Raw genomic sequence first — 288,358 nt, 5'->3', positions numbered from 1 at the left:
ATGGATCTTTCACAAATGGCAGTGCTACCGAAGACAGACCTACCCACTCTGGAACTGCTAGTTCTGAGGAAGGGTTATTGGAACTGAAACATTAACTTTGATTTCTCTCCACAGATGCTGCTAGGCCTGCTGAGTTTTTCCAGTAAATTCTGTTTTTGTTATTGAATTCCAGTATCCGAAGCTCTTTGGTTTTTCTACTCTGTAGAAGTTCATTTTAATGTAGATCGTAAATTGAGACCGGTTGAATTGGAAACATTCACTCTTAGAAAAGACATGCCACTTACAGACATCTAGTGTTCTCAATTGAGGTCAACTTTCCTTTTTTTCATTCATTCTTGGCAGATCCACATCACTGGCAAGACAGCGTTTATTGTCCCTGCCTGCCAGCCATTGAGTCATACAGAACATTGGTAGGCCACTTTTGGAATATTGCATGCAATATTGGAAGGATCTTGTGAAACTTGAAAGGGTTCAGGAAAGATTTACAAGGATGTTGCCAGGGTTGGAGGATTTGAGGTATAGGGAGAGTCTGAATAGGTTGGGGCTGTTTTCCCTGAGGCGTCAGAGGCTGAGGGGTGATCTTATAGAGGTTTATAAAATCATGAGGGGCATGGATAGGATAAATAGACAAGTTCTTTTCCCTGTGGTGGGGGACTCCAGAACTAGAGTGCATAGGTTTAGGGTGACAGAGGAAAGATATAAAAGAGACCTAAGAGACAACATTTTCACACAGAGGCTGGTGCGTGTATGGAATGAGCTGCCAGAGAAAGCGGTAGAGGCTGGTACAATTGCAACATTTAAAGGCATCTGGATGGGTTTATGAATAGGAAGGGTTTGGAGGGATTTGGGCCAGGTGCTGGCAGGTGCGACTAGATTAGGTTGAGCTATCTGGTCTGCATGGGCAAGTTGGGACCAATGTTCTGTACAGCCGCAACATAACCTCCCAACTCCTGTACTCAATACTCTGACCAATAAAGGAAAGAAATAACAAACAACTTCTTCACTATCCTATCTATCTGTGACTCCACTTTCAAGGAACGATGAACCTGCGCTCCAAGGTCTCTTTCTTCAGCAACACTCCCTAGGACTTTAACATTACGTGTATAGGTCCTTCCCAAAATGCGGCACCTTGTATTTATGGCTCGATGACTGATCCCATCTGGTTGCACCATACCAAGTCTAGCCTATTCATTCAAGGGGATGCGATAGCCATTGGTATCATCGCTGGATTGTTCATCCCAAGATCCCAATAATGTTCTAATAATCACTGGGCAGACTTGTTTGTCAATGATCATCATACTGGAAAACACAGGTTTTAGCTTTATTTTAAGAGGAAAGCTTCCTACAGACGATATAATTTCTGGATTAACAATAAACAATTGAAATGTGGGCATTTAGTAGAAATGTTGAAGATGCTCACTTTCACCTTGGCAAAGTATAGAATTGTTATTTGCTGTCCTTAATGTTTGACTGCTCCCTCATTCTGTCTTCACAATAATCAAGGTTTTCAAAAAAAAGCTCAGACAACATACCTCAAAGAGTTCCCATCAATTCTCATTTTATGCAATAACATTGAAGAAGGACTTATGCCCGAAGCGTCGATTCTCCTGTTCCCTGGATGCTGCCTGACCTGCTGCGCTTTTCCAGCAACACATTTCCAGCTCTGATCTCCAGCATCTGCAGACTTCACTTTCTCCTCAATTATTTATGTATCATTGTTGGACTGTTAATCCCAAGATCCCAGTAATGATCTGGGGACCCAGGTTCAAATCCTGTCACAGCATGTGGTGGAATTTGAATTCAATAAAAATATGAAATTATGGATCCATTGAGAATTTTTTTGGAAAAATCCATCTGGTGTCCTTTAGAGAAGAAACTGCTGTTCTTACCTGACTTACATGTGACTCCAGGCCCACAGTAATGTGGCTGACTCTTAACCACGTTCCAGGATCGGCAATAAATGCTGGCCTAACCAGCGGTGTCCTCATCCAGTGAATGAAGAAAAGAAAATCCTGCTCTCCATTTGTGCTGTCTAAGAAACTAGTCTGAATTGTCCTCTCGGCTATCTCTGCAAATATGATTTTTCCAATCGATAAATAGATTAGCATTTCCATGACCTTCAGACAAACTCTCATTACTTCTTCCTTCACACTCCATCCCACTGTCTGATTACACTTAAGGGGCCTATACACCACTTCCACAAGTGACTTGTCAGATACATTAAGGACATTTAAGAGACTCTTAAATGGGTACATGGAAGATAGTTCAATGAAGGATATGTAGGTTAGTCTGATCTTAGAGTAGGATAAAAGGCTGGCACAACATCGAGGGCCGAAGGGCCTGTACTGTGCTGTATTGTTCTATGTTCTATGACTTCTTGCTTTTATCATTTCTCATTTTCACACAAGCCACTTCTTACTTCCTGGCTTCCTTAACATGTGTCATCCCTCTCTATCGTACTAATACTAGCATCACTGAATAGAATCACCCCTCAACATTTTGCAAGCTTCCTGTCCTATATCTTTCAAAATTCATATCTTCACAAATACCATCCTGCAGCCATGTCTTTGCAGTGGTTTTCAGATTGTATTAATTTATTTGCACTATCAATTCAACCGTTTTGTTCCAAACGCTCTGTGGAATCAGGTACAGAGCCTTTTGTTTTGTCATTTTATTATTTTTGTGACCTTTAGCCCGAGCAGTTGATTTAGTATTGGGTATGTATCCTTTCTGTCGTGGTCAGTTTATCATTTCTAATATTTATATCTTTCTCTCTTGCCTTGTATCCACCTTCTGTTTTACCTCATCTTCCCAAATTTGATTTCTTGCCCCCCCCCCACCCGACCCCAGACTAGCTCTCTCTACTTCTGTAGTTATGCAGCTCACTAGAACACCAGCCCAAGTATAGTTCAGGTAAAGATTATTACAATGCTAAAGAGTATCTGCATATATATAAATCAAACTGAAATATTGTAGAGGAAACTCAGATGGCTGACCATTAGGTTTAGGTATATCTTTCTCAATAAATAAGATGTAAGTCAATCATGATATCATTCTTTAGTTATTATAGTTAAGATGAATTAAATGCTCACTTTTATAAGAAGATGGTTGTCCCTTTTATCAGTATATTGCAAAAAATCTTTGACTTAGAAAATAAATTGTGAAATTGTTTTGATGCAAATGACCAGTTATGTAGAAGATATTGCTAACATCACAATCAGATAAATCATTCCATCAAACAAACGTCCCTGCCACTTACTTATAATTCCTGCAGTTCATGAGCTTTTTAATCTCATATTTTCTGGTTCACAGAATACCCAATGGGATCTGATTTAAAGATTTAGAGAAAACCAAGAAAATCTATTAGGATTTGGAATGAATTCTGGGAATTTGAGGTTTTCCCATCCATAAGCTGCTAAACACTCTCAGACTTTTTCTTTTGTCTAAATAGCATGGACTTGTAAGAGAAACTGAGAGCTGTGTGTGAGAGAGAGAGAGAGAGAGAGAGAGAGAGAGAAAGAGATGGAGAGAGAAATCCCTAGGATTTTTTGCCACGGCTCTCAGTTTCTCTCACAAGTTCGTGCTTACAGAGAGAAAAGCAGGAATCTTTATACTTAAATCTTATCAATATTTATCAATAACTATCACTAGAGGTTCACCATCCATCAGACCAGTTCGTTGAATTACTTCTGTGTTATTACTTCTGATGTTCATCATATTGACTTCCTAAACCTTATGTCACTTAAGTCATCCATTACCTAGTCCTTGTTGGGGGCTCAGATGATTTTGTGGAATGTCCTTATTTAGGCTTAGTTAATATTCCAGAAGTTATGTGGAGCCAACCAAATAAGCTCTGACGAGGTTTACCAAGGTTAAAGAATTTATGTGGACTTAGCCTGCGTCATGTCCTGCTGAGATTAGTAATGCTTTGACCTTTGCTGTAGTCTTAACTTGTATTTTGTTACAACCAGAGTTTTCCCATCATGTAATTTTGTGTTTCACACAATTCCAGGTTGGGGCATTTTTGCTTGGAGGCTAAGTGGTGACCTTAAAGAGGTTTATAGAGTCATGAGGCACATGGATAGGGTGAATAGCCAAGGTCTTTTTCCGAGAGTGGCAGAGTATGAAACTCGAGGGCATAGTTTTAAGGTGAGAGGGGAAAGATTTAAAAGGATCTGAGGTGAAACTTTTTCATGCAGAGGCTGGAAGAACTGTCAGAGGAAGTGATGTGCGTAGCAACATTTAAAAGGCAACTGGACAGGTATACGAATAGGAAGGGTTTAGTGGGATATGGGCCAAATGCTGGCAAACAGGAGTGGATCAAATTAGGATGGCCAAGTTAGATTGAAGGATCTTTTTTCTGTGCTGTATAACTCTATGACTCTAAGGGAGGAAGAAGAACTGGATGCAGACATTGAGATGGATGGATGAAGTGACAAGAAAGGACAAGATCATGAACCAACAAATCAAAAGGTCATTGAGAATTGTGGCAGCATTGAAGAAAGTCGCTGGGAAAGATTGAAATAATATGGTTATCTGCTGTGTAGAGAGAGAGGAAATTTGAGGTGAATGGTGGAGATTGCCAGGAAGGTAGAGAAGAGAGGATTAAGAACAGAAAGAAAAAGGTCACAGTGAAAGACTTAAATGCAGAAGAATTGGATGAGGAATAGATGACTGTTAGGAGGAGATGGAAAAGGATGATCATCCAGCATCCCATTTCCCCCCCACCCCCCCCAAACTCCAAGTAAAATGGGAAAAACCGAAAGAAGGTTAATTTTCTGGGTGAGATCAAAAATAACCAGATCTCTTAAATTTTGTTAAGAGATCCTTTGACAGTGGATTTGATGGCATGGAGATGTCAATGTATTATTGACTGAAGTGTCAATTAAATGTTATTTTTATTACATGCATCTTAAAACTCACTGATGGAGCAGCGAATGGCTAGTTCATACTGACCAAGCAAGTTAAATTCTGAGTCTCTGCTGAGTTCATTCCTCTCAGAGAGTCCTAAATTGGTCTGAACATAGGGAGAGAGAAATCGGTTAGCACAATGTTTCTGATATGAATATTCACCAGCCTCTTCTGGAATACGTGGGTATTGGACTGCATTCAGCTGTAATTATCCAGTGATGAGCTATGGTGTTGGGTTTCCTTCTCAAGCTCCAATATGATTAATGCCTCAATGGGAAATGTTCCAGGAGGAAGTTGATACTTACAGAACTGTATCTTATTTGGAAAGAAGAACAGGGAAGAAAATAAAGAAGGAAAGTAGAAACACATTAATATTTAACAGCCTATCTGTGGAGAACAATGCCTCATGAATGTGGGAGTATAGAATCACCGGTGAATAAGCAGCTTGCAAACCTCAGAAATCTGTCAAAACTACAAAGACTTCTCTGTGCCAGATTTCTGATGCTAACCTTGGGAGCCGTAATCACAGGATGTTTGGACCCACCTAATGAAGGGAATATAAGGATATGTTTTCGAATATAAAATATGGTTATCTGGGTTTTACAGTAATTTAACTGGAGGTCACTGAGCCAAAGACTACTACAGCACAGAAAGAGATGCTTCAGGCCATTGTATCTATATCCATCATTGTCTACTTTCATCCCAGCACTTGGAATGTAGCCTTGAATATTAAAGTAATTCAAGAGTTCATCTAAATAATTGTTAAATGTTGGAATAGTTCCCACCATGACTACCTTTCATGCAATGAGTTTCAGATATTCACTATCCTCCAGGTGAAAAGAATTCTCATTAAATCCTCAAAACTTCCTGTCCCTTACCTTAAATCCATGCTCGCTGGTGCTGACCCTTCTACGAGGAGAAAATGTCTTAGAAATAAATAGGAACCTATCTATGCTCTTCATAATCTTATATACCTCAATCAATTTCTCCTCTCAGCTAAATTTCCCATAGTGTTAGATGTAGGGGAATGGATCTGGGTGGGTTGCTCTTCGGAGGGTCGGTGTCGACTTGTTGGGCTAAAGGGCCTGTTCCACACTGTAGGGAGTCTAACCTAATCTAGTTTACCTTCATAGCTGAAATGCTCCAGCTCAGGTTCCTGTCCTGACAGATGAATCAGCAAATGGCTATCACATACTTTGATGAGTTGAAATGGGCACACACTGTATGCACTTGCTCCTTCTGCCTGAAAAGAACCAGACATGTATTAATATATGTAATTTCTAGTAGACACAAGTGCACCACACTGCAAGCCCAAATGACATTCCTAAATTGGCTGTCAAATAATGTGTGCATTTTTCCTTCACACTCAGGATTATCCAGCAAATGTTGCCAAATTGCAGAATCATATTCAATGATGGACACTGCGTTGTGAATCTTTCAAGCATAGGCTGGTTGGTATAATCAATACATTGTTTGTTGCAAACAATTGAAGGGATATGTTTCTTGTTACAATCTTCGAGGAGAAAGTGAGGTCTGCAGACGCTGGAGATCAAAGCTGAAACTTTATTGCTGGAACAGCACAGCAGGTCAGGCAGCATCTAGGGAACAGAAGATTCGACGTTTCGGGCACATGCCCTTCTTCAGGAATGAGCAGAGAGTGTTCAGCAGGAGAAGATAAAAGGTAGGGAGGAGGGACTTGGAGGAGGGGCGTTGGAAATGTGATAGGTGGAAAGAGGTCAAGGTGAGGGTGATAGGTCGGAGTAGGGTGGAGGCGGAGAGGTCAAGAAGAAGACTGCAGGTCAGGAAGGCGGTGCCGGGCTGGAGGGATTCGGCTGAGACAAGGTGGGGGGAGGGGGGATGAAGAAACTGGTGAAGTCCAAGTTCATCCCCTGTGGTTGGAGGGTTCCCAGTCGGAAGATAAGACGCTCCTCCTCCGACCGTCGCGTTGTTGTGGTTTGGCGGTGGATGAGTCCAATGACCTGCATATCCTCGGTGGAGTGGGAGGGGGAGTTGAAATGCTGTGCTACAGGGTGATTGGGTTGGTTCGTCCGGGTGGCCCAGAGGTGCTCTCTGAATCGCTCCGCAAGTAGGCGGCCTGTCTCCCCAATATAGAGGAGGCCACACCGGCTGCAGCGGATGCAGTAGATAATGTGGGTGGAGGTGCAGGTGAATCTGTGGCGGATATGGAAGTTTCCTTTGGGGCCTTGGAGAGAAGTGAGGGGGGAGGTGTGGGCGCAAGTGTTGCACCTCCTGCGGTTGCAAGGGAAGGTGCCGGGAGTGGAGGTTGGGTTGGTGGGGGGTATGGATCTGACAAGGGAGTCGCGGAGGGAGTGGTCTCTACGGAAAGCTGATAGAGGAGGGGAGGGAAATATATCCTTGGTGGTGGGGTCCGTTTGGAGGTGGCGGAAGTGACGGCGGATGATGCGCTGTACATGGAGATTGGTGGGGTGGTAGGTGAGGACCAGTGGGGTTCTGTCCTGGTGGCGGTTGGAGGGGCGGGGCTCAAGGGCGGAGGAGCGGGAAGTGGAGGAGATGCGGTGGAGGGCATTGTCGATCACGTCGGGGGGGAAATTGCGGTCCTTGAAGAAGGAGGCCGTCTGTGTTGTGCGTATTTTGAACTGGTCCTCCTGGGAGCAGATGCGGCGGAGACGAAGGAATTGGGAGAATGGGATGGCGTTTTTACAGGGGGCGGGGTGGGAGGAGGTGTAGTCCAGGTAGCTGTGGGAGTCGGTCGGTTTGTAGTAGATGTCCGTGTTGATTCGGTCGTCTGAGATAGAAACAGAAAGGTCTAGGAAGGGGAGGGAGGAGTCCGAGACTGTCCAGGTGAATTTGAGGTCGGGTTGGAAGGTGTTAGTGTAGTGGATGAACTGTTCAACCTCCTCGTGGGAGCACGAGGTAGCGCCGATACAGTCATCAATGTAGCGGAGGAAAAGATGGGGGGTGGGGCCAGTGTAGTTGCGGAAGATGGATTGTTCCACATACCCCCCGGCCGAGTCCCGTCACCACGCCTACCCCCGCCCCCCCGCCGACCTCTGTCCCCGCCTCCAGGCCTAACCCCGCCCCCACATCCAGCTCCAGTCCCACACCAGGTCCTAGCTCCCTGCCCTGCCGTGTGTTCACCATCCCTCCGGACCTGCCCCTCTCTGAGGATGAAAGATCAGTCCTCAGGAGGGGTCTCACCTTCGTTCCCACACGTTCTCGGGTCAATGAATTCAATACACGGAGTGACATTGAACAATTCTTCCGCCGCCTTCGCCTCCGTGCCTTCTTTTTCAATCAAGACCCTCACCCACCCTCTGACGACCCCTTCTCCAACCTCCAACACACCCCATCCACCTGGACACCCCGTGCTGGCCTCCTACCTGCCCTCGACCTCTTTATTGCATAACCGCTACCTGAACTCCCACACCCCTCCCACCCACTCCAACCTCTCACCCTCGGAACGCACAGCCCTCCACTCCCTCCGTTCCAACCCCAACCTCACTATCAAACCAGCAGACAAGGGAGGCACGGTAGTAGTTTGGCGCACCGACCTCTACACCGCTGAGGCCAAACGCCAGCTCGCAGATACCTCCTCCTACTGCCCCCTTGACCATGACCCCACCCCCCACCACCAAACCATCATCTCCCAGACCGTCCATAACCTCATCACCTCAAGGGACCTCCCATCCACCGCCTCCAACCTCATAGTACCACAACCCCGCACCGCCCGCTTCTACCTCCTGCCCAAAATCCACAAACCTGACTGCCCCGGACGACCCATCGTCTCAGCCTGCTCCTGCCCCACCGAACTCATCTCCTCCTACCTCGACACGGTCCTGTCCCCATTAGTCCAAGAACTCCCCACCTACGTCCTTGACACCACCCACGCCCTCCACCTCCTCCAGGATTTCCGCTTCCCCGGTCCCCAGCGCCTCATCTTCACCATGGACATCCAGTCCCTGTACACCTCCATCCCCCATCACGAAGGACTCAAAGCACTCCGCTTCTTCCTTTCCCGCCATACCACCCAGTACCCTTCCACCGACACCCTCCTTCGACTGACTGAACTGGTCCTCACCCTGAACAACTTTTCTTTCCAATCCTCCCACTTTCTCCAAACAAAAGGAGTAGCCATGGGCACCCGCATGGGCCCCAGCTATGCCTGCCTCTTCGTAGGGTATGTGGAACAATCCATCTTCCGCAACTACACTGGCCCCACCCCCCATCTTTTCCTCCGCTACATTGATGACTGTATCGGCGCTACCTCGTGCTCCCACGAGGAGGTTGAACAGTTCATCCACTACACTAACACCTTCCACCCCGACCTCAAATTCACCTGGACAGTCTCGGACTCCTCCCTCCCCTTCCTAGACCTTTCTGTTTCTATCTCAGACGACCGAATCAACACGGACATCTACTACAAACCGACCGACTCCCACAGCTACCTGGACTACACCTCCTCCCACCCCGCCCCCTGTAAAAACGCCATCCCATTCTCCCAATTCCTTCGTCTCCGCCGCATCTGCTCCCAGGAGGACCAGTTCAAAATACGCACAACACAGACGGCCTCCTTCTTCAAGGACCGCAATTTCCCCCCCGACGTGATCGACAATGCCCTCCACCGCATCTCCTCCACTTCCCGCTCCTCCGCCCTTGAGCCCCGCCCCTCCAACCGCCACCAGGACAGAACCCCACTGGTCCTCACCTACCACCCCACCAATCTCCATGTACAGCGCATCATCCGCCGTCACTTCCGCCACCTCCAAACGGACCCCACCACCAAGGATATATTTCCCTCCCCTCCTCTATCAGCTTTCCGTAGAGACCACTCCCTGCGCGACTCCCTTGTCAGATCCATACCCCCCACCAACCCAACCTCCACTCCCGGCACCTTCCCTTGCAACCGCAGGAGGTGCAACACTTGCGCCCACACCTCCCCCCTCACTTCTCTCCAAGGCCCCAAAGGAAACTTCCATATCCGCCACAGATTCACCTGCACCTCCACCCACATTATCTACTGCATCCGCTGCAGCCGGTGTGGCCTCCTCTATATTGGGGAGACAGGCCGCCTACTTGCGGAGCGATTCAGAGAGCACCTCTGGGCCACCCGGACGAACCAACCCAATCACCCTGTAGCACAGCATTTCAACTCCCCCTCCCACTCCACCGAGGATATGCAGGTCATTGGACTCATCCACCGCCAAACCACAACAACGCGACGGTCGGAGGAGGAGCGTCTTATCTTCCGACTGGGAACCCTCCAACCACAGGGGATGAACTTGGACTTCACCAGTTTCTTCATCCCCCCTCCCCCCACCTTGTCTCAGCCGAATCCCTCCAGCCCGGCACCGCCTTCCTGACCTGCAGTCTTCTTCTTGACCTCTCCGCCTCCACCCTACTCCGACCTATCACCCTCACCTTGACCTCTTTCCACCTATCACATTTCCAACGCCCCTCCTCCAAGTCCCTCCTCCCTACCTTTTATCTTCTCCTGCTGAACACTCTCTGCTCATTCCTGAAGAAGGGCATGTGCCCGAAACGTCGAATCTTCTGTTCCCTAGATGCTGCCTGACCTGCTGTGCTGTTCCAGCAATAAAGTTTCAGTCTTGTTACAATCTGCCAATCTTTGGATCTGCATATCTGGCATCACATGAGTACTGAAATTCATATACCATATTACACATTTGTGTGGTCAGCTAAACATTTTTTTGACTTTGGGGCAACATTCTGTTTATGGTGAACACCACTTATGTTGCTCCTGCATTCTAACAGTGTGAACTATCTGTTCACAAAATACTTCAAGCATATGTATGCAAATTGTAGCTATGTGAATAATGTCACCTCCCATTTGCAATACATAAACAATGAACATTTAGGGTTGAAATGCTGGTCAAAGACATTTTGCACCATGCCACTGGTGCTTGCAAATCTCTATGATACAGAGGTTATCAGCAAAAGACTTAAAAAGAGGGATAACTAGACAAAAATTACCCACAACTTGTGAAACTTCTAAGAGTGTTGTGGGAGGCAGAGTCCCTCATTTCACTATCTGTCACGTATGTTTAACAATTAGTTATTAATGAGCAGATACAGCAGCTCTCTGCATAAAGAATTCCTCAGATTCACGACCTTCTGATAGACAAAATTCCTCCTCATCTCTGTCTTAAATGTGAGACCCCTTATTGTGAGATTATGCCCCATAGCCCTAGAGTCTCCCACAACCTTTCCATATCTGCCCTGTCAAGTCCCATGAATCCCATGTCTCAATAAGGTCACCTCTCATTCTTCTATACTTCAATGAGGGGGTCGAGTTGTGTGGGTGAACTTCAGCCTCAATTGGTTTTACAAAGTTAAACATCACACAACACCAGGTATTAGTCCAACAGGTTTATTTGGAAGCACTAGCTTTCAGGCGCTGCCCCTTCATCAGGTGGTTGTGGAGAATAAGATTGTAAGACACAGAATTTATAGCAAAAGTTTAATGTGATGTAACTGAAATTACATTGAAAAAGCCCCCCCCCCCACAAAAAACACACACACAGACATATGCATATAAGTTTGCGCTGTGAATTTGTACTTGCAGAATTACACTTTACTTTGCTCAAAAACTGCATGAATCCATGCAAGATTCTGTAAACCTATTCTTTAGATTAGAATCAGTCTGAACATTGGGGCACAGACAGTCTCACACAGGGCACCTCACACCTTCAGTACATTATCTGGGCTGACATGACACCAGTTGTTAAAGTTCACTTGAGAATGTAACTTTTAAAAAAAGTTTTGCGATTTACATATTTAAGAACCAAAACCAACAAGGTCATTCTTCAAGATGAGAGACTTAACAAATAATATATAATTTCAATTTTCAATACATAATTTCACTGACATCACACTGTAAACATTTGCTATAAATTCTGTGTCTTACGATCTCATACTCCACAACCACCTGATGGAGGAGCAGCGCTCTGAAAGCTAGTGCTTCCAAATAAACCTATTGGACTATAACCTAGTGTTGTGTGATTTCTAATTTTGTACACCCCAGTCCAGCACCAGCATCTCCAAATCAATTGGTTTTGTTTGTGTTCCTTTTTGCTGGCTGTAAATGAAAGCCCATGTTTGTAGTTGTCCGATTGCCTCCTGTCAGTGATGTTCCCCAAATGATCAATAGCAAACTGCAAGTCAGCAATGGGCACTAGGGACAGAGGAGCGTAGACTTAGAGACAGTGTTTCAGAGGGAAGTTGCTAAGGAAATCTGTGTGGCCTGATAGTTAGACAGTGGCTGGGGTGTAAGGGAGTGTCAGCCTTGCTCTAATGGCAATGAACAGTGTGTCTTTGTGGCTGCTGTACCAGTACGTTCCTGGTGAGAGGCAACACTGGGCTACCAACACTTGTCTGGGTGCACAGTTACCTTTTAAAGCTGGCAGAGTGGCAGGGATGTCAGCCTTTGGTAGATATCCACTGAATAATGAGCTGTTCTACACACAGCATGTGGTAAGAAAGGGTAGGTCTCAATCTGGTGAGTTTGACATATGGCTGTGAGATCTCACTGGGCCGCATGTGAGCAATCCTTTAAACATCACAATGAAACTGATACAACCCAAAGAAAGTAAGATGCAGCTGAGCTGTTCAGAACGACCATTGTCACTCAGGGTGGCTTTGATATGCCCTAGTTCAGCATCAGACTTGGAAGATTAACCAATTTGTAGGAAGTACAATGAAGCCCAAACCTTTGAATCAATCTGGAATACAAGGTTGTTCTCAGCAACAATGTCTATTAAACTATCATTGATTGTCATAAAAAGCCATCTGATAATGTCCCTTTGGAAAGCAAATCTACCATCCTTACTTAGCATAGCCTAACGGTGACTCCAGATCAACCACGGTGTGAACAAAGAACAAAGAAAATTTACAGCCCAGGAACAGGCCCTTCGGCCTTCCAAGCCTGTGCAGATTGAAATCCACTGTCTAAACCTATTGTCTAATTCCTAAGCATCTATATCCCTCTGCTCCCACCTACTCATGCTTCTGTCCAGACGCACCTTAAATGAATCTACCGTGCCTGCTTCTACTACCTCTGCTGGCAAAGCGTTCCAGGCGCCTCTCATCCTCTGTGTAAAGTACTTGCGCGTGTATCCCCCTTAAACTTTTCTCCTTCTTCACTACCTGCTGTACCTGCAACATCAGTTGCAGGATCAGTTCATTCCTAAAAGGAAGAAAGATCCCAGGAGGAGGCATGGGCGGCGTGGCTGACGAGGGAAGTTAAGAAACATATAAAGTCAAAAGAGAAAAAGTATAACATAGCAAAGATAAGTGGGAAAACTGAGGACTGGGAAGCTTTTAAAGAGCAACAGAGGATTACTAAGAAGGAAATACGCAGAGAAAAAATGAGGTACGAAGGTAAACTGGCCGATAATATAAAGGAGGATAGTAAAAGCTTTTTTAAGTATGTGCAAGGAAAAAAAATGGTTAGGGCTAAAATTGGGCCCTTGAAGACAGAAACAAGGGAATATATTACGGGGAACAAAGAAATGGCAGAAGAATTAAATGGGTACTTCAGATCTGTGTTCACTGGGGAAGACACAAGCAATCTCTCTGAGGTAACAGTGGCTGAAGGACCTGAACTTAAGGGAATTTATATTTGCCAGGATTTGGTGCTGGAGAGACTGTTAGGTCTGAAGGTTGAGAAGTCCCCGGGGCCTGATGGTCTACATCCCAGGGTACTGAAGGAGGTGGCTCGGGAAATCGTGGATGCGTTGGTGATTATTTTCCAGAGTTCGATACATTCGGGGTCGGTTCCTGATGATTGGAGGGTGGCTAATGTTATACCACTTTTTAAGAAAGGTGAGAGAGAGAAAGCAGAAAATTATAGACCAGTTAGTCTGACCTCAGTGGTGGGAAAGATGCTGGAGTCTATTATAAAGGATGAAATTACGGCACATCTGGATAGTAGTAACAGGATAGGACAGAGTCAGCATGGATTTATGAAGGGGAAATCATGCTTGACTAATCTTCTTGAATTTTTTGAGGATGTAACTCTGAAGATGGACGAGGGAGATCCAGTAGATGTAGTGTACATGGACTTTCAGAAAGCTTTTGATAAAGTCCCACATGGAGGTTAGTGAGTAAAATTAGGGTGCATGGTATTGGGGGCAAAGTACTAGATTGGATTGAAAATTGGTTGGCTGATAGGAAACAAAGGGTAGTGATAAACGGCTCCATTTCGGAATGGCAGGCAGTGACCAGTGGGGTACCGCAGGGATCCGTGCTGGGACCGCAGCTTTTTACAATATATGTTAATGATATAGAAGATGGTATCAGCAATAACATTAGCAAATTTGCTGATGATACAAAGCTGGGTGGCAGGGTGAAATGTGATGAGGATGTTAGGAGATTACAGGGTGACCTGGACAAGTTAGGTGACTGGGCAGATGCATGGCAGATGCAGTTTAATGTGGATAAATGTATGGTTATCCACTTTGGTGGCAAGAACAGGAAGGCAGATTACTACCTCAATGGAATCAATTTAGGTAAAGGGGCAGTACAAAGAGATCTGGGTGTTCTTGTACACAGTCAATGAAGGCAAGCATGCAGGTACAGCAGGTAGTGAAGAAGGCTAATAGCATGCTGGCCTTCATAACAAGAGGAATTGAGTATAGAAGCAAAGAGGTGCTTCTGCAGCTGGTGAGACCACACCTGGAGTACTGTGTGCAGTTCTGGTCTCCAAATTTGAGGAAAGACATTCTGGCTATTGAGGGAGTGCAGCGTAGGTTCACGAGGTCAATTCCTGGAATGGCGGGATTACCTTACACTGAAAGACTGAAGCGACTGGGCTTGTATACCCTTGAGTTTAGAAGACTGAGAGGGGATCTGATTGAGACATATAAGATTATGAAAGGATTGGACACTCTGGCAGCAGGAAACATGTTTCCGCTGATGGGTGAGTGCCGAACCAGAGGACACAGCTTAAAAATGCAGGGTAGACCATTTAGGACAGAGATGAGGAGAAACTTCTTCACCCAGAGAGTGGTGGCTGTGTGGAATGCTCTGCCCCAGAGGGCAGTGGAGGCCCAGTCTCTGGATTCATTTAAGAAAGAGTTGGATAGAGCTCTCAAGGATCGTGGAATCAAGGGTTATGGAGATAAGGCAGGAAGAGGATACTGATTAGGAATGATCAGCCATGATCATATTGAATGGCGGTGCAGGTTCGAAGGGCAGAATGGCCTACTCCTGCACCTATTGTCTATTGTCTATTGTCTATTGTCCTCTCACCTTGAAAGCATGACCTCTCGTTATTGAATCCTTCACCCTGGGAAAAAGCTTGTCTCTATCCATCCTGACTATACCCTTCACGATTTTGTAAACCTCAATCAGGTCCCTCCTCAATCTCCTTTTTTTGCCTAATGAAAACAATCTTAACCTACTCAACCTCTCTTCATAGCTAGCACCTTCCATACCAGGCAACATCCTTGTAATCCTTCACTGCACCATCTCCAAAACATCCACATCCTTTTGGTAATATGGCGACCAGAACTGTGCGCAGTATTCTAAATGCGGCTGAACCAAAGTCATGTACAATTTTAACATGGCCTGCCAACTCTTATACTCAATACCCCATCTGATGAAGGCAAGCATACCATATGCCTTCTTGACCACTCTACCCACTTGTGCAGCAACTTTCAGGATACAATGGACCTGCACTTCCAGATGTCTCTGCTCATCAATTTTTCCCAAGGCCCTTCCATTTACAGTATAGTTTGCTCTGGAATTAGACCTTCCAAAATGCATCACCTCACATTTGCCCTGATTGAAATCCGTCTACCACTTTCCACCCAACTCTCCAGTCTATCTACATTCTCCTGTATTCTCTGACAGTCCTTTATGCTTTCTGCACCAATCTTCGTGTCATCTGCAAACTTACTGATCAGACCACCAATGTCCTCTTCCAGATCATTTATGTATATCACAAACAACAGCACCCCTAGCACTGATCCCTGTGGAACACCAATGGTCACCTTTCTCCATTTCAAGAAACTCCATTCAACTAATACTCTGTCTCCTCTTGCTCAACCAATTCTTTATCCACCATGTGACTTCACTTTCTCCATTAGTTTACCATGGGGAACCTTATCGAATGCCTTACTAAAGTCCATGTATATGACATCTGTAGCCCTTCCTTCATCTATCAACTTGGTCAGTTCCTCAAAGAACTCTATTAAGTAGGTAAAGCATGATCTTCCACACAAATCCATGTTGCCTATCACTGATAAGCCCATTGTCTTCCAAATAAAAATAGATTTTATCCCTCAGTACCTTCTCCAGCAACTTTCCCACCACTGGCTCATTGGTCTGTAGTTACCTGAAATATCCCTACTACTCTTCTTGAACAAGGGCACAACATTAGCAACTCTCCAGGCCTCCAGCACTTCACCTGTGTTTAAGGATGCTACAAATATATCTGTCAGGGCCCCAGTTATTTCCTCTCTCTCCTCCCTCAGCAACCTGGGATAGATCCCATTCAGTCCTGTGGATTTGTCCATCTTGATATCCTTTAGCCTACCCAACACATCCTCCCTCCTTGTGTCAACATGATCCAGAGTAAACAAACCTCTATCTCTAACCTCAATATTCATCATGTCCCTCTCCTCAGTGAATAATGATGCAAAGAAATCATTGAGAATCTCACCCATTTTCTCAGATTCGACATACAATCTTCCTTCTTTATCCTTTTAGTGGACCAACCCTTTTTCTAGTTACCCTCTTGCTTCTTATATAAGAATAAAAGGCCTTGGGATTCTCCTTAATTCTGCTTGCTAAAGTTATTTCATGATCCCTTTTAGCCCGCTTCATTCTCATTTAAGATTGGTCCTTCTCTCCTGATATTTCTCCAAAGCCTGTTCTGTTCTTCACTACCTGGAGCTTCTGTACGCTTCCCTTTTCCTCTTGGCTAGTCACACAATTTCTTGGCTAGTCATCCACATTTCATGAATCTTGCCTTTCTTATTCCTTGTTTTCACAGGAACATGCCTATCCTGCACTAACTTTAACCCATCTTTGAAAGCCTCCCACATATCTAATGTGGACTTCCCTTCAAATAGCTGACCCCAATCCACATTTCCAAGCTCCTACCTAGTTTTGATATAATTGGCCTTGGCCCAGTTTGGTACTCTTCCCTTAGGACACTCTCACCTTTGTCTACAAGTATTCTAAAACTTACAGAATTGTGATCACTATTCCCAAAGAAATCCCCCACTGCAACTTCCACCACTCGGCCTGGCTCATTTCCCAATGCCAAGTCCAATATGGCCCCTTCCCTAGTTGGACTATTGACGCACTGCTCTTGAAAACTTTCCTGGATGCACCTTACAAATTCTGTCCTATCCAGACCTTTGACAGTAAGTGTATCCCAGTCAATGTTAAGAAAATTAAAATCTCCCATCACCACCACCCTGTTGTCTCTACATCTTTCCATAATCTGTTTACCTATTTGTTCTTCTACCTCACACTTTCTGTTTGGAGGCCTGTAGTACAACCCCAACAATGTAACTGCACTCTTCTTATTTCTCAGCTCTACCTTTGATGCCTCACTGCTCAAGCCTCCATAGTGTCCTCCTTTGGCACAGCTGTGATATCATCCCTGACCAGCAATGCAACTCCTCTCCACCCCACCCCCCCACCTTTTTCCCCCTGTCCTGTCTGAAGCTACAGAAGCATTCAGTTGCCAATCATGCCCTTCCTTCAACCAAGTCTCTGTGATCGCAATACCATCATACTCCCAGACACCAGTCCAAGCCCTAAATTCACCTGCCTTAACCACTATACTCCTTGCATTCAAGCATATGCCCTTCAGCCCACCAGTTCCTTTGCATTCACCTGCTCTCTGCCTATTCTTCTCCTTGGTAATGCTAGCTTCATGGTCCTGTTCCTTACAGTCTCTAATTTCCACCGCACTGTCTGCTACTCTTGTCTTCTGGTTCCTAGCCCCCTGTGGTTGACGCTTAATTGACCTCTGAAGTGGTCTCGCATGCCACTCAGTTCCAGGCTGATTAAGGGTAAGCAATAAATGCCAGCTTTGATGATGTTGGTGAGACAGATGTGCAAAATCACAGCATCAAAATGCTAGAATTCCTTTCCTAGCAGCACTGGAGGTGTCCTTCCATTACATCGACTGCAGCAGATCAAGTTTCATGAAGACAGCCCTTAATTACCAAAATGGGCTTAACAGCCAGTGAATCCCAGATTCCTACAGTCCAATGTACAGGGTCCTTAGGACCAAGGAAAAACACTTACTTTAATATGTCAGCATCACCTCCATTATTTTGAGTTAGTATCCAAGATGATTAAAAGTAACATGGTCCAGATGAGAACAGGTGCAGGAAACTGATTTATAAATAATATTTAATTTTATTATTTGTCTCTACTCTCCAGTTATTTCCCATAATTTGCAAGAGATTTTAATTACTCCTTCTTTCAATGAGCCTGACACCACTACATACATTAGACGACAGTCTTCCTTCTATGTTGCTCTCAACTGTCTACTGGGAAATACATGAGATAATAGTTGTGCAGAGGACTCCTCTAATCATTACGTCTGTCTGCCTCTCTCTTGCTCTCTCTCCCCCGCCCCCCACCTCATTGTGAAGCAGTCACTATTTTCCATTCATTAAGTATAATAATCTGTGAACCAAATGCAGTCAAATAAGATTAGAGTAGCTTGATGTTTCTTTTCGCATAGACACAGTGGGCTGAAGGGCCTGTTTCTATGCTGTATGACTCTGACTCTGACTGTTCTTTTCCATTCATCTTCAACCCTTTAATGACCTTGGTGATGAGCCACAATGGACCAACATATTGCACCGGCAGAACCTTCAGCATTGTCAGTTTGCAAGGCCAAGTGAGTCCACCAAACATATTAACAGCACAAAGTAGCAATTTCATTTAAGTGTGCTGTTCATATTTTACCAATCTCTAAAGTGTGCCACATGACCAGATGTCCTTTGACTTTTAACCACAAGATAGTTGTTAACAGAATGTTGATCCTCTTTATATGTTAAAAGCTCTAAGAAAGAAGAAAAAAAATCACCTTTGATGTAATTTATGTCAGCACAGGCTGAGAACCATGAGCTTTTAATGGAGTTTAAAGCTGGCAGCTTGAATATGAACACACACAATATTCTGCAGTTGGGAATCAGTGTTCATTCTTAATGGAGAGATTAGAGTCCATGGTTAAAACTATAGTGAAGGCAATGGTGGGGAATTTAAGAGGTTACAACTATTTTTCTAATGAATTTTTAATATGCTTGTTTCATTATTAATAGGTCAGTGTCTGCTCATTAGGTGCCAATGGGGTAATTTCAAGTCTTCCAATCCTGGAAGACCCCACGTTTGATTTGTATGAGTTCCTGTGCCAATAAGCATCCATGATTGGTTCAAGTACTACATGGTAGCAAGGTGTGAAAAGATCCCGACTCCAGAGAGTAACTAATACTGAAAAAAGACAAGGACCAACATGAAGCACTAATAAAAGAGTAGAATAGATTACCTACAGTGTAGAAACAAGCCCTTCAGCCCACGCCAACGCCCCAAAGAGTAACCCACCCAGACCCATTTCCTTCTGACTACTATGGGCAATTTAGCATGGCCAATTCACCTGACCGGCACATCTTTGGATTGTGGGAGGAAACCCACACAGACAGAGGGAGAATGTGCAAACTCCACACACAGTCACGCGATGTGGGAATCAACCCCAGGTCCCTGGCACTGTGAGGCAACAGTGCTAACCACTGACCCACTATGCCACCCCAAGTAAACAATAAAAGCAGAACATTCTGGAAATATTCAGCAGGTCAGGCAACATCTGTGAACAGAATGAAAGCTTCAGAAAGATGAAAAGCACATCAAGCACATTGGAAAAGTCACCTGGTCCCCACACAGTGGTGAAAAAGCCTGTTGCTATAGACTAGGCTCCACCATAAAATTATACCATCCACAGAACAATGTCCTGGCATGCACTGGGGTCTTCAGAAAAGAAAGGGAAGTTCAATTATAGGAAGGATGTTGTCAAACTTGAAACGATTCAGAAAAGATTTACAAGGTTGCCAGGATTAGAGGATTTGAGCTATAGGGAGAGGCTGAACAGGCTGGGGCTGTTTTCCCTGGAGCGTTGGAGGCTGAGGGGTGACCACATAGAAGTTTATAAAATCATGACAGGCATGGTTAGGGTAAATAAGCAAGGTCTCCTCCCTAGGATAGGAGAGCCCATAGCTAGAGGGCATAGGTTTAAGGTGAGAGAGGAAAGATTTAAAAGGCACCTAAAGGAGAACTTTTTCACGCAGATGATGATGTGTGTATGTAATGAGCTGCCAGAGGAAGTGGTGGAGGCTGGAACAATTAATGTATTTAAAAAGCATCTAGATGGGTATATGAATAAGAAGGGTTTAGAGAGATATGGGCCAAATAGCAGCTGGCAAATGGAGCTAGATTAATTTAGGATATCTGGTCGGCGTGGGTGAATTGGACTGCAGAGTCTGTTGCCATTCTGTACAACTCTATGACTCAATGACTCTAGGAGTGATAAAACAAAATCCAATCCAGTCCTCTTTTCACTAGTGACTGTGAGAAGATGAAAGGAAGAATGATTTGTGGTGAGCATATCATCAATAAGTACATCAGATTACTCAGTTCATTTATTAATATTTCATAAGGCCCAGGCTTTGTATGTCATTCGCCAGCTGGAAGTACTGACGCCTGGCAAAGTGAATACAACCTGATCTTTATCTGAATTGAAAACATTGACAAAGACAACACATTACACAGCGGCAAAGTACAATGTGCACATACTATGAAAAGTCATGATGAAATAATCTCCCAATCACAGTCACACATTCCATATAATTCCATGTAATTAATCAGCCTTCAGCTATGCTTTTTGTAATATACATTTGGATATCCAGAAGGTGTTTCATAAGGTACTAGACGTTAAGCCACTTAATAAGATAAGACCCCCAAGGTGTGGGATAAAGGGTTGGCTAACTAATAGAAGAGCGAGTATGGACGAACGGTGGGGGGGAGGGGGGGTGGCACTTTCAGAATGGCAACCCATAGCAGGGATCATCGTTATTTATTAAATGTATTGATGACTTATTTGAGGAAAGTGAATGCATTGTACCCAAGTTGCAAATGGCACAAAATAGGTGGAAAGGCAAATGGTGAGGATGACACAAAGCATTTGTAGAGAAATATAGACTGGTTAGGCAAGTGGGCAGAAACTTGCCAGATGGAAAAGAATGTGTGATTACGTGAAACCAAAAGAGAAAATGCTGGAAAATCTCAGCAGGTCTGGTAGCATCTGTAAGGAGAGAAAAGAGCTGACATTTCGAGTCTAACTGACCCTTTGTCAAAGCTAAAAAAAGGGAGAAATAGGGAGGTATTTATACGAGGCTGAGAGAAGGTGAGTCATGGCTCCAGAAGCAAAGGTAGCAACAAAGAGACAATGCATAGATAATGACAGTGCATAGAGAGATTATAGGGAGATTAGGAGCTGGGAATGACCAAGGCTGAAGCCAGTGCTATGTGACAAAATATGTGGGGGAAATGGGTGAAGCAGAGGCAAAATGGAAAACAGGGGAGAAGGATAGCAAAGGGGGAAGAGGAGAGGAAAAAGTTGATGAGAGAGTGGAGAGTGAGAGAAAGAAAGACCATAAAAAAATAAGAGGTACAGAACAGTGAAAAAAAATTAAAAAAAAAATAAAATGAAATTACGGAGCGGAATGAAAACAGAGGGATCGAGATGGGATAATCATCTGAAGATGATTACGTGCCTTAGCAGGAAGAATAGAGGAGCTGAATATGACTGAAATAGAGTAAGACTGCAGAAAACTACAGAACAGAGGGATCATGGAGGAATCACAAAAAGCTAGCACTCAAATTACCAGGTAATAGGATAGGCAAATGGAATGTTAACCTTTAGTTCAAAGGGAATGGAATATAATAGTGGAGAGGCTTTGCTTAAAACTATACAAGACAATAGTCAGACCATAGCTGGAATCCTGGGAACAGTTCTGAGGCCCCTTCTCTAAGAAAGAATATATTAGCATTGGAGCCATCCAGACAAGCTTCACTCAGCTCATACCATGGGGGGGACTGTCTTGTGAGGAGAGATTGAGTTAGTTGGGCCTGTACTTAGTACATTCTGGATCAGTGGTGCTGGAAGAGCACAGCAATTCAGGCAGCATCCGAAGACAGGCAAAATCGACGTTTCGGGCAAAAGCCCTTCATCAGGAATAAAGGCAGAGAGCCTGAAGCGTGGAGAGATAAGCTAGAGGAGGGTGGGGGTGGGGGGAGAGTGGCATAGAGTACAATAGGTCAGTGGGGAAGGAGATGAAGGTGATAGGTCAGGGAGGAGAGGGTGGAGTGGATAGGTGGAAAAGGAGCTGGGCAGGTCAGACAAGTCCGGACAGGTCAGGGGATCGAGTTGCTGGAGGTTAGAAGCTAGGATGAGGTGGGGGAAGGGGAAATGAGGAAACTGTTGAAATCCACATTGATGCCCTGGGGTTGAAGTGTTCCGAGGCGGAAGATGAGGCGTTCTTCCTCCAGGCGTCTGGTGGTGAGGGAGCGGCGGTGGACGAGGCCCAGCACCTCCATATCCTCGGCAGAGTGGGAGGGGGAGTTGAAATGTTGAGCCACTGGACGATTTGGTTGATTGGTGCAGGTGTCTCGGAGATGTTCCCTAAAGCGCTCTGCTAGGAGGCGCCCAGTCTCCCCAATGTAGAGGAGACCACATCGGGAGCAACGGATACAATAGATGATATTAGTGGATGTGCAGGTAAAACTTTGATGGATGTGGAAAGCTCCTTTGGGGCCTTGGATAGAGGTGAGGGAGGAGGTGTGGGAGCAGGTTTTACAGTTCCTGCAGTGGCAGGGGAAAGTACCAGGATGGGAGGGTGGGTCGCAGGGGGGCGTGGACCTGACCAGGTAGTCACGGAGGGAACGGTCTTTGCGGAAGGCGGAGAGGGGTGGGGAGGGAAATATATCCCTGGTGGTGGGGTCTGTTTGGAGGTGGCGGAAATGTCGGCGGATGATTTGGTTTATGCGAAGGTTGGTAGGGTGGAAGGTGAGCACCAGGGGCGTTCTGTCCTTGTTGCGGTTGGAGGGGTTGGGTCTGAGGGCGGAGGTGCGGGATGTGGATGAGATGCGTTGGAGGGCATCTTTAACCACGTGGGAAGGGAAATTGCGGTCTCTAAAGAAGGAGGCCATCTGGTGTGTTCTATGGTGGAACCGCTCCTCCTGGGAGCAGATACGGCGGAGGCGGAGGAATTGGGAATACGGGATGGCATTTTTGCAAGAGGTAGGGTGGGAAGAGGTGTAATCCAGGTAGCTGTGGGAGTCGGTGGGTTTGTAGAAGATGTCAGTGTCAAGTCGGTCATCACTGATGGAGATGGAGAGGTCCAGGAAGGGGAGGGAGGTGTCAGAGATGGTCCAGGTAAATTTAAGGTCAGGGTGGAATGTGTTGGTGAAGTTGATGAATTGCTCAACCTCCTCGCGGGAGCACGAGGTGGCGCCAATGCAGTCATCAATGTAGCGGAGGAAGAGGTGGGGAGTGGTGCCGGTGTAATTACGGAAGATCAACTGCTCTACGTAGCCAACAAAGAGACAGGCATAGCTGGGGCCCATACGTGTGCCCATGGCTACCCCTTTGGTCTGGAGGAAGTGGGAGGATTCAAAGGAGAAATTGTTAAGGGTGAGGACCAGTTCGGCCAAACGAATGAGAGTGTCGGTGGAGGGGTACTGTTGGGAACGTCTGGAGAGGACAAAACGGAGGGCTTGGAGGCCCTGGTCATGGCGGATGGAGGTGTAGAGGGATTGGATATCATGGTGAAGATGAGGCGTTGGGGGCCGGGGAAACGGAAGTCTTGGAGGAGGTGGAGGGCGTGGGTGGTGTCTCGAACGTATGTGGGGAGTTCCTGGACTAGGGGGGATAGGACAGTGTCGAGGTAGGTAGAGATGAGTTCAGTGGGGCAGGAGCATGCTGAGACAATGGGTCGGCCAGGGTGGTCAGGCTTGTGGATCTTGGGAAGGAGGTAGAACCGGGCAGTGCGGGGTTCCCGGACTATGAGGTTGGAAGCTGTGGGTGGGAGATCTCCTGAGGTGATGAGGTTCTCTATGGTCTGGGAGATGATGGTTTGGTGATGGGGGGTGGGGTCATGGTCAAGGGGGCGGTAGGAAGAGGTGTCCTCGAGTTGGCGTTTGGCTTCAGCGATGTAGAGGTCAGTGCACCAGACTACCACTGCGCCCCCTTTGTCCGCTGGCTTGATGGTGAGGTCAGGATTGGAGCAGAGGGATTGGAGGGCTGCGCGTTGTGAGGGTGAGAGGTTGGAGTGGGGGAGGGGGGTCGACAGGTTGAGGCGGTTAATGTCCCGGCGGCAGTTGGAAATGAAGAGGTCGAGGGCAGGTAATAGGCCAGCGCGGGGTGTCCAGGTGGATGCAGTGTGTTGGAGGTGGGCGAAGGGGTCCTCGGAAGGTGGGCGGGAGTCCTGATTATGAAAGTAAGCTCGGAGGCGATGGAAGAATTGTTCAATGTCACAGCGTGTATTAAATTCATTGATGCGTGGACGGAGAGGGACGAAGGTGAGTCCTTTGCTGAGGACTGATCGTTCGTCCTCAGTGAGGGGGAGGTCTGGGGGAATGGTGAAAACTCGGCAGGGCTGGGAGCTGGGAGCTGGTGTGGGTGTGGAGCTGGGAGTGGGGTCAGAGCCAGTACCTGGAGTGGGTGTGATGGTGGGGGGAATGGGGGTGGAGGCATGAGCTGGGGTAGTGTTCCCCTCGGGGTTCTGGGGGGTGGGGATAGTGACAGTGGGGTCTGTGGGGGGCGTGTCAGCAGAATGCAGGTGAGTGGCGCTGGTGGGGTCAGAAGTGGTGGCAGACACGGCAGTAGGGGTGGCGGAAGTCACTGAGCGTGTGGCATCGGCGATGATGTGAGGGCCGGAAGTGGCTGTGGGAGTGGCCATGATGGGGGCAGAAGTGACATCATCAATCAGCGTGGGGGTGGCAGCTGCATCAGCCGCATGGCTAATGGCGTTTCTGAGGCCAGGGGAATCTTCTGGAATGTTTGAGGAGCGCTGGTTATGGAGGTGGGTGGATAAAAGTTTGTTGTACTTACAGTTTTTGATGTTTGAGATGGAATTGAAATACTATTTGTTGAGAGTATGGATTCTCCTGAGGATGTAGTACAGAGTGGGTCCTTTGCAATTCTGAGAGTGTGTGGCCCTCAGCTGAGGCAGGGCAGACTGTAGAGAGGTTAGGTACCGGCGCATTGCTGCAAGCGTGGAGCGGAGGATCTTGATGGAGAACCGTTGCTGGTGTTTTTGAATCTGTAATCTGTACTGTTTGTCCTGTTCGGGTCCGAACTCTGCTGGTTTAAAGGTGGTCCGGAGTCCGTGTGGGGTGAGTTGGTTACGGAGACAGGCACTGAGGAAGCAAATGTGGCTGTGATAGCAAGTTTGTTTCAGGACATGGTTGAAGAGCTTCAGGGCTGAGGAAATGACCTGGGAGTTGCAGTGAGAGAGAGACTCCCTGAGATTCTTGTAGGGAGAGGAGGAAAACTTCTTCAAGGCAGGCATCCTTGCAAGAGGATTCGCAGTAGGGTTAAAATCAACGAGGTAAAAACAATGACTGCAGATGCTGGAAACCAGATTCTGGATCAGTGGTGCTGGAAGAGCACAGCAATTCAGGCAGCATCCGAAGACAGGCAAAATCGACGTTTCGGGCAAAAGCCCTTCATCAGGAATAAAGGCAGAGAGCCTGAAGCGTGGAGAGATAAGCTAGAGGAGGGTGGGGGTGGGGAGAGAGTGGCATAGAGTACAATAGGTCAGTGGGGAAGGAGATGAAGGTGATAGGTCAGGGAGGAGAGGGTGGAGTGGATAGGTGGAAAAGGAGCTGGGCAGGTCGGACAAGTCCGGACAGGTCAGGAGATCGAGTTGCTGGAGGTTAGAAGCTAGGATGAGGTGGGGGAAGGGGAAATGAGGAAACTGTTGAAATCCACATTGATGCCCTGGGGTTGAAGTGTTCCGAGGCGGAAGATGAGGCGTTCTTCCTCCAGGCGTCTGGTGGTGAGGAAGCGGCGGTGGAGGAGGCCCAGCACCTCCATATCCTCGGCAGAGTGGGAGGGGGAGTTGAAATGTTGAGCCACTGGGCGATTTGGTTGATTGGTGCGGGTGTCTCGGAGATGTTCCCTAAAGCGCTCTGCTAGGAGGCGCCCAGTCTCCCCAATGTAGAGGAGACCGCATCGGGAGCAACGGATACAATAGATGATATTAGTGGATGTGCAGGTAAAACTTTGATGGATGTGGAAAGCTCCTTTGGGGCCTTGGATAGAGGTGAGGGAGGAGGTGTGGGCGCAGGTTTTACAGTTCCTGCGGTGGCAGGGAAAAGTGCCAGGATGGGAGGGTGGGTCGTAGGGGGGCGTGGACCTGACCAGGTAGTCACGGAGGGAACGGTCTTTGCGGAAGGCGGAGAGGGGTGGGGAGGGAAATATATCCCTGGTGGTGGGGTCTGTTTGGAGGTGGCAGAAATGTCGGCGGATGATTTGGTTTATGCGAAGGTTGGTAGGGTGGAAGGTGAGCACCAGGGGCGTTCTGTCCTTGTTGCGGTTGGAGGGGTTGGGTCTGAGGGCGGAGGTGCGGGATGTGGATAGTACAGATTGGTATGAGAAGGGACTTGATTGAAACACACAAGATTTATAAGGGACTTGACCGGGTAGATACGGAAAGGTTGTTTCCCCTTATGAGAGAGTCCAGGACTAAAACACATAATCTCAGAATAAGAGAACATACATTTAAGAGAGAGATGTGGAGGAATTTCTTCTCTGAGGGCAGTGAATCTGTGGAATTCTTTAGCGTAGAGGTCTCTTGAGGCTGGGGTATTCATTATATTCAAGGCTGAGACTTTTAATCAGAAAGGAATCAAGGAAGAAGGGATTGAATGACAGAACAGACTTGATGGGCCAAATGGGCAAAAGTGAGGACTGCAGATGCTGGAGATCAGAGCCAAGATTAGAGTGGTGCTGGAAAAGCACAGGAGGTCAGGCAGTATCCAAGGAGCAGGAAAATCGATGTTTCGAGCAGGAGCCCTTCATCAGGATCCTAATGAAGGGCTGCTGCTCGAAACATCGATCTTCCTGCTCCTCGGATGCTGCCTGACCTGCTATGCTTTTCTAGCACCACACTAATCTTGATGGGCCAAATGGCCTACTTCTGCTCCTATGTCTTATGGGCTTTAATCACTGAGCCAGAATGATGTAAGAATGAAGATATTGATACATACTCATACATGAAATCAGTTTCTTGCTTCTCATTAGCAGGAATCCTAATCTTATCATGGTTGGAAAATTCGACACTTTGCTCCTGACAACAGGAAATTCCTCTGATCTCACACAAATCCCCCAACTTTCTCGCTAATGCCATAGCCATTCAGGGGCTGAGAAGGTTCCAGCAACTGAAATTTAGAACCAATTTATTCCTATTTTTCTTCTTTCTTTTTTGGTAAGAAACAAACAAACCTTTTGGCATTTATTGGCTGAGGAATAAATCCAAGAATTATTTTTCCAACTAATTAAAGGTCCAAAATCTAAACAGTGATCAATTTACCTCAAAATCACAACCAGGTGAATTTTTAATACATAAAGAATTCCAAATCGAACAAGAAGATGGATAAAAAAAATCATTGCCCTCCATACATGAGGTCAATAGTTGCACCTTTTCAGGTCTCTGGTTAGTCTGTTAGTGGAGTGTGGTTAATTTTATTAAAGATGATTTCTTGGGTCATGATAAGTGGTATATTTCCACCAATTGTCTCTCACATCTTCGCATGCTTTTACATATATTTATTGTGTAGATTATTACAATAACAAGTTTTGCAGTTTGGACCTTGCAATGTTTCCTTCAACTTTAGACCTATGCTTAAGTTTATTCATTGTTCCTCTTGTTTGTGATACTGAACGTCACCACAGAAAATCCTATCAGTAGACAGCTTCCTGACTTGGGTTGCACAGTGGTTAGCACTACTGCCTCACAGCGCCAGGGTCCCAGGTATAATTCTAACCTTGGGTGATTGAATGTGTGGAGTTTGCATGTTCTCCCTGTGTCCATGTTAGTTTCTGCGGAGCGCTTTTGCTCTCCACTCACGATCCAATGATTTGCAGGTTTGGTGGGTTGGCCATACTAAATTGCTCCATAGTGTCCAAAGATGTACAGGCCAGGTGGATTAGCCATGGGAAATGCAGGGGTAGGGTGGAATACATTTTGCAGAGTCAGTGCAGTCTTAATGGGCGGACTATAAATTCTGTGTTACGATCGAGCCCTCCACAATCACCTGATGAAGGAGCGTCGCTCCGAAAGCTAGTGTGCTTCCAATTAAACCTGTTGGACTATAACCTGGTGTTGTGTGATTTTTAACTTTGTACACCCCAGTCCAACACCGGCATCTCCGAATCAAGACAAAGATAGCTTTGGGATGAACACACACCATTTAATGCTTTACTGTTTTTCATCAACTATAGCTCTTTGACAACACTAAATCACCTTTAATTCAAAGCCTTTTAGCCTCTAACTTCCCAAATACGGCACCACACATGGACAATCGCAGGTCTGGGGATAGACATTGCTTTCTCTCTGTCAATGAGATGCATGGTGTTCATGTAGCCACGCTGCTTTTCTCCTTCTGCAGGAGAAGAATGGGTACCACAAGCATATGCATTTACAAACAGGGAGGAGGAAGGATGACCTAAGATTCCTAGAGCCCCTCAAAGAGCTGGTCACTGTGTGTGCAGGTCAACAGGAGGAACATGATTGTGCTAAAGGAGAGATCAAATATCTATTGCTGTTTACTGAGAAAGATTCCAATCTGCTAATCCCAGCTGCACATTAAACAAGTCTGAATAAAATCTTGGCTAAGGGTGGTTGCTCATAACACTAACAAACCATTGGAGACTATGCACCCCCCGCCCAGGGCCTGTCACTCCCAGCCCTTCAAACTACACATTTTTTCAAAAATGTATTCATTCACAAGATGAGGGCATTGCTGGCTAGGCCAGCATTTAATGCCCATCCCTAATTACCCAGAGGGCAGTTTAGATCAACCATATTGCTGTGGGTCTAGAGTCACATGTAGGCCAGACCAGGTAAGGATGGCACTTTCCTTCCCTGAAGGACATTATCGAATCTGATGGGCTTTTCCACCAATCAGCAGTGGATCCATGGTCATCATTCAAATTCCATTCTTGTTTGTAGCAGGATTTGAACTTGGGTCCCCAGAACATTATCGAGGTCTCTGGATTAATAGTCCTGCAATAATACTACTAGGCCATCACCTTCCCCAGTGAGTGTTTCTCCTCAGAAGGTGATGGCCTAATAGTATTATTGCAGGACTATTAATCCGGAGACCTCGATAATGTTCTGGGGACCCAGGTTCAAATCCTGCTAGAGACAATAATGAAATTTGAATGATGACCATGAATCCACTGCTGATTGGTGGAAAAGCCCATCTGATTCGATAATGTCCTTCAGGGAAGGAAAGTGCCATCCTTACCTGGTCTGGCCTACATGTGACTCTAGACCCACAGCAATATGGTTAATCTAAACTGCCCTCTGGGTAATTAGGGATAGGCATTAAATGCTGGCCGAGCCAGCAATGCCCTCATTTTGTGAATGAATATATTTTTGAAAAAATGTGTAGTCTGAGGAGGAACACTCACGAGTCTCAGAAGAAGCATCATCAAGGCATCTACCTCACTGTCTACCAACACAGAGACAGTCTCCTCAGTGGGTATGCCATCTAGCGTAGCCTCAGGGTCACAATCTGGTGAGCACTGCACTGTAGTTGGAAGTGGAAAAAAACAGATGAGGTCTTTAATATGGAACTCCATTCATTGGCAAGTTATTTAGGAATATTAAGAGTTCCTTCAAAAGATTTTAGTGTCTGGCACTGGTTGGAGGAGAGGGAACACCCTTGACTCCTGCTCCTGACCACTGGCCAATGACCTGTAATTCAATATACAGTCGAGTATTCGCCTCTTGGGTGAATAGCCAATGCTTTCAAGAGAGGCAAAAAAAAAGTAAAGACAATTATTTTTTAAAAAGAAACAAAAACAATTATCCCGTGGCAGTGCTGGGGTTAAGCTCTACCTGAAATACTCAAATAATGCGGGGTGAAATCCGAGGATTAATATAGAACAGCAGCAATGCAGGAAAGTGATTTATTTCTCTGGCCTACATGAAATACAATTGACAGACAAAAAAAACAGAAGACATGTCTGTGTTCTCATGGAAAGAGTTGGGTCGCTGGCCGTCGGGACAGGAGGAAGTTGTGAAAGATCGGTGATTCTCTAATGATGTGAGTTATGTGGAAATGCCCATGAGCTATCGACAGTGTCCTCTGCAGCAGAGGAACACAGCATCCATCCAGCAGGGAAGTGAGTGTGTTATTGATGCTTTAGCCTCGGGGAGGGCAGCAGATAATGGATGTGGGATGTGGGCCGTGCTTTGTCATCAAACTGGAGGCCTGAAAGATGAGCAGCAAAATATTATCAGTCATTTGTTGATCGAGATGTAATACTATCGGTGCTCTCTCTACCACATCAAGGCCCTTTATTGTTGGTAGGCCACAGAAGTCAGTAACCTTTCTTGATAGCACCAGAGCAACAGAAACAAGCTGACTGAGTTTCAGCTCCAGTATATCAAGCAGAAAACTGCATTTATATCATCAAACACAAGTGGCTGATACTTTTTTTCTTATATTGTGAGTTGTATCATCGGCACCCCTACACAAATCAAATCAAAGTCAAGAATATAACTTATTTGAAAGGCTTTCAATTATTTAAAGCTTTTGTTCTTTGCTCAGGTTTATGGTGGAAGGATTGGAAAATTATCAACAACTTGGGCTCAACCTAATTATTCCAAACACATTTGGTCACGTCAGGACTGAGTCCCTCACTTGCCTTTGACAAGTGGCATAGAAGGATATCAATGAAAGTATTTCTATAATCTTGGTCACACACAAGGTGAAGTTACCTTTAAACCATTAGCTTTATATGGGGTTAGGGAACACCATGAGGTGCAGGTTAAGACATGGAATATTAAGATGAAATTAAAAAGAAAAGTATGAAAATCAGTAGCATACCAGCACAACAAGCACCCAAGACATGTTCAGTTAGACACTTTTCTGGATTAAGTAACCTTACACCATGTACTTCACTAACAAAATGATGGAAGGTCATCCAACCAGTGCTGTCAAGCAGCACCTGCTCAGCAATAACCTGCTCAGTGATGGCCAGTTTAGGTGGTGCTAGGGCCATTCAGCTCCAGACCTCATTATAGCTTTGGTTCAAACATGGATAAAAGAGCTGAATTCCAGAGGGGAGGTGAGAGTGACAGCCCTTAATATCAAGGTCACAAAGTGAGGCATCAATGAGCCAAGGCAGATTTGAAGTCAATGGGGATCATGGTGAAAACTCTCCAATGCTTGGTGTCATGCCTAGTACAAGGAAAATAATGATGGTTGCTGGAGGTCATTGATCTGTACTTCAGGACATCTCTGTAGGAGTTCCTCAGGAGAGTCTCTTAGCCGCTTCATCAATGACCTTCCCTCCATCATAAGGTGAGAAGTGGGGAGGTTCGCTGATGATTGCATCATGTTCAGAACCATTCACACTCCTCAAAGGTCCATGTCCAAATACACAAAGACCTGGAGAAAAATAAGACTTCAGCTAATAACATTCATACCATACAAGTACCAGCCAATGACCACAGAACATAGAACAGACAGCATAGGAACAGGTCCACCATGTCTGTGCTAACCATGATGCTATTCTAAACTAATCCCATCTGTAAGCACATGGTCCATATCCCTTTATTCTCTGTCTGTCTAAATGTCTCTTAAACGTTGCTATTTGCATCTATCATCTCCTCTGGCTGTGCATAATGGGCATTATTACCATGTGTGTAAAACATTTGCCTCGTGCATCTCCTTTGAATTTTCCACCTTTCATTTTAAACCCATGCCCTCTAGTATTTGACATTTCTATCCTCGGAAAGAGACTCCAACTACCCACCCTATCCATTCCCATCATAATTTTATATACTTCTGTCAGATCACCCCTCAGCCTCCAACACTAGCAAAATCAATCTGTTTGTCCAAACTCTCTTCATAGCTCATACACTATGATCTAAGCAACATCTCCAACAAATGCGAATCTAACCATTGCCTCTTTGACATTCAATGGTGTTGCTGTTACTGAATCACCCACTATTATTATCCTGGGCTTATCATGAACCAGAAACTGAACTGTAATAGCCAATATAATACTGAGGCTGCATGAGAAGGTCAGAGGTTGCAGTAAGCAATTGACTCCTGAAAGCTCATCCAACATCTACAAAGCACAAGTTAGGAGTGTGATGGAATAATCCTGACTTGTCAGGATGGGTGAAGCTCCAAGAACACTGAATAGCACCCAGGACAAGGAAGCTGGCTTGATTGGCATCCTACTTGACATCTCTGCTATTCACTCCCTCCACCATCAATACACAGTGACAGCAGTGTGTACCAGCTATAAGAAGCACTGCAGTATCTCACCAGTTTGGAGATGCCGGTGTTGGACTGGGGTGTACAAAGTTAAAAATCACACAACACCAGGTTATAATCCAACAGGTTTAATTGGAAGTCACCCTGATGAAGAAGCGTCGCTCCGAAAGCTAGTGTACTTCCAATTAAACCTGTTGGACTATAACCTGGTGTTGTGTGATTTTTAACTTTGTATCTCACCAGGGCTTCTTTGACCTCTGCTACTGTGACCTCTACCACCTAGAAGAACAAAAACAGCAAAACATGGGAACACCACCACCTACAAATCTGTTCAAACAAACGCCAGCCTGACTTGAAGAACAATATCACTACGCATTCACTTTTTCCTGGGTCAAAATCCTAGAACTCCCTCCCTCCCTCCCTCCCTAACACCACTGTGGTTGTGCATACAACCCAAGAACTGCAGCAAATCAACAAGGCAGCTTCTCAAGTGGCATTAAGGATTGACAATAAATGCTGGCCCAGCTAACAATCCTTTCATCCCACAAACGGATATGTTCAAAAAATTCATGAAGATATTTTATTCCATGCAGTTTAAAAGGGCAGCTTTTGGTTCTCCTGGTAGGTCAGTCACTAAGTTTCCTGCTATAAAATTATGTAACACTGCTCTGAAGGGGTCCAGAGCTGAATCCCAATCTGTTCTGAGTTTAAGTGACTCAGTTGAGTTGGTAATAATCAAAGGATCTTAATCTCACTGAGGAACTAGAAAAAAAACGATCCATTGCAAATTCCAATTCAATAACACTTACTGGAATGGCTCGGTATGCAGAAATTAGATCAGGAGATAAATAGACTCAACTTTGATAACCCTCCATGGACAAATACTAACTGACAACAGAAGAACAATTACCATCGCAAGATACTGGAGTTTCCAGTTGCATCACTGAAGCCATATTTATAATTTCACAGGAAAAAGGGAACCAAATTGGACCATCAATAGTTAATGATGATGAAATCCTGAAGTCTACTCACAATGAGTCTACTCATAAAGAGTTGAGTCTGATAACATTTGAGATGCACAGATGATGCTGAAAATGGCTACAATATAATTAGTATTAATTTAGCCCACTAATATTGACAGGCTTCAAGTTAGTCCCTCCAATGATCGGGATTCTCTCTCTATTGTTGTTTTGAGATGAGAACCAGAAATGTCGGCCTCATTCCTTCTTAATGATGATCATAAGTGTTATAATGATGCATTGTGACGATTTGTGTAAGCAAATGGCAGTGAAGGCAGAGTTCAATTAGAAGAACTCATTTGCTGTATAATGATGTTTGCTATGTTTAGTACTAATGTGAAATAATTTGGTATTGAACTTCAACCCATGAAACAAAGTGTTGTCTTTGATTACAGAGCACTGTAATCTCCCATTGTCCCTGTCTTCCAGTGAAAGTTGTGACACTCTTTCTCCAAGATTGGCTATTCCACACTTGCACTTCCTTTACCCTGTATGTAGTCAGAAGATTCTAGGAGTTCCTAGGAGTAAAGATCACCAATAATCTGTCCTGGTCCATCCACATTGATGCTATGGTCAAGAAAACACACCAGCACCTCTACTTCCTCAGAAGGCTAAGGAAATTCCCTATGTCTACAGTGACTCTGGCCAATTTTTATGATGCTCCATGAAAAGCATCCTATCCAGATGCATCACAAGGCAACTGCTCTGCCCAAGACTGCAAGAAATTACACCGAGTTGTAAATGCAGCCCATCCCATCACAAAAACCAGCCTCTCTTCCACTGACTCTGTCCACACTTCCTGCTGCTTCAGGAAAGCAGCCAACATAATCAAAGACCCCTCCCACCCTGGTTATACTCCCTTCCACTCTCTACCAGCGGACAGAAGATACAAAAGTTTGAAAACTCAAACCAAAAGATTTAAAAACAGCTTCTTCCTTACAGTTAACGGACCTCTCATATATTAAAGTTAATCTCTGTCTGCACCTTATCTGTAGCTGTAACATTTATATTCTGCATTCTGTTCTATTACTCTGATGTACTTAAGTAGGGTATGATTTGCCTGATTAGCATACAAAACAATACTTTTCACTGTATCTCAGTACAGGTAGCATTAATCAAATCATATCATATCATATCAAATCAAATCAAATAAAATCAAATAAAATCAAATTCTGTTCGTTGAAAGCAGGAATATTTGCAGGTTAAGCCAAGAGTAAGGCATTCACCAATTGGTTGAATCAAAATTCTGACAGAGAGCAGAAGGAGTAGCTGGCGTATGCTGACATTGGGACATTGCTGAAATGAAAACAATCTATAGCCAAAGGAAATCGTTTTTCTGTCAGTTTTTGGTTTCACTTTCAATTCAGTCCACATCGGCTAAACATGGTTTACCCAGGACTGCTAAGGAACAACAGCTCTGTCCAATTCCTTCCTTTAGCTAGGTGCATGGAAAGCATTGTGCAACTAGAATGCAAACTTTTTCTCTCGTCTTCAGCTGCATGTTCTGAAAGTGGATTAAAATTATCTGAATGAAACATCCATGTGCTGGACACAATGCATTGTGGTGGCTTAATGACAATATCACACAGCCAGGGCCCCACATTGATTGTTATGACCAAGTCTGGAAGGATAAGTAAATCCTTTTATTTTCATTCCTGAGATTATTTTTAAAGATGCACTTTTTCAATGCAATATTTACTTGAATCGCATGTAGATCCCTATGAAGAAATAAATCAGACAGATTCCTTGAGTTAGCTGCACTGTAAACTCACTCAAATAAAATATAAAAGCTATTCAAAAGATTTAAAAAATCCTGGGCACACACATACACACAGGCAAGAGAAACAGAACAAGTTAAAGAGCAGAAGGAGAAGTTTAAAAAGCTACAGATTATAAACCCATAAAATAGAGGATCAGAATTGGGCCATTCAGCCCATCAAGCCTGCTCCACCTTTCAATCATGGCTGGTATGTTTCTCAACCCAATTGTCCTGCCTTCCCCCTGTAACTTTTTAATCCCTTACCAAACAAGAACCTATCTATCTCTGCCTTAAATAAAATCAATGATTTGGCCTCCACAGCCTTCTGCAGCAATAGGTTCCACAGATGCACCACCCTCTGGCTGCAGAAGTTCCTTTCCACCTCAGTTCTAAAGGGTTGTCCCTTCACTCTGAGGCTGTGCCCTCGGATCCTGGTCTCTCTTACTATTGGAACCATCTTCTCCACATCCACTCTGTCCACTTTATTCTTTCTACCAATGTGCGTAATCTCACACTTTCCTACATTGTATTCCATCTGCCGTTCTTTGCCCACTCTCCCAGTCCTTCTGCAGACTTTGACTTCCTCAACCCTACCTGTCTCTCCACCTAGCTTTATGACATCTACAAACTTACTAACAATGCCCCTCTGTTCCTATGTCCACATTGTTAATGTGCACCCACAGTACTGTTACTAAGGGAATTCCAGGATTTTGACACAGCAGCAGTTGTGGAATAGCAACAATATATTTCCAAGTCAGGACAGTGTGGACTTGGAGGAGAATTTGCTGATGATACCTTTGTTCTTCTGGGTGGTACAGTTTGGGGGTTTGGAATGTGCTGTTGATTGAGTCTTGTTGAGTCTATGCCTGTGCAGCTAGTAATTGGTACACACGCTGCTGCAACTGTGCGTTGGTGATGGACAGAATGAATATTTAAGGTAGTAGATGGGGTGCCAGTCAAACAGGATGCTTTCTCCTGGATGGTTTTGAGACTCCCGAGTGTTGCTGGATCTGCACTCATGCAGGTCAGGAGGAGAGTTACCTGGGATTACCGGTCTGTTATAGCTACAGGAGTTATGTAGATGGTCCAGTTCAATTTCTGATCAATGGTTACCTGAAAAATGCATATAGTGGGGTATTCAGCATTGTAAAGCAATGGAACATCATGGGGAGATAGTTAGATTCTCTGTTATTACAAATGGTCATTGTCTGCTCCTTGTGAGGCATGAGTATTACTTGTCTCTTTTAGACTAAGCCTGGATATTGTACAGGGTCGGCTGCAATTGAACATGGACTGCTTCAGTATCTGAGGAGTGGTGCTGAACATTGTGCAATCATTGGCGAACATCCCCACTTCAATGACCTTCAGTGTCAGTGGGCAAGTTACTCCATTGCAAGTACTATTTGACAGCACTGTCAACAACCCCTTCCATTACATGCCTGATGATCGAAGGGACTGAAGGGGCAACAGTTGGCTGAGTTGGATTGATCTTCCTTTTTGTGTACTGCTATAAAATAACAGTTGTGTTCCTCTGCAACCCTGTGTTATAGAAAACTACTACAGAAAATCGCATTGTACAAGATTGCTACAGAAAATCATTATAGCCCTTCAGTAAAAAAGTTTGCATTATCCAAACAGCATCTACAATTCATTAATTGCGATATAGCCATGTTAATGAAACACGCGTTATACAAGAATGACCTGTGTAGGTCATACCTGGGAGATTTTCCACATGGTTGGATAGATATTGTAGTGGGACAGGAACAGCTTGGCTAGGGCCACAACTGCTTGTGGAGCACAAGTCTACAGCACTATTTCTGGAATGCTGTCAGGACTCATAGCCTTTGCACGTCTAGTGTCTCCAACAGTTTCTTGATATCATGTGGAGTGAATTGAATTGGCTGAAGACTGGTGTCTGTGATGCTGGGGACCAATGAAGGAGGCTGAGTTGGATCATCCACTCATCACTTCTAGCTGAAGATTGCTGAGAATGCTTCAGCTTTATGTTTTGAGCTCATGTGCTGGGGTCTTCCATCATTTAGTTTGAGGATATTTTACAGCCTCCACATTTTCCTATTAGTCGTTTACTTTTTCACAGCTGGGTGCAGCAGGCCTATTTAGCTTAGATCTGATTGTGGAATTGTTTAGCTCTAACACTTGCTGTATCTGCTGTTTGGCATGTAAGGTGTCCTCCTTTATAGCATCATCAGGTTGACATTGCATTTTCAGATATGCCTGATGCTGCTCCTGGCATGTCCTCCTGCATTCTCCATTGAATCAGGGTAATGGTAGAGTAGGGGACAGACTGGGACATGAGGTTACAGATTGTGTTGGAGTATAACTGTGCTGCTGGATTGGCAGAAGGTCGAATGGCCAATTCCTGCTTCTATTTTCTATGTTTTATCCCTCTTCAACCTGGGAGTTTAACTGTTTGGGGTACCCACTGTGGAACTGTAATTAATTGACAAACCTCAGCCAGGCTCTGGTTATGACACAATTGAAATGATTGTTAGTTTTAGTTTTTTCACTAATACTTTTGTTGTTGTCCAATAACAAGCAATACCTGGACCCAAGATGCTCATTCCAAATGGGGAAACGACGTAAGATTAACATAGGAGATTAATTAGATTAGCCATGAGCTCACTGAATGGAGGAGGAGACTCAATGAGCCCAAAGGCCTACTTCTAGTCCTACATGTTATAGTCTAAGTACACAACTCAGTCTGGTGGGCAGAAAGTGAATGCAGTGTACTGCGGGTGCTGGAGATCTGAAATCAAAACAGAGCTTTGGAGATACTCAGCAGGTCTGGTGGTGTCTGCAGAGAGGGAATGAGAGTTCACATTTCGAGTTCAGGCTGACTTGTGTTTGGGATCAAAGAGCGCTACTGGACTTGAAACTAACTGTACAAAGAGTGTGTAGCAGATTCATTAGAGCAGCTCTAATGACCAGCAACTCCAGAAGCATCATCCCGCCTTTCTCGTTTTCAAGCCGCAGCTAGAGTCTACCTTTCTATTTCAGAACGATTCCAACTTTAAACCATCTCCCAGGAGCTCAGCATCAAGGAGGGTTTGGGAGAGTTAACTCATTTTACAAACTTTCCCTCCTCCTCTGATAGAAGTGGTGTCACTCCAACTCTGGGGCTATCCCATCTGATCGCTTGGTCAAAGGCAGTAGGAACTGAACCACATTAAACCGTCCCTCCTTCTCCCGGACTGAGTGTGTTCCATGGACCCAGGCAGTAGGAACTGAGCCATATTAAACCCTCCCTCATCTCTTTGGGACTGACTCTAGATTAGAGTGGTGCTGGAAAAGCACAGAGGGTCAGGCAGCATCCAAGGAGCAGGAAAATCGACGTTTCAAGCAAAAGCCCTTCATCAAGAATGGGCTTTGGGACTGAGTGTGTTCCATGGATCCAGGCAGTAGGAACTGAGCCATATTAAAATCTGTCAACTACTGACCACTCAACAGCAATAGTCACTCAGTCACAGCAGGGAGTTATGGCAGTCGTGAGACAAACTCCTTCAACTTGTTACACTACAAAATGTTAATTTAGTGAATCAACTTAATATTGCAGTCAATTATTAATTGAACAGATGAATAGTGATTGGCTCTCTGGAGAAAAATAATGGTTAGTCACTATACACTGCTTGCGGTCATGTGATCCTTAAGAATGAGAAACAAAAAAAGGACAATGAACTTCTTGTAGTTGGTAAATTACAACTGGGAATCCTTTGAAACCTTTAATTAGCCCGGCTCTTTTCTAACATTGATTGAATTGCAGCACATGAATTATTAAGTGTAAGGGCTTTTTTTTGCTTCTAGTTGCTCAGACGGTTTGAAAAGCGCACTTAACTCAGTGACAACAAACAGCTTGCTCTAAATGATTTGAATGGATCGTAATTTCCTGAGAAAAACACTAATTAGCAAAGCCATAATAATTCCTGTAATTGCTCTAAATTGCCCTTCTAACAGAGTGCAGTGACATTGAAACGCATTAACTGGAGCTAGGACTGATTGAGAGGTCTCTCTCTGCTGCCACCTAGTGGTAGGATAGTTATACTCCACATTGGTTCAGGCAACATGTGGGAAACAAGTCATGATTTGGAGATGCCGGTGTTGGACTGGGGTGTACAAAGTTAAAAATCACACAACACCAGGTTACAATCCAACAGGTTTAATTGGAAGCACACTAGCTTTCGGAGCGTCACTCCTTCATCAGATGGTAGTGGAGGGTTCAATCCTAACACAGAATTTATAGCAACAATTTACAGTGTGATGTAACTGAAATTTTACATTGAAAAGTTGATTGTTAAGCCTTTCATCTGTTAGAATACCATGACAGTTTCACTTCTTTCGTGTGTAAATCACAAAACCTTTTTTTAAAAAGGTTGCATTCTCAGGTTAGCTGTTAACAATGGTGATAGCTAGACAATATGTTGAAGGTGTTAGCCCCCTGTGTTCTCTGTCTATGCATGATGTTTAGATTGATTCTAATCTAAAAAGTGAGATAACGGAGTTTTACATGAATTAATGTACATTGAGCAAAGTACAAAGTACAATGTAACCCTGCAAGTACAAATTCACCCCACAAAATATGTGTGTGCATGTGCATCTTTGTCTGTCTGTGTGTGTGTGTCTGGGTTGGGGGTTGTGAGTGTGAGAAAGTGTATGTGTATGTGTGTAGTGAGTGCAGAGTGTCTTAAGTCTGTGAGGGGGTGCATGTGAGAGTATGGAAGTGTGTGTCTATAAGGGTGTGTGTGGGTGTCTTCAGTGGTCCAGGACATTCGACCTCGGACCTTTGGGTGACCATCCTCCAAGGTGGACTTCGGGACAGGCAGCAGCGAAAAGTGGCCGAGCAGAGGCTGATAGCTAAGTTCGGTACCCATAGGGAGGGCCTCAACCGGGATCTTGGGTTCATGTCACATTACAGGTGACCACCATTGCACTATACACACACACAGATACTCCTACATACACACACACAGACACTCCTATACAAACAGACACACATATACACAGACGCGTACACAGACACCCACCCACACCCTTACAGACACACTCACACTCACACATGCACCCCCTCACAGATTTAAGACACTCTGCACTCACTACACACACACATGCACTTTCTCACACTCACAACCCCTAACCCAGACAGACAGACACACACGGACAGACAGAGACCCACATGCACACATCTATTTTGTGGGGTGAATTTGTACTTGCAGGGTTACATTGTACTTTGCTCAATGTACGTGAATACAGGTAAAACTACATTATCTCACTTTTTAGATTAGAATCAATCCAAACATCATGGCATAGACAGAGAACACAGAGGGCCAACACCTTCAACATATTGTCTAGCTATCACCCATTGTTAACAGCTAACCCGAGAATGCAACTTTTTAAAAAAAGGGTTTTGTGATTTACACTTGAAAGAAGTGAAACTGTCATGGTATTCTAACAGATGAAAGGCTTAACAGACAATCAATTTTTCAACGTATAATTTCAGTTACATCACACTGTAAATTTTTGCTATAAATTCTGTGTTAGGATTGAGCCCTCCACCACCATCTGATGAAGGAGCGACGCTCCGAAAGCTAGCGTGCTTCCAATTAAATCTGTTGGACTATAACCTGGTGTTGTGTGATTTTTAACTTTGTGGGAAACAAAGTTGTGTCTTTGTAGTTTTTTATGTGTTCGGCTGTCGACCTCTTCCCTGTGTGGTTTATGTGAACTTTTCTTCTAACTGCCTCTAATGTTCCTTGCATGTCTATTTATGTTTACATTCGTCTTCCTGGTAAAATACAAAACTGTTCTGTCTTCAAGTGAACATAGAAGATTCCATGGCACTATTTTAAAGAAATGTAGAGGAACTCATTTATGTCTTTGTTCAAAGCCCAGAATATACAGGAAGATGCCAGCCAGCATACTATAAGCCAAAATTGGCTACTAAGTCAATTGTTAGCAGGTTTCCTTGTATTTTAAATAAATAAAACAGTTGATGAAATTAAATAGAATTAAAATTGACAGGCCCTAAAGAGGAACTGAAACAAAAATCAAAATTATTAAATGAAACTTACAAAATTAAATCAATATCTCATGGGACATGACCAATACTGGCTAGGCCATCATTCTTAGGAATCTTAGGGACATGATTTTCTAACATTGGGAACAATATGGACTTATTAGTGTTAGGCAGCATTGTGTGTGGGGATGTCTTGTCTCACTAACTTGATTGAGGTTTTTGAGGAAGTGACAAAGATGGTTAAGGACAGGGTAGCGGATGTTGTCTACATGGACTTTAGCAAGGCCTTTGACAAGTTCCTTATGGCAGGCTGATACAGAAGGTGAAGGCGCATGGTGAACTAATAAGATGGATACCAAATTGACTTCTTCATAGAAGACAGAGATGAAAGGGTGTTTTTCTGACTGGAGATCAGTGACCAGTGCAATACTGTGCAAGAACTGTAACAAACACTACATTGGACAAACAGGCAGAAAACTAGCTACCAGGATAGATGAATATCAACTAGCCACTAAACGACGTGACCCTCTCTCACTAGTATCCTTACATACAGATAAGGAAGGATACCATTTCGATTGGGACAACACGTCCATCCTAGGTCAAGCCAAGCAGAGACATGCACGAGAATTCTTAGAAGCATGGCATTCCAACCGGAACTCTATCAACAAACATATCTACCACACCCTGAGGAAAAGAACAGGAAATGACATCACCACAGAAAATGACATCATCAATCCAAAGAAAACCAAACATATAAATAGAAAGCGGGAATTATCAGCAGTGCTTTGCTCGGAGGCCCATGAAGATGTTACCATTAGGGTGACAAAAGATCTGGAAATGAACCTTCCAGCTCAGCGAGAAAACCTACATCCAGATCAGTGACCAGCGGTGTTCCACAGGTATCAGTGCTGGGACCTCTATTGTTTGTAATATACATAAATGGTTTGGAAGAGAATAAAGTTGGTCTGATTAGTAAGTTTTGTGGATGACTCAAAGATTGGGGGTGCTGCGAGGAGGATTGCCATAGGATACAGCAGGATATAGATAGGCTGGAGACTTAGGTGATAATGGCACATGGAAATTAATCCAGACAAATATAAGATGATGCATTTTGGAAGGTCTAATGCAGGAGGGAAGTATACAGTAAATGGCAGAATGGCAGAACCATCAACACACAAATGATTCTAGACATAAAGATCCACAATTCCCTGAGACTAGCAACACAAGTGTTAAGGTGGTCCAGAAAGCATATGACATGCTTGCCTTCAACAGGCAGGGAATAAAGTATAAAAATTGACAAGATATATTGCAGCTGTATAGAACTTTAGTTTGGACACATTTGGAATACTGAGTGCATTCTTATTGCCAGTCTACCAGGATGTTGCCTGATTTGAAGGGTATTAGCTACGAAGAGAAATTAGAAAAACTTGGTTTGTTTTCAATTGAACATCAGAGGCCAAGGGGGTGACCTAAAATGGGTGACCTAAAAGGGGTAGACAAAATTATAATAGATAGTCAGTGTCATAGTCTTTTTCCTAGGAAAGAAATGTCACTTACTAGAGGACAGAGGTTTAAAGTAAAATGTGTAAGTTTAAAAGAGACATGAGGCAAGTTTTTTACACAGAGGATGTTAAGTGCCTGGAATGCGCAGATAGAACGTTAAAAATCACACAACACCAGGTTAGAGTCCAACAGGTTTATTTGGAAGCACTAGCTTTCAGAGCATTGCTCCTTCATCAGGTGGTTGTGGAGAATAAGAATGTAAGACATAGAGTTTATAGCAAAAGTTTACAATGTGATGTAACTGAAATTATATATTGAAAAACACCTGGATTGTTTGTTAAATCGACCTCATTTTTTAGAACGACCATGTTGGTTTCAGTTCTTTCATATGTAAATCGCAAACATTTTTAAAGTTACATTCTCAAGTGAACTTTAACAATTGGTGTCATGTCAGCCCAGATAATGTATTAAAGGTGTGAGCTCCCCTGTGTGGGGCTGTCTGTGCCACAATGGCCAGACTGATTCTAATCTAAAAAACGGACTTACAGCATCTTGCATGGATTCATGCAGTTTTTGAGCAAAATAAAATGTTATTCTGCAAGTACGAATTCACCCCACAAACTTATATGTGTATGTGTACATGCGGGTATGTGTGTGTGTGTGTGGGGGGGGGTGGTGGGGGTGGGAGGGGGGGTGGCGGTGCTTATGAGTGTCTGTGAAAAAGTGTTTGTATGTGTGTGAGTATGAGTGTAAAGGGGTATAGGTCTGTGAGAGTGTGTGTATGGGAGTGTATGTGTGAGCGTATGAGAGAGGGTCTGAGTGTATGTGTCTGTAGGAGTGTGTGTGTGTGTGTGTCTGTCCGTGTGTATCCGCCTGTCTGTGTGTGCATGTGTACAGTGCAATGGGGTCACCTGCAGTGCGACATGAACCCAAGGTCCCAGTTGAGGCCATCCCCATGGGTACCAAACTTGGCTATCAGCCTCAGTTCGGCCACTTTTTGTTGTTACTCGTCCCAAAGTCCGCCTTGGAGGATGGTTACCCAAAGGTCTGAGGTCGAATGTCCCAGACCGCTGAAGTGTTCCCCGACTGGGAGGGAACACTCCTGTCTGTTGATTGTTGTGCGGTGCCCATTCATCTGTTGCTGTAAATAGAATAGCAATGTTGAAGATACCTGAATAGAGGGATATGGACTGCATAGAGGCAAAAGATTTTTAGATTAGAAATACATCATTTGTTGGCTCAGGCTTGGTGGGCCAAAGGGTCTGTTCCTGTGCTGTACTGTTCTTTGTTGGCTCCAACACAGTTACGATCACTGTGTGTAAAATGCTCCCCCACTGATACTTCAACCACTTGTTCAGGTCATTACCTATTTATTAAGTACAGGATCGCCCCCTCTCCTGTAGGGCCTTCTACATTCTAGCTTCAGAGCCCTCCTGGAAACTGCACTCACTGTGAACCTTTCTCACTGTGACTACCCCAGCTAATGCTGGGAAGTTGCAAGCCTAATACTTTTACACTTCTCTGAAATTTGCCTTCTTTCCTGCTCTTCTATGTCTCTTGGAGCCTATGTTACACTTCCAGAAATGTGATTCCTCCTCTTTGGTTTTTAAATTCTATCCAAATGGCTTCATTTGAGGAACGTTCTAGGATGTCTTCCCTCTTATTGCTGTCATTGATTCCCTGATCAATTTTGCAATACTCTCTCCTCTTTTACCTCCTCCCCTGTCTCGCTTGAAGACCCTCTATCCTGGACTGCTGAGCTGCCACTCCTGTCCCCCTCTCAACCATGCCTCAGTGAGAGCAATGACATCATACACCCATGTTTTAATTTGTGCCCTCGACTCATGTGCCTTGTTGGAACCTCTTAGGGTGAACCTTGAACATGGCAGTTCTAAACATCGTCTGAATGCATTCCTTCTTTATTACAGACGGATTGAACTAGGTGAGTATTCACAATCCACACAATGGATGATACCATTCTATTCACTAGTGCCACTAGGTAGGGTTTAAACTAGAGTGGCATGGGGCTGGAAATCAGAGCAACAGGACAGCAAATGGAGGGATTGAGGGGAAGGTAGATGTTTGAGCCAGTAATTTACAAACACATGCAGGTACAGATAAATGAGCATTATGGTACTAATGGGCTAAGATGTGTTTATTTCAACTCAAGAAGTATTATAGGTAAGGCAGATGAGCTTATACCTGGATCAGTACATAGGACTATGATGTTGTGGACATTACAGAGACTTGGTTGAGAGAGGGTCAGGATTGGCTGCTCAACGTTCCAGGTTTTGTTGTTTTGGATGAGATAGAGAGGAAGGTAGAAGAGGTAGAGAATTTGCATTACTAATCAGGAAGAATGTTACATCTGCACTCAGAGAGACATCCACTGAGGCAACATGGGAAGACCTCAAAAATAAGATGGGTGCAATCACTCCAAAAGGATTATACCATAAGCTCCCCCACCAGTCACCAAGACAAATATGCCAGCAGATTATGGAAAGATGCAATAACAACAGGGTTGTCATAGTGGATGACTTTAACTTCCTTAACATTGACTGGGATTCCCTTAGAGCAAGAGGCACAGATGGGGCAGAATTTGTTAAGTGATCCAAGAGGTTTCTTGAAACAGTATGAGGATAGTCTAACTAGAGAAGAGGCCATATTGGACCTTGTTTTGACTAATGAGTCTGGCCAGGTGACTGACCTTTCAGTGAGACAGCATTTTTGTAACAGTGATCACAACTCCTTATGTTTTAAGAAAGTGATGAATAAGGACACGTCATATTTGGTACTAAACTGGGGGAGAGAAAATTACGTCAGTATTAGGCAGGAGCTAGGGAGTATTAATTGGAAGGAGCTGTTATCAGGCAAGTCCACATTTGACATGTTGGAGTTGTTTAAAGTCCAACTGATGAGAGATCAGGATCAGCATGTTCCAGTAAGGAGGAAGGACAGGGATGCCAAGGTACAGGATCCTTAGATAATGAGGGAGGTTGTGAATTTAATAAAAAGTAAAAAAGAAACATATTTAAAGTTTAGCAAGGTAAAATTGGGCAGTGTCTGTGAGGAATATAAAAGAATAGGAGGAAAGAACTCAAGCAGGGAATTGAGAGAGCAAGAAGCGGCCATGAAATGACCTTAGCAAGTAGGGTTAAAGAGAATCCTATGGCATTCTATAGATTCATTAAAAACCAAAAGGATAACTAGGGAGAAGGTAGGACTACTCAAGGATAAAAAAGGGAGCTTGTACTTGGAGGCAGAGGATGTGGGTGAGATCCTAAATGAGTAGTATTCACCCAGGAGAAGGATATGGAGGATAGTGAGAGTTTTGTGGAGCATGCTAATATGCTCAGACATTTGGAGATCACGAGAGAAGTGGTGTTGGGTCTCTTGAAGAGCATTAAGGTCGTTACGTCCCCAGGCCCTGATGGTATCTATCCCACACTATTGAGAGAGACAAGAGATTGCTAGGGCTTTGACCAAGATCTTTGTATCCTCGCTAGCCACCAGAGAGGTGGCAGAGGACTGGCGAGTAGCTAATGCTGTTCCTCTGTTTGAGGAAAGAAATAGGAATAATCCAGGAAATTATAGACTGATGAGTCTCAAATCAGTGGTTGGGAAGCTATTGGAGTGAATTCTAAGGGATAGGATTTCCAGGTAGGTCTTCTATAACTCAATGGTTGTGTTCTTGTGCAACCCCAAATTATAGAAATATTGCGCTTTAGAAATAGCACTGAAAGTATCAGCGGTGTAATTGTGTTACAGCCAACATACATTTTAACAGTTTGCTCTTTAGAAACAGTGTCTCCAATTCATCAATCGTAATACAGTGAGTCCATGTTAATGAAACGTGCGTTATAGGAGAACGTCCTGTATGCGCATTTGGAAAAGTATGGCCTAACTCGGGATAGTCAGCATGGATTTATACAGGGCAGGTCATGTCTTACTAACTTGTTTGAATGTTTCAATGAGATGACAAAGGCGATCGGTGAAGGTAGAGCAGTGGATGTTTCCATGGATTGTAGTAAGGCTTTCAACAAGGTCTCTTGTTGGTGCAGATTAAGATGCATAGGATCCACGGGACCTGGTCATATGGGTTCAGATTTAGCTTGCCCTTAGATGCAGAGGGTAGTGGTGGAAGGTATTTCTCAGGCTGGGGATGTGTGAGGAGTGGTGTTCCACAGGGTTCCACACTGAAACCTCTTCTGTTTATGATCCCTACAAATGACTTGGATGAAAATGTAGATGGGCGGGTTTGTAGACAACACAAAAATCGGTGAAGTTGTAGATAATATAGAAAGTTGTCAAAGGATACAGCAGGATATTGATCAGTTGTAGATATGGGCGGAGAAATGGCAGGTGGAGTTTAATCCAGCTAAGTTTGAGGTGCTGCACTTTGGGAGATCAGATGTTAAGGAAACGTATAAGGAAAATGGTAGGACCCTGAACAGCATTAAAGTACAGAGGGATCTTGAAGTTCAAGTCTATAACTCCCTGCAAGTGTTGACCCAAGAGACTGGGTGGTAAAGAATGTTTTATTTATTGGTCAGAGAATTTAGTACAAGAGTCAGGAATCCGTGCTGCAGCTTTATAAGACTTTGGTTAGGCCACACTTAGACAATTGCATTCAATTCTGGTCACCACATTACAGGATGTCGAGACTTTGGAGAGGGTGCAGAAGAGGTTTACCAGGATGCTGCCAGGATTAGAGGGCATGATAAGGGGGAGACTAGAAAAACTCAAGTTGTTTTCTCTGGAACGGCAGAGGCTGAGGGGAGACTTAACAGAAGGCTGTAAAATTATAAGATGGATAAATCGATTTGATGGTCAGAAACTTTTTCCCAGAATTGAAATGTCAAATACTAGGGGGGATGCACTTAAGGGGAGAGTGGGAAAGTTCAAAAGATACCTGAGGGGCAAGTTTTTTATACAAAGAATGGCAGGATTCTGGAACGCAGATATGACAGAGGTGTTTAAGGGATTTTTAGCTAAGCACATGAGTATGCAAGGAATGGAGGGATATGGACCAAAGGCAGGCAGAAGGGATTAGTTGAATGTAGCAACATGTTCAGCACAACATCATGGGCTGAAGGGCCCTTTCTGTGCTGTACTGTTCTATGTTCTGTGTTCTATTCCCTGACATCCAGCTCATATTTAAACCTTTCTTGGATGTGAATGCTGTACTTTCAGGGAGCATTGAATAATGGAATTACATCTTTTATGTGGTGCAATATTGCATTGCCTTTAAAATTTCCGAAGGCATCAAACCTGTCCAAGTACAATTATTATAAATCCTGGACTGACTCTCTTCTGCCAGCAGGAGTACTTTGGTGATCTTATGGACTCTCTCAATGTTGAGCGACATACACTGATAGTTCTGTCAGTGCTGGTCCACTCATGTCTTGCTGGTTTAATATTTATGATTTCTATACTGAATTGTCAAAGCTGCATCGCATTGTTTGTGTACCAATGCATGGGATTGATGACCCATTGAATGCAACTAGTTAGGCTGTTGTTGGTGTACCTTTTGAGTTCCAAGAATTTCCAGTACATTTCTTTTTGAATTTGGACTGGTAGGCTACTTGCATTGGCTGCAGTGTCAATCTTCATTTTGAGTGACTTTTTCCAGTTTCTTTCCGAAGAAATGTGCTGTATTGTTCTCTGGTTGGAAATTGTTCCACACTGGTTCTTGGGTCCATCTTTCTGTGAATGTCATGGATCAGCTTTTGTTTACATATAGGCAAAAGTGAGGACTGCAGATGCTGGAAATCAGAGTCCAGATTAGAGTGGTGCTGGAAAAGCACAGCAGGTCAGGCAGCATCCGAGGAGCTGGAAAATAGATGTTTCGGGCAAAAGCCCCTCATCAGGAATGATGTTGTTTACATATATCTCTGGAATACGCCTTGCTGCTCCTGCTATACGACTGCACTGTGTAGTTCTGCAGTATTGTCCCCTTTGGCTGCAATTTTAGAGCCAGATTTCTTGCATGGGGAAGCCCAGAGTCCAGCAGTACCATATGCCTTGCACAGATCTTGGAACACAGTGCAGCTTTGCAGTGAGTGCGATAGATTGCAATTGCCACATCACTTGCTTGCTTTGTGCGTCCTGCCTACATATCTATACTGTTTACTGCTTGCACTGATCATTGTCCAGCCATGATACTGTCACATTTTTCTACCATCTACTAACAGTAAGTCAATACTGTGATTTTTCTTTGTTTGATGTTGTCCTATTGGAAATATTAGATAGGTATCAAAGCAATCACATACTCTATTATCTGCTTCAAATTTTGTGCAACTGAAAAATCATATTTGTTGCCATTGTTACAGCATCTTTTGATCTATTTATTCCTATAGCTTCTTAGAATTGATGACCTAAGTGATGTATTCTAAGGTTGACTCTTGAATGCAGTTGGTTTTCCAGGACTTCCTGTGTCTTTGTGGGATCTTCTTTGTCTTCTTTAGACAAGCCTGAGATTTTGATTCAGTGAAATCCCTTGTCACACACCACGATCAGTATCTTGATAGCTTCTTTAATCGATTCTGCTAATGCTTGGTCTATGAGAAACAATGAAAAATTTTACTGCCTTCTAGTTTAGGATGAGGGAGTTTCAGCACTGGCCTTGATTTCAGGCTGCCATCTCCATGTTTGAATTTAGATGCACGTTTTTTTAGTTCAGCACAAGGCTGACAGCCAATGGTTGTTCAAATTTGAACAGAGCACATTTGACTCTACTAGCTGCCTACATGGAGCTGGCCAGCTTGGCTGTACTCACAGCTTGCGAAACATAAAGCTTATTTTCTTCTATTTCCTGGAGTGTAGGATTCTCAATTGTTATTTCTACTCAGAGTCATAGAGATGTACTCTTGGCCTTTGGGCTTGTAAAGCTAGTTTCTTCTTTGTTTCTGTTCTTTTAAGGAAAAGGAGAAAAAAAAATAGATACCAGGTTCATCCCAATGCTAACAAGGCTAACAAGTCTGTAGTTCCCCAATTTCCTGCTCTCTACTTTCTTAAATAGTTGGGGTAAGATTCCAATAGGCAGGAATCATTCCAGAATCAGAAAATTTTAGAAGGTGATCACCAATGCACTCACTATCTCCACAGGTGCCTCTTTCAACACCCTGGGATATAAAATATCAGATAAAGAATATAAAACTGTAATAGACAGATTTTTGGTCTATCAGGGAATCAAAGGATATGAGAAGTTGACGGAAAGGAGAAAGGGGTCAGAAAAGGGAGAGAGTGTCTGCAAAGGGAATCAGCTCAACACCATCCATGATTGCACTGAGTGGTAAACAGGTTTGAAAGGTCACATGGTCTATTCCTCCTCCTATTTCTTGTGATCTTGTTCTTAAAATAATTCATAGGTACAAACATTACAGGGAGGTTGCATAAACATCCAAACATTCTTATTTACTCTAGTATTGGAGTGCAAAGTTTGGGCATCAAGTCATGACACCTGTGCTGTTCATCTATATTGGTTCCTGGTCCAAAACATTACTTTTAAGAGTCTCTGTTGGCAGTCAATCAACTTCTACCCTCTGATACTCCACCTTCAAAGCTTTCTGGCTCTCCATTTACTTTCTTTCTCCCTTAAGGCATTCCTTAAACTATCTTTTTTTTTCACACAGCCTTTAACCCAAACTCCTAAATGCCTACTGTGTTGGCTCAGTCCATCTTGTCTTATTATTCCCTCATGAAACAATTTGGAAAAGTTTCTTACATTAGAAACATTTCATTAGTATTGATGCATTGCTTAAGGTAGATGTATTGACCAAGCCATAAGCTCATTCAACCCAACTTAATTTCAAATATCACCATGTGATCGATAATGTGATCTTTAATACCCATCTTTAATGACCAAAGCCATCACCGCAATACTCTCTCCGCAGACTCAGTTCAAAGCTAAATGGCATGTTTTGTCTCCAGCACAGTCATTGTGCCTCAGGTAAGTCACTGCATGGAAGAATCTTTGAGATGATAATGCAGAATTGCAACATTTTATGGAATAAAAGTGTTCAATATTGAATTATAAATTTGACGTGTTCATTACAACTGCCTCCATTTCATTTCTCCATATATAGTAGTTTCTGAAGTTCTGCAGCTTTAATCTAGAGACTCCACATTAATTTTCAAGTATTCCTTGAGAATAACCTTATTTTTCCTGTTCTCATTCAGGTGAACATTTTTGCCTTATTCTCTTTGCAGACACTCTCTCTCCCTTTTCTGACCCTTTCCTCTTTAGCATGTCCTGACCCCCACCTTTGAAGCTCCTCTTGTGGTATTTGCCATGATTGCCACAGCTTGCACCTCATAGTATTTGCCACTTCTGTCAGTGCGTGGCACAGGGTAAGGCTGTTTTTTTTAGATTAGTTTAGATTACTTACAGTGTGGAAACAGGCCCTTCGGCCCAACAAGTCCACACCGACCCTCCGAAGAGCAGCCCACCTAGACCCATTCCCCCACATTTAACTCTTCACCTAACACTATGGCCAATTTGGCATGGCCAATTCACCTAACCTGCACATCTTTGGACTGTGGGAGGAAACTGGAGCACCCGAAGGAAACTCACGCAGACACGGGGGAGAATGTGCAAACTCCACACAGACAGTTGCCTGAGGCGGGAATTGAACCCAGGTCTCTGGCGCTGTGAGGCAGCTGACATAGTTTGCTGTCACTAATGCTTCTTTGTCTATACTTTGTCTAGGGCCCCATCTAATTTTCAGTGACAGAGGATAAACCACTGGTGAGTCTACCCAGAAATGTCTAAATTTATTGTAATCAACAAGTTGGTTTATTGCTTGATTGCAATAAGTACACACTTTATATTACTAGTCAGGCATAATTACTAATAACACTTGGGAGCTGTACAGAGTTTAACTGCTTCATACAAAGGCCAACGTAGATTGTGTGCAACATCATCAGATTGAGTGGACCTGAAGCAACTTCAATATTAATTCTTTCAGAATAATTAACTTATACAACATCCATTTGCATCTTTACCCGCTTTGAATCTCCTCTTCCCACTTCGCTTCTCTGCACTTTGCAGTCTTACTTTCCATCCAACCTCACTTCCTGGGCCTGAGTGATGCTAATCTCACTCTGCTAGCCTCAGCCACCAGCCTCACCAATCTCTATCCTCAGCCTCACTACATCAACCTCATCCTCAGTCCCCATCCAGTCCTCACTGCCCTCACTGGCACACCAGTATCCCGTCCACTCCTCTGTGCCCCCTCTCGGCATGCCTGGCTACATCTGACCTTGCTGATTGCAGCTCCAATTGTAGGCTGACTTTCATGTACAGAGCCAACAACAAACTGGGAGTTAACCTGTGATTGGTGAGAGGTGCATTAACATTTCCTTTCAATCTACTTACAGGAGCAATTGTTACCCACTCAGTCACCTCATGAATATTTGACAATTCCTGGACAACTTATGGACTTCTGTGAATGAATTTGCCCACTGCAGCCAGGATTCTTGAGAATTGCTGCAAAATGGAGGAGAGTCAGATGAAAATTCAGAAGGACCTCATCCCAGGGTCTTAAGACCTAGCATGTGCTTTTGTTTTCACTTTCCAGAATTCCCTCAATTCAGGAATGATTCCAATAGATTAGAAAATAGCAAATATAACCTGTCAATTCAAGGAGGTTGGAAGCAGAAAACTATAGACCAGTTAGCTTGACATCCATCACCGGGAGGATGTTATAATTAATTACAGAGATTATGGTTGAACACTTAGAAAAACTGAAGATAATCAGGAAGAGTCATCAAAGGGAAATCACGTTTATTGGAATTCTTTGAAGGAGTAATTTCACTGTGGATAATGGGAGATAATATATTGATGTCCTACTCTTGGATTTCCTGAAGCATTTGATAAGGTGCCACATCTAACGTCTGGAAAATAAAAGCTTATGAAGAAGGTAGTGTATTATCAGTAATAGATTAGCTGGCTGACAGAAAACAGAGTATGCACAAATGGTCTTTGTCCGCTTGGTGGGATCTGGGCTGGGGCTTCAATCTTTTACAACTTAGCAAGACGTTGAAGAAGGCAGCAAAGGCACAGTAGCTGTGTTCACAGCTGACACAAAGATGGGATAGGAACATATGTTGTGAAGACTTAAGGAGGTTGCAGATTGATGTAGATACGTTGAGTGAGTGTGCAAACATCTGGCAAATACAGTCTAATATGGGCAAATGAAAGATTTGTTAAGCAGGAAGAATAAAAAAAGCAAAGTGATACTTCACAGGAGATCTACTGAATAATTCTAAGGAATACTTCTAGATGTTCTTGAGCATAAGACCATAAGACATAGAAGCATACTTAATGGGCTGAATGGTCTACTTATGCTCCATCATTCAAATCATGGCTGATGTTTCACAACCCCATTCTCTTGCCTTCTTTCAGTAACCCTCGATTCCCTTACCATTTAAGAACCTGTTTATCTCAGTCTTAGAAACAGACCCTTCAGTCTAACCCATCCATGCCGACCAGGTATCCCAACCTAATCGAGTCCCATTTGCCAGCACTTGGCCCATATCCCTCCAAACCCTTCCTATTCGTATACCCATTCAGATGCCTCTTAAATGTTGCAATTGTACCAGCCTCCAACACTTCCTCTGGCAGCTCATTCCATACACATACCACCCTCTGTTGCCCCTTAGGTTCTTTTAAATCTTTTCCCTCTCACCCTAAACCTATGCCCTCTAGTTCTAGACTCCCCCAACCCAGGGAAAAGACTTTGTCTATTTATCCTATCCATGCCCCTCATAATTTTATAAACCTCTATGAGGTCACCCTTCAGCTTTCGAAACTTCAGGGAAAACAGCCCCAGCCTATTCAGCCTCTCCCAGTAGCTCAAATCCTCCAACCCTGGCAACATCCCTGTAAACCTTTTCTGAACCCTTTCAGGTTTCACAACATCCTTCCGATAGGAAGGAGACCAGAATTGCACACAATATTCCAAAAGCGGCCTAACCAACGTCCTGCACAGCCGAGAAAATGACTTCCCAACTCCTATACTCAGTGCTCTGACCAATAAAGGAAAGCATATCAAACACCTTCTTCACATCCTATCTACCTGCGACTCCACTTTCAAGGAGCTATGAACTCCAACGTCTCTTTGTTCAACAACACTCTCCAGGACCTTACCATTAAGTGTATAAGTCTTGCTAAGATTTGCTTTCCCAAAATGCAGCACCTCGCATTTATCTAAATTAAACTCTATCTGCCACTCCTCAGCCTATTGGCCCACCTGGTCAAGATCACATTGTAATCTGAGGTAACCTTCTTTACTGTCCACTACACCGCCAGTTTTAGTGTTGTCTGCAAACTTACTAACTATACCTCTTACATTTATATCCAAATCATTTATATAAATGATAAAAGGTAGAAGACCCAGCACCGATCCTTATGGCACTCCATTGGTCACAGGCCTCCAGTCTGAAAAACCACCCTCCACCACCACTCTCTGTCTTCTACCTTTGAGCCAGTTCTGTATCCAAATCGTAGTTCTCCCTGTATTCCATGAGATCTAACCTTGCTAACCAGTCCCCCATGAGGAGCCTGGTCAAACGCCTTGTTGAAATCCATATAGATCATGCCCACCGCTCTGCCCTCATCAATCCTCTTTGATATTTTTTCAAAAAACTCAATCAAGTTTTGAGTATAGGAGTTGGGAGGTCCTGTTGCGGCTGGACAGGACATTGGTTAGGCCACTGTTGGAATATTGCGTGCAATTCTGGTCTCCTTCCTATCGGAAGGATGTTGTGAAACTTGAAAGGGTTCAAAAAAGATTTACAAGGATGTTGTCAGGGTTGGAGGATTTGAGCTATTGGGAGAGGTTGAATAGGCTAGGGCTGTTTTCCCTGCAGTGAAGGATGAGGGGTGATCTTACAGAGATTTATAAAATCATAAGGGGCATGGATAAGATAAGGTGTAGGCAAAATCTTTTCCCTGGGGTCAGGGAGTCCAGAACTAGAGTGCATAGGTTTATGGTGAGAGGGGAAAGATATATAAGAGACCTAAGGGGCAACTTTTTCACGTGGAGGGTGGTAAATGTATGGAATGAGTTGCCAGAGGAAGTGGTAGAAGCTGGTACAATTGCAACACTTAAAAGGCATCTGGATAGGTTTATGAATAGGAAGGGTTTGGAGGGAAATGGGCCGGGTGCTGGAAGGTGGGACTAGATTGTGTTGGGATATCTGGTTGGCATGGACAAGTTAGACCGAAGGGTCTGTTTCTGTGCTGTACATCTCTATGACACTCAAACTAAGCTTGTGAGACATGATTTCCCACACAAAAAAGCCATGTTGACTATCCCTAATCAGTCCTTGCCTTTCCAAATATGTGTAAATCTTGTCCCTCAGGATTCCCTCCAACAACTTGTTCACCACCAGTGTCAGACTCACCGGTCTATAGTTACCTGTCTTGTCCTTACTACCTTACTTAAATGATGGCACCACGTTAGCCAACCTCCAGTCTTCTGGCACCTCAACTGTGACTATCAATGATACACATATCTCAGCAAGAGGCCCGGCAATCACTTCCCTAGCTTCCCACAGACTTCTAAGGTACACTTTATCAGGTCCTGGAGATTTATCCACCTTTATGCATTTCAAGACATCCAGCACTCCCTCCTCTGTAACATGGACATTTTTCAAGATACTACCAACTATTTCCCCACATTCTATATCTTCCAGTCATTCTCCACAGTAAGCACTGATGCAAAATACTCGTTTAGTATCTCCCCCATCTCCTGCGGCTCCACACATAGGCTGCCTTGCTGATCTTTGAGGGGCTCTATTCGCTCTCTAGTTACCCTTTTGTCCTGAATGTATTTGTAAAAACCCTTGAATACATGAGTCACAAAAGTTGCCATGTGGATACAGCATACCATCAAGGCAGCCAATAGGATGCTATCCTTTATTGTAAACATGGCTACATTGGGTAGCCATGTTTAAGTGCTACCCAAGGACTGCCAAAATTGGCAAAACATAAGGTAAAAGAAATTCACCTAAAAATAAGGATGTTATACAATGTCATTGGTAAGACCACATCTCAAAGCAATGTTCAGTTTTGGTCTCCTTATTTAAGGAAGCATATAAATACAATGGAAATGGTTCAGACTATGGTTTACTCAGTTGTTATCTGGAATAAGTGGATTGCCTTACGAAGCTAGGTTGGATAGGCTAGTCTTGTTTCCACTGGAGTTTAGAGAGTAAGGGGTGACTTGATTAAAGTATGATAAATCTAGGTGGTCTTAACAAGTTGGACTAAGAAAGGATATTCTCTCTTGTGGTAGATCCAGAACTAGGGGCACTGTTTTAAAATGAGGGCTTCCTTAATTATACAGAGATGAGAATAATATATTTCTCTTGGATAGTTGTATGACTTTGGGAGGCCGTGAACTGTGGCTACTTACTGATGAGCAGCATGGCGACTCACTGGTTAGTACTGCTGCCTTACAGCACTAGGGACCCGGGTTTGATTCCACCTTCAGGTGACTGTCAGTGTGGAGTTTGCACATTCGCCCTGTGTCTGAGTGGGTTTCCTCTGGGTGCTCCAGTTTCCTCCCACAGTCCAAAGATGCGCAGGTTAGGTGGATTGGCTATGCTGGATTACCCATTGTGTCCAAGGATGTGCAGACTAAGTGGGTTAGCCATGGGAAATACAGGCTTATAAGGATAGGGTAGAGAATACTGAGTTTTCTGTGTGGAATGCTCTTCAGAGGGTTATTGTGAACTCGATAGACAGAATGGCCTGCTTCCAAACAGTAGGGATTCTATGATTCTAAAAACCTGATTTCACTGAAATTGCAGGGAAGGTGGCATTTACGGCTTCTACAGAGCATTGCTATGATGGAGCCAGCAAAGACCGCGGCACATGTGTGGGCTTGATAACTGCTCCCTTATTTGGTTCTGACAAAGTTTACCAGGAATAGGAATGGGAGTGAGAAATGCAATTTCAGGTCTGTCTAGCCATGTTTAAGTGCTACCCAAGGATTGCCAAAATTGGCAAAACATAAAAGCATGTATAATAGGAGCAGGAATAGGCTAATCAGCTCTTTGAGCATGCTCCTCATGGCTGATCATCCAACTCAGTATCTTGTTCCCATTTTCTTCCCATACTCTGATCTGCATATTAATTAAATGGAGAAAAACTGCAGAATGCTGCAACACTAAATGATTGAGGGATAGTTGTGTATGGAGCACAGAAAGCTAGCACACAGATGCAGCAGGTACACAGGAAGGCTAATGGAAGGTTGGCTCGTATTTCAAGGGAGTACAAGAGTAGGGAAGTCTTATTGCAACTGTACAAGGTGCTGGTGGGACCATACTTGGAGCACTGTGAGCAATTTTGGTCCCCTTATTTAAGGAAACATATTATTTCATGGGAGGCAGTTCAGAGAAGGTTCACGATGATCCTCAGTATGAAGGGGATATCTTATGGGAAAACTTTGAACAGATTGGGATTCTATTCACTGGGGTTTAGAAGAATAACTGGTGATCTCATTAGAATGTATAGGAATTCTTAAGGGTTTTGACAGGATAATTATTGAGAGGATGTTTCACCTCAAGGGACAGTCTAGAACCTAAGGGATTAGTCTCAGAATAAAGGGGGACTAATTTAAGACTGAAGTTGAGTGTCTTTGGAACTTGTTGCCACAGAGAGCTGTGACAAAAGAGTCCTTGTGTATAATTACAAAACTAGTACAAAATAGTGTAACCACTTCACAATGTTATAGCAACAACATAAATAAAGAAAACAAGCTACTAATCTACTCTACAAACTACCAACATGGAGAAAGTGAGGTCTGCAGATGCTGGAGATCAAAGTTGAAACTTTATTGCTGGAACAGCACAGCAGGTCAGGCAGCATCCTGGCATTCCTGAAGAAGGGACTGTGCCCGAAACGTCGAAACTCATTCCTGAAGAAGGGCCTGTGCCCGAAACGTCGAATCTCCTGTTCCCTGGATGCTGCCTGACCTGCTGTGCTGTTCCAGCATAAAAGTTCAAACTACCAACATGCAAAAGAGGATATATTAAAAAAAGAAAGCTCTATATATTAAAAAGCTACTGTACAGTAAATAGCTAAGAAAAAAGAGAAAAACATAAATAAATAAATAAACATTCAAAATAGAATTATACCAAGTCATAACAAGATAACTTAATTTACATTCAATGCAGTTACTACACTCAACACACTTTCATTGCAGCTCCCCATCAGTGGGAGCAATAGTGAGTAGACCTGGATTTATATGGGATCCTTCCGCCCAGGGGTCCCCGAACCGACAGACATCATCCTCACGGCTAGATAAAGTCCCTAGATAATATGGCCGACTATATAAAAACAGAACTCAAGAATTAGGGTTGAAAATCTCCTCAGAGATGTGGGAGGACATCTGGGAAAATGCTAGGAAGATCTCTCTTTGTAATAGGACTCGAGCTATTCAATTGAGTCATAGGGCCCACATGGTGCCAGAACGGCTTGCTAAGTTTAAGACAGAAGCATCCCCAATGTGTCCTAACTGCAAAATAAAAGTCGGTACTCTCACTCATTGTTTGTGGACATGTCACATGATCCACAGGTACTGGGATGGTGTAGCAAATGTCTTAGCAAAGATCTTGGGAATTGAGATTGGGTTGGATCCGGTGTCTTTCCTTTTGGGTTTTTCAAATTTTCCTTCTCTAGATGTACTTGCTAACTGTCCTCTCTTTTTGTGTGAGGAAAAATATTTTAGTGAGCTGGATATCGGAAAGTCCCCCAGGATTCTCAAACTGGCATAGGATAGTTATGGCTGAAAATGTGTTGCTGGAAAAGCGCAGCAGGTCAGGCAGCATCCAAGGAGCAGGAGAATCGACGTTTCGGGCATGAGCCTTTCTTCAGGAATCTGCTCATGCCCAAAACATCGATTCTCCTGCTCCTTGGATGCTGCCTGACCTGCTGCGCTTTTCCAGCTCTGATCTCCAGCGTCTGCAGTCCTCACTTTCGCCCCATAGGATAGTTATGGAACATATTCCCCTGGACTTCCTTACGAATGTGGTGCACCAGAAAATGGAATTGTTTTATAGAACATGGCAGCCCTTCTTGAGCTACATTGATGTAGATGTATCAGTCCTTGTGTATATTTAAGACTGGGAGAGTTTTGACAGTAGGGGAATCAAGGGTTACAGGGAAAGGGCAGGAAAGTAGACGTGAAGAATATTAGATGAACCATGATCCTATTGAATGGTGGAGCAGTCTCCTACTCCTGCCCCTATTTCTTAAGGACTTATCCCTTTGCCCCTAAGAACTATATCTAACTCCTTTTTGAAACCATTCAATGTTTTGCCTCAATCACTTTCTATGGCAGAGAATTCCACAGGCTCATCACTCTGAGTGAAGACATTTCTCTTCATCTCAGTCCTAAATGGGCCAATCCTGTCCTTAATCAGTCAAGTTATGAGCAAACAAAACAAGGGGGATGTGAGAAAAAAAACTTGTTCACACAGCGATTAGTTTGGGTATGCCTGAAAAACACAGGTCCGATTGAAGCATTCAAGATGGTAATGATGATTATTTCATTAGTAATGATATAGCAGAGATGTAGGGAAAAGGCAGGAGATTGACACTGGCTAATGGAACTGGTATAGGCATGTTGTGCTGAATGGCCATCTTCTGTGTAATAATAATTGTGAATTCTGTAACCCCTGGTTCTGGATTTCCTGGTCATTGAGAAATTCAAGCCCATTGCCTGAAGTATGAACTCTTAACATCCCTATTCACGTGTGAATGGACCCCAATGGAGACAAGGCAATAATAATGGGAAAATTACATTGATGTTCTTTTATGACTGAAATTGTAATCTAATATAGTAAGGTTATTTGTGATGTTCTGTTAATGATTCATTAATGCATAGGAACATAGATGCAGGAGTAGGCCATTCAGCCCATCAAGCATGACCTACTATTCAATATGATCATGGCAGATCATCCACCTCTACACCCTTTTCTCACATTATGCCTGTACTTTATTAGTATTTAGAAATTTATCAATCTCAAAAACATTGTATTCCGGTGCCAATCTTTAGCCAGTAACAGAGTAAGGCTAGACAATTCTATGAAATTACTCTTAAAAATTTCCATGATAAACAGACACCAACTCCTTCAATATTTTATGATGGTTAGAGCATAGGGGACACTGAACATAAGAGAGAGAACTGCACACTGCAGTAGCCTTGTTGATTGTCTTAAAGGACAACGTCAATAATGTGGAGTTGAATATTCCTCCCTGAAGGTCATTGCTTTTGTAGCTGCTCATGTCGACTGGAACACATTCTTCAAACTAATTAAATTCTGGTGTAGTCATATCATCAAGTTACAGGGTTCACCTTTGCCAAAGAGCATTGGAATGTAAAACAACTGCATCCAACACTCGACACTGCACAAAACTGAGGAATCGAACCATCAAACCCACAAAAGCCTATTGTCTGCTCTCTAGGTCAACAGCAGTTTAACAGGCAGCAGCTGGAACCTTCTCGTGCACATACAATATATCAAAACCAATTTACTTGCATGTGTTATTTGGGTAATTCAAATCTCCTTTTGTTTTCCTTCCTTTCCCTTAATTTTTTTCACTCTAATACCTTTCTCCCACTTCTCCCCATCCCATCCTACGATGAGGTGGTGAGGGAATGGAACCTCATTCCAGATATTCAGCAACTAACCAGGCCAAAGTTTTCAAGATTGGCCCAGGGTGACTCTTCTTCTATCCATCTTCTTCAGTCCTTTACAACTTCATCATCCTGTACAGGACTTGGATTGAAAGGCTATCTCAAGGTGCTACTCTGGATTTTTGATGCACACTTCTATAATAGTTGTTTGAACTACTTCTCACTCAGGTTTTGAGCTCACGGTGCTTGAGTCTGTACTTCAGTGATTAAGCAGATCCATTCATTATATACCTACACTGGATCTCAAGACTGACCCTGCCTGGGTCCTCATTGGAGTTTCCATTTCCCCCGGTTCTCAGATTCTATGATAAAATTTCTATGTTGACAATCGCTTCCTTCAGAATATAAACAACAAATACAGCAAGTGTTCTGTAAGTCTGAAGTAGCTGCGGAAAGAGTGTACAAGTTAAATTTTCCTTAGGTCTGAATGTTTCATCGGATCTCATTTTGACAAAGCGTCTACACTTGAAATCTTACTCAGCAACATTCCCTGCAGATATGACCTGACCAAGCTGCTGAATGTTTCCATGATTTTATCATGTGAAAATGGAAATTTCCCACGAGGGGCTAAATAGATTTCTAATGTTTCTAAGATATGCACTAAATTAGTTTGGAATTTTTACAGGAGCTGAAAACAATGACAAGTTCTAGAAAGGAATTCTGATTTATTCAGTCAATCCAATCTTGATTTATCCCAATCAAGTGGAAAGTATTCTATAATTATCCTGACTTGTGCCTTGCTGATGGTGGACAGGCTTTGAGGAGTCAGGTGGTGAGACACCACACAATTCCCAGCCTCTGCCCTGCCTATCTAGCTATTGGATGTATATAGCATGTCCAGTTCAATTTTTAGTCAATAGTAACCTACAGCATGTTCGGGAAATGATTAGATTCTCTTTTCAGAGATGATTCTTGCCTTGTGTGGATGAATTTTATGAATCACTTATCATCCCAAGCCTAGATGTTGCCCAAGTCTTGCTGCATTTGGACATGGACAACTAAAAATAGCTAAATCACAAAATGGTACTGAAATTGAGAGTTGGCAGTGAACATCCCCACCTATGATAGAGGGAAGGTCATGGATGAAGCGACTGAAGATGATTGGACTCTCAGACTTGGGCCAGGATGCCTGGGTTCAAATCCCACCTGCTCAGAGGTATGTAATTGAAACTCTGAACAAGTTGATAGGAAATATCTGTCCCGAGGAACCCCTGCAGTGACACCTTGTGGTGGTTAACCTCCAAAGGTTACCAGGGATATGGATCAATATCACAGATTTTGGAGACTCCAATCAGGAGCTAGCAGGGTCAGACCTGATTTCCAGTAGGTGTGTAATGATTGGACCTGGTTAACCACCCCCAAAACAGTAGCTCCAACCCCAGCTCAAGCATGGCAAGTCATTTAGAGCACCAGTTATTGAGACCTGATGTAATCACATCTGACCTGGGCCCGAAACCATAACCACCTTCTTATGTGTTAGCAGTGATGCCAATCATCAAAGACTCCATTCTCATTAGGGCTCCTTGATGCTGCACTCTGTCAAATGCAGCCTTGATGTCAAAAGCAATCACTTTCTCCTCACTGCTAGTCTTTTTGTCTATATTTGGACCAAGGCTGGAACCAAAAGCTGAGTAACCCTGGCAGAAAAACACAAACTGACAGTCAACAAGCCGTTATTGCTCTGTGCGTACCAATTTGATAGCACCTAGTGAAGTGTCAAAAATGAAGAAAACTAAATTGATGGGGTGATAGTTGGCTGAAATCACCCTACTTTTTATAAATGGACTTACCTGAGTAATATCTACACTGTCAGTAGATGCCAGTGTTGTAGCTATGCTAGGATAGTTTGGATAGGAATATAGCTAGCTCTAGAGAAAAATGTCTTCAATACTACTGCAGAACATTGTCAGGACCCATAACATTGACCGCACCCAGTGCTTTCAAATGTTTGTTTATATCACTTGAGTGAATTGAGCTAAAAACTGTCATCTGTGATGCTGGGTACTTCAGAGTAAGTGGAGATGGATAGTGAAGTTGCTAAATAAGTTACAAGCCTATGGTGTTGGGGACAAGGTATGGCATGGATAGAGGATTGGCTGACTGGCAGAAAGTAGGGATAACAGGGTCTTTTTCAGGATGGCAGTCTGTGACTAGTGGAGCTCCACGGGGGTCAGTTTTGGGACAACTATTCACATTATACCTTAGTGATCTGGGTGAAGAAATAGAGGGAATCGTTGCTACGTTTGCTGATGATACAAAGACAGATGAAGGGACAGGTAGTGTTGGGGAAGCGGGAAGACTGTAAAAGGACTCGGACAGGCTAGGAGAGTGGGCAAAGAAGTAACAATTGAAATACAATGTGGGAAAGTGAGAGGTTATGCATTTTGATAGGAATTATAGAGATTAGACTATTTTCTAAATGGGGAAAAACTTCAGAAATTTAAAGCACAAAAGCACTTGAGAGTCCCCAGTTCAGGATTCTCTTAAAGATACAGTTGCAGTTGGTTAGGAACGCAAATGCAATATTAGTATTCATTGCAAGAGGGCAAAAATATAAGAACAGAGATATACTGCTGAGGCTGTATAAGGTTCTGGTTTGACCATATTTGGAATATTGTGAGCAGTTTGGGAACCTATATCCAAAGGAAGGATGTGCTAGCATTGGAGGGGTGGAGAAGAGAAACATCCAGGGTATGAAGGGCTTGTGGTATAAGGAGTGGTCAAGGACTCTGGGTCTGAAGTTTAGAAGAATGAGGGAGGATCTGATTGAAACTTACTGAATATGGAGAGATCTGGAGTGAGAGTGGACACGGAGATGATGTTTCCAAAGAACCATAGAAATGATATAGCACAGAAGGGGCCGTACACCTCATCTTGTTCATGCAGACCCAAAGACACCCAGATGCCCTTTCTAATCCCATCTTCTTGCACACAGACCTTGGCCCTGCAACTTACTGAATTTAAGGTGCAGATCCATGTACTTTTAAGAAGAGTTTAGGGTCTTTGTTTCCACTACCAACTCAGATAGTGAATTCCAGGCAGCCACCACCCTCTGAAAACAGATTTTTCCCTTGTGTCCCTTTTAATCCTTCTGCCACTTAGCTTAAATCTATAACCCCCTGCTTTTTGAATTCTTTGCCATGGGAAACAGGTTCCGCCTGTCTACTCTATCTCTACCCCTCATATTTTTAAAAAAATCTCAATCATGTCACCACCCAAGCCTTAGGAAACTCTCCAATCTCACCTCCATAGCCACAATTCTCCATCCCCATGACAATATTCTAATAGATCTTCTCCTCACACTCTCCAGAGCAATTATGTTCTTTCTGTAATGTGGTGACCAGAACTGTACGCAATACTCCAATTGCAACCTCACCAAATGTATTATACAGTTCATTATATCCCCACTTTTATATTCTACCACTCTGCCAATAAAGGATAACATTCTATATCCCTTCTTTACAACCTTACCTACATGTACAACTACCTTTAGGGACCTGTGCACTTGCACCCCAGATCTCTTAATTCATCTGCCCCTATCAGTATATTCCTGTTCATTGTGCGTTCATTTTACTGTTGACTTCCCTAATGCATTACCTCACACTCATCAGAGTTGAACTCCAACTGCCGCTTTCCTGCCACACCACCAATCCAATTATATCATCTGGAGCAATCCTCTACACAATCCAATACATGGCTAAATTTTGTGTCATCTGCAAATTTCCCAATTGTGCCTCTCACATTCAAGTCCAAATCATTAATATATGAAACAAACAGCAGGGGTCCCAATACCTGCTAGCATGAGAGATTAGGACTCACGGGCACAGCCTCAGAGTGAAGGGATGACCCTTTAGAACTGAGGTGAGGAGGAATTTCTTCAGCCGGAGGATGGTTAATCTGTGACTTATTGTGACAGAGGGCAAGTCATTGAGTGTATTTAAAAACAAAGATAGATAGGTTTTTAAACTGGTGAGGAGAATGAGTTTGAGCAACATACCAAACATGATTGGAGCAGATTTGATTGGCCAAATGGCCTCATTATGCTCCTATATCTTATGCATTACTGCGTCTGGTTGAAGATGGTTGTAAATGCTTCAGCCTTATCTTGGCCACAATGTTCAGGGCTCCTCCATTAATGAGGATCAGGATATTTGTGGAACTTCTTCCTGTTGTTTTTGTTCACTATCGTCATTGTAGCAGAAGTGTACAGCTTTGATCTATCCTGTTGGTAATGAGATAGCTCAGGGTCTCACCTGCTGTTTACACTGTTTGATGTACAGGTAGTCCTGTACAGCACGCTGACACTTCATTTTCAGGTATGCCCGATTCCCTGCTCCTGGTCCTGTTCTCCTGCACTGCAGCCTATATCCATTGATTTGATGGTATTAGTTCAGTGAATGATATGCTGGATCTTGAAGCTGAAACGAATTAATTTATTTTGCAGAAAAAGTACATTTAAACAGACAAGTTGGACACTTCTTTTGCATAAAAATCTGCTCGTTGTCATACTTGAAAGAAACAAAGTACTCCAGAAAAATAAGTAAACTTTGCAAACTGATTTTAAGCTTTCTTCGAAACAAAGTCGAGAGTGTGGTGCTGGGAAAGCACAGCAGGTCAGGCAGCGTCCAATGAGTAGGAGAACCGACGTTTCGGGCATAAGCCCTTCATCAGGAAGGAAACAAAGGAGACTAAAACAGTTATAAGGTGCGTGTGTAAGACGGGGTGACAAAGCATTGGTTCAAAAAGTATCATGTACAGTTTAAATTGTTCTTCATAGTTAAAAATCACACAACACCAGGTTATAGTCCAACAGGTTTAATTGGAAGCACACTAGCTTTCGGAGCGACGCTCCTTCATCAGGTGGTAGTGGAGTTCTTCACAGATAGTGTTCAGCGCCCTCTACCAATCATCACCATACAATTGCAACTTGAAAGGGAAATAAACTAAAAATAGATCAAACATTTTTTGAAACATTCAGCAGGTTCTGTGGAGAAACAAAAACAGAGCTAATCGTTCAAGTCATGAACTGGTCATCAGAAATACTGCACTAACTCAAAATGTTATGCTCACATCGAGGTAACAGACTTTCTTAGTAACTGATTTTTGTGTGTTTCTTGCTTGCTGTCAGGCAGCAGAAAGAAGCTCTTATTAGGTAGCAATATGAGGTACCGTGTTATCATGAGAAATCAGTGAGGGCATGTTATTGTGGGGGTTGCGTTTTGAGAGGATATGTTAAATTCTTTCACGAGCAACAACTCCACTTAAAACAGAATAACGCTGTTTTGCTGCCGCCTAGTGTCACAGTAGAAGCTGACAGCCAGTATATTCCACGAAGGTGATAAATCGCCAAGACGAATAATGACATTATGAAATAGATGATATATGCACTATCATGCGTTCGAATGCTTAATTGTTATAGGTTTCTTTTCCAGTTGGCACCCCCTGCCCAATCTCTCGGGTTTATAAATCAAGTGATTTATTAAAATTACATTGGCTCTTGTGATGTGGGCAACACCACAAAATTAATGTCATCATGGAGATTAACAATGAGAAATAGAGTCAACCGTACAGTGCAGGGAGCGTTAAATGGGCATACCAGGAAAAGATATCCCTGAAGGATAGTAATGAATTAGTTGATTTTTTAAAAAAGACAATCCACAATGGTCACCATTAGGCACATTTTATTCCAGATTTTACGGAATTCAAATTTCATAACTTGCCATGATGAGATTCGAACCCATGCCCCAAGATCATTTGCCCGGAGATCTGAATGGTTGGTTTAGTGACATTACCAGTAGTACCTCACCACCTCCCCATAAGTGTTATCCCATGTGCAGGGAGAGAACTTTTGCGAAAAAATAAACTAGCTGTAACTTTTGAAGGGCAGTGGCCCTCAGTCAGTTGGAGCAGGCTAATTTGCTGCAACTAAACTAGAATGCTTTAGAGATGGTGCAGAGAAGGTTTACCAGGATGCTGCCAGGATTGGAGGGCATGTCTTATGAGGAGAGGTTGAGTGAGCAAGGGATTTTCACACTGGAGAGGAGGAGGAAGTGTGGTGACTTGATAAAGGTATACAAAGCAATGAGAGGCATAGATAGAGTAGATAGCCAGAGACATTTCCCCTAGGCAGAAATGGCTGTCACGAGGGGTCATATTTTATGCTGATTGGAGGAAGGTATAGGGGAGATGTCAGAGGTAGGTTCTTTACACAGAAAGTGGTGGGTGTGTGGAATGCACTGCCAGCAGTGGTAATAGAGTCAGATAGATTAGGGATATTTAAGTGACTGCTGGATAAACGTATGGATGGCAGTAAATTGAAGGTTGTGTAGGTTAGGATAAATGCTCGACACAACACTGTGGGCCAAAGGGCCTGTACTGTGCTGTTCTATATTCTATTAAAATAGCACACTCAATATAGGAAAAACGTTCCAAGGCATTTCACAGCATTGTGAAACAAAATTTGCAAATAGACTGTGATACTAGAATCTGAATGGAGGAAAGAGAGGTAGGCCCAAAGAAATTCTACAGCTTGGGCTATAAGTCATGGTATGGCCCCACTAATGGTAATGTTAAGGAGTTACTAGTAAGTGGCATGTCTCTGGTTGACATAATTCCAGCATAAGTCAATGCTCCAAATAATGAGTTAGTTAAAAAATTGTTACACACAATAATAACTAAAAGAAAAGCAGATGAGTTTGAATGCTTGTCAAGTGTGGATATTATCTTGAAAGCATTGAATCTCAGAAATCACGTGATAAGTTCTTGGCTACTGCTGAAGTGTTAGAATGGCTTCAACATTGAATTGACTGGAAGATAATTTTAATGTGACAGAACAACAATCCAAACTGACAAATTTTCCATTGCTGCCATTGAAAACCAAGATGGGAAACATTACCACATTGTAATTTGCTTCTATAAATCACATTCCATCTCAGTTCAAACAAACACACATAGGACAGGTTTATGAAGAGGGTGATTACAGAAAAGTGAGATTTGTTGGTCGACAGAAGGAAGTAATTTTTCCAAGGTTGCAGAGATATTTGGAATGCTCTGGAAATTTCTGTCTTCCTAACTGTGTATGTTTTCAGCTCTTAAGCTACAACATTGAAATTGGTAATCAGAGCACTTAAATAGTTAGACTAAAAAAGTCACCATCATCTGAATAAACCATAGGGCCACTCTCTCATTAGAGAAAGATGATTGGTGGTGGTTTAACCAGAGGCTCACCACATCTCAGCTGAGGAGTGAGGTTGAGCAAGACTCGTTCAAGGCAACCTCAACCAGCGTGGGAAATGAACCCTTGCTGTTGGTGTCACTTTGCATCACAAACCAGCCATTCCAGCTAACTGGCCCCCAGTATTCACATGCGATTAAATAACAGGTTGGCAAAGGTACGAAATGTACTCTGGGTGGGGGATTTCAAATCTGCCAAACCACACCAAAGTGGCTCAGCAGCAGCACTACTGACTGAGCTGGCGATGTCCTAAAGGCGATAGCTGCCACGCTGGGTCTGCAGCAGATGGATTGGGAGAAACATACTTGACCTCATCCTTACCAATCTGCTGGCTGCAAATGCATCTGTCCAAGTCAGTTTTAGCAAGAGGAACCACCTTACAGTCCTCTTGAAAACAAAGTGCCACCTTCACATTGAGAATACCCTCCACCATGTTGTGTGGTACTATCATTGTGATAAATGGAACAGACATCAAACAACCTAGTAACTCAAGACTAGGTATCTATGAGGCGCTACAGGCCATCAACAGCAGCAGAATTGTACTACAACACAATCTGCAACCTCATGACCCAACATATTCCCACTCAACCATTACCATCATGCCAAGGGATTAACCCTGATTCAATGGAGAGAACATGCATGCCAGGAGCAGCACCAGGCATGTATAAAAATGAAGTTTTAACCTGGTAAAGTTATCAAACAGGACAATTTGCACACCAAGCAGCAAAAGCAGGAATTAATAGAGCTAAGTGATTCCACAACCAACAGATCTGATCTAAGCTCTGCAGTCCTGCCACCTCACTGGAGGAGGCTTCACAAACACCCCCATCCTCAGTGATGGAAGAGCCCAACATATGGGTGCAAAAGGTAAGGCTGAAGTGTTAGTGGATCCATCTTGACTTCCTCCAGTGGAGTCCCTAGCATCACAGAAATCAGTGTTCAGTCAATTTAATTCATTCCATGAAGTGTTTGGAGGCACTGGATACTGCTAAGTCTGAGTTCTGATAATGTTCTGGTAATAGTATTGAAAACCTGTGTTTCAGAACTTGCTGCTCTCTTAGCCAAACTTTTCCAGTACAGTTGCAACACTGGCCTCTACCCAACAATGTGAAAAATTGTACAAATCCTGTACAAAAAGCAGGACAAATCCAACCTGGCCAATTACCACCAAATCTACACTTGATCCTCAGTAAAGTGACAAAGGTGACATCAGCAGTGCTATCAAGCAGCACCTGCTCAACAATAACCTGTTCATTGAAGCCCAGGTTCCACCAGGGTCATAGAGAGGTACAGCATGGAAATAGACCGTTGTGGTTCTGTTCGCCGAGCTGGGAATTTGTGTTGCAGACATTTCGTCCCCTGCCTAGGTGACATCCTCAGTGCTTGGGAGCCTCCTGTGAAGCACTTCTGTGATCTTTCCTCCGGCATTTGTAGTGGTTTGAATCTGTCGCTTCTGGTTGTCAGTTCCAGCTGTCCGCTGCAGTGGTCGGTATATTGGGTCCAGATCAATGTGCTTGTTGATTGAATCTGTGGATGAGTGCCATGCCTCTAGGAATTCCCTGGCTGTTCTCTGTTTGGCTTGTCCTATAATAGTAGTGTTGTCCCAGTCGAATTCATGTTGCTTGTCATCTGCGTGTGTCACATGCAAAAGGCCCAGCAATCACTTCTCTAGCTTCCCACAGAGTTCTCGGGTACACCTGATCAGATCCTGGGGGTTTATCCACCTTTAACCGTTTCAAGATATCCAGCACTTCCTCCTCTGTAATCTGGACATTTTGCAAGATGACACCATCTATTTCCCTACAGTCTATATCTTCCATATCCTTTTCCACAGTAAATATTGATGCAAAATATTCATTTAGTATCTCCCCCATTTTCTGTGGCTCCACACAAAGACTGCCTGGCTGATCTTTGAGGGGCCCTATTCTCTCCCTAGTTACCCTTTTGTCCTTAATATATTTGTTAAAAACCCTTTGGATTCTCCTTAATTCTATTTGCCAAAGCTATCTCATGTCTCTTTTTTGCCCTCCTGATTTCCCTCTTAAGTATACTCCTACTTTCTTTGTACTCTAAGGCTTCACTCGATCTATCCTGTCTAGACCTGACATATGCTTCCTTCTTTTTCTTAACCAAACCCTCAATTTCTTTAGTCATCCAGCATTCCCTATACCTTCCAGCCTTCCCTTTCACCCCGACAGGAATATACTTTCTCTGGATTCTTTTTATCTCATTTCTGAAGGCTTCCCATTTTCCAGCTGTCCCTTTACCTGCAAACATCTGCCTCCAATCAGCTTTCGAAAGTTCTTGCCTAATACAGTCAAAATTGGCCTTTCTCCAATTTAGAACTTCAACTTTTAGATCTGATCTATTTTAAAACAAATAGAATTATGGTCGTTGGCCCCAAAGTGCTCCCCCACTGACACCTCAGTCACCTGCCCTGCCTTATTTCCCAACAGTAGGTCAAGTTTTGCACCTTCTCTAGTAGGTACATCCACATACTGAATCAGAAAATTGTCTTATACACACTTAACAAATTCTTCTCCATCTAAACCTTCAACACTATGGCAGTCCCAGTCGATGTTTGGAAAGTTAAAATCCCCTACCATAACTACCCTATTATTCTTACAGATAGCGGAGATCTCCTTACAAGTTTGTTTCTCAATTTCCCTCTGACTATTGGGAGGTTTATAATACAATCCCAATAATATGATCATTCATTTCTTATTTCTCAGTTCCACCCAAATAACTTCCCTGGATGTATTTCTGGGAATATCCTCCCTCAGCACAGCTGTAATGCTATCCCTTATCAAAAATGCCACTCCCCCTCCTCTCTTGCCTCCCTTTCAATCCTTCCTGTAGCATTTGTATCCTGGAACATTCAGCTGCCAGTCCTGCCCTGAGCCATGTTTCCATAATTGCTATATATCCTAGTCCCATGTTCCTAACCATGCCCTGAGTTCATCTGCCTTCCCTGTTAAGCCCCTTGCAGTTAAATAAATGCAGTTTAATTTATTAGTCCTACCTTGTCCCTGCCTGCCCTGACTGTTTGATTCACTTCTGTTCTCAGCTGTAGCCGTCTCACTTCGATCTCTTTCCTCGCTTTCTCCCTGGGTCCCACCCCCCCCCCCCCCCCCCCCCACCTTACTAGTTTAAATCCTCCCAAGCAGTTCTAGCAAATTTCCCTGCCAGTATATTAGTCCCCTTCCAATTACGTCCTTCTTGTACGGGTCACTTCTACCCCAAAAGAGATTCCAATGATTCAAAAATGCGAATCCTTCTCCCATACACCAGCTCCTTAGCCATGCATTCATCTGCTCTATCCTCCTATTCCTGCCCTCACTAGCACATAGCACTGGGAGTAATCCAGGTATTACTACCCTTGAGAACCTCCTTTTTAAATTTCTGCCTAACTCTCTGTAATCTCCCTTCAGAGTCTCAACCTTTTCCCTTCCAATGTCGTTGGTTCCAATGTGGACAATGACCTCCTGCTGGCCCCTCTCCCCCGTGAGAAATTCTGCACCCTCTCGGAGACATCCTTGATCCTGGCAAAGGGAAACAATACACCATTCTGATTTTTCTCTACTGACCACAGAAATGTCTGTCTGTACCTCGGACTACAGAATCCCCTAAATCAATTGATCTCTTGGAAGCCAACGTACCCTTCGTTGCATTAGAGCCAGTCTCAATACCAGAAACTTGGCCGTTTGTGCTACATTCCCCTGAGAATCCATCACCCCCTACATTTTCCAAAACAGCACACCTGTTTGAAATGGGGGTATATCCACAAAAGACTCCTGTACTAGGTGCCTACCTCTCTTACCTATCCTGGAGTTAACCCATCTATGTGACTGTATCTGAGACTTTCCCCCCTTCCTATAACTGCCATCCATCACATACTAGGAGAAAGTGAGGACTGCAGACGCTGGAGATCAGAGCTGAAAATGTGTTGCTGGAAAAGCGCAGCAGGTCAGGCAGCATCCAAGGAGCAGGAGAATCGACGTTTCGGGCATAAGCCTTTCCTGAAGAAGGGCTTATGCCCGAAACATCGATTCTCCTTCTCCTTGGATGCTGCCTGACCTGCTGCGCTTTTCCAGCAAAACATTTTTAAGATCCATCACATACTGTTGCAAATTCCTCATCGCTTCTATCTGTCTCTCCAACCGATCCACTCAATCTGATAAGATTTGTATCCAACAGCACTTATGGCAGATATAATCCACAGTAATTCTTAAACTCTCTTTAAACTCCCACATCTGGCAAGAAGTACATATCACTGCAAAGGCCATTTTTGCTCCTTCACAATCTACAGATCTAGAAAGTAACACAGTCTTATTCCTCTACAAACACTGCCCCAGGTTAAAATATAAGTCATAGCTATTAATTTAAGTTTAATCAAGAGACTTATCTCCAAAAACATATAATCAAGAAAGAATCCACTATACTGACTACTGCAGCCTTTCTCTTGGACAGACTTAAAACAACGATTAACTCATCTGATTCTGTGCTGTGAACTTCGCCCAACAGTTCCTCCAAGATTAGTTGTGAATTTCACTGTTTGTTAATTTTCCCAGACGCACTCAGATGTCCAGCGATACACGAATTCAAACAGCAAAGGCAGTAACTGTGCAGGTTCTCTCTCTCTCTCCTGCATTGTCCTCGCCACGTGCTACCTTTGCATTCAGCTCCTGACCTTATTGTACCTTTAGACCAAACATGGACAAAAGAGATGTGAGAGTTTTCACCCTTGACATCAAGACTTGCATTCGACAACATACCCAGTGGGAGACTGGTTAGCCAATGCAGGGAGAACTAGCTATTTGGATACAGAACTGGCTCGAAGGTAGAAGACAGAGGGTGGTGGTGGAGGGTTGCTTTTCAGACTGGAGGCCAGTGACCAGTGGTGTGCCATAAGGATCGCTGGTGGGTCCACTACTTTTCGTCATTTACATAAATGATTTGGATGTGAGCATAATAAGTATAGTTAGTAAGTTTGCCGATGACTCCAAAATTGGAGGTGTAGTGGACAGCAAGGTAGGTTACCTCAGAGTGCAATAGGATCTTGATCAGATGGGCCAATGGAGTGGCAGATGGAGTTTAATTTAGATGAATGTGAGATGCTGCATTTGGGACAGGCAAATCAGGATAGGGCTTATCCACTTAATGGTAAGATCCTGGGGAGTGTTGTTGAACAGAGACCTCAGAGTGTGGGATCATAGCTCTTTGAAAGTAAAGTCACAGGTCGATAGGATAGTGAAGGCTGCATTTGGTATGCTTGCCATTTTTGGTCAGAGCATTAAGTATAGGAGTTGGGAGGTCATGTTGCAGCTGTACAGGACATTGGTTCGGCCACTTTTTGCGTATTGTATACAATTCTGAATATTCTTCCGATAGGAAAGAGACGTGAAACTTAAAAGGGTTCAAAAAAGTTTTACAAGGATGTTGCCAGGGTAGGAGGATTTGAGCATTGGTGGCTGTGGGGTGACCTTACAGAGGTTTATAAAATCATGAGGAGCATAGTTAGGGTGGATAGACAAGGTCTTTTCCTGGGTGGAGGTGTCCAGAACTAGTTTGATAATTTCATAGTAATAGGAGGAGGAGTAGGCCAAATGCAGCCTTCACTATCCTATCGACCTGTGACTTTACTTTCAAAGACCTATGATCCCACACTCTGAAGTCTCATCGAGCCTGCTCCACTATTCATCAAGATCATGGCGGATCTATCCATCCTCTCAGCTCCTCCCACCTGTATTATCTCCATAACCCTTAATTCCCCTACCATGCACAAATCCATCCAACTGTGTCTTGATTATATTTAATGAAGTTGCCTCTACTGCTTCCTTGGACAGAGAATTCCATAGATTCATTATTATCGAGGAAAAACAGTTCCTCTTCATCTCTGTCCTAAATCTACTCCCTCTAAATCTTGATGCCATTTCCCCTATTCCAGTCTCACCCACCAGCAGAAATTGCCTGCCTCTCTCTTACAAAATTCTGAAAGGGATAGATATGTTTCTGTAAGATCCCCTCTCATTGTTCTAAATTCTAGCGAGTACAGTCCCAGGCAGCTCAACCTCTCCTCATGGGGTAATCCCCTAATCTCCAGAATCAATCTGATGAACCTCCTCTGCACCACCTCCAAAGCCTCCCAAAATTGGAGATGTAGTGGACAGCGAAGAGGGTTACCTCAGATTACAACAAGATCTGGACCAGATGGGCCAATGGGCTGAGAAGTGGCAGATGGAGTTTAATTCAGATAAATGCGAGGTGCTGCATTTTGGGAAAGCAAGTCTTAGCAAGACTTATACACTTAATGGTAAGGTCCTAGGGAGTGTTGCTGAACAAAGAGACCTTGGAGTGCAGGTTCATAGCTCCTTGAAAGTGGAGTCATAGGTAAATAGGATAGTGAAGGTGGTGTTTGGTCTGCTTTCCTTCATTGGTCAGAGTATTGAGTACAGGAGTTGGGAGGTCATGTTGCGGGGCTGTACAGGACATTAGTTAGGCCATTGTTGGAATATTGCATGCAATTCTGGTCTCCTTCCTGTCGGAAAGATGTTGTGAAACTTGAAAGGGTTCAGAAAAGATTTACAAGGATGTTCCCAGGGTTGGAGAATTTGAGCTATGGGGAGATGCTGAACAGGCTGGGGCTGTTTTCCCTGGAGCTTCAGAGGCTGAGGGGTGACCTTGTAGAGGTTTACAAAATTTTGAGGCACATGGATAGGGTAAATAAGCAAAATCTTTTCCTTGGGTTGGGGGAGTCCAGAACTAGAGAACTTAGGTTTAGGGTGAGAGGGGAAAGATATAAAAGAGACCTACAGAGCAACATTTTCACACAGAGAGTGGTACGTGTATGGAATGAGCTGCAGAGGAAGTGGTGGAGGCTGGTACAATTGCAACATTTAAGAGGCATTTGGGTGGGAATATGAATAGGAAGGGTTTGGAGGGATATGGGCTGGGTGCTGGCAGGTGGGACTAGGTTGGGTTGGGATATCTGGTCGACATGGACGAGTTGGACTGAAGGGTCCGTTTCCATGCTGTAGATCTCAATGACTCTATGAACAAGACCAGATCTGTGCACAATACACTTGGTGCAGCCTCACCAACACCTTGCATAATTGCAGCTGAACTTCCCTTCTCTTAAATCCAATCCCTCTCACAATGAAAACCAATATTCCGTTTGTCTGTTGCACCTGCAAATCAACTTTTTGCGATTCATGTACGAGCACTCCCAAATCCCTCTGCACAACAGCATGCTGCAATCTTTCACCATATAAATAATACTCTGACCTACTATTTTTACTTCCAAAGTGGATAACCTCACATTTACCAACACTGTACTCCATCTGCCAGACCCTTGCCCACTCACTTAACCCATCTACATCTCTCTGCAGACCCTCCACATTCTCTGCAGTTTGTCTTTCTACTCCATTTAGTGAGGGCATAGGTTTAGGATGAGGAGGGAAAAAATTAAAAAGGGACCTAAGAGGCAACTCTTTCATGCAGAGGATGGTGTGTGTATGCAATGAACTGCAAGAGGAACTGGTGAAGGCTGGTACAATTACAACATTTAAAAGGCATGGGTATATGAATAAAAGGGTCGAGAATGATATGGGACAAGTGCTGGCAAATGGGACTAGATTGACTTAGGATATCTGGTTGGCATGAACAAATTGGATTGAAGGGTCTGTTTCCATGCTCTACATCTCTACTACTTTATGACTCTAATTGAAAGATCATGTCTCTCTTTTTCTTTATGACAGCAACATTCTTGATAAAGGGCTTATACCTGAAACGTCAACTCTCCTGCTCCTCGGATGCTGCCCGATTGGCTGTGCTATTCCAGCAGCACACTCTTCAACTCTCATCTCTAGTATCGACAGTCCTCACTTTCTCTTCTTTTGCTTTGTTTCCACTTTGACAATTTCCACATATCCAGAAACTTAAAACTTGAGTTTTATAAGGCACATTTGGAATTTTTCCACATGGGTGATATTTCTGAATTTTTAAAAAAATATTTATTTTGCTTAAGTAACAAACATTCCATAGCAAGATCACTTGAGAAAGCATATTGTTCAAAAGGCTGGTCAACTAGCCTGTAGATTAGCAGTGTCAATTATCTGACTGCTGCTATCAGTTTTCTGCTTCATAAACACATGGATATAAACCTAGCCATTGCGTTTGGCTTGGAATACTGACTGCCAGACTTTCTACTTAGAATAATTCTTTCATGGTCATTCTTACAACTCTTAGAACCTGGCATGGGATTGTGAGGTGGATGTTCATTGAACTTAGCACTTTTTGTAATACCATTGGGATACTCCTTCATGCTATCCCTGAAGCTCTCTCTGAAGAGATTACACAGAGTCTTAATACCAACTATCCATATCAGTATGGGAAGATTTTCATCCAGTTTCCAGCCAATTGAGGTGCTGGATTGTGGAATACAGAAGTAATTTGTTTTCTCAGTTCAAGAAACTGCATTTCAATAGACAGAATCTTTTCCAGCGAAGGTTCAGAAAATGCTCATACAACCATTTTTAATGAAGTATACATTAACAATAGTTGAGAATTATGGCTACATTTCCATTACTTATCAAGAAGGGACAGTATTGGTTAAACTTAACAACTGAAAAGGTCACGCACCAACCAATGACAACTCTCTGACATAGCATTGTCAGTTCACCACAAAGAAAATATCAGTATCTTTCCACAGATTGTCAGGGTTTAATCACATATCTCAAATAATCATGAAAAATGTTCATTATCTGTTTAAATTGAATACATATGATGGACGAGTGGATGCTACCAAATTAAATTTTTTTTAAAAATCCTGGAAATATTTAACAAGGCAAGCACCATTTGTGGAACGAGAACCAGAACTAATGTTTCAGGCCAATAACTTTTTATCACAATGTTCATTGTGTTTTTCAAAAAGAAAAAGAAGAGTTAGATCACCACCGATAAAGGAAGTGCATAATGGGTTTATTGAGGTCAATATATCTGCACTACCTGCTTGGGGTTAGGAATACAGTGTGGAGTTGTTATAAAGAGAACAAGGTATTTACAATTTGAGTCTCTTAACTCTAGAAAGGCTTAAAACAATATCTCTTCTTCTAGAGCATAAGCTCAGATCAGTGTTTGGCCCATAAAGTTTGCTGTGAAAATGGTATATTTTAAGCATGGTCTTAGTTTGTGGCAATGAGATGATTTTTATTTTTACTATTTCCACAAAGCCTCATTTCAGATACCCCATATCCAAAGACCTTTTATCAAACATTTCTTCCCAAGTGGAGATGAGCAGCTACTTAGGAAGAAAATGAATGGGGACCTTTTAGACAGTGGAATGGTCTAAAAAAACCCATTATTTTGAATGAAACATAGAAGATAGGAACAGGACTAGATGTTTCGAGCCCTCAAGCCTATTCCACTATTCATTATGATCCTGGCTGATCATACAGCTCAATACCCTAATCCCACCTCCTCAACCCCCATATCTCCTGATCCCTTTAGCCATGTGGAGCTGTATCTACCTCCTTGAAAACATCAAATGTTTTGGCCTCAAACCACTTTCTGTGGTAGTGAACACCCACAGGCTTATCACTCTCCTCCTTAGTTCTAAAAAGGCTTACGTCATCTTTAAACTATAGCTTCAGGTTCTGGAGTACCCCCTGCTTCCAACCCAACCCCAACCCCTCTCCGGACCCCAAAAACAGATGATAAAAGGATGTCCATCAGTAAAAAAGTGAGACATGATTTCAGGAAGATGGTAACAGAAACTTTGGAAGTTGAGTAAAATACCAAGATGTATCTACCTTAGAGTTTTAAAAATGTATTCATGAAATGTAGGCATCACTGGCTAGGCCAGCATTTACTGTGCATCACCAATTGCCTAGAGGGCAGTTATGAGTCGACCACATTGCTAAGGATCTGAAGTCACACGAAGGTCAGATCAGGTAAGGTTGGCAATTTCCTTCCCCAACGGATATTAGTGGACCAGATGGATTTATCCGACAATTGACATTCTTAATTCCAGATTGTTTTCTTTTGAATGGAAATCAAATTCTACCATCTACCATCTGGAGGTCCCCCAGAACATTAGCTGGGTCTGAACTCTGATTTCTCCAGTTTCCTCATTTCCCCTCCCCCCACCTTGTCTCAGTCCCAACCCTCGCACTCAGCACCACCTTCCTAACCTGCAATCTTCTTCCTGACCTCTCCGCCCCCACCCCCACTCCGGCCTATCACCCTCACCTTAACCTCCTTCCACCTATCGCATTTCCAACGCCCCTCCCCCAAGTCCCTCCTCCCTACCTTTTATCTTAGCCTGCTGGGCACACTTTCCTCATTCCTGAAGAGGGGCTCATGCCCGAAACGTCAATTCTCCTGCTCCTTGGATGCTGCCTGACCTGCTGCGCTTTTCCAGCAACACATTTTCATCCCTAGATTAACAGCCCAGTAATAATAGCACTAGGCTGTTAGCGCCTGATGCTCCTGCCGACTTCACCTGCAGGAAGTGCAGCCAGCTCCAGCTCCTCACAGACCACGTTAGGGAACTGGAGCTGGAGTTGGATGAACTGAGGATTATTTGAGAGGCTGAGAGGGTGATAGATAGAAGCTACAGCGACATAGTTACACCAGAGAACAGAGGTAGCTGGGTAACAGTTAGAGGTGGGAAGGGGAGGAAGCAGGCAGTGCAGGGATCCCCTGTGGTTGTTCCCCTCAACAATAAGTATACCTCTTTGGATACTGTTGGGGGGGGACGGCCGAGCAGAGGTAAGCTGCAGTGACCGGGTCTCTGGCACGAGGTCCGGCTCGGAGGCCCAGAAGGGAAAGGGGGAGAGGAGGAGAGCGCTAGTTATAGGGGACTCTTTAGTTAGAGGGACAGACAGGCGGTTCTGTGGACATGGGCGAGACTCTCGGATGGTTTGTTGCCTCCCGGGTGCCAGGTTCCGAGACCTCTCGGACCGTGTCTTCAGAATCCTTATGGGGGAGGGTGTGCAGCCAGAAGTCGTGCACATTAGCGAATGTTGTGCCCCTGTTCAAAAAAGGGAATAGGGATAACCCCGGGAATTACAGGCCAGTTAGTCTTACTTCTGTGGTAGGCAAAGTAATGGAAAGGGTACTGAGGGATAGGATTTATGAGTATCTGGAAAGACACTGCTTGATTAGGGACAGCCAGCACGGATTTGAGAGGGGTAGGTCTTGCCTTACAAGTCTTATTGAATTCTTTGAGGAGGTGACCAAGCACGTGGATGAGGGTAGAGCAGTGGATGTAGTATACATGGATTTTAGTAAGGCATTTGATAAGGATCCCCATGGTAGGCTTATGCGGAAAGTCAGGAGGCATGGGAAGTTTGGCCAGTTGGATAGAGAACTGGCTAACCGGTCGAAGTCAGAGAGTGGTGGTAGATGGTAAATATTCAGCCTGGAGCCCAGTTACAAGTGGAGTTCCGTAGGGATCAGTTCTGGGTCCTCTGCTGTTTATAATTTTTATTAATGACATGGAAGAGGGAGTCGAAGGGTGGGTCAGTAAATTTGCATACGATACGAAGATTGGTGGAGTTGTGGATAGTGAGGAGGGCTGTTGTCGGCTGCAAAGAGACTTAGATATGATGCAGAGCTGGGCTGAGGAGTGGCAGATGGAGTTCAACCCTGTCAAGTGTGAGGTTGTCCATTTTGGCAGGACAAATAAGAATGTGGAATACAGGGTTAACTGTAGGGTTCTTCGTAAGGTGGAGGAGCAGAGGGATCTTGGGATCTATGTACATAGATCTTTGGAAGTTGCCACTCAGGTGGATAGAGCTTGTAAGAAGGCCTATGGTGTATTAGCGTTCATTAGCAAAGGGATTGAATTCAAGAGTCGTGAGTTGATGTTGCAGCTGTACAGGACCTTGGTAAGGCCACATTTGGAGTACTGTGTGCAGTTCTGGTCGCCTCACTTTAGGAAAGATGTGGAAGCTTTGGAGAGGGTGCAGAGGAGATTTACCAGGATGTTGCCTGGAATGGAGAATAGGTCATACGAGGATAGGTTGAGAGTGCTAGGCCTTTTCTCATTGGAACGGCGAAGGATAAGGGGTGACTTGATAGAGGTTTATAAGATGATCAGGGGAATAGATAGAGTAAACAGTCAGAGACTTTTTCCCCGGGTACAACAGAGTGTTACAAGGGGGCATAAATTTAAAGTGAAGGGTGGAAAGTATGGGGGGGGGGGGGGAGAGAGATGTCAGGGATAGGTTCTTTACCCAGAGAGTGGTGTGGGCATGGAATGCGCTGCCTCCTTCACCGCCGCTCCCTCACCACCAGATGCCTGGAGGAAGAACGCCTCATCTTCCGCCTCGGAACACTTCAATCCCAGGGCATCAATGTGGACTTCAACAGCTTCCTCATTTCCCCTTCCCCCACCTCATCCTAGTTTCAAACTTCCAGTCCCCTTGACTTGTCCGGACTTGTCCGACCTGCCTAGCTCCTTTTCCACCTATCCACTCCACCCCCTCCTCCCTGACCTATCACCTTCATCTCCACCCCCACTCACCCATTGTACTCTATGCTACTCTCTCCCCACCCCCACCCTCCCCTAGTTTATCTCTCCACGCTTCAGGCTCTTTGATGAAGGGCTTTTGCCCAAAACATCGATTTTGCTGAAGCTCCTTGATGCTGCCTGAACTGCTGTGCTCTTCCAGCACCATTGATCCAGAATCTTGTTTCCAGCATCTGCAGTCATTGTTTTTAGCCTGTGGGAGTGGCAGAGTCAGAATTATTGGTGACCTTTAAGCGGCATTTGGATAGGTACATGTCTAGGTGCTTAAGCTAGGACAAATGTTCGGCACAACATCATGGGCCGAAGGGCCTGTTCTGTGCTGTATTGTTCTATGTTCTATGTACACAACAGATACATGTAAAAATGGTTCACTTTAATTTTGTATTTAGAATACTACCTGAATTTGGTATCTGCAATTAAGTATTGTACTGGAGAGGGGATTAAATCCTGAAGCAAATTTTGTTATGAGGCTGTAAGAATTGGACTAATTTTAATTAAAGGCTGAGAGGGAACTAATCCAAATCTGTGAAGTACTGAGATAGTTAGGTATTGTCAATGTAAGCAGACTATTTAATTTGGACTTTAACTCAGACCTTCTAGTTCTGTGATCAATGAAACAGTAATACCTTTAAAGGGAGGGATGGAAAAAATACTCGACCACAGTATTTTGGCTTAGAGTTTCAGGAAAATAGTCATTCATCTACAGCATCAATAGGGTGGGGCGGGGGGGGGGAAGAGAATTGTGTTGTAGGGAGGGAGGGAGGGAGAGGTCAACCTGTGCAAAGTGTTGAGTGGGCATCCTCCTAACATTCCATTCCACCTGCTCAAGGACCACGCCGCCCCCACGTCGATCTCCGCCCCCATGACCAACTCCACCCCCACGACCAACTCTAACCCACACCAGGTCCTAGCTCCCAGCCCTGCCGTATTTTCACTATCCCTCCAGACCTCCCCCTCTCTGATAATGAACGATCAGTCCTCAGCAGAGGCCTCACCTTCATCCCCCTATGCTCCCGGATCAATGAGTTCGACACACGGCTAGATATCGGGCATTTCTTCCGCCGCCTTCGCCTCCGCGCCTATCTCTTCAACCAGGATTCTCGCCCACCCTCTGATGACCCCTTCTCCCACCTCCAACACACCCCATCCACCTGGACACCCCGTGCTGGCCTCTTACCTGCCCTCTAGCTCTTCATATCCAACTGCCACGGTGACATTGGCCACCTCAACCTGTCCACCCTTCTCACCCACTCAACACGCAGTCCTCCAATCCCTCCGCTCCAACCCCAACATCACCATCAAACCGGCAGACAAGGGAGGCACAGTGGTATTTGGCACACCGATCTTTACACCGCTGAAACTAGACGCCAACTCGCAGACACCTCCTCCTACTGCCCCCTTGACCATGACCCCACCTCACACCACCAAACCATCATCTCCCAGACCATCCATAACCTCATCACCTCAGGAGATCTCCCATCCACTGCCTCCAACCTCAGTCCCACAACCCCGCACCGCCTGTTTCTACCTCCTACCCAAAATCCACAAACCCAACTGCCCCAGCCGACCCATTGTTTCAGCCTGCTCCTGCCCCACCGAACTCATCTCTGCATACCTCGACACTGTCCTGTCCCCCTTAGTCCAAGAACTCCCCACCTACGTTCGGGACACCACCCACACCTTCCACGATTTTCACTTCCCTGGCCACCGCCTTATCTTCACGATGGACAACAAGTCCCTATATACTTCCATCCCCCATCACGAAGGCCTACAAGCCCTCTGCTTCTTCCTCTCCCGCCGACCCAACCAGTACCCTTCCACTGACACCCTCCTTCGACTGACTGAACTGGTCCTCACTCTTAACAACTTCTCCTTCCAATCCTCCCACTTCCTCCAAACCAAAGGAGTAGCCATGGGCATCCATATGGGCCCCAGCTATGCCTGCCTCTTCGTCGGATTTGTGGAACAGTCCATCTTCTGCAGCTACACTGGCACCACCCCCCACCTTTTCCTCCACTACATCGATTATTGTATTGGCGCTACCTCGTGCTCCCACGAGGTTGAACAGTTCATCCACTTTACTAACACCTTCCACTCCGACCTCAAATTTACCTGGACCGTCTCAGACTCCTCCCTCCCCTTCCTAGACCTCTCCATTTCTATCTCGGGCGAAAGACTCAACACAGACATTTACTACAAACCAACCGACTCCCACAGCTAGCTAGATTATACCTCCTCCCACCCTGCCCCCTGTAAAAACGCCATCTCATATTCCCAATTCCTCCACCTCTGCCGCATCTGCTCCCAGGAGGACCAATGCCACTAAGGAACAACTCAAATGGCCTCCTTCTTCAAAGACCGCAATTTCCCCTCAGACGACACTCTCCACCACATCTCCTCCACTTCCCGCACCTCCGCCCTTGAACCCCACCCCTCCAATCGCCACCAGGACAGAACCCCACTGGTCCTCACCTTCCACCCCACCAACCTCCAGATACATCGTATCATCCTCCATCATTTCCGCCACCTCCAGACAGACCCCACCACCAGGGATATATTTCCCTCTCCACCCCTATCAGCGTTCAGGAGAAACCACTCCCTCCGCGACTCCCTCGTCAGGTCCATACACCCCCACCAACCCAACCTCCACTCCCGGCACCTTCCCCTGCAACCGCAAGAAGTGCAAAACTTGCACACGCACCTCCCCCCTCACCTCCCTCCAAGGCCCCAAGGGATCCTTCCATATCCACCACAAATCCACCTGCACCTCCACACACATCATTTACTGCATCCGCTGCACTTGATGTGGTATCCTCTACATTGGGGAGACAGGCAGCCTACTTGCAGAATGTTTCAGAGAACACCTCTGGGACACACGCACCAACCAACCCAACCGCCCCGTGGCTGAACACTTTAGTTCCCCCTCCCACTCCGCCAATGACATGCAGGTCCTTGGCCTCCTCCATCGCCAGACCCTGGCCACATGATGCCTGGAGAAAGAGCGCCTCATCTTCCTCCTAGGAACCCTCCAACCACACGGGATGAATGTAGATTTCTCCAGCTTCCTCATTTCCCCTCCCCCCACCTTATCTCAGTCCCAACCCCCAGATTCAGCACCGCCCTCTTGACCTGCAATCTTCATCCTGACCTCTCCGGCCCCACCCCCTCTCTGGACTATCACTCTCACCCTCACCTCCTTCCACCTGTCGTATTCCCAGCGCACCTCCCCCAAATTCCCTCCCACCTACCTTTTATCTCAGCCCGCTTGGCACACCAGCCTCATTCCTGAAGAAGGGCTTATGCCTGAAACATTGATTCTCCTGCTCCTCGGATGCTGCCTGGCGTGCTGAGTTTTTCCAGCACCATATTTTTCAACTCTGGTACTCCAGCATCTGCAGTCCTCACTTTCTCCTAACATTCCATTGACCCCCCACAATACGCAAGTTGGGTGGATGCCAAAATCGATTCACAGTCCATCATCATTAATAAGAAAAACAGAAATTGTTCGATAAGCTCAGCAAGTCTGGCATAATCTGTATAGAGAAATCAGTTTACATGTTGTGTGAGTGATGCTTCCTCGAAACGCTGAGATTCTAGGGATACGGCTATGTCGGATCTGGTGTTGTGTGTTGAGAAAGGCCTTTGTGGAAATGGTAATCATAATATGATAAAATTTTACATGAAGTTTGAACGCAATATACCCTTATATACTTTAATAATAGTCAAATTATTTTGACTACTTTTTAAAAAAGGTTAAATTTGTGGGGTCAACTATTACATGGATACTACTTTTGAGGGGGTGAAAGTCATGCCTGTCAAAGTTCACATCATATCATTAGCAAAAACCCAACTGATCTCTAAATAAATAAAGAGCAAAAATGCAATAAATTACAGGAATTCTGTAAACCTGGAGTGGAGTGCGAAGGCAGGCAGACAGAAATGTCGGAGTGGAGCACAACAGCCAGCACACTAATTCACAAATGTTGATCTGTTCTCTGTGAAGAACAAAGGTCGACTTTTGCACAAGATATGGAAAATCCCAGATTTTCTTTTGGCCAAAAACAGGAGGTTGACTATTACTTGAATACATATGGTATTTCTTTCTAACAGTAAAAGGTCTTAAAAACAGAGCAAAGGAAATTGAGGGTATGAAGGTCAAGCTGGGCGGGAGAATTGGGAAAATCTTTTGTAAAAAAAAAATTTCATGGGAGACAGATAATGGCTGGTACTCAAGGAAATATTGTACTAAATAATGAAGTTAAACAATGAATTAGATCAAAAGGAAATGGTGTTTGTGAAACTGGAAATAGTGATGAGCTTGAGGATTGAAAGCAATTTAGGACCAGTAAAGATGAGCCATGAAACTAATAAGGAAAGAGAAAAAAAGAATGTGAATACAAGCTAGTGAGAAACATAAAGGAAGACCAAAAGATTCTAGCAATGAAAAAGGAAACAGATTTGCAAAGATAAATATGAACCCATTAAAAGGTGAGGACAGGAGAATTTATAATGCAGGGTAGGGAATTGACAGATAAACCAGACAGTTACTTTGCATCTGTTTTTACCACAGAAATGAAAAAGAAAACTCCCAGAAATACAAGGTAACTGAGTGATTGAGTACCTGAAGAACTTAGAGAATTTATGAAGAGGCAGTCCTTGAAAAATGAGCTGGATTGAGGTTTGTTGAATCTCCAGGACCAGATGAAATTTCATCCCAGATTATTTAAGGAAAGTAGCAATCAAGATAACCATCAATGCACATATTATCTTTCATATTTCTGCCAGATTCTGGAAAGGTTTCTGCTGACTGAAAGGTAACACTTGTAACCCTATTATTTCATAAGGGATGAAGAGAGAGAGTGGAGAACTGCAGACCAGTTAACTCCAAGTCCACAGTTGAGAAAATGTTCGAATCCATTATAAAAGGATGTGATCCTTATCAGCCTTGATAGGGTAAATGCTGACAGGAGGTTTTCCCGCATAGGAGGATCTCAGACCAGAGGCCATCGTCTCAGAATAAAAGGGTACCAATTTAAAACTGAGATGCAGTGGAATTTCTTCTGAGGATTAAGTTGTTGGAAGTCCTTGCCAGAGAGAGTTGTGGAGATAGAGTCCTTGTGGATATTTAAGATTGATAAATTCATGATCAATAGAGGAATCAAGGGTTACAGGGAAAGGGCAAGGAAGTGGATGGGAGGAATGTTAGATTAGCCATGATTCTGTTGAACGGTGGAGCAAGTCCAAGGGGCTGGATGGCCTACTGCAGTTCCTATTCCGCATGGCTTCGTGATCAATGAATGTGTGGGGGAGAAAAAGGCAACATTTTGCAGATTTAACGTGAATTAATGAAAGAAAAATCCTGTTTGACAAATGCTTGATGATGTTACTTGTAACATGAACAACAGATATTGTGTATTTGAATTTTCAGAAGGTGGAAGAGAGGAGCAAGGAAGCTATATATAGTTGCACTGGGCCTACACATTGGTGTCAGGAGAAAAAACGGCAATTATTTTGAAAAATTAGACTGAGAAGACTTGATAGGGTAGATCCAACAGTGTGTTTCCAATCACCAAAGAATTTAACCTTGGGGAAACTAAAACAAGAAACCATTTTAAAAGAGGTGCCCCATTTAAAAATGAGAGGAGGATTACATTTATTTTTCTCAGAGGGAAGTTAACCTTTGGAATTTTCTTCTATAGCAAGCAGTGGAAACTGGGTTATGGAATATATTTAAGGCTGAGACAGATAAGATTTTTGACCAAATGAGTCAGGGTTCCATGTCTCTTTTATAGATCACGGAACCACTGGTGTGGAAACAGGCCCTTCAGCCTAACAAATTCATACTGACCCTCTGAAGACTTACCCAACCAGATCCATTCCCCTACCCTATATTTACCCGACTAACGCACCTAACCTACGCATCCCTGAACACTACGGGCAATTTAGCATGGCCAATTCACCTAACCTGCACATCTTTAGATTTTGGGAGGAAACCCACCCAGACACTGGGAGAATGTGCAAGCTCCACAGTCGCCTGAGGCTGAAATCGAACCCAGGTCTCTGGCGCTATGAGGCAGGAATGCTAACTGCTGAGCCACTGTGCTGCTCTTTGTGGGTAGGTTTTAGGTTGGGGGAGTGGAAGAGAAAGCATGGAGAAGGTGGTTATTATAATCAGGAAGATGGACTTAAGGCAACAATTACATCAATCATGACCTTTCTTGGCAGTGTGGAGGAACAGAGGGATCTGGGTGTGCAAGTACATAGATCCCTCAAACTTGCCATCCAAGTGGATAGGGTTGTTAAGAAAGCATATGGTGTTTTGGCTTTCTTTAACAGGAGAACCGAGTTTAAGAGCCACGAAGTTTTGCGACAGCTCTACAAGTCCCTGGTGAGGCCACACTTGAATATTGTGTCCAGTTCTGGTCACCCTACTATAGGAAAGATAGAGGCTTTGGAGAGGGTGCAAAGAAGGTTTACCAGGATGCTGCCTGGACTGGAGGGCTTGGCTTATGAAGAAAGGGTGAATATGCTTGGACTTTTCTCTCTGGAGAGAAGGAGGAAGAGAGGAGATCTGATTGAGGTATACAAGATAATGAGTGGTATAGATAGAATCAATAGCCAGAGACTTTTCCCCAGGGCAGGATTGACTGGTACGAGGGGTCATAGTTTTTAAGATATTAGGAGAAAGGTATGAAGGAGATGTCAGAGGTAGGTTCTTTTCGCAGAGTTGTGAATGCTGTGTAGGTCAAAGCAGAGTCATTGGAGACATTTAAGCTGCTGCTGGACATGCACATGGATAGCAGAGAGTTGAGGGGTGCGTAGGTTGTTATTATATTTTACATTAGGATTAAATCTCGGCACAACATCGTGGGCCAAAAGGGCCTCTCCTGTGCTGTAATTTTCTATGTTCTATGAATGGTGGAGCAGGATCAAGCAACTGAACGGTGTGTTTCTGCTCCTATTTCTTACATTATTCTTATTGAGCAGGTTTAGTGATGTAAATGTGGGAGGACATTTCCTCTCGCTGGAGTGCCTAAAGCTTTTAATTAAATGTCATGGGGATGACGCAGGAAGATTGAGCTGAGGTGGAACTACAGTCATAATTCAACTGAATGGAGCAGCAATTTTTTTTAACCTTATTTTCCTTCTAAACATTGTCATAACCTCAGTTTTTCAAAACAGCTCTGGGAAGTCGCTAACCCAAAAAAACTGTGGAAGTTCAATCTTTGGATTTCAAAAAAAAGCTTGGAAATCTCAAATTCCATCATACACATCCATGAAGATGCTGATTCTTGTTCAGTGTACCAAAGAATAAAGAAAATATATCCAGTGAGAAATGTACAAATGAAATACAAATTATGACAGGCTAGGTCAGATAGTACACCACTAACTCAATAGAGGAATCAGAAACATAGCATCATAGTACAGTGGAGAAAAAGATGCCATTCAGTTTATCCTGTGTTGACTGATTAAACTAGCTGCTCACTAATCCCATTTTTGAGCATCTGGGCAATAGCCTTATTGTATTTCAGGTGCAGTGCCAGGTTCCACTTACTTAAACTGTTTAAGGATTTCTACCTTAACCAAACAAGGTAGTGAATTCCACCCACCCCCTCTCAGTGAAAGCTTTTCCTCATGTCCTCTAATCTATTAATCACCTTAAATCGGTGCCTGTGGTTGGTGACTGCTACTTAGGGAAAGGAAGGCATTCCCCCAACCATTTTATTCAAGCCCCTCATTACTCTGTACACCTCAAGTTACTCTTCTGTATAAAAGTGAGCAACCCTAGCCGAACTCAACTTCCCAAAGCTGCAATTTTCAAGTCCAGGCAACATTCGTACAACTCTCTTCTGTATTTCAAGCACAATTGTGACTGTATTGTAACAGGATAACAAGAAGTGTACACAACTCCAGCTATGGCCTAACTCGTATAGTTTATAATTCCAGCATTGCATTCCTGCTTTTATATTCAATAGCTCATCCAGTGAGGTGTGTATACTATAAGTTGACCACTTGGTCACTACTAAATACAGAAGATTTAATTTGAAGATGATTCTACCAAGCAGTGAGTTAGCATCATTTTGGTCAGTTCAGTATTTAAGGCAATTATGAATACATTTTGAAGAAATGTAATAAGTTGATTATGATTGCAACAGTCTCTCTCATTCTATGTGGCTAAAAATATAGGTCCCTTGCAATCAGAAATACACTAAGTTATAAATCAGGAACAAAGATGGCAGACCAATTTAATACATATTTAGTTGTGTCTTCTCGGGGGAGGGCAAAACTTGTTGGATAACTGTTTAGAGAGGGGCAGGAACTAAAGGAAATTAGTAGAGTGGGATAATGCTAGAGTGCATTATAAAATATTTAATAGCAGGGTACTTGGAATACAGTGACAGGATTGGTCAGAGTCAGTACAGATTTATGAAAGAGAAATCATGCTCGACAGACTTACTGGAATTTTGCAAAAATGCAACAGTAGATTTAAGTGTAGTCAATGAATGTGGTTTACTTGGACTTTCAGAAGGCATTTGATAAGATCCCACATAAGAGATCACCTTACTAGAAGATTCAAGCATATGGTATTGAGGCAGTGTACGGACACAAGCTAGTACAGAACTGGTTAGCGGATGTAGATGTGGGGCATCTTAACCACATCTTATGGCCTGGTGATCATTGAACATTTGGAAAAAAAGGCAACATTTTGCAGATTTAACATGAATTAATGAAAGGAAAATGTTTGACAATATTACTTGTAACATGAACCAGCAGATATTGTGTATTTGAGTTTTCCTAAATGATAGGCTATGACACTTGAATTATTGCACAGGTCTGCACTTGAACCCAGCAATTAACAATGTATATTAATGATTTAGAGGAGGGAATTGAATAGAATATATCCAAGTTTACAGACGACACAAAGTTGGGTGGGAGGGGAATCTTGAAGAAGGATGCAAAATGCTTCAGTAAGATTTTGACAAAGTGAATGAGTGGGCAAAATGCATGACAGATGCAGTATAATGCAGATACATGAGGTCATCTACTTTGGTAGAAACAAAAACATGTTGGCATATTATCTGAATGGTGATAGATTGAGAAAGGGGGAGGCAGCGCAATAGGACTTGGGTGCCCTCCTATACCAGTCACAAAGTAAGCATGCAGGTGCAGCAGTCAGTGAAGGCAGCAAATGGTATGTTGTCCTTCATAGTGACAAGATTTGAATATTGCAGCAAGGATGTCTCGTTGCAATTGTATAGGGCCTTTATGAGATCACACCTGAAGTAGCATTTGGTTTTAGTCTTTTTATCAGAGGGAGACTGGCTATGGAGGAAATACAACAAAAAGTTTAGCAGACTAATTCCTGGAATAGTAGGACTGTTGAATGAAGAGACAGGTTCAGTTAGGACCATATTCACTGGAATTTAGAAGGAGTATGATCATATATAAACCTGTGAAATTCAGAGTCCAAAATTAATGTATCATCTGGGCTCTGCAATGTAGAGCTTTGAAGAGCTAGGTAGATAGGTTGCTTGAAAATTAGTGTACTTGCTTTAATGCCTAGAGTTCACCTCTATGTTCCCATTAGTTTGATGCCTTTCCAAATGAAGCTTTCTCACCATGGCAAGCCAGGTCTCCAAGAAATGTTTGACCTCATGAAAAATGCTTGGAGGGCCTCACGATAATTTGTTATCCATCTAAGAGTCTTATTCTGAGATTGAGTTCGATGGAGAGCAGTTAGAGAGTCTGGTTTTCATTATATGCATGACATGGCCTGCAGTGGAATAAAAACAAAATGCTGGGGAAACTGAGCAGATCTAGCATTATCTATGGACAGACGAGTTAATGTTTTGAGTGAAATATGATGATTAGAGGAATTCTTTCTCCACTAGGTGTGCTAAGTTTCTCCAGCTCTACTTTTAGTTGCAGATTTCCCAGCATCTGCAGTATTTTGCTTTTACTTGTCCAATGAAGTTAGTCAAAACATTAGAGTCTTGTTGCAACTTTAAGATGTTGTCGTTGATCACATTTCTTGCCATTGGATTGAAGGATCTTACAAAGACACTGTTAGTGGTATTTCTCTCCAAAGCTTCGAGGTACATGGTACAGGTGTGTAATTCCCAAAGCATACGATTTCAGGTGTTACTGCTTCCCAGTAAAGTTTAAGAACTTTAAGAAACTCAAGGTATAGAAAATTATCCATATTGTCCAGAATCTTGTCAATGATCTTAATTTTGCTGTGGGATCTAGTTGGAAGACCTTATTAAATGAGAGGAGGTGGAAGTACTTCAGACATAGGATGGTGAATTTGTGGAACCTATTGCTGCAGATGGCTGTGGAGACCAAATCATTGGGGATATTTAAGATAGATAGGTTCTTGATTAATAAGGGGATCAATGGTTATGGGAAGAAGGCAAGAGAATGGGCCAGAGAAACCTATCAGCCATGATCAAATGGAGCAGCAAACTTGATATGGTAAAGGGCCTAATTCTGCTCCTCAGTCTTATGGTCAAGTAGATAACCTCTAATGAATGTACAAAATAGTTTTATTTATAAACATGCTTTATGCAGATGGAGAGACTGAACCAGAAATCAGGCTCAGAAAGTTAAAAGGATTGGCTTGGAGAATAAATTTGAATCCTGAAAGAAAGAAAACATTTTCCTATGGCCCTTCTTATGCCTGGCTATCAAGTATCAGTACCCCTTTAAGTGCACTCTGTCCATGATGGCCTGAGTCTACTTCTTTCCGGTTCACATCCTTTATTAGTTCACTCATTCAGCCAAGATCAGTCTCTCGTTAAGGCTTCACACCCAATGAAAGGTGGGAAAACAGCAACTGCCAGAACCAAGATACAGCTACTAGTGTCAACAGTATGCCTGCATGCTACACAAAATGACCATTTTTTTTTTGTCAGTCTCTGACAAAGTAAATGTAGATAAAAGGGCCAGAATTATAGATGTTCACCATTTTTCCTGCACTTTGCATCCAAGTGTAATCTAGGCACAAAACAAATGAAAAAAAACCAAGTTATTTCCTTGCCAGATTGTCAAGGATAATGTGAAAAATTATACATTCACCATGCCTACTACCACTCCTCACCTCCTCCTTTTCATTTTACAAACTTCTGTGGAGATAAATACCTTCCGATTGAATTTTGCAGAAGAATTTCTTCTTTAAAATTTCACATTGGTGTGGGTGGTTGGAGACAGAGCCCATTTATGGTGGCAGCGCCCTTTTCCAGCTGCATGACATGGTGACTCACTTCTGTTTCTTGCTATCTTTCACAGCTGAAAGATTTAAACACACCTCACAATTCACCACCAATTCCAAGTGGCACAAATTAGGAAAATAATCTCCTTATAATGGAAAGATAAGTTGACTTTAATGACGATTGGTGGGAAGAATGCACTTGAAATGGAGCTCCATAACACTTTTTGTACAACTGGTGGAGTTAATTCAATCAGCAAAAACAAACATTGGTTCTCTTCATTATTGCTCACTGGAACAAAATATTTTCACCAGACTTTTCAACGAACTCAAAATAACATGTTTATTCTGGCAAACTTATTCTTTAAATAAGTGGCAAACTGGTTATCAACTAAGCTACACAGAAATTAAACAATATCCCCTTAATCTCAAGCATACATTTGTGCACAACAGGACAAAAAGACATGCGTGACTCTGCAGAGATGTTATGGTTGGGGGAATTTAGGCACACAGTAAAAACAAAACAACATCCATCTAGGCTAAGGGACAAAGTCAAATGACAAAAAAAATGCTGACTTCAGTTCCTTTGAGTTTCTGTCAATGAGATCAGATTTCTGACAGTTACAAAATAATGAAGAATCTTCAGACCAGACTTCAGATTCACCCGAGAAAGTGTCCTGATTTTTGAAACCTTACCAGGCTGTTTCTATACCTCCCTTTTGGTGAAACAGTTTGAGAGTTTCAGCTGCAATGGTCAGACACATGGCGAGAAACAGCACTGCTTGTCCTTGTAAACTTCAACTGTCCGCAACTCTTGACATATAGTGAATAAGAAACAGTAATTACCTCAGTTCAAAAATTGTTACTACTCAATAACAGCACAGATTTATTCAGATTTTATGGGTCTGCTTTTTTAATCATTAAAAGATATAGAACTCTAGTCTTATCTCATGAAACACTTAGCTTTCCAAAGCGACTTTTATATTAATAAAAGCAAATACAGCATAGTTTTCTTCAACGTTGACTTAATAGTTCTAAGCAATCGCATAATAACTTTTACAAGTCAGTAAGGTCCAAAACTGCTTAAATTCTAATTCTCATAATCCACATAATTCTCATAATCCACAAATGTATGCATCCACAATTTTAAGTCTAGCATTACTGATTACTTTTCTTCACATCGCCTCTAAGCTTTGTTCAGAGAAAAAAGCGGTGTCATGTTGATAACCACAACAATCTCCCAGACAGAGTGGTTAGCATCTGGATGGTTAGCTAGTTTTTGTCCTCTGTAGATGTGAGCTACTCAAGACTGAAGGAACAGTCAACCACTGGACCCGACATCAAAACCAAAAGGTAGGCATTCAATCCTCTGAATGCAGTTCAACATTTAAATTCCATTAGTATAATTATAACACTGTCCTAATCCCTCAGATTACGAAATATATTGAAGGTTAAAATGAGGCAGCGATTGCATAACATTTCCATAAATTATATTAACCAAAGGGAGAAAAACATCTTTTTAAAATGGTTTCTTTTTAGTACCACATTGCCTCTCAACATATGTCCACTTCGACTGCGAAGATATTTCCTATCGTTTAGCATTGGTATTATGCAATTATGGAAAGAGAACTCCAAATACCTCAAAAGCAGAAACAGTATTATCAAAAAAAGTCTAATCATTTCTGGGTAATAAGTGTTGACATTTTGTACTGTATTCAGACAGAATTCAGGTCTCATTCCACTTATTAAATTTATAGCTTGCAATACAGCCCCACATTCGAAATAAAAACAAAAGGACATCAGAATTAAAATTTTTATTAGTGTATTCACTTTGTCTGCATATGCAACAAACCTGAAATATTTTCCCCCTCAAGTTCATCAGTTCTACCAATACAGAATTCTACTGGTAAAACAAGCTCACAAGTAGAATGGTAAAGGCTCTGCTAGTTTCCTTTCAAAGGTCTGGCCCATCTTCTATTATTTGGTACTACGTTCATTCATTCCAAGACTTTATGGCAAGCAGATGGCCTACAAACAGCCATCGCCGTACACCTTTTGGAAGCATTAACCACTTGCCATGTCGGTTCTCAAAAAATAAGCTATCACCAGTTGCACTTACAAAGTACAGCACTAGTGTAATGTAGAGGATAAAACAACAAAAAGAAATTTAAAAAGCAATTCTGTAGCTGCCACAAAAGTGATATATGACAGACAGCTAGATCACAGAATTATTAGCAAGTTGTACGTGTTCTATTTTACAAGTTACATAGCCCCTCAAAAAGATCCCACCTGTAGCCACCCTGCCAAACAATCAGAACACATTAAAATATGTATTCTTTATGATTTTTGGGTGCATGAATTTTGAGTGTGAGGATCATGAAGAACATGTACAGCTATTATCCAATCATTATATTAAAATTGCAAGGTGGATTGTGCCTTTTTGTGGCTATTTCTCAAATATAATTCAAAAGTGAGTCAAATCACTGCTTCAGAGAAGCAATGTTTAAATAAAAAAATTGCAATTCTAAAATGATTAAGATGCGTCATTTATAATTTTACACTACATCTCACAGCTTTTTACAGCTTGGGGGAGGAAGGAGTAGGAAGTAAAGGAGGTTTGTGGTTAACTTCTACCTTCCGAAAAAGGGAGTATTTAGCCTAAGCGGATATTCTGCAAGTATGAGAAGTCCAATGTAAGACTGAACGACAATTTAAATCAGTAATAGATATTTACAAGATGTAACCAACGTCCATTATATTTAACATGACACTGCACTGACAAAATGACTAAATGCAAAATTGACTAAAAACACTGAAGCTGCAATTTTCTCAATTGTACTCTTTCAGCCTATACCTAAAATTGGCTTAATAATATGGTTCATATAAACTTGTTACCCTCACCCTCCACCCCACTTTACAGAAATGATCCAAAAAAAAAAAATCAGGCTTCAACTAAAATGAAAATGGCACAGACCTCATGGTTTTGCATTGATTATTTCTGAACCAGAGGTAACAACTCAATGAAGAGCAGTGATTGGCATCAATAAATAAAAAATCCAAATATTTTCAATGCCATGAGTAACATACTAGTATTAAAAAAGGGCCCTTTCAAACAAAGCCCCAGTCCCCAATACTGTTAATTTCAGAAACAAATTGCTCAACAATTTGCAGAAAAGATCCTTTTACTGGCTGTTACTATCCAGTTTCACAAATTTTCAGTGCTGGGAGAAGGAACATAACTTTCGGTCAATATTAAAACTTACAATTATCAGGCAAAGGTAAGTACAATATGGCATTTATCTCTTACGTGTGAAGGGTCTTCTAGTTTACCATTAAGACATTGTCAATTTCAAGTTTTAAAAGCCTTGATAAATGTGAACCTTTGTTCCAAGAATTTCCCCAAATAGTGACACAAAAGAAATCATAAGCAAAAGGAGTTCAGCAAAAGTTATTGTCACAGCATGCATAAGAACAGCTACAACCTCTACATAATGCCAGGAATAGAGAGAACAGCATTTATCAGTACCATATACATTCTAAAACAAATTTAAATGAAATAGAGGCTAAAATAGCTTACAAGCTTCTCAATTTTACATCATTTTGAATCAATACGATCAGAATTAGGCTGAACAGGTACCAAAGGTAAATAAACTGCATTATGCTGTTTAATGCAAGGTCCAACTATTTAACGATTTGATAAAATGCTGTGAAATAATAAAGTATTCCCATTTTTCATGAAGTTCACTTATTTTCAGATGAGCTACATTTAGGAGAAATTTATTATAATTTGACATTTTTCCTAAACTAAAATCAACAACATGCCGGATCTGACTACAATTCTGTCCATTTCCCTTTATAGCTGAAAATGTGTTGCTGGAAAAGCGCAGCAGGTCAGGCAGCATCCAAGAAACAGGAGAATCGACGTTTCGGGCATAAGCCCTTCTTCAGGAATGAGGAAAGTGTCCAGCAGGCTAAGATAAAAGGTAGGGAGGAGGGACTTGGGGGAGGGGCACTGGAATCCCTCAAGTCCCTCCTCCCTACCTTTTATCTTAGCCTGCTGGACACTTTCCTCATTCCTGAAGAAGGGCTTATGCCTGAAACGTCGATTCTCCTGTTCCTTTGATGCTGCCTGACCTGCTGCGCTTTTCCAGCAACACATTTTCAGCTCTGATCTCCAGCATCTTCAGTCCTCACTTTCTCCATGTCCCTTTATAGGCCATCACTGAAAATGTATGGATAGTGAAATGCCAGTTTCAGCTACATTCATTCCTTTTAGTGGTGAGTCCAAATTTACCTAACTTTGGCTGTCACAACTCAGTGTTTCTCCAGCAATAAGGGTATCACCTCAATCTTTGGAAAAAAAATTCTTACCAAAATGCCAGTGATATTTTGTTAATAAATGAGTGTTTATGGTAATTATAATCCAACGTGGAAAATTAAAATTCATGTTATGCTTCCCACTACCAGCTACTTTTCAGTTTCTAATTTTAAATTCATTAACTGTGCTTTTTATTTGCAATGTGTATCAATTATATTACTCATCAAATTTTAATTAATTAAAGGCAGGGAAGGGGCTGGTGGGGGATGAGACAAAGAAAGCGATAGAGATTTCATTTAATGAAGAATCCATTCTAACTAATGTGCTAGGAATCACAACTGAATTACTGTACATGTCATTGATGGACCTCAGACACTCGACACGTGCATTAACGCAAAATGTCTTTTTACACAGCTTTCCCTTCACCCTCAACCATAAGCTATATTCATGTGTTTAATACACTAATACTAATAAATTTTTGTCATAATCTGGGTGTGGGGTAATAAAACTCAACAAGGTGCTTAAGTTGATGAGATCAAGTGCCATTCTTTTTGATTTTGTTTTGTATTAACAAACAGATAGTCTCTGGGAATAACACAAATACTAAAACAGAAAAGCTGTTTAAGTCTGTTGATTTGACTCCATCTTATGTTTAGTCCCATCTTGATACTGAAATAGGGACATAGTTATTTAGGACATGCTTGAGCAACGGACAGAGGGAGACCCCATTTGGGTTAAAACTTTGTCAAGCCATTGCAACGGTCCATTCAGGTGAAGTTCAATCCAACAAGGAGTGCTCGTCACAGTCTGCCGTCTAAATGAACAAAGAAAAGTTTAAACAATTAGTACCATGTAATGAAGGTACAATAAATAAGTTAGACTAAAATACAATAGATTTTGAAATTGTGTGGATTTGAAATGGGTGAGTTTGTCAAAAATAAACTTTTGCCCCAAAATGGCTATTGCATTTGCTCTTTTAATTCAAATAAAAATATTTTGAATCAATTGGCAATATAATTATCAGTCAGGTGGGTACAAGCTAGTGGCTACATGCCACTCTATGAACTTTATCCAGGTTTTTCACCTGACCGAAATATTAAGGAAGCTTTGTATTGTTACAGATGCCCACTTGGATAAAAGATTAAAGCTGGGATTGTATAACAGATCTCCAAGTACTATTAAAAGGAGCGCAATATTCCAGTCCATTAGTCAACATTCTTTCCTTGCTTTCCTTAACCATTATCACTGTTGCAATTATTTGGTCCTATTTTATAGACTTCAAAGTTTCATTACAAACAGGTGCTTCTTTGCTTTAGTACTCTTCTATTATAAAGGAATTAGGCTATGGCTCCTGACTTAATTACTTTTTAAAAGACTGCAACAAGTATGTCTTAAAAAGTGGTGTTTGTCCCATTTAAAGTAGTTCACGAACTTTAACTATCACAAGACAATTCATTTTCAAGAGTATCCTGAGGAGGTGTGAACGACGAAATCCAATATTGACTCCAATGTGCCATTGCAGCTTTTGATGCCCGAGGCACAGAACGTTCCAAGTCAGAGACCTCAAACCAGCACTAAGCGCACAATTTACAGAAGACTATGATTCCTGTCCTTCAACCGACATCCGAAACATGGATCATGCACAGCAGATACCTGAAATCCCAGTACTGGCTTTGCAAAATCTTGCAAATCCACTGGCAGGATAGGTGCATCAATAGCCCCAGTATCAAAGCACTAGTCATGCGTGACCAGCTGCGATGGGCAGGCCACATTGCTCACGTGCCCAACATTGGACTTCCTCAACAAGCTCTACTCAGAGCTCCACAAAGGCAAGCAATCGCCAGGAAGGTATAGGAAACACTACAATGACATCCTGAAAGCCTGCAAAAACAAATGCAACGTCCTGACTGATTTGCAGAATAACCTGCCCTAGAGCACAAACTGGAGGAGCATCCACGAAAGCACCAAACAGAACGCAGAGGCTCAGTGCAAACAGCAGAAAGAGCAAACAGAATTCAAAGCACAGCTGACTCATCAACACTATCTATGGCAGAGTCTGCAGCTCCAGGATTACACAATTCAGGATCCCCATCACTATCCCAGACAGGCACTAGCAAAGATGCTGACAGTGATATTTATTTGAAACAATGGTCATTGAAGCCTCCTGATTAACCTGTACTACCCTCCCGCAGATGAATTAGTATTCAGTACCTCGAACACTACTTGGGGGAAGCACAGAGGGTGATAAGGGTACAGAATTTACTGACTGATGACTTCAAAATCCATCAAGTGGCTAAACAGCACAACTATCATTGAGCTTGTCAAGTTCTAAAGAGCACAGCTGTTAAGAGCAGGTCTGCAGCAGGCAGTGAGGAAGCCAGAAGATGTAGGTGAGATTTTAATTGGGCACTTTGCACCTCTAATTACTGGTATAGAAATTAGAGAGGAGTGACAGTTGAACAAATCAGTTTGGCATTAGATTTTTTTAAAAATAGGTTTAAAATTGGATAATTCCCTGGGTCCTTATGGGAGGCAAGGGAGGGGATGGCAGGCGTGAACCAGGGAACCAAAGGCCAGAGTCTAACATCAATGATTGGGCAACTTTCAGAAAAATTATGGGGGACAGATTTTTAAAAATTCACTCAAAGGACATGGGCCAGCATTTGTTGCTTGTCCATAGTTTCCTTTGAGAAGATGCTAGTTACCTGTCTTCTTGAACTGCTGCAGTCCATTGGACAGGCAGGATTAATCAAGGATAGTCAGCATAGCTTTGTCAGGGAAGATCAGGCCCGACAGGTTTGACTGAGTTCTTCAAGATGCCTAGATATATTGATGAGGGTGAAGTTGATTTGTCTACTTGGACTTCAGAGAAGCTTTTGACAATGTCTCGCAAAGAAGACTGGTCAAGGTAGTCAGAACGCATGGGGTGCAGGGTAATTCAAAAACTGGGTTCAAAATGTGGCATGAGGCAGAGGGTGATGATTGAAGGCTGTCATTATGACAGAAAACCCAAAGACTTATTGCAAGGTTCCATGCTGGGACCTTTGTTGTTTGTACCATACATTAAACGGTCGATATGCAGATTTGGGAGATTTGTTGAGTAGGATGACAAATGACAAAAATTAGTGTAGTAAACTGCATGAGGGGAAGCCTTAGACTATGGGACAGTCTGGATGGACTAGTTCAATAGGCAGAATTTAAATCAGGAAAAATGATGCAATGCATTTTGGGAGGATTAACAAGGCAAGGGAGTATTCAATGACTGGTAGGACCAATGAAACACACAGAAGCAGAGAGATTCTGGTGTGCATGGCCACAGATCCTTAAACACAATATGTCTGGTGGATAAGACAGTTAAGGCGGCATTTGAGATGCTTGCTTTTATTAGGTAAGGCAATGAATGCAACAGCAGGAATGTTCGGAGACAAGATATAGGAGAAGTACACCATACAGCTCATCGAGGCAGTAGCACCTTTTAATGAGATTATGGCCAATCTGCGAGTTATCAAGAAGAATATAGTATACTGTTAGTGTAGAAAGATGGATTGCAGAAAGGTACAGCATTGAGGGCATTGGGAGTCCTTTCGTATGTTAGCTTCTGTAATCACATGCAAATTCAGCAGGTAATACGGAAGGCAAAAAGAATGTTGGCTTTTATTTAAAAAGGAATGAAGTATAAAAGTAGGGAGGGATAGGTTTGTTTTAGTCGCCTTATCTAAGGAATGATGTATTGGCATTACAGGCAGTCTGAACACTGTTCACTAGATTGCTACTGGGTATGGAGGGACTGTGTTACGAGGAGAGGTTGAGTACACTCAACTTGTACTCAAGCACAGTTTCAAAGAATGAGAAGCAACCATATTGAAGCATGCAAGATTCCTAGGGAACTTGACAGGGTAGATGCAGGTAAGTTAGACAATACTGCAGAATGAGGTCTTACCAAGGCTCTGTACAAGTGAAGCATGATTTCTACCATTTTAAACTTCAAACTTCTAAAGATAAAATTCCATTTGTCATTTAATTAGTTTTTGCAACAATGCACTAGTTACATGCAATTAACAATGCTCAAACACATGTCTACAATTTTAAGTCTGAAATCAATAACCCACTACTGCAGTTTTTTGGATTGAATTATGTCTAGTCAATGTTAGTTTGAGCAACATTTAGATTAACAGCTCCAGGTTTCAGAATCTACTACAAAGTTATATTCACAATGACACCAATTCATACAATATATTATTAGAGCTGAAAATGTGTTGCTGGAACAGCGCAGCAGGTCAGGCAGCATCCAGGGAACAGGCGAATCGACGTTTCGGGCATAAGCCCTTCTTCAGGAATCCTGAAGAAGGACTTATGCCTGAAACGTCGATTCTCTTGTTCCCTGGATGCTGCCTGACCTGCTGCGTTGTTCCAGCAACACATTTTCAGCTCTGATCTCCAGCATCTGCAGACCTCACTTACTCCCCAATATATTATTAGAGTATGGTGACCACAGAGCTTTTAAATTTCAAAATATAAGTACTCAGGCTTCTTGTGTTTTTCTACATTTAGCACATGCAACTGTTTTTCAGTTTTGCTTGCAGTAACCTTTATCACAGATCTTCCATTTAACAGCAATACAAACCAAAGGACAATTTGATATACAATTCAAAGGACTTCAAAATTCCAAATCCATTCAGATACTTCTTGCTTTGCTCAATTTCCTACCAGATATTGTAAGAAGTGAAAACTCATTTTACAGCAATATTTTTCTTTGAATATTCTTGACAGTGCCTCACAGTTCAGTCAAATAAAAATCATGAACGTTTTACTTTCTAAAAAATGTGCAGCTATTGTAACCAAGGAGAATCAGTGTATATGATAGATTTGCATTTTTTTCAAAGGAGCTTTTCAATAATGTGCCATGCAAATGGTTATTTGTGGGACTGGAGGAGATCATAACATAGACTGAGGATTGGTTAGTGGACTAAGAATAAACATATATACAAAAGGATGTAGATGCGGAATATGATTGGAAAAGGAAGCGTTGGATTGTGAAAGTGGTAAAATGTGAAGTTATCCAATTTGGAGGGAAGAATGGATAAACAGCTTGCTTATTGAAGACATTAGATATTAGCAAATGTTTGGTATGCAGAGGATTCTTGTATGCAAAACACAGATTTAATATAGTTAACAATAAAGCAAGTGATCATACCCTTTATTGTAAGGACATCAGTGTGCAAGGAGATCAGAATGCAAAAGAAAAGCAGTTTTGTCAATATAGCACAATTATAGTAAGGGGCCAGATCTGTTGCATGGTATACACTGTCAGATCTCCTTATCCAGGATCAACCCAGATATATTTAATATGGTTCAACAAGTTTGCCTGATGATTCTCGTGATCAAAAATAATCATGTGCTCCCAACTTTGCATTGTGCTGTGGATCCAGGGATATCAATGAGTGCAGTCTCAAGATACAAAGTTTTATGGGACCCAGGTAATCATAAATGGTTTCATAATACTAGCTGGTTAAAGGGTTGTGAAGTCACAGCTATTGCGCAAGTGAGTTTTGGAAAAAATTGAATATTTAAGACTCCTGATCAATGTCACTGTTAGTAAAATATAATAATTCATTTCACCAAGTTAGATGCAATAGCTCAGAATTACTGTTCAGCAGTGAATATCCCCCATCACATTGAGAAAGCAGGAAACAAAAGCTACATAAGTGTCACTAATTTCTTACCTGTATTCAGCACCCCAACCTTTCACAAAACTCATCCTAATTGTGCACATTCTCGTTAACTGGTAAACAGCTTCAAAGCCTTGGTTTACAGACTGAGCTAGAAGCGCTGCAAACTCCTGGTTGTTGAATATCTTTAGGTTACAACCTGAGAAACAGAATTATAAAATAGCAAATTACAATATACTTGGCACTCAGTAAATTTAGAGATAAATTTAAAGAGCAAGTAGCATTCACAGAGCATCTCTAATTATTACTTAATATAGTTCTGATGGTGCATACAAATCAAAGACAGGACATGGGTATTTTCAAATGTCAAAAACACTTGTATAGCTCTATTCAATATAATTCATGATCATTTATTTATAAAGAGGATGAAAACTGTATCCCACCATAGGAGAAATTTGAATTTGATAAAAATCTGAAATATAAATAAATCCAGCCTACTGGAAACCATATAATTACAGTCAAATATCAAAAACCCCATATGTCTACTATTGCCCTTTAAGGAAGAAAACTGCCAGTCTTTCCTGGTTTGGTCTACATGAGACCTCAGGCCAATAGCAGGCTGTAATGAGTGGGATGCCTTTGGTTCTTGGGTCCAACTATTTATAATCCATATTAATGACATGAATGCTGGCATAGAAGGTATGACAGACAAATTTGCAGAGGACACTATAATATGTGGGTAAGTAAGTTACAATGAAAAAATTTCCATCTGGATAGGTTGGGTGAATGGGCTAAGATTTAGCATGTGGAGTTTAATGTGGATTAGTATGAGGTTATCCATTTTGATTGACAGAAAAGGAAGACAATTTACTATCTAAATGGAGAGAACTTAAGAATACATTGATGCAGAGGGATCTGGATGCCCATGGCTGACCTGGATGGCAGAAACTACCATTACATACAGAAGGTAATATGGAAGATAAATTCCATTTTGGCATTTGTTACCCGAGTATAAAAGTAGGGAAAGTGATGCTATAACATTCAAAACATTAGCGAGACCACATGTGAAGTATTGTTTACATTTTGGTCCTTTTGAGGAAGCAGTTTAGAACAGATGCATTACATTGATTTCTTGGCTAGCTTATTTCGGGCGGCACGGTGGCACAGTGGTTAGCACTGCTGCCTCACAGCGCCAGAGACCCGGGTTCAATTCCCGACTCAGGCGACTGACTGTGTGGAGTTTGCACATTCTCCCAGTGTCTGCGTGGGTTTCCTCCGGGTGCTCCGGTTTCCTCCCACAGTCCAAAGATATGCGGGTCAGGTGAATTGGCCATGCTAAATTGCCCATAGTGTTAGGTAAAAGGGGTAAACGTAGGGGTATGGGTGGGTTTCGCTTCGGCGGGTCGGTGTGGACTTGTTGGGCCGAAGGGCCTGTTTCTACACTGTAAGTAATCTAATCTTATGCTTATATTCTCTAAAGGGGGTAGGTTGTTGGAGGGAGGAGTGGAGAATGCATCTTACACTCATCAGGACAAATGCAAGAATGCCAAATTTCCAAACTAATCACTTGCTGATTATCAAGTTAACTCCAATTGGCAAAACATTGTCATCAAGAAGGCATCAAAAAGCTACAAGACCCCCTCCCCAGTTATTGTTTTTTTCTTCTTAAAAACTGAATTTCTGTAGCTTGGCTAGGTCATCCACACAGCAAACATCTCTCAGCACTGCTGCTTCATGAATAGGTTTTGAATTGTGATTATTAAAGTATTCAAAAGCAGAACTTGAGGTACATAACTATTAGCAAATAATTCATTTTTAAATACATGAGCTGTACGTTTCTTAGACTGACCAGTTTCTTTTGACCAGACAGCAAGAGTTCATGATTTTAGGCACTTAAAGCTTTCTTACCAGGTGGAATTTTGCATACTGTTGCAGGATGCCAGCTGTATCTTTGGTTACAGTTTGGACTTTGAACAAAGATGGCACTGTCACTCAGACACTCTGCAAAAACTTCCCCACCAATGTAATATAACCTTACTCCTCTGCCTGAAAAGGGAAAAAAGGTTATCTGAGGAATGTTTCTCCATTATAAAGATGCGCATTTTCAGCAAAATATTGAGACATGAGCTAATAAGTCAGATATTTGGTTTTTCAAAATAAAGATTACATTGAGGGACTATTTAGAACAGTTAAGATAAACTAATACAGGTAGTTCTCCTATAACACCGTAGTTGCTTTCTGGCAAAACCGTACTTAATAGAAAATCGCTTAATAGAAATAATGGGGCCTATGGGGAAACAAAAGTGAGGTTAGGGGCAGACTAGCAAAGAAAAGAAGAAATCACTCATGATTGCTCAAAAATCACCCCAAAAATCTAACAAAGTGTAGCACAGCCTGAAAGCTGAAATCATGTTTATTAATGAAATCAAAGTAAATTAACATCGTAAATTTTTTTTTTAAAAAAAAGCTGCTCTGTTGGCAGTTGACATCGGTGTAAGCGCAGAACGGCATGAAGACCAGCGCTGACATCGAGCATGCACAGATCAGCGCAGAGACTTCGGCACTGACATCGCACTATTGCTAACGGAGGTGAGCGCTCTCCAAAATGTTTCCTAATTCTTCAGCGATAATACAGCCAAATTGCAATGTCTAAGCTCACATTATCCCAGAATTGCCTGTAGATGGTATATAGAGTTTAAACCTATACAACTGATTAAGAAACAAAGCATGCAAGCATAAATCAATGGATGCTACTTTACACTTGATCATGTAGAAAAGTCTGAATTATCACAATTTGGTGTTTTGAATAATTACAAAGACTCATCAGTAGGATAACTTCAAATCAGGCCCTGTTTTTCTAAATAAAAACAAGTTGAGGAAGAGTCATCGGACCAGAAATGCTAACTCTGGTTTCTCTACACAGATGCTGCCAGACCTGCTGAGCTTTTCCAGCAATTGTTTTTCTAAGCAGAGTCTCAGTCTTGGTTCACTGGTCACATTCTCAATTCAAAGTCACATCTCTCTCATCCCACTCCAGAAACTTCATTGTTGGAAGTCCCATGTAAGATTTAATAACAGCATTTTTAAAAATACCAGAAGAGTTCTCGCCAGTGCTCTGGTCAATTAAACAAATTAAATCAACCATATCACATAACTGTTAGTATGACCTTTGCACAAGTCAGCTATCACATCTCTTACATTACTATAAAGCATTTTATGACATCCTGAGGTCACAAAACAATTTCAATTGTGGGAGCAAGTAATTAAATGTTGCCTTAAATAAAGGAAAGAATGATCTAAGGTTTTTTTTTAAAAAAAAAGTGCCAACAAATTGTTTTATGTAAGCAGACATTAGTACAGATGTGTAAAATGTTGGTGTTTTGGTGCAACTTAAAAAAGGTGGAAAGAATTGTCTATTGTGACATCCCTACCTCTTGGCCAGAAAAGGAACTTAAACCTGGACTCACCTACCAAAGAAAACAGAGACTGCTGTGTGATATGTTTTACAAAGACATGGCTCACTCCTGCTTCACCCGACTGTGCCTTACAACCAGAGGGCTTCTCAATCTATTGCGCAGCATGTTCAGGCAAGGCAAAGGGTACACTGGTTTGCATCCTGATCAACGCCTTTTAATGCTCACTGTGATGACACTGCAGTTATTGCTTCCACATGTAGAATATCTAACAGTGAAGTGCCATCTCTATTATCTGCCATCCAGACAGCAGTTTACATCCCACCCTGCGTGGAAGTGAACAGTGTAGTTGATGAAATATACATCATCACAAATAACCTTCAGGTGAAATATCCTGATGCCTTGTTCATCATTGCCAGTGACTTTAACCAGGCTAACCTCAAGTGTGCCACCAACATGGCTCCTGTCCCACAAGAGGCACAAACACCCTGGATCATTATCACACAACTAAAAAGGCCGATCGTTCCAACCTCCCTCGTGCATTTTGGCAAATCAGACCATAAGACCATGGATGAACTGGAAGTACACTACCTTCTGGAATCCGGGTCTGAGGCGTTCAAGTCAGGCAACCCTGACCTATACAGAAAATCTAGGTACAGTCTTCACAAAGCTATTAGAAATGCCAAGAGACAATATCAGACTAGAGTCCCAGACTAAATCACACCAACACATGCAGACTGTGGCAAGGCTCACACAATATAAATAGACTACAAAGCAAAGAGAATAGGGCACCTAAGCACCAATGTGGACATGTGTAGAACTGCAGGAGATGGGTGAGGTTCTCTGAAAATTTCTCCTATGTTTGACATCACGACTTGGGAAAGTTAGCGGCGATATCTTGGGGACAGTCCATATCACAGTGGTGGTGTTGGATGTATTAGAAGGTGGATAAATCTCCTAGCCCTGACCAGATATAGCCAACGACACTGCAAGAGGAAAGAAATTGCGGGGGGCGCTGGCTGATATTTCTGCATCATTAGCCATGGGCGAGGTTCCAAAAGACTGTAGGGTAGCAAATGTTGTGCCCTTATTCAAAAAGGGCTGCAAAGGAAAGCTGGGTACTGTAGACCAGTAAGCTTAACATCTGAGGTAGCTAAGTTACTTGAGAAGATTGAGGGATAAGATATTCATGCATTTGGAAAGACAGTTTTATTAGAAGTAGCTGAAAATGTGTTGCCGGAAAAGCGCAGCAGGTCAGGCAGCATCCAAGGAACAGGAGAATCGACGTTTGGGCATAAGCCCTTCTTCAGGATTCCTGTTCCTTGGATGCTGCCTGACCTGCTGCGCTTTTCCAGCAACACATTTTCAGCTCTGATCTCCAGCATCTGCAGCCCTCACTTTCTCCTTTTATTAGAAGTAGCCAGCTTGGCTTTGTGAGTGAGAGATCATGCCTCACAAATTTGAGAGAGTTCTTGTTAGAAGTTACCAGGAAGGTTGATGAGGACGGGGTGGTAGACGTAGTCCATGGATTTCAGTTCAGGCCTTTGATAAGCTTCCACATGGTATGCTGCTCTGGAAGGTTAGATCGCATGAAATCCAGGGGGAGCTGGCAAATTGGATACACAATTGGCTTGATTGTAGGAAACAGAGGGTAATAGTAGAAGGATGCTTGTTGGACTGGAGGCCTGTAACTGGTGGAGTGCCTCAGGGGTCAGTGCTGAGCTCATTACTGTTTGTTATCTATATCAAATGATTTGGATGAGAATGTATTAGGCATGATGAGTAAGTTTGCTGATGACACTAAAATAGGCGGTATTGTGGACAGTGAGGAAGGTTATCAGAAATTGCAGCAGGACCTTAGTCAGCTGAGGAAGTTGACCAAGAAATGGCAAATGGAGTTTAATATAGATATGTGTAAGGTGTTGCATTTTGGAAAGTCAAACCAAGGTAGGAGTTTCATGGTGATTGGTTGGGCCTTAAAGACGTATAGTGGAACAGAAGGATTTTGGAATTCAGGTTCACAGTTCTCTGAAAGTAGAGCCACAGGCAGACAGGGCAGTGAAGGAGACTTTTGGCACAGTGGCCTTCATCAGTCAGGGCATCAAGTATAGAAGTTGGGGAGTTATGTTGAGGCTACACAGGATGTTGGGGAAGCCGTACTTGGAGTATTATGTTCAATTTTGGTCATCTTATTATGGGAAGGATATTAAACTGGGAAGACTGCAAAAGAAATTTACAAAAATGTTGTCTGGTCTGGAAGAGGTTGGACAAGCTCTGACTTTTTTTCTTTCGAGCACAGGAGACTGACGGAGGAACCTTGGAGGTATATAAAGATCATGAGAGGCATGAATAGGGTGAATACATTCACTCAGTCTTTACTAGGGTTGGTGAATAGAGGACTCGAGGGTGTCAGTTTAAGGTTAGAGGGGAAAGAATGAAAGGGAATCTGACAGACAACATGTTAACATGACCATACTGGGTCAGATGACAGTACACATTACAGAAAGAGACCAACAGCTTAGTCACATTGTTGTCTTTACACAATCTCTCCCTCAATGTCATTTAGACAAAAAGCTGGCCATCAACCTCAGGAAGTGGTATAGAGGACACACCAGTCTGTATCAACTGTGGAGGTGGAGGTGGTTGAGAGCATTAAGTTCCTTGGAGTAAAGATTAGATTAGATTAGAGTGTGGAAACAGGCCCTTCGGCCCAACAAGTCCACACCGACCCGCCGAAGCGCAACCCACCCATACCCCTACATTTACCCCTTACCTAACACTACGGGCAATTTAGCATGGCCAATTCACCTGACCTGCACATCTTTGGATTGTGGGAGGAAACCGGAGCACCCAGAGGAAATCCACGCAGACACGGGGAGAATGTGCAAACTCCACACAGTCAGTCGCCTGAGGCGGGAAATGAACCCGGGTCTCCGGCGCTGTGAGGCAGCAGTGCTAACCACTGTGCCACCCACAAAATACCACTTGGTCCATCCAGTTCAACACTACTATCACAAATGCACACCTTTGCCTCTACTTCCTCAGCAGGCAAAGGAAATTCAGCATGTCCACAATGACTCTTACTAACTTTTATAGATGCATTACCAATCTGGATGTACCACAACTTGGTATGTTCTGCCCAAAACCAGAAGTAGTTATAGAGTGGTGAATGTAGCCCAGTCCATCATGCAAACCAGCCTTCCATCCATTGACTCCACTGATACTTCCTGCTGCCTCAAAAGCAGCCAACATAACCAAAGACCACTTCCCACACAGGTTATATTCTCTTTCAGCCTCTTCCATTGGGCAGAAAATACAAAAGTTTATCAACACTACCGAAAAGATCTAAGAACAGCTTTTCCCCCCCGCTTATGAACTTTCATATAAAATTGATCTTTGTCTGTACCTTCTCTGTAGCTGTAACATGATATTCAGTATTCTGTCCCATTTCCCTGAAGCACTTACGTAAGGTATGATTTGCCTGGTTAGCACTATATCTCAGTACATGTGACAATAATAAATTAAATCAAATCTTCCCTATGTGTGTCAAAACATGTCAATAAATGGTAGATTAAAATAACAACAATGTGGAAAAAGAGATGTGCATGTTTCATTGCATCATGAAAGTGTTACAGCAGAGGCAGCTATTCAGCCCCGGATAAGGGATTCCAGAGATGGGGTCTTGGGCTTGGAGGTACTGTTACCAAAAATGAAGTAATTAAAACTAAAATTGGGTAAGTTTAGAGGCAGAATTAGCAAAGTACAGATAGTTTACCTTCAGAATCTCAAAATGTCTTTCTTGACTTTGAAAAGAGCTGCGGCAGCAGGGCAATGAAGAATAACGGGGTGGGAGTGGGTTAAGGCAGTTTACTTCGAATGGTCAAAGATGACAAAATGGCATTTTTAAAAAAAAGTGAGGGCTGATGTTGACAAATTTCAAAGATACATGAATAAGCAGAGAATAAAGCAAGATGGACCTCACAGATGCAAAAGGTTTTGAGTTCAGAAAGGCTTGCATTGGCACAGGCTTGGAGGGCCAAAAGGCTTGTTCCTGAGCTGTACGGTTCTTGTTCAGAACACAGCCATTAAGCAACAAGACAGGCCTGATCAAAGATGACAGGCTCAGGTCAGTTATAGAAAAGAACAAGGAGCAGTCAGGAGTAAGAATACCTAATTAGCAAGTGTAGACCTCTGGGGAATAGAATGGATCTTGCCCAGGCAAACTGGAAATAAAGACTTCCAGGCAATACTTCAAGTGAACAGACTATCTTTAAACAAGAGTGTGTTTGGTTACACATTCCACCAATAGTATGAGATTTGTGCTCCAAAATATGATGCATACCTAGCTAAGCTATTCCAATACAGCTACTGGCATCTACCCAACAATGTGGAAAATTGTCCAGGTATATCCTGCACATAAAGAGCAGAACAAATTCATGCCAGCTTATTTTCACTCCATCAGTCTACTTTTGATCATTAGTAAGTGACAGAAGATGTTGCCATGCAGTGCTATCAAACAGCACCTACTTAGGAACAACTTGTTCACTTATGCCAGTTGGGTTCCGCCAAGGCCACTCAGCTTCCTGACCCTCATTATAACTTTAGTTCACACATGGATGCAAAAAGTTGAAGTTCTAAATTACAGAAAGGCCAATTTTGATGGTATTAGGTAAGATCTTTCAAAAGCTGATTGGGGGGGGGGGGGAAGGGGGATGTTCGCAGGTAAAGGGACAGCTGGAAAGTGGGAAGCCTTCAGAAATGAGGTCACAAGAGTCCAGAGAGAGTATATTCCTGTCAGGGTGAAAGGAAAGGCTGGTAGGTGTAGGGAAGGCTGGATGACTAAAGAAATTGAGGGTTTGGTTAAGAAAAAGAAGGAAGTATATGCCAGCTATAGACAGGATAGGTCGAGTGAATCCTTAGAAGAATATAAAGGAAGTAGGATTATACTGAAGAGGGAAATCAGGATAGCTTTGGCAAATAGAATTAAGAGGAATCCAAAGGGTTTTTACAAATACATTAAAAGGACAAAAAGGTAACTAGGGAGAGAATAGGGCCCCTCAGAGATCAGCATGGCAGCCTTTGTGTACAGCTGCAGGAGATGGGGGAAGATAATAAATGAGTCTTTTGCATCAGTGTTTACTGTGGAGAAGGACATGTAATATATAGAATGTCCGGAAACAGATGGTGGCATCTTGAAAAATGCCCATATTTCAGTGGAGGTGGTGCTGAATGCCTTGAAATGCAAAAAAGTGGATAAATCCCCAGGACCTGATCAGGTGTACCCCAGATCTCTGTGGGAAGCTGGGGAAGTGATTGCTGGGCGTCTTGCTGAGATATTTGTATCTTCGATAGTCACAGGTGAGGTGTCGGAAGACTGGAGGTTGGCAAACTTGGTGCCACTATTTAAGAAAGGTGGTAAGGGCAAGCCAGGGAACTACAGACCTGTGAGCCTGACTGTGGTGGGCAAGTTGTTGGAGGGAATCCTGAGGGACAGGATGTACATGTATTTGGAAAGGCAAGGACTGATTCGGGATAGTCAACATGTCTTTGAGATGTGCTTTCCCACGCACAAAGCCTTGATTGAGTTTTTTTGAAGAAGTAACAAACAAGATTGATGAGGGCAGAGCAGTAGATGTGATCTATATGGACTTCAGTAAGGCGTTTGACAAGGTTCCCTATGGGAGATTGGTTAACAAGGTTAGATCTCATGGAAAACAGGGAGAACTAGCCATTTGGATACAGAGCTGGCTCAAAGATAGAAGACAGGGTGGTGGTGGAGGGTTGTTTTTCAGACTGGGCGCCGTGACCAGCGGAGTGCAAGAAGTAACAGTGCTACTACTTTTCATCATTTATATAAATGGCTTGGATGTGAGCATAAGAGGTACAGTTAGTAAGTTTGCAGATGACACCAAAATTGAGGTTTTGTAGTGGACAGCGAAGGTTACCTCAGATTACAACGGATCTTGATCAGATGGGCCAATATGCTGAGAAATAGCAAATAGATAAATGCGAAATGCTGCATTTTTGGGAAAGCAAATTCTAGCTGGACGTATACACTTAATAGTAAGGTCTAGGGAGTGTTGCTAAACAAAGGGTGGAGCGCATGTTCATAGCTCCTTGAAAGTGGAGTCGCAGGTATATAGGATAGTGAAGGCGCCATTTGATATGCTTTTCTTTACTGGTCAGAGTATGGAGTACAGGAGTTGGGAGGTCATGTTGCAGCTGTACAGGACATTGGTTAGGCCACTTTTGGAATACTGCATGCAATTCTGATCTCCTTCCTATCGGAAAGAAGTTGTGAAACTTAAAGGGTTCAGAAAAGATTTACAAGGATGCTGCCAAGTTTGGAGGAGTTGAGCTATAGGGGGAGGTTGAATAGGCTGGGGCTGTTTTCTCTGGAGCGTCAGAGGCTGATGGGTGACCTTAGAGGTTTATAAAATCATGAGGAGCATGGATAGGATAAATAGACAAAGACTTTTCCCTGGGGTGGGGGAGTCCAGAACTAGAGGGCATAGGTTTAGAGTGAGAGGGGAAAGATATAAAAAAAGACCCAAAGGGCAACTTTTTCACACAGAGGGTGGTACGTGTATGGAATGAGCGGCCAGAGGAAGTGGTAGACGCTGGTACAATTACAACATTTAAGAGGCATTTGGATGGGTAAATGAATAGGTAGTGTTTGGAGGGATATGGACCAGGTGCTGGCAGTTGGGACTAGATTGGGTTGGGATATCTGATCGGCATGGACAAGTTGGACCAAAGGGTCTGTTTCCATGCTGTACATCTCTATAACTCTAAGACCTGAATTTCACGTGTGAGGCGAGGGTGACAACCCTTGATATCAAAGCCACATTTGATCAAGTGTAACATCAAGGAACCGAATTGCTGCCACTTTCTCGAATCCTGTCACGGCAGATGGTAGAATATGAATTCAATAAATATCTGAAACCAAGAGTCTAATGATGACCATTAATGCATTTTTAATTGTTGGAAAAACCCATTTGCTTCGCTAATGCCCATTCAGGAAGGAAACAACCATCCTTATCTGGCCTGGCCTAAATGTGACTCCAAACCTACAGCAATGTGGTTGACTTAACTGCCCTCTGGGCATTTAGGGATGGCCAATAAATGCTGCCTAGTCAGCAATGCCCTCATTCTGTGAATGAATCAAGAAAAAACTACAGTGGCAATCAGGTGAAGAATATGCGCTGGTTGGAGTCTATCAGCTTATTGATCACTGATGTTTAACAACATTCACCACTCCTCAAGAATCTGAAACAGTCCATGCTCAAGTGTAACAAGATCTGGGCAATATCCAAGCTTGGCTGATTAGTGGTAAATCAGTTGCACAAATGACAGGTAATGACCATCTCCAATAAGAAACAATCTAACCACCAACTCTTGACATTCAATAGTGTTGCCATCACCGAATCTTGCACTCTCCGTATCCTGAGGGGTTACCATTGTCCAGAAATACCATATAAACAGTGGCTACAAAAGCAGGTCAGAGGCTAGGAATACTGAGGCGAGAAACTCCCCTACGGAGTCCCTAAAGCCTGCCCACCAAACTACAAGGCACAAGACAGGAGTGTGATGGAATACTTGCCACTGGTCTGGATGAGTGCATCTCCAATAATACAAGCAGCTTGACACCAACCAGGACAAAGCACCCTGCTTGATTGGCACCATATCCACAAGCATCCACTCCCTCCACCACCACAGGAGTACTAAGCAAGATAATGAAAATAGCAGCAGCTTGGGCTTGCAAAATGTTGGACTGTGTCAACACGAAATGTGCTTCCACAATTGGACAACGTGTGTTACATGGAGTGTGCTAAGAATTATGCTGACCACCAATTTAGGATCATTAGCTGAGTATGCATTTACCAGAAGCTACATATTTATACACTGGAATCTGCTCTTTGCAGGCAGAAAGCATAAATACACATTGCACCTGTTTCAACACAACAAAACATTTGTTGGTTCTTTTCTCAGGGCAATGCCTTGACCAGTTGGAGTCATCATGCCTTGTTTAAAATTTAACAAAACTTGGCAGTAATTAACTAGTGGGTTCTCTATGGTAATGCCTGTACCAGGAAATATTTACCAACTAATCAGCACCCTGCTCTAAGAGAATAACCAATGGTATATCATTACATTGTTATTTCTTGCAAGTTTTACTGGCAAGGGCAAGATGAAAAACTTTTGACAATCATATCTTTCTCAAAATACTTAAGTTATCTACTACCAAATAACACAAGTTGGGTATATTTGATACATCACCAGGACAGATGAGATAGACAAACATATGGAAGACAGCAAGGTTGAAGTTGCTTAGATTCAGGTCATAACATTCCAATCCTGTTTTGATACAGGGTGGTGCCCAACAACTGGAGATATGCAAATGTTACATACGTGTGGTTTTATAGCAGTTCAGAGACAGTAATTCTTTTGACTGGTGGAAGGTTTACAACAGGATCCAAACTCAGGATGATCATAACTTTGATCTTCCTAACAATATATTAATGGCTTTAGACTTTGATGTGCATAGCACAACTTCACAATTTGTTGATGGTAAAAAACTTCATAAACTAAGAATGGGTTGCTTTAACTTTAAAACGTCAGACAAGTTGGTGGAATGGGTGGGCAAGTGGCAGATGAAATTAAAACGCAGAGAAATGCAAAGAGATTCATACTGGGAGGAAGAAAGGGGAGCAGCAATATAAAACAGAGGCTACAATACTATAAAGGTGATAGCAGCAGAGGGACCAATGGTAAATATGCATAAATCATTACAGATAGCAAGATAGTTAGGAGAGTAGGCCATATTTAAAATGTCAAGGAGCTCACATGCACAATGACATGAAGTTCAAAAACAACAAGTCACAATAAATCTGCTTAAGTTGTTGGTCTGACCACAAATGAAGCTTTGCATCCATTTTCTGAATGCTACACATTTGAATGGATAAGTGCAACTACAATCACAAACAAGGAGAATAACAATTTTTAACAAAAATAAAAATAGATGAAATAGAATATATTGGAGCTCCCAGACAGAAGACACCATACAAATCAAAGACCACAAAATTTATTTTTAATTCTTGCAATTTCTAAGACAGGGTGCTGAGTGGCTTGGACAGAAACTTGTAGATGGTGATGCTCCCATAGATCTGTGCCGCAGTGGGCGGCACGGTGGCACAGTGGTTAGCACTGCTGCCTCACAGCGCCTGAGACCCGGGTTCAATTCCCGCCTCAGGCGACTGACTGTGTGGAGTTTGCACGTTCTCCCCGTGTCTGCGTGGGTTTCCTCCAGGTGCTCCGGTTTCCTCCCACAGTTCAAAAGATGTGCAGGGTCAGGTGAATTGGCCATGCTAAATTGCCCGTAGTGTTAGGTAAGGGGTAAATGTAGGGGTATGGGTGGGTTTCGCTTCGGCGGGTCGGTGTGGACTTGTTGGGCCGAAGGGCCTGTTTCTACACTGTAATGTAATGTAATGTAATCTAATCTGTTGCCCTGTTCTAGATGGGAGTGGTAATGGGTTTGGAAAGTGCTCTCAAAGGAGCCTTAGTGAATTTCTTGTACAAGAGCATCTTGTAAATAGTATGCTTAGCTGCAACTGGCAGAGGCAGTGGTTGCAGTAGTTATCAAGTGGACTGCTTTATCCTGAATGGTGTCAAGTTTCTTGAATATTGGAGCTACACTCATCCAGGCAATTTTTTTTTAGGGGAATGTTCGAGTACATTCCTTATGTCTCTTGCAGATGATGGACGGGCTTTGGGGAACCTGCTACAGGATTCCTTGGGTGCAATATACTATTGAAGCCACTGTATTTATATGGCCAGTCCAGTTCCGTTTTTGGACAATGGCAATCCTCCACAAGCACAGTCGCAACACTCCCCTGAGGAAATAAGTTTCATTCTTGCCCATGTGTAATCCATCTAGTTTTTACTGGTTCCACCACCCCTAGAACCAGTTTCAATGACAGAGGAATCTGAAACTCTCTTCCTCTCACACTCTCACAACATATGCATCCAATATATCCTGCATTTTCACTCTTACTTGCAAACAGCCCTGATAACACACCTGAGACCACTACGTTGAAGCCCTTTTTTTGAACTTGCTTCCTATGTTGTTATGCTTTTAGGACCTCATCATAGTTTCTATCAACTTAGTTTGTATGTGTATCAAAACCACTGATTATTCATCCTCAAACTCGAGAATGTTTTGGAGTGCTAGCAAGACATTCTTGACACTAGCACCCAAGAAGCATCATACTATCCTGCAATCTTGTTTGCAACCACAAGTGTGCCCATTCTCTTTGACTGAAAGCCCTATTAAATGTAGCCTTCCTGCACTTATTCCCCTTCTCACGCTCAGTAGAGCTATACCACAGCATGGCAGATTTGGCTATTAGTAATTTCCTCCTGAATGCTATTCCCCCAAGAATATCCAAAACAACATATCAGCTTTTTGGCCGAATGACAAGAGATCCCTTCACTGTCGGCCTAGTCCTTGCAGTCTGCCTGGTAGTCATTCATTCCCACTGTTTGTAGAATCTTAGACTCTGAAGAGACCATCTGTTTGCACATGGTGCCCACAATACACTCAACCTTGCAGATACTCCTGTGTCCTACATCTGAGACACAGGCTTCCAGAGAATGCAGCTAGAGACACCTCCTGCAAATGGTCTGGTCCCAGACAATGGACCTGACCACCCACATTGAGCAGGAACACACCACCTTCTTGCTTTGTCCCCCGTGCAACCCCTCAGCCCTAGATGATTTACACGTTTTGGACCTCTGTATTAAATGTCCTTACTAACTATAAATCCAAACTAAAGATACTACAAACTAAAGCAGCAATAAAAATATGACCTTACTCATTCAATCAACTGCTTTCTTTTGCCCCACATCACTTTTTGACATGCTTCCCAGACAGTTTCACTATGATGCTGGCTGAAGGACACAATTTCCAGTCATTGTCATTGAAGAAACAGCTGAAAGCAAGCAGGGCTAAGGACTCTTTCCGAGGAACTCCAGCAGAGGTGCCCTAGAGTTGAGGTGACTTAGTTCCAACAACCACAACCATTTTTCTTTGGGCTTTGCACGGCTTCAAACAGTAGAGGAAATTACTAATAGCCAAATCCGCCATGCTCTTGTATAGCTCTACTGAGCGCGACAGCGAGAATAAGTGTAGGAAGGCTGCATTTAATAGAGTTTTCAGTCAAAGAGAATGGGCACACTTGTGGATGCAAACAAGACTGCAGGATAGTATGATGTCTCTTGGGTGCTAGTGTCAAGAACGTCTTGCTAGCACTCCAAAACATTCTCGAGTTTGAGGATGAAAAATCAGTGGTTTTGATACACATACAAACTAATTCTGGGACACCATGAGACCATATACGTTCAAACATGGCCTTTATGTCAAGGGTAGCCACACTCAACTCACTTCGAGTTCAGCTCTTTTCTCCATGTTTGAAATATGGTTGCATTGAGGTCAGGACCAGCGTGGCTCTGGCAGAACCCATATTGAGCATCAGTGAGCAGGTTATTGCTAACCACGTGCTTCTTAATAGCACAGTGGATGAAACCCTTGCATCAATTTACTGATAGAGAGTAAACTGATGTGGCTGTAACTGATTGGGTTGTATTTGTCCTGGTTTGACTATAAGACATACTTGAATTCATCTTTCACATTGTAGGGTAGATGTCAGCATTGTAGCTGTCTGGAACAGCTTGATTCACAGCACAGCAAGTTCTGGAACACAAGACTTCAATACTATTGGAGTGTTGTCAAGAGTCCACTGCCTTTGTAATATCCGATGCCTTTTACCATTTTTCGAAGTCACATGGCATGAAGAGATTTGGGTGAACACTGGCATCAGTGATACGGAGGACCATTGGAGGAGGCTGAGATGAATCATCTATGTGACATTTCTGACTGAAGATTGTTACAAGTGCTTCAGCTCATCTTTTTCACTGATGTGCTGAGCTGCAGGATGGTGGTATTGTGAAGCCTTCACCCACTGGACTGTTTAATTATCTAGTACCATTCATGATTAGAGGTGACAGGACTGCAGAACTTATATCTGATTCATTGGTTGTGGAATCAGTTAACTCTTTCACTTGCCGCTTATGCTGTTTGGCAAGCAATGCGTCCTGTTTTTATTATTTCATCACCTCATTTTTAGATATGCCTGGTGCAACTCTTGATATTCCCTGCTGCACTTCCCACTGAACCAAGGTGGACTCCCTATTTTGACAGCAACATGTGAAGTGGGAGATATGCCAAGCCACAAAGTTGCAGATTTGTTGGGAATATGATTCAGTTGCTGATAGTCCACAGCATTCTATGGATGCCCAGTCTTGAGTTGCAGACCTATTCATAATCTATTCTACCGAGCAAAGCAAAAGGACTGCATAACACAATGGAGGTTATTCTCAATGCGAAGATGGCATCTTGTCGCCAAAGGACAGCACAATGGCCACTCTTACAGGTTCTATCATGGAAGGATATATCTGTGGCAGGCAAATTGATGAGGCACCCTCTCCAGGGAGGATGACGATTATTGTTGCATGTATTGATATTAGTGTGACAGATGGCTTGATCAGTTCAGACAAGCGACCAAATCACATTCTGTGCAGTCTAGACATCAAGAATTGTTTTTCACCTTTTGATTCCCTGACTATTTGCCATAGTCTAAAAACAGTTCAGTCATCAGTAGTGGTGTTGCTAAGGCACTCTTGGTGGTAGACATTTAAGTCACCCACCCAACATATATTCTGCACGTTTACTTCGTCTAAGTGTTGTTCAATATGGAGGAATACTGATTCATCAGCCAAGGGGCTGGCAGTACATGGTAATTAGTACAAGTATCTTTGTCCATGTTTGACCTAATGCCATGAGACTTTATGGGGTCTGAAGTCAATGTTGAGTACTCCTATAGCAACTGCCTGACTGTATATTACAATTCCCGAATCTCTGCTCAGTCTGTCTTTCTAGCAGCACATGACATACCTAACCCAAGGATGGTGATGTAGTTTAAGAGTCTGTGGAGAACAACTATGTTAGGCTTTTGCTCAGCTAGTTTGAGACACAGCTCATCCAATTTTGACACTAGCTCCCAATATGCCTTTGCAGAGTTGACTAATCTGTGTTTGGCAGTTGTTTTTGGTGCCTTTGCAAATGCCAGGTTGTCCATCCGATTGCACTCCTTTTTCCCTCTTTCTCACAGCTGAAGAACCTCAAAGCACTAGCATCCAAGTTCAGTGCACAACAGAGGGGGGAAATGGAATGCCAGTCTTTATTTCAAAAAGGAATGGAGTACTAAAGTAGTGAGGTTTTGCCTAAACTATACAAAGCACCAAATCAGACCATAGCTGGAATTCTGAACAGTTTCAAGGAAACTCTCATGGCATTGGTGGCAGTCCAGAAACATTTCATTTGGCTATTTCCAGGTATGGAAGGAGAGGTTGACTTTTTGGAATAAAGAAAAAGAGGCTGACTTATTGATTTTTGGAGACAGGATAGATGCAAAAAGGTCATTTCCTGTTGTGGGAGAGTCTAGCAGCAGAGGGCACAATCTTAAAATAAGGATTGCACATTTAAGACAGTAAGAGCTTTTTTTCTTTTCTGTAGGTAGTGATTCTGTGCAACTCCTTTACCAGAGGGAAGCTGAAGTTGGGTCATTAAGCATTTTCAAGGCTGAGACTGAAGATGTACAATCAGTAAGGTGATCAAGGATTATAGGGAAAAGAAAAGACAGCAAAGTAGTGTTGAGGATTCTTAGATCAGCTAGCAAAGTAGAGTTGAGGATTCTTAGATCAGCTATGATCTAATTGAATGGCAGAACAGACTCAAAAGCCTACTTCTGTTCCTACGTCTTGGGTGTTATACAACAGAATGGCTTGCTCAGCTGTTTCAGAAGGCCGTTAAGCAATATTATTGTGGGTCTGCCAGCAGAGTAGTAAGCACAATAAAACGTTACCTACGTTAAAACAAAGTCCTAGACTGGCTATTCAAGATTAGCCTAACTTATCTTATTGCCATTCAACTACAGTGGCCATACAGAACAGAGTTACAGCACACATCAGCAGAAGCATCGAGGAAGCCGGCATTTGACATCAAGATCTCAAGGATGTACAAAGCCTTGATTATGGCTAAGTCCATAAGTAACTCAAAAACAAAGTTTGTCAACTGGAGAAAAAGAGTAAGTTGATACAAGTGGAAAACTGTAGTGGAAAATTAATATTAAAAGGGTGGGGCATTCCAATATTATGAAACACAGACTGAATATCTTGGAACATTGTTCAAGAGATAGGCATTTTCTACAGAAATGACGAGGAAAATAGCTGGACATCCTGATGTTGAAGCAGCTCTGATAATGTGGTGTATGGCAGTGAATCTCATGTTCAATTCTGCAGTAAAGTGATGGATAGCTAGATCTATTCAGATAGGGGACCAAATCACATTCCATGCAGTAAACATTGAAAGTGAAGCAACAAAGGCAGACGTAACTGACGACTGGTTCCCAGATGATGTTACTCTTTCAACATTTTTAAAACTGCTAAAACAGACTGTACCCATGTATTTTGCTAGGCCACTCCTGGATGTTCAAAGGTGAAACATGTAATGGAAAGTGCAGCAAGGAGAAAGTAACGACTGCAGATTCCGGAGATCAGGGTCAAGAATGTGGTGCCTGAAAACCACAGCAGGTCAGGCAGCATCCGAGGAGCAGGAGAATCGACGTTTTGGGCACAAGGTCTTCAGCTTATCGATTCTTCAGCTCCTTGGATACTGCCTGACCTGCTGTGCTTTTCCAGCACCACACTCTTGAGCAAGGAATATGCCAATGCTATGATCTGTGCTAACATGATGGCACTGAAAAGCTGCTGGATCTTATAACAGGGAAGTTCAAGAACCCATGTAAGTTCAAATGGAGAGGTGACAGAACATCAAGCCTAGAAAGACTATTCTTTGCTGTTTTCAGCAATAATACATGAATGGGTATAGCACAACTACACAGTTACACCCTGTGCTGCATGAACTCAGCTTATCTAAGTGCTGAAGAAGGCATTAAAAAGGTATGCAGACAGAATTCACAGGAATAGTTTGAGAAATTAGGAGCTTCAATTATGCCTGTAGAGAAACTGAGGTTGCTCTCCTTGGAGAAAGTTGAACAGATATTTGATACATGTATCCTAAAATTAAGATAGGCTGATGAAAACGTACCCAGAAAGAAACGGTTTCCACTGGCAAATCAAAGCGCATCACTTTAACATGGTCGGCAAAAGAAGCAAGATTACGGGAAGAATAAATGTGATAGTACAGAACCTGAAGGAAAAAAGGTATTTTGCCATGGTATTTTGTCGAGTCCTCAGAAGAAATCTAAGAATATGAAATTTCGAATGATCATAAAGATACATATTCTGGATCAGTGGTGCTGGAAGAGCACAGCAGTTCAGGCAGCATCCAAGGTGCTTCGAAATCAACATTTCAGGCAAAAGCCCTTCATCAGGATGAAGGGCTTTTGCCCAAAATGTCGATTTCGAAGCTCCTTAGATGCTGCCTGAACTGCTGTGCTCTTCCAGCACCACTAATCCAGAATCTGGTTTCCAGCATCTGCAGTCATTGTTTTTACCTCAAAGATGCATATTACAGGAGAAGAAAAAGTACACTGACTGTTTCACAAATCAACTTTAATTGACCGACAAATTGCTATACAGAAAGCAAAAGGGAACTATGGGCTCATGAAGCTCCTCGGTAAGTCAAAAATAAACAAGTCTTGGATACGTAATTTTTATTTTCTCAGAGAACAGATCCCTATGTATGAATGAATGTTGTTCTCAGAATGTAAATGAGCCATGTTAAAAAGGTGCTGTTTGTGTAGTTTTTAGAATATTCAGGATTACTCAACAAATGCTGCATAATTATGGAATCACATCTAACAGGTTTTGGCTCCAACAAACTTAAATGCAGCTGTTTCACACTGCAACTACACAATAGCAATGAGTACTATTGTTAAAAATAGGATGCTGCCGAGTCCAAAACGGCATGCTATTTACTATGCAATTGAGAAATATTATGCATGAATTTCAGTGTCATAATGACGGCAGTACATAGGTTAGGTGTCTGAGTATTTGACTGATCAAAGTCAATCAAGTTGGTTGGTTGTTACAAGCAGACTATAAGTACTATGCTATTCAAAATGATCATGGTTGATCTCAGGTTTCAACTTCACTTTTCCACTTGCTTCCCATATCCCTTTAATTAGGACAAACTAAAAATCTCCATTTCAACCTTAATTACATCAATGATGGAGTATCTGCAACCTTCTTACTAAGCGGTGACAATAATAGATTCCAAAGAGCAGGAAATGTGTCTGGAAATCGCTGATAGCTGCAAGGAAAATAGGGGCGTAATAGTAAGGGATTTTAAATTTTCTAACATCGACTGGGACTTGCCAAAGTGTTAAGGGCTCAGATGGAGAGAAACTCGTTAAGTGCATGCAGGAAGAATTTTTCAACCGTATGTTGATGGTCCTACTAGATAAGGGGCAAAACACAACCTCTTCTTGGGAAATAAAGCAGGGCAAGTGTCAAGTGTTAGTGGTGCAGCACTTTGGGACCAGTGACTATAATTCTGGTAGTTTCAAAATAGCTATGGAAAAGGATAGGTCTGGTCCACAAGTTAAAGTTCTAAATTAGGGCAAGGCCAATTTTGATGGCATTGGACAGAAGCTTTCAAAAGTTGACTGGGAGACACTTTTGCAGGTAAAGGGACATTTGGTAAGTAAATTAATGAGGTTAAAGCTGGCAAGAGTAGGGAACCCTGGATTTCTAGAGTTATTGAGACCCAGGTCAAGAAAAAGCTGCCAGATAACACGTATAGGCAGCTTGGATCATGTGAATTTCTTGAGGAGTACAGAGGGTGTTGGAGTACACTTGAGAAAAATTAGGAGGGCTAAAAAGGGTACATGCGATGGCTTGGGCAGATAAGGTAAAGGAGAATCCAAAGAGATTCTACAAGAACAAGGGCAAAAGAGTAACTAGGAAGAGAATAGGGCTTCTTTTAAAAAAAAAAAAATCAACAAGGTCATCCATGCACAGAGCCACAAGAGATGGGTGAAATCCAAAATAAATAGGTTGCATCAGTATTTACCATCAAGACAGGCATGAATGCTAGGAAAAACGAGGAAATAAATAGCCATGTCTTGAAGAGAATCTCAAAATGCATTAAGGTAGATAAATCCCCAAGATCTGATGAGGTGGTGCATCCTTGGACTTTGAGGGAGGCTAGGGAGGCAAGTGCATGGCTCCTAGCAGAGGTATTGGTAAAAATCAACAGTCACAGGAGAAGTGCCCAAATTGGACAGTTGCTAATGCTGCGCCATTATTTAAGAAAGGCTGTAGGGAAATGCCTGAGAACGACAAACTGGTGAGCCTAATGTCCGAGGTGGGCAAATTGTTAGAGGAGATTCAGAGACAGGATCTATAGACATTTGGTGAGGCAATGAATCATTTGGGATAGTCAGCATGGCTTTGTGCATGGGAAATAGCGTCCCATGTATTTGATTGGGTTTTTTTTTGAAGGGGTGACCATGAAAGTAGACAAGTGCAGTGCAACAGACGTTGCCTAAATACACTTTAACAAAACCTTGGACAAGGTACCACAGATTATAGATTGTTGAGTACGGCTAAATCTCATAGGATCCAGGGAGAACTAGCCAATTGGATTCAAAATTGTCTTTACATAGAAGACAGAGGTAATAGTAGAATTTTTCAGAATGGAGGTCTGTGACTGGCAGTGTGCCACAGGGATCAGTGTTGAGTCCACAGTTATTTATACAAGTAATTTGGATGAGAATTTAGGAGGTATGGTTAGTATATTTGCTGATGACATCAAGATTGGGTGGTATAGTGGACAGCGAAGGTGGTTATCTAGAAATGCAGTGAGATCTTGATCAACTGGGCCAGTGGGCTGAGGAACAGCAGATGGAGTTTAATTCAGATAAATACAAGGTGTTGTATTTTGGTAGGTCAGACCAGGGCAGGACTTAGAGTCAATGGTACGGTCTTCAGAAGTGCTATAGAACAAAGATAGAGGAGTACAGGGTCATAGCTCCTTAAAGATGGAGTCACAGGTGGACAGGATAATGAATGCAGCTTTCATTAGTTAGAGCATTGAGTGTAGAAGTTAGGATTCAGTGAGGTCTGCAGATGTTGGAGATCAGAGTCGAGAATGTGTTGCTGGAAAAGCACAGGTCAGGCAGCATCAGAGAAGCAGGAAAATCAACCTTTTGGGCCAGAGCCCTTCAACAGGAATCAGTTAAGATGCCTTGTTTGCAGCTGTACAAGATGTTGGTGAGGCCACATTTAAAGTACTGCAGATGCTGGAAAAGTCAGTCAAAAAGGATGGTGCTGGAAAAATACAGGTCAAGCAGCAGCCAAACAGCAGGTCAAGCAGCAGCCAAACAGCAAGAGAGTCGACTTTTTGGGCAAAAGCCCTTCAAGCACTATTAACCGAGGAGTGCAGAAAAGACTTACTGGGATGCTACCTGGACTTGAAAGTTTGAGTTATAAGGAGAGGTTTGATAGGCTGGGACTTTTTTTTTCCCTGGAGCATAGGAGACCAAGAGTAGCCTTATAGAGATCTATAAAATCATGAGAGTCATAGATAAGGTTCATAGCCAACAGCTTTTCCCTATGGTAGGGGAGTCTAAAACTAGAGGTCATAGGTTTAAGAGGTGAGAGGGAAGAGGTATAAAAGAGAGACAATGTTTTTCCCACAGAAGGTGGTGAATGATTGGAACAGGCTGCCAGACATAGTGGTGGAAGTACAATTATGTCATTCAAGAAACATTTAGACAATTAATGGATGTGATAGGTCTGGAGAGATATAGACCAAATGCAGGCAAATGGGATTAGTTTAATTTTGAAAACTGGGCAGATGGGCAAGTTGGGCCAAAAGGGCCTATTTCCATGTTGTAGACCTCTATGACTGACTTAGTGAAATAATTTCTCATTTCAACCCAAGTGATCTGTCTGTGTTTGTACTTTAAAATTCCCTTACATTTATAAACAAAATATCTTAGCATCTGCACTATCACACCCCTTTAAAATAGTTTAATGTTTCAATGAGATTGCCTCTCATTCTAAGCTTCAGAAAATTTAAGTCCAATTTACTAAAGGTAAGGACTGCCTTCGTCAAAAGGGTGTTCTTGAACTATATGGATTTTCATAACAATTGGTGATTCTGGACAAGTCAGCATTTCTGACTACCTTTGTTTTCCAGACTGGAGTTTAAAATTTCACTAGCCACTGTAGTGGAATTTGAATCAGTGCCCTCAGTATTAGTCAGAGCCTCAAGATTGCTAGGCCAATGGCATTGCACCACAATCTCCTTAGTTTCCCTGAGAGAAAGGGAAACTAGGATCAAGGATAACCCAAAGGCATTTTATGCATATGTGAGAAACATGAGAATGACGAAAACGAGGGTAGGTCCAATCAAGGACAGTAGTGGGAGACTGTGTATTGAGTCGGAAGAGATAGGAGAGGTCTTGAATGAGTACTTTTCTTCAGTATTTACGAATGAGAGGGACCGTATTGTTGAAGAGGAGAGTGTGAAACGGACTGGTAAGCTAGAGGAGATACATGTTAGGAAGGAAGATGTGTTGGGCATTTTGAACAACTTGAGGATAGACAAGTCCCCCGGGCCTGATGGGATATACCCTAGGATTATGTGGGAAGCAAGAGAGGAAATTGCAGTACCGTTGGCAATGATCTTTTCATCTTCACTGTCGATGGGGGTGGTACCAGGGGACTGGAGAGTGCGAATGTTGTGCCCCTGTTCAAAAAAGGGAATAGGGATAACCCCGGGAATTACAGGCCAGTTAGTCTTACTTCGGTGGTAGGTAAAGTAATGGAAAGGGTACTGAGGGATAGGATTTATGAGTATCTGGAAAGACACTGCTTGATTAGGGACAGCCAGCACGGATTTGTGAAGGGTAGGTCTTGCCTTACAAGTCTGATTGAATTCTTTGAGGAGGTGACCAAGCATGTGGATGAGGGTAGAGCAGTGGATGTAGTATACATGGATTTTAGTAAGGCATTTGATAAGGTTCCCCATGGTAGGCTTATGCGGAAAGTCAGGAGGCATGGGACAGAGGGAAATTTGGCCAATTGGATAGAAAACTGGCTAACCGGTCGAAGTCAGAGAGTGGTGGTAGATGGTAAATATTCAGCCTGGAGCCTAGTTACAAATGGAGTTCCGCAGGAATCAGTTCTGGGTCCTCTGCTGTTCGTAATTTTTATTAATGACTTGGATGAGGGAGCCAAAGGGTGGGTCAGTAAATTTGCAGACGATACGAAGATTGGTGGAGTTGTGGATAGTGAGGACGGCTGTTGTCGGCTGCAAAGAGACTTAGATATGATGCAGAGCTGGGCTGAGGAGTGGCAGATGGAGTTCAACCCTGCCAAGTGTGAGGTTGTCCATTTTGGAAAGACAAATAAGTATGCGGAATACAGGGTTAACGGTAGGGTTCTTAGTGAGGTGGAGGAACAGAGGGATCTTGGGGTCTATGTTCATAGATCTTTGAAAGTTGCCACTCAGGTGGATAGAGCTTGTAAGAAGGCCTATGGTGTATTAGCATTCATTAGCAGAGGGATTGAATTCAAGAGTCGTGAAGTGATGTTGCAACTGTACAGGACTTTGGTTAGGCCACATTTGGAGTACTGTGTGCAGTTCTGGTCACCTCACTTTAGGAAAGATGTGGAAGCTTTGGAGAGGGTGCAGAGAAGATTTACCAGGATGTTGCCTGGAATGGAGAATAGGTCGTACGAGGATAGGCTGAGTGTGCTAGGCCTTTTCTCGTTGGAACGGCGAAGGATGAGGGGTGACTTGATAGAGGTTTATAAAACGATCAGAGGAATAGATAGAGTAGACAGTCAGAAACTTTTTCCCCGGGTACAACAGAGTGTTACAAGTGGACATAAATTTAAGGTGAAGGGTGGAAGGTATAGGGGAGATGACAGGGGTGGGTTCTTTACCCAGAGAGTGGTGGGGGCATGGAATGCGCTGCCTGTGGGAGTGGTAGAGTCAGAATCTTTGGTGACCTTTAAGCGGCAATTGGATAGGTACATGGATGGGTGCTTAAGCTCGGACAAATGTTCGGCACAACATTGTGGGCCGAAGAGCCTGTTCTGTGCTGTATTGTTCTATGTTCTAAAGCTTTTCTGATACTTGGTCAGATACCAGCAACAACATGAGCCAAATGAAAGCTACTAATTCTCTTTAAATTTACATGCCCAGTTGATGATCTATTCTAAAAATCATTTAACTTGCTCTTAACCAATAGTTGGAGTGAAAACAAATTAGTGGGACAAAAAAAAAGGAATTCATGTTGTGAAGTAGACTGCCAATGTTGTCATATTTTACTTCATTATTAATTAATGATATCAATGTTAAAATTCATATTACAATTTTTATGGCTTAGTATCTGTTGTTTTCAAAAAGGTTTCTGGTGTTCATTTGTTCAAGATGTTTTTGAGTTAGTTTTGGTCTGTTGATGGGAACTGAATTTTCTCAAGCTGAGCAGTCCTAGATGTAAAGTCCAGTAAAGAAAGCTAATATGAGTATCACAGAATCCCTACAATGTGGAAACAGGCCCTTTGGCCCAACAAGTCGACACCGACCCTCAAACGAGTAAACCACCCTAACTCATTCCCCTACTGTTCTATATTTAACTAATGCACCTAACCTACACATCCATGAACACCACAGACAATTTAGAACAAAGAAAGTGAACAAAGAAAATTTACATCCCAAGAACAGGTCCTTTGACCCTCCAAGCCCCAGCCGATCCAAATGTACTGTCTAAACCGGTCAGTCAATTCCTAAGCACCGGTATCCCTCTGCTTCCCACTTACTCATGCATCTGTCCAGACTCATCTTAAATGAACCTACCGTGCCTGCCTCTACCACCTCTGCTGGCAACGCGTTACAGACGCCCACCACCTGTGTGAAGTACGTGCCACGTGTATCCCCCTTAAACTTTCCACCTCTCACCTTAAAAGCGTGACCTCTCATTATGGAATCCTTCACCCTGGGGGAAAAAGCTAATCTCTATCCGCCTTGTCTATACCCTTCATGATTTTGTAAACCTCAATCATGTGTCTCCGCCCCCCCCCCCCTCCCCCAACCCATCTCCTTTTTTCTAACGAAAATAAACCTAACCTACTCAACCTCTCTTCATAGCTAGCACCTTCTATACCTGGCAACATCTTCGTAAACCTTCTCTGCACCCTCTTCAAAGAGTCCACATCCTTTTGATAATGTGGCGACCAGAACTGTACACAGTATTCCAAATGCGGCCAAACCAACGTCCTGTACAATTTTAACATGACTTGCCAGGTAAGGGTGGAATGGGCCTACCGGGTCGCAATACGCGGGCCCGGCTCGAAACAGCGCCCATGCCCGGTCCTGTTCCGGCTGCAGAGCTACAAGGAGAGGCAGATACTTCTAGAAGCCTCTAGAAATCTTATACTCAATATCCCGCCCAATGAAGGCAAGCATACTATATGCCTTCATGACCATACTATCCACCTGTGCAGCAAACTTCAGGGTACAATGGACTTGCACTCCCAAATCTCTTTGCCCATCAACTTTTCCCAGGGTTCTTCCATTCATTGTATAATTTGCTCTAGAATTAGTCTTGCCTAAATGCATCACCTCACATTTGTCTGGATTGAAACCCATCTGCCAATTTTCCGCCCAACTCTCCAGTCTATCTATCTCCTCCTGTATTCTCTGACAGTCCCTTATGCTTTCTGCTACTCCACCAATCTTTGTGTCATCTGCAAACTTGCTGATCATTTATGTATATTACAAACAACAGTGGCCCCAGCACTGACCCCTGTGGAACACCACTGGTCACCTTTCTCCATTTTGAGAAACTCCCTTCAACTACTACCGTCTCCTGTTGCTCAACCAGTTCTTTATCCACCTAGCTAGAACACCCTGCACACCATGTGACTTCACTTTCTCCATTAGTCTACCATGGGAAACATTATCAAACGCCTTGCTACAGTCCTTGTACTTGGTCACTTCCTCGAAGAACTGTACTAAGTTGGTAAGGCACAAACTCCCCAGCACAAAACCATGTTGCCTATTACTGATAAACCCATTCTTTTCTAAATATAAATAGATCCTATCCCTCAGTACCCTCTCCAGCAACTTCCGCCCGTCTTGCACAGGGGACAACACAAGCAACCTTCCAGTCCTCTGGCACCTCACCTGTATTTAAGGATGCCACGGGGGATCCAAAATGGCGGCGACCCAGCAAGTCTGAGTCTACAGTGCTCCTCCCAAGACTTGGGTAAAGTGGGTCACCCACCCCCCCACCACACTCACCAAATCATTTATAATAGCTGTTTAATTTAATTAGTTGTTTAATATTAAACTTAAACAATCTAATCTTTAGTTAAAATGACTAGAGGGAAGGGAGCCCACAGCTCTCAACAAGCAGGACCCCCTCCCCCACCCTCTCCAGCTGCAGCAGAGGCGTCCACAGCCGCCCCGGGGGACTTACCTACAGTAACAAGCCTTGTGGAGATGATCTCCAAGCTGGATACGAAGATCGACGCTTTTATCGAGGAGTCCCGAAATCGATGGGACTCACTCTCGGCCGCGCTGCAGAAGCACGACCGAGACATTAAAGAAATCGAGCGCCGAGTCGGAGGGACAGAGCTAAAGGCCGCGACCTCCGAAACTACAGCGCAATCGGCCGTGGATCAGGTCCGGACTCTCGAACAGCGAGTCCAGACCTTACAGAACCACTTTGATGACCTCGATAATCGAGGTCGCCAAAAAAATATTCGTTTGCTGGGCCTTCCCGAACGGGAAGAGGAAGGCCAGCTTACAGCATTCCTCCAGCAGTGGCTGCCACAGCTTTTAAACCTGGAGGCTGGATCAGGCCAGGTAAGGGTGGAATGGGCCTACCGGGTCGCAATACGCGGGCCCGGCTCGAAACAGCGCCCATGCCCGGTCCTGTTCCGGCTGCAGAGCTACAAGGAGAGGCAGATACTTCTAGAAGCCTCTAGAAATCTCGGAAAAGACCCCCAAGCTATGATCTATAAAGGATCCAAGATAATGTTATTCCAGGACTTTTCCCCGGCTCTGGTTCGAAAGAGGAAGGCATTCGACGAGGCGAAGAAGCGTTTAAGGGACTTAAATATTCAGTACTCCTTACGCTACCCAGCGACGTTATGCTTTAACCATGAAGGATCCGTATATAACTTCGGATCGCCAGAAAAGGCTAAGGAATTCTTGGACTCTTAGATAAACTGTAAGACATAATGGATGTTGGTTTGCCTTTCCCCCCACTTTGGTTTATATCCCCCCTTTTCTTTTCTCTTACCTTACTGTTTAATATTATCATGGGGGGTGGGGAGAGGGATTTGATTTTCTCCCCCCCCCCCCCGGGGTTGTTTTCTTTTATTATTTTATGTATATATGAGGGATGTCCGTATATGTGTGTGTATGTATATATGTGGGGGGAGGTGGTTACCTTATTCAATTTTACCTCTGTCTCTAGGAGCGGGGTTGTTTTCCCTTGTTATTTTGTATTATTATATTTAATTATTATTTGTTGAGGTGGTAATTTTATAGTTATATGTTTATATATGGTATTAACATTACCAAATATATCCAGGTGTTGGTGTGGGTGGGGGTGGGTGCTCACTGTTAACTCGAGCTTTCTATTATATTTGAATTCTCCTCATTTTATTGAGGAGTGCCTGGGTCAAGGGTGGGGCATTGGTTGGGAGAGGATATGATGGACGTTTGGAGAGGAAGTGACACCCCCTGGGAACAAGGGGGAAAATCTCCACTTAGATACATTTTTTTTTATTTAGAAATAGTTTTTTATTGTATTGGTGTGGGTGTATTAGAGAGGCTTTATTTTTGTAAATTTTATATGCTCTATGCTCGGGATGTTCTGGATGGGGTTCCCCCTCCCGAGGGATCTCGATTGGCCCAGATGATTATGGCTGATCAGTCGGTTAAGTGATGCACCTGGAATGTCAAGGGGAGTAATTCACCAGTCAAAAGGAAGAAAATATTATCAAATCTTAAGAAGGAAAGAGTTGATTATAGCTCTCCTACAGGAGACACATCTGTCGGATAAAGAACACTTGAAATTACGACAGGGTGGATTTGATCAGGCCTTTTTTTCTTCTTTTAGCTCAAAAAGCAGGGGAGTTGTTATTCTTGTTCGAAAGAATTTCCCTTTCAAAATCCTAAAGCAGATAAAAGACGAATCTGGACGATATATCTTGATTAAAGCCCTCATAAATGGAGAGGAATATGGGATTTTAAATTTGTACTGCCCCCCGGCACACCCCTTTAAATTTATAACAGAAGCCTTTTCAAAATTGATGGCTTTTGGTGCCCGTCATATAATTATAGGGGGAGACTTTAATTGTATTATGGATCCGGAAATAGACAGGATTCCCAAGAGTACTGCAGGGGTATCTCCCAGATCTAGACAATTGATGGATCTGAACAAAGAATTAGGATTAGTAGATGTATGGAGATGTCTTCATCCACAGGGCAGAGATTTTTCTTTCTACTCTAATCCACATAAATGTCATACCAGAATTGATATGTTTTTTGCCCCCTCGATTTTTTAAAATTCCATATCATCCTGTAAAATAGGTAGTATAGCAATTTCCGACCACGCTGCGGTATATATGGAAACTAAGGCGAGGAACAATGGGACATCCCCTCGGCATTGGCGTATGGACCCCTTCCTAATGAAAGATAGTAAATTTGTAAAGTACTTTTCTCAAGAATTTAAAACTTTTTTAGAAATTAATTCAGGTACAGCTAGCAACCCATCAATGAGGGTTGATCATCTCCTATTCAGCGACCCAGAAGAAACTGAAGAGAGAACAACAGCGTCTGCTTGAAGCTCACTTAAAAGCAGCTGAAACAGCATACACTGATAGACCTTCTATTATTAAATTGCAAAGGATTACAGCTCTTAGGACAGCTCTAAACACTACGCTTACTCAAACGGCTAAGAGGGAAATATTATTTGCAAAACAAAGGTTATATGAATATGGCGACAAACCGGGTAGATACTTAGCATTTCTTGCAAAGAAAACAAAAGGCCCCTCAGACTATTACGTCTATCAAGGAAAGTACAGGTATTTTGACTCATGATCATAAAAAGATTAATGCAATCTTAAGAGAATTTTATTCTGAGTTATATAAATCGCAGGATTGTGAAGATAGGACGAGGAGGATGCAGTCATTTTTAAAAAATTTGATCTTTCCAGGCCTAACTCCGGAACAAGTATCGGTCCTAAATGCTCCTCTTACAGTCCAAGAAATACTTGATGCAAGTAGGCAACTTCAGAGTGGTAAGGCACCGGGCCCAGATGGTTTTCAAGCTGAATTCTATAAAGAATTTACAGAAATATTGGCTGGTCCACTTATGGACATGTATAACTATGCATATAGTCAGGGCTGTCTCCCGCCTTCGCTGAAAGAGGCAAATATCTCTCATCCTTAAAAAAGGAAAGGACCCAGAAGATTGTACATCATATAGACCAATATCCTTGCTAAATGTAGATTTTAAAATCCTTTCTAAAACGTTAGCACCGAGACTAGAAAGGATACTGCCACATATTAGAAAGGAGGATCAGACTGGGTTTATTAAGGGCCGTAGATCATCCAATAATATTAGAAGGGTTTTGAATATGATTCAAGCCTGCCATCAGGGAAAGATACCGGGAGTAGTGGTTTCATTAGACGCGGAAAAGGCACTTGATAGGGTTGAATGGTCATATTTGTTTTACACATTGGAAAGGTTTGGCGTTGGACAGGTGTTTACCAAATGGGTCTCAACATTGTATAGTGATCCCAAAGCAGTTGTGGTTACCAATGGATTAGGTTCGGATAGCTTCAGTGTGGGTAGGGGCTGCCATCAGGGATGTCCCCTCTCGCCATTGTTATTTACGCTAATAATTGAACCACTAGCAGAAGCTATACGAGCTGATTCTAATAGAACGGCCCCGAGGATTGGTACAGGTAAACATAAAATTACCCTTTATGCAGATGATGTTCTTCTATTCCTCAGTAACCCTCTGTTGTTAGTACCTCACCAAATCCAAGTTAATAATACATTTAGCGCATTCTCAGGCTATAAAATTAATTTTTCAAAATCAGAGGCTATGCCAATGGGTGGCCTTGCTATCATACCCCACTTAGTGGACAGATCCCTTTTTCCCTTTCATTGGTCCCTGGAGGGCTTCTTATATTTAGGCATTTTTATTACTCCAGTATTTGGTCAGTTGTATAAGGCTAATTTTGTGCATTTACTGGAAAGGATAAGGCAGGACATCCAGCGATGGGGAGACCTTCCAATTCCTGGTTGGGTAGAATAGCACTAATCAAAATTAATGTCCTGCCCAGTCTCCTATATCCTTTGAGAATGCTTCCGGTGATGCTGCCGAGGACGGCTTTATGTAAATTATACGGCTGGCTGGGTTCCTTTATCTGGAATCATAGGCGGCCCCTCATTAAGCTGATGAAGCTACAGCTTCCACAGACAAGGGGAGGATTGGACTTCCCAGACTTTAGGAAATATCAGTTAAGTTCCCTATTAAATTACATAGCTGATTGGGTCTTGTCTGATACAATCAATCTGGTTGGATACCCAATTATTAACCTTTTATTTTCAGACAAGAGGAAAATCATTACAGATCACTGTAAAAACCCAATAATACTAAATACAATTAAGGCTTGGAATATAATGCGGCAAAATGAGGGCAACTCACATAAAACATCCCCCTATGCACCGAAAGTGGGAGCATGGGGATTCCAACCGGGCTTTACAGATGCCACTTTTAAACTCTGGAGATCCAGGGGTATCTCATGTTTAGGGGATCTATTTAAAGATGGGGTCCTGATGTCTTTTGAACAGCTGCGTCAGAAATTCGGATTACCTAATGGAGACCTCTTTCGATACTTCCAAATTCGAGATTATATACAGAAGACGACTACGTTATTAGATAGTCTTTATAAATCAGATAGAGAATGTAGTGTCCTACGACGAGTGGGGGTATCTTCTGTCAGTACTATTTATCATTTACTACATGATGAAGTATCGGGAGATATGGATAATCTGCTTAAAACATGGGATCAGGATTTGGGACTAGAAATCTCTATAGAAACGTGGAATGATATTTGGGAAAATGCTAGAAGAATTACTATCTGTAACAGAACCCAGGCTATCCAGCTGAAGATACTTTATAGGGCCCATATAGCACCGGTTCGACTGGCAAAATTTAAGGCAGGAGCATCTCCAATGTGTCCTAAATGCAAAATAGAGGTGGGCACTCTTGTACATTGCTTATGGACCGGTCATAAGATCCGTAGATATTGGACTAAAGTAGCAAGTACCCTGACAGAAATTTTAGGAACGGAAATTAAAGTGGACCCTCCTTTTGGGCTTTTCGAACTTTCCCTCCCTGGACACGTACGGGAAGAGACTATTTTCTATTCTTTCTTTCTGTGCAAGGAAAAATATTTTGGTGAACTGGGTGGCTGAGGGCCCCCCTGGACTTTCAAATTGGCACAGATTAATTATAGAATGTATTCCCCTTGACTTCCTCACAAATATGGTGCACCGAAAGACCGAATTATTTTATAAAATATGGCAGCCCTTCTTGAATTACATAAATACAGATATTTCGGCTATCCTAACAAGGGCTTTTATTTAATTGAGATTACAAACCTGGCTGGTCCGGGGTCCCTCGGGAGAGGAATCCCGCACGAATACGGGTTTTATTACATCTGATGTTAACACATTCCGAGCATTAAGAGACTTAAATATACACTCTGGTTAGTTGTAGGTTAGATTAGTAGATAGTGGAGTTTTGTTTCTTTTTCTTCTTTTTCGTTTTTTTTTCTTTTCTGTCTCTTGTTAAATTTTGGCTATTGTATATTTGAGTTAATTGTATATCAATGTTTATATCTGAGAGTTTTGTTTATTTTTGTAAACTTGTAAAAATGTTAAATTTCTAATAAAAATATCTATATAAAAAAAAAGGATGCCACAAATATATCTGTCAGGGCCCAAGCTATTTCCTCTCTCCCGTCCCTCAGCAACCTGGGATAGATCCCATGTGGTCCTGAGGATTCGTCCACTTTAATAACCTCTACCCTACCCAACACGTCTTCCCTACGTATGCCAACCTGATCCAGACTAATCAACTTCTATCTCTAAACTCAACATTCATGTTCCTCTCCTCAGTGAGCACAGATACAAAGTAATCATTCAGAATCTCACCATTCTCTCAGATTCGACACACAACCTTCCTTCATTATCCTTTAGTGGACCAATCCTCTCTAGTTACCCGTTTGCTTCTTATATAATAAAAGGCTTTGGGATTCTTAATCCTGCTCACGAAAGCTATTTTAAGACCCTTTTTAGCCCGTTTGATTCATTTAAGACTTGTCCTACTCTTCCGATATTCCTCCAGGGCCTGTCTGTTCTTAGCTGCCTCGACCTTATGTATGCTTCCCTTTTCCTCTTGGCTAGTCATACAATTTCTCCCGTCATCCATGATTCACAAATCTTGCCTTTCCTATCCTTTGCCTTCAACAGGACATGCCTATCCTGCACTAATCTTTGAAAGCCTCCCCATATCAAACGTGGACTTCATTTCAAATAGCTGTGTCCAATCAACATTTCCAAGCTCCTGCCTAATTTTTATATATTTGGCCTTGGCCCAGTTTAGTACTCTTCCCTTAGGACCACTCTCATCTTTATCTACGAGCATTCTAAAACTTAGAGAATTGTGGTCACTGTTCCCAAAGACATCCCCCACGGCAACCTCTACCACCTGTCCTGGCTCGTTCCAGAGTACCAGGTCCAATATAGCCCAATGAGGCAAATGGCCATTGACATACTGCTCTAGAAAACTCTCCTGGACACTTCTTACAAATTCTGCCCCATCCAGACCTGTGACGCTAAGTGTATCCCAGTCAATGTTGGGAAAATTAAAATCTTCCATCACCACTACCCTATAGCCTCTACATCTTTCCATAATCCGTTTACCTATTTGTTCTTCTACCTCACGCCCACTGTTGGGAGGCCTGCAATACAGCCCCAACAATGTAACTGCACCCTTCTTATTTCTCAGCTCCACCCATAATGCCTCACTACCCACAACTTCCATAGTGTCCTCCTTTAGCACAGCCGTGATATCATCCCTGACCAGCAGTGCAACTCTACCCCCTTTCTCCCCCACCCCTCCAGGAGAAAGTGAGGTCTGCAGATGCTGGAGATCAAAGTTGAAACTTTATTGCTGGAACAGCACAGCAGGTCAGGCAGCATCCAGGGAACAGGAGATTTGACGTTTCGGGCACAGGCCCTTCTTCAGGAATGAGCAGAGAATGTTCAGCAGGAGAAGATAAAAGGTAGGGAAGAGTCTAAATTAGTGTGCCCAATTTACTGAATCCGCACATCTTTGGATTATGGGACGAAATCAGAGCACGCAGAGGAAATTCACGGGAAGAATGTGCAAACTCCACACAAAGTTGCCAGAGGTTGGATTCGAACCTGGATCCCTGGTGCTGTGAGGTAGCAGTGTAAATCACTGAACCACTGTGTATGAAACTGGATTACCCTGAAATGGATATCTAGTTCACTAAAAGTCCTTCAGGGAAGGGAATGTGCTGTCTTTGCCAGACCTGTATGACAGCAAGACCATAGCCATAACCTCTGAAATTATCTAACAAGTCACCAATTTACTGAGAAGGCAGCTCTCACTTCTTCTACTTACTATCAATACTTGAGGTGTGGGTGCCATTGGCAAGTGAATTCGAAACCATATGCAAACTTACCAATATGCCGTCTCGTCATCTCAACTGTTGCGTTTCTATTGACATTAGACAGCAAACCCAGACAGAATCTTTCAGAATTTGATGGGTCTGTAAATCCATCCACAGTTAATGAAGGCTGAGATGCATGAAATGTTTCACCCACTCTCTGGTTTAGTTCATAGTATGCTATTGAACACCAGAACGCTGGCTCTGAATAGGTTACAGGTTGTAGATCTGAAACAGACAAGACAAAGAATTATACAATGCAGATAAATTCTCAATTATACCTGGCACTTTCATAGTTTTTTTCCCCAAACATTTGTTCATGAAAACGTACACACCATTGGAAGGCCAACTTTTATTAGCTATCCCTAGTTATCCTCAAGGTGGTGGTGGTTAGTTGCCTTCTTGAAAATCTGAAATATTTTGAATGTAGGTACACCAGAGTTATGTCAGAAAAGGGGTGCAAACAGAAGAATTTGCAGTGGTGGTGCTTCTAAGTACCAGCTACCCTTGTCCTTCAAGGAGTAAAAGCCCAAATCTGGAAGGAACTATTAAGTCTAGGCGAGCAGCTGTAGTGCAGTTTGTAAATGGCACATGTTGTTGCCACTCCATCAGTGGTGAAAAGTGTGATCATCATCATAATTCAAGGTCCCTTGCAAATGAGAGTAATTCTCTTTCACTCTCAGGATGGGTCCACAGGTGGCTGAAGATAGTGATGCAGTTTTCACAGACTCTTACACTTGGGGCAGGTAGCGGTCACGTGAAGGAGTGGGTGAGGCGTTGATGCAGCAGCACACAAGCTGTTTTTGCTTGGTTTCTGCTTTTTCCCCAGCAGCAGGTCTTGAAGTGCTCAATGCCTTCCCGGATGCTGCTCCTCCGCTTTGGACAGTTTTGGGCCAGTGATTCTCAGTGCACACTTCACCTGTGAGGCCTAGAGAGGATCACTGAGGTGCTTCTTCTGTCCACCGAAGGCTTGCCTGTCATTTTAGCGCTGGCAGTAGAGTACTTGCTTGGAGGAGATGTGCCCAGCCGATCAAGTTCCTTGAAGCTGGGAATGTTGGCCTGGTCGAGGATGCTGGTGTTGACACAGAAAGACATTAAAAATCACCTGTGCCATGACAGGGTGGACCACTGCTGATCTGAGCCAGGATCAACATAAATACAGCCCCGCTGCAGTGAAGACAACAGAAAAGAATAAACATTGAAGCAGAGGATGGGGGTGCCAATCGTTTGGGCTAATTTATCCTGGGTGGTGTTCAGTGTGAGAGTGGTATCAGAGCTACTTTCAAAAGAAAGGGAGAATACTCCACACTCTTGACTTGTACCTGCAGATGGTGAACAAGTATCGCGACAGGAAGTGAGCTACTTGCCAATGAATTCCTAGCCTCCGACGTGTAGTAGCCACAGTATATATATATGGCTGGTCTAGGTCAATTGCTGGTAATTGACCTGCAGAAAACTGATAGCAGGGAATTTAGCATTGGCAATGCCATGAGATAAATAAAAAGGGGAAAGCAATGGCCTAGTGGTATTATTACCTGGCTGGCTGACAGATGGCAGAGAGTGGTTGCAGATGGAGAGTATTCTGCCTGGAGGACAGTGTTGAGTGCGATCCCACAGGGCTCTGTTCTTGGGCCTCTGCTCTTTGTAATGTTTACAAGTGACTTGGATGAGGAGGTTGAGGGGTGGGTTAATAAATTTGCAGATGACACAAAGGTTGGAGGTGTTGTCGATAGTATAGAGGGCTACTGCAGGTTGCAGTGCGACATAGACAGGATGCAGAGCTGGGCTAAGAAAAGGCAGATGGAGTTCAACCTGGATAAATGCGAAGAGATGCATTTTGGAAGGTTGAACTCAAATGCTGAACATAGGAGCAAAGACAGGATTCTTGGCAGAGTGGAGGAACAGAGGGATCTGGGTGTGCAAGCACATAGATCCCTCCAAGTTGCCACCTAAGTGGATAGCGTTGTTAGGAAAGCAGGGGGATCAAGTCGAAGAGCCATGAGGTTTTGCTGCAGCTCTGCTAGTCCCTGGTGAGACCACACTTGGAAGATTGTGTTCAGTTCTGGTCACCCTACTGGTGGAAAGACACAGAGGCTTTGGAGGGGGTGCAAAGAAGGTTTACCAGGATGCTGCCTGGACTTGAGGGCTTAGCTTATGAAGAAAGGTTGAATAAGCTTGGACTTTTCTCTCTGAAGAGAAGGAGGAAGAGAGGAGATCTGATCAAAATGTACAAAATAGTGACAGGAATAGATAGAGTCAATAGCCAGAGACTTTTCCCCAGGGCAGGATTGACTGGTACAAGAAGTCATAGTTCGAAGATATTAGGAGGAAGGTATGAAGGAGACGTCAGAGGTAGGTTCTTTACGCAGAGAGTTGTGAATGCATGGAATGCGTCGCCAGCTGTGATGATGGAAACAGTCATTAGGGACATTTAAGCGACTGCTGGACATGCACATGGATAGCAGCGAGTTGAGGGGTGTGTAGGTGAAATTACTATATTTTACATTATGTTTAAATCTCGGCACAATATCGTGGGCCAAAGGGCCTGTTCTGTGCTGTACCTTTCTATGTTCTATTACTGGACCGTTAATCCAGAGACCCTGGTAATATTTTGGGGACACTGGTTTGAATTCTGTCACAGTAGTTGGAATCTGGAATTAACACAGTTTAATGATGACCACAAATCTATTGCCAACTGTCAGAAAAACCCAGTTGGTTCACTAATGTCTTTTAGGGAAGGAAACTTGCATTGTTAATTGGTCTGGCCTACATGTGACTCCAGATCCACAGTAATGCGGGTGACTCTTAACTGTTCTCTGTGGAATTTGGAGTGGACAATAAATGCTGCCTAACTAGTGATTCCCATAGCTCATTAATGAAAAAGAAAACAAAGTAATGGAAATGACCAGATTCTCTCTCTGGCTTGAAGTGATCATGCCTGGCACTTGTGTGGAATGAATATTCCATCAAATAGATCAATCATAGATCCTTAAACTACATCTGACGAGTCTGTTTTAAGAGGCAATTTAAAGCCCATTATTCTCTCATGTAAACAGTACTAATAAATTCTAGTTCTAAATGGATAAAAATATTGAGGATTCAAATGCTGTTTAAATGATAAACCTTGCCATTCTCAAATGCCACAAGTTATATGAAAGTGTAGTCAATATTATATAACATCACAGCTCACTAAGGCAGTATGCTGAAAATAAAGCCCTAATATTTCAAGAATAGCCACAAAATGTTAAAAGTTAATGAAATTATTAAAAATTCAAATTTGCCTACAACGTACTGCTACCCAGGATAAAAACAAAATCTTACTAGATTACGCCCATCACAAAAACTATTCACTGTAATACTTAGCTTTAAAAAGAACAGTAAAACAATTCCTAATCTCTTTTATACTTTACCACATTTTAAAACTTGCATATACAAAGCATAACGTATGAGTGGCAGGAAAAACAATAATCAAGAAATCTGCATCACAAGTCCAAAATCTCAAAATTAAATGGGTTTGTCTCAATTTTCAATTCTCTGAAAATGTCATGAGCACAGCAATGACAGATCAATGGCCCATAGACCATTGGTTGGTTGACCGGGGCCAGTCTTCAGAATTATTTCTCTCAGTATTTCTGAATGTAGTTTATTTATTCTTTTGAAGAAAATTGGAGAGTGGGTAATTTTACATTAAAAAAAAAGGAATAATGCTGCTAGCTTATAGCAGCAAGTCTTTGTTTCTGTTTCACTCCCCTCTCAAAAAATCTGTATTAAATTGCAATCTAACCACAGATTTATTGCTATGCTGAGCTCCTTCGCAACAGAAGTTACTACCTTGGGTGGATTCAATGTCATCAAAAAAGCAACAGGATTGAACTTTACCAGAAATCAGTCAAGTGAAAATGTTGTCATATTTCATGGAGAGCTTCTCTCTGAAACCCAGCAAGATTTCTCACTCTTCAAAACTTGCCTCATTACCCACATATCATGCCTCTATGGCACCCTGCCCATCCTATCTTCCCTTACTTCCAAGAATCTGAGCGTCCACAACACATCTAAAGACAGTCAAGTGCCACGAGTCCAGAAATATCTCTCTGCTTCCAACAGAAGAGTTCCAAAGATGAATCATACTGGACTCAAAACATTAACTGTTTCGCTCTCCACAAATTCTGCCAGAGTTGAGTTTCTCCAGCACTCTGAATTTGTTTCAAATTTCCAGCATCCATAATATTTTGCTTTCACATCTTTTTGCTATCGCACTCATTGCTCATCAAAACTCATGGTCCACCATTCTCACTATTGCATATAACATCTTCCCTTACTCACCTCCATCCTCTAATCTCCTAGCCTAATATGACCTCTGCAGTGCTGGCACACTCATTGGGGACACCTCACCATCTTTGTCCCTGACTTGCACAAGCACTAACAGCTGTGCCAGCCACACTCAACCTCTTCCTCCCAGGAGGAAACATGGAGTACTTCCTTGTTGTCTCCAACTCTCTTCATTTAGAGAATTTCATTTCTGGCTATCTTACCATGTTTTCCCAACTAGCTCCCCAATGCTAATGCCATTCAGGGACTAAAATTCCGGTCTCATGTTGCATATGTACAAGTTAACTTAATATACTTTCCAAAACTTTAAACAATTCCCCATTCTTTTAAAAATGGTATCCATCTCTCATGTTCAGTTGATTAAAAAAAACAAAAAGGGTGTGGTTTGTGGAACTATTATTGTTGTACTTGCCTTCACAGTTACACCTCACAAACAGCAACAAGTGAATGACTTTTCAACTATTTTGCTGTTGTCAGAATTTCAAAATTTGTATCAAATCTAATATGAAATTTTAACAGTTTTGAACTATCCAAAAGAGGAAGATACAGCCCGATTAATGTTTCACCCAAAATACAGCACCATTAACAATTGCAACTCCCTCAATATTATATCTAGATTTAGCTCATTGATTCAAGATAAAATATGCGCTTTGACTAAAAACAGTCTTTTCAAGAGTTGGGATTGCTAACAATTGAAATAAATGTATGCATAAGTATTAGAGAGCAGAGACAAATGTACTCCATTTAGCTTTGTTTCCTCTGTGCAAACGTCGAGTGCACGTGTCAATAGTAACTTGAATGTACACTTTCACTGTATGCAGAAAAGTAGCTCCAGGATAAGTAAAGAATGTGGACTGCATCATGATTCACTTAAAAAGAATCACTACTTGAATCATAAGCTTTAGTGCTTGTATCCCAATGGATGTTCACTGTGTCATGAAGTAATCTATCTTCCACTGCACAGATTTCAGTGGCTTAACTGGCAAGAAAAGGGCCTTGATCTGAAATGCCATACAATATAGAAAGAGATCCTTCAATCCAACTAGTCCATGTCGAGCATGTTCTCAAATTTGTCTCACTTGCCTGTGTTTGGCACATATTCCTTCAAACCTAGAGGTGAAAGTGAGGACTGCAGATGCTGGAGATTAGAGTCAAGATTACAGTGGTGCTGGAAAAGCACAGCAGGTCAGGCAGCATCCGAGGAGCAGGAAAAAGGGCTCCTGCCCAAAGCGTCGATTTCCCTGTTCTTCGGATGCTGCCTGACCTGCTGTGCTTTTCCAGGACCATTCTCATCTAGACTCCTTTCAAACCTACCCTGCTGATGTACTTACCCAAATGTCATTTAAATGTAACTATACCTACATCCACCACTTCCTGCAAAAGTTCATTTCACATATGAATCACTGCGTTAAAAAAAATCATTGCCCCTAGTTTCCTTTTTAAAACGGTTATCTTCTCATCTTCAAAATATGCACCCTGGTTTTGAGCTTCCCCACCCTAGGGAAAAGACCCTTGCTATTCTGCAAGGGGCCTAACAGGGAAGGCAGATGAACTCAGGGCATGGTTAGGAACATGGGACTGGGATATCATAGCAATTACAGAAACATGGCTCAGGGATGGGCAGGACTAGCAGCTTAATGTTCCAGGATACAAATGCTACAGGAAGGATAGAAAGGAAGGGAGGCAAGAGAGGAGGGGGGAGTGGCATTTTGGATAAGGGATAGCATTACAACTGTGCTGAGGGAAGATATTCCCGGAAATATATCCAGGGAAGTTATTTGGGTGGAACTGAGAAATAAGAAAGGGATAATCACCTTATTGGGATTGTATTTATACACCCCCTAATAGTCAGAGGAAAATTGAGAGACAAACTTGTAAGGAGATCTCAGCTATTTGTAAGAATAATAGGGTGGCTATGGTAGGGGATTTTAAACTTTTCAAACATCAACTGGGACTGCCATAGTGTTAAAGGTTTAGATGGAGGGGAATTTAAGTGCGTACAAGACAATTTTCTTATTCAGTATGTAGATGTACCTACTAGAGAAGGTGCAAAACTTGACCTACTCTTGGGAAATAAGGCAGGGCAGGTGACAGGTGTCAGTGGGAGAGCGACCATAATTCTATTCATTCTAAAATAATGAAGAAAAAGGATAGACCAGATGTAAAAGTTGAATTTCTAAGTTAGAGAAAGGCCAATTTTGACGGGATTAGGTAAGAACTTTCGAAAGCTGATTGGAGGCAGATGTTTGCAGGTAAAGGGAAACCTGGAAAATGGAAGCCTTCCTCAGAAATGAGATAACGAGAATCCAGAGAAAGTATATTCCTGTCGGGGTGAAAGGGAAGGCTGGAAGGTATAGGGAATGCTGGATGACTAAAGAAATTGAGGGTTTGGTTAAGAAAAAGGAAACATAGATCGAGTGAATCTTTAGAAAAGTATACTTGAGGGAAATCTGGAGGGCAAAACGGGGACATGAGATAGCTTTGGCAAATAGAATTAAGCAGAATCCAAAGGGTTTTTATAAATATATTAAGGACAAAAGGATAACTAGGGAGAGAATAGGGCCCCTCAAAGATCAGCAAGGTGGCCTTTGTATGGAGCCACAGAAAATGGGGGAGATACTAAATGAATATATTGCATCAGTATTTACTGTGGGAAAGGATATGGAAGATATAGACGGTTGGGAAATAGATGGTGACATCCTGCAAAATGTCCAGATTACAGAGGAGGAAGTGCTGGATGTCTTGAAACGGTTAAAGGTGGATAAATCCCCAGGACCTGAGTGAGAAATTTCATGCAAGAAGAAATTTAATTGTCCAGAGCATCATCCATTCAAGTTTGTTTATGTAGGAAACAATTATCAGGACAAAATACCCTATACAGAGTCAGAGAGATATACAGCAAGGAAACAGACCCTTTGGTCCAACTCGCCCACGCCAACCAGATATCCCAGCTAATCTCATTCCATTTGCCAGCAGTTGGCCTATATCCCTCTAAACCCTTCCTATTCATATACCCATCCAGATGCCTTTTAAGTAATGCAATTGTACCAGCCTCCACCACATTCTCTGCCAGCTCATTCCACACACGCACCACCCTCTGCATGAAAACGTTGCCCCTTAGAAACATATAAAATTGCTTTCATATCTTTCCCCTATCACCCTAAACCTATGCCCTCGAGTTCTGGACTCCCACACCCCAGGGAAAAGACTTTGTCTATTTACCCTATCCATGGCCCTCATGATTTTATAAACCTCTATAAAGATCACCCCTCAACCTCCAACACTCCAGGGAAAACAGCCTAGCCTATTCAACCTCTCACGATAGCACAAGTCCTCCAACCCTGGCAATATCCTTGTAAACTTCTAAAAGCCTTCCAAGTTTCACAATATTTTCAATACTACAGAAATTGCTCCTTCAATAATTGCTATATTAAGTCACAATGAATACTTCAGAAGACAAGATATCAGACAATTGATTGTGTTAAGATTATAATGCAAGGAAACCTTGTAAATTGTTGGGAGTGGGTATAACCTGCAGTTGTCATAAGCAATCTTGCAAAGAAATTTAATAATTGCATGAACATCAATGTCTTGGGAAAATATTCAATGTTACAAAGTATTGTCAATCCAACAGCTGTTGCTCCAAGTCACTTGGATAGCTATGTCCTGATTATCAAATTTCATTGATCCTGGCAACCTCAATGCATTGGTGGATAAAAGAAAAATACCAAGGATATTGGAAATCTACAATAAAAACAAAAAATGCTAGATGTGCAGCAACTGTGGAGAGAAATAAGAGCTCCTTCGGAAGCGACAAAAACCAGAAAATGGGTTTTATTTTTGAACAAAAAAGAAAAACAAAAGGTAGCGTAGAACAAAAAAAAGGGATAGGTTAGAAGGTGGGAAAGATTAAATAACAGAGATATCATGAATCAAGCGGCAATAGTAGTAGTAAACATAGTCCGAAGCCCATGAACTGAAAAGCTGCATCCAGAAGTGCCTAATCGGAAGATAAGGTGTTCGCCCTGGCACAGTGAATGTCACCGAATTCATCTCCTCTGGAGATCTTTCCTCCATAGTTTTCCATGATTCCCAATCCAACAGAACCTGGTTCTATTATCGGCCCCAAAGTGACAAACAGAATTGCCATGCCAGATCCATTATCTCAGCCTGTTCTTGTCTCACTGAACTTATTTCTTCCAATCTTGACCTATTTTTTCATTCAATCTCTTCTCACTGGCATTCATTATTCTTCAGAGTACACCCTAGGCAGACTTCAGAGCACTACTAAACAAGCATTGCTTGTACTGTCCAAGGCACGGTCACTTAACTGAGATTTAAAAGTGAAGCATTATTTATGCTCTGGAGATGGCTGTGAAAGATTTTGCAGCATTAGCAGATGGTGGCATGGTGATAATGTCACTCAGCAAATAATACAGCAATTCAGGGTAATATTCTGGGGGCATGGGTTCAAGTAGAAAAAAAACCCCAGAAATTGCTGGAAAAATTTAGTTCCGAAGGAGGATCACTGGAATAGAGACATTAACTCTGATTTCTCTCCACAGATGTTACCAGACCTGAGTTTTTCCAGCAATTTCAATTTCAGCAATCACAGTTTTTAAGTATTTTTATTGGATCCAAATAAAAGCTGGTGGAATTAAAATTCAATTAATAATTCTGGATAGAAATAATGAGCATTATTTAAGGGTCTGAGGGAGGCAATGCTCTCGTGGCATTATTGCTACACTATTAATCCAGGTAAGGACACTGTTTAAATTCTTACCTTCGAAGCCCGCAACTTCCTGTCCAGGAGTAGCGGGAGACAGAGCGGAGATGATGTGGAGACCAGGAGGGTGCCGGGAAGGTAAGGACTTGGTATATATTTTGGGCAGCAGCTAAACCAGAGATACCACGTGTAGTATGTCCCTACCATCCACCTCTCCCCCAAACCAGAAGAAAAACACTCCAAGGTTTTTTATTTTGTCTTTCTTTCCTTTCATATATTTAAGTGCACACTTTGTTTTTAATTAGTTGAAAGAAAGCTAAGGCTTACAATGGCAGACCCATGGCATGTGCCTCTTGCTTGATGTGGGAGCTCAGGAATGTGTCTGACGTTCCTGACTCTTACACTTGCAAGAAGTGTGGCCAGCTGCAGCTCTTGTTTGACCATATGACGGCTCTGGAGCTGTGGATGGACTCACTGTTGAGCGTCTGCGATGCTGAGGTGGTCGTGGATAGCACGTTTAGTGAACTGGTCACACTGCAGGTTAGAATTGCTGAGGGAGACAGGGAATGGGTGACCAAAGGCAGAAAAAGAGTAGGAAGGCAGTGCAGGTGTCCCCTGCAGTCACCTCCCTCCAAAACAGGTATTCTGTTTTGGATACTTTTGGGGGAGATGACTCACCAGGGGAGGGCAGCAGTTGCCAAGATCATGGCACTGTGGCGGGCACTGCTGTTCAGAAGGGCAGGGATAAAAAAGGGAATTCCATTGTAAGAGGAGTAGATAGGCAGTTCTGTGGACAAAAATAGGACTCCTGAATGGTATGCTGCCTCCCAGGTGCTCGGGTCAGGGATGTCACAGATCGGCTGCAGAGCTTTCTGAAAGGGGAGGGTGAACAGCCAGTTGTTTTGGTGCATACAGGCATCAACTACATAAGTAAGAAACGAGAGGAGGTCCTGAAAGCAGAATTCAGGGAGCTTGGAGAGACGTTAAAAAGGAGGACCTCAAAGGGTAGCGATCTTGGGATTACTACCAGTGCCACATGCTAGCCAGTGTAGAAATGAAAACTAGGCAGGATGAACACGTGGCTTGAGGGATGGTGGAGAAGGGAGGGGTTCAAATTTGTTGGACATTGGGACCAGTTGTGGGGAAGGTGGGATTATTACAAATTGGACAGTCTACATCTGAACCACACTGGAAGTGATGACCTTGGGGGAAGTTTTTGCTACTGCTGTTGGGGAGATTTTAAACTAATGAGGCAGGAGGCTGGAAACCAGAAGAAAAAGAAAGTTGACAGCGAGGTAGCAACTGGAGACTCTAATAATCATGGAGATAGCATTAATAAGGGGGAGAGTAGGCAGAAAGCAGATGAACGCAAAAGAACTGGTGGCCTGAAGTGCATATACTTTAATACTAGGAGTATAGTGGATAAGGCAGATGAACTTAGGGCACGGATTGGTACCTGGGAGTATGATGTTATTGCGATCACAGAGACTTGATCGACAATAAATGTTCCAGGATATAAACGCTTCAGACAGGACAAGGAGGGAAGTAAAAGGGGAGCAGAAGTTGCACTGGTCAGGGATGATCTCACGGCTGTGCTAAAGGAGGACACTATGGAAGTTGTGGGTAGTGAGGCATAATGGGTGGAACTGAAAAATAATAAGGGTGCAGTTACATTGCTGGGGCTGTATTACAGGCCTCCCAACAGTGAGCATGAGGTAGAAGAACAAATAGGTAAACAGATTATAGAATGATGTAGAGGCAATAGGGTGGTGATGATGGGAGATTTCAATTTTCCCAACAATGACTGGGATACACTTTGTGTCAGAGGTCAGGATGGGGCAAAATTTGTAAGAAGCGTCCAGGAGAGTTTTCTAGAGCAGTATGTCAATACCGACGAGGGAAGGGACCATGTTGGACCTGGTGTTGGGGAGTGAGCCAGGCCAGGTGGTGAAGTTGCGGTGGGGGATTTCTTTAGGAATAGTGACCACAATTCTGTAAGTTTTAGAATAGTCAGACAAAGATGAGAGTAGAGCTAATGAAAGAGTACTAAACTGTGTCAAGGCCAATTATATCATAATTAGGCAGGAACTGGGAAATGTGGATTGCACACAGCTACTTGAAGGAAAGTCCACATTTGATATGGGGAGGCTTTCAAAGATAGGTTAAAGAGTGCAGGACAGGCATGTCCTGTTGAAAGCAAAAGGATAGGCAAGGCAAGATGCGTGAACTGTGGATGACAGGAGAAATCGCACGACTAGCCAAGAGGAAAAAGGGAGTATACATAAGGTCCAGGCAGCTAAGAACAGAAAGGGCCCTGGAGGAATATCGGAAGAGTAGGACCAGTCTTAAACGAGGAATCAAGTGGGCTAAAAGGGGTCATGAAATAGCTTTAGCGAGCAGAATGAAGGAGGATCCCAAAGCCTTTTATTCTTACAAGAAGCAAAAAGGATAACCAGAGAAAGGGTTGGTGCACTAAAGGATAATGAAGGAAGGTTGTGTGTCGAACCTGAGAGAATGGGTGAGATTCTCAATGATTACTTTGCCATCAGTGTTCACTGAGGAGAGGGGCATGATGAATGTTGAGATTGAGATAGAAGTTTGATTACTCTGGATCATGTTGACATAAGGAAGATGTGTTGGATAGGCTAGAGGTCATCAAGGTGGAAAAATCCCCAGGACCGGGTGGAATCTATCCCAGGTTGCTGAGGGAGGCGAGAAAGGAAAGAGCTGGGGCCCTGACGGATAGCTTTGTAGCATCGTTATACAGGTGTAGGGGACTGGAGGGCTGCGTATTTTGTTCCCCTGTACAAGGAGGGTAATAGGAATATTCCAGGTAACTACAGACCAGTGAGCCTGATGTCAGTGGTGGGAAAGTTGCTGGAGAAGGTACTGAGGGATAAAATCTATTTATATTTGGAGAAGAATGGGCTTATCAGTGATAGGCAACATGGTTTTGTGTGGGGTAGATCGTGCCTGACCAACTTTATAGAGCTCTTTGAGGAAGTGACCAAGTTGATAGATGAAGGGCTATAGATGTCATATACATTGACTTTAGTAAAGCATTTGATAAGGTTCCCCATGGTAAACTAATACAGAAAGTGAAGTCACATGGTGTGTAGGGTGTTCTAGCTGGGCGGATGTGGACACTTTGGAGAGGGTGCAGAGAAGGTTTACAAGGATGTTGCCTGGTATGGAAGGTGCTAGCTATGAAGACAGGTTGAGTAGGTTATGATTGTTTTCATTAGAAAAAAGGAGATTGAGGGGGGACCTGATTGAGATCTACAAAATCATGAAGAGTATAGACATGGTAGATAGAGATAAGCTTTTTCCAAGGGTGAAGGATTCAATAACAAGAGGTCATGCTCTCAAGGAGAGAGGTGAGAAGTTTAAAGGGGAAATCACACGGCAAGTACTTTACACAGAGGGTGGGTAGGTGTCTGGAATGCGTTGCCAGCAGAGGTGGTAGAGGCAGGCACGGTAGATTGGATTTAAGATGAGTCTGGGCAGATGCATGAGTAGGTGGGGAGCAAAGGGATACAAATGCTTAGGAATTGGGCGACAGGTTTAGACAGTGGATTTGCATCGGCTCAGGCTTGGAGGGCTGAAGGACTTGTTCCTGGGCTGTAAACTTTTTAGTTTTTTTTGTTTAACTCAGCTAATGTTCTGGGAACTCTGGTTCAAATCCTGCCATGGCAGATGGTGGAAACTAAATTCACTACAAATCAAAATCTGGAATTAAGAATCTGCTGGTGACCATAAAATTATGGTCAATAGTCAAAATAACCCATCTAGCCCAATGTCCTTCAGGGAAGGAAATCTTCCATTCTCTAACCTCCATGTGACTCCAAACCCACAGCAATGCAGTCAACTCTCAACTGACCTCCGGAATAACCTAGCAAACCGTGACGTTGCTTAGACATTTCAAAGGAATGAAACCAGAGGGATCACTTGGCATTGACCAAGGCACCCGAAAAGACAATGGTAGAAACAACAGTCCTTTAACCCTGCAAAGGCCTCCTTACTCCCATCTGACGGCTAGTGCCAAAATTCGGAGAATTCTCTCAGACTGGGTGAAGCAACAGTCATACTCTCAGAATTATACCTTACAGATCTTATACTAGATACCATCACCATCCCTAGATCTGTTATGTCCCACCATCAGGACAGACCAAGCAGAGGTGGCAGCACAATAGTATACAGTTGTGAGGGAGTTACCCTAGGAATCCTCAACACTGACTCTATGCCGCATGAAGTCTCATGTTTAACCTGAAACCATGGGAAGGAAACCTCCTGATTACCACATACTCAGCTGATGAATCGGTACTTAACAATACTTGAAGGAAGCATTCAGGGTAGCAAGACCTCAAAAATGTACTCTAGGTGGGGAATTTCAATAGTGCAGCAGAACTACTAATCAAGCTGGTTGGGCCCTGAAGGACATAACTACAGACTGGGTCTGCGGCAGGTTGTGAGGGAATCAACAAGAGGGAAAAACATACTTGACCTCATACCAATCTACCAACTGCTAATATACTGTACAGTCCTTGTGGAGACAAAGTCCCACCTTCACATTGAGAATAACCTCCTATGTGCTGTGTAGCATGATCGCTGTGCTAATAGGACAGACTTCAAACAATCTAGAAACTGAAGACTGGGTATCCATGAGGCACTGTGGGCCATCAACAGCAGAATTGTACTCCTGCACAATCTGCAAGCTCATGGTCTCGCATTTCCCCACTCAATCACCACCATCAAATCAGGGATCAACCCTGGTTTAATGCAGAGTGCAGGAAGGGGTACCTGGATCAGCAATAGGCATACCTGAAAATGAGGAGTGAACCTAGTGAATCTACCAAACAGGGCTACTTGTAAGAAAAAAGTAAGAGACAAAGCTCAGCGATACCACAACCAACAGATCAGATCTAAATGGTGGCGAACAATCAAACAGTTCTCTGGAGGCGGCAGCTCCACAAACATCCCCATTCTCAATGATTAGAGTGCAAAGGATAGGGCTGAAGTACTCTCAGAAATATTCACCCAGAAGTGCTGAATGGATGATCCATCTCAGCCATTGAGTTTTACAGCACAGTAACAGACCCTTTGGTCCAACTCCAGGTCAACCAGTTTTCCTAAACTGAACTAGTGCCATTTGTCTTGCATTTGGACCATATCCCTCTTAACCTTTCCTAACTATGTATCTGTCCAAATGCCTTTTAAATATTGTAATTGTATGGGCCCTGGCAATAGTACTGAAGAGACAAAAATAGAAATTGCTGGTAAAGCTCAGTCGGTCTGGCAGCATCTGTGGAGAGAAATCGGAGTTAATGTTTCAGGTCAAATAACCTTTCCTCAGAACTGATAGTGCTGAAGACTTGTACTCCAGAACTTGCAGCTCCCCTATTCAAGCTGTTGCAGTAGAGGTTCAACACAGGTATCTACCCAACAATGTGTAAAATTGCCCAGGTATGTCCTATACATAAAAAGCAGGACAAATCCAACCCTGCCAGTTATTGTCCCTTTACTCTACTCTCAATCAGTAAAGTGACGGAAAGTATCAACAATGGTCAGTAGCACCTGCTCAGTAATGCCTAGTTTGGGTTCTGCCAGGGCCACTTGGGTCCTAATCTTATTAGTCTTGGTTCAAACATGGAGGAAGGAGCTAAATTCCAAAAGGTGAGGTGAAGACTGTATTCCACTGAGCATGGCAAATTGTCTGTTAGGTGGAACCATATGAAGATGGCCATGGTTGCTGGTCAGTCAGCTTCAGGTCATCTCCGCAGGAGCTCCTTAGGTTAGTTTCCTAGGCCCACCCATCTTTAGTTGCTTCAATGACCTTCCCTACATCAGGTCAGAAGTGGAGATATTTGCCACTGATTGCACAATGTTCATTACTATTTGCAACTCCTCAGATTCTGAAGTAGCCCATGTTCAAATGCAATAAGATCTGCACAATATTCACATCATTGTATGCAAGGCTATGACCATCCACAATAAGAGAAACTAACTACTACTCCTTGACATTCAATGATGTTACCACTTCCCACAATCAATATCCAGGGTTTGCAAGAGGCCAGAAACTCAACACAAACAAATAGTGACTGCAAGTACAGCTCAGAGGCTGGGAATATTGCAGCAAGAAACTCACCTCCTGTCCATCATCTCAAGGCACAGGCCATGGGTATGATAGATTACTCCCCACTTGTCTGGGGAGTAATCTATCACACCAACACTCGAAGTTTGATAACATCCAGGACAAAGCAGCCTAATTGACTGACACCACACACACTCAGTAGCAGCAGTGAAAGCACCTACAAGATACATTACAGAAATTCAAAGATCCTCAACAGCACCTCCCAAACCCATGACCACTTCCCTCTTGAAAGATCAAGGACAGCAAATACATGGGAACACCACCGTCTTCAAATTTCCCTCCAAGCTACTCACTACCCTGATTTGGAAATATATTGCCTTTTCTTCACTGTCACTGCATATTTCCCACCCTAACAGCATTGGGTATCAATCTACTGCAGGTGGACTGCAGCAGTTCAAGGAGGCAGCGCACTAGCATCTTCTCCAGGGCAAATGGGGCAGGAAAGAAATGCTGGCCAGCCAACAACGCCCACATTCCACAAGTGAGTTAAAATAAAAATCATTGTTGCAAAAACTATTTAGTTCACCAGAAACTGTGACGATATCTGCCTTTAAAGAGACATTTGTTCTGTTTTTCTTGAAAACAGATATTGTAAACCTGGTACAAAGGTGCCTGCTCCATGGAAAACAGGGTCAATGGTTTGCGTTTTTTTTAAAACTTACACAAAAGATGCACGAGTGGGTGGAGTCAGGCTCACATACCCAGGGATTTACTTTTGCTTTCAGTTGTTGAAGTTGGGGCTTTGGAATTGAACATGCTAGATACACCTCACTCTGTACTGCTGCAAAAGCTCGAGTTCTCTCTCTGCTGCTTGGTCAGTCAATGTTCCTTCATCTGGACTGGAGCAGACGGCAAGTGAGGGAAATCTGTTTTGCTCAATTTGCCTTTGCCAAAAGGCATGTTATGGAGTGCTGTTATACTGGAACAGTTGATGTAACAATAGTTACTACCACACAACTACTTCACAGTTGCTGGGTCAAAATCTTTGAACACCCTCCTTAACATTGGAAGGACTACACCAGACTAATGCAGCAGCTCACACCAGTCTCTCAACATCAATTAGGGATGAACAATAACTGGAAGTCAAGCTAGTAAAACTGGAGTACCTGAGCAACAATAAAACACTGGACAGGCTGGGACTGTTTTCACTGGAATAGTGAAGGTTGAGAGGGAACCTATTAGAGATGTACAAGATGAAGAGCATTGTTAGGGTGAATAGAAGGCATTTTTTTGCCCAGTAGTAGAAGAGTTAACAACAAGGGGACATTGGTTTAAAGATAATATTTTTTAAAGAAAGGTTATGAGCCATGAGCTTGAAAACAGAATTAGTGTAGTCAGATCTTAATTGTCTGGCATAGGCGCGATGGAGTGACAGACGTCCTGTTTAGATTGGATTAGATTAGATTCTCTACAGTGTGGAAACAGGCCCTTCGGCCCAACGAGTCCACACCGCCCCTTCAAAGAGAAACCCCACCCTATATTTATCCTTGACTAACACTGGGCAATTTAGCATGGCCAATTCACCTGACTTGCACAGGTTTGGATTGTGGGAGGAAACCGGAGCACCCAGAAGAAACTCACACAGACACAGGGAGAATGTGCAAACTTCACACAGAAAGGCGGGAATCGAACCCAGGACTCTGGTGCGGTGAGGCAGCAGTGCTAACCACTGAACCACCATGCCGCTGTTCTGCAAGCTTCTAAGATAAGGCAAAGTGCTTGATCAACAGCCCATACACCACTTTTAGTAATCAGTTCTCCAGCAACAGAAATGGTACAAAATCTTGCCAAAAGGTCCTTTCAAACCACCTTCTACCACTAAGAACTAAAGACAGTAGATGCAATCACCAGTTGTAAATCCTCTCCAAGTTACATAGAATTGAGTTGCATTTGGAGTGACTGCGCTATTACTTTGCTGTCATTCAAACTCCCTGCCTTATTAGCACTGTGGATGTACCTCCATCCCATGGTTAAATTGGTGTTAAAAAAGGAAATACATCCACCTTAAAGGGGAATGGTGAATGGACAATAAATGCTGACATTGTCAGCAATGTTTCCATCTCAAGAACAAAAAAAATCATGCATGCTTTTATATTTAAAAGCTTCATAAATATTTCATCTTACCCAAGCTATGATTGACTGGTGACAAGGTACTTGGTGACATTTCTGCAGGAGACCCTAAAAGTGAAGGAAATAAACAAGTTATTTTAAAAACTACATCAACTCATTTATCTTATTATTCATTGTAGATTGTATTTTGTTAATGTTAAGCTCAATTTCCCTTGTCATTTGCCTTTACTCTTAAACTTTAAAAAACTCAATCTAATAAATCACTATTTATAGACATATATTGAAGTTCATTCACTTTCAGTTGTACAACTCCTCCCATCCATTTTGAATTTAGTTTAAAAAAAATCAGTATTATTTTATGTTACAGAAAACTAATCTCATTTTCAGAGGCAGGTTACTGAAACAGTCAAACTTTTTTAAATTTCCCTTTTAAATTAAAAAAACAAAACACCACAAACTCGATCTTTAATGCAAAACACAGCTCAACAGTCTAAAATCTTTGCTGAGCAAACCAATAAACATATAATGGTTGACTCTAAATTAACTAATATATCATTAAACCTGCAAGAGAAAGCAAACTCACCTGTATCCATACTTTGGTTCATTTGCTGATCACTCGTCTCTCCATCTTCACTGATGTAGCCAGGTGGTGGTGTTTCTATTAAAGTGAGATAGACGTCATCATAGCCATAAAGCCAAGTTATTGCTCAATGCCATAATAATCAACTTTTATTTGTACATCTGATATTTACATTTTCAATCTGTTTTACATATGAACTGGATTAAAACAGAAGAGATTTTTAAAAAGTGAAGGAACTGGTACTAAATTTTCATGGATCAGAATGAGTGCCTGCATATGGTGTAAGTGCATTAAATCCTGGTTTTCAAAGAAAATTAGATAAGCAACTGAAGAAAAAAAAAAGATTGCAGTGCTAAGAGGAAAGGGTTGTTCAGCAGAACTAGCAAGTTGCTGTTGGAGAGAATGGACCTGATGGATCAAATAATTTCCTTTTGAGTTGTTACCATTTTACAACGACAAGTTTGGAATATTATTTTAGATGACATAAGCCACATTGCATGTAAGGAACACAAGGCAAGCTTGTTGTTGAAAGTCAGATCTGCCTCCAATGTCTCAACACTAATGCCCAAATTGTCCTATTTTCTCACAGCAACAAACCATTCCTTCTGTACAAAATCTAATTTGCATTTCTTCCCATTTCCCATTCCTTGACACATCATCTCCACATTTTAATATGCAAAGCTATAAGCTCCTTACCACCTCCTTCCTATTATTTAATCATATTATTTAAAATCAATGTATAGCCATCTAAATACTTCAATATTTTACTTGTGATTTTTTAACCACATTTATCTCGTAAAAGTTTGAATGGCAAGATCTAAAATCACACCAACTTGCTCTTATGACTAATACACTGCATATAAATATCCATGTAAGTATTTAAAAACAAAATGATCAATGACTAAAATTCTGATGCAACACATCATGCTACATGCCTTTTTTCACATTTTATATTGAAGTAGAAAGGCCAGAAATAAAATAATCAATTATATTGCCGTTACAGATGTTGTTCTAAAATACCTGGGATATAGTTGGTCTGTGGCTCTATTCCAGCTGGAAAATTAGTGTTTTCAGGAATGGAATGTGTGTAGTCATCAAGTGGGGGCAACTCTGCTGGAATTTCTGTATGTCGTGGCACCAATACAGGAGGCAAAACTGAAATGAAAAGATAGATCATTAATTTCTCTAATGTCAACTTTTCCCCCAGTCTTACACCTGCCATAGTTACAGAATATTATAGTGTGAAAATAGTATAAATGCACCAGATATTCTAATTATTAAGAAACAGACCCCTAGAAACTTTTCACCAAACGTTCTTACAACTCAGCACTAACAGGGCATACCACCTTTCTTGTGAAAATCCAAAGAGTTGGCCTTAGAAACGTTCAATGATTCCCACTCAACGTCCACTGAAGGCTTTAAAGAATTTCATATTTGAAGTGTAAAAGCTTAATTAAACCAAGTCGATATTGCACCCAATCTTCCAAAACTGACAATACTGATCCCTTCTCTTGACCAGCAGAGTAAAGCAAAAAAACAAAAAGACAACACAATTAATATTCTTCATTCAAATACCTAAAAAAATTCTTCAAATTACGTGGGCCGTTTCTTCTGATGCTTTCCTTCTCAGTAAAAAAATCTCCTCAGCAGAAAGAATCTGAAGGAATAGTATTATGAAGCAAAGTGGAAGATTTAAGTCTAAACTAAACAGAACTTTGATGTGAAACACATCTAACTTGGCAGAGACCATTAGTCTGGAGGGTGTCAACAGCATCAGACTGTCACTAGCCTTTGAATAATTCAGATGGCTTATACACAGACTTATCACCTGCCTTCTTCAATCAACGTTACAGAATAAGCTGCAACAGGGCAAGCATATGTCAATTCTCCAGTTGGACAAAGTGAGCACTGCAAGCAATTCACATGACTGCACAAGGGTGCTGAGGTGGAGATGGTTGATAGCATCAAGTTCCTGGGAGTGATGAACACCAATAATCTGTCCTGATCCATCCACATTGTTATGCTTTCTTGACCAATGCGTCAATGTCTCTACTTCCCCAGGAGGGAAATTTCCCAAAGGAAATTTGACATGTCCACAAGAACTCTTACCAATTTTTATAGATGCATGACAGAAAGCTTCTTTTCTGGATTCACCAGAGTGTGGTATGGCAACTGCTCTTCCCAAGACCAAAAGAAACTAGAGAGTAGTGAACACAGCCCAATCCAGCATGCAAACCAGTCTTTCATCTACTGACTCCATTTATACTTCCCACTGTCTCAGGAAAGCAGCCAGCAGTGAGCAGACTGATTCCTCGAATGTCAAGACTGATATATGAGGAAAACTGGATCGACTGGGCTTGTATTCGCTGGAATTTAGAAAAATGTGGTGTGCAGGAGGATCTCAGAAACATATCAAACCCTGACGGGACTGGACAGTCTAAATACAGGAAGAATGTTCCTGATGTTGGGGCAAGTCCAGAACTAGGAATGAGGGTAAGCCATTCAGGAATGAGATGAGAAAGAATTTCTTCACTCTAGAGTTGTGAACCTTGGAATTCTCTCCCACAGGGAGCTGTTGGGGCCAGTTGATTAGATATATTCAAGAGGGAGCTGGATGTGGCCCTTGCAGCTAAATGGATCAAGGAGTATGGGGACAGGGGGGAATGGGATACTGAGATTATATAGGTAAAAACAATGACTGCAGATGGTGGAAACCAGATTCTGGATTAGTGGTGCTGCAAGAGCACAGCTCTCTGCACCAACCACAGAGCAAGCTATCAGACTTAATATTGAGTAATTAAGGGAGGCAACAGCCTAGTGGTATTACCATTGGACTGTTAATCCAGAGACCTAGCTAATGTTCTGGGGATATGGGTTCAAATCCCGCATGGCCGATAGTAGCTTTTGAATTTAATAAAAATCTGGATTCAAGGGTCTAATGATGACCATGAATTTATTGCCAATTTACAGAAAAACCCATCTGGTTCACTAAAGTCCATAAGAAGGAATCTGCCATCTTTATCTGGTCTGGTCTACATGGGGCTCCAGGTCCACAGCAATGTGGTTGACTCTTAATTGCCCTCTGGACAATTGGGAATGTACAATAAAATGCTGGTCTAGCCAGTGATGCCTACATTCCATGAATGATTTTTTTTTAAAAATTCATCTACAAAACCACAAGTCAGGAATGTGATGGAAAACTCTCCAAAAGTAGAATTGAGCACACTCCAACAACACTCAAGCAAGACATTATCCAAGAAAAGGCAGGTCATTCGATTGCGCCACCTTCACTATTTACTCCCTCCAACCGATATATAGTGCAGCAGTGTGCAAAGAAGATACACTGCAGAAACTTGTCAAGAATACTTTGAAATCAACCTTCCCCAACCACAACTTCTACTACCCAGAAAGACAAAGACCAAGATATATGGCAAAGCACCACCTGTAAATTCCCTAAGATACTTGGAAATATTTCACCTTTGATGTCACTAATTCTAAATCCTGGATCTCCCTAACAGCACGGCAAATTGTACATATACCAGATAAATTACCTTGCATCAGGGAAGCTTGTCAGGGGTAATCAAGGAAGGGCAACAAGTGCTAGCCTTGCTAACAATCATCCCACAAAAAGATTTAAAGTGCAAATGAACAAAAATTTAAGTTTTAAAAACTAATTTGTATATCCTAGCATTAGCTTGCACTCACCTGGTGTCTCCACCCTCTGATAGTGGTATGGATTAACACACACTTCATCCTTTTTAAGATTGAAAGCATATTCACAAGTTTCAATAGCTCGAAGCTCATGGTGACTGTGAAGATCAGGCCACCGCCACAAGCGACAGTAAATAACATGAGGCAAACCTTTGCGATGTGAAACTTGCAGCCGACCATCAAGTGATCTGTACAAAAAAAAAGATGATAATGTAGAATTCTGAGGAAATAAAATTATAAATTCTATTATTATAAAGTTATTCTGAAATAAGTCACACTTAATACATAATTTACTAAAGAAAATCAACTGACCAGTTATTACCACCTTGTGGTTGATAAAGTTACGGTGTGAGTGAAGCAGCAAGGAGGCGGGCAATTAACTTTCTCAACTTCCACAATACTTTGTTGCAATCACAGAACATTCTCAGAACCGTATACACTAAAGATACCAATTCAATTGTTTCAGGTAAAATGAGCCTCTTATTCATTCACGACAGGAGGGCATCACTGGCTGAGCCAGCATTTATTACTCATCCCCGATTGCCCAGAGGGTAGTTAAAAATCAACCACTTTGCTGTGGGTTTGGAGTCATATGTAGACCAGACCAGGTAAGGATAGTAGTTTCCTTCCTTCAAAAAAGGACATCAGTGAACTAGATGGGGTTTTCCTGACAATTGACAATGGTTCCATGGTCAAGAGATTCTTAATTCCAGATTTTTATTGCTTTCAAATTCCGCCTCCTGCCATGGCGAGTTTCGAACCAGTGTCCCCAGAACATGACCTGGGTATCTGGATTAACCACCTAGCAATAACCCAATTAAGCAGTCACCTCCACTAGGATATAATTATACTAGTACGTGTGGTATTCAAATCTCAATTTGGCTTTAGTGGACTGTATATTTCTTCGTACTTCATGCTTCCTAAAAGGTATACCTTCACCTATAATCCTATTACTCGACTTGCTATAGCAAATTTAATCTTACCGAAGACTATATAAATTTTTGCAAACATTCAGTTAGACCTAGCTTATCGAAGATTCATTTCTTATAATATATCTAAGAAAAAACTGCTACCACAAATGGTTTATTTGATCACCAAATCATTTTTAAATTTTAAAAGTTATCCATTTTTGCCTTCTTGTAAAAAAAAGTTAAAAATGTGTAAGATTAGAATGAACATGTTGTCTGTGAGAAGAGGTATACAACTAGGGCTTGCATCTACTGAAATTTAGGACAGCTAGAGGCTACTTGGTTGAAACATTCAAGATCCTGAGGGGGCTTGACAGGGTGGATATGGAGAGAATGTTCCCTCCTAGAAGATCAGCAACAAGGGGTTGTTGTTTAACAATAAGGGATTGACGGTCATCGTTCTTTGACACTACCTTTTTCAATTGGCAGAGTCTTTGAATAGTTTTAAGGCAGAGGTGGACAGATTCTTAAGATTGAAAAGTTATTGAGCATAGACAGGAACAAAGTTGAGGTTACAATCAGATTTGCCAAGTGAGGGGCTCGATGGGCCAAACAGTCTACACTCCTGCTGCTTTTAACTCTCCGTGTTCATATTAAATAAACATTCTTCCCTGCACAGAAAAGAGGCTGTAAAAAAATCAAGAGGTAAACTATTCAAGCCATAAAATCTAAGTAAAAGTCAATATTTCTGAAGGTACAGTACTGTTGCCAGATTGAAGCCATACATGGGGCAAAAAGCAAGCAAACTAATTTTACTGAAGAAATTTATAAATCAATAAACCCAAGTTAGCTCTCTCATATCATTGATATGATTTGATATCAACCTCTTCAATGGCCTAGTGACAGCTTGAATAGACCAATATTATTCTCATTTCAAATTACAAGTTTAGAAATTCAAGCTCCATACTGAGACTTCAGCACTTAAAGACTGACATGCCAGTGCTACAATTAGTTGCACTGTTTAAGGGAATAAAAGCTTTCAATAAGATGTTAAAAGAAACCAATTTGCAAGGTTCAAGCGCGTTCGTCATGTGCCATTCAACCAAGACGACCAAAGAAAAATCAAATGTCGTTCAACTCTCTACTGTTTGCAAATTCTTATGTCCAAAATAGCTGCCATGTTTGATAACCTAATTGTCAACATTGCTCAATTTTGAAAGCTTATAAATAAAAAAAGATCTAAATTAGATTTTTGTTCATACATGAATTATTTGATCTAAAAGAAAACAAACATCTGACAGGATTTTAGCTCACGGCAATGAGGAAGTATCCTCATGTGGATATGAACAGAGGATAATAAGATTCAGTAGAACTGCCCTTTATAATCAAAATCCTGCCAAAGCAATATCAATAATCATACATGTTGAATGGCAACTTGAGTGAGGTATGAGGGAGTAACCAGCATACAAGATCATCACCAGAAAGGGTTCGTGTCACCAATGAAAAGATAAAACTACACAATTGGATTACCATCAAAATATTAATATTCCAATTTTGTGCTCAAGACAGAAGTAAAGTAAAGTAAAAAAGAACATAAATGTGAATGTTTTGGTTCACACGGGGGTTTGTTCACGCAGATCAAACAATTACGCACCATCAAGTTGTGTTACAATTACATTCGTGTATAAGCAGCATTGAAGATTTCAGATGTGCTCATTTATTGCTTGCTTTAGACAATTGCAATATTAAGAAACCAATTTTAACCCATAAAAGACGACAAAACCACCAAATAATGTGCAAACAGTTTTTAAACTGCAAACTTGTAAAGTACTTCTATTTTTCTTTTGCCCTAGTTATAAATGCTATTTTTGCATGCATAATCAAGAGGCCAAGGATAGCAGGTTTCTTTGTGATGACTAAATGCAGGATGAAAAGGGAATTGTTTTGTCTTGCTGGAGAGAGTTAAAGGTAAAACAGTTTTACATTTGACTATAATAATGGCTTAAGCCAAATACTGTGGGTTTTGGAAATCTGAATATATTCAGGAAATACTGAAATATCCAGTTAGGTAGCATCTATGGAAATCAAATGATTATAAAGTTTTAGGTTGACAAGCTATCATAGAAAAATGTCACAAAACTTTTAACATATTTTAAACAGGAACAAACAACAGTTCAGAAGTACAATAGTAAAGTTCAATGATCGTGTGAAAAGCACAAGTGATTAAATGATATAAGAGATGATGGTGCAAGGCAAAAGAGGGCATGAATGGAACATATCAAAATAAGAGAAGCTTATCTTGAGAAGCTGGAAATGGCAACAGCAGATTCTGCTGCTTACAAGCAGTGATTATAATCTGAAATTGATGAACATAATTTTGAATCTGTAAGGCTCAGATGTGTCTGTCTTCTCTGCAGAAGATCAGTAAACTGCCCAAAGATAGTTAAAAAAGTGAGGTGGAATGAAATGGAAGAACTTTCAAATATTATGGAGAAGATGGTGCTGGGAAAACAATTAGAAAGACTGATAATTCTCAACAATATGGCTTGCTTCCCAGGTTCTTAAAGGAAATGGCTTAAGTACAGTTAATGCTCAGGTTATAATATTTCAAAATACCTTTTGTTGAAAGGATTCTAGTGGATTCAAAATTACTAATGTAACATATTTATTCAAGAAAGGATGAAGCTAGAAAGCAGAAAACACGAGCTAGTTAACCTAACATGGGTTCTTGCTGTTTGCCTAAAACGCATTATTAAAGAGGATATGGCAGAACACTTGAGGCATTTCAGCAGAGTCAACACAACTTTGTTAAAAGGGAAACTGTGCTTAAAATACATTGATTAGCTTTGGGTTTGGGGAAGATAAAGAGCAACTCAGATTATAGCGTCGTTGGATTTTCAAAAGACATTTATTTGGCAAGGACAGAACAACATAGTATAGGAACACGCCCTTCAGACCACTATTTCTGTTTTGACCAGGATGCAGTTCAAAATTGACCCCATCTGCCTACACATTGGTCCATATCACTCTATTCCTTGCCTGTTCACATAGCAAAGTTTCAGAAACATTTAGACATCACATCTGCTTCTACCACTTTCCTGGCAGCACTTTCTAAAGGACCTACTAGCCTCTATGTAAAGCAAAAAAAAAATTCCCGCCTTATCCTAAACCTCTGCCCCCTAATATTTTGACATTTCCATCATGGGAAAGAAACTTTGACTATACATCCTACCCATGGACCTCAATTTTACATACTTCTATCAGGTCACCACATCAAAAGGTTGTTGGACAAAATAAGAATATGTAGTAAAATGAAGTGACTAATTTGCATGGATAAGAATTATTTAGCCAATAGAAAGCAAACAGGGGATAAGTGGATTTTTTGGCAGTTTGGCAGGCTGTAGCTTGTGAGGGGTGCAACAGGGAACAGTCTTGGGGTCTCAAAAATGCAAAATTTTACATGAAAGAACTGGATGCAAGAGCTGAATGTAAATCAGCTAAGGTAGGTAGGAAAGTAAAGGGGGGGGGTGGGGATCAGGAAGAAAGGTAGGGGAGCATGAGCATGACCCAAGTACAGCACAGAAACAGACAGTTTGGTCCAACTCATCCATGCCGACTAGATATCCTAAATTAAACTAGTCCCATTTGCCATCATTTGGCTCATAGCCCTCTAACCGCCTCCGATTCATATAACCAACCAGATGCCTTTTAAAGTACGTTGTAACTGTATCAGCCTTCACCACTTCCTCCGGCAGCTCATTCCATACAAGCACCGACTTCTGCGTGAAGTTGCCCTTAGGTCCCTTTTATATCTTTCCCCTCACCCTAAACCTAGGCCCTCTCGTTCTGGACTCTCCCATCCCAGAAAAAAAATTTGTTTGTTATTTACCCTATCTACATTCCTCAAGATTTTACAATCCTTTACGGTCATTCCTAAGCCTTTGATGCTCCAGGAAAATAGCCCCAGCCTATTCAGCCTCTATCTGTCGTTCAAACCCTTCAACCCTGGCAACATCCTTTTCTGAACTCAAATTTCACATCATTCTTCTTACAGCAGGGAGAGTAGAAGTGAACTCTGTATTCCAAAAGTGATCCAATCAACATCCTGTACAGACGCAACAGGACCTCCCAACTCCGATCCTCAATGCACTGACTGATAAAGGAAAGCATAACAAATGCCTTCTTCACTATCCTGTCTTCCTCCACTCCACTTTCAAGGAACTATGAACCTGCACACCAAGGACCACTAGTGTACAAGTCCCACCCTGATTTGCCTTTCCAAAATATAACACCTCACATACAGAGGAACCTCGATTATCCGAACAAGATGGGCAAGCAATATTTCGTTCAGATAACCGATTACTCGGATAACCGATTCAATACCTCTCCTCTAGGACTCAGTTTTCTGAAGTTTCCTTTTTCCTTGCTCTGCCTGACTTGCTCCCTCTCACTGTCTCAGGGTTGGTTTCTGAGGAAGACGCATATTTGTGTGTAAGGGACCTGCAGCATTGCTGAAGCCTCTCCTTGCCACTGCTTCACTTCAATGGGATTGATAAAGCGAGCACTTGATAATTGTGCTCCCTGTTCAGGAGACTAAGCAGAAACAAACATTGCGTACCCTGCCTCCCCATTGGTACTTTTGACTCACCACGTTTCGAGCCAGCGGATGGAGTGAAGCGGCCAGATGCCTCTTATCTCTTCTTCAGAACAAAATGAAGTAATGGAATGGAGATGGCAGCCGGACTGGACACCAAGACAAAGGCTGCTGGTTTTTTTTGGGGTGGGGGGGAAAGAGAGGAGTCTCAAAATAGCAGACACAACCTTTTGACAAGTTTCCACTCTTCCCTGTATAGGGCAATGTTGGAGAGATTATCCAGGGAATGAGGGTTCAGTGTACACTACTGTGCAGAACTCTAGCAAGAGCGAGAGAGCGAGGGACACAGCACGCGAGGTCAGTCATTTGCAGACGGTGCCTGGGCTCCCATTCATGTCCAGGACTGTTCTTGGCAGCATTTTAGTAAGCCAAATTCACTTTTAAACATAATAAACAAAGACGTGATCAGTGTTGGTAACACCTCTTTGATGTAATGTTTTTATCAGGACTTTGAGATCTTGTTTGGATCCAAAATTCAGATAATTGATAAGCAAGATTCTTCTATCTATCAAAATTCAATTCAATTAGCTTCTCCTCAGTCAACTGGCCCATTGTTGAGAAGGTGGGACCTCATGGTATCCTCCGCTAGTACAGGAATTGCCCTATCTGCCTTACAAAACATGAATAGCTACCATTTATCACAACTTTCAAAAAATGTAGCCTTCGCATTTAACAGACACTCTTATACTATTTCCACACCCCTGCAGCACAACTGTAGTAAACGCCATCTGTTCTCCTCTTTCTGATTTGCAACACCAGTGTCCTCTTAGAGTTATAGAGTCATAGGGATGTACAGCTAATGTGGGAGGGGACTGGGAACCAGAAGAGAAGACTACTAGACAGTGAGGTGGAAACTGAAGACTGTAAGGATCACAAAGTTAGCATTACCAATGGCAAATAGTAGGCAGAGAGCAGATGAATGCAAAAGAACTGGAAGGGTGCAGTTACATCGTTTGGGCTGTATTACAGGCCTCCCAACAGTGTGCATGAGGTAGAAGAACAAATAGGTAAACAGATTATGCAAAGATGTAGAGGCAACACGGTGGTGGTGATGGGAGATTTCAATTTTCCCAACAATGACTGGGATACACACTTCGTGTTAGAGGTCAGGATGGGGCAGAATTTGTAAGGAGCATCCACGAAAATTTTCTAGAGCAGTGTGTCAATAAGCCGACAAGGGAAAGGGCCATATTGGATCTGGCGGAATGAGCCAGGATAGGTGACAGACGTTGCACTGGGGATTTCTTTGGGAATAGTGACAATTCTGCAAGTTTTAGAATACTCATAGACAAAGATGAGAGTGGTCGTAAGGGACGAGTATTAAACTGGGCCAGGGCCAACTGTATCAAAATTAGGCAGGAGCTGGGAAATGTGGATTGGACACAGCTACTTGAAGGAAAGTCCACATTTGATATGTGGAAGGCTTTCAAAGATGGGTTGAAGTATAGGCATGTCCTGTTGAAAACAAAGGATAGGAAAGGCAAGATTTGGGAACCGTGGATGACCAGATAAATCGTGCGACTAGCCAAGAGGAAAAGGGAAGCGTACATAAGGTCCAGGCAGCTAAGAAGAGAACGGGCCCTGGAGGAATATCGGGAAAGTAGGACCAGTCTTAAACGAAGTATCAAGCAGGCTGAAAGGGGTCATGAAATAGCTTTGGCGAGCAGAATTAAGGAGAATTCCAAGGCCTTTTTATTGTTATATAAGCAAGAGGGTAAACAGAAAAAGGGTTGGTCCACTATAGGATAAAGGAAGGCAGGTTGCATGTCAAACCTGAGAAAATGGGTGAGATTTCAATTATTACTTTGCATCAGTGTTTACTGAGGAATGGGAAGTGATGAATGCTGATATTCAAGATAGAAGTTTATTTACTCTGGATCACATTGACATAAGGAGGGAAGACGTGTTGGGTAGGCTAAGGGATATTAAGGTAGACAAATCCACAGGACCGAATGGGATCTATCCCAGGTTGCTGAGGGAGGCGAGAGGGGAAATAACTGGGGCCGTGACAGATATCTTTGTGGCATCCTTAAACATAGGCGTGGTACTGGAGGATTGGATAGTTGCTAACGTTTTCCTCCTGTACAAGAAGGGTAGTAGGGATATTCCAGGTAACTACAGACAAGTGAGCCTGACGCCAGTGGTGGGAAAGTTGCTGGAGAAGGTACTGAGGGATAAAATCTATTTATATTTGGAAAAGAATGGGCTTATCAGTGATAGGCAACATGGTTGTGTGGGTTAGATCGTGCCTGACCAACTTTATAGAGCTCTTTGAGGGAGTGACCAAGTTGATAGATGAAGGACGGACTATAGATGTCATATACATTGACTTTAGTAAGGCGTCTCGATAAGGTTCCCCATGGTAAACTAATACAGAAAGTGAAGTCACATGGTGTGTAGGGTGTTCTAGCTGGGCGGATGTGGACACTTTGGAGAGGGTGCAGAGAAGGTTTACAAGGATGTTGCCTGGTATGGAAGGTGCTAGCTATGAAGACAGGTTGAGTAGGTTATGATTGTTTTCATTAGAAAAAAGGAGATTGAGGGGTGGACCTGACTGAGGGTGAATAGAAATAAGCTTTTTCCCAGTGTGAGGGATTCAATAACGAGAGGAGAAAAGTTTAAGGGGGATACATGTGGTAAGTACTTTACACAGAGGGTGGTAGGTGCCTGGATTGCATTACCAGCAGAGGAGGTAGAGGCAGGCATGGTAGATTGATTTAAGATGCATCTGGACAGACGCATGAGTAGGTGGGGAGTAGAAGGATACAGACAGATATGTGGATCAGCTCAGGCTTGGAGGGCCAAAGGGCCTGTTCCTGTGTTGTACATTATCTTTGTTCTTTGTACTGCATGGGAACAGACCCTTCGGTCCAACCTGTCCACGCCAACCAGATATGCCAGCCCAATCTCGTCCCACCTCCCAGCACATGGCCCATATCCCTCCAAACCCTTCCTATTCATATGCCCATTCAAATGCCTCTTAAATGTTGCAATTTTACTAGCCTCCACCACTTCCTCTGGCAGTTCATTCCATACACATACTACTCTCTGCATGAAAAAGCTGCCCCTTAGGTCCCTTTTGTATCTTTCCCCTCTCACCCCAAGCCTACGCCTTCTAGTCCTGGATTCCCCCACCCCAGGAAAAAGACTATGTCTATTTTTCCTACCCATGCCCCTCGTCATTTTATAAACCTTTAAGGCCACCCCTCAGCCTCCGACGGTCCAGGAAAAACAGCCCCAGCCTGTTCAGCCACTCCCTATAGCTAAAATCCTAGAACCCTGGCAACATCCTTGTAAATCTTTTCTGAACTCTTTCAAGTTTCACAACATCTTTCTGATAGGAAGGCGACCAGAATTGCATGCAATATTCCAACAGTGGCCTAACCAGTGTCCTGCACAGCCACAACATGACCTCCCAACTCCTGTACTCAATACTCTGACCAATAAAGGAAAGCATACCAAACGCCACTTTCACTATCCTATCTACCTTAGACTACTTTCGAGGAGCTATGAACCTGCACTCCAAGGTCTCTTTGCTCAGCAAAACTCCCTAGGACCTTACCATTACGTGTATAAATCCTGCTAAGATTTGCTTTCCCAAAATGCAGCACCTCGCATTTTTCTGAATTAAACTCCATCTGCCACTTCTCAGCCCATTGGCCCATCTGGTCAAGATCCCGTTGTAATCGGAGGTAACCTTCTTCGCTATCCACTACACCTCCAATTTTGGTGTCATCTATAAACTTACTAACTATACGTCTTATGCTCACATCCAAATCATTTCTATAAATGACAAAAAGTAGTGAACCCAGCACCGATCCTTGTGGCACTCCACTGGTCACAGGTCTCCAGTCTGAAAAAACAACCCTCCACCACTACCACCGTCATCCACCTTTGAACCAGTTCTGTCTCCAAATGGCTAGTTCTCCCTGTATTCCGTGAGATCTAACCTTGTTAACCAGTCTCCCATAGGCAATCTTGTCGAACACTTTACTGAAGTCCATACAGATCACATCTACTGCTCTGCCCTCAATCCACTTTGTTACTTCTTCAAAAACTCAATCACTTGTCAGCATTTTCTCACACGAGCATCAGATATACAAAGCTATCCTTTACCTCCATTCAACTTCCTAGGACTGCAATTATTTCTTCCACGTAAAGCAGCATTTACTTGGACTTCCTTGAACTTGGTATAGCTTTCTCATAATATAGGCACCCAATTTGAGAACAATGGGAAAACCAAATTCACATTGAGAATTCCCTTTACTAAACATCAGCAAGCTGAGTCCCCAATTTGTAATGATTGCCAGATTAAAGTTTTACCAACTATCACTTTTGCCCCTTACACTGATAGCTCAGCAAAAGCTCAAGGAATACCTAGTCTCTCAATGAGGCATTTTACAACCTTCCACAAGTCAACATTCTGTTCAACATTTTCAGGTCATAACCAGAATTTGATATTTTTTCTCCCAGACTGAGTGCTGGTAATTACTCTGTCATTGTTAGTTACAACCCTGGACTCCTATTTTGTTTCTTTAATTGACCCATTGCCATCCCTTTTGTCATTGATTTATACCTGCATTCCACTTATTTGCAGACAACCCACTTATTCTTTAAGCCTCCATCTTCCTTCAAACATATTGCATCTGTAACACATTGCAGTTCTGACAAGTTACCAACCTGAAAATATTAGCTGTTCATTATGCTACTGAGCAGATCCAGCATCTTCTGTGCAAAACTGAATAGGCTTTCTCAGTCAAATCAAAAAAAAAGACTACCACATATTCACCCTGTACCTCTGACAGCTAAACATTCCAATGTGCTTCACAGAAAAGCATTGAGGCAAGATAGACACTGTGCCACATATTAGGACAGACAGCAAAATCGCAAGTCCAAAAGATATAGGTATTATGTAGGCCTTTTTAGAGGAAAATTATAGAAAGTCAACAGGATTTAGGAAGGGAATTCCAGAACTTAGAGGTAGCTGAAAGCCAAGCCAGCAATAGCGACAGCATTAAAATAAAAAATATGTTCAAGAGGCTAGATTGACATGAATGCAGAAATCTTGAGTTTTAAAGCTAGAAGAGAGCGCTGTGGGGTGAGGCCACAAAATTTGAAAAGAAGAATAAGGATTTGGAAGTCAAAGTGTTGCTTGAGCAAAGCACGGTGACTCAGTGGTTAGCACTGCTGCCTCACAGTACCAGGGTTCCAGGTTCAATTCCAGCCTCGGGTGACTGTCTGTGTGGAGTTTGCACATCCTCCCAGTGTCTGAGTGGGTTTCCTCCAGGTGCTCCGGCTTCCTCCCACAATCCAAAGATGTGCAGGTCAGGTGAACTGGCCATGCTAAAATTGTCCATAGTGTTATGTGCATTAGCCAGAGGGTTACTCTTTGGAGGGTCAGTGTGGACGTGTTGGGCCAAAGGGCCTGTTTTTACACCGTAGGGAATCTAATCAAAGGGCAGAGTTTTGAATCAACCAAGTTTCTGGAGTGCAAGTACCAGTCAGGTACTTGGGATTGCTAAATCTAGGAGGTAACAAAGGTATAAGCAGGGTTTCAGCAACAAATGAGCTGAGGCGGAGACACAGTCAGGCAATATTAGTGGGACTATTGCACAGATATTGAAGGGCATATTGCTTCTTCTGTGCAAACACTTTAAATATAGAATCAGCAAATATTGTTTCACCATAAACCTTTTGCCAGAAAGGATAGTTTACATGTTAGTGGCTTCAAAGCTTAAACTTCGAACACTGCAATATTATTTTATGTGCAACACGTTACCACTCTGAAGTTGTGACTTTAAAATGCTTTACTGATATTATTGCACTCAGGCTTTTATTTTGAATGATGAGATTCTCTTCACTTGCACTACTGAATTCTATGCAGCAGCAAATATAAAAGACAAGCCAAATGATAATGTGATAATCAGATTGCAGAAAGATACCAACTATTAGGACATCAGGCTTACCATGTCTCTCCCAGCTTTGATTTATCAAATTATCAAATCACTGTTGCCCATTCCCCTCCAGAATTACAATTTTTACTTCTAACTATCAATTCCCCATTTGATAGAGGTTGCTCAACCTCTTTCTGCCTCTTTTCAGCTAGCGTAGCAAGTCATGGTTTAGTCAATCACTAGACTAATAATTCAGAGACCGAGGTAATATTCTGGGGATCAAATTTCAAACTCTGCCACGGCAGACTACAGAATTCAAATTCAATTAAAGAAAATCTGGAATTAGAGTTCAATGGTGACCATGAAACTATGTCAACTGTAGGAAAGACCCATGCGAACAAAAACCAGTACAGCAAAGAATCAGGCTCTTCAGCCCACTAAGCCTGCACCAACAAATGACACCTTTCTAAAACTTAAAAACTTTTGCTCTATGGTCAGTATCAATTTATTCCCTGCCTGTTCACATATCTGCCAAATCGTCTCTTAAATGTCGCTCCAGTATCTGTTTCTATCACCTCTTCTGGCAGCACATTCTAGGCATCTAACACCCCACGTAGAAACAAAACTGGCCTCATCTCCTTTAAACTTTGCCCCTTTTACCTTAAATTATGTTCTCCAGTAATTATTTCTACACTGGAGAAGAGACTCCAGCTACCCACATTCTTTAAATTTGTAAACTTCCATCAGGTCACCTCTCAGTCTCCAATATTCAAGTGAAAAACAAATAAGAGTTTGTCCAATCTCTCAATTATAGAATCCCTACAGGATGGGATGCAGGCCATTCAGCCCATCACTTCCACATTGACCCTCTGAAGAGCATCCCATTCAGACCCACCTTATCCCTGTAAACCTGCATTCCCCATGGTTAACCCATGTAACCTCCACACTTTTGGACTGTGGGAGGAGACCAGAGCACCTGGAGAAAACCCACACAGACATGGGGAGAATATCTGAAAACTTTGCACAGTCACCCAAGGATGGAATCTAACTTGTGTCCCTGGCATTGAGGCAGCAGCAACTACTGAGCCTCATTGGTTAGATCTTCCAAACCATGCAATTGCCTAATAAGCCTTTTCTGTTTTCTCTCCAAAGCCTTCACATCTTTCTTATATCAACACGCGCTAGAAAATGAACATGCCTCACTCTAGACTCCCTATCCAGCAAATCCTTCTCCTTTGTGAATATTGATTTAAGTATTTGTTAAAAACATCATGCGCTTAGTTTGTTTCCACACACGAATTCTTTATCCTTGTATACATCTACCCAATCCCTAGCTACTCTTTTGCGCTTCACATGCATAAAAGCTTGGAATTTTCCGCAACCTTGTTCGCCAAGGACATTTCATGGTTCCTTTTACCCCTCCTAACTAAATTCTTTCCCGCTTTCTTTATTGTCTTCAAGAGCTGTCTTCAGTTTCCTAAACCTTACGCATGACGTTTTTGACACAGCTCACAATTTCTCTCATTATCCAAGGTTCCCAAATCCCGCTCTCCTTATCCTTCACTTTGAACAGCAACATGCTAACCCCGAACACTCTTAAAAGACTCCCACATGACATGTGGATTTACTCTTAAACAGCTGCCCCCAATCTACATTCCCCAGTTCCTGCCTAATATTGTCATAGTCAATTTTCTCCCAATTTAATATTTTCACACATGGACCACTTTTCTACAAGTAACTTAAAAAGCTTACGGAATTACAGTAACTGTTCACAAAATGTTCCCTCACAGAGTTCAATTACTTGGCTGGGCTTATTCCCCAATATCCTTCCCTAGTTAGGAATATTACATATCACTTGAAGCAAGCTTCCTGTTTGCACCAATTGGGGAAATTCCAGTCATGGTAGGGAAAGTTAAACTCACTCACCACAACAATCTTGCTGCTTTTACATATTTCCAACGTCCACCCACATAGCTGTTCCTCCATCTCCCGCTGGCTGTTGGACAACCCTAAAGTGATTGCACCCTTCCTATTCCTGAGCTCTACCCATATGGCCTCACTGGATGACCAAAAGCTGTCCTCCCTTAGTACAGCTGTGACATTCTCCCAAGTTAGTGACATACTCCTATCTCCACCCCACAATGGTATTTTTTTTTTAAATCTATCACACTTGAAATGTCTAAATTTGGGATGGTTAAGCAGTCAGTCTTGTCCCTTTTTCAAATCAAGTCTCTGTAATTGCTCCAACATCATTGTAATATGTACTAATCTAAGCTAGAAATTCATCTGCCTTATCTTTCTTATTCTTATTAAAATAGATATACTTTAGACTGCCAGACCAGCTGTATTCAGTATCCTTTCTGCCCGTTCTTCCTGTTAAGCTTTGTTCACTAATGCCCTTTCGGTAAGGAAACTGCCGTCGTTACCTGGTCTGGCCTACTTGTTACTCCAGATTCTTGGCAATGTGGCTGACTTTTTAAAAAAGTAATTAAGGATGGACATAACCACCTGAAGTCCAAATAACATTCTTGCAAACCTAAGTGGCCTAGCCAGTGATACCCACATTCTGTGAATGAAAAAAAAACCATCCAGATTTTAAAAACATTCACTCTAGCTTTTTTGATAATCCCCTTAAAGCTGCATTTTCTGATTGACAAACATTCTGATTGACAAACATTCTGGTACTGAAACTTTTTTACTTTAATTTTTCTCAATTGTTTTTGAGTCTGTTGAGTTCTAATAAGAGCCAAATACTATACCAGCATTTGCATCTGCACCTTCTTCAAAGTCTTAGGTTTTTTTTTTAAAAAGTGTTATGTTATGTTCAGAATTGGTCTCAATACTCCAGCTGGCATCTAACCTGTCAGTTATGGAGATTCAACGACAAGCTCCTTGCTTTTAATTAGAACATTAAGGATCACATCATCAGAACAGGAGTATGCCATTCAGTCCCTCAAACTGGGTTTGCCATTCATTCTTGGAGATCATGGCTGATCTATGGCCTAACTCCAAATATCTTCATTTGGCCTATATTCCTTAATATTTTTGCTTAACAATAAAAATAAACTCTTACAGATTTAAAATTAACAACTGATCTAGCATCAACTGCCGTTTGTGGAGCAGAGTTCCAAACCTCTACCACCCTATGTAGAGTACCTCCTAATATCTATCCTGAATAGTCTAAAAATTAGGGCCAGATTATGTCCCCTAATTCTAGAATTTCCAACCAGCAGAAGTAGGTATGCCTTCTGATGCACTAACTCAAGAATTGGAAATCAATTCACAAGTTGGAGCGGTGGAAGAATTAAAATGTTAGCTAACTTTGAATTACAATCTAGTTGAAATTCTAGCTCCCACTGACTGAAAATTGCACAGGAGAGCAAAGGATACAAATAAGCTTTCGGCAATATCGTAATGTAACTAATTATGATCATCAGTTTTTTGTTTTTGCCCCATGAATAACTAGACAGCCAGTCCAAAAATAAAATATTTAGGAGAATCTCTCATCAACATCAGGATAGCATTATGTCTGACATGGACAATATTGCTTCTCCTCTTTAGTATTTGACTTAAACCAGAAAAACCTACTGAAAAAGTAATAATCCCATAAAATAACTTTTGTAGCCAGGATATGGGTATATTTTCAAAATGAAGAGACTACACTAGAACCACAACCATAATTCAGTCCAGATGCATGTGGAAGAAGAAAATTGAACTTTAGTAAATCAAATGTTCAGGCTTCTCAGCAACATAATACCAGTCATAAATGTAAAGAACCATTGTCCACAGAGAAATTTGCCTGTCTTGACTTGAAAATACGACTTCAGACAATTCCAGATAGGTTAATGATGGTGCACATTAGGACTACAGACACTAAGTTACTTATTTGCCTGGAAGAAATAGGGAAAAATGATATTTGTGGGTCAATGACATGTTGCTTTAGTTTGCGATTTGATATTTAAAGATGGCTTCATCTTAAGCATATTTCCTGTTATTTTAACAACTACTGGAAATACACAGGTCTGGCAGCATTGGGAGGGAGTGGGTGGGGGGAGTAGAAGGAGGGAAAGTAGGGGGCGGGTATGCTTGGAGCAAGTATAAGCGAGGTGGATAGGGAAACAGGAGTGTTGGAGAGAGGAGACCAGAGGTCAGGAGATTTAAATGTTTCAGGTCATTAATCTTTTATCAACTGTGAAGTTGGCTTCCATTCTCCACCAATGCTACCAGATCTGCTTTGCTGTTTCAGTCAAAAAATAGCATTACAGTGAAAAAAATAAATCTAACAATTTGAATATCGATAATCAAAATATTAAGACTGACTGATATATTGCTCACCTTGCACAAAATATTAAAAACAATTTTAAAGTATGCACTATGAACATTAACATAGCTACACTAGAGTTAACAACTTTTTGAAATTACATTCCCACTGATAACGGGAAAGTAAACCTAGTAAACAGGATTGTGTTGTTTGAATAGACAACCTGTTATTCATTAAATAGAATTAGCCTTTATGCATACAATGCATCTCTTATTATTTGCTCATAATATACACAAGATTTATCTGAATCAGATTTAAAAATGAGAAAATATTGGAAGTACACATCAGGCACATCTGCATCCGTAAATAAAACAAAAGGTAGGTTAACTTATTTTGGGTGTAGACCCCTCTTTTGAATGTATTGTGCCATGTATTTCCACCAATTTTTTCTGACCTCTTTTAGATTCCACAAAAAAAAACACCAAAAAACACCAAGAGTGAATTCAAACATTGACAACTCAAAATGCCCACAAATTAATCCCAACATCCCACTGTGTGGAAGAACAGAGCTTTTAGTGACTGTATATTCACCTGGTTTGCTCAGGAAAGCTGTAAAGGCCTGTTGTATCCCACTGATCTACTGTACCAGGTGTACTCAGTCCCCAAATTTCAGAGCATGTGCTGTGCATAAAATTAGAAAAAAAAAGGTAAACATGGGGCATGGTGTAGTGAAAAGCTGATGGAGGATTATACATGTAGACAACATAAAAATAAGCTGCTTTAAATAAGAAATGTCAAGATTCCAATCAAACAATAAGTTTTAGGGAAAAAGAAAGGAGAATATGCATTCATTCAACTTACCATGGAAGCTTATTGCATAGTGGTTGATGTCCCACAATGCATGCCAGAAACAGACATTTTTCACAAAGCATGCTTCAAAATAAATGTTCAGTGATAAACAGGTAGGCACATATATTCCCTTCACCCCAAAATCTACAAAATATTGAACATAATCAAAAGTAACAAAGGCATTAAAAGATAATGTGTATTGAAAATGGCCATTAAATTTTGTGCAAAAGGAACCTTGAAAGCATAGAAATTTCTGCTGTAATCACAACATGCAACATTAAAATAAAATCACTGTAAAAATGCACAACATATCCTTTAGTTCAGAAGTACACAACTTCTTAAAATCTACATCTGCTATTATTTTTTTCAACACGTTACGGAATCTTACTTAGATATCAAACTGAGTCCTGGGGACAGGATAGATTTCCTAATAGGGATCAAAGACTCAAGTCCTTTATAACAAAAAAGCCAAACAAAATTCCATGACAGTTTATAGCCAGAACCATATTAAGCTACACTGTCACGAACAAAATGCTATTTAGAAATAATATATTGTATCATAGAAAAGAACTTTAACAGTAGCCTTCCTGCCTTTCCAGTTAATACTCTTCTTGGTCTTTTGTTAACCGTCCACTGCTTCCTTTCTACTCATTCCCTTCATATAGTAGTGGCAGAGAACTGAACACCAAATAGTTTTTATAGCTTTCATTCTTGAACTCCAATCATGACATTTTAACTAAAATATCTCTTGTTCTGTTTGCAGATTTAAACCAACATCAAATGTTTATATCAGACAGGCTAATTAGACCTAAAAAGGAGAAAATACTAGAGAAACTTGGGCCTGGTGGCATCTGTAGCCTGAGAAAAAAAAATTGTTAGAGTTAACACTTCAATCCAATATGACTTCCTCAGAACTGAAATGTTAACAGTTTCCCTCTGCACAGATCCTGCCAGACCTGCTGAGTTTCTCCAGCACCACTAATTTTTAGATCTAATTTCCAGCATCCGCAGTATTTGACTTATCCTTGAGCTAATCAGATTTCTGTGCTACACAAGAGTTCTATCCCAACAGTATTCCTTGGAGTACTCTATCTCCAAACTTCTTTTCAATCCAGACATTGAGCCACAACTTAATGTCCTCATATCACTTATTTTTGAAATTATGCAAGTTCCAAATTCCCTACTTCTCACCATTCACCATTTATTCCAGGGACTCTGCTGCTGAACATTTTGATGAATCGTCATTGCCTCAAGTGAAATCTATTAAGATTCACACCTATGCTACTATCTGCTCACAACAGGCTTGCAAATTCTTCTGATCACGCAAGCATATAAATAGTTATCAATTAACACAAGGGTTTGCAATGCACTTCTTTTTCATCATGATCAATGGTTACTTATCACTCAAAACATACTTATCAGTTGACTGTTTACTGTTCCCAAACTTAGTTCTCATATTACAATTTAATTTCCAGTTTCTTCCATATTCTTCAGTAAAGCAATGAAAATCATGTTCCACCCACCCAATTTTAATGCACTTGCAGCATCCCATTCAAGTTGTGCCACTTCCTTTGTCAAATAACATTACAACATACAAGAGGATAAACAATTAAAAGTATTATCCTTACCTCTGGGGTCATGCTCCAACTCCGATGCATATGCGGCTTTAAGTACTTTTTTAAAATCAGTCTGCTTGAACACGTTGTGTGTTCTATTCCCCTTTGAAGCAGGATTTCACAGGATCAACTGCACTTACCAACAAGGTTTCTCTCCCCCAAAACATTATTTTGCTCCCAGCCAAAGTACAGCCAACACGTCCAAAATATTTTGCCAAAATATACAATAAGACTACTTGCTGGCTTATTTTGTAGGCTTTTAAATTGCAGAACTACTAACATCATGTGAAGTCCATAAAAAACTAATTTCAATATTCCAATAATGCAATTTACATAAACAATCTGGATGAGAATGTAGGAGGCATGTTTAATACGTTTTGAGGATGACACCAAAACTGATGGTATAGTAGATAGCGAAGAAGGTTATTTAAGATTACAAACCAACCTTGATCAATTGTGTCAATGGATTCAAGAGTGCGAAATGGAGTTCAATTTTGGTTAAATGTGAGGTATTGCGTTTTGGTAAAATCAAACAAGTGTAGGGCCCTGGATATTGTTGTAGAATATAGTTACCCATGGATTCAGATACATTATTCTTCAAAATTTGCGTCACAGGTAGTTTAGGTGTTTAACATGCTTGCCTTCATTGTTCAGACCTTTGACAATAGGAGTTGGGACATCATGTTGAGGTTGGACAGGAGGTGAGGCCTCTCCTGGAGTACTGTGTACAGTTCTGGTTGCCCTGTTTAGGAAGGATATTATTAAATTGGAGAGAGTTCAGAAAAGATTTACCACAATGTCAGGACTGGAGGGTTTGAGTTATAAATATAGGCTAGGGTTTTTCTCACTGGAACATAGGGAGATTGTTGAGGGATGACCTTACGCAAGTTTATAAGATCATGAGGGGCATAGATAAGATGAATAGGACGGGTCTGTTCCCGAAGGTGGGGGGAGTCGCATATATTCCGGCGAGAGGGGAAAGTTTAGAACAAGACATGAGGAGCAACCTTTTTTTAAAAAAAAAGTGGTTAGTGTTGAATTAACCGCCTGAGGAAGTGATAGATGTACATCCAGTTACAATGCTTAAGAGATTTGAATAAACACATGAATAAGAATAGTTTAGAGGGATATGGGCCAAATGCAGGCAATTGGGACTAGTTTAATTTGGAAAAGTGAACAGCGTGGACTAGCTGGACTAAAGGGTCTGTTCCCATGCTGTGTGACTCTATGGTGTGATTCTTGACAAACTTATTTCGTTATGAGCCCAAGAAGAAACTGAACATTAGAAATCTTCATACTAGGATCGCAAAGAAGTGAGAGGTGATGCATTTTGGGAGGTTCAACAAGGATAGAACATAGATATAGAACACAGAACATAACAGCGCAGTACAGGCCCGTAAGCCCTTGATGTTGCGCCGACCTATGGAACCAATCTAAAGCCCATCTACACTATTGCATTCTTGTCCATATGCCTATCAATGACCATTTAAATGCCCTTAAAGTTTGCGAATCTACTACTGCTGCAGGCAGTGTGTTCCACACGCCTACTTCGGAGTAAAAAAAACCTCTGACATCTGTCCTATATCTATTACCCCTCAATTTAAAGTGACGTCCCCTCGTGCTAGCCATCACCATTTGAGGAAAAAAGCTCTCACTATTCAACCAATCTAACCCTCTGATTATTGTATATATGTCTCAATTAAAGTCGCCTTTCAATCTACTTCTCTCTAATGAAAACAGCTTCAAGCCCCTCAGTTTTTCCTTGTAAGACTTTCCCTCCATACCAGGCAACATCCTAGTAAACTTCTTCTGAACCCTTTCCAAAGCTTCCACATCTTTCCTACAATGTGGTGCCCAGAACTGTACGTAATACTCCAAATGTGGCCGCACCACAGTTTTATTCAGCTGCAACATGATCTCATGGTTCAGAAACTCAATCCCTCTACCAATAAAAGCGAACACAGAGTATGCCTTCTTAACAACCCCATCAACCTTGATGGCAACTTTCAAGGATCTATGTACCTGGACACAGATCTCTCTGCTCATCTACACTAGCAAGAATCTTACCATTAGCCAAATACTCTGCAACCCTGTTACTCCTTCCAAAGTGAATCATCTCACACTTTTCCACATTAAATACTTTGTTCAGCATTTGTTTCAAATCGCATTGAGCTTGCACGGATAGGATATATGCAATGAATGGGTCCCTGGGGAATACCGAACAACAAAGGGGCCTACGTGTACAAGTCCATAGATCCTGGAAGGTGTCAGCACAGGTAGATAGGACAGTGAAAGCAGTATACAAGACACTTCTCTTCATTAGCTGTGGGCATATAGTATTGGAGCAGGAAAGTCTTGTTACAACTTTATAAAACTTGGTTAGGCATTGGATGAACTTCTGCGTGCAGTTCTAGTCACCATAACATCAGAAAGACATGTTTGCACTTGAGTGGCTGCAGAGGAGATTCACCAGGATGCTGCCTGGGATGAAAAGTTTCAGCTATGAGGAGAGTCTGGGTTTGTTGCCTTGGAGCGGAGGTAGCTGAGAGGAGCAATCTGATTGAAGTACACAAAATTATGAGGCACAGGGTAGGTTATGAATGGCTGTTCTCCATGACAAATATATCAAAGGCCAGAGGGTGTAAGTTTAAGTGTGCGGAGCAAGTGTTTAATGGGAGGTCAGAGGAAAATGTTTTTAATCCAGGTGAGTAGATATATGGAATATGCTATCTGTCTGACAGGGTGGTGGGGAGGCAGGTACTCTCACCACATTTAAGTAGCATCTGGACTGAGTGCTTAAAATGTTAGGGCAGAGTAGAATATTGACCAAGTGCATAGACACTGTGGGCCAAAGGATTTGTTCCTTTGCTGAATGACTATGACTGAGGGGGCAACCAGGCATGCTACAAAATTATTTTTCTACTGCCTACAATTTTATTGACTTTCAATAGGCGATAAATCTGTTGATGTGTGCAGTACTTGAGCCAAGGACAACTTGAAACACGTTCTGCCAATTTTTTTTAAATTGTCAAGTGTAAAAGAAAATGAATGACATGGAGTGGCAATAACATGAACTGTTAGCCATCACTGAATTCTCCAACATCCTAGGGGTTACCACTGACCAAACACAACTAGTCATGTAAACATAGTGGCTACAAAACCAGATCAGAGGCCAGGAATCCTGCAGCAAAGTAAATTTTCCTCCCAACTCCCCAAAGCCTGTACATTATATTTCTGACTTTTGTCTTGTAGATAATGAAATACATACTCGCCTGGATGCGGCAGCTGCAACAACACAAGCAGCTTGACAACCATCCAGGGCAAATCAACCTTCTTAATTTGTACCACATTCACAAACATCCACCTACCTCAACCATTGACGCTCAGTATAGTATTGTGTGCCATCTACTAGATGTATTGCAGATAATTACCCAGGCACCTTCAACAGCATCTTTCAAACCCATGACCATTTCCATCTCGGAGGACAAGTACAGCAACTACATGGAAACACCAGTACCTGGAATTTTTCCAAGTTATTCACCATCCTGACTTGGAAATATATTGCCATTCCCTCAGTGTCTCCAGGTCAAGATCCTGGAAATTCATCTCCTACAGCAATGTGGGTTTACCTACAGCACAAGAACCAGCAGATGAAGGTGACAGCTCACCACTTTCTCAAGCCTCACTAAGGATGTGCAAAAACACTGGCTTAACCAGCAACACCCACATCCCATGAATGAAAAAAGTTAAACAAGCAAAGTTAAGACTGAATGGTGCAGGAAATGTACTAAAGAAAATCATTTCCTCTTGGTGTCAAGGTTCAGGACAACTAAACAATGGTTTAGTTAACTGCAAACATGGAACTTTAGAGTGTGAAAAAAGTTGCAGTTTATTAATGCAAGTAAAAACAATACCATAAATGACAATTTGCTATGACAGGTACAGTACCTGTTATGTATTTTCAACAAGACTAAAATCATAGAATTTTATAAGCAGAGAATATGTCATTCAGTCCATTATGAAAAGCTCAATTGATCTTGCTCTTTCACTAGCAACCATGCAAAAATATTGCTTCTTCCCAAATCCCGACTTGAATTTACTACCATATAAGCTGTGTAGTCCAGAACATGACTAACACTGTTGAATATCTGTATCCTTTACTGAACATTACATGTTTTAAAACATGTAGATTTAAAACTCTAGCATCAGAATCATTAGAGCCCATTAAAATACTAACTTCAATATTTTGCTTCCTTGTTTTTAATAAAATCTTAAAACTACCATTGCACCCCTTCTACCCAGCCAAGGATACAATTCTCTAAGGAGCAACCACCTTTTGATTAACTACTTGCTCTATAATTCTTTCATCTGCATTACAAAACTACCTAGCTAGAAGCTTCTGCTTCAAACTTAATCCTGCCCTTGTTCAATAAATGTACATATTTCTAGGGGTCACGGGATCATAATTAGGACGGCACAGTGGCTCAGTGGTTAGCACTGCTGCCTCAGTGCCAGGGACCCGTGCTCACTTCCTGCCTCTGTCAACTGTCTGTGTGGAGTCATAGAGATGTACAGCATAGAAACAGACTTTTCGGTCCAACCCATCCATGCCGACCAGATATCCCAACTCAATTAGTTCCACCTGCCAGCACCTGGCCCATATCCCTCCAAACCCTTCCTATTCATACACCCATCCAAATGCCTTGTAAATGTTGCAATTGTACCAGCCTCCACCACATTCTCTGGCAGCTCATTCCATACAAGTACCATTCTCTGCGTGAAAATGTTGCCCCTGAGGTCTCTTTTATATCTTTCCCCTCTCACCCTAAACCTATGCCCTCTAGTTCTGGACTCCTCCACCCCAGGGAAAAGACTTTGCCTATTTATCCTATCCATGCCCCTCAAATTTGTAAACCTCTGTACGGTCACTCCTCAGCCTCCAACATTCCAGGGAAAACACCCCCAGCCTGTTCAGCCTCTCCCTGTAGCTCAGATCCTCCAACCCTGGCAATATCCTTGTAAATCTTTTCTGAACCCTTTCAAGTTTCACAACATCTTTCCAATAGGAAGGAGACCAGAATTGCACACAATATTCCAACAGTGGCCTAACCAATGCCCTGTACAGCTGCAACATGACCTCCCAACTCCTGTACTCAATACTCTGACCAATAAAGGAAAGCATACCAAACGCCTTCTTCACTATCCTATCTACCTGCGACTCCACTTTCAAGGAGCTATGAACCTGCACTCCAAGGTCTCTTTGTTCAGCAACACTCCCTAGGACCTTACCATTAAGTGTGTAAGTCCTGCTACGATTTGCTTTCCCAAAATGCAGCACCTCGCATTTATCTGAATTAAACTCCATCTGCCACTTGTCAGCCTACTGGCCCATGTGGTGAGTTTGCACATTCTCCCAGTGTCTGCATGGGTTTCTTCCAGGTACTCCGGTTTCCTCCCATAGTCCAAAGGTGTGTGGGTTAAGTGAATTGGCCATGCTAAATTGCCCATAGTGTTAGGTACAAGGGCAAATGTAGGGGAATGGGTCTGGGTAGGTTGCTCTTCTCAAGTGTCAGTGTGGACTTGTTGGGCCAAAGGGTCTGATTCCACACTAGTTAAACTAATCAAACTAAACTAATCAAAAAGGCAATTCAACCCCTCAATCATGTTTCTGTAGCCAAGACCCTGAACGATTGGGCTAATTGCTGTACCCGAGTTAATTCATATCCAGGGTTAACCACACAAGACATTTGTATTCTGCAATACCTCTCAGCAAATTACACTACAGAGCATCTAAATCTTTTAACAAAAAGGGGGAAAATGCAGTATTCTTGTTTCTTCGTTATTTCACAGCCATGCCCTATATCACTAAATCTTCCACTCAATTGATGCAAAAGTAGTCTGCAGGATTAACTTAAAAGACACTTTTAAGCAATAGGAACAAAGGACCTCCAAAGCCAAGTGAAAATATCTCTCAAAATTCAGGAATAAATCTATTCCTGATTAGTATTCTTATCACCAAGTTGCCAGAAAGATCTTCAAAAAACATATGCATACACCTCAACTGCTTCAATCAGAGTTTACATTTTTTGGAAATACTGCAAGTTTGAATTTAAGCAAAGGAGTACCTTATTTATCTCTATACATTGATAGGGTGTCTTTTCATGAAAGAACTGGTGTTTAATTTCAGTAGCATTATGGCACATTTATTTTGATTAAAAAAGGTATCACGACCACACATTAGAAATGGTACAATAACTGGTTTAATCCTTCTGATCTTTGAACGTACATGGACAGTCCTGACAATTAGGGGAAAAAGTGAAACAAAGTATTGGATGCTGACAGCAGGTGTAAGTGATGGCACTGGAACTGATAGATTAAAAGCATCACCAAGGACAAGTGCAAGTATATTTTTCTATGGAAGATTGATAGGTATATGCCAAATTAAAACTTCAGACATATGCGAACCATGTTTTCAAGGCTGATTAGGCACGAGCAATTAATGCTAGCTCAGTGAGTGTTGTCACCTGGATGAATTAAAAAAAGGTGTCACTAAACATGAGGCTATAATTCCACTAAAGTACATGGGATGACATGAATCATGAGGGGAAATAATTATAGGAGAAAAAAAATCATACAGTATAATCAATTTGGCTGTTGTGAAGCAAGTATGGAACAAGTTTCACAGTATGGAATTAAAATTACATCAAAATTCATACAATACAGAACTGAGTTTGGGGAGGGCATCTATAAACTAACAGTGCTAAAGAAATTAATGTAGGGGTCACAATTATTTATTTACAATACTATTAATGACCTAGATTTCAAATATATATCCAACTCTTGAAAGCTTCTATGGAATCCAGCTCCACTCTCCCAGAGAGCGCATTCCAAATCCTAACTACAGAGCAACGAAGTTTCCTTCTCATAATTCCTAGCTTCCTTGCTGACAATCCTGAAATCATGACCCCTAGTTACCGAGATAACAAATTAATGGAAACTGGATATCCTTTGACCCTGTCAAAATTGTTCATAATTCTGAAAACCTCAATAAAAATCGTCTCAATCTTCTTTGCTCCAAAGAAAATAAGTCCAATCTCTCCTTATATCTAAAATCCATCATTCCTGGTATCATTCTACTAAATCTCCTTTGAACTCTCTCCATGACTTCAGCATCCCTCAAAATGTTGAGAGAGAGAAAATCTGGAGTTAAATTAAAGAACCATGGTATTATTACAGTGCACGAGGTGGCCATTCAGCCAAACATGCTTCACTAGCTCTTATCTCGTGCCATTTCCCCTATATGCCTGCACAAGATTACTAGGAGAAAGTGAGGACTGCAGATGCTGGAGATCAGAGCTGAAAAAAGTGTTGCTGGAAAAGCGCAGGTCAGGCAGCATCCAAGGAGCAGCAGAATCGACGTTTCCGGCATAAGCCCTTATGCCGGAAGCGAGGATTCTGCTGCTCCTTGAATGCTGCCTGACCTGCTGCGCTTTTCCAGCAACACTTTTTTCTGCACAAGATTACTGTCTAAACACCATCCAATGCCCTTCTGAATAGCTCAATTGAAGCTGTCCCCTCCCACCCCTCCCAGGCAATACACTTCCTACCCTAACAACTTGCTATGTGACAGTGTTTTTTTCCTATCATCCTTGCTTCATTTGCACATTACTTTAAATCTAGGCCTGCTCATTCTGGTTTTCGAACTGTGCACCCTATTTTACATAGGTCAGAAGAACACTGAAAAACAAAGTTATCACTTCTGTGCACTGAACCTCGTCTGTTACCTAGCTGCCCGTTCCACCAACTTGTCAATGCCTTTTTGGGAGTTCGTCATTATCCTAGGAGTTTACAATGTTTCCAATTTTAGTGCCATCTGCAAACTTGGAATTGTCCATGATACATCAAGGTCCAGATCACTAATATACATCAGGAAATGCAAAAGGTTCAATATAGACTCCTTGGGAAACTTCACTACAAAGCTCCTCGTGCCTGACAGTTTCTTCCTCCTATCACCATAGCCTGGGTAGCATCAAACCACTTTTATAAAGACTGATACAAAAAATTCATTTTACGCCTCAGCCATGCCTCCTACCTGTCTGTAAATCCCCTTTGATGATCACTGATTGACCCTACTCGTTCTTTAACTACGCGTAGACTTTATAGATCTAAAGATGACTTTCGGAGTTCCCTTTGTTAGTTGGTAGTCATTTCTCAAACTTTGATTCTTCAACTACTAAGCCTTCAACATTCCTGTTGATTCTCCTTCTACCTTACACCTGTATTAAGCACACCTTTTCTTTTTAATGTTAATTTCTACCTCCTTTGTCATCCAGGAAACTCTGGATTTGTTTATTTTGCCTTTGGCATTAGAAGAGAAAAATGTTGCCTGAGCGCTCACTTCTTGAAGATAGCCCACTGTTCAGTTACTGATCTTCCTGTCAGCTTTTTTTTCCTCCAATAAATCCCACCCAGTTCTGTTCTAGCCCAAGTCAAATTATTTTTCTTGCTCTGAATTGTTCCAGCCTCACCTTAAATCTTATGATACAATGACCACTGTTTCTTAAAACATACCCTAACCGACATTTGAGCTACTTGGCCCATCTCATTTCCTAGGATCAAGTACATCATAATTTTGCATTATCCAAAGTAGTAAGTAATCCAAAACTGGGCTAACTAATTAAGGTACACAGCGATCATAATTTATCAAGCTGGTGGTGGTGGTGTCAAAACAGGACACAGTAAGAAAGATTTTACAACACAGAGCAGTGTGGTGAGGTCACATGTAGCGTGACGTGACTACAAGATCACGATTAAATTAGATTCCCTACAATATGGAAACAGGCCTTTGGTCCAACAAGTGCACACCGACCCTCCAAACAGCAACCCCTGACTAATACAAAGACTACGGGCAATTTAGCATGATCAATTCGCCTGACCTGCACATCTTTGGGTTATAGAGTCTTAGAGATGTACAGCAACCGGAGCACTCGAAGGAAACCCACGCAGACACAGGGACAATGTGCAAACTCCACACAGACAGTCGCCCTAGGCTGGAATCGAACCCAGGTCCCTGGCACTGGGGCAGCAGTGTTGACCACTGAGCCACCATGCTGCCCCTATTTTTACCACATCTGGTATTCCCAGGCGGTCTCCCATCGAAGTAGCTTCCTAGATCAGATGAGATTGGGCATTTTTCAGACTAGCATGGCCGTAGGACCCATCGAGGGTATGAAACTTGGCTATCAGTTTCTGTTTGGCAATTCTGAGCTGTTGAGCATCTCAAAGGCCACTTTGGAGGACGTTTACCCAAAGATCAGAAGCCGAATATCCTTGACCACTGAAGTGTTCCCCAACTGGGAGGGAACACTCCAGATAATGAGTAAGGAGCTTTGCTTTCTTAAAAAAAAGCAGCTGGAGAAAAGAATTATGGGAGTGTTCCAGAGTGCAATAATTGCACAACTACTATAGATGTAATGCTATAGTATATTTTCTTTTGTTATTTCATGGCATGACAGACTGTAGGTTGAACTCTCTCCTTAATTCTGTGATCCACACCAATGCTTAGGCTCGTTGAGTCAAAGTACGGTTTAATTACTGGTTTATCTTGCATTAGCAGCTTTGTTAGTAATGTTAATGGCAGATTTGTCCTTAAAATTTATCCAAAATTTGAGTGTTAAACGAGTCCACAAAGTTCAGCAACTGGAGGGTTTGAGCTTATAGGGAGGCTGAATAAGCTGAGGCTTTTTTCCAGTTGCGGAAGTGGTAAAAGACAAATAGGAAGTGGCCATTCAACACAAACACTGGAATTCTCTAAAATTAACGCAAAGTACTGGAGAAACAATTTACCTGTCATCTGTGGAATGAAAAACAGGGTTATCATTGATTTTTACAGTCAGAGAAGTACAGCATAGAAACAGACCATTTGATCCAATTCGTCCATGCCAATCAGATCTAAACTGATTTAGCCTCATTTGGCCCATCTCTCTCTTTAAACCCTTCTTGGCGCTGGAAAAGCACAGCAGGTCAGGCAGCATCCGAGAAACAGGAGAATAGATGTTTCAGGCATAAGCCCTTCATCAGGAACGCACGACCCAATGCGTGGAAAGTTGCTTTTCAGGTCCCTTTTAAATCTTTCTCCTCCAATCTTAAATTTATGCTCTCTAGTTTTGGACTCCCCCATCCTTGGAAAAATACCTTGTCTACTTACCCTATCGATGCCCCTCATGATTTTATAAACTTCTAAAGTCACTCCTCAGCCTCAATGATCCAGGGAAAAAAGCCTCAGCTTATTCAGCCTCCCTATAAGCTCAAATCCTCCAAACCCTTGTAAATCTTTTCTGAACCTTAATATCTGTCCCATATCAGCAAGACCAAAACTGAACGCAGTAGTCTAAAAGTGGCCTAATCAATGTCCAATGAAAGCAAGCATGCCAAGCGTAGTCTTCGCCACTTAGACTCCATTTTCAAAGAACTGCACCCCTAAATCAGTTTGTTCAGCAACACTCCCCAGGATCCTATCATTAACTGTACAAGTCCTGGCCTGACTTGCCTTCCCAAAACACAACACCTCTCATTTCTCTAAATCAAACTCCATCCGCCACTCCTCGGTCCATTGACTGATCCGATCAAGGTACTGCTGTACTCAGAGATAACCTTAGTCACTGTCCACTTCATTACCAATTTTGATCTCCTGTGCAAACTTACTAACTATCCTATACTTACATCCAAATCAATTATACAAGTTACAAAAAATCAGTGGACCCAGCACTGATCCTTGTGACATACCACTAGTACAGGTCTCTACTCCAGAAAACAACTCTCCTCCACCATCCGGTCTCCTACCTTCAAGCCAACTTTATCTAACTGGCTAGCTCCCCCTGGATTCCACATGATCTAACCTTGGTAACCAGTCTTCAATGCAAAACATTGCTAAATGCCTGGCCAAAGTCGATGTAGATGTTTACTGCCCTGCCTTCAGGTAACAAAAAAGATTAAGTTCGAGAGACATGATTTCCCACACACGAAGCCATGTTTTATGTCCTTGTCATTCCAAATGGACGTAAATCCTGTTTATCAGAATCCCTCCCAAAACTCACCCACCATTGATATCAAGCTCACTGGTCTATAGTTCCCTGGCTTTTCCTTACTACCTTTCCTAAATACACATTATCCAGCACTCATCTGTGGCTATCAATGATACAAATATTTCAGCAAGGGGCCCAGCAATCTCTTCCCTTGCTTCCCACAAGTTCTGGGGTACACCTGATCAAGTCGCAGGGATTTATCCACCTTAAATGTGTTTTCAAACCTCAAACACCACCTCCTTTGTAATATGGACACTAAGGTATCACTATTTATTTCCCCAGTTCCCTGGATTCCATATCCTTCTCCACAGTAAGAACAAATGCAAAACTACTCATTTACTATTGCCCCTATCTGCTGTGGTTCCATACATAGATACCTTGTTGACCTTTAAAAGGACCCTATTCTCTCCTTTTTACCCATTTGCCCTTAATGTATTTGCAGAATCTCATTGGATTCTCCTGCCCCTATTTGCTGAGGAAGTGTAGTGCTGGAAAAGCACAGCAGGTCAGACAGCATCAGAGGAGCAGGAGAATTAACATTTCAGGCATAAGCCCTTCATCAGGAATGAGACTTGTGGGCCAGGGCCGAAAGATAAATGGGAAGGGGGTGGGGTTGGAGGTAGCTAAGAAAATGATAGGTGGATGAAGGGGATAGGTCGGGGGGGGTTTGCATGTGGAATTGATGGACATGTCCAGAAGGCGTTGCCATGTTGGAGGTTGCAGGGTCCCAAGGTGGAACACAAAGCCTTCCTCCTCCAGGTGTTGGGTGGTAATGGTTTGGTGGTGGAGGCAGCCATCCAACGGAGGGAGCATGTCTTGACAGAGTAGGTGGGGGAGTTGAAGTGTTCAGTCCACGGGGCAGTGGGATTGGTGGGTGCAGGTATCCCAGAGATGTTCTCTGAAACTATCCGCAAGGCATCCGTCTCCCCGATGTAGAGGGGACCACACCAGGTGCAACGGATGCAGTAGGTGACATTAGTAGAGGTGCAAGTAAATTTCTGACCAATGTGGAAGGGTCCCTTGGGACCTTGGTCGGAGGTGAGGGGAGTGGTGTGGGCGTAGGTTTTGCACTTCCTGCAGTGGCAGGGAAAGGTGCCAGGAGTGGGGTATGGACCTGACAAAAGAATGGCGGAGGGAATGCTCTTTTTGGAACATTGATAAGGGTGGGGAGGGAATTATCTCTCTGGTGGTGTCGTCCGTTCAGAGGTGGCGAAAGTGGTGGAGGTTGATGCATTGTACGCAGAGGTCGGTGTGGAAACGGAGGACAGGGGGTTCTGTCCTTGTTGTGTTGGGAGGGGTGGAGTTCAAGGGCAGTGGTGTGTGAAATGGAGGACATGCACTAGAGGGTATCGTCAACCATGTGGGAAGGAAAGTTGGGATCGTGGTAGAATGAGGCCATCTGGGATGTGTTATGGTGGAACTGGTCATCCTGGGAACAGATGCGGTGGAGGAGGAAGAATTGGGAATAAGGGATGGCGTTTTTACACAAGGTAGGATGGAAGGAGGTGTAGTCAAGGTAGATGTGGGAGTTGTTGGCCTATAGTATATGTCTGTGGTTAGTTGGTTGCCAGAGACAGGAATGGAGAGCTCCAGGAAGGGGAGGGAGGTTTCCAAGATGATCCAGGTGAATTTGAGGTTGGGGTGGAGGAGTTGGTAACGTTGATGAACTGTTCAACCTCCTTGTGGTAGCACGAGGCAACATCGATACAGTTATTGATGTAGCAGATGAACAGGTGAGGGGTGGTGCCAGTGTAACTGCGGAAGATGGACTGTTCCACATATGACAAATAGGCACGCATTTCTGGGTCCCATGTAGGTGCCAATGGTTTGGAGGAAGTCGGAGTATTGGAAAGAGAGGTTGTTGAGGGCGTCAGTGGAAGAGTACTGGTTGGGACAGTGTGAGAGGAAGAAATGGAAGGCTTGGAGATCTTCGTCGTGGCGGACCGATGTGTATAGAGACTGGACGCCCATGGTGAAGATAAGGAGTTGGGAGCCAAGGAAACGAAAATCTTGGAGGAGGTGAAGGGCATAGGTAGTGTCATGAACGTAGGCAAGGAGCTCCTGAACTAAGGGAGACAGGACGGTGTCGAGGTAGGAAGAGAGGAGTTCGGTGGGACAGGCGCAAGCTGAGACAATGGGTCGACCAGGGCAGTCAGGTTTGTGATTCTTAGGAAGGAGGTAGAATCGGGCAGTGCGGGATTCATGGACAATGAGGTTGGAGGCTATGGACGGAAAATCCCCAGAGGTGATGAGGTTATGGATGGTCTGGGAGATGATGGTTTGGTGATGGGACATGAGGTAGTGATCGAGGGGGTAGTAGGAGGAAGTGCCTGCAAATTGGCACCAGGCTTCAGTAGTGTAGCGGTTGGTGCGCCACATTGTGTCCCGCTTGTCTGCGGGTTTGATGGTGAGGTTGGTGTTGGTGTTGGAGCGGAGGGCTGCTCTTGAGGGTGAGAGTTTGGAGTGGGTGAGGCAGAGAGGTTGAGGTGGTCGATAACCTCTTCATTTCAAACTGCCACTGTGATAAGGGTGGGTAACAGGCTGTCACGGGGTATCCAGGTAGATGGGGTGCTGGAGGCAGGGGAAGGGGTCCTTAGTGGGTGGGCGGGTGTCTTGGTTGAAAAAGTGGGCACTGAGGCAGAGGAAGAAAATGTTCAAGGTTGCAGCGTGTCGAACTCATTAACCTGGGACCGTAGAGGGATAAAGGTGAGGCCTTTACTGAGGACTAAATGTTCTGAGGGAATGGCGAAGACATGGCAGGGATGGGGGCCAGGACCTGGAGTTCAAAGTGGGGTCAGAGATAATATCTTGAGTGGCCATGGTTATAGGGTCAGTAGTAACATCACTAACAAAAGTGACGCCCACAAAGGGTGCTGAAGTGGTGCTTATGGCTGGGTTAACAGGGGCGGAGGTGGCATCACGAGCGGCAAGAGCAACATTTCAGTTAGGTACTTGGCTGGTGACATTGGTGGAAGTGATGTTGACAATAGAGCCTTCCATTGGGTCAGACGTGGCTGCCGTGGCGGCAACTGCGGGGGCAGAAGTGACATGCAAGGTAGGTATAGTGTCTGTGCTGGTGACTCTAACTGCACTGGTGGATCCTGTGGTGGTAGCCTTCTCAGCAGTTGCGGAGATGGTTGGTTGGATGGTGATCTGAGGTGGTGTGAGTGGCAGGGGCGGAAGTGACGTCGTCAATCTCCCTGGCGGTTGTGGGGGTGTGCGGCCGCATGGCTAATGGCATCTGGGTGGTTCCAGAGGCCAGGGGAAGGTTCGAAAAAAAAACAGTATTGAGGGAAGTACACAAATGTTTGTTTAACTTACGTTCTTTCATGTCAGTTGCAGTACAGAAAAACAAATTTGTTGAGCACATGTATCCTTCTGAGGATGTAGAAATGCAGAGATTTGTTCCAGGTCTGGGAAAGTGAGGCTCCAAGCTGGGGCAGGTCTGACTGCAGGTAGAGTAGATGGCAGTGCATGGCTGATAGCGTGGAGCGGAGGATCCAGAAAGAGAATCATTGTTGAAGGTTTTGGATTTGTAGTGTGTTCTGGGTATCCTGATCAGGTCCAAACTGGGTGGGTCTGAATGTGGTCCTGAGTCCATGTGGGATCAGACGGTTCCATTGGCAGGCACTGAGAAAGGACTGTATTTGTCCAAAGCTATTGCCTGTTCCCATTTTGCCCGCCTGATTTCCCTCTTAAGTATACTCCTTTTGCCCTTATATTTCTGCAGAGAATCATTCAATCGCAGCTGTCAATGTGACATATGCCTCCTTTATCTTGACTAGAGCCTCAAATTTTCTAGTCATCCAGCATTCCCTACATCTACCAGCCTTAGTGCTCTCCTACTGCGATCTCAGTCATTTGCTCTACCTTATTTCCCAAGAGAAGGTCAAGTGGGGGTAGCACGGTGGCTCAATGGTGAGACCTGCTGTCTCAGTGCCAGGGGTCCGGCTCAGATTCCAATCTTGGGCAACTGCCTGTGTGGACTTTGCACATTCCCCCCATACCTGTGTGGGCTTCCTCCAGGTGCGCCAGTTTCCTCCCATTGTCCGAAGATATGCAAGTTAGATGGATCGGCCATAGAAAATGCAGGCTTACAGAAATAGCGAGGCGGCGTGAATGGGTGGGATGCTCTTCAGAAGGTATGTGAAATTGATGGGCCGAATGACCTTTTTCTACGAGTGGGGATTCTACGTTTTGTTCCTTCTCTAGTAGGTACATACATATATTGAAGAAAACTGTCGGCATTTAAATTCCTCTCCATTCAAGCCCTTAACACTATGGCAGTTTACACTTGGGAAGTTAAAGTCCCATAGCATTACAACCCTATTATTCTTACAGTTATTTGAAATCTCCTTACATATTTGCTTCTCAACTTCCCTATTGGAGGCTCTATAGTACAATGCCAATAAGATGATCATCCTTTTTCTATTTCTCAGTTCCAGCCATACAACCTCATTGGGCATTTTCCCAGGAATATCCTCTCTAAACATATCAATGATGTTACCCTTAACTAAACACACCACTCCTCCTCATTTGATGGGGCTTAGGGGAAAAAAAGTTTACTTTATTTCCCCAAAAATAAAAAAGGAGGAAACCTGTTTTGTCATTAGCTTATGGGATAAACATTGGGGAGGAATCATGGGTAATTACTGCTTATGCTTAAATATTGCCATAGGCAATATAAAATTTAGATGCTATCTTTAAGACAGCAACAAATACAGCATTTCTTACATTTTCCGCAATATTATACATTCAAATCTGGAATGGTACTCAAATTCACAATCTCTGACTCAGGGCAAAGAAACAAAATAACAATGCAATCTAGTTGATGTTCATCACTTAGTCAAAAATATCAGTCAATTTTTATGTATCAAGAGCAAACATTGAATGTTCTTGAATTTTATTCTGGCGAGTACGTTACTTATGTGGCGAGGAGTTTCTTCCAATTGTATACGCTAAGTGATGACAAAGGTATCATCTACATAACGGATTGATAGGGAGGAATGTCAGTTCCAAATGTTGCATTACTGCTTTTGCTAGCAATCAGGGACCCCATTGGTGTACCATTGATTTGTCTGTATACTTGTCCATTGAGTGTAAAGTGAGTTGTGAGGCATAGGACTAGTAATGTTAACATGCTGTTCTTGTTGATGCTGCTGGACCTGGTACATAGATGATACCTCCGTCATCATTATACGTACACAACTGGAAGAAACTCACCACCACATCAAAAACATCCTTACTGGATGAGAGTTCACTAAAAAGAGGACAGTACACTCCCCTTCCTGGACGTATTAGTGGAACACACATCTATTGGTGAACTCCAGACCAGTGTGTACAGGAAGAACACCCATAGAGATCAGATATTGAACTATAACAGCAACCATCCTAGCACCCACAAAAGAAGCTGTATTAGGACACTATTTAAATAGGCAAGAACAAACTGCAGCAACTGAACTCCAGACAGGAGAACAGGAACACTTATTCAATAGATTTAAATGGAATGGATACCCCAGGTGCACTGTTCTCCAGTACTTGTACAAAAACCAGTACTTGTACGGCACGGTGGCACAGTGGTTAGCACTGCTGCCTCACAGCGCCAGAGACCCGGGTTCAATTCCCGCCTCAGGCGACTATCTGTGTGGAGTTTGCACATTCTCCCAGTGTCTGCGTGGGTTTCCTCCCACAGTCCAAAGATGTGCAGGTCAGGTAAATTGGCCATGCTAAATTGCCCGTAGTGTTAGGTAAGGGGTAAATGCAGGGGTATGGGTGGGTTGCGCTTCGGCGGGGCGGTGTGGACTTGTTGGGCCGAAGGGCCTGTTTCCACACTGTAAGTAATCTAATCTAATCTAAAGAAGGAAACATGACATGACCAGGTACAATAGTGACCATACTTTACACCAAGTACATAATCAGAAATGACCACCTGACTACTCAGACCCTAGGAATCAGTGGTCCACAAATCAGTAAACACCTTTCATCAACACCTCACAAAAGTTAAGACCCAACACCACACAGGATGAACGTAACCCACAAGGTACCCTGCAAAGGCTGAAAAACACATTAGCACAAATAGGAAGAAAATTTATTATATAGTGCACGTGCATCAGCTCACCACTACCAGACACGACTAGTACTCTCTCTTTTCCACCACACAGACAGACAATGAAGAACACAAATACAATGGGACAATGTAACCATTCTAGCACAAACAACACAAACATGCAAGGAAATTCCTGGAAGCTTGGCACTCCAATCAGAACTCAAATATATATTGAGCTGGACCCCATATGCAAACCAATAAAAAGGTACAGAATCAGAAGTACCAGAAAACAGAGACAAACGCCAGGCGGGATAGACCACCAACATTTTGCCAGAGGCGCAGTGATGATGTCACCTAGTGAGGTGATGAAACATCTGCAGAAAAACACACCAGTTTGGCAAACAAATCTACAACCTAAAGTCTGAGTCTTTTAAAAGTAGTAGTGAGAATTCAGGGCCAGCATGTCCCTCTAATAGAGGAGGGCAAGGGCAGCAAGTCCAAAGGGATAGCGTGCTTGATAAAAACAAACATTATCAGGTACAAATATATTAAAAATAGGAGAGGCCCTCAGGAGAAGAGTGTGAGAATGGGTGGGATTTAACAAATATTACGAGGGCAAAGAGGGACCAAAAACATCTTTGGTAGATAGGACTAAGGAAAACCCCAAAAGGTATAATATATTTTGTAACAGCAAGAGGATTACCAGGGAAGAGAGTAGGGCCTATTAGAGAACAAAGGGGTAATCTATGCATGAAGCCAAAGAATGTGGATTAAATCAAAAAGAATGAATTTTTCCCATTGGTATTCAAAAGGAAAAAGACATTGCAGCTAGAGATTTTAATTAAGATGAGGATGTTCTAGCCCATGTTCAAATTATTAGAGAGGTGGTATTATAGGTTTTAACCTGATGAGATGTGCCCTAGGCTACTATGGGAGACAAGGAGGGACTTTGCTGGGGTCCTGGCAGAGATACAGAGGAACGTCAACTATCCAAACTACACATATGGGAAGTATTTTGTTCAGATAATCTAATGTTCGGATAATTGAATGCCAGATAATCGAGGATCCTCTGTATTCATTACTGCATTGACCACAGGTGAATTGCCAGGTGACTGGAGGATAGCTAATATGGGTCCTTTGTTCAAGGACAGCACGGATATGCCAAGTAATTATAGACCAGTTAGCCTAACATCAGTGGTAGGAAGTTATTGGAAAAAAATCTGAAGGACATGATCAATTGGAAAGGCTGATTATGGATAGTCAGCATTGACTTGTTAGAGGGAGATCTTGTCTTAATTAATTTGCTTTTGTGTAAAGGTAACTAAATACATTAATGACAGTAGTGCAGTTGATGTGGTTTACAGAGACTTCGGTAAGGCCTTTGACAAGATTCCACATTGAAAACTGGTCCAAAAAGGTAAAAGCCCACAGGATGGAAGGCAAGTTGGCAATCTGGATCCAAAATTGGCTTGAAAGTAGGAAGCAACAGATTATGGTGGTGAGTTTTGTTTTGTGATTGTAAGCCAGTGACTAAGTGTACCATAGAGATTCAGTGCTGGGACCCTTATGTACATTAATGACTTGGATATGAATGTAAAAGGTACAATCAGTAAATTACAGATGACAAATTTATGTTGTTGATAGTGAAATTGACCAGCTGGTAAATTGGACTGAAAAACAGATGGAATTTAACCCTGCTAAGTGAGAGATGATACATCATGAGATGTCTAATAAAGGAAAAGATACACAAAATGAATGGTAGGTCCCTAAGCAATACTAAGGAACAAAAGGAACATTGATGTACAAGTCAGATCACTAAAAGGTGTCAGCACAGGTAAACAGGATGGTGATGGTGAAACGTGGAATGTCATGCAGAGTACAGACACTAGGATGTGGTTTGGGTTGAAAAGATTCAGTTATGAAGAGACTGGATAGAGTGAGGTTGTGTCCCTTGGAGCAGCAGAGGTTGAGGGTGGATTGGATTGATGTATACAATATTACAAAAGGCATGAAGGCCAGAGGGCTTAAGTTTAAGGTAAAAAGTAAGTGATTTAGTGTATCTGAGGAAAATCTTTTCAACCAGAGAATGATAGAAACATGGAACGCACTGCCTTGGTGGAAGCAGGTACTCTCAACATTTTAGTATCTGGATAAGCATTTAAAATAACAGGACATAGAGGGCTATGGATCAAGTACAGATAAATAGGATTGGTGTAGTTTGTCATTTAGTGACTGGCAGAGATGTGGTGGGCCAAAAGGGCCTGTTTCCATGCTGTATGACCTATGACTATGAATCCAAGATCGTGAGTGACACAGTTGATTTGGATACTAGAATCCTGAACCTCATTAAAAGGTGTAGCAGGCAATAACTGGTGGGGTACCACAGGATCAGAGCTAGCCCAGACCCCAGCTAATCACAATATAATGATTTTGATGAGATAACTAAATATTACATCTCCAAATTTGCAGATGACACAAATCTAGGTGGGAGGGTGAGCTCTGAGGGCGGCACAGATGTTTCACTGTGATTCAGATAAGTTAGTGAGCAAATGCATGGCAAATGAAGTATAATGTAGATAAATCTGACAGTATCCACTTTGCTGACAAAAGCAGAAAGGTAGATTATCTAAATGGTGATAGATTAGAACAGAAGAGAACATCAGTTGCTAAAATTGAACATTCAATTGCAGAAAGCAGTAGAGAAGGCAAATGGGTTGGACTTCATAGCAAGAAGATTCGAGTAAAGAAACAGGGATGTCCTGCTGCAATTGTACAGGGCTTTGGCGAGACCACACAATACTGTGCACATTTCTGATCTCTTTATGAGGATAAATGATTCAGGGAGAGCAATGAATACCAGACCCAATTCTGATGAAGAACCACTGGATTCATAACACTTTCTCTCTCTCCATAGATGCTGCCGGACCTGCTGACCAGCACTCTGTGATGCTGGAAATCCGAACCAAAAACAATCTTTTTTTTTAAACTAGACTAACCTCTGAGGTAGCAGAACTGACCCAGGAAGAGAGAGCGAGAGAGATAGGTTAGTGGGGATTATATTCATGAGTTCAGAAGGAAGTGGGAGGAAGGGACTCTCAAACCTAAAAAATTCAAACAGTATTACTAGGCATGGTAAACACAGGAAGAATATTTCCAATGACTGGGAAATGCAAAACAGGGCCGAAGGGCCTGTTTCCACACTGTAGGGATGCGGATTCTGAATACCAGAAGTCAGTGTCTAAGGGAGACATGGTAGACAATTTACGACTGACATGAGGAGCAATCTCTTTATCCAGAGTGGTGAGTCTGTGGAATTTTGTGAAAGCAGTTGAGGTCAGAAAAGTGAATGCTTTCAAGAAGGACAAAGATTGGAATTGTGGAACAGGTTCAAAGGGCCAAATAGCTTATCAAAAATTCATTCACGAGGTGTAGGCGTGACTAGCTAAGCCATCCCGAACTGCCAAAAGGGCATTTCTGTGAAGTCACATCTAAAGCCAAATCAGGTAAAGACGGCAGCTGGCTTCCCAATAAAGGGCATTAGAGTGTCGGTTGGGTTTGCCTGACAACCACTGGTTTCGTGAGCTTGAGACTCTTGATTCCAAGTTTGTTTTCTCACCATCTGCCATGGTGGGATTTGAACACAAGTTTCCAGAACATTACTTGTATCTCTGAAATAATAGTGTTAACACCTAACTAACATCTCTCCTGTTCCTATTTTCTATTGTCTATGTCAAACTCAATGGCCAAGAGAGGACACCAGTTTATTGTGGTTTCACCTTGTGCATCAGATAGCAAAAAAAATGAAAGCCAATAGTGATATTCAAGCAAAACAAATTTTAGAAAGATACTGCCATCCACATTCACAAACATCACTGGATGGATGAAAGCAATAAAGGAATGGATCAAAGAAGTGTGCAATCTGAAACTAGTTGGACTTCGTAAAGAATTTGGTTCTTCTGGAACATGCTCAAATTCCACATCATCAATAGTGATGCAAGATGGATAACCTTTTGTTTTGTAAAGGGATATAAAGAATGAACTCATGACCAAATCTACACCTTCAAGAAAAATTGTTATCTCCATTAAAAATTTAAGTAAATTCCAATTAAACAACTGCAAAACAAAAAGTAATCACAGATGGTGCAAATCAGACCAAACAAGAGAAAATGCTATCACAATAGCCAGTTTAGGAGAGGCGATGGCATAGTGGCATTATCCCTACACTATTAATCTAGAAACTCAGCTAATCTTCTGGGGAAAGTGAGAACTGCAGATGCTGGAGATCAGAGTCAAAAGGTGTGGTGCTGGAAAAGCATAGCTGTCAAGCAGCATCCGAGGAGCAGGAGAGTCGATGCTTCATGAAGAGTTTATGCTTGAAACGTCTGCTCCTCGGATCTGCCTGTCCAGCTATGCTTTTCCAGCACCACAATTTTTGACTAATATTCTGGGGGGCCAGGTCTGATTCCCACCACAGCAGATGGTGGAGTTTGAGTTCCATTTAAAATCTCGAATGACGAAAAAAAAATCATTGCTGATTATCAGAAAAACCCACCTGGCTCACTAATGTCTTTCAGGGAAGGAAAAGGAAATCTGCTATCCTCACATGGCCCAGCCTACATGGGACTAGAGACTGCAGTATTTTGGTCGATTTTCAACTGCCCTTCGAAATGGCCTAGCAAGCCACTCAGATCAAGGGTGCATAGGGATAGGCAATAAATGCTGGCAAGCTAACGATACCCACATCCCACAAGTGAATTAAGAGAAAGTTCATATAACATCAGTTGAGTGAGAATCAAAATTGTGTTTCAGATCTATCATCTAATTTTTGGCCTGAATTGATTCAAGTCAGTCAAAATGGTAAGATAATCAATGGTATTGGGAAAAGAACCACAGAGATAATTGGAAGGGGTACCAAAGAAAAGTCTTGACCTGGAGGAACAGATGCACCAGAACAGGTGGCCCTCTCAATCTTCAATGGAAGATGGAGTAGTAGGTATGCTACCCAACTCGCCTGCTCCCCAACTAAAATAGACCATGATTAATAATTTACCCAAACACCACTTTTCTGGACTATCACCATATCCCATTAAGTCATTAAAATCTCAAGATCTTGGTCTTGAAATGATTCAGATTCCATAGCCCGTTAAAGGTGGAAAATTCCAAAGATCCACGACCATGGAAGAAATTCCTATTAGTCTCAGTCCTAAATGGGGTATCCTTCGGGAGATTGTCCGCCTTAGTTCGAGACTCACCAACCTAGAAAAATAACCTACATACATCCACCCCTGCATACCCTGAAATTATTTTCTATGAGATCACCTTATATTTTTCAAAATTCTATAGAGAATACATAATTTCTATTCCCAAAGTGTATGAATAAAACTATAGAAACAATGCAGTATGTCCACACATCCAAAATATTAACGTAGATTGTGATTAGTTGGTCCAAGCACTGATTCTAAAAGTGACTCACTTATAACAGCCTGCTATCCCAAGCATGTTTATTCCTACTCACTGCTTTCTGCCTAAGCAATTCTCAAACAATACCAACATATTACTCCTAATACGAAATGCTCAAATTTTATTTATTAACCTCTTATGTGGTACCTAAAATCAAAAGCCATCTAAAAGATCCAAATGCAACACACCCATTGATTTTTCTTCATCTAGATAAAAGTGATACTCAAAACTCCAGGATTGTCAATCATAATTTCACAAAACTATATATGTTGTCTCTACCCAAAATCCTATGTATCTAATAATAACATCCTTTAGCATTGCTTCTGAAAGTTTCCTATGATTGATATCAAACTAAGGACTCTTTAGTTCCCCATTTTTATGACCCGCTTTAAGTGTGGGATTTGTAGAACAATCTTTAAAAATTTTTTTTAAATTGTGAGCTGAAATGAAAAAGAACAGTTTCAAAACCAGTATTTTGAAGGATTGCTGAACATTGAGAAGTAACCCTACACTTTGGGCAAACATTGTGCAAATTGCTGTTTGGAAAGCTGCAACTGAATTGGTTGACAACTAATTGGAGTAGAGTATTCTGTATACAGATGCAGATGGATGGCAACAAGAAGTTGATTGGTGTATGGACTAGAGACCAGTTATAGAGAACAAAAAGTCTTTTGCCTGCCAACAAGCTGATTGATTTTCAGATAATTGAATAGCTTGGGGCTAGGGACAAAACACACAAAGTAGTGTGTTGATCTCCACCAGCACAGGGGTTGACCTTCTCTTCTCTGCAGTCAAAACCCATGTTAAACCTGAATAATACTGGTTAATCTTGCCTTCAGCAGCTGTTATAAGCTATGACTTTTAACTGATAAGTCAGATACCTTTGAAGAAAACCAGCCTTGTGTCACTTGCAAACTAGTAGAAGCAGAGGAAAAACAACTGAAAAGCATCATTCTGACCAGCACAGGAATCACAAGGATCATCTTAGTACGTTGTGAACAGAAAACCATTCAACTGTTTGCAAATTTTCCTCTGCCATAACCTATTTTTCCCTTGTATATTTGACTGTGCATGCATGTAGGGGTGAATCTAAGGGAATTAGAGTTTTCATGTGTGTTAAATGCCAACAGTTGAAATGGTGCTCATGAGTCTAAATTATTTGTAATAAATAATAACCAAGTACATAAACCTGGTCTGTACTTTCCATCAAGCTGGATCAGGAAATCCGATAAATTGCAGAATCGTGTACTTATTTTAAAAGCTTTAACTTGCAAGATTGAGAATGTGTATAAGGTATGAGCAAGTAGAGAAAGAGTTAAATTTAGGGTTGCTGACAAAGGCTCAAATAGTGTGACTTTGATCAGATAAGAACTTGCAGTAAATAATAAGGTGCTGGAGGCAAGGGTAGTGCTTTAACAAGGTGAAGAACATCTATTGTATTGCCAGTTAACGAGATGAAGAAAATCTATTGTGTAATGCCAGATGGCTTAATCTTTACAGTTGATGCTTGCTAATTGTAACGGTCACCCAATATAGATGTTGCTTTATTTGGATGCTACTCCCTGTAAGTGACTATATAATTCCTTAAAAATCTGCTGTCCGAGAGAAGACCAAGAACTCATGTCCTTGTGTACGTGGGCGATCGCTCTGTCCAGGGCTCGGAATAACGATGAAGGTAGAGCCATACTGTGTCTGAGTGTTTGCTTCGACTAATAGGGAAATGGGATGACAATAAGATGACTCCGAGAATAGTACAATCTGATTTCCAGCACACCACCATTTACATTTGGTACTTTCCAGTTGTGACAAAAATTGGATATCAGAGATTTAAGGAGTTAGGTAGTCAAAAAAAAAAAACTGGATAAATCTTTGCTCTCGGAGTAGCTCGCAGTTTTGGCAGAAGACAACAAGGCAACGTGGACACGTGTTCCAAATTAAAGGACTTCAAGAAGGTAATTAGGTAAAAACTTTTCACAGCTACTTCAATGCATCACAACATCAGAAATGGGAATCTTCTCTAATCATTACACAACATTCACTTTCATTCATAATTCAGAATGATGCAGTCCGTCTACAAATATAGAAATAGCTAGAGAGAGCACGAGAAAGAACAGGACAAATTACACTGCTGTCTTGGCACTTCATTTCACACCCCACCACTCATCACCCCACAACAGCAACCTGCCAAGGTTGCAGCAGCTAAATTCACAATCACTATCATCTACCACGTAGCAGGCACATGGGAACACTACCATTTGCAAATTCCCTTCCAGACAGGAGAGACCTGACTTGAAAGCATATCTTCAGAGTCTCTGCAACATGGGTATACTTACACCATATGGACTGTAAGGATTCAAAGGGAGATCACAATCACCTTCTCAACAGCAATTTGAGAACCACCTCAAATACCAGTATTGCCAGGCAACATCCAGTGAAAAAAATAATGAAAGGAAAATAGTGGTCCTTATACATGCATTTGTATACCAACTCTATACATTTATTACTAAATTAACAGATCGGTGAATGCACAAAAGTGGATCTACGATTCTGCTACATGAATAACAGAGACAGTTGACACAACCAGTCTCTCCTGCCCAAAAACAGAATTAAATGAAATGTAACTGCATAAAAAAAAATCAAAACATTAATAAAAATGATTAGATGTAGTTGTGACTAGGGTTCGCACCATTTCAAATGTAAGACAAAGCAATAACATACTTGGTTTATTACAGCATTTGCTCAAAGGGGAAAACGCGCACTAATAATGCAATAAGCGTGTCAGTTACAATTCAGTCAGTACGAGGTCATGGGTTCAAGTGTTCCTTTGCTATGCAATACAGATTTGCTATGAAGGCTGTTTCAGGTTATTGACTTTTCCAAAGTCTGAAAAAAGCCTGAAAAGTCACTGAAGTCAACAATCATGGGAGTTCCAGTGATTTCAAAAAGGCAAATCTGGTGATAACAGTTTGAACTAACTGAACCACAAGAGATAGACCAGGCAGTTACGTATTGCAACAAGGATCCGATTATGGACCAGCAAGTTTGTCTTAAAATGAATTTGCACGAGTAGATCTATCAGTTCCAGATAACCAACATCCTTAGAAATAATATCATTTACACAAGGCAAATATCTAAAATCTTACCACTGTTTAGATCATCTAGATAGCCTCCACCAAAACTTTGTGGCTATATAAACCTGCACTTATGATCATTAGATCTAAGCAACTGTATTGATCATTAGGGGAGACAATAAGCACACAAAGGATTTTGCTCAGTGATAATCAGTAACAATACTGCTGCAGCACATGCAGATGTGGCCAGTTACAGCACTAGGCCATGACAGGACTCTGGCTGCATGAAGCACCTGTGCAAGTGCGAATAGCAGGAATGGGGTAGGTGGTGTGTGCACACGGAGTTGGTAAGAGGTGAGGGAGCTCCGTTATAGCTGGGAGTGACGAGAGGAAGGCTGCTAGGATAAAATAAACTCTATTCTGACATGTAGGCCACTTTAGTTTATATCCAGGTTGCACCATAATTAGATAGGCAGCTGATTCCCACTATTTGACAATGACGCGAGATTTTTCCTGTTTGCACCACCCTAGAAGCTCATCAATACCCAGAACAAAGCAGAAATTGGAGGAGCATCCAATGCACCACCTTTTACATCATTTACACAGCGTCATCTGAGTATGATAGCCCCAGTATGTACAGTCTACAAGATACATAGCAGCAGCTATTGAGCAATTCTTTAACTGCTACTTCCATCGCAGCCTTTCATTATCTCGAAGTGCAAAGTCTCCTTCAATTCTTATACCACACCACTTTGTAAATAATAAAGTTAAAAATCACACAACACCAGGTTATAGTCCAACAGGTTTAATTGGAAGCACACTAGCTTTCGGAGCGACGCTCCTTCATCAGGTGACCTGATGAAGGAACGTCGCTCCGAAAGCTAGTGTGCTTCCAATTAAACCTGTTGGACTATAACCTGGTGTTGTGTGATTTTTAACTTTGTACACCCCAGTCCAACACCGGCATCTCCGAATTGTAAATAATAGTATTTCACTAGAAGATCAAAACCCTGGAACTCAATTTAACAGACTAATGAAACACTGTCTGTAACAATGCATAGCAATAGCTCGGCAGAACTGAGGGAATTGGATAGGCCAAAACAAATGCTGGCCTTGGAAGCACTGTCAACATCACAATTTTTTTTAAGAAGGTAATTTAATTAAAGAATTTGAATTTGTCTGAAATAATTGAACTTTCAATAATTACAAAAACTAAAAATATCAAATACTGCACACCACGATTTTCCAACTAATAGTTTTACTCGAGCATCAACATCTCTCAAGACAATGCATGACAGATCACTACCAAAAATTCCCACAGGAATCAAAAGGACCAACAAAATCACAGCACGATGGCTCAGTGGTTAGCACTGCTGCCTCACAACACCAGGGTCCGAGGTTCAATTCTAGCCTCAGGTGATTGTTTGTTTGTGTGGAGTCTGCACATTCTCCCCATGTCTGCATGGGTTCTCTCTGGATGCTCCAGTTTCCTCTCACAGTCCAAAGATGTGCAGGTCAGGCAAACTGGCCATGTTAAAGTGCCCATAGCGTTAGGTGCATTAGTCAGAGGGAAATGGGTCTGGATGGATTACTGTTCGGAGGGTCGGTGTGGACTGGATGGGCCGAAGGGCCTGTTTCCACACCGTAGGGAATCTAATCTAAATAAAACAAAAAGTCAAATGTGCCTGCGCATGGATGTCATTTCACAGGAAACTGGACAGCCCCAATTACGTAGGATCAGTACACTCTAACTGTACCAGGAGGCTTACAAAATAGACTGCAACGTAACCTAATCAGATGCATCAGCCAACAACATTTTTTTTTAAAATCAGTCTCTTTGATATTAGATTACTAGTATAACTCTACAATTAAGGTAACATTTCAGGACTTTAGTATTTAAACTATTCCAGAAACTCTTAAGGAGTGATTCAAAACGATATTGGGTAACTTTGCACCATTCCGAACAGTTTTTAAAATGGGCAAATGGCTTGATAAACAGTCTGATTTAGTCAACAAATTCCCTTTTCAGGGCCAGAGTTAAAGTGGACAAAGTAGGCAAACTGCATGCAATGGATTAAAATGGACTTTTGTGACCAAAGCTCTTAAGCTTAATGGAATGGGAAACACCAAAGAACTGAAACAAAAATCTGAAAATAACTCAAATAACCCAAGAGGTACTAAATTGCCTACATAAATCTGTACACCCTAATTTGAAAGGCAAAAAAGGCTGGTCAGAAAAAAATCAAAAGTCCTGCATGATCCAGTAGTTTTGATGCAAAATATATTTTAGTGTGCTTGATCTAAAATATTTTGATCAACTCCTAAACAAAAAAAAAAGCAAGTTACTAACATTATTGAAGAAGCTCAACAGTTTTAATCATTAAGGAAGGGCCAAGCAAAAATTTAGAGGAAGAAAACAATGCAGGTTAAAAAGGGTGCTGCCCCCAAGCCACTAATGCGTTCACCAGTTAAGTAACTCAGATTTGGAGCAGCCTAGTTGTCACTTTAGAGTAACAACAATAAAAGCAGCTCACATCTTAGAAATCATGAGCCATTAAAGATGTTACACTGAAAATTCATACTCATTAGGAAAACAGTAGTGTATTATTAGTATTATTGGACCAGTAATTCAGAGTATTAATGCTCCAAAGAGTTCAAATCCAATTTAAATTCAACAAATTGATCTGAGAAAACCAAATGCGATGATATGACCATTAAACTTAGATTTGCTATAAAAACCCATATAGTTCACAAATATTATTCGGAAAGAAACTGATTCCCTACCTTCACTGGCCAATGCAACTCCTGGCTCCCACCAACATAGGAGGCATCTTACTACCCTCTGAAATGGCCTAATGAATATGACATAGCAGAAGTAGGCCATTTATCCCATCAAGCCTGCTCAACATTCAATGAGATCATCCACTTTCCTGCCTTTTCCTCATACTGTTTAAAAATCTGCCTGTATCAAAATTGAATATAATTAATACCTCAGCTTCAAAAACCCATACTCAGTTGTAGACAGCTCCTGCTGAAAGGCTGGCTTTGCTGGTGACATCCACATACCCAAAATAAATTTAAAAACCTCCGAAATCAAATTTATCTAAACACATCACATTACAAAAAGTGGTACATACTTCAGTGAGGAAGCATGTTAAAATTATGGAAACTGACAAGAATCAGTTGTTGTCTGATTCAAATAAGAAGGGTTAATATAAAATGAGCTAAAAAAAATCTGGCCCAGTAAAATTAAAGACTGGTTGTGGGAGTTGCATGTAGGCCTCCAGACAATAATGGCCAGATAAGGGATAATATTAAGCAAAAAGCGAGAGAGGGTGCGACAATAACCATAGCTGATGTCAATTTCCATATACAGGTCGACCACTATATCTGCAGAATAGTCTTTCGCGACCCGAATGCATTATACAGAACATTCCTGAACCAGGAAGGTACATTTCCCATTTAAATAAGTGGGTTTGCCCCGACCCGTGGTTTCAGAACAGAAACCCTGCAGGGGGGGGTGAGAAGAGAAGGAGGAACTACTGCACAAACAAACCATATCAGCAATAACACACCAGATGAATTTCTGGCGTGCGTACAAGGCGAACCTGAAGACCAATATGCTAGGGGGTGTGATGGATGGCAGTTATAGGAAGGGGGTAAAAACCATAGATATAAATCATGTAGATGGGATACTTCCAGGTAAAGCAGGAGAGGGAGGCAGGTAGTGCAGCAGTTTGCTGTGGCTATCCCCATCTCAAACAAGTATGCTGTTTTGGAAAATATAGGGTGTGATGGGCTCTCAGGGGAATGTAGCAAAAGTCACGTTTCTGGTACCGAGACTGGTTCTAATATAACCAAGAGTACGTCAAGTTCCAAGCAATCAATTATGATCGGGGACAAGGAGAAAGTGTGGCACTGGAAAAGTACAGCCGGTCAGGCAGCATCCAAAGAGCAGGAGAGTCGACATTTCAGGCATGAGCCCTTCATCATCAGGAATGTGACATGCCTGAAGGGCTTAGGGTCGAAATGTCAACTCTCCTGCTCCTTGGATGCTGCTGGACCTGCTGCGTTTTTACTGCACCACACCTTTCAACTGTGATAGGGGACTCTCCAGTCAGAGGCATAGACAGACATTTCTGCAGCCAATAGCAGAAGTCTGAACGATGTGTTGCCTCCCTGGTGACAGATCAAGGATATCGGAGAGTCACAAAGATGTATAGCATGGAAATAGACCCTTCGGTCCAACCCGTCCACACCAACCAGACATTCCAACCCAATAAAGCCCCACCTGCCAGCAACCGGCCCATATCCCTCCTCACCCTTCCTATTCATATACCCATCCAAATGCCTCTTAAATATTGCAATTGTACCAGCCTCCACCACATCCTCTGGCAGCTCATTCCATACAAATCATTTATGTAAATGACAAAAAGTAGAGGATCCAGCACCGATCCTTGTGGCATACCACTGGTCACAGGCCTCCAGTCTGAAAAAACAACCCTCCACCACCACCCTCTGTCTTCTACCTTTGAGCCAGTTCTGTATCCAACTGGCTAGTTCTCCCTGTATTCCATGAGATCTAACCTTGCTAATCAGTCTCCATGGGGAACCTTGTCAAACGCCTTACTGAAGTCCATATAGATCTCATCTACTGCTCTGCCCTCATCAATCTTCTTTGTTACTTCCTCAAAAAACTCAATCAAGTTTGTAGACATGATTCCCCATGCACAAAGCCATGTTGACTATCCCGAATCAGTCCTTGCCTTTCCAAACATATGTGTACATTCTGTCCCTCAGGATTCCCTCCAACAACTTGCCCACCACTGAGGTCAGGCTCACCTGTCTATATGCTTGTCTTTACTACCCTTCTTAAATAGTGGCACCATGTTGGCCAACCTCCAGTCTTCTGGCACCTCACCTGTGACTATCAATGATACAAATATCTCAGCAAGAGGCCTAGCAATCACTTCTCTAGCTTCCCACAGAGTTCACGGGTACACCTGATCAGGTCTTGGGGATTTATCCACTTTTAACCGTTTCAAGGCATCCAGCATCCCTCCTCTATAATCTGGACATTTTGCAAGATGTCACTATCTATTTCCCTACAGTCTATATCTTCCATATCCTCTTCCACAGTAAATACTGATGCAAAATATTCATTTAGTATCTTCCCCATTGTCTACGGTCCACACAAAGGCTGCCTTGCTGATCTTCGAGGGGCCCTATTCTCTCCCTAGTTACCCTTTTGTGAAAGCAGAATATTCTCAAAAAGGGGAGAGGGACCAGTAAGAACTAATGACTCAAAGGGAATAGGATGAGATTCTGAAGGAAAAAAATAAGTTAGCAGAAGTTCAAAAAGGAGCTCCTGAAGGATTACTCCCAGACCCGTGAGCTAGTGAGGGTCTGAACAGGAGGATAGATTGGATGAACGCTGGCTGAGGAGCTGGCGCAGGGAGAAAAGCTCACTTTTTTGGTTTATTGGAATCTCTGCTGGGGTAGAAGTGACCTGTATAAGGAGGGCTGATTGCACCTGAATTGGAAGTGGACCAATATAGTGGCAGGGAGATTTGTTGGAGCTGCTCTGGAGGGTTAAAACTGGGAAGGTGACAGGGTGGGACCCCAGGAGATAGTGAGAAAAGAGATCAATCTGAGACTGGTACAGTTGGGAAAAGGAGTCAAACAGTCAAGGCAGGCAGGCAGGCACAAAGCAGCACAGTGGTTAGCACTGCTGCCTCACAGCGCCAGAGACCTGGGTTCAATTCCCGCCTCAGGCAACAGTGTGGAGTTTGCACATTCTCCCGGTGTCTGCCTGGATTTCCTCCAGTTTCCTCCCACAGTCCAAAAATGTGCAGGTTAGGTGAATTGGCCATGCTAAATTGCCCGCAGTGTTAGGCGAAGGGGTAAATGTAGGAGAATGGGTCTGGGTGGGTTGCTCTTTGAAGGGTCGGTGTGGACCTGTTGGGCCTAAGGGCCTGTTTCCACACTAAGTAATTTAATCTAAATAAAAAGAACAGGGTAGGACTGAAATTAAACTGCATTTATTTCAATGCAAGAGGCCGAACAGGGAAGGCAGATGAACGCAGGGCACGGTTAGGAACATGGGTCTGAGATATCATAGCAATTACAGTGACATGGCTCAGGGATGGACACGACTGATAACTTAATGTTTCAGGGATACAAATGCTATAAGAAGGATAGAAAGGGAGGCAAGACAGGAGGGGGAGTGGCGTTTTTGACAAAGGATAACATTATGGTTGCACTTAGGGAGGATATTCCTGGGAATAGATCCAGGGAAGTTATTTGTGTGGACTGAGAAACAAGAAAAGGGGATGATCACCTGATTGGGATTGTACTATAGACACCCAAAAGTCAGGAGGAAATTGAGAAACGAAATTGGTAAGGAAATCTCAGTTATCTGTAAGAATAATAGGGTGGTTATGATAGGGGATTTTAACTTTCCAAGCAGACTGGGACTGCATTGAGTTAAGCACTTAGATGGAGAGGAATTTGTGTACAAGAAAATTTTCTGATTCAGCATATGGATCTACCTACTAGAGGAGGAGTAAAACTTGACTTACCCTTGGGATAATAAGGCAGGACATGTGACTGAGGTATCAGTGGGAGAGCACTTTGGGACCAGTGACCATAATTCTAATAGTTTTAAAATAGTGATGGAAAAAGATAGACTGGATTCAAAAGTTAAAGTTCTAAATTGGAGAAAGGCCAATTTTGACGGTATTAGACAAGAACTTCCAAAAACTGATTAGGGCCGGATACTCTCAGGTATAGGGATGGTGGAAAAACAGGAAGCCTTCAAAAAAAAAGATAACAAGAGTGCCGAAACAGGATGTTCCTGTTACAGTGAAAGCCAAGGCTGCTAGGTATAGGGAATGCTGGATGACTAGAGAAATTGAGGTTTTGGTAAAGAAAGAAGCATATGTCAGGTATAGACTGCAGAGATCAAGTGAATCCTCAGAAGAGTATACAGGCAGTAGGAGTATACTTAAGAGGGAAATCAGAAGGGCAAAAAGGGAACATGAGATAGCTTTGGCAAATAGGGTTCAGGAGAATCCAAAGCAATTTTATAAATACATTAAGGACAAAAAGGTAACTAGGGGGTCAAGAGAGCACCTCAAAGGTTAGCGAGGCAGTCTGTGTGTGGAACTGCAGGAGATGGGAGAAGATACTAAACAAGTATTTTGCATCAGTGGAGAAGGACATGGAAGATATAGAACGTGGGGAAATAGATGGGGACATCTTAAAAAGTATCCATATTAGGTGGTGGTGCTGATGACTTAAAACATCCAAAAGTGAATAAATCCCCAGGACCTGATCAGGTGTGCCCTTGAACTCTAGGGAAGCGACTGCTGGGCCCCTTGCTGAGATTTTGTATCACCGATAGTCACAAGTAAGGTTCTGGAAGACTGAGCTTGGCTAACATGGTGCCACTATTTAAGAAAGGTGGTAAGGCAAATTCAGGGAACTATTGACCGGTGAGCCTGATATCCGTGGTAGGCAAGGTTAGTAGAAGGAATCCTGAGGGACAGGATTTACATGTATACTGGATATGTAAAAACTGATTAGGGATAATCAACATGGCTTTGTGCATGAGAAATCTTGAGGTTCTTAACTTGGAGTTTTTTTTTTGAAGTTGAGGATTGATGAGGTCAGAGCAGTGGATGTGATCTATATGGACTTCAGTAAGGCGTTCGACAAGGTTCCCCATGGTAGACTGGTTAGCAAGGTCAGATCTCACGAAATACAGGGAGAACTAGAGATTTGGCTAGAAGGCAGAGAATGGTGGTGGAGGGCTGCTTCTCAGACTGGTGGCTGGAGATCAGTGCTGTGCCACAAAGATCAGTGCTGGGTCCACTGCTTTTTGTCATTTACACAAATGATTTGAATGTGAATACAGGAAGTATAGTTAGAAGTTTACAGATGACAACAAAATTGGAGGTGCAACGGATAGCAAAAAAAAAAGGCTACCTCAATGTACAATCGGATCTTGACCAGATAGTCGATATTTTAAACTTAGATAATTTGAGGTGCTGCATTTTGGAAAGGCCAGACAGGGCAGGAATTATATACGTAATGGTAAGGTCCTGGGAGTACTGCTGAACAAAGACCTTGGAGTGCAGGTTTATACTTCCTTGAAAGTAGAGTCGTAAGTAGATAGGACAGTGAAGGCAGTGCTTTCCTTTATTGGTCAGTACACTGAATATAGCAGTTGTATAGGGCATTGGTTAGGCCCCTTTTGGAATATTGTGCGCAATTTTGGTCTCCCTGCTACAGGGAGGATGTTGTAAAACATGAAAGGATTCAGAAAAGATTTACAAGGATGTTGCCAGGGTTGAAAGATTTGAGCTATAGGGAGAGGCTGAATAAGCTGGGGCTGTATTCCCTAGAGCGTCAGAGTTTGAGGGGTTTATAAAATCATGAGAGGCATGGATAGGGTCAATAGACAAGGTCTTTTTTCTGAGTTGGGAGAGTCCAGAACTAGAGGGTACAGGTTTAAGGTGAGAGGGAAAAGGTCTAAAAAGAAATGAAGGGGCAACTTTTTCATGCAAGGGTGGTGCACGGATGGAATGAGCTGCCAGAGGAAGTGGTGGAGACTCGTACAATGACATTTAATAGGCATCTGAACAGGTATATGAATAGGAAAGGTTTAAAAGGGATACGGGCCACATGTTGGCAAACGGATCTAGATTAATTTAAGATATCTGGTTGGCAGGGACTGAAGATTCTGCTTCCGTTCTGTACATCTGTATGACTCTAGTTGAGAAACCAACTCAACAAGCTATCGCAAGTTTGGGTTTTGTGCAATGAGAAATGTATTATTAATCTTGTTGTGAGAGGTTCCTAACGTAATAGAATTCTTCATTGGGGTGGAAAGTGAAGTAGTCCGGTCCAAAACTATGGCCCCAAATCTAAACAAAGGAACTATGAAGGTATGAGGGCAAGTTGGCTGTAACAGACTGGTTGACCACATTAAAAAAGTACTTCAAAATGAATAGGTAATGTTGATAATTAAAGTAAATGCATGTATTTTAACAGTTATATACTTCTTTTAGGCAAAAGAAAAGATGACATGAAAAGTGGTTAACAAAAATAAATTAAGGAAAGTATTAGATCCAAAGAGGAGTCAAAGTGGCGAGGAAAAGTAGAGGACTGGGAGCAGTTTATAATTCAACAGCCGAGGACCAAGCAGTTAATTAAGAAGCCAAGAAAAAAAACGACAGCAAGTTTGCAAGAAACATCAAAGCAGACAACAGCTTCCATAATTAATGTTAGTGAAGACTAACTTAGGCCCCTTAAAGCCTGAAACAAGAGAATTGATAATGGTGAACAAGGTGGAGCAATTAAATAGTTACTTTAATTTGTCTTTACTGATGACAGATAACTTCCAAAAAGTGGTTGCGAAACCAAGGTCTTTTGGGAAGGAAGGAATGAAGGCAATAAATCAGTAAAAGATCAATTGGTGGAAAAATTCATAGGACTGACGGCTGATAAATCCTCACATCCCATGTTACGAAAGGATATGAAATAGGAGATGGTTAAGGGGAAGACAAAAGTCAGGAATTACAGACTGGTCCGTCTCAGTAGTTCTGAAAAGATAAGAGTCTATTACAAAGGATGCAATAATGGGACACTAGAAATACAATATTACAGTCAACATGGAATTATGAAAGGGAAATAGCATTTGACCAACCTCTTCTTTTTGGAGAATAAAACTAGTAGAAAAGATGAGGGAGAAGTCAGTAACATGTTCTTTTAAGTACAGAAAGTGTGGATAAAGTCCTGCAAAAGAGGTAATGTGCAAAATCAAAGCATTTTGGACTGGTGGTGGAAATATATTGACATGAATTAAGGCCATAAAAAGAATAAAATTAGGCCATTTGGAACAGCAAATCTACTATGCTGTAGAGTGAGATCATGTCAACCATGATAATAGCAAGCAGTTGTGAACTGAAATAAAAGTAAAAATGCTGGAAGTAAATCAGCATCTATGGAGAGATATAGAACGCATGCAAGGCTGACAATCTTACATCAGAATTGATCAGTGACTAAAAATACACACTGCGTATATAATCTCAGATGCTTCCTGACCTGAATGTTTCTGATACTTTTGTTTTTATTTCAGATTTCCAGCACCTGTACAGTTTGGCTTGTGTTGGACAAGAATGAATTGATGGTCTTCTGACCGGAGTAAGCGTACAATGGTAATTCTTAGTATTAGAACCACTGTGCTCAAAAATCTTACTTCAAGTATATAGGAGGGCATCATTTCAAAGCTGTAGAGGACAAAACTCAAGTAGTAAAAAGGTGAGGATATTAACAGACTGCTGAACAACAGACAGTAAAACAGAAAAACAAATGGCAGATGTAATTTTACAAATGTGAACTGATTCATAGCTAAATTTGCCAACGACATCAATAGGAGTAGGAAAGTAAGTGTGAATAGGAGGTACAGTCTGCAACAGGTTACAGACAGCTTAGGTGGGTGGGCAAAATTCGGTAGATGGGGCATAAACTAGGAAAACATAAACTTGCCCAGTTTGACAAGAAAAGGAAAGCAGCACACTACTTAAGGAGAGAGATTACAGAATTCCATGATAGAGGGATGAGAGTATCCAAATAAATCTCAGCAAGTTAGTATTCAGGTGCAGCAAGGCAAGTGGAACACTGGCTTTTATTGCAAGGGGAATAAAATAAAACCAAGTAGGAAGGTTTCATTGTTGTACTGATGTGACTACATATGGAGGACTATACAGAGTTTGGGTCTCTTTACTTGCCTAAAAATATATAGATGTGTTAGAAGCAGTTCTGAGAAGGTTCATTTGAATCATTCCTAGTATGAAGAAAAGTTGAACAGTTTGCATTTATATCCACTGAAATTTAGAAAAATCAAGGGGATAGCCAAGGTGACTGGAACAGGTGAATCACAGGTTTGTTTTCTATTGTGAAAGACACAAGAAACAGGGGCTACAATTTAAAATGAGGTGCCCCTTTTAGAACAAAAATTATTTTTCTCTCAGAAGGTCATTAGCATGTGGAATTCTCTTCCCCAGGCAGCAGTGGAAGCGGATAACTGAATTTACTGAAGGCAATAATGAGGAGTTTTGATATCAAGGGTGATGAAAGATTGACAGAAAAGTGGATTGACACAACAACCACATGATCCATGACCTTACTGAATAGCATGACTGGCCAAATTGTACTCTTATGCTCCTGTTTTGGAAGACCAAGTGCAGCCATTATAAAATAACGCTTTTTTTTTTCACAGCTATGTCCATACCTTGGAGTATGACGTTTTCATGATCACTGAGAATCGCAAAATCTGACTGCAATATAGATTTAGTAAACAACCCTATTTAATATGATATAAAACAAAGAAATGCAGGTGCTGGAGAAACTCAGCAGTTCTGGCAGCATTTGCAAAAAGAAAAAACAAAGTTAATGTTTCAAGTCCAGTGACCATTCGTTAGAATTAAAAGTATTGGGAAATTGTGGGATTTCTGCTGATGATATAAGTTGGGATGGGGGTGAAGAGAGAAAGAGGGGGAAAAGGGAAAGAAATTAAAAGAGATTACTAATGATAATAATACTACTATTTAATAAGCTGTTTTACTTTTATTTTATTGATTGTACGCCTTTTAAAATGGGGGCACATTGTCTCAACTTGATACTTGAATGGCCAATGACACGGTAAACAATTAGGAGAGACAAAGATTTACTACATGATACTGGGAAAAAGATTTCAATGGGGAGAGATGAGAGAAAGTACATTTGTGCATCTTACAGCAGATAAGAAGAAAAAAATGGAGAGGGGCTTCAAGTGAAGAAAATGAGAAAATTATTTCCAATGACAAAGGTCAGATTTAAGGCAACCAAAAAAAAGAATAAAAAGGCAACATGCACAGAAAAAGGTTGTTACATTGATTTGCGATGTTCTGGAATGCATCGCTTGAAAGTACAACAGAAGCTGATTTAGTAAGTTTTCAAAAGAAATTGATTAAGTACTCAAAAATACAAAAATATGCTGGATTATATGAAAAAAAAACAAGACAAGAGACTAATGGAATAGCTTTCACAAATCACGCACAGGTATGACGGGCCAAATGGCCCTCTGATTCCAGAAAAAGCAAAACGTTCACAATACAGAGTTTAAATTTATACTATCAGAGATCTGAATCACATTTGCCTGTGAACTGTTGTCAGAATTAGCCAACTTTAAACCAAGCCACATTACGATATTATCAGCAATATGACCATAAATCAATTCATCCCACTTAAAGGTAGATCAAAATGGTGTAAAATTTACAGTTCAATACGAAAGATGAGTTTTAATATTAATACCAAACCAGAATGCACATTCTAGATTCATATTAAAATCACACTGGTGCTTGGTTCTTACCCAAACCTGTTGGATACAGTCAAAATTAAATAAATTACATCAATAGGTTAAAGGGAAAAAGAAATTAGTGCTAATAAATCATTTGATTTCCCCTCCCCCCTTTTCCTGTAACAGAAGCAGCAGGCACAATGCTAGAAATGCGCAAATAATTTCATTAGTATCTGAACGTGAAAAAAAAAGGCTACAAACGAAGACATAACCTTTTTGTTTGAAGATCTCCAACATTACCTATTTGCATCAGATTGAGGATTATCAGTATCTTCTGCTTATGCTACAAGTGAGTGATTGTTTAGTTTACAGTTTAAACTTTGAGTTGTTACAAATTAGAACATTAGAAAACTCTTCAAAAAGAAAAAAAAACCCATTACAATTCCAGAAGTCTACAAAAAGCTTCTACAAGCATACAGGCAGACTTAGTTATTGGAAATGCTTCACAAGGGATTAATTTTTTAAAAGAAATGTCTATTAACCAAAAGCTCATTGCCCCCCACTCCTATTAATTGGGCCTCTAGCCTAAATGACTCACAATTATATCAGAGAGATATTACAATTGTAATATACTTACTATGCCTTTTGTGCCCCTTATCTGAATGCTGGCACGCAAATGATAAACACAATAGTTCATCATTTTGGCTCAGATGATGAAACATGTTCTTACCTCCCCTAGGGGAGCAGATGCGAGTATTAAGAAACCCACTCTTTTTGCCCTAGCATACAAGATAAAAGTGTCTTCATTTTAATAGAAAAAGTTGAATAAAAACATAAATTTGGGAAATATTATAGTGTAACCTCAAACTTTTGTTTCAAGAAACAATTATCCACTAAAGATTAAAAATCATACTACCGTCAATTATTTACATCCTGCATGCTCTTATCTATAAGAAAGGGAAAAAAAAGCACACTTGTAACTACTGCTGCCAAAGAGGCAAAAACAATGGCATGGAATCACCATCTCCATTCTAATAGATATAAAGCTCTGCTTCTTCCCATAAATCAAATCAAAACCATCATTGCAAGGAGCACTTTCTCTAGGCAACAGAGTTGGATAAGAAATGGAACTAACTTTGGCACATTGTAAACAAAGTATAAAGGAAAACACTGATTCCTATAAACAACTTTTTTAAACTACTTTTAATTTTAAAATCCAAATGCAAAGTTAACTTGATGTTTGAACAGAAGAAAACACTATACTTATACAGATAGCAATGACAAATTACCAAAGATAAACAGAATAAAACAAAATTACATATTGATCTAAGTCGATGTGCTCTTTGCTGCAACAGAACTGTCCCTCTTCATAAAGAAAATTACAATATATCTTTGAAAAAAGCTACACTAATGAATCTGTAACCCAAAAGTACAAAAGGTATATATATAAAAACACACATTTCCAAAAATCTATTACACAACCAATGTATCAAATGTTACTTTTTTGACACATTAGTATCAATGCTTATAATTAGCAGAAACTAGAACAAAATACATTCCTTAAATTCCCAAAATCAAGTGAAACAAACGTACATTTGGCCTCAGGGCCTATAAATACGCTTGTCGATAAATGATCAAGTTATATTTTAGGACAAGAAAACTAAACTTGTCACAAAAAAGTGTCATTAAAATGTAACAACTAAACCTGGCTGCCTGATTCAGGGAACAGAAGTTTGGCAGAGGATAGACGTTCCTTACCTGGGGATGGTCACACATTTGGTGTTGCAGCTCTGGGTGGTGATGGCCTTCTCCAGCTCGTCCAGCTGCCCCGTCTTCTTCAGCTTCTTCACCAGGCTCTTGACGGCTTTCTCGCACCATTTGTCGTCCTGCCCGTTGTTCTGCTGCTGTTGCTGCTGCTGCTGCGGCGGCGCCTGGGACGGGGACTGAGAAGAGGGAGACTGCGACTCGCCGCCTTTCTTCCAGCCCAGCAAACGCTTGACGATGGGCGGCGTGAAGGGCAAGATCGACATGGTTCGAGCCGGGAATGGGAATGGGGAGTGGGGAGTGAGGGGGCAGGGGGTGGGGGGGTGTCGGATGGAGGGAAAAAAAAAGAGAAAGGTGAAGAAGAAAGAGGAAAATAATAATAAAAAAGGGGATAACTGAGGTTGGAAAAGGGAAGAAAACGGCAACCACGATTCAAAAATTCAAACAATTGTGCCTCGCTTTACTCGGTAAACGTCGCTTATCAATCGAAACGATTCGTGAGAAAATAAATAAAAATTGCCCTCAAAAATGTCGTTAGCCTTCTGGGTAATTTATTATTAATTCTCACATCCTCCCCTGAGGTGATTTTATTTGGGTTTTTTTGCTCTCCCTTCCCGCTGGTCTCTTCGCTCCCTTTTTCTTTGATTGACGGCGAGAAACGATTAACAGTCTCCCCCCCGTCCACCTGGAAATCCCACCCCTAGCGCTCGCGCGTCCTCCACTCTCATTGGTGGGTCTGCCAAAGACGCCGGGCCGATCGGGCAGATCCCGGGGGTCTATTGGATAGATTCTTATGTCAATCATCCCAGGCATGCGTGAGGAACGTCCGGTTAACAGGTTTGGTTGATGCCTCAGCAAAACTTTTTTTCCTCCTTTCTTTGGGGGCGGAGGGGGAAAGGCGAAACGATTAAGGGGTGTGTTCCTCCACTTGAAATAGTTCCAAAGGTTACATTCAAACAAATCTTCTTTGTCAATGATAGAAGGCCTGGATTGGGAAGATAGAAATCAATTTCTTTTGCTACGATAAATTCAAACGTTGTTAAATTGGGCTATTAAGTTAAAGTTCCCTATTTTCTGAGCTTATTATTCAAAATGCCTTTGGGTGTATTCCTCCGCCGACTCACTCCAGCTGCTAGATTTTCAATGGAATAGTTTGAATTTTCTTCATCAGCTTTTTATTTTGTGTTAGAATTGGTTGGTTATCATGTACACTAATTTGTGCCTCTTTCAGCTTGATGATAAATGGGATGGTTTTCCATTAACGTCAAACATAAGCAGTTTGAAAATGTTGTTTTTGTATTGACATTGTGTGGTTTCCAGGCTTCAGTGCAGTGAAATCCTCGACATCAAAAGAGTTGAAAATTAAACCGAATGGTGGTACTTCACTTGCAGCCTTGCACTTATCTCTCGAGTATCATCGTCAAAAAACTTCCATCCTTAAAAGTCCAATTATCTCTTTTTTTAATGAATGTTAAAGAATGTGGCAATTATTGAGGTTCAAACTAGATTAGTAAGCCATTTCTTGTTTTGATCTGATCTTACATCTACCACTGTCACATGATATATTTGAATAATTTTGTACATGCAATTTTTTTTCACATTTTCTATCACATACAAATTAGGAACAGAAGTAGACCATTTGACCCCTCGAGGCAATGCTTTGCCGTTAAAGAAGATTCTGGCTGATCTGTTTTATTAGAATTCCACACAGCTCTCTACCTCGAAATCCTTTCATTCCCTTGCTTCCAACATCAAATTTTTCAATGACCCAAACTACAAACCTTCTGAGACAGAATGTTCCCAAAACACATACACACAACCTTCAGGAGGAAAAAAAATTATGACCCAAAAAGGCATTTGTTAATTTTCAAAAAGTGTCCCCTAGTCTGGACTCTATATATATATATATATATATATATTTATATATGAGGAGAAAGTGAGGTCTGCAGATGCTGGAGATCAGAGCTGGAAATGTGTTGCTGGAAAAGCGCAGCAGGTCAGGCAGCATCCAGGGAACAGGAGAATCGACGTTTCGGGCATAAGCCCTTCTTCCTGAAGAAGGGCTAATGCCCGAAACGTCGATTCTGCTGTTCCCTGGATGCTGCCTGACCTGCTGCGCTTTTCCAGCAACACATTTCCAGCTCTATATATATATATATATATATATATATATCAATCGTTGAGGATCTTATAGACTCCAAAAAAGACTCTTTTAAACTCCAAAACAAGCCCAGACTGTGCAAACTTTTCTCAGAGGGCAACCTGCTCATTCCAGGTACAGTATCAAGTAAACCTCCGTTGAACCACTTCCAATGCTTTACATCTTAAGTAAGGAAACCAAAACTGCACACAGAATTCAAGAAGTGGTCTCACTAATGCCCTGATAAGCTAGTTTTACAGGGTACCTGCAACATCATCAGCAGTCCTTCACAGACAAGGATGACTCTCTTCCACTCTCAGGGTGAGTCCATAGGTAGCTGTACAGACCGATGTGGCTACTGCACGTTCTGTTATGCTGGGACAGATGATGGTTATGGTAAGGTGTGCTCCTGTTGTTTTTATCTGGCTTCCATTTTTTCCCAATGGGAAGTCTCAAGGCACTCAACGCCTTCCTGGATGCTCCTCCTCCACTTTGGAACAGTCTTGGACAGGTTATTCAGGTGTCTGTGGGAATGACGCACTTCGCCAGTGAGGCCCTGAAGCATTTCCTGTGTCCGCCTGGGGCTTGCCTGCTGTTTGGAAGCTATAGGCAGAGCACTTATTTCGAGAGTCTCGTGTCAGTCATGTGGATGATATGCCTATCCCATCTTAGCCAATCAAGGGTGGTCAGTACCTCAGTGCTGGGAATGTTGGCCTAGTCAAGGGTGCTGGTGTTGGTATGTCTTTCTTTCCAGCAGATTCGCAGGATCTTGCACAGACAGCGTTGGTGGCAGTGGTCCAGTATGTTGAAGTGCTTTGGTATTTTCTAAAAAGGTTGGAACAATAGAAACAGCATGAAGGGGTGGGGTCAAGCTCCCACGGAACCAGGATTTTAGTTTTAGCTTTCAGCACTTGCTGGGGTCTTGAAGGTGAATGTGAAAACTGTTATTCCTCTCTCCATTACAGCTAAAAGCTTGGATTCTCTTCCTGCTTTAGTTACATGTGAGACAATCATCTGAGCTAGTTCTGTATCCAAATGGCTAGTTCTTCCTGAATTCCATGAGATCTAATCTTGCTAACCAGTCTCCCATGGGGAACCTTGTCAAACGCCTTACTCAAGTCCATATAGATCACATCTATCACTCTGTCCTCATCAATCCTCTTTGTTACTTCTTCAAAAAACTCAATCAAGTTTGTAAGACATGATTTCCCATGCATGTTGACTTTCCCGAATCAGTCCTTGCCTTTCCAAATATATGTACATCCTGTCCCTCAGGATTCCCTCCAACAACCTGCCCACCACCGATGTCAGGCTCATTGGTCGATGTTCCCTGGCTTGTCCTGACCACCTTGCTTAAACAGTGGCACCACGTTAGCCAACCTCCAGTCTTCCAGCACCTCACCTGTGACTATTGATGATACAAATATTTCAATAAGAGACCCAGCAATTACTTCCCTAGCTTCCCACAGAGTTTGAAGGTACACCTGATCAGGTCCTGGGGATTTATCCATTTCAAGACTTCCTCCTCTGTAAAATGGACATAGTGAGAATAGGTGAAAAAGTAAGTGCGAAGAAGAAATAGTAAATTTACAAATAGATATAGATAAGTTAGGTGAATAGGCCAAAATGTGGCAGATTAAATTTAGTGTGGATGTGTGTGGAGGTTATCCATTTTGTTCAGAGGAATAGTAAAGCAACTTATTATCTAAATAGTATAGGAGTTGGGACATTATGTTGAGGTTGTACAAGATATTGGTAAGGCCTCTTCTGGAGTACTCTTCAGAGATTCAGAAGAGATTTACCAGGATGTTGTCAGGAATGGAGAGTTTCAGTTATAAGGAGAGGGTGGACAGGCTGGGACTTTTTTCACTGGACTGTAGGAGGTTGAGGGGTGACCTTATAGAGGTTTATAAAAAATCATGAGTATAGATAAGGTGACAGACAGCTGTATTTTCCCTAGGGTGGAGTATATCGAGATTAGAGGGCATATTTTTAAGGTGAGAGGAGAAAGATTAAAAAATAACATGAGGACAATTTTTTTTACACAGAGAGTGGCTCATGTATGGAATGAATTTCCAGAGGAAGTGTTGGATGCGGATATAGTTACAACATTTAAAAGACATTTAGATAAGTACGTGAATAAGAAATGTTGGAGGGATCTGAGCCTGGTGCGACTAGTTTAGTTTGGGATTATGGTCGGCATGACTGGTTAGACTAAAGGGACTATTTCTGTGCTGTATGACTCAAAACTTCAGAGTGCTTCAGTGCAGAAGGATGCAGGTATCTGTGTGGAGGCTATCGCATTTTTTTTCAGAGGAATATTCTCTAAGTGGAGGGAAACCTCAGAATGCTTCTGTAATGATTGTAACTTGGGCAGCCAGATGTACCTCATTGAATATGTGTTCCCTGACTGGGGCTGTTAATCTGGTCCAATCAGGAGTCCTGGCTGACAGATAAGAACAGGAGTGTCACACATCCTGTTCACTATGAGAGCTGGCACTGAGGGAGTTGCATCAGTGTCAAGGACTGTACACATGTAAATAAGTGGTGACTTGATGATGGGATACGGGCCTCTGTGAAGTTAATTAAGTAGTGACAAGAAAAGCATGCTCCTGAAGAAATTTACTTGGAACAGTTGTCTTTAAGTTGGGATAAGCATTTCTGGCATCATGCCTTTATTTAAGAAGCTTAACTCTTTTGATTCTGCCTTTTAATACTGAGCCCAGAACGTGGAAACAATACATTATTTTTTCGGGGCAAATTACATTGAGGCAGATAAAAAGCAATAAGTAATTCTCCTGACAGCTTGTGGATCTGCAGGGTTAATAGGAGTTAACTCTCCCTGAGGCATGAGATACAAAAACATTTGAAAAGTTGACAGATTTAGTTAAGGAATATAATGATCCCAAGCTTCCTTTAATTCTGAGATGCTATCAGTTTTACTCAGCAATTTCAGAACCAGGGGAATCTGTATTGGGATTTTTGACAGAGTTAAAATGACTGGCAGAGGCATGTGGCTTTAGTTTAACTCTTAATGAGATGCTGAGAGATTGTTTGTAGAATTAATGATGTAACAATGCAAAAGCACCTACTAGCTTCAAACAGGCACTACAACTGGTTTTATCATTGGAAAATGCAGCACGTATGAGTTGCAGGGTATTACGATGGAAGTAAACACCCTTGGTAGTCTGAGTGAGCTTGGGAGACACCACTTGAGCAGTCCTGATGAAGAGCTTTTGCCTGAAACGTCGATTTTCCTGCTCCTCAGATGCTGCCTGACCGGTTGTGCTTTTTCAGCACCACTCTACTCTAGACCACTTGAGTGAAGGCAATTGTACTGCCTCACTCAGGACATATCCTGATCAGAGGAACTCTAGGTCAGTCCACAGCAAAATCCCAAAGCAAAGCCAGGCCTCGGCCAAATAGTTAAAGTTTTCTTCAAGATCCAGGCTAGCAAGCCATTGTAGTTGCTGTTGGTATGCAGATTCAAGAAAGCAAAACAGTCCAACTAGACCTAAATTGAGTAAGAGAACTCATAGGCTGGTATACAGGAGAGTGTACACCCTGCAAAGTCCATCTGGTTTGGGACAGTTAAATTGCTGAGAGACAAAAGAAAACTACGGATGCTGGAATCCATGGCAGACAGGCAGGAGGCTGGAAGAACACAGCAAGCCAAGCAACATTAGGAGGTGGAGAAGTTGATGTTTTGTGTGTAACCCTTCTTCAGAACATTGGGGTGGGTGTAGGGGGAGCTGCAGGTAAAGGGGATGGTGGGGGCAGGTTGGTGAAATGGGGATAGATGAAGACAAGCAGAGCATACAACTATTCCTCCGCATTGGGAGGAATGAATCCAGTAGGTAGCTGGGAGGAGGGAGAGGGGCTGGGAAGGGAGTTGGGGATGGGAAGGGAGATTATTTGAATTTGGAGAACTTAATGTTGAGTCCTCTGGGCTGTCAGCTGCCAGGCGGAACATAAGGTGTTGTTCCTCCAATTTGCTGTTTGGTTTGTTGTGGCAATGGAGGAGGCCAAGGATTGTCATGTGGGAATGGGAATTAAAATGGACGGTGACTGGGAGGTCTGGTCGGCCTGCAGGCCCAGCTGAGATGCATGGCAAACTGTTCCCTAAGTTTATGTTGCTTTGCAACATTCAGTCAGAGCCAATCAAACTAAATGTCTGGTTAAATGGTCACCACGTTCTAATGGAGGTCAAAGATTCATACAGCATGGAAACAGACCTTTCATCCAACTGTTCCACACTGACTCTGTTCCCAAACTAAACAAGACCCAAATGTCTGAATTTGGCCCATCTCCTGCTAAACCTTTCCTATTCATGTACTTACCAAAGCTGTATTTGACATTGTAACTGCATTCACCACTTCCTTTGGCAGTTCATTCCACACACTAACTACACCATCTAAAAAGTTGCCCCTCATGTCCTTTATAAATCTTTCTCTTCTCACATTAAAAATATGCCTCCTAGTTTTGAACTCCACCACCTTAGGAAAAAGACTATTGCAATTCACCTTATCTGTGCCCCTCATACTTTATAAACTTCTATAATGTCACCCCTCAACCTCTATGCTCCAGTGAAAAAAGTCCCAGCCTATCTAGTGTATTTTTATAACTCAAACCCTCCATTCCTAGCAACATCCTGGTAAATCCTATGGACCCTTACCAGTTGAATAATATCTTAAGGATGGTAAGGACAAACCAGGGAACTATAGACCAGTGAGCCCGATATCGGTGGTGGGCAGGTTTTTGGGGGGAATCCTGAGGGACAGGATGTACATGTATTTGGAAAGACAAGGACTGATTTGGGATAGTCAACATGGCTTTGTGCGTGGGAAATCATGTCTCACAAACTTGATTGAGTTTTTTGAAGAAGTAACAAAGCGGATTGATTAGGGCAGAGTGGTAGATGTGATCTATATGGACTTGAGTAAGGTGTTCAACAAGGTTCCCCATGGGAGACTGATTAGCAAGGTTTGATGTCATGGAATATAGGGAGAACTAGCCATTTGGATACAGAACTGGCTCAAAGGTAGAAGACAGAGGGTGGTGGTGGAGAGTTGTTTTTCAGACTGGAGGCCTGTGACCAGTGGAGTGCCACAAGAATCGATGCTGGGTCCACTACTTTTTGTCATTTACATAAATGATTTGGATGCGAGCATAAGAGGTACAGTTAGTAGGTTTGCAGATGACACCAAAATCAGAGGTGTAGTGGACAGTGAAGAGCGTTACCTCAGATTACAACAGGATCTTGACCAGATGGGCCAATGGGCTGAGAAGTGACAGATGGAGTTTAATTCAGATAAATGCGAGGTGCTGCATTTTGGGAAAGCAAATCTTAGCGGGACTTATACACTTAGTGGTAAGGTCCTAGGGAGTGTTGCTGAACAAAGAGACCTTGGAGTCCAGGTTCATAGCTCCTTGAAAGTGGAGTTGCAGGTAGATAGGATATTGAAGAAGGCGTTTGGTATGCTTTCCTTTATTGATCAGAGTATTGAATACAGGAGTTGGGAGGTCATGTTGCAGCTGTACAGGACATTGGTTTGGACATTGTTGGAATATTGCGTGCAATTCTGGTCTCCTTCCTATCGGAAAGATGTTGTGAAACTTGAAAGGGTTCAGAAAAGATTTACAAGGATGTTGCCAGGGTTCTAGGATTTGAGCTACAAGGAGAGGCTGAACAGGCTGGGGCTGTTTTCCCTGGAGCGTCGGAGGCTGAGGGGTGACATTATAGAGGTTTCCAAAATTATGAGGGGCATGGATAGGGTAAATAGGCAAAATATTTTCCCTGGGGTTGGGGAGTCCAGAACTAGAGGGCATAGGTTTAGGGTGAGAGGGGAAAGATATAAAAGAGAGCTAAGGGGCAACGTTTTCACACAGAGGGTGGTACGTGTATGGAATGAGCTGCCAGAGGATGTGGTGGAGGCTGATACAATTGCAACATTTAGGAGGCATTTCGATGGTTATACGAATAGGAAGAGTTTGGAGAGATATGGGCTGGGTGCTGGCAGGTGGGACTAGATTGGGTTGGGATATCTGGTCAGAATGAATGGGTTGGACCAAAGGGTCTGTATCCATGCTGTACATCTCTATAACTCTATGACTCTAACAAGGTAACCCAAAGTGCACACAGTACTCCTGAAGATACCTCACTACTGTTCTGTACAACCTCAACCAGTGCGGCGGTTTCAGTGTCCCAGAACCTGTCTTTAACAAAACTTTCTCTAGACTCTAACCGTTAGGTTTGTGCAAGCCCTTGGCTAGACTGAGAACCGATTAAGGGTACAAGTTTGGTTTCAGTCTCTTATGAAAAGCAGCTGGTTTAGTTACCACTGATTGTAGTAAAAGACTTGTTCCCAAGCTTGATGGGGTGAAATTGATTGAGAAAGAAACACCTAGATTGGCTGCCTGAATGAAATCCTAATTAAATACCCAGAAGATTTTTTAGGAAGTCTAGAGACTATCGAAGGAACCAATGCCAATCTTGCATTTTGGAGTCAAAAGGTCAGGCAGCATCCAAGGAGCAGGACAGTCGATTTTTCAAGCCTAAGCCCTTCATCAGGAATGTGGTTGTCCTGGTCAGGTCCAAATTTTGATGGTCTGAACACAATCTGGAGTCCATGTGGGATAAATGTGCGTAGGCAAGTGCTGAGAAAAAAGACATGGCTGTAGTAGTAGGTTTGCTTCAGGACGTGGTTGAAGAGCTTCAGGGCAGAGATGACGATCTGGGGGTGCAGTGGAAGAGAGACTCACTGAGGTTCTTGTGGAGGGAGGAGGATAATTTCTTCAAGGTGGGCATTCTTAGAAGAGGCTTTGCAGTAAGGTTTTCAGCGACTAGGAGAAAGTGAGGATTGCAGGTGCTGGAGAGTCAGATCAAAAAGTATGGTGCTGGAAAAGCACAGCAGGTCAGGCAGCATCCGAGGAGCAGGAGAGTCGACGTTTTGGGCATAATCTGGAAAGTGAAGGAATCATCAATTGGTATGGATTCTTCACAATCTGTACCAGTTTTACAGATTGTGTTACAGATTGTGAAGCCCAATAGGTCGATTTGCCTTTGTGTGAATTTTAAACAAAGAGTTAACTGCTTTTCGTATACAGGATTAATAGGCAAAGCTGGAGTGGAGAACTGTCCTTCACAAAACTGGACATGACCCATGCGCACTTGCAATTGTGGTTAGATAAGGATTCCCAGAAGTATGCTACAATTAATACCATAAGGGTTTGTACCAATATATGAGACTGCCAATTGGGATATTATCACCCTGTGCAATTTTTCAGCAAATGATGGAGAGCGTTTTACCCTAGATCACTGTTTGTCTTGATGACGTGGTAATAATAGGGAAGTCTAATATGGAGTACTTAGAGAACTTGGACACAGTCCTTAGACATTTCTTGCAGGCAAGCATATGCCTTAGAAGGGATAAAATGTGTTCCAGGTACCCCAAGTGATCTACATAAGATAAAGGAGCAGGAGTAAGCCATCTGGCCCATTGAGCCTGCTCTGCCATTCAGCAAGTTCACGACTGTTCATATCGTGAACTCAGCTCCACTTAACCACCCGCTCACCATAATCCTAAATTTCTTTACTGTTCAAAAATCAATCTATCTTTGCCTTAAAAACATTCAACAAGGTAGTCTCAACTGCTTCACTGGGCAGAGAATTCCACAGATTCACAGCTCTTTGGGTGAAGAAGTTCCTCCTCAACTGAGTCCTAGATCTGCTCCTCCTTTTTTTGAGGTTATACTCCCTAATTCTTGTTTCATCCGCCTGTAGAAGCAACCTCCCTGCTTCTGTCTTATCCATTCCCTTCATAATTTTATATTCTTCTATAATGTTTGTATGTTTTCCCTCTCATTTTTCTAAATTCCAATGTGTATAGTCCCAGACTACTAATCACTACTCATAAGCCAATCTTCTTAACTCCAGAATCAACCTAGTGAATTATCTCTGCACCTCTTCCAGTGGCAGTATATCATTTCTCAAGTAGAGATCTAAACTGTATAAAGTACTCCAGATGTGGCCTGACCAGCACCCTATATAGCTACAGCATAACCTCACTGTTTTTAAACTCTACCCCTTTAGCAATGAAGGACAATATTCTATTTGCCTTCTTAATTATCTACTGCAACTACAAACCAACGTTTTGTGATTCATGCACAAAGACACTCAGGTCCCTCCGTTGCCCCATTCACCAACCTCCCCCACCCTTCAGTCGAAGCAAAACACTTAGAGACACATTGTAGTTTTACCTGTTTCATCTTTATTCTGGGCTCTGGAGGGAGAGAGAACGATCGTCCATCTATTCAGAGACATGAGTTCACGGACTATATAATCATTTTACAGGGAGGAGCATCCAGATAAGGCAACATACATATTGATTGGGTGACCATTACAATCAGCAAGTGTCAATAGTAAAGATTAAGCCATCTGCTGTTACACAATGAATAACTGACTTCATATGATGAATACTTTTCACCTTGTTAACTGACATTACATACTGAATGCTATCTCATCTTGTTAAATAGCTCTACATAATGAATGCTTTTTCACCTTGTTAACCCATTACCCTTGCCTCCAGCACCCCTTTGTTAACTGTAAGTTCTTATCTGATCTAAGTCATGCTCAGCTGAACCTCTTGTTTCACAAAACTCAGAACTTAACTCTTTCCCTTCCCATTTATTCCCTATACACATTGTCACCTCTGCACAGTAGCATGCTGCAATTTTCTATAGAGTTGTCAAGACTGAGGCACATGCATTGGAAGATAAAGTGAGGGCGATCAAAGGTGTCCCAGCTCCCATGTCTGTACTGGAGCTTAGGTCTTTTCTTGGGCTGATGAATTATTCCAGAAAGTTCATTAGTAACCTGGTCTCCATCTTGGCACCTTTAAATCAATTGTTAAAAAAAGGTCAGCCTTGGAAATGGTCATGTAGCCAAGCCATAGCTTTCAGGAAAGTGAAGAAACAGCTATCATCCTCTAAATTATTGGCACACTATGATCCCAAGCCAGATCTGGTATTGATATGTGATGCTTCCCCGTATGGCATCGGGGTAGTATTAGGTTATAGGTGGCTCATGGATATGCAACCAGGACTTTGGGTAATGCAAAGCGTAAATACACCCAGATAGAGAAGGAAGGTTTTGCAGTCACATTTGGAGTCAGGAAGTTCCACCAATGCCTCTATGGATGTAAATTTGTCATAATAATGGACCACAAATGCCTGTTATGTCTACTCAAATATGACAAGGCTACGCCATCCATAGCTTCAGGCTGAATTCAGCAGTGGGCTCTAATACTAAATGCATATAATTGTAAGTTGGAACACCATCCGGGAATCCAAGTAGCAAATACGGATGCATTGAGCCAACTCCCGCTGGCAGATACATCACTGACAGTACTGCCACTAGAAATGTCCGTAGTGGTTTTATGTTTTCTGGATGACTTCCAGTCGCACCTGACAATATCAGACTTTGGACACAGAAAAGTCTGGTCCTGGCAAAACTAAAACAACTACAGTAGCGCCTCGACATACGAATGACCCTGTTCATGAACAAATCGGTTTACGAACAGGATTGTATGTAAAATTTTGCTTCAACGTACGTATGAAATTCAAGGTACGAACGAAGGTACGAACGCAAAAAGCCCGTGTGCGACCGCATGGTTTCATTGTTCTGCTTTGCTACGTGCTTGTTGAACGCAAAAGCTCTCTGGCCCCGCGTGATCTCATTCAGTTCGTCTTTGGTGCGTGCACTGTGAACAGCCGTCCAAGCATTCTTCCGCTATCCGAACAATGGGAAAAATTGATTCAGTTCGCGAACTTTTCGGTTCATGAACCGGGTCCCGGAATGGATTAAGTTCGTAAGTTGAGGTGCTACTGTAGTTGTGTTGGGGTAAACCAAAGGGCCATCATAACCAGAACGGGTCCAAAAAGGCTTCAGGAAAGACCAGACCATAGTACAGGATGGCATTTCTTTGGGAGAGCAAGATTAATTTTCCCAAGCAAACGTTGCCACCACTGAAATCCTCCAGGGTCATCCAGGGGTTTCCAAAATAAAATGTTGATGAGATGTTATGTCTGCTGGTCAGGACTGAATGTAGACACAGCTATCTTGGCGGGACCATGCCCACGATGCTAACAACGCCAATAATTACCACCAGTAGCTTACCAACATTCATGGCCGGGTAATCCCTGGGCTCAATGTTTTTAGTCATTGTGGATGCCTACTCAAAGTAGCTGGACATGCGTAGAGTTAATATGTTCAAACACTGGGACGACGATAGAAAACCTGCGTGCATCTTTTGGAATACATGGACTTCGGAAGGGTTGGTCACAGATAACGGGCCATCATTTACCTACAAATAATTTGAGTACATCCCAAATGGTATTCAACAAAAAAGGACAGCACCACACTATCCATCATCCAATGGTTTGACAGAAAGAGCAATCCAAACTTTGAAGGCAGGCTTAAAGAAACAGCCTACAGCTTCACTCAACACCAAACTCTCCCCGTTTCTGTTTGATTATAGGATCACCTGTCATGCAACTACAGGGATAGCCCCAGCAGAGTTGCTAATAGGGAGAATATTCCACACCAGAATAAATTAGATTAGATTAGATTACTTACAGTGTGGAAACAGGCCCTTCGACCCAACAAGTCCACACCGACCCGCCGAAGCGCAACCCACCCAGACCCATTCCCCTACATTTACCCCTTCACCTAACACTACGGGCAATTTAGCATGGCCAATGCACCTAAGCTGCACATTTTTGGATTGTGGGAGGAAACCAGAGCACCCGGAGGAAACCCACGCAGACACTGGGAGAATGTGCGAGTTTGCGGGAATTGAACCCGGGTCTCTGGCACTGTGAGGCAACAGTGCTAACCACTGTGGCACCGTGCCGCCCTAATCTGATCTTCCTGGACCCGGGCGGGGTATGGTAGTTTGAAACAGGAATTTCAATGCCAGATGTAAGACTCTGCTAATCAAGAGATACATAGGAGAAAGTGAGGACTGCAGATGCTGGAGATCAGAGGTGAGAGTGTGTTGCTGGAAAAGCACAGCCAGTCAAGTTAAGTTAAGTCCAGTGACAAATAAAGTTCAGGAATGTCACACCAACTAGAACATGCATATGGACCATCATGAAAGCTGCAAACTCACAAATGGTGAGGGAGCAAAATGTGCCTGGCTCTTCGACAGCCTCACTGATTGTTCTGGAACCTATGCGTGCTCCTTCTCCATCTCAGATACCTTGGAATCTGAGATGGACATGGCCCTTCTCACTGCCTTGATGGACATGGCCCTTGTCACTGCTTTGATGCCTTTGCTGCCTGAAGAAGAGAATTATTTTTCCCGAGACACTCCAGGTGCAAGAGGCGAGCTAAAGTGCATTATAGTGTGCTGCCTGTATGAGAGTCAGAGTTGGAACGTGACCTGGTGCTAAAATGACCTGGAGGAGTTACAAAAAGAGACCTTATCTATGTCCTCAGACTCAGAGAGGGAGGGATGTAGTGATTTTAACAAGGTCAGCCAGGTAGATCTCATAAAATGAGTTCCCTGATTGGGGCTGTTAATCTGGTCCAATCAGGGAGCCCTGGATGATAGATAAGAACAGGAATGTCAGACATCCTGTTCACTCGGAGAGCTGGCTGTGAGGGAGCTGAATCAGTATTAAGGACTCTCCAAATGTAAATAAAGGGTAACTTGGTGATGGGATACCAGTCTCTGTGGAGTTATTTCAGCTTTCGTGTAGAGATATCTGGGTACCTTCTTGTACGAACGGCAGAAAACTAGAATGCACTTATAGCGGTAACAAGGAAGGCAAATGGAATTTTGGCATGTTTCCAACGGAATTGAGTATTAAAAAGTTGGCAAATTTTACTACAACTATATAGGGCATTAATGAGACTGCACCTGGAATATTACACAAAACTTTGGTCCCCATATTTGAATTGCATTGGAGTCAATTTTGAGGAGTTTCATTAGATTGATTCCAGAGATGAGGGTTTGTCTTATTTAAGAAACAATGTTAAAGCCTGGAAGGAGTGCAAATGGATTTTCTAGAATGTAACCTGGAATGAGGGATTTTAGACACTAAGAAAGATTAGAGAAATTGGGTGTATTCTCCTTGGAGCAGAGAATTAAGAGGTGACCTTATTGAGGTGTTAAAAATTATGAACAATTTTGACAGGGAAAAGAAGGTATTCTGTTTCCACTAATTGTTATGTCAGTCACTAAGATTCACAACTTCAAAATTGTCAGCAAGACAACCAGGAGTGAGATGAGGAGACACTCCTTTACTCAGAGAGCTGTTAGGATTTGGCATACGCTGCCAGAGAGAGTGATGGAGGTGAATTCCATTCGAGGTTCCAAAAGAGAGTTGGTTAAGTACCTGCTTCAGGAGCCGGTACAGACATGGTTGGTCGAGTGGCCTCCTTCTTTACTGTAAATTCTATGATTCTGAGAGAGGTAGTTTAGGGCTATACTGTCTCGAGTTTATAAGAATAAGAGGATATCTAATTAAAGTATGTAAGATGCTAACGGAGATTGACAAAGTTGGTGTACAGTGGATGTTTCTTGATGGGGTAGTCTAGAATGAGAAGTCACAGTTTTAGGATAAGTAGTCACAGATTTAAATTAGATGAGAGAAAGTATGAGTGGGAGCTAAGGACAATTCCCTAAAACCATAAGCTGGTTGTGGTACACGGACAGCAAATAATCATAGATGATTTTAATCCATATAGCAACAAGGATTCATGTGGCACAGTGATAGCGTCCCTATCTCTGGACCAGGAGGCCTGGGTTCAAGTTACTCCTGCTCTAGAGCTACGTAATAATATCGCTGAACAGCTTGATTAGCAAAATAGGTTAAATTTTAAAAATCAGATTGGCAATGGTACCCTCGATGAAGAGTTCAGAGAATGCTTTTGAGATACTTTCTGAATACAGGAAGTTCCGTGACCAACCAGAGAGCAAGTTATACTGGACTTTGTTTTGCGTAATATGACAGAATTAGTTAATAACCTCAGAGTAAAGGTGATCCGAGGTAGCAGCAGCAAAAATACGATTGAATATTACATGCAGTTTGAAAGGGAGAAGATTGTATCTAAGACTGGTATTTTAAACTTAAACAAGGGCATAGCATGAAAGCCTAGCCAGCTGTAGTTACTCAGCCAGTAGGCAGATCAATACAAAAGCAGTGGTAGAATTGAAGTGGATATTTCAGAATAAGTAATATTCTGATTATAAAGAAACAGAATGGATCCATCATTCATGATTAAGTAAATATGTTCGGGAACCCATCAACTTAAGGAAACACATATAATTGCACAAAGGCTTTGATCTGAGTATAAGGCTGGCTAAAAGTCTAAAAGGGATGTTTTGCTAAAACTGTACAAGGTACTAGTCAAATATCAGCTGGAATACTGTAAACAGTTTTGGGCCCCTTATCTAAGGCCAGATATACTGGCAGTGCAGGGAAGGTTAAAGATATCTGGTATAAAGGCACTGTCTTTTGAGGAAAGGTTGAGTGGATTGGTCCTGTACTTGTTAAAATATAGAAGAACGAGAGTTGACCTTATTAAAATATATAAGGTTCTGCAGAGGCTTGACAGGATCGATGTGGAGAATCCTTTGTAGGAAAGTCTAGGACCAGAGAGCATAAGGGTGTTATGGACTAGGCCAGACCCCCTCAAAGCATTTCAGGAATATAGCCCAGACCCGAACTTTGCTAGTTGTTTAAACAGGTGTAACATGGATATTCCAAGAGAGAAGCAGCTGGTCAAACCATTTAGTTTTAATCAATACTGAATTTATTGACAAGATTACCAAATGAAACACAAACAAAAGAGAACAGAATACCGAATAACCTAACCTCTCCGAAAACTAACAGATTATACCAACTTAATGACGCTGTTCCAAATACTTGCAACAATCCCCATAAACACCCCTTGGCACAAAACATAAAATCAAACACAGATTCTTACAGGAGGGATGTCAGAAAGAGATCAGCATGGATCTGCTTCTTTGGGTCCAGCAGCTTTTACAACTGCCTGACTGCTTTTAGTGAACAGCCAGGCTGCGAAAAACTAAACCAAATCAGAGAAAAGCTGAGCTGGGAGAACTGGCCACTCCCCTTTCAATGTACAAATGTATTTTTTATAACTTAAAAGCCTGTTGCCTGAGGCAGTTTCTGTTATCTATAATCTAATTAGTCCTAAGACCCGTCCAAACCCAGACTTTTCGGAGTCTGTGCTTTCTAAACCTCTTTGGAAAAAAAACAAGGATAACGCTGGCCCTTTTAAAATGGAAAAAGACAGACAAAGACAGCAAGCACACGGTCAGTGAGGGAGAGAAAGAAAGAAACCTACACTGCTAACTGACATAGCAGTGAATCTGCATAGTTACTGCCTTTCTTGTTTGAATTCATGAATCTCTGGGCATCGAAGTGTGTCTAGGAAAAATTAACAAACAGCAAAATTCACAACTGGTCTTGAAGGAACCAGTGTGGGAAGGTTCACACACTGTGAGTTCTTTCTTGATTATATGTTTTAATGAAATCTGTCTCTTGATTAAATTTTGAAAATATAAACCATAAGTACTAAGTTTGCTTGGAACACTTTTTCTTAGAACAAAATGACAGTGCTATCTTCTGAGTCTGTAGATTGTGAAGGAACAAAGATTGCCTTTAGTAGAGTGATATGATCTTCTTGATGGATGTGGGAGTTTAGGGAGAGTTTGCATGTTACTGAGGATTATATTTGCAGGAAATGTCTGTGGTTGCAAATCCTATCAGATTGAATAGATCGGTTGGAGTGACAGTTAGAGGCCATGAAGAATTTACAAGAGCTATGAGGTGTGATCGATGGCAGTTATAGGAAATGAGGAAAGCTGAAGATTCAGTCAGATAGATGGGTTAACTCCAGGAAAGGTAGGAGAGGAGGGCAGGTACTGCAGGAGTCCTCTGTGGATACCTCCATTACAAACCAGTATGCTGCCTTGAAAAATGTAGGTGATGGACTCTCAGGGGAATGTTGCATGAACAGCCAAGCTTCTGGTATCGAAACAAACTCTAATGTATTGAGGGGTACATCAGGTTCCAAGCGATCAATTGTAATAGGAGACTGTCTAGTCAGAGGCACAGACAGACGCTTCTGCGGCTAGCAACGAAAAATCAGAATGGTGTGTTACCTCCCTGGTGCCAGGATCAAGGATATATCAGAGAGGGTGTAGAATGTTCTCAAAGGGGAAAGGGACCAGCAGGAGGTCATTGTACACACTGGAACCAGTGACATAGGAAGGGAAAAGGATGGGATTCTGAAGGGAGAATATAGAAAGCTAGACAGGAATTTTAAAAGGAGGTCCTCGAGGGTAGTATTAGCTGGATTATTCCCAGTGCTGCAAGCCCAGTGAAGGTAGGAATAGGAGGACAGAGCAGATGAATGCATGGCTGAGGAGCTGGTGCATGGGAGAAGGGTTAACATTTTTTTTGGATCATTGGAATCTCTTCTGGGGTAGAAGTGACCTGTACAAGAAGGATGGATTACATCTAATTTGGAAGGGGAGAAATATACTGGCAGGGAGATTTGCAAGAGCTGCTCAGGAGGATTTAAAACTGTAAGGTGGGCAGTGGGGGGTGGGGGAATGGGACCCAAGGAAATAGTAAGGAAAGAGATCAATCTGAGACTGGTACAGTTGGAAAAGAGTGTGAGTCAAACAGTCAAGCCAGGAAGGAACAAAGGAGAGTACAAGGCAGGACTGATAAATTAAACTGCATTTACCTCAATGCAAGAGGCCTAACAGGGAAGGCAGTGATCTCCGGGCATGGTTAGAAACATGGGACTGGGATACCATAGCAATTACAGAAATGTAGCTCAATGATGGACAGGACTGGCAGCTTAATGTTCAAGGATACAAGTGTGTGTGTGTGTGTGTGTGTGTAATGCAGGGGGGTTACCTGTACTGTGACATAAACCAAAGTTCCCAGTTGAGGCTATCCCCATACACTCACACAGACCCTCTCTCTCATACACAAGCTCTCTGATACGCTCACACATACACTCCCACACTCACACATGTCCCCTTTCATAGACTTACACCCCCTTACACTCACACACATACACATACATACACTCTCTCACAGACACTCATACCTCCCCCCACCCCACAAAAACACACACACACACAGACACACATACACACACACATATGTTTGTGGGGTGACTTTGTACCTGCAGAATTACATTTTATTTTGCTCAAAAACTGCATGAATCCATTTAAGGTTCTGTAACCCCCTTTTTTAGATTAGAATCAGTCTGAACATTGGGGCACAGACAGCCTCACATGGGGCACCTCACACCTTCAATGCATTATCTGGACCAACATGGCACCTATTGTTAAAGTTCACTTGAGAATGTAGATTTAAAGAAGTTCTGGGATTTACATATGAAAGAACGGAAACCAACATGCCCATTCTAAAAGATTAAAAATCACACAACACCAGGTTAAAGTCCAGCAGGTTTAATTGGAAGCACACTAGCTTTCGGAGCGACGCTCCTTCATCAGGTGATAGTGGAGGGCTCGATCGTAACACAGAATTTATAGCAAAAATTTGCAGTGTGATTGCACATATCGACACAGCATCAATTTTCTATAAAATCACACTGCAAATTTTCTTCCAAAGAGCCCTTTCAGTAACTGCCCTAAATTCTTTTGTGCCCCTCAGCACATAATCCTGCATCAGGAATGTGCCTGTCTGTAACACTCCCAAATTAGATAGGATTTCAGGGCTTCCTTTCCCCCATCCTCAGGAATCTTGCTGGCAGCGGGAACGGCAATCTTTTAATGCCCTGTGTATGGATGTCTCATCAACTGTCCTCACCATGTGCTTCCTTTGTCTGCTCTTCTCCCTTTTAAACTGCTGTCGTTTTGACTTATTTTTTCCAAAGTTCCAAAACAATGCAACAGAATATAAAACAGTGATTGTTGCTCCTGGAATTCGAGGAAATCACCTCCAGCACCTAAAATACCTCAAAAAAAGGAGCAGCTCTTACAGCCAGAAATTTTTCCCGTCCTCCATCTTGGATTACCCCAGAATCCATCACATTTAACTGTCCAAACATCGACTGGGACTTCCATAGTGTTAAAGGTTCAGATGGAGAGGAATTTCTTAAGTGTGTACAAGAAAATTTTCCGATTCAGTGTGTGGATGTACCTACTAGAGAAGGTGCAAAACTTGACCTACTCTTGGGAAATAAGGCAGGGCAGGTGACTGAGGTGTCACTTTGGGGCCAGCGACCATAATTCTATTCGTTTTAAAATCGTGATGGAAAAGGATAGACCAGATCTAAAAGTTGAATTTCTAAATTGGAGAAAGGCCAATTTTGACAGTATTAGGCAAAAACTTTCAAAAGGTGATTGGAGGCAGATGTTCGCAGGTAAAGGGACAGCTGGAAAATGGAAAGCCTTCAGAAATGAGATAACAAGAATCCAGAGAAAGTATATTCCTGTCAGGGTGAAAGGGAAGGTTGGTAGGTATAAGGAATGCTGGATGACTAAAGAAATTGAGGGTTTGGTTAGGAAAAAGAAGGAAGCATATGTCAGGTACAGACATGATAGATCGAGTGCATCCTTAGAAGAGTATAAAGGCAGTAGGAGTATACTTAAGAGGGAAATCAGGAGGGCAAAACGGGGACATGAGATAGCTTTGGCAAATAGAATTAAGGAGAATCCAAAGGGGTTTTACAAATATGTTAAGGACAAAAGGGTAACTAGGGAGAGAATAGGGCCCTTCAAAGATCAGCAAGGTGGCCTTTGTGTGGAGCCACAGAAAATGGGGGAGATACTAAATGAATATTTTGCATCGGTATTTACTGTAGAAAAGGATATGGAAGATATAGACTGTGAAATAGGGAAATAGATGGTGACATCTTGCAAAATGTCCAGATTACAGAGGAGGAAGTGCTGGATGTCTTGAAATTGCTATAGGTAGGTAAGTCCCCAGGACCTGATCAGGTGTACCCGAGAACTCTGTGGGAAGCTAGAGAAGTGATTGCTGGACCTCTTGCTGAGATATTTGTATCATCGATAGTCACAGGTGAGGTGCCGGAAGAATGGAGGTTGGCAAACGTGGTGCCACTGTTTAAGAAGGGCGGTAAAGTCAAGCCAGGGAACTATAGACCAGTGAGCCTGACCTCGGTGGTGGGCAAGTTATTGGAGGGAATCCTGAGGGACAGGATGTACATGTATTTGGAAAGGCAAGGACTGATTCAGGATAGTCAACATGGTTTTGTGCGTGGAAAATCATGTCTCACAAACTTGATTGAGTTTTTTGAAGATGTAACAAAGAAGATTGATGAGGGCAGAGCAGTAGATGTGATCTATATGGACTTCAGTAAGGCGTTCAACAAGGTTCCCCATGGGAGACTGCTTAGCAAGGTTAAATCTCATGGAATACAGGGAGAACTAGCCATTTGGATACAGAACTGGCTCAAAGGTAGAAGGCAGAGGGTAGTGGTGGGGGATTGTTTTTCAGACTGGAGGCCTGTGACCAGTGGAGTGCCACAAAGACCGGTGCCATAAATGATTTGGATGCGAGCATAAGAGGTACAGTTAGTAAGTTTGCAGATGACACCAAAATTGGAGGTGTAGTGGACAGCGATGAGGGTTACCTCAGATTACAACAGGATCTTGACCAGATGGGCCAATGGGCTGAGAAGTGGCAGATGGAGTTTAATTCAGATAAATGCGAGGTGCTGCATTTTGGGAAAGCAAATCTTAGCGGGACTTATACACTTAGTGGTAAGGTCCTAGGGAGTGTTGCTGAACAAAGAGACCTTGGAGTGCAGGTTCATAGCTCCTTGAAAGTGGAGTCGCAGGTAGATAGGATAGTGAAGGCGGCATTTGGTATGCTTTCCTTTATTGGTCAAAGTATTGAGTATAGGAGTTGGGAGGTCATGTTGCGGCTATACAGGACATTGGTTAGGCCACTGTTGGAATATTGCGTGCAATTCTGGTCTCCTTCCTATCGGAAAGATGTTGTGAAACTTGAAAGGGTTCAGAAAAGATTTACAAGGATGTTGCCAGGGTTGGAGGATCTGAGCACAGGGAAAAGCTGAACAGGCTGGGGCTGTTTTCCCTGGAGCGTCGGAAGCCGAGGGGTGTCATTATAGAGGTTTACAAAATTACGAGGGGCGTGGATAGGATAAATAGACAAAGTCTTTTCCCTGAGGTGGGGACGTCCAGAACTGGAGGGCATAGGTTTAGGGTGAGAGGGGAAAGATATAAAAGAGAGCTAAGGGGCAACTTTTTCACACAGAGGGTGGTACGTGTATGGAATGAGCTGCCAGAGAATGTGGTGGAGGCTGGTACAATTAACAACATTTACAAGGCATTTGGATGGGTATATGAATATGAAGGGTTTGGAGGGATATGGGCTTGGTGCTGGCAGGTGGGACTAGATTGGGTTGGGATATCTGGTCGGCATGGACGGGTTGGATCGAAGTGTCTGTTTCCATGCTATATATCTCTATGACTCTATGACTGTAAGATATGGCTTGTGGTGTGATGATATGTAAATGCAAGTGTTTGCCTTTAGTTGTGCCTAGTACGCCAAATATAAATGTTAATGGGGACAGGGTGGTTTTGTCCAGTTGGGTCTTCAAAGGATTTTGGATTGTAGTAGTTTTTTTTATAATGCTAATGCACCAAATTACTTATTAACATAAAGTTGCTGTGTATGCTAGCTCTATTGTACAGAGTAATTTCATCCTTTATGTGGCTTAGCTAGTTCACTGCCTCGTGGGATGAGGAACTTCTTATTTCAGCTAAAACATCATGAATAGAAGCATGACTGATGTTTATTTCAGTCCAAAATAAATTAAACTTTGATAAATTCCAAATCAATTCTATAATAGGATTTATTATAACAAGGTTCACGATTTTAAAAGAATATACTCCATTTATATTTTTCAAGCATACAATTAAGTATAAATTCACCACGCATTCACCTTTTACATAATGCAGTACAAGATAATAAATGGGATCCTTGACCCCCCTCTCAATTAGATTCAAAGACCAGGATTATTTGGTCCTGATGGAGACACAAACAGAGGCAGGTGAGGACTAAAAATAGCAATGATTTGGAGGTGCTGGGGTCGGACTGGGGTGTAAGTTAAAAATCACACAACATCAGGTTACAGTCCAAAAGGTTCATTTGGAATAAACCTGTTGATTATAACCTGGCGTTGTGTGATTTTTAACTAGGTTTATTTGGAAGCACTAGCTTTCGGAGCACTGCTCCTTCATCAGGGTAAAAATTACACAACATCAGATTACAGTCCAATGGGTTTAATTGGAAGCACTAGCTTTTGGAGTGCTGCTCCTTCATCAGGTGGTTGTGGAGTGCACAATTGTAAGTCACAGAATGTATAGCAAAAGTGTTCAGTGTGGTGTAACTGAAATTATACATTGAAAAATGCTTTAACTGTTTGTTAAGTCTCTCATTCTCAGGTTAATTTTAACAATTGGTGTCAGCCCAGATAAGATGTTGAAGGTGTTCGCTCCCTGTGCGCTGTTGTCTGTGCCACAAACATATATGTGTAGGTGTGCATGTGGGTTTGTTTGTGTGTGTGTGTGTGCCTGGGGTGAGGGGTTGTGAGTGTCTGTGAGAGAGAGTGAATATGTATATGTGTGTGTGAGTGTAAAGAGGTCTAAGTCTGTGAGAGGGTGCATGTGTGAGTGTGGGAGTGTGTGAGTGTGAGTCTGTAGGAGAAAGTGAGGTCTGCAGATGCTGGAGATCAGAGATGGAAATGTGTTGCTGGAAAAGCGCAGCAGGTCAGGCAGCATCTAGGGAACAGGAGAATCGACGTTTCGGGCATTGGCCCTTCTTCAGGAATTCCTGAAGAAGGGCCAATGCCCGAAACGTCGATTCTCCTGTTCCCTAGATGCTGCCTGACCTGCTGCGCTTTTCCAGCAACACATTTCCATCTCTGAGTCTGTAGGAGTGTGTGTGTGTGTCTGGGGTGGGCAGTTGTGAGTATCTGTGAGAGAATGTGTATATGTGTGTGAGTGTAAAGGGGCCTAAGTCTGTGAGAGGATACATGTGTGAGTGTGGGAGTGTGTGTAAACTTTGCCACTGCACCTCTCACAAACACCTCAATCATCTTGTGCACTAACTCCTCAGCAGGCGCCACAACCTTGAAATTCAGATGGAGTCCACACTCTCAGCCTGCACTCAGGATACAGCAGTACAATTACACGATATTGTCAAACAGACAAGGCGACAAAACTACACCACGTACATGCACACCAAGAACAAAAAAACTGGAGAAACTTGGCATTCTCACCGGTAATAGCAAAGCCCACTCTGGTACCACAGTGAATAACATTATCACTGCGGGGAAGTCGATTTGTCAACTTATCGGACAACACCCTTCGACCGGAAGAGATTGAAGTCCTGAGCAGGGCTCTCAATTTCTGCCCCACCACCAACATGGACCCTTGGTTCTTGCAGCAGACACAGAGGAATTCATCAGAAGAAAGAGACTCCGGGAATTCATTCAAGGTGCCAGCAGTGATACTAATGGGCCCACTGATGAACCGGAACAGTCATCACAGGGACCTGTAGAGGAGCGACCAAAGAAGGAGTCAACTTGGACCCCACCGGAGGGCTGCTGTCCTGGGCGTGACAAGTATGCTCAAACCGTCAGGAAATATATAAATGCCAGGTTCATCAGCCGTACCCACAAGATAGAGCAAAACATCACCCGTTCACAACGCAGCGCCATCTATGCTCTCAAAACTAAATACAACATTGTCATCAAACCAGCAGATAAAGGGGAAGCCATTGTCATTCAGAATAGAACAGATTACTGCAAGGAAGTGTACCGACAACTGAACAACTAGGAACGCTACAGGCGACTACCGGCCGATCCGAGCAAACAGCACACCCATGAACTAAACACATTGATCAGGACGTTGGATCCAGTCCTTCAGAGTTCTCTATGCACCCTCATCCCACGTACTTCTCGTGGAGGCGACTTCTACTGTCTTCCAAAGGTACACAAAGCCAATACACCAGGACATCCCATCGTATCAGGCAATGGGACCCTGTGTGAGAACCTCTCTGGCTATGTCGAAGGCAACTTGAAGCCCATTGTACAGGGGATCCCCAGCTTCTGTCGCGACACTACGGATTTCTGACAGAAACTCAGCACCCAGAGACCAATCAAAGGGGAAACCTTCCTCATCACAATGGAAGTTGCAGCACTCTACACCAGGATCCCCCACAATGACGGCATCGCGGCAACGTCCTCAGTACTCAACACCAACAACTGCCAATCTCCAAACACAGTCCCACAACTCATCCGCTTTATCCTCGATCACAACATCTTCACCTTTGACAATCAGTTCTTCATCCAGACACGTGGAACAGCTATGCACCCCAATATGCCAAAATCTTCATGCACAGGTTCGAACAAGACTTCTTCTCTATGCAGAACCTCTAACCAAACTATACACCAGGTACATTGACGACATTTTCTTCCTCTGGACCCATGGAGAGGAGTCACTGATAAAACTACACAGTGATATCAATAAGTTTCATCCCACCATCAAACTCACCATGGACTACTCTCTTCTTTCTGTCTCATTCTTGGACACATGCATCTCCATCAAGGATGGACACCTCAGCACCACACTCTACCGCAAACCCACAGACAACCTCACAATGCTACACTTCTCCAGCTTCCACCCAAAACCTATTAAAACAGCCATTCCCTTTGGACAAGCTCTATGTGTACGCCGGATCTGTTCAGTTAAGGAGGAACATGATGGGCACCTGGAAGTACTCAGGGATTCCCTCATAAGAACGGGTTACGATACTCAACTCATCGACCGCCAGTTCTGATGTGCCACAGCAAGGAACCACAATGACCTCATCAGGAGACAGATACGTGCTGCAACCAACAGGGTACTCTTCGTTGTTCAGTACTTCCCAGGAGCTGAAAAACTACGCCATGTTCTTCGCGGCCTGCAACACATTGTCAATGAGGATGAGCACCTCGCCAAGACCTTCCCCACACCTTCACTGCTGGCCTTTAAACAACCGCCAAACCTCAAAAAAATCATTATTCACAGCAAACTGCACGGCTTTCAGGACAACTCCATACAACCCTGTCACAGTAGGTGCTGCAAGACGTGTCAGAGTGTGGACATGAATACCACCATTACATGTGGGGACACTTCTCACCATATACGTGGCAGGTACCCATGTGATTCAGCCAACGTTGTCTATCTCATACACTACAGGCAAGGATGCCCTGAGGCATGGTACATTGGTGAAACCGAGCAGAGGCTATGGCAACAGATGAATGGGCACCACACAACAATCTCCCAGTTGGAGAACATTTCAGCAGTCCAGGACATTCAACCTCGGACCTTTGGGTGACCATCCTCCAAATGGATTTTGGAACGGGCAGCAGCGAAAAGTGGCTGAGTAGAGGCTGATATCTAAGTTCAGTAGCCATAGGGAGGGCCTCAACTGGGACTGTTCATGTCACATTACAGATGACCACCATTGCACATACACAGACACTCCTAGACACACACATGCAGAGTTACATTGTACTTTGCTCAAAAACTGCATGAATCCATGTTGGACACTGTTAACTCATTTTTATATTAGAATCAGTCTAAACATTATGGCACAGACAACAGCACATAGGACAAACACCTTCAACATATTATCTAGGCTGACACCAATTGTTAAAGTTAACCTGAGAATGTAACTTTTTAAAAAAAAGTTTTGTGATTTACATATGAAAGAAGTGAAACTATCATGGTCATTCTAACAGATGAGAGACTTAACAGACAATCAAGGTATTTTTCAATGTATAATTTCAGTTACATCACACTGTAAACTTTTGCTATAAATTCTGTGCCTTACAATTGTGTCCTCCACAACCACCTGAAGAAGGAGCGTCGCTCCGAAAGCTAGTGCTTCCAGTTAAACCTGTTGGACTATAACCTGGTGTTGTGTGATTTTTAACTTTGTCCACCCCAGTCCAACACCGGCATCTTCAAATCATGACCTTCATCAGATGGTTGTGAAGCAGCGCTCCGAAAGCTGGTGCTTCCAAATAAACCTGTTGGACTATAACCTGGTGTTGTGTGATTTTTATCTAAAAATAGCATCATTGTCAAGCAATTCACGTAATGAATGACGTCAGTGTTTTAGTTCACATAGCAATTCAACCATGCTGAAAATCATGATTCAAAGAAGTATCAGAGAGTCTAGGACAGCTGAGAAGGGCCAGCAAGATTTCATGCACCAAATGATTTCCCCCCCCCCCCGCCCCCCGCAACCCGCAACTTCCACAACAGTGAATGAGGAAAGGCATCTAAATAGGAGGAGAAATTGAACAGTTTAAACTGGTAAATATACAGTGGATGTCTCTGTTTGTGGGCCAATCCAGAACAAGAGGTTCTAGGCTAAGGGGTGGCAGATTTAAAACAGAAAAGAGGAAGAATTGCTTCTCTCAACGGGTCACAAATCTGTGAAATTCACTACCAGAATGTGGTGGATGCCAGGATTCTGATTAAATTTAAGGAAGAGATTGACAGATTTTTAAAATAATAGGTTAAAGGGTTATGGGGAGCAGGCAGAAAAGTGGAACTGAGGCTGAGATAAGATCAAACATGATCATATTAAATGGCAGAGCAGGCTCAAGGGGCTGAATTTCTTATTGCCACACCTAGTTTTTATGTTCTTATGTATTCCTACAGTTTAAAGAGAAGCTCTGCATAAAAGTCATTGTTATACACATATACGCACATACCTCATGGGACAACCTTTTTCTAACACTGAACATAGTAGCAGAATTATTTGAGGATGAGAGGTCAGATTTGTTCAAACTTTGAAGAATTTTACATGTCTTGACCAGTTGTTTAAAGAAAAGTGGAATTTTCCCTATTCTGGGAGGTGTTCTCGAATTGTCCCAATATGGGAGCAATTGGAAGCATTTATGAAGGCAAGGGATGGCCACTGAAAGCCAGCCCCCTGCCCTGGCCTCTGATTTCCCTGATCACCTTTCATACCTCAAGCCCCACCTTGTAACAAGAAGATTAAAATCACTTACCTTTTGCCACCGGATCGCTCAGGGAATAGGCCTCAATCATCAGTCTTTAAAACCCAGAAGCTGCCAGCCTTTGATTAGTCAGCAGCTTCTGGTGCCCTTGGATGCCAGTTTCAAGGCCTGCAGTAGATCAAAAAACTCTCCTATGCTCTTGCCTGTGAGCACTTAATTAACAGCTGGGCAGGCAATATGTCAAGTTTACTTCAGTGGCAAGGATAGTGTGTTAGCCATCACCTAACATGCACCGCGCCCCCCCTCGCCACCCCTACTAAAGTTTGGCTAAAAACAGGAAAACCATACCTAGATAATAGAAATATAAAATAACTTTTTTTTTAGATTCTCCACAGTGTGGAAACAGGCCGTTCGGCCTAACAAGTCCACACTGCCCCTCTGAAGAGAAGCCCACCCAAACCCATTCCCCTACCCTATATTTACCCTTGACCCAAGATCTGTGGTAAAGACGCTTTCACATATTTTAGGTATGTGCTTGTCCACACAATGTGAAAAGTAACAAATTACGTTTATTTATGACAATGAAATGGGTAGTGAAAATGTCTTAGGGTAAAAAAAATTAGGAAGGTGAGGGTGCACACCTGGTACAAGTGACTCAATGTAATGGGAATATCAGGCAATGGACTTGGGACCTCACTTGGAGGCTAAGATGAATCATCCATTGACACTTCTGCCTTAGGTTGAAATGTTTTAGCCTTGCCTTTTGCCCTGATGTGCTGAGATCCCTCACTAATGATGATGGGGATTTTTGTTGAGCATCCTTCTCTGCTTAGTTTAATATCTAACAGCATTCAGGATTTGATGTGCCAGGACAATAGAAATTTGATCCGATCCATTGGTTGTGAGATGGAGGGCTCTGGCCCAAAACGTCGATTTCCTGCTCCTTGGATGTTACCTGACTTGCTGTGCTTTTCCAGCAACACACTTTCAACTCTGACCTCCAGCATTTTTGCATGAAATTGTTCTAATTTATAACTTCACTAAGTTGGCACCTCATTTTTAGGTATACCTGATACTGCTTCTGGCATGTCATCCTACACGCTTCATTGAACCAAGGTTGAAACACTGCTGAATGGTCATGGCAGAATGAAGGATATTCTAGGTTACGATATTATGGATTGAGAACGATGTAATTTTGCTGCTAGTGATGACCCACAGTACCTCACAGATGCCCAGCTTTGAATTGCTAAATCTCTGTGGCAAAAATGTTACTTGCTACTTTTGAGCCCTAGCTGAATGTTGGAGGAGTAGGCCATTAGGCCCTTTGAGTCTGCTCTGCCATTCAACACGATCACAGCTGATCATCCAACTCAATACCTTGTTCCCGCTTTCTCCCCATATTCTTTGATCCTGAGAAATCCTAAGAACTATTTCTGCACCTTTCTTGTAAGTCTTGAATGTCTTGGCCTCTAAAATTTCCTATGGCAGAAAATTCCACAGGATCACTATTCTCTGGTTGAAGACATTTCTTCTTATCTCTATCCTGAAAGTCCTACCCCTTATACTTTGACTGTGACTCTTGGTTCTGGACTCTCCAGCCATCAAGAACATTCTTCCTGCATTTACCCTGTCTAATCCTGTTAGAATTTTATATGTTTCTTTCAGATCTTCTTCTTTCTTCTAAACTCTAGCAAATGTAGTCCTAACAAATTGTGTACGTCAGTCCTGCTATCCTAGAATCACTCTGGTAAAATTTCTTTGCACTCCATCAATCGCCAGCACATCCTTCTTCAGAAAAGGAGACCAAAATTGTGCACAATTATCCCGGTACTGCCTTACCAATGCTCTGTATGATTGCAGAAAGATATCTGTGTTCTTGTATTCAAAGGTGAGGGGAAGGTGAAAGTAACAACCCTTGATATCAGGGCTGTAGTTGACTGAGTGGTGCATCAAGGAGCCCTACCAAAACTGGAATCAACAGAAAAGTCCAAAACTGGCTGGAGCCATACCTAGAACATAGGTTTAGTAAGTTTGCAGATGACACCAAAATTGATGGCATAGTAGACAGTGAAGAAGGTTTTCTTAGATTACAAAGGGATCTTGATCAAATGGGTAAATGGGCTGAAATATAGCAGGTGGAGTTCAATCTGGATGAATGTGAGGTATTGCATTTTGGTACAACAAACAGGGGTAGCATTTATACAATTAATGGTAAAGCCTTGGATAGTGTTGTAGAACAGAGGGACCTTGAGATTCAGGTACATAATTGTTTGAAGTTTGTATCACATATAGACAGATTAATTAAAACAGTATTTAACATGCTTGCCTTCATTGCTTAGACTTCTGAGCGTAGGAGTTGGGACGTCATGTTGAGGTTGTACTGAACTTTGATGAGACCTCTTCTGAGTATTGTGTCCAGTTCTGGTCGCCCAGTTCTAGGAAGGATGTAAATAAGCTGGAGAGGGTTCAGAACAGGTTTACCAGGATGTTTCTAAATATGAAATTTTTCATTGATGACTTAGGTCTGAAATGATGTCCTCCAAATGTGTTTTGTCTGGCTACAGTAAGTAGACATAACTGGGCAATTTTCCACATTGATAGGCAGTTACTTGTAACCATACTGGAACAATTGGCAAGAGATCTAGATTAGTTAGGGGCTAATTCTGGTCCACGAGTTTTCATGACCATAGTGCTTGCTGTATCCAATGTGCTATGCTTTATCTTAAAATCACATGGTTGAATTAAATTGGCTGAATATTGTCTTCTGCACTTGGGTGCTGAGCTTTGCTATTACTGAGAATGGGTATTGTCAAAGATCCTCTTCTTCCTGTCGTTTATTAAATTTCCATTACTATTCATGACAAGTCTGCCCAAAACCGGAAGTGAAAGCAATTCCATTCCCTCAATGTCCAGCTGCTGTGTGATCTCAAACAGTTTCCTGGAAGCAATTATAATCCTTTTACTCTTGTGACAATTCACTTTGCCAGCTGCTTTTCAGCTAGCACTGCAAACCAAAGGTCTGCTGCTATCTATGACAATATGGCTTATGACAATGATTTACAACTCACACACATATGCAGCAGATAACATCAAAATATTTAATAGAATAAAGACATGGTAGTTTGCTGAAACAATAATTCTGCTCCCCAGATCACTCTGGAGAACATATGGCATGTTTGGTGGAGCAAGTCTATGATTTGTGATGGCCTGCTGCATGCTGCAAACACTTACCAACATTGGTCACAGACTATTTTGTGGGCTTCTCATTACTCCAGTATTTTGTTATTTACACTCACATTCTTCATGGAAGATGGGTTGTTGGTGGGTACAGTTATTTGGGTGATATGTCTATTATAGTTGAGTAGCTGACAGCGTGTGCAAGCTATGAAGTGTTGGTAGGTAATCTCCGCAATGCTAATTGTGTGATAATGCAGTGGAACATATGAATATCTTGGCTGATACAGAATGTTTGTAAGCAAGTGATGGAGTGTGATGAATTGAGACTGGTTGAGATATTAAGATGCACTTGCTGATGTTGATCACTTGTGAGGCCAGTGAACTTCATGCACCATTGCATCCAATGATTTGACTCTGCATATTGAACTCCTCAGATTTTTGCTCCTTCTGAAATGCAGTAGTGATGTATAACATGTATCTGCTTCTGTTGTCCTCCTAGATGGTAGTAGATTTGGAAGGTGTTATTCCAAGGAGCCTGATGCATCAGTGGTGGAGGGAGAATATTTGTGGAGATGGAGCCAAACGAATGGGCTGCTTTGTCCTCTGTAGCCTTAGCTGTGATACATTTGCTACAGAGAATGTGGTAAAGTGCTTGTTCTAAGAATTGGGGACATCTGTTCTTAGTGTCAATGGATCGGCGTAATATGGTGATAATATTTGTTCACTTGTGAAATGTACGGCAGTACTTCCTTCTCACGTCGGAGGCTGGAGGCATGCATATTTCACAGCAGGGTGTCGGATAACTAAATTGCTGGTTCATCTCAAAGACTCTTAACAAAACTCATATTCAATAGGAAAATAACTTGTAATTTAATAAACTGAGTGGAATATGCGCTCAATAGAATAATCCTGATACATTTTCATGTATAATTAACTGAGTAGATTTGAATTTATGAAGCTCAGCTCTCTCATCTTGACTGCTGTGGGAAGTGAATGTCTCATTACCCTTACAGGCTCAGAAAACATGAAGGCTGAAAATTGTAAGATGTTCATGGGTGAGAGTCAGAGAAAACATTCTTCTGTAAATTACATTCAATGACTGAAGGGTTCAAGGGACAGAGAGCAAGAGAGACAGGACAGAAGCTGGTGGAAAGATTAACCCTTTGTGGTCTGATTTGAGTGAACACTGGCTCGTCAAGGATTGAATGTTTGTGTGTTGTTCCACAGACATCAAGATCTGGGAATGTTGTGAATTTAATTTGCATTCTGGGAATCTAAGATGATTTCAAAAGAAAAAGCCATTTTGTAGGACAATGATCCTGGACATGTTAGCTGAGTGAGGTGACCCCATGACCTGTTTCACATAGTTTAGACTAGTGTCTCATTACGATGTACTAGCTAAAGCAATCAGCCATTTTGGGCCTAACTGGATCAAGGTTTCCTGCTTTGATGTGCATGTAGCTTAGTTAGTCAAGTGTATTCAGACCTGTCAATGAGTTTCTCTTCCTCTGCAAATTTCTGCCATTTTGTTGCTGCTTATCTGATTAAGGACGTGGTTTTTGTAATTTTAGTACCAACTTCTGTATAGAGACAGCTTGTTTGCAGCAATAGGGGAGTAGCTTGAGAGAGCTCTTTGGGGTAAGAGCTGGCACTGCTACTCTACTAATGGTTTCAAAATCTTAGCTCAAGCCTGATTTGTAGATATCTGTGTTACAGTGTAACACTGATGCCATTTTAACTAAACTGTCTGTAAGAGTTTTATATTCCAGACTGCCACGGAGTACGATCTCCGGGATAGACCAAGAGAGGCTTACAGGTTGAGTCCATCAGCGATTCCCTGAGCCATCTTGAATAAGTATTTTAAAACTGACTTGTTTCTTTATAAATGAAGATATTTATATTTTTCCAGATATTGGAAAGCAAGAAGGTGAGTTACTTCCTGCAGGGGTCCTAGCATCTGATCTGCTCTTGTAGCCACAGTATTTATATGACTGATCTGGTCCATTATTCAGTCAACAGCAACCCCAAACACATTGATAGTAGGGGATTCAGCAGTGGTAATGTCCATGAATGGAGTTTTCCTAGTTAGAATTTAGAATTTTTGATAATCCAGTTGAATCCAAAGAGAATCTGATATTCTCTTGGAATAATAAATGGAATGTATGTACTAGAGTTTGTTGAGATCTTTCTGTATTCAAGACAATGTTGTGCAACCTGTGGTAAAGACCTGTTAATAATCAATCTCCTAAATAGTTAATGGCAATTGGAAATCAGCTCTCATACATGATAAGAACAAAACATTCTGCAGAATAAGACAAAACTGTTCAAGCTTAGTCTGTCTGGTGGATTAGTGTTGCAATCTTGATTGTAATGTGGAGAAAAGTGCTCCAAGTGAGAAACTACAAGAGTCTGTGTATTAAATATTATGTAATTTCAAGGTCCCAGGTTCATAATCTGTGCCGAAATGGCTGATGTTATTGGGATTGCAGCCGATGCACTACCTAGAAAGAATCCCTTGTCTCGAGACAAAAATCATGTAGGATTTGTGCTTATGACCCATTCCCCACTGAGAACACATTTATGTCATGTCAGGATTTGGCTCAGTCTTAGGACATCACTGTAGATGGTCCTCCGAATAGTATCCTAGGCCAAATGATCTTCAGAGTAGGGTGTTTTCTGATTATTCTAGGGTTCAGTACCATTCATGGCCCTTTAGATAATAAAGCAGTCAATGCAACAACACTACATTAGAGATGTAAGTAATAAAGGTACACCTGTTAATATGGGCAACTTCAATCTGCATTAGATTGGGCAGATTAGAACAACAGCAGTATTACAGAGGAGGAATTATTGGAGTATATGTAAGATAGTTTTATGAATCAATACATTGAGGAACCAACTGGAGAAAAGGCCATCCTTGATTGGGTATTGTGTAATGAGGAGGAATAATTGTCAATCTCATTCTGCATGGCCCTTAGGAAAGAATGACCACAGTAAGATAGAATTCTTCATTAAAATGGAGAGTGACATGGTTGTTTCTGAGATTGGGTTCCTGAATTTAAATGAAGGAAATTATCAAGGTGTATGGTATAAACTAGCAATGATAAATTGGGGACAGTTACTTAAAGGGAATGACAACAGATAGGCAATGGCAAACATTCAAAGAGCACATGGACAAACTGCAAAAGTTATTCATTCTAGTCTTACATAAAAACAAATCAGGAAATTGTGATAAGACCATGGCTTTGAAGAGGTTTACCAGACTGATCCCAGGCATGAAGGATCTGTCACGTGAGGAATGGTTGAAGACGCTGAGGTTATACTAGATGGAGTTTAGAAGGATGAAGGGGAATTCTAATTGAAAATTACAGAATAGAGTCATAGAGATGTACAGCATGGAAACAGACCCTTCGGTCCAACCCATCCGTGCCGACCAGATATCCCAACCCAATCTAGTCCCACCTGCCAGCGCCCAGCCTATATCCCATCAAACCCTTCCTATTCATATACCCATCCAAATGCCTCTTAAATGTTGCAATTGTACCAGCCTCCACCACATTCTCTGGCAGCTCATTCCATACAAGTACCACCCTCTGTGTGAAAACGTTGCCCCTTAGGTCTCTTTTATATCTTTCCCCTCGCACCCTAAACCTATGCCCTTTAGTTCTGGACTCCCCGACCCCAGGGAAAAGACTTTGTCTATTTATCCTATCCATGCCCCTCGTAATTTTGTAAACCTCTATAAGGTCACCCCGCAGCCTCCTACACTCCAGGGAAAACAGCCCCAGCCTGTTCAGCCTCTCCCTGTAGCTCAGATCCTCCAACCCTGGCAACATCCTTGTAAATCTTTTCTGAACCCTTTCACATTTCACACCATCTTTCCGATAGAAAGGAGACCAGAATTGCACGCAGTATTCCAACAGTGGCCTAACCAATGTCCTGTACAGCCGCAACATGACCTCCCAACTCCTATACTCAATATTTTGACCAGTAAAGGAAAGCATACCAAATGCCGCCTTCACTATCATATCAACATGCGACTCCACTTTCAAGGAGCTATGAACCTGCACTCTGAGGTCTCTTTGTTCAGCAACACTCCCTAGGACCTTACCATTAAGTGTATAAATCCTGCTAAGATTTGCTTTCCCAAAATGCAGAACCTCGCATTTATCTGAATTAAACTCCATCTGCCACTTCTCAACCCATTGGCCCATCTGAACAAGTGTTTTCTTCACCATCCTATCTACCTGTGACTCCACTTTCAAGGAACTATGAACCTGCACTCCAAGGTCTCTTTGTTCAGCAACACTCTCCAGGACCATACCATTAAGTGTATAATTCTTGCGCTGATGTACCTTTCCAAAATGCAGCACCTCACATTTATCTAAATTAAACTCCATCTGCCACTCCTTGACCATTGGCCCATCTGATCAAGATCCCATTGTTCTCTGGGTTAACCTTCTTCGCTGTCCACAACACCTCCAATTTTGGTGTCATCTGCAAACTTACTAACTATACGTCCTATGTTCACATCCAAATTATTTATATAAATGATGGAAAGCAGGGGACCCAGCATCGATTCTTGTGGCACACCACTGGTCACAGGCCTCCAGTCACTGGCCTTCAAGCCAGTTCTGTATGCAAATAGTTAGTTCTGGTCCTATTCTTGGGATCTAACCTTGCTAATCAGTCTACCTTGAGGAACCTTGTCAAATGCCTTACTGAAATCCATATGGATAACATCCACTGCAGTGGTATTCATAGTAAGAGGATTTGAGTGTCTGAGTAAGGATATCTTGTTGCAATTATACAGGACTTTGGTGGAGCCATACCTTGAGTATTGTGTGCAGTTTTCGTCTCCCAGTCTGAGGTAGGACATTCTTGCTATTGAGGGAGTCCAGCGAAGGTTCACCAGACAATTCCCAGGATGGCAGGACTGACAAATGAGGAAATACTGGATCCACTGTGTTTGCACTTGCTGGAATTTAGAAGAATGAGGGGGGAGTCTCTCAGAAACATATATGGGACTGGGCAGGCTAGATGAGGGAAGAATGTTCCCGATGTTGAGGAAGTCTGAACTGGGGGTCATAGTCTAAGAATAAGAAGTAAGCCATTAAGGACTGAAGTGAGGAAGAATTTCTTCACTCAGAGAGTTGTGAGCGTGTGGAATTCTCTCCCACAGGAAGCTGTTGGGGCCAGTTCAAGAGAGTGCTGGTCATTGCTGGGGAGAGGTGGAGAGCTTGTGGTGAAAAGGATTGAGAGATATGGAGAGAAAGCGGGAAGGGGATAATGAAATTACATGCTCAGCCACGATCATGCTGAGTGGTTGTGCAGGCTCAAGGGACCGAATGGCTTACTCCTACATCTGTTGTCTGTGTTTCTATTTTTTCTAACAGTGTGACTGCCTTTTTTTATTCCTAAGTTCTACCCACAAAGCCTCATTTGAAGACCCTTCCAAGATATTGTCTCTCTTTATTGCAGTAATTGACTCCTTAATATGCTGCCAATTTAATTCACACCCTGTGATATGAAGAAATTGATGGAGACTCTAGATTCTGCAAAGAATAGACCCTGAAAACGTTCTGGCAATAGTACTGAAGGTTTGTGCTCCAGAGCTTATTATGCTCTATTAAAGCTATTCCACTCTAGCTACAACACTGGCATTTACCTAACAATGTGGAAGATTACCCAAGTATGTCCTGCACCCAAAAAAGCAGACCGATCCAATCTGGCCAGCTACAGCCACATCAGTCTACTCTCAATCATCAATAAAGTGATAGAAGGTGTCATCAGCAGCACCATCAAATAGCACTTGCTTAGTCGTACTAGCTCTTTGATACTCAGTTTGGCTCCTGCCAGGGCAACACACCTCCCGACCTCATTACAACATTCAGTCAAGCTTGGGCAAAAGAGCTGAATTCCAGAAATGAGGTGAGAGTGACTGCCCTTGAAATTAAGGCCATATTTGATTGAATGTGGATCAGGGAACTCTTGCAAGACTGGAGGAGAAGCTTCTGTGCTGGTTAGACTTATAACTGGCACAATGGAATATGGTTGTGATTGTTGGGGGCCAGTTATCTCAGCACCAGGCCTTCTCTGTAGGAGTTTGTCATGGGATTGTTCAAGTCACAGGCATCTTAGAATCCCTACAGTGTGAAAACAGGCTATTCAGCCCATTAAGTCCACACCAATGCTCTGAAGAACATCCCTCCAAGACGCACACCATCCTTGTAACCCTGCATTTTCCATGGCCAATACCAGTACACATCACTGGACTGAGGGAGGAAATCTGAGCACTCGGAGAAAACCCATGCAGACCTGGGGAGAATGTGAAAACTGCACGCAGATAGTTGCCTGAAAGTGGAATCAACTGCTTCATCAATGATGTTACCATTATAGGGCCAGAAGTGCAGATGTTCTCTGACGATTGCACCACTGTTCAGCATGACTGGAAACTCCGTCAGATACTAAAGTGCTTCAGTAGTGTAGTGCTGAATGTCCAAATGCAGCAAGACCCAAATCATTTCCAGGTTTGGGCTGACAAATGGCAAGTGATATTCATGACATACAAATATCAGGCAATGAGCATTTCCAGCAAGAGAGAATTTAACCACAATCTCTTGATATTCAACAGCATTACCTTTGCTGATTTCCCCTCTGTCAATTTCTTGGAGGTTGCCATTGACCAGAAACTGAACAGAAACCATAAATACAGAGCTATTGTGGCTCAAAAACCTGTGCATTATCTACAGGCGCAAGTCAGGACTGTGATGGAATACTCCCCAATTCCCTGGATGAGTGCAGTTCCAACAATACTCCAGAACCTTGACACCATCCAGGACACCATCAAGTCCAGATTGATTGGCATCATGTTCATAAACATCCATTTCCTTCACCACCAACGTTCAGCAGCAACATGATGTACTTCAGAAATTCACCAATGTTTCTCAGACAGCATATTCCAAACCCACAATCACTTCCATCAAGATGGAGACTGCAAATACAAGGGAATACCGTGACCCCCTCCAATCTGTTCATCCTGATTAGGGATTATATCATTGTTCTTTCAGTGTCGCTGTGTTAAAATCCTGGAGCTTCCTCCCCAATGGCCTTATGGATGTAGCTACACCAAATAGATTGGAGCACTTCAAGAATTCGATTCAATTCCACTTTCTCAAGGGCTATTAGGGATGGGCAATAAATGTTGGCCAAGTCAGCAACACCAACGTCCCTGAATGAATTAGAAAAAAGAATCACAGCGTGGTTTTAATTATTTTGTTAATCTGTTTTGTTAAGTAAATGTTCTTTCTGTCTGCAAAGCTCATAACCCTGTGTATGAATGTGTGCAGCTTCCAATTTGTGCAAGTGTGTCACACAACGAGGCTCCTCTACCAGTACACTATGGCTGCAATTTGTATCATCTATAAAATGCACTGTAACAAATGTCCAAGGTTTCTTCAATAGTACCTTTTTCAAGTAAATCCAAAGACTAATAGCCTAGAAAAACAAAGGCAATAAGCCATTAGTTCCAAATTTCTCTCCAAGTCACACACCATCGCGATTTTATAATATATAGTCACTCCAGTTTGTTCTCTTTAATATAGAAGGGAAAAAAATAACATAGGATGCAGGAAGGGTAGGTTCTCTCACCTTATGTTGAAGTTGAAATTCACATAACAAAAGATTATGGTCCAGCAGGTTTATTTGGAAGCAGTAGCTTTTGGAGCGTTGCTTCTTCATCAGATTGTTGTGGACCAGGACTATCAGACACAGAATTTATAGCAGAAGGTTGCACTGCCACACGACTGATATATATTAAACAAACTTAGATTAAGTCTTTCACCTTTCAGCGGTTTTGCTAGTTTCAGTTCGTTAATATGTAAATCCCAGAACTCCTTTAAGTCACATTCTCAAGATAAGTCCAGGTTTTCGAACAAAATGTGTCATCTCAGATCAGACAATGCATTAAAAGTGTGGGGTTAATGAGTGTTGTTATTAAAGTGGTGTCATTAAAGGTGTCCAAGCTTGGTAAAGTATGTGAGATTGTGACAGGGTGTATGTGGGGGTATATGTGTGTGCATATTAGAGAGAGCTTGTGTGAGAGAGAGGGTAGGTGTGTGTGTGTAGGAGTGTGTAGTGCAGTGGGGTCATTTGTAGTGTGACATGAACCCAAGGTCCCGGTTGAAACGATCCCCATGCATACCGGAATTGGCTATCAGTCTCTGCTCGGCCACTTTGCATTGTTGCTTATCCTAAGGTCCAGCTTTGAGGATGGTCACCTGGAAGTCCAAGGCCAAATGTGCCGTACTGCTGAAGTGTTCCCCGACTGGGAGGGAACACACCTGCTTGGTGATTGTTGTGCAATATCTACTCATCCGTTGCCATAGCATCTGCCCGGTCTCGCCAATCCACCATGCCTCAGGCCATTCTTGCCTGCAGTGTATGAGATAGATGTTGGCCAAGTCACATCAGTATCTGCTGCATATATGTTGGGAGGCATCCGCACATGTAATGGTTGTGTCCATGTCAACACTTTGATATGCCTTGCTGTGACTACAGGGTTGTACAGTGTTGCGATCGGTGTCCTGAAGGCTGGGCAGTTTGCTGCAAACAATGATCTGTTTAAGGTTTGGTGGTTGTTTAAAAGCGAGAAGTGGAGGCCTGGGGAAGGTCTTGGTGAGGTGCTTATGCTCATCGATAATGTGTTGAAGGCTGTGAAGAACGCGGTATAATGTTTGGCACCCTGGAAGTACTGGACAATGAAGGAATGCAACTCATGTCTTTTTCCTGCGGATTTCTCCTTTCTCATTACAGTTTCTCGCTGTGGCACTCGGAACTGGCAGACGATGACTTGAGCATCGTACCCTGTTCTTTTGAGGGCATCCTTCAGGTGTCCGTCACATTCCTCCTCATCAGAACAGAACCTGTGTAAGCGTAGAGCTTGTCCGCAGTGGATGGCTGTTTAGTATATTCAGGATGAAAGCTAGAGAAGTGTAGCATTGTGAGTTTATCCATGGGTTTGCGGAGAGTGAGGTGCTGAGGTGCCCATCCTTGATGGATGGTCCAAGAATGAGACAGAAACTAAAGAGTAGACCATAGTAAGTCTGATAGTTGGATGAAACCCGTTGATATCTCTGTGTAGTTGTATCAGTGACTCCTTGCCATGGGTTCAGAGGAAGAAAATGTCGTCAAACATCTGGTGGAAAGTGTTGGTGTGTGTGATTTTTAATTTTGTCTACCCAGTCCAACACCAGCTCCTTCATATTATGATGAAGCTTGACTGGCTACTACAAAGAGCAATTTCACCCCCACTACAGCTGACCTGAAAGTGCCCAATGCTGATGTAAGGTAGAAACAATAGCTGTTCCTACCCAAGGTTGATATCTCTCATCTGACTGAATACAAAATAGCTAAGATTGGTTTGAAGTGATTTCTTTCAATTATGACAAGCTTTCATTTTTAAGTTTGAAATATCTGAAAAACCTTAAAAATTGTCAGTCCATCTTCATCACAGTGACTGTGCTGCATCTGAAATTCAGTTTTAACAATTGACAATTGAACAATATCTCCACCTGCTGGTGAATTCAAATCATCTTTGTTCATTGTTGATTTAACAGACTAGGAACAATTGTGGGATAAAACTGCACAAGTTTTGAAAATATAATGAATAACATGAAACTCCTGCAAAAGTTCTTGATTGGTTCACAACCCTTTATTCAAGTTTGCAGAGTTATTGGGGACAGATGTTCGTGGTCAAACTCTGCACAATGTGATAAGGAACAGCTTATTGAAATACATTGTCACTGTTCAGGCCGAGTATAAGCCAGACTAAGTCAGGCAGAAACAATTATATATGTCCAGATCAGAATGGTGTCTGACTTGGAGGAGAATTTGTAACAAACAAACCGCCAACCAAACAATTGAGCAGTGTCGCTTATGAATTTGTGTGTTGGTTTAGTGTGGCACCTAAGCCATATATCTCCAAAACCCAAAGCAAAACATCTACTATTAAATGTGATTCTTTTGGCAGTACTTGCAGAACAATGCTAATAGCCTAATAGCCACACTAATGCATTTAAGGCGATCGATAATCTGGTAATAGCCTTATTCACACTTACCAAAATCGCACTTTTAAATATATATTCATTCATGAGGTGTGGATTGTAGTAACTGTAGTGAGGTCAGACAAGTGGAGTTCCCTGACTGGGGCTATTAATCTTGTCCAATTAAGGATCTCTGGCGGACGGATTTAAACAGGAGCATTAGACATCCTGTTCACTCTGACAGCAAGCTTTGAGGGAGCTGGATCAATGTCAAGGACTCTTCAGGAACAAATAAGGGGTGACTTGGTGACGGGATACCGCCCTCTGTGGAGTTATTTCAGTGGCAACAAGAGAAAAGCAAGCTCCTGAAGAAATTTGCTTCCAACAGTTGTCTTTGAGCTGGGGTAAGCATTTCTGGCATCATGAGTCATTTAATCCTGCCATTGAAGACTGGACCCAATATGTGGAAAGACTGCATTTTTTTTTCCGGGCAAATAACATTGAGGCAGATGAAAAGCAATGAGTAATTCTCTTGATAACTTGTGGACCCGCAGCTTTTTCATTTATTGGGAACTTAACTTTCCCTGAGGCTCCAGATATCAAAACCTATCAAGAGTTCACAGATTTAGTTAAGAAATATTATGACCTCAAACCTCCTCTGATCCTGAGACATTAATGGTTTTGCTTGGCAAGTTGAGACCTAGGATTTTTGACTAGGTTAAGATGACTGGAAGAGGCACATGTCTTTGGTTTAGCCCTTAATGAGATGCTGAGAGACTGTTTGTTTGGGATGTGAGATTAGTGATGTAACCATGCTAAAACACCCACTAACTGAAACCCAACGGGACTGCAAACAGGCACTACAACTTTCTTTATAATTGGACAATTGGCAAAGGAGTAACAGGGTATTCTGATGGAAAGGGACACCCTTGCCAGTCCAACTGAGCTTGAGGAACACCACTTGAGTGACGGCAATTGCGTAGAGTCATAGAGATATACAGCACGGGAAGTAAACTCTTCAATGCAACTCATCCATGCCGACCAGATATCCCAACCTCATCTAGTCCCACCTGCCAGCACCCAACCCTCCAAACCCTTTCTATTCATATACCCATCCAGATGCCTTTTAAATGCTGCAATTGTACCAGCCTCCACCACATCCTCTGGCCGCTCATTCCACACATGCACCACCCTCTGTGTGAAAACATTGCCCATAAGGTGTCTTTTATATCTTTTCCCTCTTGCCCTAAACCTATGCCCTCTAGTTCTGGACTCTCCTACCCCAGAGAAAATACCTTTTTAATTTACTCTATCCATCCTGTTCATTAATTTTATAAACCTCTAACTTTGGCAAATAGAATTAAGGAGAATCCAAAGGGTTTTTACAAATACATTAAGGACAAAAGGGTAACTAGGGAGAGAATAGGGCCCTTCAAAGATCAGCAAGGCGGCCTTTGTGTGGAGCCACAAAAATGGGGAAGATACTAAATGGGTATTTTGCATCAGTATTTACTGTGGAAAAGGATATGGAAGATATAGACTGTAGGGAAATAGATGGTGACATCTTGCAAAATGTTCAGATTACAGAGGAGGAAGTGCTGGATGTCTTGAAACGGGTAAAGGTGGATAAATCCTCAGGACCTGATCAGGTGTACCCGAGAACTCTGTGGGAAGCTAGAGAAGTGATTGCTGGGCCTCTTGCTGAGATATTTGTATCATCGATAGTCACAGGTAAGGTGCCGGGAAGTCTGGAGATTGGCAAACGTGGTGCCACTGTTTAAGAAGGGCGGTAAGGACAAGCCAGGGAACTACAGACCAGTGAGCCTGACCTCGGTGGTGGGCAAGTTGTTGGAGGGAATCCTGAGGGACAGGATGTACATGTATTTGGAAAGGCAAAGACTGATTAGGGATAGTCAACATGGCTTTGTGCGTGGGAAATCATGTCTTACAAACTTGATTGAGTTTTTTGAAGAAGTAACAAAGAGGATTGATGAGGGCAGAGCAGTAGATGTGATCTTTATGGACTTCAGTAAGGGGTTCGACAAGGTTCCACATGGGAGACTGTTTAGCAAGGTTAGATCTCACGGAATACAGGGAGAACTAGCTATTTGGATACAGAACTGGCCCAAAGGTAGAAGACAGAGGGTGGTGGTGGTGGAGAGTTGTTTTTCAGACTGGAGGCCTGTGACCAGTGGAGTGCCACAAGGATCGGTGCTGGGTCCTCTACTTTTTGTCATTTACATAAATGATTTGGATGCGAGCATAAGAGGTACAGTTAGTAAGTTTTCAGATGACACCAAATTTGGAGGTGTAGTGAACAGCGAAGAGGGTTACCTCAGATTACAACAGGATCTGGATCCCTAGGGTCTGTTTCCATGCTATACATCTCTATGACTCTATCTATAAGGTCACCCCTCAGTCTCCGACGCTCCAGGGAAAACAGCCCCAGTCTATTCAACCTCACCCTAGAGCTCAAATCCTCTAACCCTGGCAACATCCTTGTAAATCTTTTCTGAACCATTTCAAGTTTCACACCATCCTTCTGATAGGAGGGAGACCATAATTGCATGCAATATTCCCAAAGTGGCCGAATCAATGTCCTGTACAGCCGCAACATGACCTCCCAACTTCTGTACTCAATACTCTGACCAGTAAAGGAAAGCATAGCAAACACCTTCTTCCCTATCCTATCTATCTGTTACTCTACTTTCAAGGAGCTAGAAACCAAGGTCTCTTTGTAGCACATCCTCATTCAGGACATATCCTAAACAGAGGGACTCTAGGTCAGCCTACAGCAAAATCCAAAACAAACCCAAATGATTAAAATTTTCTTCAGGATCCAGGCCAACAAGCTATTGCAATTGCTGCCAGTATGCGGAGTCGAGACAGCAAAAGAATTGCACTGGACTTAAATTGAGTAAGAGAACTCATAGACTGGTACCAGGAGAATTCACACCTGGTTTGGAAGAGTTAAATTACTTTGCAACATCCAAATCAGAACCAATCAAAATAAACGTCTGGTCAAATGGTCACCTGGTTCTAATGGAGGTTGATGCCGGTGTGGCCATTTCAATGATCGCAGGACTGGTCTTTAACAAAATTCGCTCCAGATTCCAACCCTTAGGCTTACACAAGACATTGACTAGACTGAGAATCTATACTGGAAAACCTTGACAAATTAAGGACACAACTTTGGTTCTGGTCTCTTATGAGAAGCAGTTGGTTCAGTTACTTCTGATTGAAGTGAAAGGCTCCATCCCAAATTGGTTTGCATTGTTTGAGAAAGATTCACCTAGATTGCGTTAACATTTTTCGATTAGAAAATGGTGATTTGAGCAAAGTCCTAATTAACCTGGATGTTTTTCTGGAAGATCTAGGGGCTATCAAAGGAGCTATGGCCAAACTTGCATGTTGACCGGGAAGCAATTGTATGATTCTGCAAGGCGCGCCTAGTGCCACTTGCATAACAGGCAAAAGTAGAAGCAGTAATCAGGAGGTTGGAAAGTGAAGGAAGCATCAAACCACTCCAGTTTGCGAATGGGCAGCACCAGTCGTACTGATTTTGAAGCAAGACAGGTCAGTTCGCTTTTTTGGAGATTTTAAACAAACGGTAAACCATTTTTTGCAGCTGGATAAATGCCCAATCCCTCACATAGAGGATTTATGTACAAAGCTGGCAGGGGTGGTGTATTTCACAAACATCTGTACAATTGCAGTTGAGGATTCTCAGAAGCATTCTGCAATTAATACCATAAGGGTTTGTACCAATACATGAGACTGCCATTTGAGGTATTGTCAGCCTATGCAATTTTTCAGCAGATATTGGAGAACATTTTACAAGGTCTCACCCAGGTCACCATTCATTAAGATGATGTGCTAATAACAGGGAAAACCAATAAGGAGCACTTAGAGAACTTGGACATAGTCCTTTAAACATTTCTCCAGGCAGGAGTTCACTTTAGAAAAGAAAAATGAATGTTCCAGGCACTCCAATTGACCGACTTGTGCTACAGATTCAACAAGACTGGGTTACACCTGTTGGAAGCTAAAGTGAAGGCGATCAAAGGTACTCCAGTTCCCACATCTCTACCGGCGCTAAGGTCTGGTGAATTATTTGGCAAAAGTGAGGACTGCAGATGCTGGAAATCAGAGTCTAGATTAGAGTGTGCTGGAAAAGCACAGCAGGTCAGGCAGCATCCGAGGGGCAGTAAATCGATGTTTCAAGCAAAAGCCCTTCATCAGAATTAGATTAGATTAGATTAGATTACATTACAGTGTGGAAACAGGCCCTTCGGCCCAACAAGACCACACCGACCCGCCGAAGCGCAACCCACCCATACCCCATGGGGAGTTCATACATAACCGGGCCTCCATCCTGGCATGTTTGAATCAACTGTTTAAAAAGGGTCAGCCTTGGAAATGATTGTGTGGCCAAGCTATAGCTCTCAGGGAAGTGAAGAAACTACTATTCTTTGAAGCGTTGGCACACTGTGATCCCAAGTGAGATCTGGCATTGAGCTGTGATGCCTCCCCATACGGCATTGGGGTACTATTAGCTCATAGGTAACCCAATGGAGAGGAATGCCCAATAGCCTATGCATTCTACACTTTGGCTAATGCAGAGTGCCCAGATAGAGAAGGAAGATTTTGTCATCATATTTGGAGTCAGGACATTCTACCAATACCTTTACAGATGTAGATTTGTAATAATAACAGACCATAATAATAGGCCAACTTAAAGAGGGCAAGGCAGTTCTGCCCATAGCTCAGGATGAATACTAAGTGCATATAATGACAAGTTGGAACACTATCCAGGAGGCCTAGTGACAAATACAGATGCATTGAGTCACCTCGCGCTGGCAGATACCCCACCAGTTGTACTGCCACTGGAAGAGTCCTTAATGGTTTTAAATATTCTGGAAACACTTCCAGTCACAGCTGACAATATAGGACTTTGGGTGCAGGTAGACTTTTCCTGTCAAAACTGAAACAGCTCATGGTGATGAGGGAAACCGAAGGGCTGTCACAACCAGAATTGAAACCTTTTTGGACCTGGAGAGACCAGAGCAAAAAGGGGGTTTCCAAAATGAAAATGTTGGTGAGAAGTTATGTCTAGTGGCTAGATTGGATGCAGGCATAGCCATATTTGTGTGGCAGTGCCCAGAGTGCCAACAAGGACAAAAATTACTGCCAACGGCTCCCCACATTTGTGACAATAGCCAGGTAAACTCTGGATTCAGTTACATGTTGCCAATGCAGATCCTTTCATGAGCTTATTCGTTGTGGACATCCATTCAATGTGGCTGGAAATGCATAGAGTTTGTTCGTCAAACAGGGCACGATGATAGAAAAACTGTATGCATCTTTTGAAATGCATGGACTCCCGGAAGTGTTGGTCATGGGTAATAGACCCAACCAGCAGGGAATTTGAGTATTTCCTAAAGTTAAATGTTATTTGACATACAGGGGCATCTTCATACCATCCATCATCAAATGATTTGGCAGAAAGCGCAGTTCAAACTTTGAAGGCAGGATTAAAGAAACAGCCTACAGCTTCACTAGATACCAAACTGTTCCTGTTTGATTATCGAATCACCCCTCCTGCAACTAGAGGGATAGCTCCAGCAGAGTTGCTAATGGGGAGAAGACTCTACACCAGGTTAAATCTGATCTTCTCTGACCTGAGGAGGAGTGTGAAATGGCATCAGGAACACCAATGCCAGACACAAGATAAGCGAGAGAGACAGTTTACTTCAGTGTATGAAGTTTGGTGTAGGAACCACAGGAATGGCTCTGCATGGGTAAGAGGCATGGTCGACACGAGGTCAAGTCCAGTGACGTATAAAGTTCAGGTTGGTGTGACAGTTCAGGAAATGCAAATGGTGCAGGAACAAAATGTGAACAAAACAGCCTTTCTGACTTCCAGAACCTGTGGGTTTTCCCTCTCCATCAAGTGTTGAAGATACCTCGGAAACTGAGATGGACACAACAGATGTTGCTGCCTCAATGCTTTTTGCCACCTGAGGAAGAGAATGAATGTCTTCTGAGATGCTCTGGGCACAAAGGGGAGCTACAATGTGTTACACATCGCTGTATCAGAGGCGGCGTTGGAGGAACCTCACCTGGTGCTTAGATGCCCCAGGAGGAGCTATGGAAAAATAAGAAACAGTCTATGTTCTCAGACTCAGAGGGGGATGGATGTATTTATTGTAACAAGGTCAGCCACATGGACATCATGCAATATGATTTCCCTGACTAGGGCTGTTAATCTGGTTCAATGAGGGAGCCTTGGCTGACAGGTAAGAACAGGAGTGTCAATACTCTGATAGCAGGCTCCAAGGAAGTTGGATCAGTGTTAAGGACTCTCTACATGTAAAAAAAGGTGACTTGGTGACAGGATATTGGCTTCTGTAGAGTTATTTCATGGGTGTTCATGAACTGCAGCAGTTCAAGAAGGCGTCTCATTAATACCTTCTCAAGGACAACTCAGGCAGGCAATAAATGCTGGCCAGCCAGTGATATCCATATCCCACAAGTGAGTAAATAATAAAAATATAATAAAATATTGCCCAGAGAACAGTTAAGAGTCAATCCACATTGCTGACATCTGGAATCAAATATAGGCTAGACCAGGTGAGTTTCCTTCTCATTAGTGAACCAGATAGGGCTTTCCTAACAATCAGCAATGGTTTCATGGTCCTCATTAGGCTTTTAATTTCAGACTTTAATTGAATTCAAATTTCACCATCTACCATGGTGAGATTCAAACCCAGAGCATTACCTGGATCTTTGGATTAATAGTATAGCAATAATTCCACTGAGTCAATTGACATATTTATTTGTTGGCACTCATTGTCTACAGACAGAGGAGATGGGGAGCTGATGACCTAGTGGTATTATCGCTGGACTGTTGATGTAGGGATCCAGACAATGTTCTGGGAACCTGGCCTCAAATCCCACCACAGATGGTGGAATTTGAATTCAGGGAGGAGAAAGTGAGGACTGCAGATACTGGAGATCAGAGCTTAAAAATGTGTTGCTGGAAAAGCGCAGCAGGTCAGGCAGCATCAAAGGAGCAGGAATTTGAATTCAATCAATAGCTGGAATTAAGAATCGAAAGATGACGATGAATCCATTGTCAATTGTCAGAAAATCCCATCAGGTTCACTCATGCTCTTGAGTGAAGGAAACTGCTATCCTTACCTGGTCTGGCCTACATGTGACTCCAGACCGACAATGTGGTTGACTCTTAACTGCTCTCTGGGCAAATTAGGGATTGGCAATAAATGCTGCCTAACCAGCGACACCCACAGCCCGAGAATGAATAAAGGGAAAAAAAGTGGTTGGCGACTTAACAACATCAACGGAGTAGGAAAATCCAGAGGTTCAGGCTAATGCTCTGAGGATGTGGATTTAACCTCCACCATGGCAGCTCAATTTCTGACAGAAATTTAAAGCCAATTCATAATATCTGGAACGAAAAATATCCTATAATGGTGACCATAATGACTATCATTGTCAGTTAACAACTTCCATTTCTTTAATGTTTTTTAATGGATGGAAATTACCATCATTGCTTGGTCTGGCCTGTATGTGATTCCAATTGAAAAAGCCTAGCAAGCCAATCAGTTCAAAAATAATTTGGGACAGGCAACAAAAGCTGCCCTTGCCAAAAAACTCAAGATATTAAAGAGCCCCCTACCTTTTTTGAATTATCCAAATTCAAGTTACATTTAGCTCCCCATTATTTTGTCGATGGTGAAATCTTGGTCAGCTGAATCAACTTGCTAACCAATCAGCATCCTTTTCTTCTATAATATAAATTATTGTGATCATTTGCAATGTGATATTATTGCACTTGTTTTGCATTCTTGCGTTTGAATGCAAGAAGGAAAAGCCTGGACAACATGAGCAAAATCTAGTAAGGTTCAGAACAATACGGACTGTGGCAAACCTTGACTTAGAATTGGACAAGAAGCCTGGTGAGACCTAGCTCAATGTCAGAAGCTTTTTGCTGTCTCATTTATGTTTTTGTCGAGCGGCAAAACCAGCTTCTCATTAGATGGAGAGTTGCCAATAAAGGGGGGGATTATAGCATTTTAAATACCCTACTAATGCCACAACTCTCCTCATTAATATTCAGCTTTGTATCATACCAAATGTGTGAACAAGCTATATATCGAAAAATCTTGACGTTGACTTTAGAGCAGGTTCCTGGTGGCTTCCGCTTGCCACTGGCAGACAGCAGCCTCCATGTCGTTCAGCACCAACATCTCAAGACACAATCCATGGGCACCAGTTGCATGCCTGCCTTGTTGACAGACTTCGATATCCAACAGTTGCCAATCCCTCATGAGCACCTTGGCACATCTCTGATACACTTACAGGCCACTGAGAGAGCACATACTTGCATTTCTAAGCACATCAGCCACTAGTGTTGGTGGCTTGCTGTGCTGGAAGGACAGTGTGCTAAGGATACTTAGCAACCTATTCTTCCAGATTTTGGGCTACAGTTTTGGAAGAAGGTGGAATAGTAATTGTGAAGGGGACAAGAGTATCTGTGGTTCAGGAAGGGGGCATATTCTGAAGCATGGATGGGAAAAGGGTTATGAGTCTTATGTTTGTGGTCAGAAGCATCCTGGCTCCAAGATGGGGACAATGTAAGACTACATCTGGCAAGACCACCTCATGTGTCAGGAGTTTGGAGATAAATGTGGACAGTGAAAGCTTGTGTAGATAAGATAGGTAGGGATCTAGGGAGATAGGAAGCCTGTTGGTTTTACAGGGAGGGCTGTCAGGAAGGGGGTTTGATGTTGGGGAGTCACCAACATGTGAGGGTAGAGGCTGGAAGCCACTGACTGAAGAGCATTCACTGTCACCTTCCATTGTGCTGGAAATCAAAAATACATCATGGGAAAGAAAATGGCTGTGATCACACTCTGAGTGGGTGGGGAAAGTGCAATGGAGAGGCCTGCAGGACCCACTGATGTGAGGACCTTTAACAGCATGAAACACAGACCTATTTACTGTACAGGGCATAGACCTGCGGGGCCACTAATTCCTGACAGCCTAATGCATGAGTTAAGGACTAGGCTTGATCCCTCAAAACCTCTTTAAGCGGGTAGCCCAGACCGTAACTTTGCCATTTGTTTAGCTAGGTGGATAATGAATATTCCTGGTGTAAATTAGCTGGGTCGACTGCCAAGTTTTAAACAAACAAAATTTATTTACAAAGTTACGGAATGAAATGCAAAGAACAGATACCTTATCCTATCAAAACCCAACAGAGGGTGGTGGTGGAGGGTTGTTTTTCAGAGTGGAGGCCTGTGACCAGTGGAGTGCCACAAGGATCGGTGCTGGGTCCTCTACTTCTTGTCATTTACATAAATGATTTGGATGCGAGCATAAGAGGTACAATTAGTAAGTTTGCAGATGACACCAAAATTGGAGGTGTAGTGGACAGCGAAGAGGGTTACCACAGATTACAAAAGGATCTTGACCAGATGGACCAATGTGCTGAGAAGTGGCAGATGGAGTTTAATTCAGATAAATGCGAGGTTCTGCATTTTGGGAAAGCAAATCTTAGCAGGATTTATACACTTAATGGTAAGGTCCTAGGGAGTGTTGCTGAACAAAGAGACCTTGAAGTGCAGATTCATAGCTCCTTGAAAGTGGAGTCACAGGTAGATAGGATAGTGAAGGTGGCGTTTGGTATACTTTCCTTTATTGGTCAGAGTATTGAGTACAGGAGTTGGGAGGTCATGTTGCGGCTGTACAGGACATTGGTTAGGCCACTGTTGGAATATTGCGTGCACTTCTGGTCTCCTTCCTATCGGAAAGATGTTGTGAAACTTGAAAGGGTTCAGAATAGATTTACAAGAATGTTGCCAGGGTTGGAGAATTTGAGCTACAGGGAGAGGCTGAACAGGCTTGGGCTGTTTTCCCTGGAGTGTCGAGGCTGAGTGGTGACTCTATAGAGGTTTCCAAAATTATGAGGAACATGGATAGGATAAATAGACAAAGTCTTTTCCCTGAGGTCGGGTAGTCCAGAACTTGAGGGCATAGGTTTAGAGTGAGAGGGGAAAGATACAAAAGAGACCTAAGGGGCAACTTTTTCACGCAGAGGGTGGTACGTGTATAGAATGAGCTGCTAGAGGATGTGGTGGAGGCTGGTACAATTGCAGCATTTAAGAGGCATTTGGATGGATATATGAATAGGAAGGATTTGGAGGGATTTGGGACGGGTGCTGGCAGGTGGGACTAGATTGGGTTGGGATATCTGGTCGGCATGGACAAGTTGGACCGAAGGGTCTGTTTCCATGCTATACATCTCTATAACTCTATGACTTAATGATGCTGTACCGAAAACACACACATCCCTGAGCACAAACAGTAAAACATGGCACAGGCAACTCCCAGTTTGAAATCAGAAGGGCAGAAGGAGAGAGAGTACCCAGCCTTTGTCTTCACACACAACTGCTGAACTGAACCAGAAATTCTCAGCTGCCAGGATTGGCCATTCCCCTGTCATTATACAAGTTATTTTTAAAACATGAAAGCCTTTTTTGGCCTGAGGTATCATCTTTCAGGGGTAAACAAAAAGAGTCTCAATAAACCATTCATTTCTGCACCAACTCAGCCGTTTCGGAGCCTGGGCTGTATTAAGACCCCTCTGAGAAAAATCAAGGACACCGTAACTTTGAGAAAAAGGACCAGCTTTGTGACACATGGCACCCTTCTTTGCAGTACAGATTCCTGCTCTGGACATCACTGACCACCTCATTCACACCAACACCTTCATACACGGAGGCCATGGAAAGAATACAGGATGAGGGGTAATGGTGTCAACAGGACCTATTTTCTTGGATACACCTTGTTCCTATTCAATCTACATGCTGCAGCAACTCTCATCACAGACATTGATCCTTGGTACTTCCTGTGTGGCCATGAAGTTAGGCATCAAGGTAGAACAATTACATTTGGGGTGATGTGGAGTGTCGTACAAACAGATATAAACTCAAACAGTGAAGTGTATAGAAATGTAACAAATAATGTATAATCAGATGTGCCACTACAGTATTCACAATAAGTCATCTCCCTGGTCTCCTTTCCACCAGGTTTTAGTTTGTTTATTTGAAAATTACAGCACAGGAATAGCCTCTTGGGCCTTCCAAGCCTGCGCCGATCCAGATCCTCTATCTAAACCTGTCACCTATTTTTTAAGGGTCTGTATACCCCTGCTCCCTGCCCATTCGTGTATCTGTCCAGATACATCTTAAATGATGCTATCATGCCTGCCTCTACCAACTCCACTGGCAACGCATTCCAAGCACCCACCACCCTCTGTGTAAAGAACTTGCCACACATATCTCCCAAAACTTTTCCCCCTCACCATGACCCCAAGTAATTGAGTCCCCCAGTCTGGAAAATAACTCCTTGCTATCCACTCTGTCTACACCTCTCATGGTTTTGTAGACCTCAATCAGATCCCCCTTAACCTTCATTTTTCTAATGAAAATAATTCTAAAGTACTCAACCTCTCTTCATAGCTAGCACCCTTCATACCAGGCAACCTCCTGGTGAACATCCTCTGCACCGTCTCCAAAGCATCCACAACCTTTTGGTAATGTAGCGACCAGAACTGTACAAGGTATTCCAAATATGGCCAAACCAAGGTCCTATACAACTGTAACATGACCTGCCACCTCTTGTACTCAATGCCCCAACTAATGAAGGAAAGCATGCCCAAATGCCTTCTTGACCACTCAACTGATTTGCATTGCCACCTTCATGGTTCAATGGACCTGAACACCCAGATCTCCCTGTACATCAATTTTCCCCAGGGCTTTTCCATTTACTGTATAGTTTGCTCTTGAATTCAATCTTCCAAAATGCATCACCTCGCATTTGCCCAGATTGAACTCCATCTGCCCAGCTCTCCGATCTGTCTATATTCTGCTATATTCTCTGACAGTCCCCTTCATTGTCTGCTACTCCAACAATTTTAGCGTCATCTGCAAACTTCTAATCAGACCACCCTATAACTTCCTCCAGATCGTTTATGTGTATCACAAACAGCAGTGGTCCCAGCATGGATCCCCGTGGAACACCACTGGTCACAGTTCTCAATTTTGAGAAACTCTCTTCTGCTGCTACTCTCTGTCTCCTGTTGCCCTACGTGTTCTTTGTCCATCTACTGAGTACACCCTGGACCCCATGCGACTTCACTTTCTCCATCAGCCTAACACAGGGAACCTTATCAAACACCTTGCTTAAGTCCATGTATGTGACATCGACAGACTTTCCCTCATCAATCAACTTTGTCACTTCCTCAAAGAAATTGATTATGTTGGTAAGACATGACCTTCCCTGCACAAAACCATGTTGCCTATCACTGATAAACCCATTTTCTCCCATATGGGAATAGATCCTTTCCCTCAGTATCTTCTCCAGCAGCTTCTCTACCATTGATGCCAGGGCTTACCGGTCTGTAATTACTTGGATTATCCCTGCTACCCTTCTTAAACAAGGAGACGACATTAATAATTCTCCAGACCTCTGGGTCCTCACCCATGTTCAAAGAAGCTGCAAAGATATCTGTTAAGGCCACAGCTATTTCCTCTCCTACTTCCCTCAGTAACCTGGGATATATCCCATCTGGACCAGGGGACTTGTCCACCTTAATGCCTTTTAGAATACCCAATATTTCCTCCCTCCTTATGCTGACTTGACCTAGAGTAATCAAACATCTATCCCTAAGTTCAACATCTGTCATGTCCCTCTCATCGGTGAATACAGATGCAAAGTTCTTGTTAAAAATCTCACCCATTTTCTCTGACTCCACGCATAACTTTCCTCCTTTGTCCTTGAGTGGGCCAACCCTTTCTCCCTTTTGCCCCTTATAAATGAATAAAAGGCTTTGGAATTTTCCTGGACTCTATTTGCTAAAGATATTAGAATAGATTCTCTAAAGTGTGGTAAAAGGCTGTTCAGCCCAACAAATCCACACCGGCCCTCTGAAGAGTAACCCACCCAGACTCATTTTCCTCTGACTAATGCACTGAAAACTATGGGCAATTTAGCATGACCAAGTCACCTAACCTGCACATCTTTAGATTATGGGAGGAAGCCCACACAGACACAGGGAGAATGTGCAAACTCCACACAGATAGTTGCCCGAGGCTGGAATCGAACCTGGGTCCCTGGTGCTGTGAGGCAGCAGTGCTAACCACTGTGCTACTTTGCCGCCTCTATAGGGTCACCCCTCAGCCATCAACACTCCAGGGAAAACAGCCCCAGCCTGTTCAACCTCTCTCTCTAGCTCAAATCCGCCAACCCTGGCAACATCCTTGTAAACCTTTTCTGAACTCTTTCAAGTTTCACAACATCTTTCTGATAGGAAGGAGACAAAAACTGCATGCAATATTCCAACAGTGGCCTAACCAATGACCTCCCAACTCCTGTACTCAGTACTCTGACCAATAAAGGAAAGCATACCAAATGCCGCCTTCACTATCCTATCTACCTGCGACTCCACTTTCAAGGAGCTATGAACCTGCACTCCAAAGTCTCTTTGTTCAGCAACACTCCCTAGGACCTTACCATTAAGTGTATAAATCCTACTAAGATTTGCTTTCCCAAAATGCAGAACCTCGCATTTATCTGAATTAAACTCCATCTGCCACTTCTCAGCCCATTGGCCCAACTGGTCCAGATCCTGTTGTAATCTGAGGTAACCCTCTTCACTGTCCACTACACCTCCAATTTTGGTGTCATCTATCAACTTACTAACTGTACCTCTTATGCTCACACCCAAATCATTTTATATAAATGACGAAAAGTAGAGGACCCAGCACCGATCCTTGTGGCACTCCACTGGCACAGGCCTCCAGTCTGAAAAACAACCCTCCACCACCACCCTCTGTCTTCTACCTTTGAGCCAATTCTGTATCCAAATGGCTAGTTCTCCCTGTATTCCATGAGATCTAACCTTGCTAACCAGTCTCCGATGAGGAACCTTGTTGAACGCCTTACTGAAGTCCATATATAGATCACATCTATCGCTCTGTCCTCATCAATCCTCTTTGTTACTTCTTCAAAAAACTCAATCAAGTTTGTAAGACATGATTTCCCACGCACAAAGCCATGTTGACTATCCCTAATCGGTCCTTGCCTTTCCAAATACATGTACATCCTGTCCCTCAGGATTCCCTCCAACAACTTGTGCACCACTGACATCAGGCTCACTGTTCTATAGTTCCTTGGCTTGTCCTTACCACCCTTCTTAAACAGTGGTACCACGTTTGCCAACCTCCAGTCTTCCAGTACCTCACCTGTGACTGTCGATGATATCAATATCTTAGCAAGAGGCACAGCAATCACTTCTCTAGCTTCCCACAGAGTTCTAGGGTACACCTGATCAGATCCTGGGGATTTATCCACTTTTATGCGTTTCAAGATATCCAGCACTTCCTCCTCTTTCAATAGACATTTTTCAAGATGTCATCATCTATTTCTCTACAGTCTATATCTTCCATGTCCTTTACCACAGTAAGTACTGTTGCAAAATACTCATTTAGTTTCTCCCCCATTTTCTGTGGCTCCACACAAAGGCTGCCTTGCTGGTCTTTGAGGGGGCCTATTCTCTCCCTAGTTACCCTTTTGTCCTTAATGTATTTGTAAAAACATTTGGATTTTCCTTAATTTTATTTGCCAAAGCTATCTCATGTCCCCTTTTTGCCCTCCTGATTTCCCTGTTAAGTATACTCTTACTGCCTGTATACTCTTCTAAGGCTTCACTCGATCTATCCTGTCTAGACCTGACATATGCTTCCTTCTTTTTCTTAACAAATCCTCAATTTCTTTAGACATCCAGCATTCCCTATTCCTACCAGCCTTTTCTTTCACCCTAACAGGAATATATTTTCTCTGGACTCTCGTTATCTCATTTCTGAAGGCTTCCCATTTTCCAGCCGTCCCTTTATCTGCAAACATCTGCCCCCAATCAGCTTTCGAAAGTTCTTGCCTAATACCGTCAAAATTGGCCTTTCTCCAATTTAGAACTTCAACTTTTAGATCTGGTCTATCCTTTTTCATCACTATTTTAAAACGAATAGAATTATGGTCACTGGCCCCAAAGTGCTCCCCCACTGACCCCTGTCGCCTGCCCTGCCTTATTTCCCAAGAGTAGGTCAAGTTTTGCACCTTCTCTAGTAGGTACATCCACATATTGAATCAGAAAATTGTCTTGTACGCACTTAAATTCCTCTCCATCTAAACCTTTAACACTATGGCAGACCCAGTTGATGTTTGAAAAGTTTAAAATCCCCTACCATAGCCACCCTATTATTCTTACAGATGGCTGAGATCTCCTTACAAGTTTGTTTCTCAATTTCACTCTGACCATTAGGGGTTCTATAATACAATCCCAATAAGGTTATCATCCCTTTCTTATTTTCCAGTTCCACCCAAATAATGTCCCTGTATGTATTTCTGGGATTTTTGTCCCCCAGTACTGCTGTAATGCTATCCCTTATCAAAAATGCCACTCCCCCTCCTCTCTTGCTTCTCTTTCTATCCTTCCTGTAGTATTTGTATCCTGGAACATTAAGCTGCTAGTCCTGCCCATCCCTGAGCCATGTTTCTGACCCACCCCTGCCCCCCACCTTACAGCTCTAGCAAATCTCCCTGCCAGTATATTAGTCCCCTTCCAATTTAGGTGCAATCCGTCCTTCTTGTACAGGTCACTTCTACCCAAAAAGAGATTCCAGTGATCCAAAAATGTGAATCCTTCTCCCATACACCAGCTCCTCAGCCATGCATTCATCTGCTCTATCCTCCTATTCCTGCCCTCACTAACTCGTAGCACTGGGAGTAATCCAGATATTACTACCCTTGAGGACCTCCTTTTTAAATTCCTGCCTAACTCTCTCTGATCTCCCTTCAGAATCTCAACCTTTTCCCTTCCTATGTCTTTGGTTCCAATATGGACAATTACCTCTTGCTGGCCCCTCTCCCCCTTGAGAACATTCTGCACCCTCTCGGAGACATCCTTGATCCTGGCACCAGAGAAACAACACACCATTCTGATTTTTCACTGCTGGCCACAGAAACGCCTGTCTGTACCTTGGACTAGAGAGTCCCCTAAGACAATTGATCTCTTGGAACCCGATGTACCCCTCGTTGCATTAGAGCCAGTCTCTCCATACCAGAAATTTGGCTGTTCATGCTACATTCCCCTGAGAATCGATCACTCCATATATTTCCCAAAACAACATACTTGTTTGAAATGGGGATAGCCACAGAAGACTCCTGCACTAATTGCCTACCTCTCTTACCTTTCCTGGAGTTAACCCATCTATGTGACTGTATCTGCGACTTTTCCCCCTTCCTATAATTGCCATCCATCACATACCATTGCTGTTGCAAATTCCTCACTGCCTCTAATTGTCTCTCCGACCGATCCATTCATTCTGATTGGATTCGCAACCAATAGCATTTATTGCAGATATAATCCACAGTAACCCGTAAACTCTCCTTATATTCCCACATCTGACAAGAAGTGAATATCGCTCTACTGAAAGCCATTTTTACTCCTTCACAATTTACAAAAAAAAAGTCTCTATTAAATAACTCGTACTTCTGTACTAACTGATCGAAGAACATCATTATGTCTCTCTCAAATAAATCGCCCGTGCAAGACACACCCCGAGCTGCCCAACATTTAAATCCAGAATCTATCATACCCAGCTGAAAACCCGGCATACCCACTAAAGGTGTAAACAAAGATATTTTGCCAATAATGCCTTCCCTCTGCCGAATTGCCCTCCAAGCTTTAACAGTATTGATGACTTTTAGGTTATGACAATATTCCCTAACTGTCCTCATCTTGTCCAAAAACAGAAAACTGGTAAGGGGGCATCTTGCTGGGGAGGCTTCGATATCTAGCCATATTGAAAGAGGATCTCCACAAATCCAATCACTCACGTAGGTCAAAAGCAAGCTTAATTGGTCATTTTTAATGTCTGAGGAGAAAGTGAGGTCTGCAGATGCTGGAGATCAGAGCTGGAAATGTGTTGCTGGAAAAGCGCAGCAGGTCAGGCAGCATCCAGGGAACAGGAGAATCGACGTTTCGGGCATAAGCCCTTCTTCAGGAATGAGGAAAGTTTGTCCAGCAGGCTAAGATAAAAGGTAGGGAGGAGGGACTTGGGGGAGGGGCGTCGGAAATGTGATAGGTGGAAAGAGGTCAAGGTGAGGGTGATAGGTCAGACTGGGGTGGGGGCGGAGAGGTCGGGAAGAAGATTGCAGGTTAGGAAGGCGGTGCTGAATTTGATGGATTTGACTGAGACAGGGTGGGGGAAGGGGAAATGAGGAAACTGGTGAAATCCGAGTTCATCCCTTGTGGTTGGAGGGTTCCTAGCCGGAAGATGAGGCGTTCTTCCTCCAACCGTCGTTTTGTTGTGGTCTGACGATGGAGGAGTCCAAAGACCTGCATATCCTTGGTGGAGTGGGAGGGGGAATTGAAATGTTGAGCTACAGGGTGGTTGGGTTGGTTGGTCCGGGTGTCCCAGAGGTGTTCTCTGAAACGCTCCGCAAGTAGCCGGCCTGTCTCCCCAATATAGAGGAGGCCACGTCGAGTGCAGAGGATGCAATAGATGATATGTGTGGAGGTGCAGGTGAATCTGTGGCGGATATGGAAGTTTCCTTTGGGGTGTGGCGGATATGGAAGTTTCCTTTGGGTTGTGGCGGATATGGAAGTTTCCTTTGGGGAAACATTTTTTGGGGAAACTTCCAGACATTTTTAATGCCAAATAAAGGAGCTGAACCAGCCGTTCAGTCTCATAAGTGTTTGCTTATTGAAAATCAGGGGGAGCATCCGTATAGGGTATAGCAAACGAGGGAGAATATTCATCGTAATAAGCGCTATCCGACCCAACCATGAGACTGGAAGTGCCTCCCATCTTTGGAGATCTTGTTTAAATTTTTTCAAATAATTGAGTAAAATTGACTTTAAACAGCCAATCCGGATCTGGAGTAATGAGTATGCCCAAATACACAAAACCCCCCTGTGACCACCTAAATGGGAATCTATAGTCACTCTCAAGACCCAGCTCCTTTGTAAGACCACCCATAGGCATAGCCTCTGATTTAGCAAAATTAATCTTATACCCTGAAAAAGCACCAAACACGTGATTGCATTGTATCAGGCAAGCCACTGAAACAGCTGGATTTGTCAAAAAAATTAGAACATCATCTGCATACAGCGAGATCTTATGTAATTTTGACCCCACTTCTGGAGCTGATATATTGGGATCCCCACGAGTGACCTCCACCAATGGTTCAATCATCAATGGAAAAAGTAATGTTGAAAGGGGACAGCCTTGCTGGCTGCCCCTAAAAATATTAAAATTGCTTGATCATGCCCCTTAGAGAACCTTTACCCATCTTATGAAGACTTCACCCAAACCAAACCGCTTTAGAGTATAGAAAAGGTACGGCCACTCAACTCGGTCAAATGCCTTCTCTGCATCTAAAGAAATCACCAATCCCTGTATTGACTGCTGTTGGGATGCTTGAATTACGTTATTGGAGGATTTGCGACCCTTTATGAAGCCCGTCTGATCCTCTTTAATAATAGAGGGTAACACAGTCTCCAGCCTTAACGCGAGAGCCTTAGAGAGGATCTTAAAGTCCACATTTAAGAGCGAGATGGGCCTGTATGAAGCACAGTCTTCCGGGTCCTTCCCTTTTTTAAGGATAAGTGAAATATTTGCTTCCCTCAGGGATGTTGGGAGACAATCATGACTGTATGAATCATTAAACATATTCAGCATCGGGCCTGACAGTATACTTATAAATTCCTTCTAGAATTCATTGGGAAGTCCATCAGGACCGGGCGCCTTTCCACTCTGAAGCTGCTTCACAGCTTCCTGCACTTCTTGCTCTAATAATGGGGCATTGAGAAAGGACTGTTGTTTGGGAATCACACCCAGAAGCTTTAGATCTCTAAAAAAGGATTCCATTTTGGCCTGCCCCCGCACTCCCCCACCTCACAATCCTCAGATTGGTATGACTTCAAGTAAAATCTCTGGAACACCACATTAATCTTTTTAGAATCATATGTTTGGTTCCCAGACCCCTCCCTAATCGCCGTAATGGTTTGTAGGCACTCCTCTTTCTGGCAAGATATGCTAAGTATTTGCCTGGCTTGTCACCATGCTCGTATAACCTTTGCTTTGCAAAAGCCAGCTCCTTCTTTGCTGTCTGTGTGAGCTCGGAATTTAGTGCAGACCACAGCGCCGTAATCCCCTGTAGTTTGACCAAGATCTGTCAAAGTAGGCCTTCTTGACTGCCTTCAACCGTGCTTCAAGGAGACATTGCTGCTCACCCTTCTGCCACTTCCTACTGGCGGAATATGAAGTAACTAATCCCCTAGCATAGGCTTTGGCAGTTTCCCAGAGAATGGATGAGCTATCAACTGAGCCTACGTTGATGTCTAGGAATGCCTGAAATTCCCTAGAGAAATACTCCACAAACTTACTATCCATGTGGATAAAGGGGTCCATTCGCCAGTACTCGAACTCACTGTAACATCCTTAATCTTAACCGTAAGGTACACTGGAGCATGATCAGAGATGGCAATATTACCAATCGTACAAGATGCCACCAAATCCAGATTACCGCAGGGGTCAGAAAAAAAACAATCCTCGTGTGACATCTGTGCGGATTGGAGAAAAACAAAATCCCTACCTGTAGGGTGGAGACGCATCCAGATGTCCACCAACCCTAATTCCCCACACAGACCCACTAATTGTTTAGTTTGTACAGAGGGTATTGAGAGACCTTTGGGCAACCTGTCTATTGTGGGATCCATGAGACAGTTAAAATCTCTCCCAATAATGATGTGCCGGGACTCGAGACTTATCCGTTTAGGAAATCATCGACCAAAAATTTAAGGGGATGAGCTGGGGGACAATAAACATTTAAAACACCATATTCTTCCCCATTTATCAAGGTTTTAAGAATTAAAAACCTCCCATATGTGTCTTTAACACATTCCAACAATTTAAATGAGAGATTTTTCCTTACCAATATAGCCACTCCCCTTCTTCTGGTATTAAATGATGAAAAATAAACTCGGTCAAAGCCATTCTGCTGTAATTTCAGATGCTCCTTGTCATCCAAATGTGTCTCCTGTAACAAAGCAATATCCACCTTCTCCTTTCTAAGACGCAAGAGTACTTTCTTCCTCTTAATTGGTGAGTGACTTCCCTTGATATTCCAGGTACACCATTTAATCAAATCATTAGCCATAATCTTCTGCAATTACATTTAAATTCCAAGAGAGGAGGAACCCGAACCACAAACTGCTGAGCCTTCGTGTCACATGATCCACCAAATATAAAAACTACATAAACTAAAACCACTACATTTAACAAACCTACAAAATTATTAAGAATAAAAAACAACAAAAAACAAAAAAAAACAAGCCAACATATAAAGCACCAATAGCGCTGAGTTGGGGAACTCACCCCCTGCCCGGAGGGGACAACTACTCATCCTAAACTGCCCATAAGTAGGCATCTAACCATCCCAACCACCTTCACTTCTCCCAGCTAGAGCCGCACCGCAAACACAAGCTGAAAAGAATAAACACCCCATAGAATACCAATATGAATAAAAAACATTCTTTTATAAAAAAAAGGGTATATCCTAACTTAGAAATTGAAAATGTACATCTTAACCACTGCCAGATATAGTTTAAACCAAATTATTATCAATAGAGGAAAGAAAAAAGAAAAATAAAGCTCAACTGGACTTCCTCCGTTTCTTTTACAGAATGTTAAACACATACCCAAACTACACTATTTATACATACTACAATTGTTTAAATTAGGTTAGTTTGTTGACAAACTCTCTTGCCTTCTCCGATGTGTCAAAGAGACGTATGGATCCATCTAAGGTGATCCGAAGCACTGCCAGATATCTCAGGGAGTACTGAATCCCAAGCTCCCTCAGTCTTCTCTTGACATCATCGTAAGATTTTTGTTTCTGGATCATCGTCGCTGAGAAGTCCTGAAGAAACACGATTTTAGAGCCCTCGTAAATTAGGGCCTTCGAATCCTTCCCCTGGATTCTGGAAGCCTCCATGACTCTCTCCTTATCCCGGTAATGATGGAACTGCACCCAAAAGAGGATGAGGACGTTGACCCAGACCCGATCTCCATGCTGCAACCCGGTGAGCCCTCTCTATCCTCAATCCTCTCGTGCCAACCTCCAAGTCAAGGAATTCTGGAAGCCAATCCTCAACAAATTCCGCAGGCCGCTCACCTTCCTTACACTCAGGCAGACCGATAATCCGAATGATTTTCTTCTGCCCCTGTGCTCAAGATCATCCAGTTGGTCACGCAAATTATGGACCTGCATCTTCAGGGCTTGGGTCTCATCCTTGAAAGAACTGGCATCAGCTTCCACCACTGTGACCCTGTGCTCCACCTCATCCGTCCTCTTCTCCAGGTCTCCCAGCTGCTGCTCATGCTACTGCAGCATGAGAGAGACTGGAGCCAGCTTCTCTTCAATCTGTTTCCCCAACATCTCGCGAGATTTCGGGAGCTGGTTCATCAGGTCCTGGAGAATAATCGGCTCCGAGACTGCTGCAGGCTGAACCGCAGACCCGGCCTCGGATGCTCCTCCTCCCTTTTTCGGGATCTCTTGATGGCTGAAAACGCAGGTAAGTTAATTTTTAGAAGTTTCTTGGGACTCCACGATCTTTACGGAGTCCCAAGAAGTCCTGATGACCTGGGTTGGGATGGGTTAAAGAACTGTCCTGCTTGTGCTGCGATGTGAAGCTCTGCAGTGCGATCTTCTCAGTTTGCCGCCATCTTAGATCTCCCAACTCCTCCCTCTCTATCCCGTCTGAAGCATCTATATCCTGGGATATTTACTTGCCTATCATGCCCTTCCCTCAACCAAGTCTCAGTAATAGCAATAACATCATACTCCCAGGTATTAATCCAAGCCCTACATTCATCTGCCTTAGCTACTACTTTTTTTGCATTAAAATAAATGCACCTCAGACCACCAGTCCCTTAGAGTTCATCATTTGCTCCCTGCCTACTCTTCCCTTAGTCAGGCTGACTTCATTATCTCGTTCCTTACAGGCTTTAGTTATTACCTCCTTACTCTTCACTGATCTCCTCATTTGGTTCCCATTCCTCTGTCACATTAGTTTAAACCCTCTCCAACAGCATTCGCAAAAGCATCCCCAAGGACACTGGTTCCAGTCCGGCCCAGGTGTAGGCCGTCCGACTGTAATAGTCCACCTTCCCCAGAACCAGTCCCAATGTCGCAAAACTCTGAACCCCTCCCTCCTGCGCCATCTCTTAAGCCATGCATTTATTCTGCCTATTCTTTTACTTCTACTCTGACTAATATGTGGCACTGGCAGCAATCCTGAGATTTATACCTTTGAGATCCTACTTTTTAACTTGGCTCCCAACTCCCTAAATTCTGCTTGTTGGACCTCATCCCATTTATTACCTATATCATTGGTGCCTATCTGCACCACGACAGCTGGTTGTTCACCCTCCCCCTTCAGAATGTCCTGCAGCTGATCTGTGACATCCAGACCCGTGCACCTGGGAAGCAATATATCATTCGGGAGTCTCGTTCTCGACCACTGAATCACCTATCTACTCCCGTTACAGTTGAATCCCTTATGACTGTACTCCTTCTCCTCTTTTCCCACCCTTCTGTACAGCAGAGCCAGCCATGGTGCCATGAACCTGGCTACTGCTGCCTTCCCCTGGTGGGCCATCTGCCCAATATTATCCAAAATGGTGTATCTGTTTTGGAGGGAGATGACCACAGGGGATATCTGCACTGCCTTCCTGCTCTTTCTCTGCCTTTTGGTCACCAATTCCCTTTCTCCCTCAGCAATCTTAATTTGCGGTGTGACCAATTCACTAAGCATGCTATCCACCACCTCTTCAGCATCATGGATGTTCCAAAGTGAATCCATCCATAGCTCCAGAGTCATCATATGGTCTAACAAGAGCTGCAGCTGGACACAATTCCTGCATGTGAAGGAGTCAGGGACATCAGCTGTTTCCTTGAGCTCCCACATTGAGCAAGAAGAGCATAACGCAGGTAAGATAGTCCCTGAAAGTGGATCCTTTTGCCCATGGATGTTTGGTTGGGCAAGCTGGGAGTGTTTTTGCCTGTATAAAAAGCACATTATAAATGCATGTTGTGTGCAGCAATGCATCTTAAATAAGTTCTGGGATCCCTTTCCCACCAAGTTCCCCCATAACTGGAGCCCATTGGGGGATCAAACAAGGCCTGCATTAATGGTCCTAATGGCTTAGGGGGCTTCATTTTCCATGGAAACCTCTGAAGCCTTTTGATAGCAGTTCCATTTGAGGTACCTACTTCCCTCTACTTCAGCAGCTTTCACCTGGTCTCCCAGTGAGATTGATAATCCTGCAGGCCTTTTCACTCATCTTTCTGTGTCCATGTCTTGCCTGCTGTCCTTCACTGGATGATGACTACAGAGTCAGCCACAGGGCACAGCTCCAACATGAGCAGACAAAAGGTGGGAAGATTCTGTCCATTATGTTTGTCCAACATTCTTTCTGAGGAATAGCTGCAATTTCTAGCCATTAGACACAGCTCTTCTTTGTCTCTTAATAGGGATACTTGCTAGTTTTAAGAAGTTAAAGACTGGGAAGCATGTTGAATGAGTCTTGATCTTGACCTCTCTCCATCCCCTTCCCATAAGTCCTTCGAAGATACCTTAACCCTTGGCCTACACTGGCTGCTGGTACCCAATATTTAGTTACATTATATACTACAGACCAAAGCTCAGGACCAATGTCTATGCACTGACTCCCCAATGCTGGGATGGCATGGTGGCTCAGTGGTTAGCACTGCTGCCTCACAATGCCAGGACCTGGGTTCGATTTCAGCCTCAGGTAACAGTCTGTGTGGAGTTTGCACATTCTTCATATGTCTGTGTGGGTTTCCTGTTGTTGCTCCACTTTCCTCCCGCAGTCCAAAAACGTGCAGGTTAGGTGCAACCGTGCTAAAGTATCCAGTGATTGAAAGCTAGGTGGATTAGCCGTGGGCAATGCAGGGTTACAGGAATTGGGTTGGATGCTCTTTGGAGGGTTGGATGGGCTGACTGGCTGCTTCCCACTGCAGGGATTCTATGAGTCATTATGGTATGAAACCAACTCATTTAAATGCAAAAGAGGCCAGTGTCTGACAAGCCGTGATTGTTTTGCCCTCTACATCAATAAACTACAAGTAAAATGGCAAGTAAAGTTCACTCTACTCTTTTAAACTAAAAGTAAAGCTCTCTCTACTCTTGTAAACTGAACATAAAGCATGCACTATTCTTTTTAAAACTGAAAGTAATGCCTCTTGACATTGTCCCCATAAAATACTCTCAGGATAGGGGCAACACAGGGTTAGATACAGAATAAAGCTCCTTCTACTCTTTCTTAAAACAGGAAGTCATAAATAATAATGAAACAGACCCTGCTGGGGCACCATATCAAAATAAAATACAAATTAACAGTCCAACAGAAACTTATAGAACAAAACAGAAACTTACTAAATTAAAATAATGTTGTCCAGGCTGACCATGCATCCCAACTCCTGCAATGCCCACCAGTCTTTACAGGCCTGAAGATTTCCCAGGGATGTCTTGTCCATAAAAAGCAGGACAAATCCAACCCAATTACTGCCACATCAGTCTACTCTCGATCATCAGTAAAGTGACGGAAGGTGTCATCAACAGTGCTATCAAGCAGCAGCTGCTCAACAATAACCTGCTTGGTGATGCTGTTGGACTTTGGCTCAATCGACCAATTTAAATTTACTTTCTTCTATGTGTGAGCCAAGTCCTGCGTGTTCTTTTAAATGAAGCAGTAGGAGAAGATATTCGGTCTCACACTCTTAATTTATTTTATACAGTAAGTGAACAAAGCATTCAGAGCTCTGGGTATAAACCTCTTTGTCCCTGACAAACTACAAAGTGTGTCAGTTCAAAAAGTAAGACCTCGTTTTATCCCTGCCCCAGTCTTTTATACAATAAAAACGTCATATAAACACTGAGGTAGAATTATCTTCTGATTGGGTGTTAGTCTGATTCCATTCCCCGCCTCCTCGCATTCCTAGCTGTCCGACCCCATGTGACCTTCTTTTGCCCGCGAAATGGAGCATCACGTGACCTCCTCGACCCACTTCGGAGGCGCGAAACGGAACATCACGTGATCGCCCGCCCTCTTCCGGGGCGCGAAACGGGACGTCACGTGACCGCCCCGCACTCTTCCGGGTGCGAGACGGGGACGTCACGTGACCGCCCCGCACTCTTCCGGGTGCGAGGCGGGGACGTCACATGACCTCCCCCCGTGCTTGGGTTACAGAGTCACCACAGGGTTTTGAGTGCTGAATCCATCCAGAGTCACAGCCAGCAAGTAAGGAATATATTTACAAGTCCCCCTTTTGGTCTCATGAAAATGAGACCAACCAACTAGTTCTATGCATCATATTCGCTCTCTGATGCATAGTCCTCCCTCCTTGCTAAAGCCATGGTTTCCGTCTCCATCTGTGACATCTGGTAAGACGGGGGAGCCTTCCCTTCAATTGCTGTAATAATTACCCTGTTTAACAAAGATCTAACACAGGGAATACAACAACATCCGCACAACACTAACACAATAATCATACCTCCGAGGGACATAAACACAGAGGCAATTAATCCTTTCCATTTCCCAAACCATAAATCGAACAGTCCTCCTAGAGAGTTGTAAATACCCGAGTGTTCATGCATTTCTTCAGACAAAATTCTTAGTCCTTCCAAGGCTCTGGTGACCGAACCATCAGGTGCCGTATTGTTGGGGATGAACGTACAACATTGATCTCCAAACATAGAGCACACTCCCCCCTTTTCTGCTAGCAACATATCTAAGGCCATTCTATTTTGAACTGTCATCAATGAGGTTGCTGCCAATTGTTCAGAAAGTCCTGCCACCGCGTCTCTAGTTCTATTGGTGAGCCTAAGTACATTGTAATGTACATAATTAATTCGGTCAACGTTTTTATTCGGCGTAACTGGGAATAAAACCCCGATAATTGGGAGATTCTCAAACTCTGCTGCTATCTGGTCTGCCAATTTATATTCATCAGGTACACCACGGGGAACACCTATTGCATCTATGTAAGTGGTTGAGCCAGATGAGACATCAAACAAATCCCTACGAATTCGTGTATACGGATTTATTCCCTGTCGTCGTTCTCCCAAAAGGAATAAGGGTACCCCTAACCTAACTATTGCACAGGTTCCAGACCAATCTGGAGGTAGACTAATATGCAGTGTTCTATCTCCACAGTACCAAAAAAGATCAGCTCTGGCCCAAACCATTGTGCTAGCGTTCTGCCAGCCAGTTACATTAATTGTGTCCTGACACCAGTCAGCGGGCATGTCTCCCAAGACAATATTTGACTTTCGAGCAAAACAAGTGTAATTGTTGGCTCTTGGTGTAAACACTAGAGGCAACATAGAATTCTTTACAGGTGGGAAAATAGCACTTAATGTGGTACAATTTGGAGGGTCCGCTTGCATAGTGAGGGCCATCATACAGTGAAATCCGATTGGGTCTATGTTAGGGAACAATGGGGCCGGGGTAGTAAATAGGGTTGGCCTTGCCGAAGAACACGCGACGCAATTACTTATATTCATTGAGGTTGCAGTCGCTGTCATCCAGTACAGCCATAAGTTCTTGTCCCCATACCCGGTAGCTAATTTAATAATATCCCTTCTCGTAAGGTTGTTGTGGTCTATTACCACAACCCCTGAACTTGGTTCTACCTCCATACTTGTATTTTCAGTTTGTGGCTGGCTCATAGGAGGGTCCACTAAGGTTACCTTTAATAATCCCATATTATCCACTCCAGATTGATCTACACCTATTACAAGATAAAAGCTTCTGTCATCACTCTCACAGTAAATCTGTACCTCCTTTGGACTAGGATTAATATCAAATTTTGTCAGGGTTAACAAAAGTGGATTTTTTAACTCTGAAGAATGATCAAGTTGCCCCTTTGTCAGGCTCACATGGTCTCGAATGTTCCATCTATTATCCAAAGGTGACGACCTCTTGGGGATCCATTGTACCCCAGTCCATGTTAATACATTATCCCACGACGGGCATGGGTCATAGTAAATGGCATAAAAACAAAGGAATACATCATACTCCCTCCAGCTCCCTATGTCTTTGCCACAATCAATTACTTCGCATAAATCAAACTGATATGTTGTACCATGATTTCTATCGTGTCTGATGTGTACCTGGCTCCTCGTCTCCCTTAAACATTTATCCGCCTCTTGTCCTACTACTCTTTTGTTCCTGGAACTTCCTCCCTCGCGGTTAATACTCCTATTAACAGCAGCATAACACTTATACATAAGACAATAGCAAAGACTCCCAATCTCCACAGCCTAAGGTAATGTGGGCTGCTTACAGAGATAAACATTATATCCTTTACACAACTTTGCTTAGAAATCTTGAGAACCTCTCCCCCTTTTTCCAAAACCTTCTTCATACAAACATTAAACATTTAGGACCCTTCTACTCGTTTTCTGTTCTTATTTGTTCTAAAGTTCTCGTTGGCGGTTCCGTGGCTGCACACTGGCTCCAATGGTACCAGCTTTCTCCTTTCCCCTGTAGTCTGACCGCATGAGATGTCCTCTCCACCACCTTATAAGGTCCTGTCCACCTCGGCTCCGACCACTTCCGTTTGATCACCTTCAGCAGGACCCAGTCTGTAGTAGATGGCGCCTGGCTCTGTAGTTCCCCCTTTTCCGGTCCAACCTGTTTGGAGAAAGCTGACACCAAAGCTGTTAGTTGGTCATAGTAAGGTTTGTACCTTAGAGAGGCTCCTCCTCCCTCTAACATCTGTATTCCAGCTCCTGGTCCCGGGAACTGCTGCCCTGTTGTCAGCTCATACGGGGTGAACCCTGTAATAGAGTTTACTGAGCTTCTAATGGACATTAAAGCTAAAGGTAGGGCATCCACCCAGCTTAACTTTGTTTGTGCACACACTTTTCCTATTTTTCCTTTTATGGACGGATTCATTCTTTCCACTTTTCCCTGTGACTGAGGATAGTACACTGTTCCAAACGCATGTTTCAGTCCTAAAGCTGCTTCAACTTCTTGCAGGTCTTTATTCTTAAAATGTGTGCCATTATCTGACCTGACTTTCTTTGGAAACCCATGCGTTGGAATATATTGGTTTATCAAGAATTTGATCACTGTCTTTGCATCTTCCATTTTCGCAGGTATTGCTTCTGGCCAACCAGTGTATGCATCCACTGCTACCAGAAGGTACCGATATCCGTTTACTCTCTCTATCATATCAGTGTAGTCAATCACTATTTCCTGACCTGGCATTCTTGGAAGAGGGAATTTTCCCTCGTGTGGTTTCACTGTTGCTCTCACATTGTATTCTGTACACGTTCTACATTCCCTGATATAATTTTCAATCATCGCTGGCAAGAACGGATGCCACCAATGTATCAGATACCTCTGCATCTGTGTTTTTCCACAATGTGTGAGCCCATGTGCCTCCTGAAGCATAGAAGCTATCAAACCTGGGGGTAGCACTGGTCTACCATCCGGTGACCTCCAAATCCCTTCTGACTCTGTGGCCCCTCTCTCTCTCCATACTGTCAGTTCATGAGGAGAGGCTTTCTGCTGCTCTTTTATTAACATATTCGCATCGCAAGCGGTCAGCAGGTCATACACTGTTCTCTCTGTTTGCATCATTATATATTGTGCTGTATACTCTGCTGCTTTCTTTGCTGCTGAGTCTGCTTCCTGATTACCCTTCGCTACTACTGTATCTGCTTTATCATGTCCTCTACACTTGACCACCGCCACTTCTGCAGGTTTCATCAGGGCCTCCGCTAATCTTTTCATATCTTTTTCATGTTTAATTGGGGTTTTTGCTGCTGTTAAGAATCCTGCCCTGATCCATTGACTAAGTTCTACCTGTATAGCCCCTGCCACATATGCAGAGTCGGTATAAATATTTACTCTTTTTCCCTCTGACCATTCTAACGCAGCTATCATTGCCTGTAGTTCAGCCAACTGAGCTGATTCTTTACCTGTCACTTTTCCTGTCAACAGTTCCTCAAATCCCTCACTTATCTGTCGCACCACTGCATAGGCTGCTTTAAGTCCTTCAAGTGGATGTCTATAACAGCAACCATCTGTGAACAGCATTTCTTCTGGGTCTACTAATGGAATTGCCTGTAAATCTGCCCTTACTTTGGTATCTCTCTGTACCCTTTCCTCACAGATGTGTGGCTCTCCTTCTCCCATATTATCAGCCATGTTAATTCCTTCATGTGTAAAAATTATATGTGGTGCATTCAAGATTTTCTCTAACCTAGTTTGCCGCAATGACGTCATTGTAAAGGCTGTTGAGTTCACATAGGCCACTATACTATGTGTCGTCAGTACTGTTAATGAATGGCCCATGACTATATGTGCTACCTTTTGGAGAATCTTTGCTACCCCTGCTGCATGTCTTGTACATGGCGGGTGTCTGTCCTCCACTGGGTCAAGAGTAACACTTACGTACATCAGCACCTGCCTGCCTCCCCTTTTTTCTGAAAAAGAACACCATTTATTATGTGTAATTTTTCAGAAATATCGAGGAAAAATGGCTCTTTGTAATCTGGGACCGCTAAATCAGCAGCCCGCGTTAAAGCCTGTTTAAGAGATATGAAACTTTCATCTGCCTCCATAGTCCACTGCAAATGGGCTGACAAATATCTCAAAGCTTGCTCATTTACCATAGCCCTTAAAGGGAAAGTGAGCTCCCCATATGATGCAATAAATTGTCTACTGTATCCTGCCAACCCAAGAAATGAGAGCATGTCTTTTACAGTGGCTGGTTTGGTATGATGCAGAATGGAGGATCTATGGGACGGAGACACACCTGTTCCCTTAGCAGAAATAATTCTACCCAGAAAATACACCGTTTGTCTGCAGCATTGCAATTTAACCCGTGAAACTTTAAAACCGACACTATACAGGTGAATCAGCAACGACTTTGTGGCTTCCAAACAAGAAACATGATCGGGTGCTGCCAAAAGAATGTCATCCACATACTGGATCAATACCACCCCCTTTGGGAGCGTCAGATCCTTCAGCTGCTGTTTCAGTACCTGATTAAACACCCCAGGTGACAAAATAAACTCTTGAGGAACCCTTGTATAACGTAATTGTTGGCTTTTATAGGTAAACGAAAAAATGTCCCTCAAATGATCAGCTAAGGGCAAACAAAATAACGCGTTGGCAAGATCAATGCACGAGAACCACTTATGGTCAGGGGTCAGCACAGACATTGCAGTGTAGGGGTTTGGAACTGGAACTGTTGGAGTAGAAACGGCACTATTAATCCGTCGAAGATCATGCGCCATCCTATATCTGCCTGTATTCTGCTTCTCTACAGGTAAGATCGGGGTGTTCCAAGCTGACTGGGAGGGTTCTAGCACCCCTGCTGCTAACAATCCTTCGATTGTGTCGGCAATGCCGGCATCAGCCTCTGGTTTGTGTGAATATTGTCTCTGCCAAATCGGAGTGTGGTCTATTAAATCAAATGTGATTGGTGTGACGTGTTTGCAGTACCCAACGTCCGTTGAACTTGCTGACCACAAGGTATCTGGTAGAGAGTCAAGCATCGCCGCAGCCTGTGGATGGTCTGTTTCCTCCCTACCATGAAACCGTTCAATCTGCCTATGTTCCAGCAGTACCTTGTCAGTTGTCCTGTACATAATTCTATAGGCTTCCTCCGATGGTGAATATTGTAAACCGGGTAACTGAGTCCACACCCAGTCCGTTAACACCATCAAGCGTTTGGACATAGGTCCCAGATCCTTGGCCTGATATTCAGCATGCACGGCCAATGTGACATGAGGTATAGCTTCTTCAGATATCTCATACCATTCCAACTGTTCTGTAGTTAATTCAACAACACCCGCCACACCTTCGTTTCCAAGCAGAATGCAACTGGAAGAAATATCCCATTGAGTCCCTTCTAAGTGCTGATAGAATGCATGCTGATAAATTTCATTATCATATCTATCATAATATAAAGTAACATGAAGGGGATCTGCAGGAGGAGCATAGGGATGCAACATCTGAACCCAGGGTCGCCATTGACTGTATAAAGACTGTATGCCGTTGTTTTGCCTGTTTTTGGGTTTGAGAAGTCCCCAGTATATATCTGCCCACTGCCCTTCTGCCGTTGGTGATGTGTCCGGTGATAACATCATTTGGGATCCAGAGTGAATCATTGTCATAGAACAGTTGACGGAATGGCCATTTGGAAAGGTCACCACCAGTCCGTCTGCTCCGCACAAAACCGAAACCCCGCATCTCACCAGCAGGTCACGTCCCATCAAATTCACGGGACATGCGGGTGATGAAATATACTGGTGACGAAAAGTCTGTCCGGCCACTGATGTGATCAGTGGCGATGTCAAAGGCAGATTTTCTGGTTTACCCGAGAACCCTACTAACTGGACACTAGAGGATGACATGTTTGACCGAGGTATATCACAAGTGATGGTAGAAAATCTTGCACCCTTGTCAACCAAAATAGACAGATTCTTGTCCATTACCCTCATTTGCATATAGGGGTCTGCCAACCCCACATGCCCCTGGGTTCTTGGGCCCCATCAATCTTCATACCTCTGCCCTTCCAACATAGTTTGGGGGTACTGTCCTTGCCCCGGGGTTGCAGCTGCATTTGGGACTTGATAGGGCTGAACAGCCTGTTGAAAAGGAGGTTGACTTGCACGGAGATACCGTCCTCGGATCAATCCCTGGCCTCCCTCGGTTCCCCACAGCGTGGGACAATCCCTTCTCCAATGCCCGGGTTGGCCACATTCAAAACAGGTGTTGAGTGGCTGACCTCTAAATCCTCCGCGGCCCCTTCCTCTACCACGCATTCCTCCCGGTACACCTATTGGTCTGCCCCCATATTGGGGGTAGGGTGGCATCCAATCAGGTGTTGGATCTAAACTTGGCGGATTGTTTTGTGGCAACGGCCGCTGAACCATCTGATTAGTCGTCTTTTGGGAGGCCTTCTTTGTAACATTAGCCTTCCTTCTAGCCTCATCGAGCTGTAACTTCAGCAACTGCACTTTAGCTGACTCATTACTCTGTTTATCTTCATCCTGTTTTGTCCTGTAACGCTTCATGTGATGCGTCAAATGTTTTTCCCACTGTTCTGTAGTACAACCTGGGATGTCAGGATTACTCTCCATTGCCTCTTTTACTTCCTTTGGCATCCCTGTCATGACGGCATTCCTAAATAACGTGGTCTGTAGCTGACCTGACCCTGGATGGCTCCCCGCAGTATCTGCCCACGTGTCCTTACACCTAGCCAAAAAGACAGACATATCCTCACCCTCCTTCATTGTGAAGGTGAGTGAGTGCATCGCTCCCGGTGGAATCGGAAACCTATCCCTCATTGCCCTTCCCACACTGGTGGCATGCTGCACAAACGGTTCCGAATCAGGTAATAAGGTGGTCCCCGCAGA

At 42.5% G+C, this 288,358-nt stretch overlaps 1 protein-coding gene across 2 annotated transcripts; it reads right to left on the bottom strand.

The window, feature by feature from the left end:
* Positions 1-95,569: 95,569 nt before the first annotated feature.
* smad2 (SMAD family member 2) lies at positions 95,570-215,909 on the bottom strand. 2 transcript variants are annotated; one of them, XM_043717159.2, is made up of 10 exons: positions 215,274-215,909; positions 173,635-173,724; positions 157,321-157,514; positions 154,636-154,770; positions 153,619-153,693; positions 153,090-153,143; positions 135,775-135,987; positions 103,360-103,497; positions 101,506-101,650; positions 95,570-96,596 (listed from the first exon to the last, which is right to left on the bottom strand). In XM_043717159.2, the coding sequence occupies exons 1-10, from the start codon at positions 215,543-215,545 to the stop codon at positions 96,473-96,475; spliced, it is 1,440 nt and encodes a 479-aa protein (XP_043573094.2). In that variant the 5' UTR covers positions 215,546-215,909; the 3' UTR covers positions 95,570-96,472. The 2 variants fall into 2 exon arrangements, with proteins under 2 accessions (XP_043573094.2, XP_043573158.2); XM_043717223.2 differs by lacking the exon at positions 173,635-173,724.
* Positions 215,910-288,358: the final 72,449 nt, after the last annotated feature.

Source organism: Chiloscyllium plagiosum, unplaced genomic scaffold (assembly GCF_037043375.1).
Source record: "Chiloscyllium plagiosum isolate Xiang-an unplaced genomic scaffold, Cpla_swu_hap1 HiC_scaffold_1, whole genome shotgun sequence".
In the NCBI taxonomy this organism is placed as follows: Eukaryota; Metazoa; Chordata; class Chondrichthyes; order Orectolobiformes; family Hemiscylliidae; genus Chiloscyllium; species Chiloscyllium plagiosum.
This window is presented reverse-complemented; position numbering and strand designations above follow the sequence as displayed.

What these genes read in the sequence shown, in the direction of transcription:
- smad2 (XM_043717159.2), bottom strand. Translation starts at nt 215,545, where the DNA reads ATGTCGATCTTGCCCTTCACGCCGCCCATCGTCAAGCGTTTGCTGGGC. An exon ending in TCAGAGGGTGGAGACACCAG is followed by an intron (nt 154,771 to 157,320) that starts GTGAGTGCAAGC and finishes TTTTCATTTCAG; the next exon opens with TTTTGCCTCCTGTATTGGTG. An exon ending in GAACCAAAGTATGGATACAG is followed by an intron (nt 153,144 to 153,618) that starts GTGAGTTTGCTT and finishes CTTCACTTTTAG; the next exon opens with GGTCTCCTGCAGAAATGTCA.